General features: G+C 42.6%; 4 protein-coding genes, 1 non-coding gene and 1 pseudogene across 20 annotated transcripts; 3 read left to right on the top strand and 3 right to left on the bottom strand.

Annotated features, from left to right (window-relative positions):
- Positions 1-16288: 16288 nt before the first annotated feature.
- Positions 16289-33195, top strand: Pla2g10 (phospholipase A2 group X). 2 transcript variants are annotated; one of them, XM_013076318.3, is made up of 5 exons: positions 16289-16602; positions 19150-19300; positions 22450-22556; positions 25332-25474; positions 32646-33195. In XM_013076318.3, exons 1-4 carry the CDS (start codon positions 16512-16514, stop codon positions 25430-25432), a joined length of 450 nt encoding a protein of 149 aa, XP_012931772.1. In that variant the 5' UTR covers positions 16289-16511; the 3' UTR covers positions 25433-25474; positions 32646-33195. The 2 variants fall into 2 exon arrangements, with proteins under 2 accessions (XP_012931772.1, XP_012931770.1); XM_013076316.3 differs by lacking the exon at positions 25332-25474 and having other exon boundaries at positions 16390-16602; positions 32646-32852.
- Positions 33196-35997: 2802 nt separating this feature from the next.
- On the bottom strand, positions 35998-62094 carry Bfar (bifunctional apoptosis regulator). 2 transcript variants are annotated; one of them, XM_013076446.3, is made up of 9 exons: positions 61902-62094; positions 50582-50918; positions 48523-48727; positions 47561-47730; positions 45095-45239; positions 41325-41498; positions 39513-39715; positions 37538-37608; positions 37123-37302 (listed from the first exon to the last, which is right to left on the bottom strand). In XM_013076446.3, the coding sequence occupies exons 2-8, from the start codon at positions 50842-50844 to the stop codon at positions 37587-37589; spliced, it is 1182 nt and encodes a 393-aa protein (XP_012931900.1). In that variant the 5' UTR covers positions 50845-50918; positions 61902-62094; the 3' UTR covers positions 37123-37302; positions 37538-37586. The 2 variants fall into 2 exon arrangements, with proteins under 2 accessions (XP_004855896.1, XP_012931900.1); XM_004855839.4 differs by lacking the exon at positions 37538-37608 and having other exon boundaries at positions 35998-37302; positions 61902-62092.
- LOC101714213 (translationally-controlled tumor protein-like) lies at positions 52208-52585 on the bottom strand. The gene has a single exon (XM_087208763.1). The coding sequence runs from the start codon at positions 52583-52585 to the stop codon at positions 52208-52210; it is 378 nt and encodes a 125-aa protein (XP_087064889.1).
- Positions 62095-65211: 3117 nt separating the features above from the next.
- Positions 65212-234365, top strand: Parn (poly(A)-specific ribonuclease). 13 transcript variants are annotated; one of them, XR_015450480.1, is made up of 25 exons: positions 65214-65385; positions 65826-65903; positions 66816-66895; positions 67392-67459; positions 67545-67626; positions 73670-73730; positions 92801-92966; positions 93858-93923; positions 94658-94696; positions 96947-96989; positions 98390-98470; positions 101983-102039; positions 116149-116226; positions 120879-120922; positions 122058-122100; positions 122798-122873; positions 124883-124993; positions 125608-125677; positions 141246-141301; positions 142472-142591; positions 147018-147092; positions 197440-197629; positions 224955-225145; positions 233344-234032; positions 234221-234365. XR_015450480.1 is itself a non-coding variant. In XM_021237242.2 (24 exons), the coding sequence occupies exons 1-24, from the start codon at positions 65367-65369 to the stop codon at positions 233394-233396; spliced, it is 1947 nt and encodes a 648-aa protein (XP_021092901.1). In that variant the 5' UTR covers positions 65214-65366; the 3' UTR covers positions 233397-234365. The 13 variants fall into 13 exon arrangements, 11 of the variants coding, with proteins under 11 accessions (XP_087065280.1, XP_087065282.1, XP_021092904.1 ...); XR_015450481.1 differs by having other exon boundaries at positions 65215-65385; positions 142505-142591; XM_021237242.2 differs by having other exon boundaries at positions 233344-234365.
- On the bottom strand, positions 133248-133350 carry LOC147828669 (U6 spliceosomal RNA). Its single transcript, XR_015450517.1, has one exon. It is a non-coding gene; the product is annotated as a U6 spliceosomal RNA (small nuclear RNA).
- On the top strand, positions 200531-224938 carry LOC147828668 (uncharacterized; annotated as a pseudogene). The gene has a single exon (XR_015450482.1). The product of XR_015450482.1 is annotated as an uncharacterized LOC147828668 (transcript).
- Positions 234366-241865: the final 7500 nt, after the last annotated feature.

The following is a 241865-nucleotide window of genomic DNA, read 5'->3' as shown; positions in this document are numbered from 1 at the left end:
GAGGGCTTTGGGAAAACAAGGAAATGCAGAAGAGGACACATCCTGCTACCGTGTGGGACAGGAGTGCTGCTGTAGGCTCTGAGGACCTCACCAGGCCTTCCCACTCCCTGCCCCTGCTGCCTGTCCTGCGGGTGGCTCCTTGCAGCCCCATCTCTGAGAGCTTGACCTATGGCCACGTGTCCTTTGCTTCACACTTTCTCTTTTGTATCCAGGGGCCCTTTCACTGGTACTTGTGTTAAGGTGATCACCAGGTAGTCAAACATGAGCAGTGGGAGAGGTCAAGGGGGCCAGTTTACCACAGACTGTCCTTTGCTGCGGGTGATGAGGTTGATTGATTTTTACAAGCTGCTGTCTTGGTGACAGGAAGTAGTGTGTGGGACCAGGATGTGAAATGACCTCAGCCAGGTGGAAAAAAAAGACCCTAAGTGGAGAGGCGCCCACCCCACAAACTAACCACCAAAGAGGACTAGAGACTTTCTACTCAGCAGGGCAGGCACATTGCAAAGTTAAAAATAGGGCGGGAGTAAATCCTAACTATCCAAGAGTAGGGTGTGGAACACCCTAAAGGAGAAAGTATAATAAAATAAAAGAACAAAGAAGCTTCTTGTTGCTCACACTCCTGTGGCAACCTGGCTCCCCTGTAGTCAGATCCTACTTTGCAATGAGCTCTCACTTTGAAACAGCTTTCTCCATTGCAAGTGGTCTCTCTGCCATGTGTGAGGCAGTCCAGGCAAATTCTTGGACGCCAAGAACCAAGAAAAGACCAGGTTACACTATGGCATGTGGACCCTCAGGACATCTGAAGCCCATGAGGTCAAGGGTGTGACTCATCCGTCACAGAGCCAGGCACCTGGCCGAGTTCAATTCCCATCTGCCACATTGATATACTTGTCTTGTATTAATAACATCGTCCTGTTCTGCAAGACAACCTGCTCCCCTATTCAGGATGGGAAGATGATGTGTCCCATTGTGTGACCTAGGAAACTTGAGAAAAGTCACTTTGTCCTCAGCCAGCTCTCCTTTGTATGCCACAACCTTGCAGTACCATTAGTGACAATTTCTTGTGCTGACTTAACAAGAGGAAAGGGGAATGTGCTTGACATTCAGGTCACGCTGTTCGGATCATCATACCTGTCACTGGAAATAGTGGACGTGGCTGAGATTCCAGGGTCCACAAGGTGGATATGGCCTATGTCCCATGACTGATCCTAAGTGTCTCAGGAGGAGTAGGGCATATAGGACCATCCTCGGAGAGAAGGCAGCCTGCTTGCTGTCATATTGACCTGCAAAGCAGAAGTGAATGTTGTGTTGACATGATAGAGGAATATACCTGCACTCAGCACACACCTGAAATTCCGTAAAGTAGGTGGCTGTGGCATCTTCCCCTCCACTAGTTTTCAGAAAGTCAGAATCACAGCTGCAAACCTCCACTGGTCCACTGAGTCCCATAGCTCTGGGAGTAAAGGGTAGTCATGGAGAAGTTCCCGCTGTCACCACATATTACTGGCTGTCTCCACACAGGAAGGAGCCTAACTCATAATGTCTGACCACAGGAAGAACGAAACTGATAGCTACACAAGGCCCAGAAGAACATGCTTAAAACTCAGACCTATCGTGGAAACCGGCCCTGAAGGTGATTCCAGAGTTTGACTCTATCTTCTTGACAGTGTACATTTTCTATGACATATATGTGATCTCTGACACTTCGGGATATTTTATTCAAGGGTGCTGCAGGAGGCATTCTACAAACTGGATTTACCAACAGAGGGATCATGATGAATTATGACCTATTGTTGAAGGATATTCAAAAGTGTGTGAGGCACACAGCATAGTTTTGAGAGGATAACTCATCATTTTTGATTTTAGAGGCTTACAGCAGTAGTTTTAGGCCATTTAGTCACTTCACCCCTAATCAGAAAGGGACAGGATGATCTCAAGTTTGAGACCAGCTTAGTGACTTACTGAGACCCTGTCTCAAAATAAAAAAATAAAAACCAGCTAGAGGTGGAGCTCAGTATGAAGGCACTGGATCCAATTCCCAGAAAAACACACACACATAAAGCACAGTGTGTGACAATTGGCAGCAGAATGTAGCTGCTGCTGCCTCCTGTCCTTAGAGAGCGCTTCTGGCTGCTCCTCCCAGCACTGGCCTCTGCCTGGCCGACTGTTTCAGGATTTTCTCTGATCTTGAAGATAAAGAAGAGAGTCTAGGGCCAGGGATTCAGCTCAGTGGTTTTGCTGCCTGCTTCGCAAGCGCAAGGACCGGAGTTCAATACCCAGTACCAAAAAAAAAAAAAAAAAAAAAGAAGAGAGTCTAAATATAAAGAAATAGCAGAGAAAATCCCGAGGCCTCTTTTTATGTTTATTAGTACATGTTTGCAGTAGATAATGATTATATTTCTCACATTTGTTATTATTTAATTTCTTGATGGTAAGACGGAATCTTAGTATTGTTTCACGTTTGCATTTCTCTAATGAGATGTTGAACATAGTTTGTGTATTTATTGGCCATTTGTACTCCTTCTTCTGAGAAGTATCTTTTAAAATTGCTATTTTTTGGCCCCTTTTGTTTTTTTGTACCAAGGATTGAACTCGGGACCTTGTGCCTGAGAGGCAGGCAGTGGAACCACTGAGCTAAATCCCTGGCCTGCCTACTTTTTGATTGGATCTTTTCTTTTGGGGGGTTCTAATTATTTTTGAGTTCTTTATATATTAGTTCTCTGCCCAAAGAATAACTGGCAAAAATTTTCCTATTCTGTAGGGTTGCCTTTCACTTTGTTGGTGTTTCTTTGTGCTGCAGAAACTTTAAAATTTCATACAATCCAATTTGTTGTTGTTTCTATTTTACTGAGAGCGGCCTCACTGTATAGTTCAGGCTGGTTTTAAAATCATTAAATAGGCCAAGAAGGTTTTGAACTCGCAGTCATCCTCCTGCCTCAGCTGACCAAGTGCTGGGATTATGGGTGTGCCACCAAGCCCTGCTCAACTGTTTCTGTTTTAATGTTTTGTTTTGTTTTTTTTTTGTACCGGGGATCGAACTCGGGTCCTTGCGCTTATGCAGCAGGCTGCGAAACCACTGAGCTAAATCCCCGGCCCTCTGTTTTAATATTAAGATGGTTGATCTATTTTGACTTTAGTTCAGCACATGGTGAGAGGTATGGGTTTAGACTCAGTCTTCTGCATGTGGACAGCCAGTTTTCTCAGCACCATTTATTAAAGAGGTTACCTTTCCTCGAATGTATGTTTTGGGGCCTTTTGTCAAAGATTAAATAGTTGAATTGCTTGGGGTTGTTTCTGCATTCTCTACCATGTTCTGATGACCCAAATGTCTGTTTCTCTGCCAGTACCATGCTTTAAAAAAATCACTGTAGCTTTGTAATATAAGTTGAAGTCAGGGATTGTGATGCTTCCTGCTTTGCTCTTGTTGCCCAGGATGGCTTTTGATATTCTGGGTCTCTTCTGGTTCCATATGAATTTTAGGATTGTTTTTTCTATTTCTGTGAGGAATGGTGTTGGCATTTTGTTTGATATTGCATTAAACATGTATATCAGTTTTGGGAGTTTGGGAGTTTTGGCAATATTAGTTCTACCTATTCAGGAACAGGGGATATCTTTCCATCCTCTAAGGTCTTCTTCAGAATACTGTAGTTTTCATTGCAGAGGTCTTTTACTTCCTTGGTTAATTCCCAAGTATTTGGTTTTTCTTGATGCTATTGTGAATGGTAATGTTTTCCTAATTTCTTTCTCAGTGAGTTCATTGTTGATGTACAGGAATGCTATTGACTTTGTATCCTGCTATATTGCTGAAATTGGTTAATAATTCTTTTTTTTTCATTAAGTTCACTGGTACATTTTAGGTATACAATACAGTTACATTCATCATTGGGAACTTGCACCTTTACATGATATATCTTGGTCCTTATTTTTTTCCCCATTCCCCTGCCCTCCCTTCAAGCCCTCCACCCTTCCTTATTTACAAAGACTTTGTTTCCATTTTTTCCTCTTCTCATATTTTTTCCTTTCCCCTACCCCTTTAGAATTTTTATTCCTATTTCACATTATCAATTATACATTTTGATCCATATTTACACTTTTAGTTTCTCACACCAGAGAAACTATTCGGTATTTACACATGTGTGTCCAGTTTATTTCACTTAAGAGTACGACCTTGAAATTAGTTATTAATTCTAGGAGTCTTTTGGTGGAATTTTTTGGTCTTTCTTTTGCTTGATTGGTCTGGCTAATTCATTGAGTACTATAGTGAACAGGAGTGGCAATAGTGGTCTTCTTTGTCTTGTTCCTGATTTTAGAGGGAAACCTTTCAGTTTTCCCCCCATTTAACGTGACGTTGGCAGCAGATTTGTCATAAATGGCTTTTATCAGATTGAGATGAGGTTCTTCTATATCTATTTTCTTCAGGGTTTTTTTTAACATGAACAGATATTGAATTTTTTTTGTGTGTGGTACCGGGGATCAAACTCAGGACCTCGTGCTTTCGAGGCAGGCGCAGTGCTACTGAGCTGAATCCCCGGCCCCAAGATGTTGGATTTTGTCAAAGGCTTTTTATACATCTATTAGGATGATCATATAATTTTTGCCCTTGTTTTTATTTATGTGATGCGTGACATTTATTGATTTAAACCATCCTTGCCCCCCTGGGGTGAAGCCTACTTGGTCATGATATACGATTCTTTTAAATGATTTGTTGCCTCCCATTGCCAGTACTGTATTTTGTTGAGGGTTTTTCCATTTATGTTCATTACAGAGATTAACCTACAGCACTCTTCTGGTTGGATGTCTGGTTTTGGAATCAGGGTATGGTAGCTTCCAGGAATGACTTTGGGAGTACTCCTTCCCTTTCAGTTTCATTAAAGGGGTTGAGGAGTATTGGCTTTAGATCTTTCCTGGAGTTCTTGTAGATTTCCAGCAGTGAATCCGTGTGTCCCAAGGTTTTCTTAGCTGGTAGGATTTTTATTGCTGCCTCAAATTCATTGCCTGATATTGGATTATTGAAGGTTTTTATATATTCTTGGTTCTGTTTTGGTAATTCACATGTATCTAGGGCTCTATCCATTTACTCTGGATTCTTTAATTTATCGGAGTACAGATTTTAGTAGTAGTTACAAATAATCTTCTGAATTTTGACAGTGTCTATTGTGATTTTACCTTTTTAAATTTCTCCTTGCATTAATCTGGGTCTTTCCTTTTTTTTTTTTTTTTTTTTTGGTAAGATTGGTTAAGGATTTGTTTATTTTTCAAAGAACCAGCTCTTTGATTCATTGATCCTTTGTATTTTTTTAGTCCAGTTGCATTCATTTCTGCTCTAATTTTTATAACTTCCTTCCTTGTACTAGCTTTCGGTTTGGATTCTTGTTTTGTTTGTTTTGTCTTGTTTGTTTGGATTCTTGTTTTTCCGGGACTTTGAGGTGCATCATTAGATTATTCATTTGGGCTTGGTGTGGGTTCTTCGTAAGACACCAGAAATACCCTTAAAAATGTCCTTCACTATCCTGCACCTGTTCCTCGAGAGAGATGGCTCCTACCCTGCTCCACTGTCTCCCTCTCTAACGTATGAACCCTGAGCCAAGGAGAAAAAGACACAGTGACAGACAATGCAGCTGCCATCAAAAAAGTAAAAAATCTTACTGTGTAACCTTGAGCCTTTTTGGGATGATTTGCGATGTGAAAGAGCCCACACACCAAAAACCATATATTTAGTAACTTTAAGGGGAAAAGAACACTCACCATGAGGTGAATTCTGCACCTGTGAGGCAGAATACAGGTTACCTGGTGTCTGTAGGTGGATTCCGCTGGCAGCTGTCTTTTCTGCATTTCGCAAATCATTTTCCCATGTGGTAGAATTGTTTTCATCAGATAAAGCACAATATCGACTGTGATTGAAATAATCTTCCTATGATCTTGTTATCCTTACAGCTAATGCTTATGCAATTTATTGATATATATAAAAGCTATTTCACATGATTACAAAAGTGCATTAGGATCAATGCTGCTGCATGGCATTTCCTTATCTGTTATTTAATCCCTGCAGAGTTTTGAGTTGACGTAATTTCTCTACCCAGTCCCAGTGTTACTCCAAGTTCTCTGCTGAATATTTTGTATCCTAAACCTCAATTCTTGTACTTTTACCTTCACCCTATTCCACAGGGCAGTGACAACTGCATTTACAACCCTGCGGAAGCATGGACGGACGGATGTGGTTCATGTCACCTCGAACTGCCTTCCTGAAGGTCGTGGTAGTTTTCCTCACTCCCAGAAGTGTTGGTGAGAATGGAGTTTCCGGAGTGTGGCCAGCACTGGGATCAGGGAACACTGAGTAGTTCACTTTGGATTTACTGTACTTTTTACAACGCTGGTGTATGTGTGTCGTCTGACACTTGGCTCATCTTTCTGCATTGATCAGGTGTGAAGATGGCACAAAGGTGAATGACAGAACATGAATCAGGGCTTCTTTTCTTTTCTTTCTTTCTGTTTTTTGCTACTGGGGATTGAACTCAGGACCTTGTGCTTGCGAAGTGCATCAGGGTTTCCCAAGAGGCTGGCACTCAGTCTCTGCACTCACTTGTAGCTAGCTCCCTCACCCTTCAGTAGCTAATTTCATTTTTTTCTCAACCTCTGACAGATGCCTCTGCATCCCATTCATTTACCTTCCACCATTCTGTTTCCTATCATGGGAAAGAAATACATGGTATCCAGTAGGCCCTGAGAAATTCCCCTTTCCTGCCCCCGAAGGCCATCGTTGGAAAGTCCTCTCCCAGGCTTCCTCATAAACACACAGACCTAGCTTTGCACAGTGGCAGTATCGTAGATGATGAGGTTTATCCGGGGTGTGATTATTGCTAATAAACACACAGACTGAGCTACAAGCAGGGGAATGAATGGAAGTTTCCCACTGGAGAACAAACAAAACAAAACAACAACAACAAAAGAAAAACCGCTCTGCCTGTCCTCATACTTTTAGGCATCAGTAAAAAATACAGTACATATACAAAACACCTATCAGATACCTGACCTGCTGAACACCCATTTCATTGCAACATGGAATGCCAGGCCTGACCACCGTAAGACAACAGAGGAGCCTGGGGGTCTTTGTTGCTGACTCTGGCAGGGGAGCTCTGATTCTCAGAGGCTGCTGCTATGACACACACAGACAACTGGCTTTAGAGGGAACTTTCCAGGACCCACTATCCCTAACACTGTGTGGGACCTGCCCGTGATTGCAGAGTTTAGCTCCTGTCACCTACTTCAAAGATCCAGAGTGAGTGGGAAGGAAAATACTGGAGCGGGTAACACCCAGCTGAATTCAGATACAATGTGAACCACATCAATGTCTGCATGTTGCTTTCTGGAAACCAGTGACAGCTGAGAAGGCATCGAGTTGGTGTGAGCCTATTCTAACAAGGTTGATTCATTGACTGTGAAGCTGCAGAGGGCAATGGCCTAGAGAGTTAAATTTGCTGTGTTGCCTCGAGCTACTTGGTTCATGGTTCTGGGGCAAAAGATTGTCAGTTTGACACTGACTTATCAGGGATTGCACTAAAAGATCTTTGAGACAAAGGGAGAAAATGACTGCAGAGGGAATCAGTGCTGCTACATCTCTGACCACCTTTCCTGCTGCAGCAAGGTAACATCATCCCAGACAGTTTTTCTCTGAATATCTTTTACCCTACGTGTTGTATTTCACTAAAAATGACCAGTCATATGGCAGAAGGTACAATGTACTGGGATCGGAATCTAAAGGGCAGTACAAACAGACAGGAGGGCATCCAGATAACAGAGTCGGCAATACTGGCACCAGTGTCTCCAAGACCCTGCCCCTGAATAAATTACAAAATCCATGTGTGAGAGGAAAGAGATATGCAAATGACAGAAATCAAAGGACCAAGTATAAGCATGATTCCTCTGTCACTGAATTTGGCAAAAATATTGCAAAAGTATTCTAGAAGAAATCACGATTATCTATGTTGGCCAACAGATTCTCTAAGAACAGTTTTGTGTTGATGAGCAAGTCTTCTGTGGCCTTGTTTTTCTCTTCATAGAGTTCTCCATAAAATAGAGTTCTTCATAGAGTTCTTTCCTAAAATGTCTCCATATTCCTCTTCATAATTGTTAATTCATTTTCCCTTTCCACTCTCACTTGCCTTGACTTTAAGGAAGATTTGAGAAAAGACATTTAAGAAGAAAAATTGTATGACAATGTGATTGTACTTAGGACTACTGAAATGGACACAAAATGGGAAAGAGTTAATTTTATGTTGTGTATGTTTAATCATACAAAAAATTGCAACTGAAGTAAGGATATTCAGTTCTCTGAGTTACATAATTGATGGGTGTTAGTGTTTGTCACTGGCTCCTTTCTGTCTGATCTTCCTTTTGTTCCCGAAACTGCTCCCCATCTGTCTTTTGGTACTGGGGATTGAACTCAGGGCCTTCACACTGAGCTACATACCTATGCCTTTTTAACATTTCTTTTATTTTGAGAGAAGCTCTTGCTAAATTGTTAAGTTCCTCAAGCTGGGCTTGAACTTTCAATCCTCCTGTCTCAGCTTCCCAGAGTGCTGGGATTACAGGCGTGTGCACCACTCTGTCCACCCGACACCTTCCCTTCTTCAGACCCCATTTTCTCTTCCAAGACATGAGGTTCCCTATGGGTAAATAGAACCTCAAAAGGAAAAAGAAAACCACCTCTAACAAATGACTTAATTCCCAAGAGCAAAAGTTCCATATATAAATCACATAATTTTAATCTTCTAGGACAGGGAATATTTGTTCCCCATCCAAGTTGCAGTGTGAAGGGAAAACCCTATGGCAAATGTGCGTAGGTTGCCTTGACGTTCCTAAGATATTCGTTGAAATAACATTCGTCAAGTTCTCTGTAGATTTTTCTTCTCCCACAGCTGCATATAGGATAGAAATGAAACCTGTACAAGGATGTCTTAGAAACAGTGGGTCCTGTGCTAAAAAGATGTCACTAGACTTAGCCCATGTTACCTGTAGTACGTTTGATGGGACAGAGGTTGACTCCGTGTGGGCCTAGGAGAAATGCTGAGTATAGACTGAAATGAGGAAACAGGAACACCTTCAGGCATGAATATTGTGCAGCATCCACAGTCTTCTTTGTCATACTGGGGTGAAGCTGGCTGAGGACAAGGTGGCCTTTCTCTAGGTTCTGAGGGCACACAATGGGCCACATCATCTTCCCATCCTGAACTGGGGAGCAGGCGTCTCTTGCAGAGGAGGAAGATGTTATTAATACAAAACAAATATATCAGTGCAGCAGTTGGTACTGAACATCAGCCAAGTGCCCGGGTCTGTGAGGGCTGAGTCACACCCTGACCGCATGGGCTTCTGAGGTCCTGAGGGTCACACATGTCATAGGGCACCGAACTGGTGACTACCCTAACAAGAGCACCAGTGAGGGCCCTGAGGCACAAAGGAAAGAGAGTGAATCTCCTGGGAATAACAAAAGGGAGGGGAAGAGAGGGAAGACTCAAACAGGTGCCTCAAGGCAGTAGGTCCAGCTCCAGGCCGTGGAACCGGACAGCAGCAGGAGCAGGCAGTGGGGAGGCCAGGCAAGGCCCTCAGAGCCCGAAGCCATGCTCATGTGCACAAATGGGATGGCAAATCCTCCTCAGCAGTTCTTTGTTCCCTCAGGCAGTGAGGAATGATTCCCTCGGATGTGGGAAGTTTCTGGATCAATTCGAAAGAAGCTTCACCTGGTTCTGTCAGGAGAGATTTTCTGTCTGAGTCCACGGCACCCAAGGAGACTCACAGGTAAGGAGGTCTAGCCCAGAAGATGGTTGCCTGGGCCTCAGAGTCAGCTGCTCTGTTGGGAGCTTCCCATTTCAGCTTCCCTGGTACCCAGGACTATGCTTCCCACTAGATGCTGCTCTCACTCTTTCCCTGTACCCTGAGCCCTCAGCCCGGATACCAGCTCTCTATGGGGCTGCCTTGGGGCCTCAGTTTTGTGGTTGAGGTGGGATTGTGTGGGTTTCTGAGGACACTGGGAGGAATAAGAGACTGAAAAATACCCATAGAACATCTTACAAAAGGTCTGGCATGTACTGGACCCTCACCCTTCTCATTGTTTCAAAGAAAATATTTCAACACAGATCATCAAAAGTCGCTCATTGAAGTTCAACAAACTAAAGCTCTGTATAGCTTGGGGCAAAATATCTGCGATCCTTTGGAAAGACTCTGCTCTATTAAAACTCAACCCTCCAGATAGAGAAAGAAAGGATGGCGAGGAGAACGCGTGCACAATTATATTCACAGCTGTAGAGCTGGCCGCAAGCTGGTTTTATTATCTGAATAGGCACAAAGATGCAGGCACGAGAGAAAATTAATCAGGGACCCCAGAATGTCAGAGAAGGCAAACGTTTCCGGGAAAACACGAGATAACGGAATCAAAATAACTGAAATCCTTTGGGCCTCACAGGACAGGCAGCTCCACACTCCAGGAGGCCCTGGCAATGGTCGGCCGGCGTGGCTACCGTGAACCGGAAGTGGTGTCAGAGCGGCAGTGGGCTCTGGAGTTTCTCCTGGCCGATCCTGCCTCCCCCGCTTCCCTCCTCCAGGGCGCTTCCCCTAATGAACGTCCTGCGGCCCAATGTCCCTCTCAGCCTCAGCTTTCCAGAGGACCCACTGACCTCCCAGAGCGCACGCGAGGCAGAGCCAGGCAGAAACCGTGGAGATGGAGCAGAAGCACGTGCCCCATGCGGGTAGCATTGGCCTGCAGGGGCCGCAGGCAGCCCCCGTGCTGTGGAGCAGCCCCCGTTGTCTAGATCTGGGCAGTGGTTGGAGATCTGAGCTGAATGTGGTTGTTGCCTGTGACCCCAGCCCTCTGGAGCTGAGGCAGGAGGACCACGAGTTCAGTCTCAGCCTGGGCCACGGAGCATCTTAGTGAGACCCTGTCTCAAAGTGAAAAATGTAAAAAGCTGGGATGGACTTCTGTGCAGAGGCCCTGGGCTCAGTCCCATGACTGAATTAAAAAATTCACTGACACCAGACTTGCTGGTGACGGGCGTGTCTGGTAAAAAGGCAAACAGCCATCCTGCCCTCATGACATGGCCATTTCTGACGGTGGCCATGGGAGAGTAGTAAGGGCCCCGTAGGTGACGGCCCTCACTGCACCAGCTGCCCCCACAGCACTGAGCCCAGGCAGGGACTGGGTGCTGTCCCGGGCAGCCAGGAGCTGCGTTTCCTGCCCAAGTCCCAGAGCACAGTAACCTGCAGGTCCCTTAACTGAGGGGCGGGCGGAGCAGAGGGCAGGGATGGGGGCCCTCCCAGGAAGGAGCTGGGTGGACATGTCTGGCCCCTCCTCTGTACCCCGAATTCAGTCCCTTCTGTACCAGCCACCGGGTGGTCCACCAGGCCACCCCTCCTGTCATCTGGGAGGCGGTCAGCCCATCAGAAGCTCTGGGGTCAAGGCCTGGGTGTCCCCACAGTGCTCCGGGACAGGGTGGGCATCTGCAGAGCGCAGTAATGGGTGCAGGAGCAGCCTCTCTGACCCAGATCCTGATGGGCCTTGGGCTGCCTGCGCCCCACGGGACAGAAGGGGAGGCAGCCAGGGAGGTTCTAACCCTGTGCTCCTTTGTCTAGCTCTAGACTGGTGTAGGAACCCTGGGGACAGGGGGGTTTATCCACATAAGAGGCAGAGATGGGGGTAGAAAGTGGAAACAAGGGAAACAGAAGAGAGGAAGGGGAGCCCAGACAGAAAGAAAGTCATGGAGAGCGAGGACACAGCGAGAGGTAGAGTGAAACAGGCAGAGCCTGCAGAGAGTTACCGGGGACAGCGCATGAGAACAGGAGCCAGTGGGGCAGAATGAACAGGAGAGATGGAGCAGCCATGGCAGACAGATAGGAAGATGCAGGAGAAACAGGGAGTGATGAAGAGCTGTGAAGAGAGAGCTGCTGAGTCTGTTTCAGAGAATGACAAAGAAAAACAAAGGGCCAGAGATTTAGCTCAGCGTAACCGTGCCTGCCTCACAAGTGCAAGGTCCTGAGTTTGATCTCTGTATGGAAGGCGGGAAGCGAAGGGAGAAAAGAGCCCCAGGGAGAGAGATCAGAGCAGAGAGGGAAGAAAGAGCAAGGAGGCCAGGGGCAGGGGATCTGGGGGAGTGGTCCAGAAAATAAGCAGAGATTATGAGGGGCCCTGGTGACAGGGGCTACGGCAGCAGAAGGGCTGGGGAGACTATGAGCTCCCTGGGGGAGCTCTCAGCAGGCCTCATTGCATGTAAAAATGCCCAATTTCCCTCATCGGTCCAGCCTCTGGCCTGTCACTGAAGAAGGTGACTTCAGGGTGACAGGCCAGCTTTCTCTGCAGGAAGGGGACCTCCAGAATTTTCCCCACTTCCCAGTGCCTTGATTTTCCCCCATGCCACTGGGCATTCACTGTGATTCAGGCCAGGCACTGAGTCCCATCAGGGTGACCAGGACCCAGAGCCTAGGTCTCCTCTCCTATAACCAGAAAGCTCACATCAGTGAATGACCCTAGCCTAACAAGCCGGAACTGTAGATAACATGAGGGGAAATGTATCAAGGACCCACTCTGAGGACCCGCTACTGTGCCTGGAGCTAAATTCTGTACCTGAGTTCTCTCATTTGCTTTACTGCCCCAATAACACAATTACAATTGAGAGGCTCAGTCACACAGGGAAGGTGTGAACTGCCCAAGGCCTCTCAGGTTGTGGCCGGAACTTAACCAAGGTCTGCCTAGGACACAGACTCCATCCTAATCCCCTGACCTGTCCTACTCTCTGAGATTTGGAGGAAGTCCACAGTGAGTGACCTTTGACCCAGGAAATTTTTCCTCTCATAGCAGAAGTTCTTCTAATGTACAAGTTAGGATAATGACTTTGCCTGCACTGAGGACATCAGCTGTCCTGTGGCAGAAAAGAAGATATGCCCAGCCATTTGTGGCTGTGAATGTTTCTTCTCTTCCACCCTACATTTCAAACTTAGACCCAAAGGACACCCTGTATGACAAGTGGGGAAGAAGAATCCTGTCTACTAGAGGGCCAGCAAATATTGTGGGTGGCAACACATACATGCTACCCAGTCATCAGGAAGCTTTATATTTTTTCTTTTTTGTCATACTGAGGATTGAACTGTGATAGCCAACCCGACTCCATCTTGAGCATTACCACCATTGTGTGCTTGTACTTGGACAAAGCCCCCAAAGCCCCCACATCCTGCTTGGCAGTAAACTTGCTGCAGTTGCAGGATGTTCTGTAGCTCACCTAGTGTGTGTGAAACTTCCTCTTGCCCCCACTAACCTGGCATGGTTCTGCTTCTGTAAAATTCCACTTGCTCTCCCCCCAAGCCCTCCCCAACTGAAAGCATGGTTTAAAAGGAGAAATCAAACTGCTTCCCACTTCCCAGAGTTATTTCCAGGCACTAGCCCCCTCTCAGACACCAGCTTTAATCAAATGGACTCAAATCTGGCACAGAGTGTGGCACATCTGTATAGTTCCAACTCGCTCGTCTATAACAGAAGCTAGGATCGCTTCTCGGCCTTTTGGCTAAGATCAAGTGTATAACAGAACCTAGGAGCCTTCTAACATTGAGCTACATCCCAGCCCTTTTAATTTTGTGATAGGGTCTAGGTCACTCCGTTGCCCAGGCTGTCCTATAACTTGCCATCCTTCTGCCACACATGCCTAAAGAGCTGGGAGTACATGTGTGTTCCACCACATGTAACATGGTTGAAAAGTTTCTTCTCCCTCTCCCCCTAACCAGTCTTCATAGTCAAAGAATATTTTCTTCCATCTGACTCAAACCTGAGAACATTTTATTTCCTGGTTGGATCTTTATGCCAAGACTGCCCACAAGGTGGAGCCTGTGCTCCCTCTGCTGGCTCCCACACCTCAGCATCCCGCGGTCCCCACTCCTGCCATCCTCCCTCCCCTCCTGGCCTTTGCCTTGGCGGGTTCCGCTGCCTAGTGTGCTTCCCTCCATTTCTCACCGTTTCCCTTCCGCTCGGGAGAGTTCAGCTCACGCATCTGGGCTGGAGAGTTTTCTCTTCTGTCCTGCTGACCTGGCTGGGATAGGTAGGACAGTTTCTGTCCCTGACTCACATCCTCTGGCACTGTTAGGCGAATTTCCCTGACAGACATAAAAATACCTCCCACTGAAATGCAAGGGGAGCGACAGACCAGAGACTGGCTGGGAGCAGTGCAGCTTGGCAGGTCGCTGAGTTGATTGGGGCTCATCCAGAGCCGTGGACAGCTTGCTTTCTGAAACATCATGCAAGTTGCCAACCCCCTGCGTGAGGCTACTGGTCTATAGGGCATGGATTAAAGCAGCAAAAGTGGGACCAAGAGCACGAAGGTGCTGTGGGGGAAGTTTTGTGTATACTCCACTCCCAGCCAGTCCTTTCCAGGAAGCCCACTGCTTGCTTCCTGCAATGACAGAAATGGCAAATGCCCTTGTTAGGCTGCAGTCTGGTGCCCAGTCTCAGCTCCTGGGCAAGTGGTGAGGCGGGTGTTGCACAAGGAGATGGTGTTACTGTGGCTGGGGTTTGAAGGTCACTTCTCGCTGCAGGACCTCAGCTCCCATTCCAGCCAGGTTCTCTTGCAAACAGGCCACCAAGTCATGAACCTCTCACTTCTGGCCCCTCCTTCCAGGGGGAGACAGGAGCCTAGGAATTTGTGCCTTTCCCATTTCTCCCCCCTATATGAGCAGATAATCCCAGAGAATCCGTAGAAGATCCTACTGGGATTAAGACTGAGTTGGCATCAGCGTGGTCATCTCCATTACCCACTTTGTCTAGCTTTATTCTCTTCTATTTCAATCTCTTGATTCTCCCTCTGGTTCCTAGATATGTTTCCCCAATGACCCACCTGTCCCAGAATCCCAGCCCCAGGCTTTGCCCTCAGGGCTTGCGGGACATTCAAGCTGAGGCCATGAGGTCTCCACTCTTGTGGCCCACAGCTCCATGTCCAGCCACGTTTTCACGTCTGTCCCTCCAGCCCACCAAGACCTCCTTGAGGCGGGCACTGGGCCTGGTCCCCTGCTGAGTCCAGCAGAGGACCTGGTCCTAAGGAAATCACCGGTCCATTCTGGGGCCAAAGTGGTGGAATAACTGGGGAACTGAATGAGGCCTCGGGATCAGCTCTCTGTTCTCCACCTTTACTGCTTTCTGCCCCGTGCTGAGTCTAGCTTGTTCATCTGCCCTGTGTGCTCCCTTGCTCTCCCATCCCACTTCCATTCCAGGGCCAGGGTAGGCCAGTGCCCTCAGCTATCTGCAGGGATCACCTGCAGGGGGCTAAGAAGAGCTCACACTCCAGTGGGGAGGCCGCTACCCCAGAGTGGTCCGGCCAAGGGCCCCAAGCCTTGGATGCCATTGAAGAGGCAGAGACAGGCTCGGTATCAAATGGAAATTAGTTTGTATCTCAGTTTCCCTATGTCTTGGCTCTTAGCTTGACCAGTCCTCTGTGCTCCCTGAGTAAGGGGGGGCCTGAGGGGCTGAGGTTGTGGCAAGATCACACCTGGTTCAGGGGATTGTCACCCTTTCTCCCATTGGACGGTGGAGGTATGAGGTAGCGCCTGGATTCTACTCCTAGGTTACGATGAGTCGAAAGCGTCAGAAATTGTTGACTAATCGGGTAGTGCTGGCATCAGCGATGAAAGCCCGCAGATACAGCGAACGATTGTCATTTCTTTTCGGTATTGAGCACCTTTTGTGTGCACCTTCCCCAGCTCCCACGGGTCCTTGGAGGAGGCACTGTGCACCTCGCGCAGGTGAGGAAGCTGAGGCAGAACGCGTAGGATGATGCAGCTGTCACCCCTGGCCTCGCCCGTGCCAGTCCTGTCTTTTACCTGAACTGTGTGGGACCTGGGCTCATCTTTGCCCCTGTTTCCCTACTGCTGTGGTGGTGGTAGCGGGGCGATTGGAGAGTAGTGATTTTGAGGGACAAGAGGAGCACACAGTTCTCTACGTTGTAAAAGGTTAAGGCCAGGCACGGTGGAACGAGCCTGTAATCCCAGCACTCTAGAGGCTGAGGTAGGAGGATCACAATCAATTTGGCAATTTAGTGAGATCCTGCCTCAAAATTGTAAATTAAAATGAAATGTCAAAAGGCGGGAGGGTGCGGGGATGTAGCTCAGTGGAAGGCCCTGGATTGACTCAGTACAACCCAGGGGGTGAGGGGCTAAATTCAGCAATGTCCCTCCCCCACGCCTCTCCCTCCTCCCAAGGCCCACGTGGGCAGAGCCCCCTCAGCAGAGCCCCTTTTTGCCCAGTGTCTCCACGGAGGTATCCCTCCCTGCCCGCAGCGCCCGCCCTGGCCTGTGGAGCCCACAGGCGACTAAGGTGCAGAGGTGGGGAGGAAGCTCGGGAGGCCTCAGGTTCCCGCCCCCGCGCTGGCTCCGCCCGGCTAGGGCAGCTGCAGGAAGGTGAGGCCGGGGCGGAACCGAGGCGAGGGTCGGCCAGCTCCGGGGTTAAACTGGCAAACTGGCGGGCCAGACCGCTCCACGCCTGCCGCCCTGCGATGGGTCCGCTACGTCCGGAGGCGTCCAGAATGCTGCTGCTCTTCCTGCTGCTGCTGCTGCTGCTGGGGTCTGGACCGGTACCCGTTGCGAGTGAGTACCGACCCGGCTCCCAGCGGCCCTCTCTGGGGACCCCGAAGCCCTGCCATCGGCCCCTCCACGGGGACTCCCGCTCACCAGCCTCCCCTCTCTCTTGTAACCCTCTCCCGCAGCCCAGAGCCCCGTGCACTCCTCAGGCCCTCCGGCTCCCATTCTGTGGAATCTCAGTAGAACCACCAGGCAGACCTCGGGGGTTGGCAGAAGCAGCTGAGCAAAAACGTATCCTCTCGACGTCTCCCTGGGGGTCACCCCAGAGAGGTCCCCAAGGCGACTGCTCATTCCTGGGGTGCACAGATACAGTCAGGGAATATGCAGGCACCTCAAGCACGGAGACGCCAGGCACAGGACCAGCCCCGGGCTCCCCTGGCTCTCAGGTGGCCGGTACATGGATCCATGCCGCAGATACAACAAAGATGCTCCCGGGGGAGCACATGTGTGGACAAGCAGGGACACTGGGACAGCCCCAAGGCAAATTCAGACACTCACTGGACAACCCAGGTGCAGAAGCCTGCAGCCCTGGGCCAGCGGGTGCCCTGGGAGGCTGTCCGGGGCAGACAGCAAACAGACCCGGCCTGGCCCATCCGCCTATGTTGGCACAAAGGGAGTGTTTTCTTTGGTTCCAAACCCAGCATGGGTGTTCACGCTGTGCCCCGCCACCAGCCCGGCTGTTCCTGACCCCAGAGGCAGTCAGGTCAGGGTTGAGGACAACTGCAGGCAGACAGTGTTACAGTATGGTGTTGGAACCCTACTCGGTGTGCCTAGGCGGGTGTGTTCCATGGGGCCCTGGGGATCCAGAGGTTGCAGACCTTAGCAAGCAGGCCAGAGCCGCCCAGGTATAACACAGAGGTCTCATGTATAACACGGGTAACTGTGAGGACAGTGCGTGATTCCCACTGTAGGAGAGAGGATGCTGGAGGGACAAGGGTGACCCCTCACTGTGTGCTGGGGTGCAGCAGGGCCTTGGAGCTGTGCCCACAGCCCATGGGAGCTATGGAAGGTTTGAGGCAGATATGTGGGCTGCTGTGAGAGTGAGGACCAGTCCTGGACAGAGGAAGGTGGAGTTTTGAACCCTAAACTCCTTTTACACTTTCTTCTTGACACATCTATAACCTCCCCCGCCCCCCCACATACTAATATGGTACTTTTTCCACAGAGAAAAAAACAATTGGATTTAAATTTGTTTCAGGCTCCTCAAGAAAACCTGTTCTCCAGCCGGGGATTTAGCTCAGTGGCGCCATGCCTGCCTCGAAAGCGCAAGGTCCTGAGTTCGATACCCAGTACCAAAAAAAAGAAAGAAAAGAAAACCTGTTCTAACCAAAAGACAGGGCCAGGGATTTAGCTCAGTGGTTTCACCGCCTGCTGTGCAAGCGCAAGGACCCAAGTTCGATCCCCAGTACCAAAAAAAAGACAGATGAAAGAGCCAGTCATGGCGGTTGCTCACCTGTGATCCCAGCACTCTGGAAGGCTGAGGCAGGAGGATCACAAGTTTGAACCCAACCTGGGCAATTTAATGACTTAGCAAGACCATATCGCAAACTTAAAAAATAAAAAGTGTTGGGGATGTAGCTCAGTACAAAGGCTCTGGCTTCAACCCCTAGTACCTCAAAAAGAGGTTGGGGAGGGGGTATGAAAGAGACGTCATGGCCGATGCCAGGCACGGACCTCTACTGTCCTCAGTCCCTGGAGCAGCAGGAGGCCTATTTCTGGGCATGCATCTTGTCTACTGCTAATGCCTCTTGGCCCTGATACCCAGCAGGCCCCCTCCCTCCGGACTGTTACTGGGCAAGGAAGAAGGAAGCAGCCCTGGTCTGTGATTTAGAAGCCTGGGTTGGAGCCTCAGCTCAGGAGCTTGTGGGCTGTGGAGCCTCCTCCTTCTCCCTTGTCAGCTGCAGGAGTCCCAGTCGTATGTACTAGGTACTACTGTGTCAGAGCTGTGCCAAGAGCCAGAGAGATGGTGGGCCCAGGCTGGGGCCCTCCCTGACTGGGAGGAAGCTGTTCTTGGGCAGGGACCCTGAGCCAGAGTGTGGGGGAGAGGGACGGGGCCCAGGGACTAGGGATTCCCCGGAGGCGCCTGCCTTAACGATGGGAACACTATGCAGCTCTGATGCCCGGGTGCCCGGCCCAGGCAGCTAGGCAAACACTTGATGCATGATTTGCAGTCTGCCTGGGTCTAGACTTGACGAAGCAAGGGATTGCAGAGCAGGTGCAAAGGCCCAGTGATGTAATTGCACATGCCGTGTGCTGTGGGGCTCATTTTCCCTGCCTGGAGGATAGTTAAGTGTAACAGCCAGAGCTTGTTCTGTGCCAGGAGCTCATGTGCACTATCTCCTTTATTCTGTGAGCTATGGTTGCCTTATCCTCCGTTCCATAAACAAGGAGACTGAGGCACAGAGAGGTTCATAATTTGTCCAAGGGCACACAGTTAGGAAGTGAGATTTGAACCCAGTCAGGCTGTAATACCTGCCCCTTCTCAGGCTACTGCCCTTCCCCAGGGCCAGGGAAGTCCTGGCCTGCAGGCTCTAACTTTTGTTTATCCTCCAGCATCCAGAAGGTCACATGTGTTCCCACGTGGGATAAAGGAGCTGGCAGACACTGTGACTTGTGTGGGACCCCGACCTCCCATAGTCTATATGCAGTATGGCTGTTTCTGTGGCCTGGGAGGCCATGGGCAGCCCCGGGACAGCATCGACTGGTGAGTGTATACTTGGCCCCAGGCTAGAAGCCCCACCCAACCCCTGGAGTAGTTAGAGCCATAAGGAAATAGGCAAAGCTGAAATTGGGCTTTGGCCGGGGAAAGATCCCAGCAAGCTACGCTATGTGTCATCCTGTAGGGACACAGCTCTGATGGAGGTGACCGCACCCTCCCGTTAACAAAAGAATGAGCTTGGTTTTTTCAGAGGGGCTGAGGTGGGCAAGGGTCTGCTTGATCCTTCTCTCAGTTCCGGTTTTCCACAATGGCTCTCAAGAAGCCCTTGTCGCTTGAAGGGGCCATGAGGCTGCTTGAGGAAGTTGTTTTGTAGAGGCCCTGCTGGGCCCCAAGGAGACAGTGGTTTAGGGCAATGGCTGAAGACTTCTGGGCACCCACTGGTATCTCAGAGTCCCTGTGAAACTCTCGTATCGTGGTAGCATCGGTCTTGAAGTGAGATGAGATAGGGTATGTAAATTTGGGGCTCATCAACCTTGTAGTATCAGTTTTTAGACAGACGCTCCCTGGATGGTTAACATGCCGAGATCCAGGGCTGAGCAGGGATCTGAACCAAATTTAAAGTCATAAAAGAGACACGCAAAATGAAGGTCAAGCTTTATTCTGCTTTTAGTTACCCATTGGGCATCTTCAAAATCACTGTGTCTTGGGGCTAGGGATGTAGCTCAGTGGTTCTGGCGCCTGCCTTGCTAGCGCAAGGTCCCAAGTTCAATCCCCAGTACCAAAAACAAAACAAACAAACAACAAAAAAAATCACTGTGTCTTAGCTTTGTTGCATTTGTTTGTTTTGTTTTTAGCAAAAGCAACTTTCAAGTCATGTTTTAAAGAGGTACAGATTAAGGGCCCGGGAGTTGTTGGTCCTCTGTCCCTCTGGGGGTGGTTTCTGTCTCAAACGCATATTTTTTGAATCCAGGGCCTTCATACTGAGCCACATCCCCACTCATTTTTATCTTTCTTTTTGAGACAGGGTCTTTTCAAGTTGCTAAGCTGCCCATGCTGGGCTTGAATTTGTAGTGCTCCTGCTTTAGCCCCCTCAGAGTGCTGAGACTGATTACAAGAGTCCCTCCCACACCCAGCTCAGACACATATGGGTACCAGCTGCCTCGGACCCTGGCCATGGGCTTTTATGCCACCTGAAAGACAGCATAAAGATAACCAGACTTACTATGCACTAGGAACTGCTCTGAGGCTCCCTGCAGGTCCTCACAATAACCCCATTCCATAGACAAGGAGACTGAGGCACAGATACTAAGTTACTTGTCTGGGCTGCACAGAGTGCAAGGTGAGGGATCTGGGATTTGAACCCAGGTGATCTGGCTGGATTCACGTCCTCAGCCTCTACCCTCTGCTACATGTGAGCAGGGCCTGCTGTGGGCAGAGCTGTGGCCTGAAATCTCTGTGTGACTTTGTCATGTAACCTTGTGTCCCCACTTGAAGAGAAGCGTGCAGGGTTCATCCCCATTTCACAGGTGCAGGCCCTGAGGCTCCGTGAGGTGCAGCCGCTGGTCGGTTTCCACAAAGCCAGCAGATGGTACCGAGCAGAATCTGGCTGCTTCTTCCCTTGTGGGAGGCTGTGTCACCCGCTAGCATGGGTCCTTGCCTTAGTGATCATGGAAATTAAAACTAAAGCACAAATTTGCAGGAAAAAAAAAAGCTTGAATGGAAAGGTAAGAGAAGATGAGGAAAGGACTCCAGCTTGGGCCAAAGCTGGAGAGAGAGGGTGAGCTCTGGTGAAGAGGTTCAGACAGGGCAGTCACGGGACCGAGGAACCAGTTTTATGGGATGGCTGCAGCGGGCTGGGCCTAGGCAGCCATAATCTCAGTCCTCCGAGTTCAGCTTGAAGGCTTGTGACTTTCGGGACAATTTCAGTCTTTGAAGCTCTGCTGGAATCGAAATGACCATAGGTTTAGGGCAATAGAGATCTGGGTGTCCCTCCCTGCAAATCTCCTACCTGGTGTCCTCAGGCCTTCGGTCCTGAGATAGGGTGGGTAAATTTAGAGCTAAGAAACCTGTTGCACCAACTTTTAGACAGACACTCCCTGAATGGCTAAGATGCTTATACACAGAGCAGAGAGGGATTGAACCCAGAGTTTTGCAAAAGGAAGATCAAGCTTTGTTCTCCTTTAAGTTACCTTTTGGGCATCTGTGGGCTCACTGAAGCATCATGGTTTTTAGCAAAAGCCACCTTGAAGTCATTGATGGCCTTAGGAGGAAATACACACTATGCTCTTATGCCCAAGAGGTCCTGACTTAGCCCTGAGCTGTGGAAGCTCCTGCTGCCACGCATGCGCTCCCACTCCCTGGTTGTCTGCCCATCCTTCAGAGCAGCTCAGACGTCGCTGCCTCCAGGAAGTCTTCCTGGAAGCCTGCTTGGGCCTGCCACCTCCAGTGGGCTCCCAGAGTCCCTCTGCTACTCTGCATCCCCAAACTTCTCACCACTCATGTGTCTGCCTGTCTCCTTCCCCAGGCTGGGGGCTTCCTGAAGTCAGGGCAAGAGCTGACTGACTGTCCTGCCACCCCCTGTTGAGGGTTCAGCAGTGTGGGGCTGATGGCAGATGGGGAGAATCGCAGGGAATGAATGAGGAGTGAATGAAAGGTATGCCTGCTCCTTGGGGAATAGTTGGATAGTAAATGTTTATTGAGGCCCGGTTATGAGCAGGACCTGGGCTGAGCCCTGGGGACGCTGCGGGGAGGTCATCCAGAAGGACAGATGCTAATGAGGTTTGTCTGGAGGACTCATTACAAACCTGCCCTGAGGGAGGAGCCTGTTTCAGGAGCAGGTGTAACAAAGAGGCTGTCACCCCGGAGGCGAGAGGCGGCCTGGATGACCCGCTGGGGCTGGGGCTGAGACCAGGGCAGAGGGTCCCAGACAGAGGGAATTGGGGCTTGAGGCGCCTGGCTCCCTCAGGAACAGAGGAGCCCTGGTGGCTGCAGCTCAGAGCCTTGGTGAGCAGGCAGTGGCAGGGCTATGTCAGGGAAGGTGTGCAGGGCACACGGAGCAAGGGTTGGGATCATCAGGGCTGAAGCTTCGAGCAGAGGATGCAGGCTCCCTGGAGGCCTTTACTCCCCAGAGGTCCAGCAAGGGAGGACCCACGAGAGGGCCCTTCCTCCACTCATCTGCCTGGTGACACCCACAGGTGCTGCTACCACCATGACTGCTGCTATGCTCTCGCCGAGGAGGCTGGCTGCAGCCCCAAGATGGGCAGCTACCCCTGGAAGTGTGTCGATAACCAGGTCCAGTGCGGTGAGTCCCCAGCACAGCGCATGTGTCAACTTCCCTAGGGTCCTCGGGGTGTCCTGGAAGAGCCCAATGACACCTGTGCTCTTGCTGTAATAACATGCCATAGACCACCCTTTGGGCTTATCTAAATGATCTTCCACACTGAGCACTTGAAACACACACACACACACACACATACACACACACACACACACACACACACACACACAAAGAAACCTGTTTCTTTGGGGTCTGGATAAAAAAAAAAGGAAAGGACACGACTCCATGTATAAACAGCCTAAAAAGTCCATCAGAAGGGACCTGGGTAAATAAACCCATGATTGATCCACACCGCGGAATACTCTACAGCCCTGAAAAAGGCTAAGGTAGAACTATGTGGTCACACAGGAAGAAAGACGTGAATGAAAAACTGCAGCCAGGTGCAGAGGACCACACCTATAATCCCAGCTCTTTGGGAGGCTGAGGCAGCAAGATCACAAGTTTGAGGCCAGATGGCAACTTAATATCAATGTAAAAAATTTTTTTAATAAGGGCTGAGGATTTAGGTTAGGGGTAGAACACTTGCTAGAAGGCATGAAGTCCTGGGTTCAATCCCCAGCAAAGCAAAACAAAACACAAACTGCAGAATAACTTTTCCATACAGCATTATTTGAGTTTAAAAAATAAAAGAGGGCCGGGGATTTCGCTCAGTGGTTCCAGAGCCTGCTTCGCAAGCTCAAGGTCCTAAGTTCGATCCCTGGTACCAAAAAATAAATAAAAAAATAAAAAATAAAAGAAACTTGCAAAATGGCCCCATACTATTTTCCATAGCTAATGTAGCTGTATAGAAAGCTCAGAAAGCCAGGTGTGGTGGTGCATGCATGTGATCGCAGCACTCAGGAAGCTGAGGCGGAAGGATCACTGCAAGTTTGAGGTCATCCTGGGCTACATAGTGAGTTCAAAGCCAGCCTAAACTACATAGCAAGACCCTGTCTCAATACACAAAAAGAAAAGGGAAAGAAAGCTCAGAAAGGGCTGTGTAAGGATACACTCCAAACTGAAGCTGGCCGTAATGGTCGACAGGGACAGGATGGAGTTGAGGGGAGCAGTAGAAGGCAGTTTCGTGTCCTCTGTGTGTTTCTGTTTTACAAAGAAAATATCTTCATGAATTACTTGTGAATTGAAAGTTAGGAAAGGAAAACACAGCCTGAAGTGTTTAAGGGCGACATGCACTGATTCTGTAACTGACCCTGCGATGTTTCCGGACAAAATGGAACAAAAGCTGGGTGGGTTGAAGGGTGAATGGAGGGGTGGACAGCTGGGCGGGGCACTGCTGAAATGGAAAGGAGGATGGTGGACTCCGCATGGCAGGTATACAGGTATTCTCTGGACAATTCCTCCACCCTTGCCATATTTGAAAAGTTCCCAATAACATTTTAGAGGCAGAAAGAAAAAAAGGGAATGGTGGGTGGCCCTGGGCCACTCGCTGTCCGTCACCTCCAGCCCCCATGTGGGGTTGTCTTGCCAGTGGGGACCGGCTGGACCGGGGCACAGTGTAGGACCCTCCTGGGCTGAGACTCCAGGCTCTGACCCCAAATGCCCTGTGCTCCCCGGGAGGTCCAGAGTCCTCGGCTGGTGGTGGCGGTTGACTCGGGTCAAGCTGGAGCCTGAGTGTTCGCTTCACTGGTTTTCTTCCCTAGGGCTGGGCCAGATAAGACTCCCTGGAGCTCCCCTACCACTTGCCAGTTTTAGACACCAGGAAATCCTTTTCCCTTCCCTGAACACATTAAAAATGGGATAATCACATTGAAATACCCTTGGTCACCTGCAGATGTTTTACTTCGCTTACCCAGTGTGGAGAAAAGCAGTTCCAGCCAGTGTTGTTTCAAAACTCAAATTGGTGCAGTGGCGCAGCCCTATAATCCCAGCTACTATAGGAGGCTGAGGCAGGAGAAGCACAAGTTCAAGGCCAAGTTCTCACGGCTTAGGGAGATCCTGTCTCAGAATGAACTCAAAGGGCTGAGGGGGTAGCTTAATAGTAAAGCTATTGCTTAGTGTGCTTGAGGCGCTGTACCTCAAAAATTGACCAATTCATTACTTAATTAAAACCATTTCACATCAAAATTTGAATTTCTGAATATTGAACTTTAAAAATCGGAGGCCCCAACAGCAACAGATCCCGTAGGGACCACTGGCTGGAGTTGGGAGGAGCTGCCACCTCTAAGCAGGGCCTGTCTTTCTCACATGCCTCAGTCACCACCTTGCCTGCTGTCTGTGTGACACGGAGGCCAGGTATGAATGACCATATTTCCCTTGTGCTGTCCATTTGTTATGGAAGGGAAATTTTTCTTTTAAAAAAAACCCCCAAAACTCAAGAAAATAGAAGAACGCAAGAAAATAGCAATTAAATGTTTCAAGGAAAATAGGAGGTGAGCCCATCTATTTGTCAAAAGGGTGAGTCTGAGCAATCTCTCATTTGTGTCCTGCCTGCCCCAAGGGACTCCTGAGTTGGCGGACCCCAGCCTGCTTCTCAGTGGCTCGGTGATTCAGATTCTGCCTTGGTTCACCTCTTTCTAGTTGTGTGAATTTGGCCCGGCCCCCACCTCTCAAAGCCTCGGTTTCTTTTTTTTTTGGTCCCGGGGATCGAACTCAGGACCTTGTGCTTGCGAGCCAGGCAGCGGAACCACTGAGCTAAACCCCCGGCCCCAGCCTCGGTTTCTTCATCAGTAAACTGGAGGCAGAAACCAAGCCCATGCGTTGTGAGAGTGAAATGACACGGACTCATTGCCTCCCGCTCAGCGTGCACTCAACAGGGGACCCGGCACGGAGCCTCAGCGCGGGAGACAGAGGGCCCCAGCCTCGGGCCCGGGGGCAATGAGCACAGCTCTGGCGGACCCTGAGCCCCAGGCCGAGAAGTAACTGCTCTTCCAATCCTTCTAACGGTGAGGAGGAAACGTCTCAGCCCCATGCTCCTTTAGCTTTCACACCTTTCTAACACAGTGGACCCTTGACTTACGAACTCGATTGGCCCCCCCAAGGGCTGGTTGTAACTCAAGTTGGCTGTGAGTCAACACAGCTGAGACCTGGATGTTTACCTGGGTACACACTATGGATAACAAGAGGCAGATGAATCTTCATTAACCTAATGAACACAATTCGTTCGTATATCAGGTGTCATAACTTGAGGGCTCGCTGTATTTGCTGGGTTATTTTAATTTTATTTTTATTTATTTATTTATTTTTAGGTACCAGGATTCAAACTCAGGATCTTGTGCTTGCCAGGCAGGCGCGATACCACTGAGCTAAATCCCCGGCCCCCATTTTTATTTTAATTAATTATTTTTTTGTGGGGCCAGGGATTTAGCTCAGTGGTTCTGCTGCCTGCCGCACAAGCACAAGGCCCCAAGTTCGATCCCCGGGACCAAAAATTTAAAAATAAATAAATAAATAAATAATAATCATTTTTTGTGACTCTGGGATGGAATCCAGGACCTCAGCCACGCTAGGCACACGCTCTACCACTGAGCTACAGCCTCAGCTTTGATTCCTTTTAAAACAGTGAAGCTCTGGCTTATAGTCTTATCCAAGAAGGGTTGTACACCCGAATTTAATTCCGGCTTAAAGAAAGTACTAATAAAAAGTAATTTTTAAAATAAAGATATATACCTGTAGGTAACAAAGCCTCTTTGGAGTTTTTGGAAGAGCAGAAATAAAGTGTGGGATTCCATTTAAAAGAAGAAAAATAAAAATCCTGTGTGTCTATCTACTAATTACTTATCTTAAGGTACAACTCACATATATTCATTGAGGACAATTGTCCCATGACGCATTCTAACATCACAGTGTATATTGTGCATAACCAACTAATTCTAAAGTTAAAAGGAAAAAAAAAGACTGAATTAAAAATGTTAAGTGTCCCTCAGGGCAACTTTACTGGTTTTTAAACAAAGCAGTTAGGAAAGGGGTGAATTTGTTTGTTTGTTCTGAGACAGGATCCTGCTACACATCTCAGGCTGACCTTAAACTCACTATATAGTCCAGGCTGGCCTCAAACTTTCAGCGCTCCTCCTGCCTCAGCCTCCTGAATGCTGGGATTACAAGTGTGAACCAGCATGCCTAGAAGAGATATTTATTTTTAAGACTCAGTGGTGCTTTCCATTTACAATTTCCTTTCAAATAATTTTTTTCCAGTAGTGGGATTTGAACCCAGAACCTTTGTGCTGAAAGCTACATCCCAGCCCTTTTTAATTTTTTATTTTGAGGCAGGGTTTCACTACATTACTAAATTGCCCAAGCTGGGCCGGACTTTTCGATTCTCCCGCCTCAGCCTCTGAGAGTGCTGGTATTAAAGGTGTGTATCCTCACATCCTGCCTCAGGTAAATTTAAAAATAGGGCTGGAGGTGTAGCTCCATGGTAGAGCACTTGTCTAACAGATGCAAGGCTCTGAGTTCAATCCACAGTACTGCAATAACATTAATAAAATTAAATTATCAATTTTAAGAGAAAAAAGTGAGTACTGGTACAGACAAGCTGTGACTAAAGCTAGTTTCAGTAGTGGGATTCACACGTATCCAGACAACTGTTTCCATCACTTTATTTTTCTTTTAACTGACAATAAATACCCTATAAAGTTAATCGCTTAAAAGTGTACAATTCCGTGATCTTTAGTATAGCTGCAGTGTTGCCTAGCCACCACCAAAACATTTTCAACTCCACCCTCTCAAAGACTTCATAAAGCAGGGGCCCCCGGGCCCCTTCCTCCCTCCACCAGCTCCTGGCAACCTGAGAGACTGGATTTTTATCTCTGGGTTTACTAAATCTAGATATTTCCTGTCAGTAGAATTAGATACTGTGCGGTCTCTTGTGTCTGCTTTCTTTTGCTTAGCGTCATGGGGTTTTGGGGTGTTTTTTTGGTACCGGGGATCAAACTCTGGACCTTGAGCTTGCAAGGCAGGCACTGGAACCACTGAGCTAAATCCCCGGCCCACGTCATGTTTTGTGAGTTCATCCATATTGTTCCCGTGTATTGGTGCTTCATTAGACAAGTGGTCTACCACAGGCTCAGCCTTTTTGGTTTTTTATCTTTGAAAGAAAGTGTTTCTAAGTCGCACAGGCCAGCCTCAAACTTGAGATCCTCCTGCCTCAGTCTCCCAAGTAGCTGGAACTATAGGCGTGCACTGCCACACTCAGCTTCATCCCTTTTATGAGCAATTTTCATTGCATTGTATGGATTTGTCACATTTTGTTTATTCATTCGTGTAAAAATGGGCATTTGAGTTGTTTCTACTTTTTGGCCATTGTGCATAGTGGTGCTGTGAACATTCATAAAAACGTATTTATTTGAGTAGCTATTTTCAGTTTGTTGGTGTACATACCTATGAGTGGAATTGCTTAGTCACACACTAATCCTGTTTTGCTTTTTGAGGAACCATCAAACTTCTTTACAGTACACACACCATTTTACCTCTCTCTCTCTCTCTCTCTCTCTCTGTGTCTCTCTCTCTCTCTCTTTCATTCTTTCTTTGTACTAGGGATCAAACCCAGGGCCTTGCACATGCTGAGGAAGGCCTCTGCCATTGAGCTATATTCCTAGCCCTTTTTATTTTATTTTGAGACAAGTTTTCACTATGTAAACTAGGGTGCTCTCAAAGTGGCAATCCTCCTGACTCAGCCTCCTGAGTAGCTGCTTTTCTCTAATAACTGATGATGTTGAGTGTTTTTACATGCTGCTTTGCCATTTTTATGTCTTCTTTGAAGAAAGATCTATTCAAGCTCTTTGCCCATCTTTATTGCATTGTTAGTCTTTTGGTGGTTTGATTGTAAAAATTTTTCATATCCTGAATTCTGAATTTTTATCAAAGCTGTGATTTGAAGCTATTTTCTCCCACTCTATAAATTGTTCTCATTTTCTCAATGATGCCCTTGATGCACACAAGTTTAATTTTTTTAAAAACTAATTTACCTATTTCATCTATCATTGCTCTTGTTCTTTCATTTCTTACCTAAGAATCCATCGCCATATCCAAGATTGACTTCTATGTTTTCTCCTAATTCTTTTACAGTTTAGCTCTTAGATTTAGGTCATTATTCTTTTCTTTTCTTTTCTTTTCTTTTGAGAAAGGACAACGCTAAATTGCTAAATTGCCTAGGCTGGGCTTGAGTTTGTGATTCTCCTACTCAGCTTCTCAGAGTGCTGAGATTTCAAGCATGTGCTACTATGAGTGGCTCCCAGCCCTTTTCAAACTTTTTGTTTTGAAACAGGGTTTCACAAAATTGTCCAGTTGAACTTGAAATTCCTGCCTCAGCCTCCTGCAGAGCTGGGATTGCAAGCATGCACCACCGTACCCAGATTACTGACCCATTTTGTTTTAATTTGTATATATGAAATGGAGTGAAGGGGCCCAACTTCCTTCTTTGGCATGTGGCTAGACAGCTGCTCCAGAACCATTTGCTGAGGATTGTCTTCTCTCTCCTTTGAATAGTCCTGGCACCTTTGTTGAAAATCATTAGGCCCTAGATGGATGAGGGCCCGTCACTTTGAGCTGATGACAACCTGAGCCTCAGTTTACCTGGAAGTTGAGTGTTGCAAAGAGAAAAGGGTTTGTGATGTGCTAAGCAGACTGGAGGAGGGTATTCTCTCCCTTTCTTACCCTCCTGTCTTCCGTGTGAGTGTCCACTAAACCGAAGCTTCTGGAGACGTGGTCCGCCCTGGAGTCAGGAAGGCAAGAGTAAGTTCAGAATGAGGAGCTGGTGGAAGAGCAAAGCTGAAATAATAGTAGATGCAATGTCAGATTTCAGGACTGCATGTGCTCTCAGCATCATCTTCTCCAACCCTCTCATTTAGAGTCAGGGAAACTGAGGCCCAGGGAGAGAGCTACTTGTCCCTGAACTGCCCCCTTCTGGCATGGCAAACAGGAAGCGAAAGGAGGCTGGATGGGAGTCTGCTGAAGATCTTTCCTTTTTCCCTTCAATTGACACATTCTGTTTGCTCCCCCTGTGGGAGAATGACATTTATGAAATGTTTACTGGTGTGTTTGCTGGTCGAGTCAGCACCTGTTTACAGAACTGTCCTCCCTGAAGCAAATGGAATGAATCTAAATATCTATTACACATTTTTTTTTTACTAAGAATATGTTTTCATTCTGTTTGGAGATATTCTGAACATAGCTGTTTATTTAATTATAGGCTTGGCCCATTTTCCATTTATGGGCCTGACAAATATATTTAAAATTTTTAAGCCTATAATAATATTTACTAGCAGGCTTTAATTTTAAACTTAACCCACTGGAGCTATTTTTCCTTTTACATTTTTATTCTTCTTGAACAACATGGTTCCTTTGAGTTTTCAAGAGTACAGATCAGGGGGCCCAAGGAGTGTTTTTGAAAGAATCTTTCTTGCTCAAGAAGATAGGAGAAACAGGCATCGGGTCAAGAGATCCTGGGCTGGAATTTTGGTCCAACCCTTTCCAGCTCAGTGAACTTGGCCAAGTAACTTGATCCCTCTGAACCTCACTTTTCTCATCTGTAAAATGAGAATAATAAAATACATTTGGGTTTGAGTGAGTATTGGAAATAAAGCATGGGATTTGTATATTCTCTTAACAAGTATTACTGAGAATCTACCCTGTTCTAGGTTCTATGCTAGGTTTTAAGCAAAACAGAGCAGTAAAGCCCTAGAGTCTAAGAGAAGGAAGGAAGTGGGCTGGGGTTTTGCTCAGTAGGTAGACTATTTGTCTAGTATGTGTGAGGCCTGAATTCCACCCCCCAGCACTGCAGCAGAAAGAGAGGGACAGGAAATAGTGCACGTGCCAAGCGCTTTGTAAGTACTATGTCAATAAGCAGGTGAAATATCATCCCTGCCATCGCACGGATGAACCTTGAGAATGTGATACTGAGTGTGAAAAAAGGCAGGGCCAAAAGGTCTTATGACTCCATTGACGTGAGATGCACAGGATAAGCTAGTCCCTGTGAATGGCAAGCAGACTGGTGGTGGCCGGGGACTCAGGCAAGGGGAGCGAGGAGCAAGTGCTTTCTGAGTACAAGGTTTCTTTTGAGTTGAAAGAAATGTTTTGGAAGGAGATAAATCCATAGCATTGTGAATGAATGTACTAAACGGCCCTGACAAAATGGTAAGTTTTGTATGATAGGGATTTTGACTTAATAAAAAAAAAAGCAGGGGTAGGAATTATTTTTGTTGTTGTTGTACTTGTTTCTGAGAGAGAGTCTCACTATGTAGCCCAGGCTGGCCTCAGACACATGGTCCTCCCACTTCAGCCTCCCCAGTGCTGGGGTCACAGGCATGCCCCCCGACACCCAGCTCCTTTACAGTTTTTATTTTTCAGTGCAGGAGATTGAACCCAAGGTCTCCACACCAAGCGACATCCCCAGCCCTTTTTAATTTTTTAAAATTATTTTTGAGACAAGGTCTTGCTAAGTCACTAAATTGCCCAGACTGATGCCTCAAGCTTCCGGGCCAGCATTACAAGCCGGTGGGCCAGCTTTACCTTAGCTTTAAGAATGTGAGAAGCTTAACCAAGAAGTGAGATTCTTTCCTTTCAAATTTTGTGTTAATTTTCCAACTAGGCAATTGGAAACTGTGACATTCGGCTAGAGGTGTTAAATTTCTCTTATGCTTGCTAATCTCTCTTTGTCTTTAAACCATGACACTCTAATTTGGGGGTTCACGACCTACAAGGAGGCATCTAACATCTCACTAGACTTTAATTCTGCAGAATTTTATCTTCACGGGTCTTCATTGTTGTTTTTGGAGAGAAGGTCTCGCTATGTAGTTCAGGCTGGTTGTGAACTCACAGTGTAGCTCAGACTGGTCTCAAACTCACAGTGATCCTCCTGCCTCAGCCTCCCCAGAGGGCTGGGATTACAGGTGTGAGCCACCATACCTGGCTGCTTGGCATATTTTTTATCAGTTTCTTATATTATGGTATAAGATTTTCGTTTTCCAATTATGGCAGGGATAGACTTTGGTGTAATTTAATATATTTCTTTGATTCATAATAGACATTATTAAATAGTGAGAGGGACTGGTAGCGTAGCTGAGTGATAAAACACAGACTACCAGGTGTGAGGCTCTGGGTTCAGCCCTCAGCACTATGAATGAGTGAATGAATGACCAAATGGCAGAGGGATTTTAGTAATCTTGAAGCTGCCTTGGCCCTGACCAAGTTTGGGGAGCCCTATGTGTAGCCACGCAGATTAACTTCATTAATCAGCTCCGCTCACAACAGGGCTTGGAGGGATGGTCCTGAGTGTCCTGAGTCTCCCACCTACCACTCTGTCCTCTCTGGTGCTGCTGAGCCTCCTGAGTGAAAGACTACAGAGTCTTTCTAAGCCACACAAACGAGGCTTTCTAAAGAGTAGTGGAATTGCTTTGCTTTTGTTGCTGGGGGTGGAACCCAGGGTCTTACACCTGCTAGGAAAATGCTCTACCACTGAGCTACCCCCCCGTCCTAAGCTGCTTTTCTCCAAGGAGCACCTGGAGGAGACCTGGAGAAGGGGCTAAGAAACACAGATGGGAGCCAGTGCACATGGAAGTCGTGTCCTGTGCTGAGCCCCTGCTGGCATTTTCATAGCCTTTTTCACCCTGGCTCCCAATAACCCTGTTTCCATTTTGTTTATTTTTAACTTTTGTTTTCCAGTGCTGGGCATTGAACCCAGGGCCTTGAGAATGCTAGGCAAACACTATCTTTGAGCCACATCCCATTTTATGGGAGGACTCAGCCTCAGAAAGGTTAGGCAAGGACAGAGCGAGGCGTGGCAGAGCAGGCATTACAAACCCAGATGGTTGCCAGGCGCCTACCCTCTTAATCTAAATGGACCCCTCAAATAAAACCATAGTATCAACACAGAGGAGAAAGCAGAAGGTGGTGTGCTTCAGACTCTGGGTCTTCAAGCCCCTTTTCCCTAAAGAGAGGGTGACAGCCCCTGCTTCTGGGAGTGCTTACGTCAACGGAGCACATGGTGATTGTCAAGTGTAACAGAAGGACAATTCATGACCCGTCCCGCCCCCTGCTTTACTGGACTGGCTTCCCTGACATTTACTCTGGAGTTTCTGCAGGTCCCTGCTCTAACCTCAGTTTCCCCACTTCTTCCAGGACCTGCGGAGAACAAGTGCCAAGAACTCATGTGTGAGTGTGACAGGAACATCGCTTACTGCCTCGCTGAGGCTGAGTACAACCTCAAGTATTTATTCTACCCGCACTTCCTGTGTGAGCAGGAGTCTCCCACTTGTGACCAACCAACCTGATGTGACATGTTCGTTTGCACAAAGAAATAAAGCTTCTTTTCCCTGACGAACAACAGCATTCAGTTTTCTGCAGGAGGCAACAGAGGCCAAGTGGGATCCAGCCGCAAAGCTAGTTTGCTCTCTCTCTCTCCGTCTCAGAATCTCAGACCCATCCTCTCTGGCTTCCAGTTCGATAAAGGGCAAAGTGACAGTTGGCGTCAGTCTCACTTGGTACCCAGGGTCTTTGTGTCCTGCACAAAGAATTGAGCGGGACACACAGAGGTAGTGAGAAAGGCAGAGATTTACTGAAGGAACGTGCTCTCCAGAGGAGCAGGCTGTTGAGAAAGCTCAAAGTGAGTTTGACTCAGAATGATTTAGGCTTGAGGTTAAAGTACACTTGGGAGAGTTCCAAGCAGGCAGCAACTGTCAGGGATGAAAGTCTGCCCCCCAAAAGGGAGGGCGGGCGGAGCCGGCGAGTTCCCGGGTCGGCTTCTCCTTTCATAGACCTCGGGGAGTGGTCGAGGGTGGCAACTAACTGGGCTTCTTTCCAGTCCGTTGTGAGTCTCCACTCTCCTGTCAGAAGGAGTGGGTGGTGTTATATGGGCCCAGAGAGAAGCAGCGTGGCTGTCAAAGCCCACCAGGGGCGTCAGCACCGCCGGGGTAGAGAGGGTACAGGGACCGCAGGGTTCCTCTCCCGTGCCCTGAAGCAGCTACTGCGCATGCTCCTCCGGCTCATGCCAGAGCCCAAGGAATGACGACAGGAGCACACGTGTGAGGCTCCTGCTAGGGTGCTAAGGAGATGAGGTTGGGGTGGGGTCGTATTGCTCAGGCTCGCGTCTAGATGTGAAGGAAATATGGTGAGAGCAGGATCTTCTTACGGTTTCCAAGGGCCAGGTGTGCTGTCTGCCATCTGTCTAAGGCTAGGATGTCTCCCACACTATCTCTGGGCTCGAGCCGGGCTTGGTGGCGCATGCCTGTGATCCCAGCACTCAAGAGGCTGAGGCAGGAGGATCATTATGAGTTTGAGGCCAGCCTGAGCTACATAGTGAGTTCAAGGCCAGCCTCGGTTACATAGTGAGTCTCAAAAAAAACCCAGAAAAAGAAACTATCTCTAGCCTCAAAAAGTCCCAAGCCTATTTTATTTTACTTCAGTATTTTAGTTTATCTGTGGTACGGGGATCAAACCTAGGGCCTTCATACCGTGTCCTCTTTATTTTGAGAAGGGATCTTGTTAAGCACCAAGGCTGAGCTGGATGTTGGGATCCTTCTGCGTTAGCTTCTCACAATGCTGGGACTATTGGCGTGCACCACCATACCTGGCTCAATTTTGAGACAGGGTTTTATTGTGTCATTTAGGCTGACCTTGAACTCTCTGTGCAGCCGAGGCTGGTCTTGAAGTCATGATCCTCCTGCCTCAGCCTCCCCAATGCTGGGTTGTAGGCATGCACAACCACACCTGGCTTTCATGCCTGTATACCTACTTGGTTTGGAATCATTTTTGAGGTCCAACCTTTATGGAAATGTGGGCTTTGTCTTCTAACCTGGTCCTGATGGCTGCTGGTCAAATGTGAACAAATTCCACTATAAGCTTGGCCATGTTGTAGATTCTGGGTTGTGGCAATAAAGAAGACAGCCACATGACACCCACTGTTGTAAAGTTCAAGTCTAGTACGTAAAGAACATTCTTAGCTGGGCACAGGCTTGTAATCCTAGCACTTGGGCTGAGGCAGGAAGATCGCTTGAGTTTTGAGACCAGCCTGGGCTGCACAGTGAGTTCAAGGCCAGCCTGAATTACGTAGCGAGACCTGTCTCAAAAAAAAAAAAGCTGTTTGGGGAGGCATACATCTATAGTCCCAGTTACTGGAAACCCTGAGGCAGAAGTTGGAGGCTAGCCTGGGCAACATAGCAAGAAAAACATCTATTTCCTGGGCTTGAGGGCAGGGGTAGGAGAAGACCCGGGGCGGGGGGGGGGGGGGGATACACAGCAGTGAAAAGCAGAAAAAAATGAAAGTTGCCACAATCCAAAATAATTGCTACTGGCACCACAGTGTGCTTCCATGAGTCTTTGGTAATTTTTAAAAATGCAGTGGAGTAGTTGTTCAGATGATTCCCTATGATTTTTTTGTTTTTTGGGGGGGTACCAGGGATCAAACTTGGGACCTTGCACTTGGGAGGCAGGCACCGGAACCACTGGGCTAAACCCCTGGCCCCAGTTCCCTATGATTTTCCTAACAGGTCCTTTTCCTTTTGTCTCACGGTCCTGGGGATTCTATCTAGGGCTTCTGCATATGCTAGGCTACATCCATAGCCCTTGGACACTTCCTCTTAAAAAGCTGTATTCAGGGGGGGAAAAAAGCTGCATTTGATACCATTATTTTAGGTCTTTTGTTTTTCCTTACTGAGTATCAAACTCAGGACCTTGCACTTGTGAGGCAGGTGGTGGCTGCACTGAGCTAAATCCCTGGGCCTCACCAACATTTTATAGATCACCAACTTTTGTTTGTGAAGAGACACTTCCTATTTTTATCAATTGTTGTAAGGATGCTTATAAATAAATCCCCCACATACGTTCTTGTTTCCTGGCCTGAATTTAGAGAAATGGTGTTCTCCATCATAGGGTCTGCATATTTGGCACGGGCACGCCATGGATGCCCTCGAGCCTACCTTTACCTGCAGGAGCATGAGGGAGGTGAGGGGTATCTTGCCACCCTCCATCTGAGAATGCCAGTCCTGGCGGTAAGGAATGAGCGCCGCACCTGTGTGCTCTAGTTGCAACCAGGTCTCCTTCACCCTTTTCTGACACAGGTGTAATTACTCATCTTTGAAGCTGGGTGTGGGTGGGAAGGGAGTCTGGCCACCTGCCACCCGCCGCCCGCCCCAGGCCCAGGTACACGCATGCGGCCAGCCCCCACTCCATCAGGAAAGAACACCGGTAACACCACAGGGACTGAGGCCGGGCCTGCGTGCGCACCTCAGGGTCTCCCTTCCCAGGGAGCCTCAGTGCCGCTGGTAGGTCACCAGTGTTAAACACGTAAAGCGAGGGATCCCCGGGGCCTGGTAAGCAAAGAGAAAGAATTCTCCTTCTTCACTGAAGATACGTCAAGGCTGTCCGCTGGCTCGACTGCCACATGGAGCTGGAAGCTTAAGTCTGACTGGTAGATACAAGCTGGCAACTCTGATTTTTTTGTGTGTTTTGTGAAGAGTTTTTCCCTCTGTAGGAGTTTTATCTGTATAAAAAAATCTTTATTTCAAGTAATTTCTTCAGACTTTCAGATGCAAAGTTTGAGTGAAATCTTCACGCAGAGATACAAAGGGTTAATGAATGGTTCGTGGAGTCACAAACACACTTTGGATGCAGACTTATTTAGCGAGGCCAATCTTGCTGAGATCACACTGCATACTTCCATTTTCACGCTGGATGGAAATGAAAGGCCATCCTTCATCCTGCTCTTATTTACAATCATAGCCCTGGATGTAATTCTACCTGTGTTTATACATCAAGATAGAACAATAAAGGTTACACGTTATACAGTGTGCGGTCAATTTAGAAAGTGCTTCCTTAAACAAAGACTATCCCAGACTTATTTTATAAATTAAATTCTTAAAAACAACAGCACTCCAAAACAATGCTTTGAAGTAGCCAATGCAGCTCAGCCTGATGGGAATGATGCTCCGAGAATTGCCTGGCACCCCACTCAGCCCCTCTGCTCCGAGAAAGGGCCCAACCCTCCGTGATCGGAGAGCAGCAAATGGTGAGGACAAGCTCACTGTCGTTCTCATCTCCAGCCGAACCCTTTCTCAGGTCACTGCAAAAGCTGACAACCACTCAACAGGAGAGGACGGTGACTGAATTCGGGATTTTCCTCTGGACTTTTTATGCGTGACAATCTAGGCCTATGACAAAATTTCGATGCCTGTTTTCCTAAACTTGACTTACACGATGGGCCCGGCCCCAGCAAGCCTGGCCTCAGGCTCTGGGAGCATGCCAGTCACTGAAGTGAGGGGGAAGGGGACTGCTGACATGATGCCTCCGGTCGTCACCTGCACGGTGTCCTCCGAAGACCCTGAGTCCTGCCAGCCATCGTCCTGAGCTCCCATGTCCTGGTGAAGATGTGGCTGGTGGGAGCTGCTTCTGCTGCGGCCCAACAGAGATTCCTCCTTGTGCTGGTTATCAGTCTCTGCCACCACAGGGCCACAGTGGGAGAGGACCTGGTTGAAGCCTTTGGCATATAAAGCAGCACCTTGTTTTACAGGGGTAGAAAACAGGAAGTCTGCTCCCTCACTCCCCGCTCTGGGAGGTCTGAGGAGTCTCTTGGAGCTGGGGTTTCACCAGTCACAACACTTGGGTTTCCAGCCGTCGAATTTCCTTGACGACAAGATCAATGTTAATAATTGGGTTGAAGTACAGGGCCCAATAAAACAAACAGTTGCAAACAAACTGAGGAATGAGGGGCCAGAACATGGCCACAAAAAGCCCCTGTGTTGACACTTTCCAAAAATGGCTCCACATCCTCTGAGGCACCGTCCTGCAAAGAGAAGAAAAGTGGTTCAGACACCTCGGGGCTCAGGCCTGGGCCTCACCTGCCTCACAGGGCAGCCTGCCTGGGCCACAGAGCCCCTGTCCTGTGGCAGGTGCCTGATGCACACCTGCCTTTGTGGACCAATCTGTCTCCAGCTCCCAGGACGCAGCCCATGGGCTGCTTCTCAGGGCAGACGCCAGGCCCCCAACCTCACCTGCTTGTTGCTGTCACTTTTACTTACTTTTTAACATACATTTTTTCTCTGCTGGGGACAAGCTGTTCTGTGTGCTTTACCAAAACATCTGCAGTGCCCTGCAGAGCCAAGGGTACAGAAAGGGCATAAATATCCATACTCTCTGTGCGAATAAGTGAGCTAGCTGGTTCAACATACATGAGGGAGGGGCCAGGGATTAAGCTCAGTGGTTCTGCCGCCTGCCTTGCAAGCAGAAGGCCCCAAGTTCGATCCCCAGTACCAAAAAAAAATACACCAGGGAGATTCTTGGCAGGGTCTCAGAACTCTAAGGCTGCTGCTGATAGACAAGGCCAAGAATCCCACAAGTCACTGGTTATCAACATGAAAGGATGTGGCAGATCGTTTCCTTCTGCCTCTCCTGCAGTCCTCCTCTTTTGGAAATAACTTCTGAGTTTTGCTTTGGGGATGTCTCCTCCCCTATTCTTTTTCCTTTTCTTTTAAAGACAGAATCTCGTTGGGCCGGGGATTTAGCTCAGTAGTTCCACTGCCTGCCTTGCAAGCACAAGGTCCTAAGTTTGATCCCCAGTACAAAAAAACAAAAAAGAAGAATCTTGCTAAGTCACTAAGTTGCCCACACTGAGCTCAAAATTATGATCCTCCTGCCTCAGCCTCCCAAGCTAGGATTACAGGCAAGTGCAACCCATGCCACTCTTTTCCCTGATGGTTCAGGGCGTGGGGGACTGAACCTAGGGCTTTGAGCATGGTGAGCAGGTGCTCTTGCACTGAATTACTCCCTTAGTCTCTCCTTCCTATTCTCTGGGTGGGTCTGAAAGCAGCCCCCAGTGGTGAGGTGAGAGGCTGCCTTGAGGCTGGCTGAGGAGTGCTCTGCATACCCCTGATGGCCTTGGCTGGGCACGTGACCCAGGCCGGCCCAATCAGAGCAAAGGTGTGAGCCCTGAGGCCTGTTACAAGTGGTATGAGAAAAGAAGTACTTTTTCTTTACTTTTCACTATTTATTTATTTACAAATGAGACAGGGTCTCACTATGTAGCCTGGGCTGGCCTCGAACTCATGGTGATCCTCCTGCCTCAGCCTCCCCAGTGCTGGGATTATAGGTGTGCATGACCACGCCTAGCCTAGGAGTGCCTTCTTTCCAACAGGATTGCTAAAATACTCAGACCAAAGTCAGGAGCAGCCAAAGCTCCCACATGAGGAGAGCTTTGAGAGGCTAACACAGGAAGGAGCAAGGCCGTGACAGAGCCAGTTCCGAGGACTGCCCCTGGGTCTCTTCCACCACACCTGTGACCCTTTTCAGTGAAGCCAGTTTAGGCTGGCTCCCGTCACTTGCATCCAGGAGCCTCCAACTGTGAGGCTGTCTAGAACAGTGTCTCGTTTCTTTCACCAATCTAGAGAAGTTATCATTGTTCTAGTTGGTGGCAGAACAGCATTTAACAGCACAGCCACAGATTTCCCCGTGAGAGCTCCTGATGGTCAGAGCACTGCTGTTTCCCATCAAGGACCTCTTCTCTCTTATTTACTCCCCAATTAGGAAAACCCTTTACATACATACACCACACTGAAATTACACAGTTTATTATTACGTAGGGATGCGATGTATAGGGAAACACTGTAATAATGAACATAACCCCCACGCCCTTAAACACAAATTAACTTTTCTATCCACTGCTTAAGTAGTATTTCTCAAACCAGAGTCTGAGAAGTCTTGGTAGAAGAAGGATATTTTTCCCTTTTCAATTTTAAGAAATACTACCGGGCATAGTGACTCACGCCTGTAAACCCAGCATTTGGGAGGCTGAGGCAGGAGGATCACTGAGTTCAAGGCCAGCCTGAGCTACATAGTGAGTTCAAGACCAGCCTGAACTACATAGTGAAACCCTGTCTCAGAAAACAAAACAAAATAAAAAACCTTTAAGAAATACTTTGAAGGGGATCTTTTCCCTACTTGGTATTTCCTTCCCAGCCCTTATTGCTCCACATCTCTCTTACATAAAAACACCCTTACTTCAGCTCACTTCTGGACCAGATCCTCCAAAAAGAGAATAATTCGAGAACCGAGAGTAGCATGGCATTGACAATGAGAAACCGTGATGTCCAGTAATGGACCTCCAGCCAGTCCCAGGCGAATTCAGCAATCAGCTGGTATGGAAGGAAGGAGTACTTGACAAGGAACTCCCTCCACTGCTTCCAGGTGGGCTCCCTCAGGTCCTGGAAAAACAACACACATGGGCACAAAAATCCCAAGGGCTGACTTAACTGAAACACTGTGATCAGTGAGCTTTACATTTGTTATAAATACCTAACAATCTGAGAATTTTCATCCGTCTCTTGTAAGAATTAATCTTAAATTCGATGAATGTTATCAAAAAGTTTATACTGAGATGCTTGTTATATAATTGTGGGAGTTGAGAAAATCCAAATAAACATGAGTTATGAATAATAGGGTTGAAATGCAGTTACATTAACCGTTGTTTTATTCCTCTGTCCCTGCATGAAGAGCTCAAATCACTTTCTAAATTCAACATCTTTTTTTGGTACCAGGGATCGAACTCAGGTTTTTGCGCTTGCAAGACAGGCGGCGGAACCACTGAGCTAAACCCCTGGCCCTTCTAAATTCAACATCTTAACTGTAGTACAATGACAATAAATGGTGGTGAAATTTAAAATATTTATATATACACACCTTTAAAAAGTAATCCAAGGGAGGCCAGGGATTTAGCTCAATGGTTCCGCCACCTGCACTGCAAATGCGAGGACCCGAGTTCGATCCCCGGTACCAAAAAAAAAAGTAATCAGGGGGGCACAGATTTTAGCAGATTAAAAAGTCAGCTTGTGGGCCGGGGATTTAGCTCAGTGGTTTCACCGCCTGCTGGGCAGGCTCAAAGACCCGAGTTCAATCCCTGGTACAAAAAAAAAAAAAAAAAGTCAGCTTGATGAACAGGCAGGGGTTACTGGGGCTTGTTAAGACAGAAGCACTTTAAAATTTCTGTGCTGAGTCTGGAGGCAAGTAACAACTGGAAACTGGGTACTTAGAGTAACTGCGCAAAAGGGCTAATCAGCAGCTCTAACCTACATTCAAGGCTGTAGTCAAGTGGTCTCCCGACTAGTATTTAAGAAGTACCTTTGGAGATTCAGAAATTGTTTCGGTATTTATGGGTGTGGATTATACATGATTATTCCTACGTCCGTGACACTTTTAATTCAAACAAATCAAAGGATCAGCCCCAAGAGTAGCAAAGAAAAGGACGTTACCCTCAAATGACCGACCAGACATAGAGAAATTGGCCCCAGTAAATAAGTCCACCAGGATTTCTGAAGGAATCCTCAAGTAAAGTCAAAGGAACAAGTGCCTACAGGGGTGGGGGTGGGGGGCAGCCATGCCTGTGAAGAGCCCGGTGACAACTCTGGCCAGTGAGGCCGACTGTTCTAAGGCGTCCAGGACAGATGCACATTCTGCTCTTTAACCACCCTTTACAGGTTCTATTAAGGGACATGCGACAGGCTGGAAGGCCCATACATCTAATTCCTTCCTGTGGTCTGGACCTATGCCCTTCTTTTATAACAAAAGCAACGTTTTATGCTTTTCTTTTTAGTATTTCAAGTCCTGAGGATTGCTTCTCTTGCTGTGCAATGCAGAAAACAAAATGAGCTTCTAGGAAAGGTCTGACTTCATTTTCTTTTGTGGGGAGGGGATCTCCCTGAAAAATTCACAGGAAGCCTGGGTGTTGCCCACTCCCCCACAGGAGCCTACAGCCACGTCTCCAATTCCACACTGAGGGATAGTAGCATAATTACGACAGGCACTCCGCAGACCTACCAGAAGCTTGGTGATGATGTCCTCCCTGGAGCTGTCATCCTGCAGAGGGCAGATGGTGTGGATGAAGGGCAGAAAGGTGTCTGTGTAGTCAAACAGGTAGAGGTATAGCAGACTGAGTCTTGGGGAGCTCTTGAGGGCGTAGAGCAGGAACAGGGACCTGCCTGGGTTCACGGCCTGCAGTGGACAAGCAGCCAGAGGGCCACATTACAACCACGGCGGCCAGCTCCCCATCCACATTCCATCTAGGGTCTCATGCTTTTGTCATCAGCTTTTTTGCTAATGTGTGATGTGCACAAAAAATGAATGAATGAATGAGTGAATGGCAACAAGAGGCCAAGTAATCCATCTTTCAGGCTACATTATAAAACGATCCAATTTCTAACCACAGATGGGATCATCAGAACGTAACATTTTGGGAATGTGGTTCTGAAAAACATCAGTCTTTAAAATTTTCAAAGCCAGATTTGGTAGCTCACACTTGTAATCCCAGCTACTTGGGAGGCTGAGGCAGGAAGATAGGAAAGAAAGGAGGAAGAGGGCAAGAAAGGGAAGAAAGGAAGAATTCAATTTAGCTTATCTGTAAGTAGATACCACTTAATAAAAATAACTGAACTAAAGAAGGCTTCGTGTATAAAATGTTTGGTGTTGCACTGTCACAGTGCAAACTGCTGAAATTTGCAGCCCACATGTAGCACAATGATCTCTGTACTATCAGGGCCGTGACAGCAGGCCCTGGCTCAGGGCCGGGTTGCCTTTGCTGGAGGATCAGCTAGCTCTTAACGCAGTTAACAGATACTAGTTAAGACTGTATAAGCTTCTCCCAGAACAGACCAGGGAAAAACAGAACTGCAATGTTAATCATGTTTGAATTTCAAGTGAGATTATGGGCAATTTCTTTTTATTTCCCTCATTTTTGTAAATCTTTGAAATTTTACTACAATGAATAAAGATTTATTTTTTTTCCTGATTCTAAAAGTAACTTTAGGGCCAGGGATGTAGCTCAGTGGTGCCACACCTGGCTCACAAGAGCAAGATCCTGAGTTCGATCCCCAGTACAAAAAAAAAGGAACTTTAAAAATGATTCAACTTGGCATTTAGAATCAAACAAACTGGGGGTCAGGGATTTAGCTCAGTGACACCGCACTTGCCTTGCAAGCGCAAGGTCATGAGTTCGATCCCAGTATGGGGGGGGATAAAACAAACTGGGCACTTTGCTGGGAGTGTGGGTCAGTGGTACAACTCCTGCCGGGCATGCATGACCTTGGGTTTGATCCCTAGCACAGTGGGGGGAAAAAAAAATCACTGCACACCTAGTAGAATGGGAGAAGTAGGAGGCAGGGATACCAAGGGAGAGGAGGAAATTTTGAGGATGTGCTCCCCCATCTTGACTGTGGTGATGGTTTCACAGGTATGTACACATGTCAAAGCATATCAAATTTAAAGTGTATACACATTAGGTATGTGTGTGTTAATTCTACTTCACTAAAGCTTTAAATCTATTCAGCTTATTTTGATGCTATCAAATTTTTAAGTGTGATGATTACATTTTAAAAAGATTCTCTTTAGAAAGTCATAGTAAAGTATGTAGGGATGAAACACTATGCTTGGACATCCTCAGGCTCATACATTCTTCCCTCCATTTTTGTATTTTCTGAAATTTTCTGTAGTGAAAGATTTTTTAAAATCCATTTAGAAAATGCCAGATTCTAGGCCTGGAGCAGAAAACATGTAAGAATAACATGAGCATCTTGACACGTGAGAGAGGAAACCATCAAGGGCCAATAAGGTCACATCAAAATGACTTTCTAGGGCCGGGGATTTAGCTCAGTGGTTTTGTGGCCTGCTGCGCAAGCGCAAGGACCCAAGTTTGATCCCCAGTACCAAAAAAATCCTAACAAGATGATGGTCATGATGATCATGGTGATGACTGCAGCACTGGGGAACTGCAGGGAGGGCCTCCCACATACTGGGCAAATGCTCTACCACTGAGCTATGCCTCCAGCACCATAAGACGTTTCTTCATAGTCCCACACCCCATGAAATTTTTTTTTTTCTTGAGGGTCTCGTTATGTAGCCCAGGCTGGCCTCAAACTCATGGCGATCCTCCTGCCTCAAGGCCTCTCGAATGATGGGATTACAGGCGTGCGCCACAGAGCCCAGCCCCATGGAATGTCAACACGGCAGATATACTATGTGTCTGTTCATGGGCTGTGTCTTTTTTGGAAGTTGACAAAAGTCACTGTTATGGCCAAGACTTTATCCCCCAGGAACCCAGTTTTGTACTCCCGTGGGTAATACTGCTCCCGCTGAGGGTACACGATCTCCAGGGACTCAGGCCCAGAAGTAAAGCCTGCTGTGTGCAGCCAGAGCAGAAGAACAAGAGAAAGGGAGATGCCATGTTCCGTGTCTGCAGCTCTGGCATCAGTGTGAGTGCTGGACCCAAACAATCCAACTCTTGTTTACGTCCCATCAGATAGGGAGGAAAAACAACCTCACACAGTGTGAGTGCTGCACCCAAACAATCCAACTCTTGTTTACATCCCATCAGATGGGGAGGAAAAACAACCGCGAGATGACTATGACTGACAATAGCACTGAAGAGGCAGTGATCTCTTTCAGGCATTCTGACAGAGCTGTACCAGGACACGAGGGGTGGAGCTGTCAAATGTGCACTCTCAAGGGGCTGGCAGCAAGGAAGAGGTCAAAGAGCTGACTGCAGAGGAGATCATCTTGGTTTGACAGCAGGACCAGACTCAAATTCTCATTTGCTCTGGTTACTATTAAGAACGATTACTTGTACAAGCTGGGAATGGTGGTGCATGTCTATAATCCCAGTACTCTGAGAGGCTGAGGCAGGAGGACCCACAGGCAGTATATCCCGAAGGAGGTGTCAAGGAGCCTGGCAGGGGCCCCAGAGCCTTGCTCTGTTTTCTGTTGAGACTCGTGACCCTCTTGCCTCAGCCTCCTGAGTGCTGGGACTTAAGGCACACACCCCTGTGCTGGACTGCAGCCTGGCTCTTGACCACTAAGCTATGCTGCCTCCACTCCAAATGTAAAGCGGTGGAATGCCAGGTTGGGGGAGGATGCAGTTTAAATTGAAATGTGATGACCAAGTGCCTTGCAGAGAGATGGCACCAGTTCATGATCCTTGTAACACATAAGCGCCTCTTTCTTCATATTAAGTGTCAAATCTGACAATAGCGTAAGTGAAAAAAAAGTCATCTGATTGTTTAGTTTGCCCTTCTTTAACTAAGAAGAGGCATTTTTCCCCATAAGTTTATTAATTATCTGATTTTTCTCTGAGCTGTCTTTTTTCAAAGTTTAAGTCTGCATATTCCAGGTACTTCATAACTAATAAAAAATAGCACTGAGATCTTGTACACGTCCAGAGCAGGGAATGTCCATTCCTGAGAATGTGTAGCTTCTAATAGCAAAAGTGGAAACTCACTCAGGGTCCATCAACAGGAACTGCACAAGCTGTCATGTGTGTGCCCAGGGGAACACAGCACAAGATAGAGAATGGCGAGCTGGAGCCACTGAGATCAAAGCTCCGTGCGGAGGATACACTCAGTTCATGCCTCTTGCACTAAGGCTAGAGCCTGGAAAACCATGCTCCTGCGCTTGGGGATGACAGGACAGTACGCAGGAGAGCGGGCCCAGCACCCCTGCAAGAATGGGGCTGGCCAGCGAGGAGGGCGGACCTAGGGGTGGCAACTTTTCTTAAGTTACACAGTAGGCAAGGAGATGATTAAAAAAAGTCAGGAGTTCACCTTATATTCCCAGAGATTTTGGGGGGGCTTCACACCTAGTGCTTTGACGCGCTCCAGCTCCGCGAGGATGGCTCTTCTGTGGCTGCTGTTTTCTATGGTATATGGTGCTCTTGAAAATTCTTCCTCTGTCAGGGTTAAAAGCAACCTGTGGTGGGGTGGGAAAGAAGATTTCACACGGGGAGCACATTTTCCACACTGAGATCCGCCTTATTGATGCAAGTATTAAAGTGAGAAATTAAACATATGTAGTAGCAGTAACAGCAAACAGCTGAATGCTTACTACTTGGCAACTACTAGTATTCGAAAATATTTGCATACATCACGGCTGGTCATCTAACAGTTCTGTGGAGAGAGTGGCAAGGGCCCTTTTCGCAGACCAGAAAACAGGCTTAGGGAAATAGTGACTGCCGACAGCACACCACAGTTGTCTCGTTCCTAAGCCTTTGCTCTTTCAGTTAGAGACTCTGAATCTTACTCATTATTCTGGTTCGCGTCTACACAGGGAAAAGAAGGAAATCCGGGAACATATTATGACCTGCAGAATGGCTGCTTTAGCTGGGCGTGGTGGAAAGCATTTGGGAGGCTGAGGCAGGAGGACTGCAAGCTGGAGGTCAGCCTGGACAACACGGCAAGACCTCAGCTCAAAACAAAGCAAACTAAAGCACAAGACAGAGGGGTATTTGGGTAGGGGTTTAATTTAATAAAAATCATTACAGGTCCCTTCTCTAGCTTCCTCATCAGAAAGTAAGATTCCGTTTCCACGGTGACTTAAATCATGAAGTTCACTCCCACAGGGCTGGTGTGGGTGGGGGGCTGCGGCTCAGTGCGAGGGCCCTTGCCTCACAGGCACGGGGCCCTGATTTGTTCCCCAGCACAGGGAGCTCAATCACTGTACACGGCAGGCAGAGGAGACAACGGCGGCTGCCGGCCGCTCTGGGCGGAGGAGTGCAAAAGTGACGGTCCTGCAGGTGGCGGGGGCAGTTTGGTAGCACTCAGTAGGGTCTATTAAAGACACAGACAGATGTACTCCTTTTGGCGCGGTGCCATCAGTTCTAGGACTTTATCTTCTAGGAGTGAAACAATCACCCTAAGATACACTGTGATAAGTAGACAGAGCGACTTTTAGCCACAGTTTCGGGGGAAGCTAATTCTTACAAAAACCTAATTCAAATAGAGCCAGTTTGCTTTTCCGCAGGGAAGTCAAGTGTCAGAAAAGCTCAGTGGAAGCTAGGCACAGTGATGCATGCCTACTCTTCTGGCCTACTCAGGAGGCTGAGGCAGGAAGATCTCAGGTCTGAGGGCAGCCAGAGAAACTTAGCGAGAGACCTGTTACAGACAGAGAAGGGTTGGGGATGGAGCTTAGTGGTCCCTGGATTCATCTCAGTTCTTTAAACAAAGAAAAAAATAGCTGGTTGGGGAAGCAGGTACCGACTGGAAGTGGGGCAGTCAGGCAGCCTGGCAGTGAGCAGATTCCGTGTCTGAAATCAATGGATTAAATGGATCATGACAGTGTCTGCTCCGACCCATGTGCGGTGCTCTGTGTACCCACTGCACACAGGGATACATCTGCATCTGCATCTGCACCTGCATCTACAAATATGCACACACAGAAACACAGGTTTATTTAGTACAACTGCATTTTCAGTTTAAATAAAGAAATAATGCACACACGTATTTCAATGCATAAACATTTAAAAAATCTGGAAGCTAGGGGTGGAGCAAGTGGTAGACCACACTTTTCTGAAGAGTAGGATTAGTCCACATAAAATCTTTTTTATTGTTGGTTTTTTGAGACAGGGTCCTGCTATGGAGTTCAAGCTGGCCTTGAACTCACTATATAGCCCAGGCTGGCCTCGAACTCTTAACGATCCTCCTGCCTCAGCATCCCAAGTGCTGGGATCACAGGCTTGTGCCACCATAGCTGTCCACATAAAATCTTGCACATAAATGATCATAGCAGCATTATTCCTAATGGCCAAAACCTGGAATCAACGTAAATGTCCATCAACTGAAGAACAGGTAAAGAAAATATAGTCTAAGCAAATAATGGAATATTCTTCAGTGATAAAAGAGGAACGAAGCGCTGATTTGCTACATCAATGGGTGAACCTTGAAAACATTATGCTAACTGAAAAAGCCACACAGAAAAGGCCACACAGTGTATGATTCCATTTATATGGAAGTGCACAACAGGCCAATCCATTTTTCCAAACTCCAAGTTGAATGGTGTCTGCCTGCAGTTAAAGGACAGGGAAAGGCGGACTGACCAATGAGGGTAAAAAGCTTTTTTCTGGGGTCAGAAAAATGTTCTAGACTAAACTGTGGTGATGGTTACATATATCTGTGAATACACTAAAGACCATGAACTGCAGACTTCAAACGGGTGAACTCTGGGGTGTGTACTTCTATCTCAATAAAGCTGGTTACAGAAATGCCCAGGGCGTGCCAGAAGATACTTGTCCTCACCTTCCGTTTACTCTTTCAGATAAAAACCTGTCCCTGTAGAGGGAGGCCCAAGGGCCCAGCTGCTCCAGCCAGAGGACAACTTCTTCCGCCGTCCATTTGGCCACAGCCTTGTGGACCAGGAGATCGTGCTCAGACTCCCTGCTGCTCCAGTGATAGACGAGCAGGACCACCTGGGGACGGAACACGAGGAGGTCAGCTCACCACTCTCCACGCATGTGAGTGTGGGGCCCAGCTGGCAGGGAATGAGCCACGTCCACACTCAGGAGCAGGGCAATGCTGCCGCCATGGGGATGAGGGTCACAAGGGTCCTCCCGCTCTTCTCCCTGCTCTCTGCTGAGCAGTGAGGGAACAGAGGCCAGAAAAGAACTCATCCCAGGGCACCTGGGGCTGGCTGTACCCTTGACCCCATCAACTTGGTCAACACAACTGACCTTTTCACAAATATGCCTTTTCTACTGGAGAAGCATTTGCATTATTAGAACACAGGACTGAAAAAATAAGTCTCTGCACTGAAAGTTAGTAGTATGCTCTCAGGATTGTATCATCAAGGCACATGTCTCAACGCCCAGTTCTACCACGTGCCTGCCCTGTTTCCTCGCCTCTGCAATGGGAATCATGATGGTTCCTGTCGCACAAATCACGCAAAGGATTTTTCATGGACAGAACACAGCTAACATTCACTGGGCACCACCAATTATGTAGTCACCCGAGGAAGCAACCTTCCTAAAGAAATCAGACAGCCCAGCAGCTTTCAGCGGACAGCGAGTTGCATGCAGTCTCACCACCAGCTGCTTAACGGTTATCAAGAGAACCCACTTGGGCCGGGGATTTAGCTCAGTGGTTCTGCCGCCTGCCCCGCAAGTGCAAGGACCGGAGTTCGATTCCCGGTACCAAAAAAAAAAAAGAGAACTAACTGCAATGGAGACCGGGGTGGGCCAGGGCCCAGGGAGATGGAGACTTACGGCCACTCCAGTTAAAGCTGTGAGCACTCCAGAAAAGAAGCCCCCTCCTCTCTGCTGATTCACTCGGCCTGCGTTGGGAGCTAAAGGAATCTGATCATTCCCATATTTTTGGAAGGCTGCAAGACTTTGGACTATGTCATTATTCTGCTGAATGTCTTCAAATCTCATTCTAATGGCATCAGGAAATAACTTCTCAATAGCATCCCTGTGAGGAAGAGAAAAATCACAAGACAGTTAACATTTAGAAGCCAAAATAAAACTAATACTCAATACAGTACTTAATAATATACAGGTGCCTGTGAGAATGGACAAGAATATCTGCCATAGTCCTGTTGGTAAAAGCAAAAACTTAGAAATAATCTACATATCCACTATTAGGGAAACAGCTAACTGAAATATGGTCTATTCTTTTTGTTTTGTTTTGTTTTTGGTACCAGGGATTGAACTATATGGTATATTCTTTTTTTTTTGATACCAGGGATTGAACTCTGGATCTTGCAGTTGCAAGGCAGGTGCCGGGACCACTGAGCTAAATCCCCGGCCCCTGTATGGTATATTCCTTTTTTTTTTTTTTTGTATAGTATATTCTTAAAAGAGGAGTACTGTGTAGTTTTATCAGTAAATCTACTGGATGGATTACTACATGTCAATATGGATAAATTTAAGACACACATACTGTTGAATGAGAACTGTACACTGCAGAACCACACAGATACAAACAGTACACTGCGAGAGAAGATATTTGCATGTTCTATTGGCACATAAATGTTTAAAAGTATTTTTTTAAATTTAAAAAGAAACTAAGTCATAACAAATTACTGAGTTACATTAACTCAACTGAGTCGTAACTGAAATTATTGCGGGAAAAAGTAAGGAATGATTCTAAGATGGGGAGAATGGGTTGAAGGGGTCTGTCACTTGGTCAGCAATGTTCTCATCTTTTTTTTTCCCCCCAGCAGCATTTATTAAAGAGGCTATCTATGTTCTCATCTTTTTAAAAGAAATGTAAACAATGAGTGAATATATGTATTGGTTACATTATTAAAACTTGGTTTTATACATTTGATCTTAGCCAAAATGCCAAGAAGCGATTAAAACTTAGTTTTATAAGAAAGGAAAAAAGGGGCAGGGATTTAGCTCAGTGGTTTCGCTGCCTGCTGTGCAAGTGCAAGGACCCAAGTTCGATCCCTGGTACCAAAAAAAAAAAGGAAAGTTTAGTGGGAAAAGACTGACCTTCAAGTTATTCTGAAGGGCTCTTTCTATTTTCAAGGACATAAAACCAGAGAACCCTCCTTCCATTTAAAATTAGCCAGTTGGGAAAAGCAAAACTGACAGATAGGAACGAAGTATAAACATATCTCTTGTGAAAAAGGGAAGGCTGGGCTAACGGTTTTGCAAGAAGTTCAGGTACTGTGTTGATATCAAGAAGGCTGGACACACTGCAAAGGCCACAGGAAAGGGACAAGGATTTAAGCCTCAGAGGCCTCACGGGGTAGCATGACTGAGTGGAAGCAGAAAAGAACCGCCTATCTGAAAGGTCTTACCACTGGCTGTGCATGAGAAACATTATTAATGTGTTAATTGACAAAGTTTATATAAACAGTATAAGGGCCGGGGGTTTAGCTCAGTGGTTTCGCCGCCTGCTGCGCAAGCGCAAGGACCCAAGTTTGATCCCCGGTACCAAAAAAAAAAACAAAACAGTATAGAAATCCGTATCAGTTATTCATAATTGTAGAGTTTCACCACTCTATTAGACCATACAGTGTTTCTCAGTAAATAACAAGTATTATATGCCATAGAATTACAAGTAACAATCTGATAATCAGAACTTAAAATTTCACTCCTTCATTTGGAATAAATGATAAACCAATTATGGTCACCTGTGACAAGGGAGTCTGGATGTTCAGGCCCTGAGCTTCTCGACTCATATTCTAGCAGGTCCAGAATGATTACCCCAGGAGGCCAGCTCTGAGCCTGGTGCCTTTACAAACCTGCTACGCCCGGTAAGAGAAACCACACCTTACAAGCCATCTGCGCTTCCGCTCTGACCCAGCTTTACCTGAGGAGAATGTTGACTTTGGGGAAGCCTTCCCATTTCTCTCTGCATTCTGGGCACTCTGTTTTCTTCGACGACACCCACCACAAAGCTAGACAGTGCCGGCAAAAGCTGTGCCCACAGTTCAGGGTGGTGGGGTTAACCAGGATATCGTAACAGCAGTGGCACGAGAATTCACTGACAGAAATCTGCGGGCTAGTGCTTTCGAGAGGGTCCTCTTTCTCTGGACCCACGATGTTCAGGTCATTTTTTTGAGGCTCTTCCATCTCTTAGCAAATTCTGAGATCCACAGACAAGGAAATTTTCAGACTTAGGCAACTGCAATAAAGCATCATGGAATCTAGGGGAAAAAGCAATAACAACAGGATAAATTGTTGTTGGAGATTACTTCAACTATTTAAAAACTCTAGCCCTTATTTTTTATTATTTTTTGCAGTGCTGAGCCCTAATACCGACAGGAACACGCTCCACTACTGAGCTATGCTCCTAGTCCAAAGCTCTAATTTTTATTTTATTTCCATGTACTTTTGCTTTTTCGTTAGTGCTAGGGATTAAATCCAGGGCCTTGCACATAGTAGGCAAGCACTCTACCACGGAGCTACATCCTCAGCCCCGGAAGCTCTAATTTTTAAGGGTAACACAATAGATTTCATAAGAATCCACATTCCATAAACCAGATAGTCAACACTGAATTCCTTTCTGGCCCATTTATCACACCTTTCAAAATAAAATGAAGCAAAAAGCTGGGTGTGGTGAGGCACACCTATAATCCCAGCACTCTGGAGGCTGAGGCAAGAGGATCAAAAGTTCAGGTCCAGGGCCGGGGATTTAGCTCAGTGGTTTCGATGCCTGCTGCACAAGGACCCGAGTTTGATGCCCGGTACCAAAAAAAAAAAACAGTTCAGGTCCAGCCTGGACAACTTAGTGAGACTCAGTCTCACAATGTATTTTATTTTATTTTTCCAACTGAGTTAGTCTTTTTATTCTTTTGGTAATCTCTTCCAGGGTTAACTACTTCCACTGTAGGTGATGAAATGTATAAGGCTCCACTTCAAATGTTGGCACTGCTATGAGCATAGTCTTTTCCCCTTCACTGCCACTCAGAATTAAAACTTTGATTCTTGTCTTATATTCCAGTCCCAGTAGTTTCCACTGCAGAAGTTATCTGAGGACAATCTTATACTTTCCAGCAGTGGTCTGTGACCAGGCTCTATCTTCTCCACGAACACTACGATGGATTTAGTTTATACATGTATCAAACTAAGAGGCATTCTCTCAAATGAGTTTAAATGCACTTTATTTTTAGATAACCTACATGACATGGTTTTTTCCCCCTAAAAAACACTGCCTCCACTTCAAATAAACCATGGTCAAAATAAACGAAGCGTTCAAGATGACATCAGTGCCATTTGTCTAAAATCCCGGTGTCGTGTGGATGACAAGCAGCAGCCAGTTATAACAAGTGATAGATCCAAGGTAACCATGGAATCCATTAATATTTTTCCATTTCTAAACCATCCTTAAAGAAAATCACAAATGGGGTCACACCATCCTCACGGTAGTCCAGGAAAGCACCCATGTCATCTGGATTCATGTTTGCACCAATAAAGAACTGATAAGTTTTTGAAATTAGCAAGGATGTGGTTGATTTGTTCTGCAGCCCGTCATAAAAGGCTTTACTTTCTGGTCTTTGTTCTTAAGTTTGCCTTTGATTGATTTCATATAATCTTTGATGTACTTCTTGTAGGCCTCTTCTGTGAAGCTGGTTTCCTGCAGGTGATGGTTCATGACCATATCAGCACCAGCGACTACTGTGCTTTCAGTACCTTTGCCCTCCGTGCCTTCAGCGGAGGCATTTCCACCAATGAGAGAGTCATCAACGTTACCCTCTGTTCTACTGACCATCTTGCCCTCCACCTCCAGGCACAGCCCGCCCGCGATCTCCTGGATCTTGTAAATGTCGGAGAACATCTCATCGTGGCTGATGAGGTCCCGATAGATAATCATGGTAGTGGCTGAAGGGAGACGCGGCTGGCCGAGCTAGCTTAGGAGGAGCCGGGAGCTCTGAGCAAGCGCGGTGCAACTGGAGCGGCGTACGGGGGGAGGGGGGAGCGTGCGGAACAGCCCAGCCTCACAGTCTAAGAGGACCAGGGATATAGCTCAATGTGAAGGCTCTAGGTTCAATCTCCAGCAGCACAAAACAAATTTTATAATTAAAACAAAAATCATGAAGCAAAACATAGTATAGTGGGTGGTTTAATGGACTTGGGAGTGAGGATAGAGAATTCTAGATCCTTTTCTTTCATCAGCTTCTTTTCAAAATGTAATTTCTCTGGCTTCAGCATTCTCAATTAAATTTCCTAAGTCCCTTGCAGTTGTATGATTTTAAATAACCAACTTCTCAGCTCAACAAATTGTCTAGGGTTGACAATAACAGTAAGGCATTAGTATTTCATAAACATTTGATTTCAGGGACTTTAACTGGAACAATTCCAGGAAGTGAGCATGGCTTTGTCTTCCACCCCACACCCCCATGCCGAGCCACCCCCCATGACCTAATATACTCCCCCCGCCCCCAGATTAACTCAACCATGCATATGCTACTCTCTGGATTTGGTCTAGTGCCACAGAAATATGCTAACGTCAGTTTCTGGGTTTTTTAGGGGTTTTTTGAGGCAAAGTCTCACTATGTACACTAGGCTGGCCTCCAACTCATAAGGATCCTCCTGCCTCAGCCTCCCAATTGCTAGGATTACAGGTGTGAGCCACCATGCCTGGCTGCTAAAGTCCATTATATTCAAATGGCAAAGAATTATTCTGTTCTTGTTCTCATCCGAGTCTCAGATTTTTTTCTTTCTTTTCTGACAGGCAGCACAGTGACAAAGAACTTGGAAATCTAATCTAGGGCTCACCCATATCGAGCAAGTGTTCTACCATCTGGTGGCACATGCACCACATTTACCTGGTATTTTTGAGACAGGATCTCACTACATAGTTTGGGCTGACCTTGAACTCATTACGTAGCCCAGGCTGGCTTCTAACTTGTGATTTTTCTGCTTCAGTCTGCCATGTAGCTGGGATTACAGGCGTGAACTGTCACACCCAGCTAAGACACTGCTATTTAATGAGCATCTCTTACAAGCTGGGTACTGAGCCAGGTCCTTGAGATGGATTCATATCATATCTGGATTCAGGGTCCAAGGAAAGATACAGAGACCATGCACAGGATGGGGAGTGAGGGCCACGCACAATTGGGCTTTACTTGGGCACTAAACTCAGTGTTTTCACTAAAAACAGTTGAAGGACATAGCCAAGATCCAGGTCTGACGAGGGGTCTCACCTGCCAAATTAAAGAGAGGTAGGCAGATGGAGGTGGGAGCCCATAAAGATACACAGATAAGAGTGACTGACTTATAGGCAATGAGGACAGCAGAGCTGTGCCCGGAGAATGATAAATCTCACTGAAGGAGGGTAGGCTGGAAGCAAGGAGAGTAATCACGGGCAAGTTAGAAATGAGGTGTTACTACTTCATTTTCAAAAATGAAAATGCAGGGGCGAGAGGTGCAGCTCAGCAATACAGCACCTGACTAGCATATGTGTGGTCCTGGGTTTGATCCTCAGCACCGCAAAAAACAAAACCAAACAATCAATACAAAGCAGAAGAAAGAAAGGAATAAATGTACTTGAAGATGTTAAGAAAATCATTTGTGGGCTGTAGTGACTTAGAAATGACACAAATTTCTCACAAATTAGGCTTTCAAAAACCAGAACAGACCAGCAGTTCCCTGTCTCCTAGATATGTACATTGATTTACGGTGAATCTTTTTAGTAAAACATGTAACCATCTTACTTTATAATTTTAAAAACAAGGTATTATATTACATTATCCATTCAAGATATGCTTAAAGCAGCGAATTTAAAAAACTGTCACATTTATTTATTTTTTATTTTTTTATAAGTACATAATGTTGGGCCGGGGATTTAGCTCAGTGATTCTACCGCCTGCCTCAAAAGCGCAAAGTCCCGAGATCCCCGGTACCAAAAAACCCTCAAAATTCATAATGTTTGCAGTACCTAGAGTTTACATGCCTTGTGTGGAGTTGGGCCATGTACATAACACATAGGTCATCTCCTTTCCCTCCCTGGCCACCTCTTGATCTTCTTGCCCTCTTGAGAAAGCTCTGTCTTCCTACTTTCTATCCTCTTTTATTTTGCTCTTTATTTATAATTTGGGTTTCTCATATAACACAAATCACACAGTAACGTTAAAGGTGTGCTTTAAAAGTCATTATGCAAAGCTGAGGTGGCCATTAACTCTGCTTTGTAACGGCCTTTAACAAATTAAAAACTGCATGGACTTTGATTACTGTATAGTTCCCTTAAGTTTCATTTTCCCCTAAATTCAAAAACTGAAAGCTACAAGAGAAAGGAGAACACACCCTTCACCAAACTCAGCTGATCTTTTCTGCTCTCTCTCAGATGTATTGGGGTTATTTACACTAAAGAAAGTAGTACTTTCAGAAGTGCAAAATGCCTCTCTGATAGAATCTAGCTCAGGCATCAGAGTTCTGAGCAGGGTGAACACACCCTCCCGCCCTGGCAATGCTTAAAGGACTCATTGAGGAGAAGGGCATGGTCTGAGGACGTTTACAGCTGTTCTCTGCAAACATGGCAGCTCGGCGGCAGGCTGGAGCCATGAAGTAGCTCACTGGCTCTTCCTGTGCTCCCACACGGGCAGGCATGTGTTAGAATGCCACTCTGTTATCGTCTCTTCTACAGTCTTCCCTTTGTCTCATGCCTTGGAGAAGACTAGGGGGCAGGACTAGGAGGAGAATCATTCCATTCCCACCCTCATGGCCCCTTCATACACACACACTTCTGTTTGTGAAACAGCAAAGTACTAATTACCTAGTTCAAAACTAATGGGAAGAATGTCTGAGTTTGGGAAAGTCGAGAAAACAGCAAACAGAAACCAGTTTAAAATCACAGGTTGAAAATCATAGGATTGCAGGGTGCAGCAAAACCTCGGGCATTCCCACAGGGACTGACTGAGTCCCTCAGCAGGGCTGGGTTTCTGAATGAATAGCTGGGTCTGCACTGAACTGGACTGGTCTTCTGGTATGAACTCCATGCCCCACTGGTGTGTACACAGCTGTGCGTAGCCCAGAGTGACTTTTCCCTAGGCTTTTAGGGGGGATCAGAACCCAGATAAGGTTAAGGACTACTGAGTACCTGCTGGGACAGAGATTCCTGATACCCTAAATGCTCCGCATGTTAAAGTGCTCAGAACGGCCTTGATACCCTAAATGCTCCGCATGTTAAAGTGCTCAGAACGGCCCGGCGAGCCTTTCAGATCCCGCAGCACTGTGGCTGGTGTAACATCTGGCCCACAGGCAGGCTTTCTTTCCCAGGGCGTTCTTCCTTTTCTTTTTATTGAGATGAAGTCTCACCGTGTTGCCCAGGCTGCTCTGGAACTCCTGGGCTCAAGTGACTCTCCTCTGCCCACCAAGGGGCTGGGACTACTGATGTGTAGCGAGCCTGGCTCCCCCCCCCCCCACACCCATCTGTTAGTCCCGCATATTTAACCCAGGGCTTTCACACTGAGCCACATCTCCAGCTTTTTTTTTTTTTTTTTTAAATTTTGAGACAGGGTCTTGCTAAGTTGCCCAGGCTGGGCTCCAACTTGCTAACCTCCTGCTTCAGCCTCCCAAACTGTTGCATACTACCCTGCCAGCTTGGCTTTTTTTTTTTTTTTAACTTGTCCCCAATATCTTTTTAAATTTTTTATTTATTTATTTTTCTGGTACTGGGAATCGAACTTAGGACCTTACGCTTGCCAGGTAGGTGTGGCGCCACTGAGCTATATCCGCAGCCCTCCAACATTTTTAAAAAATCTGATTTCACACAAAAAATCTAGATTTCTGGATTCCCTTGAGAAAACAGTCGGAAAACATGACCACACTGTGGTCTTGTCCTGCATGATGAGAATCAGAGCTAAGAACTCAGTAGTCATCCCTTCATCTGGGGCTACCAGCTAAGGTCCATTTCTCTCCCCCTTGTTCCTCAGTCCTGTCGTTTGCCTGACCCTTGAGTTTTCATCCCCTGTCTGTACTGTGATACCTTCAGAGTCCAACCAGTGTATAGTTGTTTCCAGGTAAACTGGCCTTAAGCTTGCCAACTTCCAGAGTTGTGTCAATTTCTAAATTGTCCTGTCTTAATCTGCTGTGAGGCTTAGGTTGCTGAGAAAGTAGCTGCCTATGTGAGGTCTCCTGCACCTTTTACTGCTCCTCTTCTGCTTTGGAGTGGGAGGCTGGAGAACCTCTGGCTGACTGTGTACGTGAAAGGCTCCAGTCAATGGCAGGGACCACATCTAGAAGGGCGTAGTTGGCTTGACTCTCATCAGAGGCCACAGTATAGCCTCTGATAACTTAGGCCCCTCCAATGTATCTACTGACATGACCTTCTATGTTATGACATAGAAGACAAATCCAACTGACAGGCAGGGTACAGTTACTTGACGATCAGGAAAGAAAGACAGGGACACAGTCTCCTAGTGATGCTATGGAAGGAAAGAAGCTATGCCCTGCTTTGGAAAGAAAACTGTTTGTCTGGCTTAGTAGGAGCTTATCCATAGGTTTATCTGCAGGGCAACCATCCAGAAGGGGGGATAGCACTGCATCACCTGTTTGCTTCTTTAGTCACCCATGGAATAAAGTCACTTCCACTGAGGAAAGCTGACACGGTAACTTCTATTGATCTTACTGAAAGAGAATGCACTGGTTCTCAGTTTAAGTGAAGATTTTTTATGCCTTAGCTTAAAGATCTCATTGTGTAATGACTATTAACTCTTTAGAAAGTATAATCTTCAGGCTAGGGATTTAGCTCAGTGGTTCTGCCACATGCCTCACAAGTGCAAGGTTGCAAGTTCGATCCCTGGTACCAAAAAAAAAAAAAAAAAGAAAGTATAATCTTCAAACTGCTTGCTTCAGCAGTATATTAGTTTTACCCTTCATTCAACACACATTTATTGTGAGTATAGTACACTCCTGATATTTTAGGAATATTCCTTTTAAGGGCTAAGTTATTGGAGTTTAGCCTGAACAATGTGATCTCCATCATTTCTTTGCAAGGATGTTCAGTGCAAGAATAAAAAGATTTGGGACTTGAGATGTGGCTCAGTAGTAGAGCATTTGCTTACATGCTCAGAGAACTGGTTTCAATTCCCATCACCATAGGAAAAAAAGAGAAAAAAAAGATTTTGGTTTCTTTAGGCCTCTAATTAGGCTATTTATTTTCATTACATATTATCTGACAACAGAAATAACAATTGCTAATATTTATTGAGCCCTTATAATTTGAAAGTACCAACAACCCTAGGGGATAAGAATTAATCATTTCCATTTTTCAGATAAGACAAGGGAAGCCTAATTGGTAAATGGCAGAACCAGGTTTTAAATCATGGTCTGACTTAAAGTCTACCTCCATAAAGATATTAATCCCATGGTTCCGCTGCCTGCCTCGCAAGTGCAAGTCCTGAGTTCAAGCCCCAGTACCAAAAAAAAAAAAGATATTAACCCCAATGAAGTAATTATTAACAGTTATTAGTTCAAAGGACTGATGTACCCTTATTATCTAGGCCCCATAAGAGAGCTGCTACTGCACAGCTGAGAAAAACAAACTAGGATCAGACAACACTGTTTTGGAATGGGAACTCCCACTGGTAGCCTTTAGGTTGAGCTTGCAGTTCTATGCAGACGTTCACAGCAAAAACGGGGAGGGATGAGTGGGGAAATACTATTTCTGGCACACCGGGCCTACTCCTGGGGATACCACTATAAACACTAGTGGGACACTTCAGACATATTAAATGTTCAAAGAGTGTCCATCCTTTTCCAGTGACTGTGAAACAAAAGCAAATGTGCCCAAGGTGAGTGAAATAAGGTCAGAAATGTCAATAAGAACAGAACATTACATGTACTTCCTGCAGGCAGCTAAACTGGCTCTTAATCAAGAGAAGCATTTCCAGTCTATAAAACCTTTTCTTTTTCCTGTTCCAGAAAAGAGTTTTTTGGACAGGGTCAGAAATCACTAGGACAAAGGTAGCTAGCTCCTTTGGATATTGACTTGCTGCCTGAACTTTGAAGTCCCGTGTTTTATTGCCCTGGGTGGTATTGGGGAAGATGAGGGCAGAGTAAGAAGGGCATCCAGGTTCTCTCTGTGCCTGTCCTCTTCCACGGTTATGTGGCAGATATTCAAGGACCTACCCTGTACTAAACTCTGTAGATGTTCAACAAATCAGAGCTTTAGTACAATGGCTACCAAGTAACCCACACCTTAACTACTGGTTTTAAGATATTCTATTTTTGGTACTGGGGAATATGTGCCTAGCATGCACAAGGCCCTGGGTTCCATCCCCGATACAACAAAAAAATTCAGTTATGATTCAGTATTCCTCAGTATCTCTTTCAGATTTAGTTAACCCTTACACTTTTTATATACTTTGGCTTCAGCCAGGTCTTTGCCGTTCCAGTCAAATCCTGGGCTCCTCATGGCGAGGAACCAAGCCACTGAATTCTATCTTCATACCTGAGAGCGACAGGCACAACGCTGGACTCTAGATTTCCAACTGCAAATCAACTCAACAATATTTGACTCCTTATCACAATAGCTCTTAATGTCTTTGTCAGAAGCCCCTGAGGAGTTTGGTGACCCCAAACCAGGATGTCTGGGAACAAGGCTGGTAAATGCAGTCGTCCCTTGGTATCCATGAGGGACTGGTTCCACGACACCCCACAAATACCAAAATCTGGGGACATTTAAGTCCTGCATTTAAAATAGCATTGTATTTGCATATAGCCTATGCACATCCTCCTGTATCCCTGAAATCACTTCTAACTTACTTAAAATACCTAATACGATGTAAGCACCAGATAAAAAGTTGCTAATCAAGTTTTGCTTTGGGCACTTTTATTTTTCTCAAAATTTTTGGTCCATAGTTGACTGAATTCACACATATGGAATCTGAGGATAGAGAGGGCTGACTACATTTTTTTTTTGGAGACAGGGTCTCACTATGTAGCCCAAGCTGGCTTCAAACTCATGATTCCCCTTTCTCAGCTTTCCACATGCTGTAATTACAGGGGTGCATTACCACACCTAGCTGACTGTGCATTTTAAACAAACCCTTCAGAACATTATATGTGCAGGGAAGTCTGGAACTTGAGCATTGTTACATACACATACAAATCTCAGACAAGGTACAAACAAAATAAAGATTAAGTAACACTTCATATCCTCTTATCAGTCCTTCTTTTCTTTAGTGCCTAAATCATCCTTCCAGAGCAAAATTCCCCTCAAGCCCCTCCTTTGCTCAAAAAGTTCCCTACTACAAGAAAAAAAAAATCCACAGTCCTAAGCTAGTCATTGAAGTCTAGCTAGCAAGCCAGATAACTTTTATTGGGTGTTGGGGATTGAACCCAGAGCCTTCTGCATACCAAGTACATACTTCACTACTGAGCTACACCTTCATCCTCAATCAAAGTAATTTTTTAAATTACAATACAAATTCTAGAGCCAGAATGAGTGAGTTAAAAATCCCAAATTATTAACTGTATGGCTTTAGGCAAGTCACTTACCTTTTCTGCCTCAGTTGCCTCAACTGTAAAATGAGTTTATTAATAGTTACCTGCCTAATAGGGATGTCAATAATCTAGAAAGGATTAAAGCAATTACTACATTCACAGCACTCAGAATCATGCCTGGCACACAGTAAGTACTATGAAAGCATTAGCCAGTACCATTACCATGATTTTTTTCCTCTATTGTTCTCTTGATGTACTACAGTGGTGCCAACTACCAAGTTCTGCTCTCTGGGCATTTTTCCACATTCTCACTTTGTTCCCATCTGTAACACAACTCCATACCATCTCTGAGTCAAAGATATCCAATGATAAGATTCATATCATGTCCTTAAATACTAACTCCCCAACACCGAAATTAATCTTTCCCACCTCTGTGCATTAGTGTAACATTTATTTGTGTATGTTTTTTCATCTCCTGGACTATAATTTCCCTGGAGAGGCTGGTAGAATTGAAACAGTATGGTTTTAGAAGTGAGACTAATCTGGGTTCCAAACCAGGTCACCGTTCATTCTCCTTGGGTCTCACAGTTCCCATTATCAGGCCAGGATAAGAACATCAACTTCAAAGCATTAACAGGAGGGTTAGACAACAAATTGTATCCACAAATACTGAAAAGAGTTTGCTGTATGGTTGATTGGTACAGCATTTTCTTGAGTGCTATGTAGTGTCAACTATGCTAGTGTCGACCCTGGAAAAAGTCAACGCTGAAGGAAAACACAAATGACAGAACTGCCCTGGAGAAGTAGTTTTTCAATCAGTTGATGGAATTAGCCAGAGAAAACGTAGATCAGGATACATCCAGGCTATTTACAAAACAACAAGAACAAATCCTATTGACACGTGCAGTCTGCACCAGCTCTGGGGTATGCCTGAGAAGGAGAGCAAAATTCCTGCCTATTGGCCTCTCTGGGTGTAACGTTAGGGCCACCCCAAAGGACAGACCAATGGGCTTGGGCAGGGAGGCCCTAACGGGGACAATAGTCGAGGGCATGGCAGCGTCTGGGATATCACTTTCCTCTACGGGGCGGGGGGAGGGGGGGCTCTAGCCCCGCCAAACATCCCCAAATAACCTGAGTCATTCCCACACTTCCCTTCCCCTTCCCCTTCCCCTTCTTCTTTTAATAAAAAGAAAACTCCTTTTTGCACAAGTTTAGCTTTCGGAGCCGTGAGGCGGGGATTCTAGCCCAGCTTCTGTGTGACTTTGGAGATTCATTTTTCCTTTCTGTGCCTCCGTTACCCCATTTTTAACTAGGGAAACAATCACTCCTTCTCCAACAGACCGTGAACTCAATCTGGCGCCTATCAGGGGCCCGATCAATTCTAGCGCTCCTGGCGGGCAGGAGTCCCTCGGTCCCCCTCCTCAGAGGTGGGTAGAGGCGACGCCCCCCACCCCAGCCGCGTGAGGAGCCCGGGAGCTGCGGCTCCGCTCCTGAAACCGAGGGACCAGCCGTGTCGACGTGGGATTCTGAGGAAGAGATGGGGAAGTCGGCCAACTTGCAGTCTGCACCCAGCGGCCAGGACACAGCTGCCCAGGACCCAGCCCTGGGCGAGCAAAAACCTGCGTGCCTCCTCCTACCTGGCCGGAACGGCTCAGGCGAGGGGACCCCAGTGCATCTTCCACCCTATGCCCTAACATCAAGCTGCCCCCTAGCCAGCAATCCCCCGACGCGCCAAAGCTCACCATTCCTTCAGTCCAGGGTCCTACGCGGCCACTGCCCACCCCCCCCACCCCGCAACGGATCCCCGCGGAAGAAGCGGGGAGGTGGCGACTTCCCTTCCGAAGGTAACCTAGGACCGAGTGCGGCGCTGTCCCCCAGCCCGCGACCATAGAGAAGAGGCCGCACTCAGTTCCCAAACTCCTCAACCCTGCGACCTCCCCGCTGCCTAGAGCGGCCACTCCCGAGCGGACAACGTGGGCGCATGCGTACAACCAGTGACCACGCCTTTTCCTCTTCCCTGAAAGACATAGGGCGCGAGCTCGGGAATTAGCCCCGGAGGCGAAGGAGGGTGGTTACCTGTGACTAAATACTCTCCGGAGGCGGCTGTTTCTGCAACCAGAGGAATCAGCCTTGCCCAGGAATTAAAATATTATAAGACCGCATTGTGGTCTCCACAATTTTTCTTCGCACATTTTATGCAAAAAAAAATCAGAACTAAAGTTGAACTTTACAGTGTTGAGCAGATTGGAATCAAAATGACATTATCACCACGTCCTCTCCTCTTTCCCACAGTGTTTGGGTTTGTGGAGAACTCGCGTTGATTACCTGTTTTAAAGCGTCTTGAAATTGTCTAATTGCTAAATTGAGGTGACTTTTTTTTCCCCTCCACCTATCGAATTTTAGTGAAGATCGGTAATATTCTGTTCTAGCGCAGTGGGTGTGAGCTCATCTTCCGGAGGATAATCTGGCAATGGGTACGCAGTAAACTGTTGATGTTAGGTCGGGCGTGGTGGTGCACGCCTGTAACCCCAGCATTCGCTGCGAGTTCGAGGCCACCCTGGGCTACACAGGGAGACCCTGTCTGAAAAAAGAAAAAAAACAGAAAGGGTCTCAGTCACCTCCCAGTCTGGGTTTGAGCTTCCTGTCCTCCAGCATCAGCTGTGTGCCCACATACCTACCATACCTGTTCCGGCACGCCTGGGAGTAAATTTTGTTTCCTTTTGTACTAGAATATACATAACATAACATTTACTATTTGAACCATTTTAACTGGCTTTACAGTTCATTGGCACCAAGTACATTCTCATAGTTAGGGAACCATCACCACTGCTCATCTTCCCAAACTGAAACTCTGCTCCCATTAAACACTTAGTATGGGTTTATTTATACAGCACAATTCACATACCTTAACACCAATGATCCTCAATACAAACCCTGAAAATTGAAGTTTAGGAAGACTGAACACATTCCAGAGCTAACCTTTGAAAACAACTTAATTGGCTTTTGTGAAAGACCAAGGTGAATTCTTGTACTGAATACATTTTATTGAGCATCTACTGCATCTCAGCCCAGTGTTAAGACTTTGATGATAAATAGCAATCTCAGGGTAATACCTGCAGGGGGCGCACTCTGGTGAAAGTGCAGACTGGTCCGCCCACAAAAGCAGGAGGCCAGGGGGTTTTTTTTGGTACTGGGGATCGAACTCTGGACCTCGTGTTTGCAAGGCAGGCAGTGGAAACCACTGAGCTAAATCCCCAGCCCCTGGAGGCCAGTTTTTAAGAATTAACTGAGGTGGGCCAGGGTCTCCTCTTCAAACCTGGTCTCTTAGCTCAGGATGAATCCTCCTGACTTGAAGGACAGTTCCAGTCATGTGAGGCTCTGCTGGAATCTCGAATGACTATAGGTTTAGGTCAGTGGAGATTCTGGGTACAACTGGATGTCCCTATAAATCTCTCATCCTGGTGTCCTTAGTTTGAAGAGTAATAAGACAGGCTAGGTGAATTTAGGGTTAATAAAACTTGTTTTTCCAACTTTTAGACAGACACTCCCTAAATCAGCAGTCCTCAACGTTTTTGGCACAAGGGACCAGTTTCATGAAAGACAATTTTTCCATGGGTGAAACTACTCCATGATTCAAAAAGAGTGTGCAACCTAGATCCCTCACATGTGCAGTTCACAGGAGGGTTCTTGCTCCAATGAGAACCTAATGCTCAGCTCAGTAATGGCAAACCTATGGCACACGTGCTGCAGCGGCCATTCAGAGGCCTTCATCAGCACACGAGCCAAGCCATCCCAGCCAAGGTTTGAAAATTATCAGCATGCAGCAAAGATCACATTAATTGTGCAAAAGCATGCCAAATGCAAACTTTTACCTTTCAATAAGAAGCTGTTTGTTATTACACAAAGCTCTGTTATTGTGTTTTTCTTTCAAGACAAAAGATGTTAATATATGAGTTGTTTTTTTTTCTAAACTAGAACCTCAGTATTCAGGTTTAATTGCAGTGTTGGTACTTTGTGATAAATAAATGGGTTTTGGTTTGCAGTTGTTTGGCCACTTGGTCTCTAAAAGGTTCACCATCACCGTCTTTGCTGAGCTGACAGGAGCTCAGATGGTGATACAAGGGATGGGGAGCAGTTGGAAATACAGATGCAGCTTTGTGACCTAGTTTTCCTTTCTTTTTTGGTACCAGGAATCAAACTCAGGGCCTCGTGCTTGCCAGGCAGGCACTGAACCGCTGAGCTATATCCCCAGCCTGTGGCTGTTTCTATCAGGCCAAGGACCAATATCATCATGGCCTGGGGGTTGGGGACCCCTCCCCTATATGTCTAACATCCCTGCATTCAGAGGTGAGAAGGATATGACCCAGGGTTTCATAAAATCAAGGTTTTGTTCTATTGTTAGTTACCTATTGGGCATCTGCAGGCCCTTGTGAAGTCACAATTTTTAGCAAAACCACTTTTAAGTCCCTGATTACCTTAGGAGAAAACACGACCCCTGCTTTTGGTAAATAAGAGGTGAAGGGCCTAGGAGTTTGTCCTTGGTTCCTATGCTGGTCTGCGCACCATAACTTTATCATTTGATTTCTCTGATCACCTAAGTAACCTTCCACCCCAATTATTCTCTATTGCAGCACCTTGTTCTTTCTTTTCTTTTTTTGTACCAGGTATGGAACTCGGGACCTTGCGCTTGCGAAGCAGGCAGTGGCACCACTGAGCTAAATCCCCGGCCCCGCACCTTGTTTTTTCTTCAGAGCGTTTCCAAATGGCAAGTCTGGCTCTGGTCTTTCTCCTTCCTACCCCAAATTTAAGCTCCAGGGGGGCTGGGACCATCCTTCCTGTTCATCAGTGTAACTCTACCTCTATTAGAGAGGCACGTACTGTACAAGGAGCCCAGTAAATAACTGTTGATCAACCATATGTCAAGACTGCATATTTTTCCAAGCGAATGCCTTCCTAAATTAGGCTCCACCTTGGGGACTCGATGGCCAGGGTTCTCCTCGGGTCCAGGAAGGAGGTAGAGGACCTCAGCCTTGGTCCCGCCTCCGACGCTGACGCAGGCGCAGCAGGCGCGCGCTGTTCCCGGAAGTCGCCCCGGCGGTGTGTTCTACTGCTGCCTGCCTCTGCCACCTCCGTGGCCAGCCCGGTAGCTACGGAACTCTGCGGGTAGAACGGCTGAGGCGGGGCCGGGGTTCCGGCCACTCGGAAGAATGGAGATAATTAGGAACAGTGCGTGTCCGCGGCGCATCTCCCCGCTTCCCCTTGACCACACTCACCCAGCCTGCTAGGCCTGGTCCGCGGCCGCGAGTTCGGCAGGGCCTAGGGCCGAGCCAGCCCCTGTGCGCCTTGCACTCCTCCAGCCGGTGCACTCTGGGCCCTTGCTCTTCTGCGGAATGTGCACTCCACTCCCAAGGGCCTTAAAATCTTCCAGTCTGGGGACCCACGGGGCCTTGTTCCCCTCTGGCCTAGCCACCCGCTGGGGGTTTCACCACGCCTGGCCTGTGCACCGCGGGGGTCCTGAGGCTCTTCAGCCCTTGCACACTTCTGGGACGTGTCTCCGTTAGCCTGAGACCCCAGGCACCCCGCGACCCTCCTTCCCTCTCCCCTTAGGAGTCCGTGGACAGGAAGCCAGGTCTCGCTTTCTGAGCTGCTTCTCGGTTTCTCCGCAGATTTTAAGAGTAACCTTCATAAAGTGTACCAGGCCATAGAGGAGGCCGACTTCTTCGCCATCGATGGGGAGTTTTCAGGTATCCCGTGCAAGCTCCGGGCAGCACCTTGCAACTCATAGCTCAGTGTCCTTCAGCTGCCTCCTCCTTCCCACTTCCCAGTTCCCTAAGTTTTCGCCTGCTGGCTGCTCCTCACTCTTTGTAGCCTTGTGTTGTGGAAGTCTTAGTATTCACTCTTAAACGTTTTCAAAAAGCATGGAAGAGATGGCAGTGGTTTTGTGATTGATCAGGCTGTGAGGTTGGGGACAGAAATTACTGTTTTGGTGTCCCTTAAAGCAGTTTACATGTACATGGTAGAGAGCTTGAGGATTAGGGGCAGATTGTTTTGTATGTGTGTGTGACAAATTTGCATAACATAATTTATATTCCCAAACTGATATTGTACATTTTCACTTTCTCCTGCCTCTGGCAAACACTATTTGTCTCTGTGAATTTGGCTACTGTACATAGTGACTATGAATTTGACTACCTATACAGATCACAGAAGTGGAATCGAACGATATTTGTCCTTTTGTGACTGGTTAGGATCAGGATTTTGCATGTTAATGAGTATACTCGTTTAAACACTGTGAGGTGTTACCTACCTTGGGCAGGTGTATGTATTTGAGTAATCCCCCTCTCCCCAACTCCTAGGGCAGTGATAAGAACCTTTTAGACCTTTCAGTGATAACAGACAGCCCATTGCAGCTTGTCATAGGTTTGCCAGCACTCTCCTTTGGAACGTCAAGTCCAAGGCCTTGCCTGGGCTTTGTGCATACTAGGCAGGCACTCGACCACTGAGCTACACCCCCAGCTCCAAGTTAATGCTAACTTTGAGAAAAGCAGGGAGCACTTTTATTTGGTCTTACTTCATAAGAATTTGAAACTATACAGCTGTTGAGTGATTGACATTACACTAGCATTAAGTTAAAAACTTGTGTCTTAAATATCTAGGAATCAGTGATGGACCATCAGTCAGTGCCCTGACAAATGGTTTTGACACTCCAGAAGAGAGGTATCAGAAGCTTAAGAAGGCAAGTAGATGTGCTCGAAAGTCTTTTTTCTTCACATAGATCCTCCTTTTGTTAAATTACAGAGATAATTAAATTTGCATATTAAAAAAGTGTAGCAGTTTTCAGCCCCGACTCAAAATGATCTTTTACTGATGTTTAAAATAACAGCAAAAATAACTGTTTGCTGGAAAAACATTTTGGGGAATGATGATTATTTTCAGTGTTAATTTGATTTATAGGACAATAATGTGATTATTTTAGTAATTTGATAACTTAATAATTTGAAAGTTGGCTTATGTGATACTCTGGATGATGAAAAGTATGTAATTGGGAAAAATTAAGAAATGAATATAAATTAATAATGCCTCCAATTCATAATCTGTGTAATCTGTTTTAATTGGAAGTGTTCTGCCGAAGTCAAGTTGAGTGATGCAGAAAGGCCACCTAGTTGGGAACACTAGTGCTCGTGGTGAATTTGCAGCCATATTGTGACAGATGTTTTATTTCCCTTTTCCAGCATTCCATGGACTTTTTGCTGTTTCAGTTTGGCCTTTGCACTTTTAAGTATGACTACACAGATTCAAAGTAGGTTTTTTAAAATAAGAGGTGGAAATTCTTTTACCGTGGCATAATATAACTCCCTAAGTCTCCTTTTCTGTTGTCTTCTCAGGTATATCATGAAGTCATTTAACTTCTATGTTTTCCCGAAACCCTTCAATAGATCCTCACCTGATGTCAAATTTGTTTGTCAGGTTAGTAGCATATTTGGGTTTTTTCTTTTGTTGTTGATGAGGAAATGTGGAAATGTGGAATCAGAATTCTCTTTAAAATTTGGTTTTACTACTAACTTCGGGCCTTGACAAATTATTTCACCTCTGATGTCCAGTTTGAGGTGTGTAAGTAAATGACACCATTATCTTCCCCTTTATTTTAGAATGAGTTAAGAAGTAAAATACGAAGACAGGCAGATGGAAACCAGAATATGAACCTTATTATTAATAAAGCCAACTTTGCTGGACATGGTGGTACACACGTGTAATCCCAGCATTTGGGAGGCTCAGGCAGGAGGATCACTACAACCTCGAGGCCAGCCTGGACTACAGAGTACAGAGCGAGATCCTGTCTCAAATAATCAAAAAAAAGCTGAATTTGAGAATATGGCTTGTAATGTGACTCCATTTGAGATTTTTGAGGTCTTGCCTCTGAATTCAAATTATGCATCAGAATTTGCGGGCTTCTCCCTCTCTGTTTCTCTAAGAGTAGAGCATTATTTTCTGAAATGCGGAATACATTTGTAGCCTATGAAAAAAAGAGAGCCCAGAAGGGGCCAAACTGCTTAACACCTAGGTCCTTTTCTAAGCTCCCTAGTTAGGAGGTTGTAAAAGGAAACTGTATTGATTTTCTTCTGAGGAGAGGACTTTGTGGGTCAAGGTAAGGATGCAGGGGAGTTTGGTCCTTGAAATACTCAGGGGCTGTGGTGTAGCTGGCTGGAGAGACACTTGGTAAACAGCAGTTTCCCCATCCTGCCTTCTTGATTATCTTTTGTCATGGATAAGGAGAATGTGACTTTATGAGCGCATGTATATGTTATTAAAGAAAGTGCTAATCTTCCCTCCCTGACACCTTGCATCCTAGCATCTCTCCCAGTAGCAACATTAGTTCAGTTGAGTCTCACCATCTTTCCCTTCCTTGTCATAGAAGTGGGTATGCAGTTGTGAAGGTCCAGAGGGTAGGCTTCTCAGTACATTCTTTCTGAAATAAGAGAAGGTATACACCAGTGGAATCAAGAGTTAATTATATACCTGATGGCAAAAGAGAAAAAATCAGGGTAATTTTGAACTTGTAGTTAGTTTTCTTAAGGGCTGGGGATTTAGCTCAGTGGCACCATGCCTGCCTCGCAAGCACAAAGTCCTGAGTTCAAATCCCCAGTACTGGGGGAGAAAAAAAGATGAAGAGTTAATTTTCTTAAATTATCAAGCAAACCATAGTTGGTATTTCCTTTTCCTTGCATCCTGTTTACAGTTGTTTATAATCACTTTGATATAGGTTACTTAAACAGCATTTATAGATTTTCATCCAGAGAAAATAGGCTATGTTTGGAAATTCATGTAGATTTGGTTTTTCAGCTGTGCCAGGAACAGAGAATTACTTCAAGTGGATTCCAAATGGCTTTGGCCAGGGGCTAATTAAACAGAAGCAGAGAGTAGCAGTAACACACTTTAGGGATGCTGCTTTGTTCTAAAAAACAGCATATTTAACAATGTCTTCATACTTTATAGTATGAATATGTATTTGTTTAAGCAGCTTTTATTTGGAATTTAGAGGCTTGCCACTGGTTATAAATAGTACTATAATCAACATCTATGTGCAGTCTATCTTTTTGTATATGTAGGAAATTTTCTGTAGGATGGAAGAGGAATTGTGGAGTCCTAGGACATACACATTTAAACTTTTGATAGATGCCTCAATCCTCCAGAATAGCTATGCTCATCTTTTGAATCTTGAAAAAGGTACATTTAAGAGACTTAAAAGGGGATAGTAAATCACAAATAGATTTTGCTGGTTCAGTGGATTGCTTTTAATTGTGGTAAAATATAACGTATCATTCTGGTCATTTTCAGTTGTTTATTTCAGTGGTATTAAGCACATTCAGACTTTTTTATAGGAAAATATTTATTGGTACATTTTAGGCATATGTAGCAATAACAGTCATAACATGGGGAATTTCCACCTGTACATGGTACCTCCCACCTCTTTTTTCCCATCCTCCCCTCCCCACAAGCCCCCTCCCCTCCCTATGTACAAAAACTTTGTTTCCATTTTCTCCTTCTATTTTCACTTTTTTTTTTTCTTTCTTTCTTTCTTTTTTTTTTGGTACCAGGAATCAAACTCAGGACCTTGCACCTGCGAGGCAGGCATGGTGTCACTGAGTTAAATCCCTGACCCCTCATTTTTTTTTTCTTGTCCCTTCCTTTCTTTCTGTCTCCCTTCTCGCTTGTTCCCCTCCCCATTTGAACATTTTCTTCCCATTTCCCAGTATCTGTCATACATTTCAGTCCATATTTCTACTTTCAGTTTCTCACACCAGAGAAACAAAGCAGAATTTAAACATGTATGTCCAATTTATCTTACTTAAGAGTATCTTCTCAAGGTCCGACCATTTTGCTATTAATGTCTGAAACTCATTCTTCTTTATGGCACAGTGGTACTCCATTGTATAAAAAAACCACATCTTCTTTATTGTTGGTTGATGGGCATTTGGGCTGTTTTCAAAATTTAGCTATTACATACTGTGCCACTATGAACATGGGTGTGCATATATCTCTGTGGTATGATCCTATTAATTCTTTCAGGAAGATACCAAGAAGTGGAATAGCTGGGTCAAATGAAACCCCTAGTATTAGTCTTTTGAGAAATTTCCACACTGATTTCCACAGTGGTTGCACCAGTCTACACTCCCACCAACAGTGGAGAAGGATTCCCTTTTCCCCACCAGCCTTGTCAGCATTTGTTGTTGGTTGATTTCTTTTTTTTCTTTTTTTTTTGGCCCCGGGGCTCAAACTCAGGTCCTTGGGCTTTTGGGGCAGCTGGCGGAACAACTGAGCTAAATCCCCAGCCCTACTGGTTGATTTCTTGATAACATCCATTCTTTCTGGAGTGAGATGAAGTCTCAGCATTGTTTTAATTTGCCTCTCTTGAATGACCAGTGCTGCTGAACATTTTTTCGTATATTTATTTGCCGTTTCTACTTCTTCATCTGAAAAGTGTCTATTCATTTCAGATGCCCATTTTTGAATTGGGTCTTTAAATTTGGGGGTTTTGATTTTTCCTAGTTCTTTATATATTCTAGATAGTAGTCCTTTGTCTGATGAATAGCTGGTAAAGAATTTTTTCCCACCCTGTGGTTTTTTTTTTTTTTTTTCTCTGTGGTTTATCTATTCACTTTGTTGGTGGTTTTTCTTGCTGTGCAAAAGCTTTTTAATAAGATGAGGTTCCAGTTGTTGATTCCTTGTAGTATTTCCCTTGTGGTCTGGGTTTTTTTCATGAAGTCTTTGCCTACTCCTATATCCTCAAGCATTCTGCCTGTTCTCTATTCCAACAGATTTATTGTTTCTGTTTTAATATTTAGATCTTTAATCCTTAGTGCATGGTGAAAGATATGGGTCTAATTTTAATCTTTGGCATGTGGAAAGCCAGTTTTTCCAGCACTGTTTATTAAAGAGGCTGTCAGGGATTTAGCTCAGTGGCACCGCACCTGCCTGGCAAGCACAAGGTCCTGAGTTCGATTCCCAGTACCAAAAAAAAAAAAAAAAGGCTATTTTTCTTCCAGTGAAGGTATTCGGCTCCTTTGTCAAAGATAAGGTGGCTGAGTGTGTCTGGAGTTGTTTCTGCATCTTCTAATCTGTTCCATTGATTCTTAGGTCTGTTCTTTTGTCAGTACCATGCTATTTTTATCACAGTAGCTTTGTAGTATAATTTCAGGTCAGGGATTGAGATACCCATCTTGCCTTTGATGCCCAGAATTGCCTTTGCTAATCTAGGCCTCTTCTGGTTCCAGATGAGTTTTAGGATTTTTTTTCTAATTCTGTGAAATATGCTGTTGGAATTTTGATAGGGATTGCATTAAATCTGTATAACAGTTTTGGAAGTATGGTCATTTTCACTATATTAGTTTTTCCTCTCCAAGAACAAGGGATATCTTCCCATTTTCTGATAGCTTGTTCAATCTCCTTTTTCAGAGTATTGTAGTTTTCAATGTAGAAGTCTTTCACTTCCTTCGTTAGATTGATTCCTAGGTATTTCATTTTTTTGGATGCTATTGTGAAAGATATTCTTTAATTTCTCTCTCAGTGAGTTTGTTATCTATGCATAGGGAGGCTGTTGATTTTTAAGTGTTGACTTTGAGTAGCTACGCTACTGCATTTGGTTATCAAGTCTAGAAGTCTGGTGGAGTTTTGGGGTCTTCTATGTAGAGGATCATGCAAAGACTTATTTTGATTAAAAAATAGACACCTTCAAAAAAAGAATTGATGAACTTGGATCCTGGATTTAATGGGATAAAGAGGATGTTTTGGAATATAGTTCAAGAAAGACAAAAATGCCTTTCTGTAATTTATCTTTCAGTGCCTCTATTTCTGATAAGGTGTTTAGGTGGGTCTAATTATAAGAATACTCAGGCATGCCAGGCAAAAAAGAGGTTAGTAAGCCACGTCCAAGGATCTTGGGTCTCAATAAGACAAGATTAAAAAAACAAAGTGGGGATGGAGAGAAGGATTGATTGTTGTAAACTGTGGAAAACCTGGACATGATGGAAGATGATTTGCATGTATCCGAGTTTGTGTATCTATAATAAGATTTTTCATACCCACCATATTTTATTTTAATTAATTTTTGCAGTCCGGGGGATTGAACCCAGTGCCTCGCACATGCTAGACAAACATCTACTACTGAGCCCTTTCACCATGTTTTAAGAGGATTTGTGTTGGCTAATATTCATGTATTTACGTTTTCATACAAGGTTTAAGAAATAAGTAAATGAAAAACTGAACCAAAAGAAAAATATGGCTACTATGGTATGATCAGAGCGCAGAATTTGTGCAGAGAGGTTCAGCTGTTCACAGCTAAGAGGGAACATATCCTCACTTCAGTGGCCCAAAAGATCAAAACAACCCAGGGCTCAGGAGCAGTGCAACTTTCCCCAGGAGAGAGCCCTCAGAACATTTACCCTGGAATTATCCTAAGGAAACTGTTAATGTGGGAAACCTTGTCACGTCTCTAACGTGAACATGTGTGTGATGAGTCCTTTGGGACCGTTTATTACAGTGTCCTTCCATCCAGACTAAGGACCTAATGTCTAAGTCCAAGTCAGTAAAGGTGGTTCTGTGAGGGACAAGATTAAAACGATTCAGTTTTGCAGACTGCTAATGTCCTGATTTTAGCCAAAAATAAAATATATGTGGCTACAGTAGTCTCTTTGATCAGTTGGAGTAAGAACTTCATGTTGTTGTATACTTGTGTACCATGTACAATATTATTTACTTAATATTTTTATTTACATATACTTACATATTTCAGCTTATCCTAGATTTAAAATGTTTGCTTAGTAAAGCTTTTTGCTGTGAACCATTTCTCTTGATCATGAACATTAAGAACATTCAGAGCTGATTGTGGTAGCACACACCTACAATCCCAGCATTCTAGGAGGCTGAGGCAGGAGGATCATAAATTTGAGCTCACAACCTGGGCAATTCAATGACTTAGCAAGACCTTGTCCCCAAATTAAAAAAAAAAAAAAAAAAGGTGAAGGTGCTAGGGATGTAGCTCAGCGAGAAAGCCCTGAATTCAGTCCCCATTACTCTCAAAACAGACAAAAAGCCAACATCCAGTTAGGATTTGGGGTTTTCAATATCTGATTTGATGTTAGATATTCATTCTTATAAACTCTGAGCTACTTGATACTTGTACCTGCAGTGAGTTTGTATAAGTGAATTTTATTTCTGGTTATAGTCTCTTGCTCAGCATAGCCACCAGGAGGTCAGCAGCTTTTTGCCAAATGGGAGAATATCTGTTCACTCAGTGGACTTTTCAAAACATTGTAAAACAAAATGATGGTTTATAAGCCCAGCTATTTTAAGTAAACAGTTGTATCATTTGGCAACGTGGTTAGAAATCTCTTGTCTTCTGAATGTGCTTCCTTGCCTGGTTGTCTTTGGGTTTGCTTGCCCGAGTTACTTCTCTACCTCTGTTCATGTACCTGTCACTAACATCCCTGAAATGTATGTTCTCTTGTTTTAGAGCTCCAGTATCGACTTCCTAGCAAGCCAGGGATTTGATTTCAATAAAGTTTTTTGCAAAGGTAAGATTATCCCTTATCTTTAGAGTTTATAAACCTTCAAAAGTAAATCTAGATTTGGTTGAAAATTACTATTTTGTACCTGCTATGTGAGACAGAATTTTAGAGTCCTAGCACACCATTTGAATTTTTTGAAATGCTTTTATCATGAGTTGTTTTTTTTTTTTTTTTTGGTACCGGGGATAGAACTCTGATCCTCCCGCTTGCAAGGCAGGCGGCGGAACCACTTGAGCTAAATCCCCGGCCCCTATCATGAGTTTTTGCATTTTTATTTAAAAATTATTTTTCTTTCTTTCTCTCTCTCCCCCTCCCTCTCCCCTTTCCCTTCCCTCCCTCCCTCCCTGTCTCTCTCCCTCCTTCCTTCCTTCCTTCCTTCTTTCTTTGTTTATTTATTTATTGTTTCAGTGCTGGGGATCCAACTCAGGCAGGCACAGCGCCCCTGAGCTAAATCCCCGGCTCTTTTGTCATGAGTTTTTTTGGGGTTGGTGGGTAATCAGGGACTGAACTCAGGACCTTGCATTTGGGCATTTGGGAGGCAGGCGTGGTATCACTGAGCTAAATCCCTGGCCCTTGTCATGACTTTTTAACCAAGACAACCATGAACTGAGCAGGAGAATGGCTACTACTTCATTGAGTGCTAATGAGGCCTTTCAAAGTCCTGATTTTATTGACCATAGTTTATTCTACTGCTAGTATGACTGAGGCACCTAGCTGAGCACAGGGGGAATGCTTCCTTGTTTTCTTCCAATGGTATAGTACTTTAAAAGTTAGACTGATTCCTGTAATACTGTCATAGGTATCTCTCCCTTTCATCCCTTATTTTATTAGTGCATATTGGTTATACAGGTAAATAGGTTTCATTTTGCCAGATTGGTACGTGCACGTAATGTACTTTAATCACCCTTCCTCCTGCCCTCGCCCTCAGTGCCTTGCCCTAACCCCTGATTTCACATTTGGGGCATTTCAGTCTGCATTATATATTTTGATCGTATTTATCCCCGTTACCTCCTCTTACCACCCCCTGCCCTTTTGAGACAAGCTGTATTTGCCCAGGCTGGTCTGGAGCTGCTGTTCTCTGTCAGACCTGCCTCAGTCTCCCAAGTAGCTGGGACTACAGGTCCACACTACCATGTCCAGTGAAAACCCCCTTTTCGATTGGTGTTTGTTTTGTAGTTGGTGACAGCTTCATTTCTCTGCGTGGAAAGAAATTTTACGTAGTGTGAATGATCGTGATGGCCACTCTGCTAGTGTCCTGGACTGAATGATTTTCATAAATTGTATCTTTTCCCATGACAAATGTGGAATTGAGTGAAGTAGAGAAAGAGATTTACTGCAACAAAGGTACTAGAATTTTCTCAAAAAAACTACACAGACTTCAAATGAATCCTCTTCACCTGATCTTTAGAACATATGCCCTGTTGATTTTTTTCCCCTGTTGATTTTTAATTGCATCATGCTGCTTCTTAATGTTCACTGATGATTTTGATCACTGGAAGTACTAAAAATATTGGGGGAGGGAGGAGCAAAACTGCTTCACATAGTGAATGAACCAGCCAGGGAACACAGTTTAGGTGTTCCAAAGTAATTTTTAAAAAATATGTTTACACTTGATTCTGAAAGACATTATAAAGCAGAAGTTCAAGTTTTTAGAGAACTGTACTGAAATAATGCAAACATCTCTTCTCTCTCTTTCCCTGGTAGTGGGAACAAATTCAGGAGCTCTCTACCACTGAGCTACATCCCCCGTCTTTTCTGTTTTTTTGAGGCAGGTTCACTAAGTTCCAAGGCTGGTCTGGAACTTGTGATCCTCTTGTTTCAGTACTCCTTGTAACGGAGATTATGAGATTAAAGGCATGTACCACTACACCCAACTTCTTTTTCAAATATTTTTTTTCTTTTGTGCTGAAGATGGAACCCATGTACTTGCATCTGCTAGGCAAGCGCTGCACCACTGAGCCACACTCCCAGCCCAAACATCTTTGGAAAGAATTACTTTAGTCAGTATTCAGATGATTGTACGGTTTCCAGCCTGTTGGTTTTATTTTTTATAAAAGAAGAGAAACAGCCACGTTAGAGTATCCCTTGTTCCCTCTTTTGTAGTTAGACCTTGGGATAGTTTGGTTGCAACAGAATCAGAAGCCAAGGGGCCGTGCATTATCACCAGGACCTATCCCCATGCTGTCGTTGGTATTCTCTAAATCCCACTTGGACCCTTGCTTCCTCTTCATCACATTTTGCCATTCCGGCTAGTAAACCTCATCCTCTGGTAGTCTTCTGAGTTTCTCTGACTTCTTGATCAGGAAGGGAACCTGCTAACTCTTCTTACTGTTCCTTCTGCATCCTTCTCCATGGCAGGCGGTTTTACTTCTCATCCTTTCTGTCTCTGGCCAGGCCATGCAAGATATTCTTGTTTCTCTGTGCCACTGTCAGGGCACCTGGATTTTCCCTTCTACAGGAGCCACCATTCTTCCCTGGGCTGTGTCACCAGCTCTGCCACTCTGTCCTCGCTGACTTCTAGGCACCACATACAGTAACAGTGGCTCTGGTTTAGTGCTCCTCTCTTCACTTCTTCTCTTCTGGCTCTGGGTGACCCCAGCATCCATAAGGATGACCAACAAATGCCCCCTCCTGTGTTTCTTGAGCAAGGGGTCAGCAGTCTTTATTCCTGTTTCCTTTGGGTCCTTCCATCCTTGCAGCGTGGTGGGCGGGGATCATCAGCAGCTGTGTGTCTCTTGTTGACCATGTCTGGTGTCCCTCCTTCCCAGAGCACCACTTCTCATCCTCCTCCACAGACTCCAGCTTCAGTGCAGCACTCTGCCAAGCTCCTTTGTTTTCTCACTGTACCATGCCCTCTTCTACCTTGATTTGCCTCCCTTGCCGCAAAATACCATTCCCTTGCTTCTTTCTTCTTCCATTGTACTTCAAAGTCCTAGCCTTGTTTGAATCTGACCAAACACCTTTTGTGTTTCTAAACATCTGAATATTGCTGAAAATATGACATGCCTAGGCCAGTCTGTCACTCTGTATTCATGGGCACAAGCTGCAAATAAGGACTCAGCTTTGCTCAAAAATCGTACTTTCCTGACCTACAGTTCCCTTTCTAACTCTTTTTTTTCCCCTTAAATTCTTTTATTGGTCCATTTTAGGTATACAGTATGTTTACATTTATCATTGGGTGCTTGTATCTGTACATAATGTATCTTGGTTCTTATTTTTTTCCCCATTACCTGTGCGCCCTTCACCCCTTCCACCCTTCCCTATTTACATAGACTTCCTTTCCCTTTTTTTCCTTTTCTCATAATTTTTCCTTTCCCTTCTTTCCTTTCCCCTTCCCCTCCCACCATCCCTACCCCTTTGGACCTTTTCTCCCTATTTTAAATTATCAGTTATTCGTTTTAATCATTTTCATTCTTATTTACACTTTCTGTTTCTCACACTAGAGAAACTATTTGATATTTACATGTGTGTCCTATTTATTTCACTTAAGAGTATGGCCTCAGTGGGCCGGGGATTTAGCTCAGTGGTTCCGCTACCTGCCTCACAAGCGCAAGGTCCTGAGTTCGATCTCATGTACAAAAAAAAAAGAGTATGGCCTCAATATGCATCCATTTAGCTATAAATGACTCTAGTTTCTCATTCTTTATGGCTGAGTAGTACTCCTTTTTATAAAAAAAAACACATCTTCTTTATCCAGTCCCCAGTTGATGGGGAACTGGGCTGTTAGCAAGCTTTAGCTATTACAAACTGTGCCGCTGTAAACATGGGTGCACATATATCACTGTGGTATGATTCTTTTAATTCTTTTGTGAAGATAGCCAGCTGGGGAATAGCTGGGTCAAATGGGACCTCTAGTCCTAGTTCTTTGAGGTATCTCCATACTGATTTCCACAGTGCTTGCACCAGTCTACACTCCCACCAGCAGTGGAGCAGGGTTGCTCTTTCCCGACATCCCCGCCAGCATTTGTTATTGGTTGATTCCTTGATAGCAGCCATTCTTTCTGGTTTAAGGTGGAATCTCAGTGTTTTCATCTGCATCTCTCAAATGACCAGTGATGTTGAACATTTTTTTCATATATTTATTTGCTGCTTTACTTCTTTTACTCCTTTTACTTCTTTGAGAAATGTCTGTTCATTTCAGATGCCCATTTTTGAATTGGGTCTTTGAATTTGGGAGGTCCGATTTTTTCAGTTCTTTATATATTCTAGATAGTAGTCCTTTGTCTGAGGTACAGCTGCTAAAAATTTTTCCCACATTGTAGGTTGTCTCTTAGCTCTGTTGGTGGTTTCTCTTGCAGTGCAGAAGCTTTTTAATAAGATGAGATCTCAGTTGTTGATTCTTTGTGCTAGATCCTGTGCTACTGAGGTTTTGTTCATAAAGTCTTTTCCTATGCCAATGTCTTCAAGAGTTCTACCTAACTTATCTTCCAGCAAGTTTAGTGTTTTTGTTTTAATATTTAGATCTTTAATCCACTTCAATCTTAGTTTAGTGCATGGTGATAGGTATGGGTCTAGTTTTAATCTTTGGCAGGTTGAAATCCAGTTTTTCCAACATCATTTATTAAATAGGCTATCTTTCCTCCAATGAGGGTGGTTGGCTCCTTTGTCAAAGATGAGGTGGCTGAGTATGTTTGGAATTGTTTCTGCATCTTCTAATCTATTTCACTGATCCTCGAGTATGTTTCTTTGCTAGTACCATGCTGTTTTTATCACAGTAGCTTTGTAGTATAGTTTCAAGTTGGGGATTGTGATACCCTCAGCCATGTCTCTGTTGCCTAGAATTGCTTTTGGTGTTCTAGGTTTCTTCTGCTTCCAAATGAATTTTTGGATTGTTTTCTCTAGTTCTGTGAAGTATATTGTTGTAATTTCAATCGGCATTGCATTAAATCTATATAGTAGTTTTGGAAGTATGGCCATTTTCACTATATTGGTTCTTCCTACCCAGGAGCGAGGGATGTCTTCCCATTTCCTTATATCCTCCTCGATCTCTTTTTTCAGAGTGCTATAGTTTTCAGTGTAGAGGTCTTTTGCTTCCTTTGTTAGGTTGATTCCTAGATATTTCATTGTTTTGGATGCTATTGTAAAAGGAATTGTTTCTGTAATTTCTCTCTCAGTGAATCTGTTATTTGTGTATAAGAAAGCTATTGTTTTTTGAGTGTTGACCTTGTATCCATCTACTCTATGAATCTGTCAATTAAGTGTAGAAGTCTTCTGGCGGAGTTTTTTAGGTCTTTATGTAAAGTATATCATCAGCAAATAATGACAGTTTAACTTCTTCCCTTCCTATCTTTGTTCCTTTTATTTCTTTCTCTTTTCTAATTTCTGTGGCTAATGTTTCCAGAACTATATTGAACAGGAGTGCTGATAGTGGGCATCCTTGTCTTGTTCCTGATTTTAGTGTGAAAGTTTTCAGTTTTTGACCATTTAATATGATGTTGGCTGTTGGCTTTTCATAGATAGCCTTAATCAGGTTGAAATAAAGACCTTCTATTCCAATATTCTGTAGGGTTTTTATCATGAATGGTGTTGGATTTTGTTGAATGCTTTTTTTGCATCTATTGAGATGATCATATGGTTTTTGTCCTTGGTTCTCTTAATATAGTGTATTACATTTATTGATTTATGAAAGTTGCACCATCCCTGCATCCCTGGGATAAATCCGACTTGGTCAGGGTGTATGATCTTCTTGATGACCCTCTGTATTCTGTTTGCCAGTATCTTGTTGAGGATTTTTGCATCTATGTTCATTAGGGAGATTGGTCTGTAGTTCTCTTTTTGGGTTGGGTCTTTCCCTGGTTTTGGCTGTCCTTTTTTTTTTTTGGTACCGGGGATCGAACTTGGGACCTTGTTCTTGCGAGGCAGGCAGTGGAACCACTGAGTTAAATCCCTGGCCCTTTCCCTGGTTTTGGAGTCAAAGTAACACTTGCTTCCAGGAATGAATTTGGAAGCTTTGCTTCCCTTTCAATTTTCCTTGATGAGTTTAAAGAGTAATGGCGATAGTTCTTCTTTAAATGTCTTGTAGAATTCAGCAGTGAAGGCATCAGGACCTTGACTTTTCTGTGTTGGTAAATTTTTTATTACATTTTCAATGTCACTCATTGTAATTGGCGTGTTTAGAATTTCTGTATCTTCTTCATTTAACTTTGGCAATTTGTATGTATCTAGGAATCTGTCCATTTCTTCTGTGTTTTCTGTTTTATTAGAGTACAGGTTCTTGAAGTAGGTATTGATGATCCTCTGGATTTCTGCTGGGTCTGTTGTGACTTCCCCTTTTTCGTTCTTAGTTGCATGGATTTGAGCCATTTCTTTCCTTTTTTTGGTAAGGTTAGCTAAAGGTTTATCAATTTTATTTATTCTTTCAAAAAACCAACTCTGATTCATTGATTTTTTTGTATCACTCTCTTAGTCTCCATTGGATCGATTTCTGTTCTGATCTTTGTAACTTCCTCTCTTGTACAAGCTTTGTGTTTGCTATGCTCTGCTTTTTCTAGGAGCTTGAGGTTCTGGATTAGGCTATTTATTTGACTTCTCTCTGTTTTCCTAATATGGGCATTCACTGCTATGAATTTCTTATGTAAAACTGCTTTCATTGTGTCCCATAGAGTCCTGTATGTTGTACTGGCATTATTTACTTGTAGAAACTGTCTAATTTCTTCTTTAATTTCCTCTGTCACGCATTGGTTGTTCAGGAGGGTGTTATTCAGTTTCCATGTGTTTGTGGAGGTCTTGTGGTTTCTTATGTTATTGGTCTCCAATTTTATTGCACTATGGTCTGATAATATACAGGGGGTAACTTCAGTTCTTTTACATTTACTTAGACATATCCTATGAGCTAGCATGTGGTCTATTTTGGAGAATGACCTGTGTGCAGCTGAAAAGAATGTGTATTCTGATTTTGTGGGGTGAAACACTCTGTAAACATCTATTAAGTCCATTTGTTCAATAGCTTGGTTCAGTTCTAGAATTTCGTTGTTAATATTTTGTCTAGATGATCTGTCTATTTGTGATAGTGGGGTATTGAGGTCCCCACTACAATTATATTAGTGCTTGTTTGGTTTTTCATGTCCATTAATATTTGTTTTGTATAGTTGGGGGCACTCGTATTTGTGCATATATGTTTATGCTTGTCATCTCTTTCTCTTGGATTGTTCCCTCCACAAGGATGTAGTGACCATCTTTGTCTTTCTTAATTAGTTTTGGTTTGAAATCTACTTTGGCTGCAAATAAGCTTGCTACCCGCGCTTTTTTCTGAGTTCCTGTGGCTTGGAGACTGTTTTCCACCCTTTTACTTTCAGACTATGAATTTCTTTTTGAGTTAGGTGTGTTTCTTGTATACAGCATGTTGTTGGATTTTGCTTCTTAATCCATTCTGCCAGTCTATTTCTTTTGATTGGTGAATTGAGGCCATTAACATTGATGGTTATAATTGATAGATATTGACTCATCCTTGTCATGATGTTTTACTTTTGTTGACTCTTCTATTTCTTATTTTTTCCCCTTTCCCTTTAGTGTCTTACCTTGCCTGGTGGCTTCCCTCTGTTGGGCCCAATGAAGTTGTGACCTTCATTGTTTTTTTCTAGCATATTCTTTAGAATTGCTTAGAGTGCTGGTTTAGTGTTCATGAAATTTCTCAGGTGTTCTTTGTTGTGGAAGTATCTTAATTTCCCCATCGATTTTGAAAGATAATTTTTCAGGATACAACAATCTAGGTTGGAAGTTATTGTATTTTAGAGCTTGAAATACTTCACTCCAGGCTCTCCTTGACTTGAGGGTTTGTGTTGAGAAGTCTGCTGTGTTTCTGATGGGCTTTCCTTTGTAGGTGATTTGTTTCTTTTCTCTAACTGCTTGTAGGATTTTGTTCTTCTGTTGAGCTTCTGGGATCTTGACTACTATATGTCTAGGTGTAGATTTTTTTTGATCATGGCTAGTTGGAGTTCTATATGCCTCACTTATCTGTATGTCAAATTCTCTACCTCTGTCTGGGAAGTTTTCAACTATTACTTCTGTGAGCAGTTTTTTAATGTCAATTGTACTTTCTCCTGGGTTTTCGTGGACTCCTATCTGTCTTAACATTATTCTTCTTTGCATCATCTAGCAGCTGATGGATTGATTTCTCGTGATCCCTTACTGTTTTTAAGAAATCTGTTTTCTTTTCTTTTCTTTTTTTTTTTAATTCTGAGGACTGTACTTTAATGTCTTCTAGCCTTCAGTGGTAATACCAAACATCAGATGTATCAGATAGGTGTCCTTTGTAAATGACCTATATAGTCTCTTCAGAAGACTTTTATTTTTTTTCCCCATTAAGTTTATTGGTACATTTTCGGTATAAAATAGTTACATTCATCATTGGGATCTTGTACCATTACATGAGTTTCTTGGTTCTTATTTTTTTCCCCTTCCCTTGCCCTCCCTTCACCCCCTCCACCCTTCCCTGTTTGCAAAGACTTTGTTTCCATTTTTTTCCTTTTCTCATGCTTTTTCTTTTCCCTTTTTTCCTTTTCCCTACCCCTCCCACTTCCCCTGCTCCTTTGGACCTTTTCTTCCTGTTACACAATATCAATTATACATTTTTAAAATTACAATATCAAGATCTAGGAGACATTACCACAGATTTTACAGAATTTAAAAGGATATAGAAAGCATATTTCAAAAATTTGTTTTGAAATAAATTTGACAACTTCTAAGAAGTACCTTGGAAGACAAATTAATGAAACTAACTCTGGAGGAAATATAAAATTTGAATAGCACCTATTAAAGAAAGTATATTCCTAGCTTGAAAACCTACCTATATGACAACAGCAGGCTCATAAACATTTTAACTGATAAATTATATCAAACAATTAAATCAGAAAAAAGAAGGAACATTTCTCCCCTCATTTTAGGAACTCATCATTGTGCTAATCCTAAAACTGGATAAAGATAATAGAAGAAGAAAGTATGAACATAGATAGAAATTTGTTTAACAAAACAAACTATTAGAAGTCAGATCTGGCAGTATGTAGAAAGTGGTTTTGTTATAGGGATGGCAGTGTTGGTTCAGCATGGGAAGATCCACCCCCAAAAGTCATCATTTTAACAGAAGAAAGGAAAGAGCCATATGATCCTGTCACTAATTGGAGAAAAAGTATTGGACTAAATTCTGCAGCTGTTCATGGTAAAAGCTATCAGGAGACTAGAAGTAGAACAGAAACTTCTCAACAGATTAAAGACATGTACTCCATACTTCCAGCGAGAACGCCTTATATGAACGGAGAAGATACAACGCTTTCTGCTTAAGGTGGGGAACAAGGCCAGATATGCTTACTCTTTATCTGTCCATTAAACTTTGAAACCTAGGCCCCACCAAAATAGTCTGGCAGTAAAATGACACAATTAGGATAGGATTGGCAAGGTAGAAGCAAAATCTTTATATGTAGATAAAATGATCATCTACAGAGCAAATACTAAGAAATCTCTAGGAGCCCCTAGAATTTGTATTTGAATTTAGCAGGATTAGAAAACACAAGGTATATATAAAAATTCAGGTCTGGGTATACTTGCTATAAATGAAGAATTGGATATTGAAATTTAAAAGTTATGTAGGAGTAGAAAGGACCTGGAAAAGTAAAAAGAAAAAAAATAACAGTGTTGGAAGACATTTATTACCTAATTTTAAGAGTTCTTCTAAAGCTACAGTAATCAAGGCAGTGTTGGTGTAAGGAAAGACATATAGATCAATGGAATAAAACAGAATCTAAAAATAGAACCACACATATATGGTCCACTGATTTTTGAAAGCTTATTTAACATTAACATTTTATAAAACATAAACTCAAGAGCAGAGGAAAAGATAATGTTTTCAACAAATGGTACTAGAACACCTGGTATCCGTATGTAAAAAATTAACCTTAACCCTTTATTTCTATACGTGAAAATAACTTGAAGGGATCTCTGAACCTAAATATGAAAGTCTAAAAGTATAAAACTTTAAGAAGAAATTATAAGTGCAAATGTTTATGAATTTAGGGTAGGCAAGAACTACCTAGTATACAAAAGACATGATGTATAAAAGAAAAAAAATTGATAAATGAGATTCCATCAAAATTTAGAACTTTAAATGACATCATTAAAATGAAAAGTAGTCCTTAAACAGACCATACTTACAATGCATATAACCTATGACTAGAATATATAAAGAACTCTTACAGCTCATTAATAGACAACCCAATTAAAAAATAGACATAAGATGATAAGTAGCCAGTACAGCACAAGGAAATGTGTGCAACTCTAAAATCAGAAAAATACTAATCAGTACAATAACAAGATTGAATTATACACTCATTAGGGAGATGAAGTTAAAAGTTTTAAAAGCCTTGTCATGACTTTTTCTTTTTGTTGGATTCTCCCCCTTTGCGTTTAATTTGTCACGCCCAATGGATTCATTCTGCTGTGTTTCCTGGGGTTGTGATCCTCATTGTCTTTTCCTAGGGTATTGTTTAAAATTTTTTGTAGTGCCAGTTTGATATTCATGAAGTTCCTGAGGTGCTCTTTATCATGAAAGTATCTTATTTCTCCATCCATTTTGAAAGATAGTTTTGCAGGGTACATCAATCTGGGTTGGAGGCTGTTTTCCTTTAGGGCTTGAAATACATCCCTCCAGGCTCTTCTTGCCTTGAGGGTTTGCATTGAGAAGTCTGCTGTGATTCTGATGGGCTTTCCTTTGTACGTGATTTGTTTCTTTTCTCTCACTGCTTGTAGAATTTTGTTCTTCTGTTGGATTTCTGGAATCCTAACTATTATATGCCTTATGTGTAGATTTTTTTTTGATCAAGGCTAACTGGAGTCCTACATGTCTCACTTTGTCTGTATGTCAAGTTCTTTTCCCCTCCTTGGGAAGTTTTCAGCCATCACTTCTGTAAACAGTTTTTTTATGTCATCTGCACTCTCTCCTGTTTCTTCATTGACTCCAATCAGTCTTATGTTATTCTTCTTTGCATGATCTAGCAGCTGCTGGATTGATTTCTCATGTTCCTTTACAATTTTAAAGCAATTTTTCTTTTCCTGGACACTAATTGCAATCTTATCTTCTGTATGTGAAGTTTGATCCTCACATTGGTTCATTCTGCTGCGCAGACTTTTGATGGAGTTTTTGATCTCCTGGAAACCTGTTTGCGTCTGTTTTATGGATTCCATTTGTTTCCTATGTTGGGATTCCATCATGTTCCTCAGATCCTCTATTTTTTTTTATCTGTGTCCTCTCTAGAATTATTAATCATGTCTTGCACTGTGAGCAAAATCTTTGCTGTTATCTGAGTAATTATTTCTGATTTCATTTTTCCCAGATCCTCTTTTGTTGCCAGTTCAGAGAGTCCAGGTGGATGAGTATCATATTGTTCCATCTCGTTTCCCTTTGGGGTTGCTGTAGGTGATCCAGAAGTCTGTTTTTGAGACTTGTTTAAATGTTTTCTCAAGAAATCTGTTTTCATGGTCATTAACAGCAATCCTGTCTTCTATATCTGATATTCTATATTCAGATTCCCTTAATCTTCTGTGCGTACTTTCAGTGGAGTTTTTAATCTCCTGAATATCTGTTTGTATCTGTTTCATAGATTCCATCTCTTATGTTGGGCGGTCATGGTTTCCATTTCTTTCTTATGCTGGGTATTCATGGCTTCTAGCATGTTTCTGAGCTCATCTATTTTTTTTTTATCTGTTTCTGTTCTAGAGCCTCTAATCATGTCTTTCACTCCGCTCACCATCTCTGTAGTTATCTGGGAGATTATTTCTGCTGTGAATTTTTCTAGAGCCTCATTCATCTGTTTTGTTACTTCCTGTGCTATCAGTTCAGGGTGTCCAGGTGGTTGGTTATCAGACTTTTCTGCCTCGCTTCCCCCAGAATTTACCCTTGATGGGGTGGAAGGCTGAGTTTGTGCCTTGCTTAAATGTCTTCTCATTTTTGTTTTTGGTACTGTCCTTGGTTTAATTCCTGGGTTGATACTTCGAAATTGCTTATTGTAAGTATCTTTGTTGATATATTTAGAACCCTTGTGGAATGAGTGCTTCTCAGAGGTGTCTTCCAGATACAGCTGGTCTTTAGGTTTTGAGTCTCTAATGGCTCTGAGGCTGTCTCATTTTCATTATACCAGGAATGACCACTGATTAGATCAATCACAGCACCTTAGCCCAAGTGATACAATCAGCAACACCATAGCATCAAGTGCAGCTTAGAAAATGACAATTTGTGGTAGTTATTAAACTATCACCTTTAACTGTGTGAATTAAATCAAAATTGAGGACCAACCCAACATATGTTTATAGTGAGTAAACTCTTCAATATAGCAATTTTACCCTTCAGGATGGGGAGTTAGAAGGAGTTGGGGAGGGAGGGATAGGTAGGTAGAAGGATAGGGGAAGGTTAGCAGTGAGGCCAGAGTACACAGATGAGAGAAGGAAAAAGAGAATAAAAGGAAAATAAAGAAGAAATCCGAATTAGGGCCAGAACAGGAACAAAAAGGGAGATGAAGAACAATGTGGGACAGCAAGAGAGTGAGTGTGAGAGAGACAGAAAGGAAAGAGAAAAGAAAGAAAAAAAAGAAGAGAAAAATAAAAATATGAAATGCTAGAAAAAATTAAAAATAAGAGCAAAAAACCCCAATAATAATAATTTTGGAAATAAAAATGAAAATGAAGGGCCTCCTTCAGGGTATGTCTCTGCTGTGACAATAGACAACATGGGCAGCAGTGTGCAGATATAAGTCAGTGAGTCTCAGCAAGCCAGTCGCAGACCCGTGGGATTCAGGCCGATTTCTGGTGGCAAGTCCCAAGTTCAGCTCCCTGTCCTCCTGTAGGGTTGAACTCTGCAAGGCTGTACTGCAGGTTCCAGCTGCCCTTCCGCTGAAGGGAAGTCCAGGTTCCGATGGGAGGCAGTGATCCCTCCAACTTACCCAGTATGGTGGTCTGGTGTCCCCTTTGTCTTTGTAGTGTGGAACCAGGTAGCGGTACAGCCAAAAGGCTAGAGGTGAGGGAGGGGTCCTGCAGGTGCCCACGGCTACGTGAATCACCGCCGTGGGTGTGGCCAGTGGCGAGGGGTCCTCACCTTCTGGCTCGTCCCTGCCAGTGTGCGTGGCGCCGGCTGGATGGGGTGGGACTCCTGGCAACCCGGTACCTCTCTCTGATTGATGATTCTCATATGATTCTAGACATGACCAAGTCAGCAGAATGGAAATAGGACTTTAGGGGTTCTCAGTTTTCCTCAAAATAAAGGACACACTCACTGAGCCATCCTGCCCGGTCCACATGGCCCAGTGTTCCCCTGCAGTCCCCCGGCACAAGAACGCTTCAGTGTTACTGCCAGGACATCCCCGTTGGGGGGCTCCCGTGGCTGTCAGCCCACTTCCCTGGAGCCTGGAGATTAGTTCTGAGGCCTAGAAGATGTGCAGTCCTGGGGGATGGTGCAGGAGGTGTAGGAAGGGCGCCTTTGCCTCCCGAGTGGGGATGTCAGAGGCAGCGGAAGAGCTGGAGAGTCTGAGTCTGACTCTAACTCTCTTAAGACATCTGTTTTCTATCACCTCTTTCCTTGGACTTCCCACCCTAGCTCGTGTCCATGTCTTTCCGGTAAAAATTGGAGCCCCCAGAGAAGGACTGCTTTTGTTCTCACCACCAAATCCACAAGTCTATCCTGAGCCTGAACCCAGCAGTTTTGCCTGCCCTTCTTACAATGGAGGAAGAATCACTGCACCAGTCCAAGCTGGTCTGTCTCCTTGTCAGCCACTGTCACCTCCAGTTTGTCCTTCTCCTGAGTTACTATTTTTCCTTGTCTATATGTCATTACCATCAACCTTTATGAGTACAGAGTTTTGTTTTGTTTTTTCTGGTACCGGGGATCGATCTCAGGTCCTTGCACTTTTGAGGCAGGTGGCAGAACCAGTGAGCTAAATCCCTGGCCGAGTACAGAGCTTTTTAACCTAGTTTTCAGATGCCCTTCTCCCCAACCCCTAAGATAGAATTCAGGTCTGTGGTTTTGGAGGGGAAAACATTTGTGTCTAAATTTTCTCCAACCTTGAGCTGAAGCTTTGCAGTTTCTTCCATTATGAATGGCAACAGCCACAGCAGGGTTAAAAGATCTGGGGCTTGGTCAGCGCTGAAAACCCTAGCCATCTTCAAGTGACATTCAATTGTTGCAGGTATCTTGAATATTGTCCACATTTATCCGTGCTTCAAAATTATCAAAGTTATTTCATCTGCCACCAGATCCTATTATTTAATGTGTTGATTAAGAAGCTGATATATTGCTACATCATGTTTTGTTTTTGTTTTGTTTTTTAGTTTGAGACAGGGTCTCGCTATGTAGTCTAGGCTGACCTATAACTCAGCGGTTCTCCTGAGCCTCCTGAGCGCTAGGATAACAGACATGTGCCACCATGCCTGGCTTCTGCTATTCCATGTTTAAAAGTGTTTTTATAACTATTTCATTATAATTGCCTTCTTTTATAATCTTGTATGTTTTATAATACTGAGGAAGGGATTTGTAGCTTCAGCAGACCACCACAGAGTCCCATGCCGTTAGGTTAATCACATCAGCAAGAATATCTCCATCTCACCCCAACTAAAGAAAAACCAAACCCTTCACTTACTCCACCCCCCACTTCCTTTCTACCCCATGATGTTCCCGGACAGAGCAAAGCACCTTAAACAAGGGCTGTGTTTTCACTATTTCTCCTTTCTCTGTTTTCCCTCTTCCCCAGGACCTCATCCATACTTGGCGAGCTCTATACTGATGAGCTGAGCTGTGTGCCAGCCCTCCTCCTTGTCCATCCCATGCCAGTGGGCTTCTTTCTTCAGTTCCCCACGGATGCTGTACTGGCCACCTGCTCTGGGGCCTGCTGTGATTTCAAGCCCAGTGGACCCTCTTGTTCTCCTCTTATGCTTCCGTTGAGTACAGTTCCACCCTGTTGGTCAGCTCCCTCTTCCCTCCAGTGTGCTCTTCCTGACTTCGCACTTGTTTGTTTGTCTTGCGGGACTAGAGGTTGAGCCCAGAGTCTTTGCACTTAACTAATTCTCAGCCCTTTTCTATTTTTTAAAATTCTGAAACAGAGTCTTGCTAAATTCTGAAACTTGTGGTCCTCCTGCAGCCTCCCAGAGTACTGGGTTTACAGGTGTGTGCACTGTGCCTGCCAATTGCTCCTCACTCTTCTGTTTTTTTCCCGACTCACTCTTGGCGCCTCAGTGTCCTGATTGGCTGTTTCTTTTTTTTTTTTTTTTAAGAATAGGAAAAATTTATTGAGAGAAAGAAAGCTTCTAAGAGAGACAGGAGGGGGACCAGAAAGTGGGTTGCCCACTCACCCAGCTTCTCAAAGGTGTTTTATCGATTGGCTCTTTCTTGTCTCACAGCTTCTAATGATTACTTTCCCTAGCTGGTCTCTCACATTCCCTGGCTTGATTATTTTTATTATTAAATTTATTTATGTACATACTTGTGGTGCTAAGGATCAAACCCAGGGCCTAGCTCATGCTAGGTAAGTACTGTACCACTAGGTTGCTCCCCTGACCCTCTCTACTGTTTTAAAATCAAAAGTCACTTCCCAGGGCAGGGGATTTAGCTCAGTGGTTCCTGCGCCTGCCTCACAAGCGCAAGGTCCCAAGTTCGATCCCCGGAACCAAAAAAAAAAAATTTAAAAAATCATAGGGAATTTGTATCTGTACGTGATATACCTGGATTCCTCTTTTTTCCCCATTTCGCTTCCCACCCTTCAATTCTTCTTCCCCTCTATTTACAAAAGCTTCGTTTCCATTTTATCTTTCTTTTCTCATTTTTTTCTTTTCCCTTCCCTCCTTTCCCCCTCTCCTCACCCTTGTTCCCTTTTCCTTTTGAAGAGTTTCTTCCTATTTCACAATATCTATTATACAGTTTGGTCTTTATTTACACTTTCTTACACAAGAGAGACAAAGCAGTAATTTACACATGTGTGCCCAATTTATTTCATTTAAGAGTATGGTCTCAAGGTGCATCCATGTACCTAGAAATGTCTCAAGTTTATCCTTCTTTATGGTAGAGTACTCCATTGTAGAAAAAAACCCACATCTTTTTCATCATCTGTTGATAGGCATTTAGGCTCTTTCCAAGATTTAGCTATCACAAACTGATGCTATAAACATGGGTGTGCATATATCACTGGGGTGTGATGCTTTTAGTTCTTTTGGGAAGGCACCAAGAAGGGGAATAGCTGGGTCAGATAGAACCGCTAGCTTTAGTTTTTTGAGGAATCTCCACACTGATTTCCACAGTGGTTGCACCAGTCTGCACTCCCACCAACAATGGAGAAGGGTTCCTTTCTCCCCACACCCCTGCCAGCATTTGTTATTGGCTGATTTCTTGATAATAACCATTCTTTCTGGAGTGAGATGGGATCTCAGAGTTGTTTTGTTTTGTTTTGTTTTGTTTTTCCAGTACCAGGGATTGAACTCAGGTCCTTGCGCTTGGGCAGCAGGCAGCAAAACCATTGAGCTAAATCCCCGGCCCTCTCAGAGTTGTTTTAATTTGCATCTCAAATGACCAGTGATGCTGAACATTTTTTCATGTATTTATTTGCCATTTCTACTTCTTCATCTGAGAAGTGTCTATTCATTTCAGATGTCCATCTTTGGAATGGGTCTTTAAATTTGGGGGAGTCTGATTTTTTTGAGTTCTTTATGTTTTAGATATTAGTCCTTTGTCTGAGGAACAACTGGCTATAATTTTTTCCCACTCTGTTGGTGGTTTCTTTTGCTGTGCCAAAACTTTTTAATAAGATGAGATCCCAGTTGTTGACTGTTTGTAGTATTTTCTGTGTGTTTGGGGTTTTGTTCATGGAGTCTTTGCCTACACCTTTATCTTCAAATTTAGTATCTCTGTTTTAATATTTAGATCTTTGACCCATTTGGATTTTAGTTTAGTCCATGGTGAGAGACATTGGTCTAGTTTTAGTCTTCAACATGTGGAAAGTGAGTTTTCCCAGCACCATTTATTAAAGAGATTATCTTTCTTCCAGTGAAGGTGGCTGAATATGTTTGGTGGTGTTTGTGCATCTTCTAGTCTGTTCCATTGATCCTCAGGTCTGTTTTTTTTTCGCCAGTACCGTGCTATTTTTATCACAGTGGCTCTGTAGTAAATTTCAAGTCAGGGATTGTGATGCCCCCTGCCTTGCCTTTGTTGCCCAGAATTGTTTTTGCTAGTCTAGGTCTCTTCTGGTTCCAGATGAATTTTAGGAATGTTTTATTTAGTTCTGGGAAGTATGCTCATGGTATTTTGATTGAGATTATATTAAATCTGTACAACAATTTTACATTATGGCCATTTTCACTCTGTTGGCTCTTCCTATTCAAGAGCAAGGGATAGCTGTCATTTTCTTTCTTTTTTTTTGGTACCGGGGGTTGAACTCTGGTCCTTGTGCTTGCGAGGCAGGCGCCAGAACCACTGAGGTAAATCCCTGGCCCAAAAGAGAGACTGAAGCAGGAAGATCTTAATTTTCTTTTTTTTTTTTTTGGTACCGGGGATCAAACTCGGGACCTTGCGCTTGCGAGGCATGTCATTTTCTGATATCTTCTTTGATCTCCTTTTTTAATCTGTCTTTTAATACCTTCAGAATTTTGAATAGTAGAGGTTATTTTTTAGAACGCCCATCTGTGTGGACTTGTCTGATGTTTCTTCAAATCTGTCCAAATGCGTTTATTAATTTTCAGCAGGAATAGCACAGAAGTAAGTGTGTGTTCTCCGTGCATCGTGTCAGGAGGCACCATGATGTCATTTGGTTCCATCGTAGGCAATGTGAACTTGGATCATTTTTTTTTTTTTTGCCAGTTACTTTTTGCACCTGTTAAGGGTTCTTGCTTCAGGCGGTACTGTCAGATAGGGTTTTCCTCATTCTACCATTTGAGAAAGTTTGTTAATATCCCATGGTTTTTATCATCAGACATACCATGATAAATAAATTTATATCACATCATATTTCTCTTGAGATGTAATTCATATGTATCCTTAGATAATTTAATATATCAGACAGTAACTTTTCATTTCCACCCCACTTGTTTTCTTCCTCCGCAGTTTTTCTTTTTTTTTTTTCAATTTCTTAAACCAGATAACTTTCATTCTTGATTTTGCCTTTCCCTTTATGCCTTGCCTCCACTGTGTCAGTAAGTTGTGCCTATCCTACTTGAAAATCACTTTCTCCAACTCTGTCATCTCCACATTCTAAGCCAGGGTCACAAATGATGACCTGCCCCTTCTTTCTGTTTTATGAAAAAATCTTAGTGAATAACAGCCATGCCTGTCCATGTCCATTTTGTCCATGGCTGCTACAGTGCAGGATGGAGCACTGGGACAGACATCTCATGAGTAACAGTAAAGCAGTCACTGTCTGTCCCTTTAGAAAAAAGTTTGCTGATGTCTGATCAGAGCTGTCATCTCTTGCCTGGACAGTTGCTCCTAGTTGGTCTCCCTTCTTCTACTCCCACAGCAGTCAACATGACTTTTTAAACATGAGTCACATAATGTTCTTTTCTTGCTTAACATCTTCTAATGAGGTCCCAGTGCTCTCAGAAAAAATAAATTTCCTACCAGGACCCACAAGGATCTAATAATTTTGCCCCATCCTCTCTCCAGCTTTCCAACCTGGTATCATACCGTTTTCCTTTTATGCACTATGTTCTGATCACAGCAGCTTTTTTGCTGTTTTTGGAATGGTTCAAGCCATTTCCACCTTCTGCACATTCATACTTGTTTACTTCCCTGACTCTTGTTTTTCAGGATTTCCCTGACAGTGGCTTTTTCTGATCATCTAGTCAGAAGTAGTTCCCCTGACTACAGAGGAGGATGTGTCTGCTTGTTCACCATCATCTGCCCAGTGCCTCCTACAATGCTTGGCACAGCATAAGTGCCAAATATGTGTTTGCTGAAAGAAAAATGAATGAACAAACACATTGCAAAATCACTTGCTTTCTCTGTTGATTTTCTGAAATGTAGATGAATGTCTTTCCTGGGTACTATACTCTTCAGTTTGTTTAAAAATTTTTATGTGAAACTATTACTTCTGCTAATGCATTCTTTTTTAAATTACAAATAGGAATTCCATATTTAAATCAGGAAGAGGAAAGACAGTTGAGAGAGCAGTATGATGAAAAACGTTCTCAGGCCAATGGTGCAGGAGCTCTGGCGTATGTGTCTCCTAACACTTCAAAATGTCCTGTGACAATTCCTGAGGATCAGAAGAAGTTTATTGACCAAGTAGTGTAAGTTCCTAAAGTGAAACCAATGCGAATCGGGGCCAGGTTGATGTCCGTATCTCATACCCATACCACACACAGTACACACATAGATGTGATGTCATGAACAGCAAGATCTCAATGTAGTGTATTTGAGTTTGGGCAGCCACAGCACACTGTAGTCGTGAGTCCCATACCTGGTTTTGTTCCATGTCTCTAGGAGAGCGCCTTCAGCAAGTAGGCCTCACAGCTGTGTCCATTGGGTCAGACCCTTCCAGGCTGCAGCACATAAGTTTGTTTGTTTTTTTTTTTTTAGTCTTGCAGTGACAAGCAGACATGCCATTGGAGGAGTACTGGACTTGCTTAGTTTAGTAATCAGTATAATTGCTTTACTAGAAAAGTAAAAACTTAAATCACTGGAATGGATGAATCCTTGAGAAGTTGTCACCAGTTCATTAACGGCAACAATAATCCCGTCTAAATCCTATACCAAAATAAAGCTTTTTTCTTTTATGTTTTTGAGCTAAGAGGTTATAACATGATTGGGTGGAGTTGTACTGTTCTACATGTACAGAAGTAAGAACTATATACATAAGAAATACATGTTCTTGCTGGGCACAGTGGTGCATGCCTGTAATTCCAGCACTCTGAGAGGGTGAGATGGAAGGATTACAAATTTGAACCCAGTCTGGGCAATTTAGGAGCTTAGTGAAACTGTCTCACAATAAATAATAAAAAAAGGCTAGAGGTAGAACTCAGTGAGAAAGCTGTGGGTTCAGTCCCCAGCACTAAAAAACAAACAAAAAATACATATATATTGCACACACACACACATGTTCATATATTCTGCTTTTAAATATGATTATTTTGTCCATTCCTTCAACTACTCATAGTTGTGGTCTTCTTCTAATTCTTTAGAGAGAAAATAGAAGATTTATTACAAAGTGAAGAAAACAAGACCTTGGATTTAGAGCCATGTACCGGGTTAGTTGTCCTGCATATTTTCACATTTTCTTTTTTGTTAAACGTAGGTGATTTCTGGCATTTCATGCATTTGGTCTTTTCAGAACATCTTTATAAATAGTCTTCCTATTATAGATATGTTCCCAGGATTTATGCACTAACTTTAGCATTGACACAGTGGGGACAATTGTATGTTGAGACACTGAATGAATGTTTTGTTCTGTCCATGGAGAGAGAAAATTGTTGTGCAACTTTGATTTTAAGTTGTCCCCAAGAGTGGTATAATTACCTTGGCCTGCAGGAGTGTTTAACACATAAAGCCTTCAGAAAAGAAGGATTCACTCTCAGGCTACTCCTGTCCTTTTAACTTCTTTTTATCATTTAAAAAAAAAAATCAGCATTTCAAAAAGTTATCCCTCACTTTAACATCTTTCCATGTACTTTGTGACAGGTTTCACAAATTGCTTTCATGCGTCTGTCCACTTTAAACTGTCTGCATGTAGCTACAGCAAGTAATATTTTGATTAGATAAGAAATTCTGGCTCTTCTGTAAAAGCAAAATAATAATATTAAAATATTTGATAAAGATAAAAGATCAGGAATCCTCCCACCTCAAAAATCCTACCTAGTTTTGTTTGCATGTTCCATGTGTGTTCTAATGAACTCTAAAATTAAATCTTTCCCAAACAGTGTTTGATCAGTTAACGTTTATTTTTAATGGGCACAAATGAATGCTGCTTCTTCTGTTTTTGTAGGTTTCAAAGAAAATTAATTTATCAGACTTTGAGCTGGAAGTAAGTGTTTGTGTTGTATGTGAAAGCTCTGTAAGGGACCCAGGATTTAATGACTAAATATAATCTCTTAGCTGTCATTTCCTTTTTGAAATTTTGCAGTTCTTGGTAATTTGACCATAACAAGTTCTCCCTACTTTCCAAAGTTGAATATCCACTTAATTTATTTTCTTTGTTATTACTTCTTAATAAATGCTTTAAGGCATATTGAAATATTAGTTTATTATCTTTCTGATCTCATCCATTAAGCTCTGGTTATGTTGTTTTTGTTTTTTAAAAGTATATGTTAAAGATTTACTTAAAAAAAAAAAAAAAGATTTAGAGCCCAGGATTTAGCTCAGTGATTCCGCCACCTCAGAAGCGCAAGGTTCCAAGTTCGATCCCTGGTACCAAAAAAAAAGATTTAGTTTCAAGACCTAAAAATACTCAGATGTGTTCTTTTTTGAAAGTAGGGGATCTTAACTTTGGTTTAGACTATCACTGGCTTCAAAACATCTGTGTGTGCATGTTTCTTCTTGGGATGTTTCTCTTGGTTTATTTGACTCTCTTAACTCAAAAGTTGAACATTGGGCAGTGTGTCATGGTGCACACCTGCAATCCCAGCTATTTGGGAGGTAGAGACAGGGATGGTAAGTTTGAGGCTAGCCTTGGGAACTTTGATCTGATCTCAAAATATAAGTGAAATAAAAGATTAGGGATGTAGCTCAGTGGTAGAGTGCCTGCCTAGCATGTGCAAGCCATGGATTCAATCCTGAGAACAGAAAAATAAAAACCCCATAGCATTGAGCATTAGACAAATGGGCATCTGCATTTGACTTTGAGTTGCATTTTCTTCTGTTAAAATCTGCCTGTGACATACATACTGGGAATATATTTTGAACAAAACAGGAAAAGGTCATTGTCAAGTTTGTCCAGGCTCCTTTTTTGTTGTATTATCCTTGCACTTTATTCCCTGTGTGCTCACGTCCCTCTCCTTCTTGGCTGGTACAAACTGCCACATCAAACTACAGCAGAGCTAGTCACCATAAACTTTCCCTTCATATACCCTGTGCAACCTAAAGAGACCTTCAAAGCTTCAGTTAAGAAATAGGCATTTTTAAAGCCGGCTGTGGTGGTGCATGCCTGTAATCCCAGCACTTGGGAGGCTGAGAGAGGAGGACTGCAGTGAGTTCAAGGCCAGCCTGGGCTTACATAGTGAGTTTGAAGCCAGCCTGAACTACATGGTGAGACCCTGTCTCTAAAAAGAACAAGAAACGGGTATGGTTATATTCATGAGATTTGACGGTGTGGCTGCAAATTGACTGTATTAAGAGAAGCAGTGTGTCTTTTGCAATTGGGAGGGGGCCCAAGAGATAGAGGAACGGGGTGGAAGGGAAGGGGTGGGGAGGGGACGTAAAAAGAATTAAGATGGACGTGTGCCCGCTCCACACAATGAATGGAAGCATTATGTACTGCGAACATGTACTAATAAAAATCTGATTTTTTTTGGTTCTTTGAGACAGAGTCTGGCTGTGCAGTTCAGGTTGGCCTTGAATTTGAAGCAGTCCTGTCTCAGCCTCCTGAGTACTGGGATTACAGGCATACCCAGCAAAAATAAAAATTTCAGCCAGGGATTTAGCTCGGTGGCACCATGCCTGCCTGGCAAGTGTAGGGTCCTAAATTCGATCCCTCGTACTAAAAAAAAAAAAAATTTTTTTTAAAGACAGTACATTTTAGAAAATGCTTAAATCTTTAAAAAATTAATTTGAAATTAATACATTCCTTTGTATTTAAGCACAAGGGTTGAGAAATATTTGGCAGCTGAATGTTATAAAATAGGCTTATTATAAGCGTTCACTATAATGGTAATTTTTTTTTTTTCTTTTGAGTTACTGGGAAATGAACGCAGAGCCTTATGCATGCTAGGTATTCATTCTACCACTGAGCTACATCCCCAGCCCTGTTTCATGTTTTGTTCGTTTGTTTTTTGTTTAGGTTTTTGTTTTGTTTTGAGGCAGGGTCTTGCTGTGTAGTTCAGGCTGGCCTTGAGCTCACTGTATAGCCCAGGCTGGGCTCACACTCACACTCACATGGATCCTCTTGCCTCAGCCTCCCAAGTGGTATGATTACAGGTGTATGCCACCATGCCCAGCTCTAGTTCATATTTTTAAAACGTATATAGTTTATAGCTATATAGTTGCTTTTAAAGTACTTTGGGTTTCAGCTGTCATTGGCTCATCTACTGATAACAAGTTTTCTTTCTTTTTTTTTAAGGTATCCCAGAGGCGTTCACATTGAGACTTTAGAAACTGAAAAGGTAACCCCAAGAACTATTCAGGGCTAACATTAAACATAGACAATGCTACAGTGATGTGTTGGAAATCAGAGCTTACACCTTGGCTGCTACCTGGGAGCTGATAAGCTTGTGCAGGTCCTTTAACCTCTAAACCTCCTCTTCCTCGTTTGTACCTCGGGGTTGAGCAAGATGACCGTGATCTATGCACTATTTCACAGCTGTTTTCTGGTGATCCAGTGGATAACATGCTTTATGAACTTGAAACCATACACATGTTTCTTCGCATTCTCACTATGGTAGAAAATTGTAATGCTATCCATGAACGAAATGGCTTCATGTTGTATTGGTGGGGAAAATGAAATTTTGGAATCTGAGTCTTAAGCATAGCTGCTGTCATATATTTCCAAAGTGTACTGATGAACTGTGATTGGTGATGGTGGCTGGTGGTAGTTTCCTATTGCAAAAGTACAGAATTTTTGAATTTGGTTATTGCTCTAAAGTCAAGTATCAAATTAGAGCTTATTTTAACTTAAAAACAGTTTTGTTACATAAGCCTCAAACTTTGACATAGAAGGCTTTGTGGTGTGATAATGGATACAAAATACAATATATGAGAAAGAAGGGACATAACCAGAAGAAAATCCAGGGTTTTTTTTTTTTCTTTTTTTTCTTTCTTCTTTTTTTTGTTACCAGGGATCGAACTCAGGACCTTATGCTTACAAGGCAGTTGCAGTGCCACTGAACTAAATCTCTGGCCCAACAGGGTTTTTTTCTCATGTCCACAAATTATAGAGATTTTACTTTAAAATTGTTTATTTTGGGCCAGGGATTTAGCTCGGTGGTTTTGCCGCCTGCTACGCAAGCGCAAAGACCCAAGTTCGATCCCGGGTACCAAAAAAATATATAAATAAAATAAAATTGTTTATTTAAAAATTCATAGTTAGGCATGGTGGCACATACCTGTAATTCTTGCACTCTAGGAGGCCGAGGCAGGAGGATTACAAGCTCAACAACCATGGCAACTTAATCAACTTAGCGAGACCCTGTCTCAAAATTAAAAATTTAAGAATGAGCTGGGGATCTATCTCAGTGTGAAAGCCCTTGATTAATCCCCAGTACACGACAGAGAGAGAGAAAATGAGAGAATCAAATATCTTATTCTCATGGTCTGTTGATACTTTCAATTTGCAAGTGTTAGTTAGAATTAATAAACTATGGGAAAATATTATGGAAACATAGAGACAGAATTGTGATTTGCAGTGCATCATCTCAGCATTAGTGGTATTTTGAAATATTTTCTATTGGACGTGGCCCCTGAGAGACTGTACAGTGGTAAAAATTATAATTTTTAATGGTGGTAGAATTCTGACTCTTGGGCCAAGTTGCTTCCAGAAAATTGTTTATCTGCTTTCGTCTTTTAGAAGGAGCGATATGTAGTTATCAGCAAAGTAAATGAAGAAGAACGCAAGAGAAGAGAGCAACAGAAACATGCTAAAGAACAGGTAATGAGCTATGTGCCTTTGGGTAAGAAGCGGCAACATGCTCATTTATTCCTTTCTGTGCATTCCTAGATCATATGTTGGATTCAATTTAATGAATAGTTTTCTACCATAGAAATAAATGAATTGTTGAGAAGCCTAGACTAAAAGAGGGAAGGTTAAATTCAAGCATTAGACATAGCCACCAAAGTGAGTCTGACATCTGGTTGGCCAGTCTCCACTTTGATGAAGCCGTCTTGAAGAAAGTATTGCTGGGGCTGGGGGTGTGGTTCATCAGTAGAGCACTTGCCTAACGTGTGCTAGGCTCAGGGTTCGATCCCCAGTACCGCCACAACAACAACAACAGAATTTATTCTTAGTGATCATTCAGGTGGTGGGTCACCGAGCTTTACTGCCCATTAACTAATGTTCCATGTCTAACGCCACAAAATGCAGAGCATACAATGTGACTGATTAAGATGATGTGATCGTATGTGCCTTGTCAGCACATCACCCTGGTTGTTGTATAAAGAGTAGATTGGAGTAAGACTGGTTAAGCTGTCAGGTAACCTCACTGGGGATGTCGATGACCAAGAATGGGAGGATTAGCAGTGTAGATGGACTCTGTAGAGACTTGGAAAGTAGAATGAATGGAATTTGTGATTGGGGGTGTGTGATGAAAGAGGAAGGGAGAAGGAAGATGTTCCAGCTAGAAATTTGAGCAGCTGGGTAGATTGTAGTCAGTGCACGAGGATGGGGTGGGCTGAGGGATAGTGGTAGCAGACACGTGTGTGGGCAGTCACGAGTGGGTTGGGGATGGTGAATGTCAAGCACTTAGGAATTTAAGGCAGGACCACTCCTGCTGACTCCACCAGTAAAGGTACAATGAGCCACTTTCAGATTTAGACAACTTACTGTCTACCTAGAGAAAGAAAGATTAGAAAAACAAGCCAGCTGCCTGTGGTCCTTGTCCCCACACCAAAAAGACAACACTGAAACAAAAGGGACCAGGTGGACTGTGGGGTACCTATCCCATTACTGAGGTGTGAATTCTAGACTGCATCTCAGTGCTTTTATATTCAGCAGCTCTCTAGGGGGTGGTGTTGGAGAACGAAGCCCCTCAGCTGCTTGAAACCCAAAACCTGGAGGCCATAAGGAAATGTCTCTGGACAGCCTCCCAGGAGTGGATGGGAGATGGCCTGAGGCAGCCTCTACCTCCCTTCTCCTCAGGCATCCTGCCAGCAATGGCCTTTTGGTATATGCACCACGGAGGGACTATTCCCCTTTAGTGGAAAAGATGTTGCATTCTGTCTTTGACCTGATGAGGTTTCAGGGATCTTTGGGACAGCTAAGGAGCATGTCCTGTTGGCAGATTTGTCACTCTAGGAAAGAGGTAAGAGCCAGGCATGGTTGTCATCGGCAGAGAGATGGGGAGTGCTCATAGCATCGATGGCATGCATGAGGAATGGAAGGAGGACCTTAGGTAGAGTGCTGAGGACTGGTGTTTACTCGACAGGCAGAGGCAGGACAGATGGGCCAGAAGGTCATGGTGACACACAGCCAGGGAGACAGCATGTATGATGAGAGGGTGGCCAGTCACATTAGAGCTCTTGAGAAGTTAAGGGTGAGGACGGAGGCACGGCCATTGGGTTGGACCCTGGGAGTAGTTTGTCATTGTTAATACATACAAGTGAAATCATATAGTGTTTGTGACTGACTTATTTTTCCTAGCACAGTGTCCTTGAGGGTTCATCCATGTTACAGCATGGGTCCGAATTTCCTTTCTGTTTCAAACTGAACAATGTTCTATTCTACAGGTGCACCACATTTTATATATCCATTCCTTGTTGATGGATATTTAGTTAGCTTAGTTATTTAGAATAATGCTGCTATGAGCATGGATGTGCAGAGATCAGCTTTTTTTTTAAGGAACCTCCATACTGTCTTCCATAGCACAGCAGCTGCACAAACAGTACATGTGCATTCCAATTTCTGCACATCCTTGACAACACTTGCTAGCCTTGGGGGTAGTTTTAAGGAGGTGAGCAGATTCAGTGGAGTTGAAACCGGAGAGCACAAGACTTGGGAGTACCTGGGAGTTTACATTTATAACCTTTTTTTTTTGGTACCGGGGATCGAACTTGGATCCTTGTGCTTGCGAGGCAGGCGGCAGAACCACTGAGCTAAATCCCTGGCCCTGGGAGTTAACATTTAAGCAAGCTAGCTGTAACAAGACCAGGGGAAGGGGCAGTGGTTGCTTAGGGCTCAAGAGTTAAAGACATGGTAGGAGAGATATTGAACCTCTTTAAACACTGTTGGGAAGAAAATAGAGAATAAAGTAAGTGGGAATGAATCTCAGAGAGCCATTGTCTAAAAATTTTGAAAAAATGCATTTGTCAGGAGAAAAAAAAATTGTGAATCAACTACTAGGTGTGTTTTCTCAGAATGTAATACATTACTGAGTTTAGCCAGTAAGTGACTACTTTTTAATGATTTTTTAAAAAGACATATTGATGGACTTGGAAATTTCAACAAATTATATGAACTTGTGGGTAAGCTGCAGGCACTGATATTTTAGTACCTAATGAATAATGGGTTTTTTTTGTATTAAATTCTTTTATTGGTACATTGTAGGTATACAACACAATTACATTTCTCATTGGGAATTGTACCTTTATATAATGCATCTTGGTTCTTATTTTTTCCCCATTCCTAGCCCTCCCTTCATGCCCTCCACCCTTCCCTATTTACAAAGACTTTATTTCCACTTTTTCCATTTCTCATTTTTCCTTTCCCTTCTTTCCTTTCCCCTGCCCCTCCCACTACCCCTACCCCTACCCCTTTGGACCTTGTCTTCCTATTTTACATTATCGATTATTCATTCTAATCATTGGTACATTTTAGGTATACAATATAATGACATTCATCATTGGAAATTTGCACCTTTACATAGTCTCTCTTGGTTCTTATTTTTCACCCTTGCCCAGCCCTCCCTTCAATACCTTCAATCCTCCCTATTTACAAAGATTTTGTTCCTATTTTTCCATTTTCTCATATTAATCCCATTCCCTTCTCTCCTTTCCCCTAGCCCTCCCACTTCCTTCCCCTTTGCCCCTTTTCTTCCTATTTCACACTACCTATTATACATTTAGTCCTTATTAACACTTTCAGTTTCTCACACCAGAGAAACTATTCAGTATTTACACACGTGTGTCCTATTTATTTCACTTAAGAGTATGGCCTCAGTGTGCATCCACTTAGCTATAAATGTCTCCAATTTCTCATTTTTTATGGCTGAGTAGTACTCCATTTTAATGTTTCACTTGCTTATTCCACCTTCTAAAAACAGAATGATGTGCACATAGATCATTTTAGAGGCAGTTATTTAGGATAATGGTAGAAAGTATATGACACTAAAGCTGTCTGATTTGATATACAATTTCATTGCTTTCCTTTTTTTGGCTAGGTTTTTAGTTCATTCAAGTAAGGAATGTATGTATGTACATCAATAGTTTTTGGTTTTTTTTTTTAATTAGGAGGAACTAAATGATGCTGTAGGATTTTCAAGAGTCATTCATGCCATTGCCAATTCGGTAAGTGAAGAGATTTTTTTGTTTTTGTTTTTAGCTAGATTGCCAAACATAATATTAAAGGCGAAGCGCCTCATCACCATTGCAAATTAATCATTTGGTCAGTATTTATATGGTATGGAGAAGAAGGAGAAGTCTCTGTAAGAATACGATTGATGTAATACACTGCTTCAAAAAGCCTTGTAAAATGGATAGAGGGATTATGCTGTGATGTTGTTAAATAGCTACGTGACACTAAAATTCTCAAAACCAATTAAGAGGTAGAATAAGAGAGTAAAGAATAAGGGGAGAAATGATCATGTTTGATTGAAGGTGTTTTATTCCATAAGTAGAATAATTGAGAGGATAAAAATAATTATGTCCATGTTGAATTCTTTTTTTTTTGAGACAGGGTCTTGCTATATAATTCAGGCTGGCCTCAAACTCACTATGTGGCCATGGCTGGCCTTGAACTTGCAGCAATCCTCCTGCCTCAGCCTCCCAAGTGCTGGGATTATGGGCGTGCATTACCATACCTGGCTTTGAATTCTTATGTATAACTATAACTGAATATTTTTTATAATTGAATCTTACATCTGATAGCCTTAATAATATTTGATAAATTTTACAAATATATGATAAATGTGATAGATGTTTTCACTTCCTTTCTGAAAAAAGGCATCCACGTTATCACAGATAAACTGGGTCATTCTGCCAGCAGTTTTTGTCCGACCACCTCTTTGGATACTAAGTTACTTGGAGTCTGGTCATTTCTTTTCCTGAGCAGTTGACCCATTGTGTCCCTTAGATGCTGAGCTTTATATCAGGGAAGTTTTAGGCCATCAAGACCCTCTCAGACGAGTTCTGTGACTTACCAGGTGCAGGCCTGGAAATGCACGGGCCTTGGAGAGGAGACACACTGCTGTTCTCATGTGAGGGCAAATATGAGTTCCAGAACCTTGTAAAAGAAGAGGGTGGACTTACTAGGAAAACTCTTAGCAGGAAATGAGGCAATCAGAACAGACATCCACTGAGAACACGGGTAGAAAAAAAGTGGAGACAAGGTTCTGATCACGTCCACTCAGGTTGTACATAGTTGGCCAGTGCACTCAGGTCAAGTACAGAGACTGGGACACCAGTTGGCCTTGAGCTCTTAGATAACTATTATGATAGATTAGTAAATTTTTCACCCTTGTTCATGTTCCGATACCTTAGCTTGCTCGATCTCTATTTGCTCTTCTCTGATAGCCCTCTTCTACATAGTATGTTTCTGACCATCAGTAGTTAACATCAAAGTTTGCAGAGGAAAAGTTCTATCAGTGCTCCAGATGTTTAAAATGTTTATTAGTACATGTTTACAGTACATGATTGCATTCCTTGTGATTAGTTGTTATACGTAGATAGCATATAATACTTTAATTCTTCAGGAAGATATCTATTTAAGAGTATTGTTTAATTTCCATGTGTTAGTATAATTTCTGTGGTTTCTTATGTTACTGATTTCTAGTTTCATTGTACTATGATCTGTTAACATGCATGGGATAATTTTGATCCTTTTGCATTTACTTAACCATACTTTTATGAGCTAATGTGGTCTGTTTTGGAGAAAGTCCCATGTACTGCTGAGAAGAATGTGTGTTCTGTTGTTGGGTAGAACACCCTGTAGGTATCTATTAGGTCCGTTTTTTCAAAGGTTTTCTTCAACTCTGATTTTTCTTTGTTGCTTTTTCTGTCTAGTTGATCTGTTTGTGGCAGTGGTGTACTGAGATCTCCCATTATAATTGTGTTGGTGTTTATCTGATTTTTTTATGTCCAGTAGTATTTGTTTAATGAAGTTGGGTGTGCTCGTGTTTGCATATATATTTATAATTGTTATCTCTTCCTGTTACATTGTTCCCTTAACTAATATGTAGAGATCCACTTTGCCTCTTTTGATCAGTTTTGACTTGAAATCCACTGTCTCTGTAACTAATACAGCTGTTCCTGCTTTTTACCAGGTTTCTGTTATATGGAATATTTTTTTCCAACCTTTGATTTTTAGATTGTGTATTTCTTTTTTTTTTTGGTACCAGGGTTCGAACTCAGGACCTTAAGCTTGTGAGGCAGGTGTCAGCTCCACTGAGCTAAATCCCCAGCCCTAATCTGTGTATTTCTTTTCAGTTTAAATGTTTCTTGTATACTGCATATTGTTGGATTTTGTTTCTTGATCTCTTCTTCCAGTCTGTGTCTTTTAATTGGGGAATTGAGATGATTCACATTGAGTTATTAGTAAAAGGGATTGAGTTATTCCTGTCATTGCATTGTTTTCCTGTTCCTCATTCCCTCCCACACACATACGTTCTGCTTAACTGTTCAGCCTGCCTGCTGTATCCAGTCTATTAGACTTTTTGGCATCGTTGGCTTCATTGTTCTTTCTAGAATATCCTTGACAGTATTTTGTGCTGTTTTTTGTGATCGTGAATTTCTTAAGGTACTCTTTGTCATGGAAAGGCCTTATTTCTCCATCAGTTTTGAAAGATAATTTTGCAAGATATAGAAGTCTAGGTTGAAAGATGTTATCTTTTAAGGGCTTGAAGCATTTCACTACTGGCCTTTAAGGTTTGTGTTGAAAAGGCTGCTATAATTCCAGTGGGTTTACCTTTATAGGTAATTCATTGCTTTCTTTAAGAGCTTTTAAGATTCTGTTTCTGTTTTGGACATCTGATATTTTGACTATTATATGATGGAGGTTCTATTTTGATTATGGCTATTTGGGGTTCTGTATGCCTCACTTAGCTGTATGTTTTAACTCTCCCAATATATGGAAAGTTTTCTGGTATGATTATTTTTTTTCCAACTTCCCCTCTTCTCCTTTTTTATAAAAGCTTTTTTTCCATTTTTTCCTTCTGTTCTTTTTTTTTTCTTGTCCCTTCTCTCCATTTCCCTCCCCCCTTCCTCATTCCCTTTCTCATTTGAACATTTTCTTCCCATTTCCCAACATCTATTATACATTTTGGTCCTTATTTCCACTTTCAGTTTCTCAGACCAGAAAAACAATGCAGTATTTAAACATGTGTGTCTGATTTATTTCACTTAAGAGTATGGTCTCAAGGTTCATCCATTTAGCTAGAAATGTCTCAAGCTCATCCTTCTGTATGGTAGAGCTGAACTTCATTGTATAAAAAACCCACATCTTCTTTATCCATTTTCAGTAGATGAGTATTTGGGCTGTTTCCAGGATTTAGCTATTACACACTATGCTTCTATAAACATGGGTGTGCAGATATCACTGTGGTATGTTGTTTTTAGTTCTTTTTGGAAAACACTAAGAAGGGGAATATCTGGGTTGAATGGAACTTCTAGTTTTAGTTTCTTGAGATATCTCCACACTGATTTCCACAGTGGTTGCACCAGTCTGCACTCCCACCAACGGTAGAGAAGGGTTCCTTTTTCCCTGCAGCCCTGCAAGCATTTGTTATTGGCTGATTTCTTGATAATGACCATTTTTTTCTGGAGTGAGAATGGAATCTTAAAGTTATTTTAATTTGCATCTCTTGAATGACCAGTGGTGTTGAATATTTCTTTATATATTTATTTGCCATTTCTACTGCTTCATCTGAGAAGTGTCTATTCATTTCAGATGCCCATTTTAGATTGGGTCTTTAAATTTGGGTGGAGGGGCTGATGTTTTTGAGTTCTTTATATGTTCTAGATATTAGTCTTTTGTCTGAGGAAGAACTGGCTAACATTTTTTCCCACTCTGGGCTGTCTTTTCACTTTGTTAGTGATTTCTTTTGTTATGCAAAAGCTTTTTTTCCTAAGAAGTATTTTATTATTTTATTTTATTTTTATAAATTTTATTTTATCCCATTTCCCTTGTGCAAAAGCTTTTTAATAAGATAAGACCCTAGTTGTTCTTTGTGATATTCCTGTGGAATTGGGGTTTTGTTCATAAAGTCTTTGCCTACATCAATGTCTTCAGAGTTCTACCTATTCTATCTTCCAGCAGATTTAGTGTTTCTGTTATAAAACTTAGATCTTTGATTCATTTGATTTTAGTTTAGTGCATGGTGAAAGATATGGATCTAGTTTTAATCTTCAGCATGTGGAAAGCCAGTTTATCTTTCTTCCAGTGAAAGTGTTTGGCTCTTTGGTCAAAGATAAGGTGGCTGAGTATGTTTGGACTTCATTCTGCATCTTCTAATCTGTTCCATTGATCCTTGGGTCTATTTTTGTGTCGGTACCATGCTGTTTTTATCACAGCAGCTTTGTAGTATAATTTCAAGTCAGGGATTGTGATGCTCCCCTGTCTTGCCTTTGTTACCCGGAATTGCTTTGGATATTCTAGTTCTCTTTTGGGTCTAAATGAATTTTAGAAGTGTTTTCTCTAATTCTGTAAGACATGCTGTTGGAATTTTTATTTGGATTACATTAAATATGTCTAACAATTTTGGAAGTATGGCCATTTTCACTACATTAGTCCTTCCTAACCAAGAACAAGGGATGTCTTTCCATTTTCTGATATCACTTTGATCTCTTATTTCCAAGCGCTGTAGTTTTCCATGTAAAGGTCTTTCTCTTTGTTAGATTGATTCCTAGATATGTCATTTTTTTGGATGCTATTGTGAAAGGCGTTGTTTGTCTAATTTCTCTCGCAGTGAGTTTGTTATTTGTGTACAGGAATGCTATTGATTTTTGAGTATTGACTGTGTATCCAGCTACACTACTGAATTTGGTTATTAAATCTAGAAGTCTTTTGGTGGAGTTTTTGGGGTCTTCTGTTTGGAGTATCATGTCATCCACAAATAATGATAGTTTAACTTCTTCCTTTCCTATCCTTATTCCTTTTATTTCTCTCTCTTGTCTAAGTGCTGTGGCTAATGTTTCCAGAACTATATTGAATAAGAATGGTGACAGTGGACATTACTGTCTTGTTCCTGATTTTAGAGTGAAAGCTTTCAGTCTTTGTGCATTTAGTATGATGTTGGCTTTTGGTTTGTCATAGATGGCTTTTATTAGATTGAGATAAAGACCATCTATTCCAATTTTCTGTAGGGTTTTTATCATGAATGCATGTTGGACCTTTTCAAACACTTTTTCTGCATCTGTTGAGATGATCATGTGGTTTTTGTCCTTGGCTCTGTTAATATGGTGTATTACATTTATTGATATGCATATGTTGAACCATCTCTGCATCCCTGGGGTGAATCTTTCTTGGACATGATGTATAATCCTCTTGATGACTTGCTGCATTCTGTTTGCCAGTATCTAATTGAGGATTTTTGCATCTATGCTCACTATGAAAATTGGCCTATGGTTCTCTTTTTTGGTTGGATCCTTCTTTGGTTTGGATATCAGGATAATGCTTGCTTCCAGGAATGAATTTGGGGTATTGCTTCTCTTTCAACTTCATTAAAGAGTTTGAGAAGTAGCAGCATTAGATCTCTGAATTTCTTGTAGAATTCAGCAGTGAATGTCAGGGCCTGGGCTTTTCTTTGTTGGTAGGTTTTTAATTACATCTTCGATTTCATTAGCTGATACTGATTTATTTAGAATTCTTTTATCTTCTTGATTCAGTTTTGGTAATTCATACGTGTCTAGGAATCTGTCCATTTCTTCTGTGTTTTCTATTTTATTAGAATACAGGTTCTCAAAGTAGGTATTGATCTTCTGGCTTTCTGCAGGATCTATTGTGATTTCACCCTTTTCAATCCTAATTGCATGAATTTGAGTCTTCTATTGATAAAATTGGCTAAGGGTTTGTCAATTTTATTTAATCTTTCAAAGAACCAACTCTTTCATTCATTGATTCTTTGTATTTTTTTTTAGTTTTTATTGCATTAATTTCTACTCTGATTTTTATAATTTTCTCCCTTGTATGAGCTTTGGGCTTGACCTGCTCTTCTTTTTCTAAAAACCTGAGGTTCAACATTAGGTTGTTTATTTGGGTCTGCTCTGTTTTCCTGATATGGGGAATTCATCACTGTAAATTTCCCTCGTAGGACTGCTTTCATTGTGTCCTATAAGTTCCGATATATTGTATTGTCATTATCATTTAATTGTAGAAACTGTCTGATTTCTTCTTTAATTTCATCTGTGAACCATTGGTTGTTCAGGAGGGTGTTATTTAATTCCCATGTGTTTATGAAGTTCTTGTGGTATCTTTTGCTATTGATTTCCAATTTCATTGCACTATGGTCTGATAATACACATGGGATAATTTCAATTCCTTTGCATTTACTTAAGCATGTTCTATGAGCAAGTATGTGGTCTCTTTTGGAGAACATCCCATGTGCAATTGAGAAGAATGTGTATTCTGATGTTGTGGTGTGGAATACTCTATAGACACCCACTAAATCCATTTGTTCAGTAGTTTGGTTCAGTTCTGATATTTTTTGTTGATTTTTTTGTCTAGTTGTTCTATTTGTGACAGTGGGGTATTGAGGTCTCCCTTTACAATTGTATTAATGCTTATTTGATTTTTCACGTCCACTAATATTTGTTTTATATAGTTAGGTGTGCTGATATTTGGTGCATATATATTTATGATTGTTATCTCTTCCTCTTGGATTGTTCCCTTTACAAGAATGTAGTGACCTCCTTTGTCTCTCTTAATCAGCCTTGGCTTGAAATCCACTTTGTCTGTAAATAGAATAGCTACTCCTGCTTTTTTCCAGTTTTCTGTTGCTTGGAGTACTGTTTTCCATCCTCTGACTTTGAGTCTATGAATTTCTTTTTTAATTAAAATTAAATGTGTTTCATGTATGCAGCATAATGTTGTATCTTGCTTCTTGATCCATTCTGCCAGTCTGTATCTTTTGATTGGTGAATTGAGACCATTTATATTGATGGTTATAACTGGTATGTATTGACTTATCCTCATCATGTTATTTTCCTTTCATTGGTTGTCTTTTTCCTCCTTCTGTTTAATTGCTTGCCTTGCCTGGTGCATTCATTCTGTTGGGGTTCCTGGAGTTGTAGTCCGCATTATCTCTTTCTAGAATGTCCTTCAGAACATTTGGAGTGCTGGTTTGGTGGTCAAGAATTTCTTCAGGTGTCTTTGTCATGGAAATATCTTAATTCTCCATCAGTTTTGAAAGAGAGTTTTGTAGAGTATGTCAGTCTGGGTTGGAGGTTGTTTTCTTTTAGGGCTTGAAATATTTCACTCAGAGCTTTCCTTGAGTTGAATTTGTGTTGAGAAGTCTGCTGTGCTTCTGATGAGCTTTCCTTTATGGGTGATTTGTTTCTTTTCTCTAACAGCTTTTAATATTCTATTCTTGTGTTGAATTTCTGGAATCTTGACTGTTATATGTCTTGGTGTAGATTTTTTTTTTTTGATCATGAGTAATTGGGGTGTTATATGTGCCTCACTTATCTGTATGTCAAATTCATTTTCCCTGATTGGGGCATTTTCTGCCATTACTTCTGTAAATAGATTTTTTTAAATGTCATTTGTGCTATCTACTGCTTTTTCATTGACTCCAGTCAATCTCATGTTATTCTTCTTTGCATCATCTAGCAGCTGTTGGATTGATTTTTCATAGTCCCTTGCTATTTTAAAGAAATCTTTCTTGTGATTTTTTCATTTAATCCAAATAATCTCAGATTAGTTTGTTTTGTGTGTCATCTGTCATCTCTGTTCAATCTAATTGTAATTTTCTCTTGTTCTTTTTAAGGTGTCTCTGAGTAATTTTCTTTGCAATCATCCCCAACTTCTAATTCTGATATTCTGTCCTCATATTCATCACCTCTTTTTTTTTTTTTCAGAGTGGTTCTGCATGTTGGTCACTTCTGCTACCCATACTGTCAGTATAATTTTTGATCACCTGGATTTATGTTTGGAATCTTTTCATGGGTTCTAATTCTTTGCTTAACTGGTCATTCATGTTTTGTATCATTTTGTTTACTTCAGCAAGCTTTTTATTAGTGTCTTCTGATTGTTTCACTTATTACCTGCGTTATGTGTTTAGGTGTATTTCTTGTGAGCCTGCCAAGCACATCATTGATGTTTTTAACCTCCTTTATTATCCTTTTGAATAATTGGTCTGTTTGACTTTTGCTTTCATTCCCCTCAGTGCCCCATGGATAGCCTTTGAGAGGGAGTTAGGAGTTTAGGAGGCATTTTGTCTTGTCTTCTCGTGTTTCTACTGATTTTTTTGTTTGCTTGTTTTGTTTTGTGCTTAAGTATGTGGTTGCGTATAGCGGAAAGACTGTTTTGCTAGTATGGAGATCTCTTTTATTAGTTTGCTTTTCATTTTATTAGGGTACAGGTTCTTGAAGTAGGTATTGATGATCCTCTGGATTTCTGCTGGATCTGTTGTGACTTCACCTTTTTCATTCCTAATTTCATGGATTTGAGCCTTTTCTTTCCCTTTTTTCCTTTTTTTTTTTGGGTACCGGGCATTGAACTTGGTTGGGACCTTGTGCTTGCGAGGCAGGCGGCAGCACCACTGAGCTAAATTCCTGGCCCTCTTTCCTTTCTTTGATAAGGTTAGCTAAGGGTTTATCAATGTTATTTATTCTTTCAAAAAACCAACTCTTCGATTTGTTGATTTTTTTGTATTGTTCTCTTAGTCTGCATTGCATTGATTTCTGCTCTGATCTTTATAATTTCCTCCCTTGTACGAGCTTTGGGTTTTTCTTGCTCTTCTTTTTCTAGGAGCTTAACATTCAGCATTAGGTTGTTTATTTGACCTTGCTCTGTTTTCCTAGTGTGGGCATTTACTGCTATGAATTTCCCTTGTAGAACTGCTTTCATTGTGTCCCATAGATCCCCCGTATGCTGTACTGGCATAGTCATTTAATTGTAAAACTGTCTTAATTTTTTAAATTTCCTCTGTGACCCATTGGTTGTTCAGGAGAGTGTTACTGAATTTCCATGTGTTTGTGAAGTTCTTGTGGTTTCTTATGGTGTTGATCTCCAGTTTAATTGCACTATTGTCTGATAATATACACAGGATAACTTCAGTTCCTTTGCATTTACTTAAACATGTTCTGTGAACTAGTATATGGTCTTATTTTGGAGAATGACCTGTGTGCAGCTGAAAAGAATGGGTATTCTTATTTTGTGGGGTGGAACACTCTCTTGACATCTATTAAGTCCATTTGTTCAAAAGCTTGGTTCAGTTCTAATATTTTGTTGTTGATTTTTTTGTCTAGATGATTAGTATTTGGTGCATATATATTTATGATTGTCATCTCTTCCTCTTGGATTGTTCCCTTTACAAGGATGTAGTGACCATCTTTGTCTCTCTTAGTTAGTTTTGGTTTGAAATCTACTTTGTCTGCGAATAAGATTGCTACCCCTGCTTTTTTCCGGGTTCCTGTTGCATGGAGAACTGTTTTCCATCCTTTTCTTTCAGTCTATGAGTTTCTTTTTGAGTTAGGTGTGTTTCTTGTATACAGCATATTGTTGGATTTTGCCTCTTAATCCATTCTGCCAGTCTGTTTCTTTTGACTGGTGAATTGGGGCCATTAACATTGATGGGTATAACTGATGTGTATTATTCTTTTTCTTTTTTTTTGTACCGGGGATTAACTGCAGACCTTGCTGCGCTTGCGAGGCAGACGGTGGAACCACTGAGCTAAATTGCTAGCATAACTGATATGTATTAACTTATCATGTCATGTTATTTTCCTGTTGTTGGCTCTTTTTTATTTTCCCCCCTCTCCCTTTAATTTCTTGCCTTGTCTGATGGATTTGCTCTGTTGGGCCTCATGGAGTTGTGATCTTCATTGTCTTTTTCTAGGATATTTTTTAGAATTGCTTAGAGTGCTGGTTTGGTGTTCATGAAGTTTCTCAGGTGTCCTTTGTCATGGAAGTATCTTATTTCCTCATCAATTTTGAAAGATAGTTTTGTAGGATACATCAGTAGTCTGCTTTTCAGTGGTGCACTCAGGGCATGGCTAACCATAGTCCTTTGCCTGTGCCCCAAGATACCATCATCTCTGTTAGTATGGGGGAGGGATGCACTGTAATTGATCCAGCTACTAGTTCTCTGGGAGTGGACCCCAGTACTGTTAATATCACAAAGGTAATTTGGGTATTGAGATAGAAAACCTATTAATAGCAACAACTATGCAACCCTGGAAAAATCAAGTAAATCAGCAACAGTAACGTTACCCAAAACACACAGGATATTGACATACCTAAGAACCTAAGACTTTTTTGCTAGTATGGAGATCTCTTTTGTTAGTCTGCTTTTCAGTGATATACTCAGGGCATGGTTAACTATTGTCCTTTATTGTTCCAAGATCTGATCACCTCTGTTAATTTGGGATGGGAGGATGCGGTGTAATTGGCCCAGCTCCTTGTTCTCTGGGAATGGACTACAGTAATGTTAATGATACAAAGGCAATCCAGTTATTGGCATACAAAAGAAACAAGTTAATACCAACAACTGTGCCACCCTGGCAATAGCAACAAAATTAGCTACAATAATAGTGTCAAGCACAAACTGGATATTGACATACCAGAAGAACCACTAATGTACCACCTTTAACCATAGAAAGGAGATCTATAATTATAGTATAATCACTAAGACAAACTAAACATTGACAGATAGTAAATATCCACCCTCTTTGCCCCGAAATAAAACCTAGTAGGAAAATAATCAGCCTTGAAAACTAGAGATAAAAAATGCCCACCCCCACTAGCTAACCTTGCCTTACTTGACTTACAGAGTAGCCACTGAACAAGAGAATAGTGATGGCAGGTAAAACTCTACATTGTTTTTGGAGTTTGCAGTAGCTGTGGGCTTATTTTCAGGCTGGCACTGCTGGCCTGCTCCTTTGTTTCTCCCTGGAGCTGCTGACTGTGGATTTTACTTCCTGTGACCAGGTATTGGCCTCGTTTACGATCAGGTGGGTTGGTCCCTTTTCGGCCAGCCTTTGGTTCTAATTGTCACAGAATTTCTGTGAACCCTTCGCACAGCTACCCTATCAACATCTTATACTGCCATTGTACATTTATGAAAACCAGGAAATTATTTAAACTTCACCAGTCTTCCCACTATATCCTTTTCCTCTTTCCAGTCCTGGGGTCCATGTTGCATTTACTGGTTATCTCTCCTTAATCTTCCTCAGACTTTGGCAGTCTTTCCTTCTTAACTTTGATAGTTTTGATGAGTAGCCATACTTGGTCAGATGTCCCTCATTTAGGATTTGTGTTCTCTTTGGACTGAAACTACATGGTTTTGGCCAGAATTCCACAGCAGTGATGTTCATGATGTTGACCTTGACCAGTAGGTTTAGGTGGTGTCTGATGAATTTGTGTTCTGTGAAGCTGTTTTTTCTCTTCTCTAGATAATAAATATCTTGGGAGAGGGACTTTGAGATTATGAAAAACTTATTTTTCTTTAAACTCTTGCCCACTATGTTGGCATCTGTTAGTGGATCTAGCCTGTGACAGTTATTACTTGAGGTATCTAATGGTGAATCTTTATTTGCTTCTTTTTTCCTATATTTGTTTATAGAATTCTTTTATAAGGAAGAACTATCCCTGTTCACATATATATGTATGTATGTATATACACACATGTATATGTATGTATATATATAAAATCACTTATATATATGTGTTTGCACTGAGGGATGTTTTCTTCTGTGGATTATCATCTAGTATTTTTATTGTTTACATTGTTCAGATTGTGCTGCCTTTGGCTGTTGGCACTTCTCAGCTTGGCTCCTTTTCTCTGATTGAGCCTCCTCCTTGTGAGCACTTCCTTACTTTTTAGTGGCGCAAGAGGTTCTAGGCTCATCTCGTGTCCTCCCTGGCTCAGCTCAGGAATCAGGGACTTCTCCAAGGAGTTCTGGTTCCTTTCATGGGAGAGTGGTGTTTCTAAACCAACATTCGGCCCTCAGTTACTACTGTGATATGTTATTTTTTAGGACGTCATCATTTTGGTATGATGGGAGATCCTGGAACCAGTCCCCCGAGGACACTGAGCCTAACTGTGTCTATTTGTGTGTGTTTGCACAGTTACACACTGATAACAATGTTGGGGTCAACTATGAAGTGCATATACTGTGGGCCTCCTATAAGAATATAATGGGACTGAAAAGTTCTTGTTTCTTAGTGTTTTTTTTTTCGTACCGGGGATCGAACTCGGGTCCTTGTGCTTGCGAGGCAGGCGGTGAAACACTGAGCTACATCCCCAGTTGTTGCTTATTATTTTTGTTGTACTTTTTCTAAGTTTGAACACACAAATACTTAGAACTGTGTTGAGAGTTACCTACAGTATTTAATACAGTAACATGTTGTATAGGTTTGTAACCTACAGTAGGAGTAACAGACTCATCCCATGGAGCCCAGTGTGTGGTAGGCTAAACCATCTAGGTCATTCATCTAGGTTTGTGTAAGTATATTCTGTGATGCCCACCTAACAATGAAATTGCCTCCTGACTCATTTTTTTAGGATATTTCCCTAACAATATGTTACATGCATGGCAATATCCTTCCACTCCTTCATACTGATGCATCAGATTCCAGTTAAATACTGCACAGTATATTTAAGTCTACTCTGCTTATTTGTAACTTATTTTCCTGACAGTGAGAAATACAGTTATTATTTGTCTTATGTATATTTGCTTAAACCTGATGAACATATGAAATAGTTCCAAACTGCTCACCCATACTTGTGAGAAGGACCATTTTGGCCTGATTAAAGTATTTGTGTGCCTCACTGTATCTAGTCAAGATGCTGTTTTCCAAGTTTTTCTCTTCCTAACTTCCTCATTTATTAGTGCTTATATTCCATTTTGGGGTTCCCTACACACCATCTCTAGAATTATTGATTGATTGGTACCAGAAATCGAACTCGGGACCTTGCACTTGTGAGGCAGGCTGCGGCACCACTGAGCTAAATCCCCAACCCTCTAGCATTTTAATCAGTACTTGATATTTCAGCATTGTATAGGAATTCAGAATGAACACAGATACCAAGCCAAAAGCCCAGCATGTAAGATTGGCAAGATTTTGTGTGGAATTATTTATTTGAAAGAGCTCTATGAGTCCAGCATTGGTTCACTGAAGATCCACTGGGACCTTGTAATAACATTCCAGTGCAGTGACCTGATGTGTAAGGTTAAGAATAACGTGACTTGGATAGCTGAGACTTAGGTTGACATTCCATTTGAGTAGTTTAATTTGTATCAGAATGGAATATTATTGCATATATATTGTACTTCAGTTGATTGAAAGCAATGCATTGTAACGAAAATGTACTTAAGATGCTTGTGAATTTTGACATAGATGATGCAGAAAATTAAAATTTATTGTGTTTAATATAGATCAGTTATTTGGGCCTTTCAGCATTGTTATGACTATATCTTTTAAAATAAGTGAAGGGCCGAGGATTTAGCTCAGTGGTTCTGCTGCCTGCCTCGCAGGTGCAAGGTCCAGAGTTCAATCCCTAGTACCAAAAACAAACAAACTAAAATAAAATAAGTGAGTTGGTTATTCATTTATTCATTTATTTAATTTATTTAATGAGACAAGGTCTCACTATGTAGTCCAGACTGGCCTCGAACTTGTGGCAATCCTCCTGCCTTAGCCTCCTGAGTACTAGGATTATGGGCATGTGCCACCATGACCAGCTAGGCCAGCTAAGTGGGTTATTTTAAAGAGTAGTTTTAAAATAATGTATTTCAGGTTTTGCTCACAAATTATTCAACAGTTCAAGAGCCTAAAGATTTTTTGATTTTACCTTTAAAAAACTCTTCAGTAAAAATGTCACTACTTCTAGCCGGGTGCTGTGGCACAGCCTATAGTTTGAGCTAGTTGGGAGGCTCAGGCAGGAGCATCACCTGAGCCCAGGAGTTTGAAGCTAACTTGGGAGCCTAGCAAAACCCTGTCTCAGAAAGCTTTTTTTTTTTTTTCACTACTTCTGATTCTCAAAGGTGACAAGTTAATAAAAATCAGAAAAATATCAGTGAAATAAAAATCATAGTTTTTACTCTGAGTTCTGGATTTAACACTCCAAAATTGAAGAAAAATGAACTCAGGCCCAAATTTTTGGATTTGCATGTATTTATACTTTTTTTAAATGAGAAAAAGCAAGTTCAGTTAGTACAGAATCCTCATGGACTCTGAAGCATATATTTTATTCTCAAACTTTGAACTTTGAACCTAGAACCCAACCTTGTTTTTTTCAGGGAAAACTCGTTGTTGGACACAATATGCTCTTGGATGTCATGCACACAATTCATCAGTTCTACTGCCCTCTGCCTGCGGTAAGTGGCTTGCCAGCCTGCATTTAAATGTATGGTGCTTTCTTACTCAGCCAGTATTCTCTGCTTGGGTGCTGTTTCCTCATATGCACCATGTTCAGAGAGAGAGAGAGAGAATCTTATGTGCTTGGTTGTACATGTTTTTGTTTGTTTGTTTGTTTTTGGAACCAGGGATCAAACTCAGGACCTTGCGCTTGTGAGGCAGGGGCAGTGCCACTGAGCTAAATCCCCACCCCCATGTTGTACATGTTTGATATGTGCACATAAGCTATTTTAAGGAATCCTCAGTCTGCCATTGCAAGAGCAAGGTTAAATATTGGTCTCGTCTTGATGCTCACAATTTGCTCATTTAGTGCTGGGTCGCAAGCATAGCCTGCTAGTTTAGTACTGCTAAAATTAGATGCAGCAGGACCACTGAAAGTAAGTGGTGCCAATTGAATTGGATCAGCTTCTATAAAATTCTTGATTGCCTCACACTAAGTTGCTTCCCTGAGGTTTTCTATTGACCTTGGTAGTGATTTTTTTCTTTGCTTTTCTATGCTTTGAGCCAAGACATCTAAGCTTACTACGCATAAGCTTTTTTGGCTTCTCTTCTGTTTCCTGCTCTCTTGCTTCCTGACTGCACGTGGCTGCATCTCTCTTGCACTGTCACGCATCCCCCATTCTCCTCTATTTTATGTCCCTCAGTGATCTTACTTATTTTCATCACTTTGACTTCAGACACTTAACATCTCTGTCCCTAGCTGTGGTCTTTCTCAGAGCTGGATGTGCCTCTCATCCTGTCTCCAGGCATTTCCACCTGGCTAGCCTTCAGAGGAAGGTTGTTTAGGGATTATATGTCTCAAATAAAGTAATTTTCACTTCCTTTCTTTCCTCATACTGCCGCCATAGCAGTTTTTTTCTCCTGATTCCATTACTGTAAATGATTTTCAGTTTCTAGCCCTGTTTTTAGTACCCATTTTGACTGTCTGTCTCTAGATCCAGTCGTTTGCAAAATCTAAACGGTATTATCTCCCTGTTGTCTCTCATATTAGGGTTACCTTAACTTCTGTTGCAAATAGCTTTATTACTCACCTGTAATTCAAGCAAACTCCAGGTGGGATTCTTTATCCACCCTAAATCTCCCACCCCCGCAATCAACATTCAACCTACCTTTAAGACCGAGGTTGGCAACTTTTTCTCTAAAGGGCCAGATAGAATATTTTGGCCTTTCAGGCTGTATGATCTATGTCACAACTTTCAGCTCTGCCACTATAGCCACAGAATCCATAAGAAATGAGTGTGGCCGTATTGCAGTAAGAGTTTAATTAAAAAATAAGTGGTAGGGCCGGGGATTTAGCACAGTGGTTCCGGCGCCTGCCTTGCAAGTGCAAGGTCCCGAGTTCGATCTCTGGCACCAAACAAAACAAAACAAAAACACCACAAAAAATAAGCAGTGGGCCAAAGTTGGTCTGGCAGGTCATAGTTGGCAAATCCCTTCTTTAAAATGATATGAGATTAGATCAGTCTTTTGTTACTTGTGCATTGGAAGATGCCACTTGATTTAGGTCTCATTTGTACATCTGAAAACTTTCATTTACTTCACATTTCTTAAGTCGGATTGCCCCATCAGCATCTTGATTACTGTCCTTAGAATACTACAGCTGGGCCAGGGATTTAGCTTAGTGGTTCTGCCACCTGCCTTGCAAGTGCAAGGTCCTGAGTTCGATCCCTGATATCAAAAAAAAAAAAAATGACTACTACAACCTAGCCCAGCAATGAATAGAGTGGGTCTGTTCTCCCCCATCCTCATTCAGCAGCCTTAAGGTTGCCACTACTTTTCATAATGCCTCCATTACCCTCTAGGACACCAAAGCTTCCTAGTTGTAACTCTCAGAGCAAATGTGATGGGAATAAATTTGCATTTTATATCTACAGGACGAATATTTGTTTCAGATCACCCATTTCTCGGTTAGACAGACCAAAGTAGCATCTTCTCTCCTGATATTCTGACCTTTAAAGTAATGAAGTTGTCAGTAAGGAAAGAGGAAAACATTTAATATAGTGGTCCCTTGTGTTACAACCAGCTTGACTTCTGAACAACTTGGGTTACGACTGGAATTTTAGTTTCAGCTTATGAACAAAGTCTTGAGTTATAATCTGAATCCCAGCCGCTTGTGCTTCCAGATGTCTCAGATACAGATTTAACCCTTAAAGAGTTCTAGAAGGAACATTATAGCATCCTTTCCTGTATGGGATTAGTTGAGAAATCCTGGGCCAGTGTCTCTCTAAGGACACTGAAATCTGCCTGTGTACAGGACAGAGACTTTGAAGGCTGTGTAGAGGAGCCTGAGCCTTCAGTTGACCAACTTGAGTTACAACCAGTCCTTGGGAATGAATTGAGTTTTTTTTTTTCCTCTGTCCCAGGGATCAAACTCATGACCTTGCACTTGCGAGGCAGGTGGCAGAACCACTGAGCTAAATCCCCGGCCCAGTGATTGAGTTCTTAAGGGTCCACTGTAGTGTCGTTTCAAGGTGTTTTAAATAGCAAACAGAGTGTGACACATAGGAGGCATTAAATACTGATTTAATGAACATCTTTAGACTTTTGTAGTCTTCTCATGTGGCTCTGTTCATGTCACTGACCCTGCTTAAAATTCTCAAATCATTTCACGTTCTTTTTCCTATAGTTGACTTTTTAGCCTGGCATATCAGGCTTCTCTGATCTGGCCTAACCTTCCTTGTGTTCTTAGCACCTTCACTCTCCTCCTTCCCAGCTAGACTGGCTTGTTTGTTCCCTGAGAAGTACCTGTGGTTTCAATATATGATTTCTTACAACTTGAACTTTCTCCAGCTTTTCTCAGTGTTTGCAGTCTATAGCTTTACCTTACATTTCCAAGGTCCACCATAAAGCTTTCCCCACCTGCTGCCTTTTTGCTCAAAAAGTGATCTTTTTCTGAACTTGCACAGAACTCGGTACCTCTGTGGTACATAAATTTTGTCTTACATTATACAATGCAACCCCCTTCTCCTCAGCACTTAGCTCCTTGGAGGAGGGTCTGAGTGCCTGGCATAGCATTTTCTATGTGAGCACTTAATAAATACTAATGTAAGACTAGTCTGGAATCAAATTCTAGTAGAAAACAGGTGATTTGGTATACAATAGGAGGTGGATTAGAGTAAGCAGTTTTATCCCTTGCTTTATCACTAAGACAACTTGGGGAATTTACTTATGTTTTGTCACTGTCGGAGGGAGATGTTTTTCTTTTATTTACCTTTGGAAGAAGTAATGAGAATGAGAAAACCTGTTTAAAATGGAAGGACTTTTACATGCACTGGAACCAAATTTTGCATTTAAAAGTGTACTAAAGAACCTACATTTTGGAGCTGCCTTTTGGGGAGGACAGTCTCTTCTTATGAGACTGCTTGGTACTTCAACCTGACCTTTCAGAAGGCATTGATGTAGAACTCTGCTGTACTTCAATCTTGAAGGTAGCCATCATTTTACCCTTTTATTGCTTGTAAAGGTTTGCAGTAGTATGGAGAGGTTGCTGACAGTCATTATGACACTTTTGTTTGACTTACATTGAAACCACTTTTTCACATATCATCTGTTAATTTAATGATGGCCATTGAAAACCTGATAAATGTTTCAAGCTGGCTAAGTACAGTCTGTATTTACAATCTTGAAAGCTAATTGGAAATGGCAGTTTCCTGTGAAGCATGAATAAGATTGGAGAATAGTGTAGGTTACAAAGGGTCAGGAGTGTGACTACCCAGTCAAACATTGCAATTATGTATGTAAATGAGTTAATTCAAAATTAGAATGCTCTCATTTCTGCTCTAGACTTCCTGATCAAAATAAACTTGGGAAATGAATTGTCTAATTTAAGCACTTGCTATTAGTCCCACTGTAGCAGTTTTCTGAATACTTAAATCAAGAATCATGTATATTGAAATGTCTATTTAGTACTCATTTTAACTAACATTCATAGATGGTTTCAGAGGTAAAAGCTAGTTTACAATATGTCCATTTCCGGTATAAACCATTTAATACAAATGATAGTGCTAGTTGCGCTTTCTTTGGTGTGTGGTACTGGGGATTGAACCGGGCTTTAACACTGAACTACATTCTTACCCTTTTTTGTTATTTTTTATTTTGAGACTGGGTCTTGCTAAGTCACTAACTTCCTCAAATTGAGCTTGGACTTGCAGTCCTCCTGCCTCAGCCTTGCAGAATCCTGGGATTATAGGCATGTACCACCATGCCCAGCTTAGTCACACATTTATGATAAATTTTTAGAATGGAGCACAACCTCTTAGCTATTACTATAACTTTCCTGAAAGTATCACAAGCCTCTCAACTATAGTTTTCTGCTTGTACTAGGGCACTTCCCCCTTTTTATTTCAGCCCTAAAATCCTTAAATTGGACTATTTTGTTTATGCAGATAGGTTAATTATCAGGTAATATTGTTCCCAACAACTGAGGAAATTGGATAGATTTTTTAAAAAGTAATTCTTAACTAGAAATGGGTTTCACAGTTTAGTTTAAAGCCTGTACGAGGTGTGCTAGTTTGAGAAGATAAGTATATACTTGAGCTGCTTATATTTGTTTTCGATAAATTGATTATACTGTATTAGGAACATTGTAATGACTCATTCTCTTACTTTTTAGGACTTGAAAGAGTTTAAAGAGATGACAACATGTGTCTTCCCCAGGTAGGGCTTCTTTGAGGGCTTGTCTTTCTTGTAACATACACAACAGGAATAGATACGTATTGACATGACAGGAATTGGTTTGTGTGACAACCATTGGGTTGTCATACTAGAATACACTTCATATGAGTTGGGGAATTATTTAATATATCCAACTTTGTGATGGTTGGCTGTTTTATGTTTATGATATATTTTGTTATCCCATTAAAAATCCAAGTTTGAATGAGAGTGAAAGCAGATGGCGCCTTGTTACCCCACATCTTGCTGTCTGAAGGACTGGTGAAGATGCCTTGAGATGCCTCTTTTATGTGATCTGTGCCTTGTAACTACTGAAGGGTTCGACTGAGAGTCCTCTCTTTTCAGTCAAACTGTCTGACTATAGATTTTTTTCCCCTCCACTATAAGTCAGTTCCTTTACTTGTTAGTGTTTTCATAGCTAATATTGCATGCTAGTTCTCCTGTGTCACATGTCTGATAGACCACATATCAGCCATGGGCTGCCTACAGAACAAGAATCTGTGTTTCAGAATCCATTTGAAGAGGAACAGTTTGATAGCTAAGCAGTTTGTCTTTCAGGTGGACAATTTCTGTCATACTATCCACAGTGAACATAGTCATGTGAAGAGAAATACAGAAATAGCATTTTTATATTGGTCTTTGTCTCTCTCTGTTTAGTACTTTCAATCTCTGAAATAGAAATAATGAGAAATAACAACAGCACAAAACTACCAAATGTCAATTTTGGCCTTCTATAAGAATTTATATCATATAAACCTGAGAAGCAGCAGGGGATGGTAGTGGTTTGGGAAGTTAGGCCTTCAGGGGTATTTGCACCACGTGAAAGCATATGAGGGCATTTGACTGACTTTGGTGGTTGATGTAGACGGCGCTATCTATCTCATGGTACGTTGCCTCCTGACTGTTGTAGCACTGATGTTACTGCGAGGTTCACCAGGGAAACATGTTTGATTCCTAACGTGTTTGGTTCCTCTGTTTAAGCGTTTTATGCATTAGGCATACCCTAAAATTTCATGTATTAAATATATATTAGGTATATACTTTATGTATTTTAATAAAGTACATTTTGAACATTGATACACATTTTGTTTACTTAGTTACAAATTTTTTCTGTTTTTAGACTCTTGGATACTAAATTGATGGCCAGCACACAACCATTTAAGGTATTATTTAAACTTTAGCTATTACTGATTAACTGTACTTTGAAATTTTTTGAATTACTTCTAATTTAAATTAGCTTTGGAATTCTGGTCTACTTCAAATGTCATTTAAGATACATTCAAGAAAAGAAAAAGAAATAAAGGAAGAAAGAAAGAGAAAAAAATTTTAAAAAAGCCAGAAATAAATATATTAAAATATGAACAACAGTTGTCTTTGAGTGGTAGAATTATGGGTTTCTTATCCTTTATTTTTTAAATCTAAGTTTTTAGTATTAAAATATATAATTTATTTTTGAATAGGTTACATATTCATAGTGCTTTCTTTCTCAATTTTCTTTTCTTTATTTTATATATTTTGAATGTATTTTCTAACCAAGAAATTTCAAGTCAGAGAATGTAATCATTTGTACTTTGGGAAGGGCCTTAAATAACTGAGATGAGTGCCAGAACTGTACAGCTTTCTGGTGGAAGTGTGTAGGTTTTTAATTCATCTGTAAAAACATTCTTCCGTTTGGTTATAGAGTGAAAATTGAACTTGCTGCTTCTCTTTTGCGTTGAATAAACGATGAATTCTGTTTGTATAAGGAACACCAGGGGGCAGTACAAGATGCTTTTTTTGTGTATTTTGCTGGTGGATTTCCTTAATATATGTTGCACTGAGAAGATGAAGTGTCATAATTTTCTGCTTCCTCGTTTGCAGGATATCATTAACAACACATCCCTTGCAGAATTGGAAAAGCGGTTAAAAGAGACACCTTTCAACCCTCCTAAAGTTGGTAAGAATAAAAGCCTCAAGCTCTTTGTGATAATTATTGATGTATACTGTAGAAGAAGGGTGAAATGACTCTAAAACTATATTGCACATTTGTAGACTTTGAGTTAATTTGCTTGTGCCTGTGTTAAATTACTGTTTTCTGAATGAAGGTGGTCTTCTAATTCTACATCTAATATTAGTAGAGTTCAGTAGGCGTTCATTGAGAAATCTGGCAATTAAAACTTCAAAGCTTTTATAACCTAATACTTGGAATTTTCCCAAAACATGACGTGTTCTTTTATGTGGTACATTGTTTAAGCAGACAAAAAATTGGTAGTAAATTGTCACGAGGCTAATGAAAATACATTTTCTGTCTCAGAAAAGCCCAAGGACTGGGTTTATGTACTGATGAGATTAAAGGAGAATCTCCATTCCTACTTCCTTCTCGGTTTAGGGATGGAAATAGCAGTATTGGGGAAGACTAGAGGTTAAGAGGAATATTTCTTGTTAAGATAGAGATGCTTTGCCATATCTGGTCACCACGCAGGTATTTGGTGAGCCTGGTGCTATAATATTGATCCTGGTAGCTTAATTGTGCTGCTGATACTGTAGTTAGCATTCCATTATCTATAACCTGAAAACTTCTAAAGATGTCAATAATAGGACTGATAATTCCCAAATTGATAATGGAAGGTATTAAAGCAGCCACGATTATAGTTATTTGCTTCCTTTTGTGAGTAATAGTCCAATAAGGGAATTAAGAAAAGGGTAGTGGGAGGAAGAAAACCTAGACCTTGTCTGTTATGATATAATGGAAACAATTGATTGGGGAAATAATGTGTTTCAGCTGGTGGTAGTGTGGAGGATATTACTTAGGTGCTACTATGTTAAAAGGCTTTTTAAAAGAGCTTCAAGACTGATATTTAATACTTAAGCAGAGGTTGAAGAATTCTTGGTTAAAGAGTATTGTATTGACACAAAAAATGACAGCCTTTTCATTGTTAATTTGTATTCATGCTTCCAATTCTGTGTTGTAGTAGCCTTCTTGTCATTCATTTCCAGAATGTCTCTAGGACATAATTATTTATAAATGATAGTTTTATCCTGCTGTTTCCAGATAGAACACTATCTCGTATCTCGTGGAGAATTTAGTGGAAGGCAGGTTGCTCTTCTCAGACTTTTTCTTTTTTATTCTTTTCAGACTTTATCTTTTCAGCATCTGTGTATATCAGTGTAACAAAAGATTCATGTTATAAGATGATCTGTGCTATGAAAGGGCTCATGAGATAAGGGCAGCATTACAGAAAATTCTGACCTATTTTTGGAGTGGGTTGTGCTGTCAGCTTTAGATCTCTCAGCTTGTAAGCGTAGTGGAGATGTTACTGACTTTGAGCTGCCAGTATTGAATTGGAGTTGTCATTTTGAGGGGAGGGTTACCTGGGGTATTGATAGATAACAACTAGGTAGGAGGTTTACTTACATTGTGCCATTTGATCCTCACAAAAGCCATATCTCCATTTTACAAAACTGGAGGCTCAGAGGTGAGGTGAATTGCCCAAGGTCCCTTAGCAAGTAAGTGGTAGAGCAGAGATTCAGACTAAGATGAGTAGCTCCAGAGTCCTCCTGATAATCTTTGTTGTGTTCCAATGTTATCATTATGTATAGGGAAAAACTTCATTTTCATGACCTTACAGGGCAACCAGAAGAGGAGGAATTGTCGTAGGGAGAGTTACACATGACGGTGATTGTAAATAGCAGCCACCAGTGTGGGCTGAGGAGACCCTTGGCCGAATCTTTGATCACATAACTGAAGAATTTTTCTAGTCTGGACCAAAGCCTTCATTTTTCGGGACTCTGCTATCTCTTTGTAAGATCTTGTATGGAGAGAATGAAGAAATACTTTTTTCCTGCTTATTTAGGATACTTTTGTGGCACACCCTAATGCGATTTAGATTTGATAGGGCATTGTGTTTACTCATCTTCATGTTTGTGATATATTGGGGAAAACTTTTTTTCCTTTTTTCTCTTTAGAAAGTGCAGAAGGTTTTCCAAGTTATGACACAGCTTCCGAACAGCTCCACGAGGCAGGCTATGACGCTTATATCACAGGACTGTGCTTCATCTCCATGGCAAATCACCTAGGTACTCACTATATGTGTTTCTGCCAGACACGCAGTGGGCTAGAGTGGATCTCACCTCTCTCCATGCCTGGGTTCAGGCTGCTGCTACTCAGACAGTAGGCCTTTCCTTCTCACAATTTTGGAGGCTGGGAAGCCCAGGCAAAGCGCTAGCAGATACGGTGTCTGGTGAAAGCCTGCATCCTGCTTTGTAAACAGTTGTCTTTTCATCGTATCCTCACATGGTGGAGAGCAGAGAGGGAGGAAGCTCCCTTGTCTTTTCTTATAGTCCTCTTAATTACCTCTCAGGGGTCTCACTTTCAAATGCAGTCACGTGGGGGATTGAGATTCTATATGTATATTTTGAAGGCACAAACATTCAGGCTATAACACTACCATTTCTCTAGAATCTCCACTCACCAACTTAGAAACGGGAAATTCTGCGGTGGAAGTGGGAGGAAATGGGAGGGAAAAGGCGGAGAGAGGAACCACTGACACTTACTGGAAGGTACCTGGCCCAAAAGTGTACCTCTACCCTTGCCTAATCATACTACTGCTTTAAATTTTTTTCTTTTTTGTCTGAACTTTTAGACTTTGCCACTTGACTGTGTATAATATCCTGCTTCTTTTCTTTATTAGGTTCTTTTCTCAGTCCTCCAAAACTTCATGTGTCTTCCAGATCAAAACTCATTGAACCTTTTTTTAACAAGTAAGTAATCAGAGGGTCCTGATCCCCCAGTTCTCTGACTATGGATAAACTTAGTGTCTTGGGATGACTGGAAGGTACATTTTTAGGTCAGATATTCTCATGTCTAATAATTCAGATGGTTTTTGAAAATAGAAATTGACTTTTTTAGAAATAATTTCTTAAGTATATTGGCTAAAAAAAAAAACATTGCTAAAGGTAGTATGTTTCTTCTAAGAATTGGCAGTTTTGGCATTTAAATTTTCCTACAAAGGAGATGTATTTACAGGTAGACCTATCCCTTAGCAACTTTACATGTGCAATTATTATTTATGTTTGCATGATGATCTGATTATATAATATTATTTCTGAGAAGATGTTAGGTGAATGACATTTGGGAGGAGTTTTGATTGTCACGGCATCCTGAACCCTCATCTAAATGGATCCAGTTTAAGTAAAGACTTGTATGTACATCTTCATTGTTGGAAGGATAAAGTCAGTGTGATTTAGGGAAAGGTCTTAAGTTTGGAACATTTTTAAAAAATCTCCAGCTTGTTATTTCAAACTGTAGGTTGTGCTTGGTGGGCAAAGTGGACTGAAGACATGACTATATCCTTGAGCACACCCTGGTAAAACTTCGTCTTACATGACTGTGTTAGATTCTGTATGAGCCAGAGAGAACAAGGCAGCCCACTTTGATCCCTACCACTGGAAGAAATAACTATTTGAGTGTTGGGTTGCTTACATCATTTCCTTCCATTATATGCAGCACTTTACAGTCCTGTCATTGCTTTACCAGGTTAGAATACAGTTTCCGTAAGATGTCTATGTAAATGCTAGTGCCACAGTGCAGTACTTAAGTGGCATGCTGCACAGACAGCTGTTAATTCCAAACACCTGGATTCCTACAGGCTCTGAGTAGGTATTATTTGAGTTAGTGAATTTTATCACGCTGCAACTTTTTAAAAAAAACTTTGTTCTTTCCTGTGGAGGTTCATAGATAAATGTGTTCAACTTTCAAAGCCTCTTTCAAAGTGGACTGGCTGACAGTGTGGTGTATATTGGAACTGATGTTGAATTCTTCTGCATAGGAAATTAATTATATTAATCACTGAGTCCTTGCTGTCTACCCACTTCCTTAAGGGAGAAAAAGGATTTTCTTAGCTCCTAACTTATTTTGGGGACTGTGTTTATCTCTGTAAATCTTCAGAAATGTGGCTTATGCCATAGAAAATGGAAGACATAGGTGACAATAAATGTGGCTCAAATCATGGCTGTTATATTTTGTGTACATGGTGTTAAATTCATTGTTCTACACTTTTTTTCCAGTGGGCATCGTTTACTCATTTAGAACTATTTGAAGCAACGATCCTGCTTCTCCATTAAATTCACTTCTTTTATAAAATCAGGTGATGGATACAAATGGAATTAGGTAGTGGTCTACTCTGTCAGTTTGGTATGTGACCATCATCCAGGGAAATCAAATTAAATTTTGATTAAAAAGCTTAAGCCAGGCATAGTGGTGCACACCTGTAATCCCAGCACTCCAGAGGCTGAGGCAGGAAGATCACTTCGAGTTCAAGGCCAGCCTGGGCTACCTAGTGGGACCCTGTCTCAAAAAAAAAAAAAAAGCTTAACTAAGATCTTCAAGATTTCTAGATTAACCTAATATCGCTAATACTATGTTAGCAGTATTGTGCAAAAGGATGGGACAGTAAATACATACGGCTTCATTTTAAGTTGAAGCATATGTCTACTGAGTTCTTGTTTTGTTTTGGCTGAAATCTAGGTGCTTACCAAAAATAGGTAAATGAAAGATACGAATCCTCCTATGATGTTTGTATCGAACATTCATAACTTTTTTGGTCTTTTTTCATCTATAAAGGAAGAATATTTTCTTCATCTTTTTTATTATCAATAAATTTTACTTTATCCCATTTCCCCCCCAAGCTCCCTCCCTTCTTTCTGTGCAGAAGCTTTGATTTCATTTTTTTTCTTCTGTTTCCACTTTTTTCTTGTCGCTTCCTTACTTTCTCCCTCATTTTCTTCCTCTTTGAGGGGAAAAAATTCTAGCAAGAGTTGACATGAAAAATGTACCAAGATCGAATGTAATACGAGGTGCTTTCTAACCATAGCTGTCTAGGAGAATATCCCGTAAGGCCTCAGCATGGTGCTGTTCTCTTTCCCGGCCTGGGTACCTCACACGTGCCTGCTGGCCTTGATGAAATTGGTGTGAGTCATGAGAGTGAGGCCTGGTAGTCAAGATCAGACCGTGCCTAACGTCAGGCTGTGTGGAATGTCCTCTTCATTTATGTTGGAGGCTGTCTGGTCAGGAATTGGTTTACTTTCTTTCATAGGCCTGGTCAGTTTTAATCAGTGCGTGGAAAACCAGTCTTAGTAAAGATCCTTTAGTCAAATACTTTTAGCCTGGAAAGAGCTAAAAATACTTTCTGCTTTATTCTTTATTGCGACTCAGAAAGCACAAAGTCCTACTCAGTCTTACATCTCATTAGCAGGCATCTGTCTCTGTAAGGCACCTCTTGGACTTCCTTCTAGATAACCTTCTGTTAAGCTGTTTTGGGGAAGGCTGCTTTCCACTGACTTCAGTTCTTTGAAAGAGAAAGGAGATGAACAAGTCTTTTACCTTGGCTCTTCTCTGTAAGTGAGGCAGCTTAAAAAGAAAAGCTACCTGCCTGCAGTTTCCTGTGCAGGGTTGCTGTGTGTTCTGGATGCAGATGCTCTGACTCGGGACAGAATTCCGCACGGGAACTTGGTCTTTCTGGGACAGCACTGATTTACGTTCTCTGAGCTACTGATGAGGAGCTGAACCATAGCAAGGAGTGATGTGCCCTAAAGAACAAATTGTTTCTTCCTCTGTAAAATGGAGACAAAACTCTTTGCCTTCCTTGGAGATCATAAGGACTATATAAGATGTGATAAGATAGTTCCTAGGTCTTAGTAGATGTCTATTATATATGGTTTTCCTTTCTAGAAATATAAGAGAAGGAATATATGAGTTGATGTTGGTCAAAGAATACAAAATTTCAGAAGTAAGTTTAAGAGATCTACTGCACGTCAATGTGACTGTACCTGAGATAGCAGTGTATTACAGAGCTGGGAGTGCAGCTCAGTAGTATAGTGCTTGCCTAGAATGTGTGAGCCCTGGGGCTTGATCCTTGGCACTACACACAAAGCACTGTATTGTAAGCCTAAAATAAATTAATTTATAAAAATGAGGAGGGCTGGGGATTTAGCTCAGTGGGTCCATCACCTGCCTCGCAAGCGCAAGGTCCCAAGTTTGATCCCCAGTACCAAAAAAAAAAAAAAAAGATATTTAACATCAGAGAGATTTTAAGCTGGATAATTACAGGGAAACAAATACTACAGATCAGAACTGCCGTCCTTCTTTCCCAGCCCTCTCACTGGTAATGGATGGAGCAACTCTCACTTAGCAACTGCCATTCGTGCCCAGCAGCATAGGAGGCAAGGGCAAGGTCACTAGAGGGTCGTCAATGGCCTGTGTGTCTGGAAGTGCAGACTAGTGTGTCTCTCTGGAGGGCTTGGCCTGCTCTTCTGCAGGGCAGCATTTGCTTAACTGACTGTCGCGCCTGCCCTTCCCGTACGGAGGACCGTTTGAGTGTTGCGATCATTCCATCTCCCGCTCTGGGACTTCTGGCTCCCCTGAACAAGCCCGAGTTACAGCGCAGCTTGTACTGTTGGTTAGCGCGCAGCTCTGCGTGTCACACTACTCCACAGGATTGTTTTCCCTTTGGATTAAATTTTTAAAATCCATTTGCCTGATTCCTGCAGTAGTTTCACACTGTAGGATATCATGTAGTGTAGTACAGTGAATGGAATCCCAGCTCTATTCTTTCTTACCTGTGCAAGGTTTTAAACAAGTTATTTACCCTTCCTGTGCTTCAGCTTTGTCATCCATAAATGAAGAACATTTGTACTTGTGTAATAGGGTTGTTGTAAGGGTAGCATGAGTTCATGTTCATCAGCTGTGTGGTGTTTGACCCATTATGGGCCTCAGTTAACTTGTTGCTGCCACCACTGCTATAGTGAAGTTAATGCTTTGAGACCGCTCCTCTGGACAGATGTTGGAAGCAAATGGAGGGCTGTTTTGTGGGGTTTTTTTAACCCTCCATACTAGGAATTGAAACCAGTGCTACCTTCACACTGAGTTATAGCCCCGGCCCACTTATTTATTTGTTTGTTTGTTTGTTTATTTAATTTTGAGACAGATTCTTGCTAAGTCACTTAACTTGCCCATGCTGGGCTGGAACTTGACATCCTCTGGCTCAGCCTCCCACAGTGCTGGGATACCAGTCATGCACCACCACACTCAGGTGTTTTATGTTCTGAAAAGACACCATATGTCATACTTTTTGCAATGCCTATACCCTTCAAATAGGACTTTGGGTTGAATTATGATTTTTGACCAGAAAGAGGGTAACAAAACCCTTCTGCTTGTAACTACATGATGTTCAGGAAGAAGATTTGAATGTGTTTTCTTATTTGTTTTTTATTTTCAGCCTTGAGGTTTGTGGTTATTAGTTTTGTACTGTGTAGTGTATTCAGTTGTCTGCTTTTATGGGGAAAAGAGAATAGGAATTAACATTTGCTGAGTGATCCAGTAGATCCAGTTTCTTTCCTTTTTCTATTATTATTATTATTATTTGGATTTTTGGAACAAGGTCTTGCTGTGTAGTTCAGGCTGTCCTTGAACTTAAACTTTGTACCCCAGGCTGGCCTTGAACTCATGTGGGTCCTCCTGCCTCAGCCTCCAGAGTGCTGGGATTACAGATGTGTGCCACCACACCCAGCCCTGTTTTCTTTTTTTAAACTGCTTTATTAAGTTATAAATTAAATGGAACATTTATAATGAACGTACAGTTTACTCATTTAAAGTGTACAATTTAATTTTTGGTATAAGACATTTTGAATTTTTAAAAATTGTAGAAATATTTATAACAGGTTTTCCCATTTTCAGTGTGTAATTTGGTGGCATAAATTACATTTACAGTATTGTGCAAACATTATCATTCTCTATTTCCAGAACTGTTTTGTTCCCCCAAATAGAAACTTACAACCATCCAGGGGTAACTTCCCCCATCTACCCTCCACCCCCTCACTGCAAATCCACTCTCCATCTCTGTGAACTTGTCCTTTTGTGAACTGTTTCTTTTTGAGAAACTGCTTCAGGGAGATTTTAATCTATCAAAACTATTGGTATTTTGGAAGTACTGGGAGCATTTCCTTTTGTGTCTGTGCTGCCACCTTATATTGGCGTCTCTGGCAGGTACACTCGGAGCTCCGTTGATGGATACATACCTGTGTGACCATCTCCACAGAGATTGGCTTCCAAATGAGGTGGCCAGGTGGGTCAGCCAGGCCAAGCCACACCACCTGTGCAGGACAGTTGCCTTTCGGAAGCTCAGTTTTCACATCTGTGAAATGGAAATAATACCCTCCTGCCCAGGGTAACTGCACCAGGAAGGCTGTTGAGTTGGCTTGTGTGGGCACGTGGAGAGCTAGTTGTTACTGTGACTTACACCACTGTGAAGTTCAATGAAGTAATGAGTCGAGTTTTTCCTGGTGTCATGGGCAGTGTGTATGTAGTGGAGTACCCTTGGAGTAGTCCCTCTGTGTAGGCAGGCAAAGAGGCTCCAGTACATGATACCAGGTTGATCTTTTTTTTTTTTTTTTTAAAAAAAAGGACATTGCAGCTTAGAAGTCCCTTTAGGAGAACACTTCATAACTGCCTTTGTATCTTTTTTTTTTTTTTGGTACCGGGGATCAAACTCAGATCCTTACACTTGCGGAGCAGGCAGTGGAACCACTGAGCTAAATCCCCAGCTAAATCCCTAAATAAAATTTTATTTTATTTTATTTTATTTTGTGCTTGGGATTGAACCCTAGGTCTTGCATATGCTTAGCACAGTTTTTACCACTGTGTTGCACTCTCAGACTTGAAATTTATCTTAATGTAAAAGGTGTTGGCCGGGGATTTAGCTCAGTGGTGCTGCTGCCTGCCCCACAAGCACAAGGTCCTGGGTTCAATCCCTGGTACCAGTAAAAGGTCTTGCTGCAAAGTTAGGTTGTGAATGAAAAGAAATACCTGCCCTGGGCCAGGGATTTAGCTCAGTGGTTCCTCCACCTGCCTTGCAAATGCAAGGTCCCGAGTTCAATCCCCAGTACCAAAAAAAAAAAAAAGAAAAAAAAGAAGTAGAAGATATCCTCTGTCTGTCTTCCTGTGCCTCCATTCATAACCCCTTCCGTCGAAGCCCCTGGTGATGCCAGAACCTAGGTCAGGGTAGGCAGGACAGAGGCGCATTAACAGGAGTGGCAATCTCGGGGGCCCTTCACATTGGCTGGCTCTCCTGAGAACTTGGTAGTTGTTATACTTCCGTTTTATATTGATGGTGCTTCAATAAAGGACTAACATACATCCTTTCAAGTATGTCCTCTGCCCCCTAGCTTTTATCCAAAGTGGATCTGGAACCCGAGATACGGAGCATAACTCATTGTTAACTGATTGGACATGGACTGAGCGCTGCTGTGGACATTACTCTTTAATCGTAAGGAGCCTGGGAAATAGGTCCTTCAACACAAATAGAGTCCATTTTAAACTTCTCCAGATTGTGCAGGTATTGGAGTCAGGAACCACAGAGGAGTAAAAATCCCAGCACTGCCAGTGCTTAGAGTGGCTTCCCAGATTCCAGAAGGCATGAGTGAAGCTAGTTCTTCTCTAAATCACAAAATCTGTCTTTCCCTAGTACGCAAGATGCATTTTATTCTCACATACCTGAGAGTGAGTCAGTTATGTGACTCATTTTGCCTCAGGGTAATAATGTTTATGTCATTTTTGGTTTCCCAAATTACTTGGGTATAAAGGATCTTGTAAGAATTGGTTTGGAACCAAGCATGGTGGCACATGCCTATAATCCAGGCTACTCAGGAAGCTAAGGTGCAGGGATTATAAATTAGAGGGCAGCCTGGGCAACAAAACTAGCACCTGTCTCAAAATAAAGTAAGAGAAGAGGTGGAGGACTGGGAATGAGGCCCAGTAGTAGTGTCTGCATTCAGTTCCTAGCACTGCAGAAAAAACAAACTAATAAACAGAAAACCAGGAATTAATTGGCCCTGAAATCAGTCATGGTTTGATTGCCCTGGAAGTTGTTTAGTGTATTGATTTACATAGAGGAAGAACACAGGTGAGTCTTGGGCACACTGAGTTACGCTTAGTCCATAAGACTGGTTTCTTAGGACTCGACACTAGTGCTTGTTTTCACGACTTCTTCAGGAAAGAGTGCTTACTCCTGGTTGATCTCACATTATCTAATTTCTACCCAGAAATCTTGATTGCCAGAAGAGTTATCAGATAAGTCCCTTCTGTGACTTTATCAAAAGGGTTTTTGGTGCCATTTAGGGGTTTTTTTTGGTACCGGGGATTGAACTTGGGTCCTTGTGCTTGTACAGCAGGTGGCAAAACCACTGAGCTAAATCCCCAGCCCACCGTTTAGTTTTTATTCATAATCATCAATCTAACTGCAATCTGGCTAGATTTGAAGAGAGGAGAGATAAGGAAAATAATATGGAACACTTCATGAATTTGCACATCTTCTTTGCTCAGGGGCCATGCTTGTCTTCTGTGTTCCGGTTTTAGTATAATGTGCTGTGGAAGTGAGCTCAAAGACTTAAAAGCTTTGCACCCCAGAATCTTCCCTTTGATGAGCTGGGCCTGCAGGTGCTACCAGGGCCTTTCCTTGGGCTGAGTGGTTCTTCTGCTCTTATATTTTTCCTGGCTACTGTGAACCTGTCTTTTTGGAGGCCACCTTTGAGACCACTGTAGACATGCTAGTAGCAAAGTCAGCATTCTTAGGTATTCCTAGCCTTACCTTGGTCCTGACCAAGAGTGAATGGGCAATATAGTTATTTCTAAGACTATTTGGCATTTAATTTATAATGATCAAGAGTTAGCAATATACTCTAAGAAATTTAAACCAGCTCCCAAGTAGCTTACCCATTGAACACCTTCCACTATGCAGAATATGTGGCCTGCATTGACTGTGCTTTCTGACAGCAGCCCTCACTGGTGAGTGATGATGTCCTCATTTGAAAGCTGAGACCCCTGCACAGGGCTCCAGCAGTGGCAGAATCAGGGAATCCCAGGTCTGGCCTCCACTGAGAATGCATTTTCCCTCCACAGCCCTGTCTCAGAGAGGCAGTTCTACTGTGGGTTGCGTATTTTCTTACAGAACAGTGTCAGTGTCTTTTTTTCTTGGTGCTCTGCCTGAGCAGCAATTCTAAAACATGTTGACTTTGACCACTGGGTTGTGTGTTTCCTCTGATATTTTACAATCCTTCCTTTTACAGGCCCTGCAGATGTTGTCTTTTATAATACTCAGTTTAACATTTTTATTGATGTAATTTGGCATGGTTCGTTTGATGGAGACTGTTCGGGGGAGTGCTGGTCCCCTCCCGCTCTTTTACCCTCATTTCTAGGGTTGATTCCGTTTAAGAAAGGGTGTGAGTTGGCTTTACGACAAATGTCAGGTTACGCTCTATTTGTGAAAACAGCAAGGGGCTGGATCGAAAATTGTAACCCCCCTACCTGAGTGAAATTAAAAATAACTGATGCCACAGAAACTCCCTTGGGGCCCTTGGTTACCCTTATTTTACACAGGAGCTCTACTGAGCACACTAAATGAGCTTATTTTGTGAGAGATGTCTGCATGCTTCCTACTCTGATGATACAATTAGTTTTTTATAGCACATAAATATGTATAATGATGAGCTCTTGCATACAAGGTTCTTAGGGAGTGCTTTACTGCTGTGCCTTGAAGGAAATAGCAAGACCATTTGCAAGTACAGTAGAGCTAGTAGTCATTATTACAGGTTTCAATTTTCCAGTGGAAAGCTTGGGACTTGAGGTGACTACAGAGTAATTCACCACTCAAATTGTGTTGGGATTAGATTACATTCACTGCCTTGGTATCCCAGTCTTCAGCGATGTGTGAGCGTGCAGTTGTATTTGGAGCCCTCTTTTTTGAGATGAAGTGGAAGTATGGTCTTGATGAAAGTAGAAAACACATGAATGAGAATGTATTTCTCCTTGGGGAATTAAATATTTTAGAAGATGGAATAAAGAGTTCGGGGTTTGAGATTGAGGGACCAGAATAAACGGTTTTGTTTTGTAATATGGGGACTCATACATGCTAGGCAACCTGCTCCTTCACTCAGCCCCCCAGCCCTTTTGTTAAATTTTATTTTAAGACAGGTCTTACTAAGTTGCCCAGGCAAACTTTGAATTTGTGATCTTCCTTCCTCAACCTCCCAGGTAGCTGGGATCACAGGCTTGTCCCACCACATCCAACCTGTTCTTTATTAAGACGTGTCATGGCATTAGAAGTTTCTCTGGTTCACTCAGGCCTGTGTGCACATGTGCAAGTGCTGACATCGCATAAAGTAAGCCCCGTATTTACACTCTCCTGTCTCTCAGCCTTGAGCTATGCTGATTCCTTGGTTTTCCTGGTGCTAATCTGGTGTGTGGGACAGGTGTGACTGGGAAGCCTGATGTCCAGGCACCAGCTGGTTTTGTCCTTCAGACATGACAGAGTTTCTTTTGATCTGAGGCTCTTCACTGCCTATCCCCATTGCCTTGAACATTCACTCAAAGCTCTTTCTCCAGTGCTGGATGGGGTCTGAAGTCCTGCACTCAAATGACCCTTATGCTGCTCTGGTGCTGTTTTTTGGTGTTTTTAGTTTCTTTTTTCCTTTAGTACATGTTTGTGACACATAATAATTACATTCATCGTGGGGAATTGGTATATATACGTATCACATCTCAATCATTTTGTTTCCCCTTCCCCTTCCCCTCCTGCCTCCCCCCATCCGCAGATCCCTTCCCATGTCTACAAGTCTGCTTCCCTCTAACTAGTTTTCAAAGTGGCCATCAGCACACTTCTCATTCACTTTCTCCCTCTGCCTTCCATTGCTGAATGGCCAAGTCTTGTTGTTTCAAGAGCAGAACTAATTATTTTCTTTCATTTCTGTGTAAAATCATTGGCTTCATACATACATTTATTTCACAATGCAGAGTTTTAAAGAGCTGTAATGCTCTTCAGTTCACAGAGGTTTAAGTCCATGCAGTGTATTCCTGAGTTGCCAGGCTTCTTGAATGAGCTTTTTAATGTCACATTTACCTTTTTGTATTTTGAAGCAAAGCTGCATAAAATGGGTTAATACTGGTGTTGTTGTGCAATTTATTTTGTGTTTGCTGGACAACTGGGGGATGGTTCAGATAAGCCATAGTCCAGGGCAAGATATTGTGCCATCAGTGAATAACCTTTGATATTAGTCCCGTCCCTCGAGCAGCCTACTGTGTTTTGTGGTTGCCAGAACCTTGTTGATAAGGTTGGAGAATTTTTTTTTTTTGGTACGGGGATCAAACTCTGGACCTTGCGTTTGCAAGGCAGGTGGCGGTACCACTGAGCTAAATCCCTGGCCCTGGAGAATTTTAATTAATAAAGATGACAAGTGTCTGGTTTTTTGTATTCTAATTTTTCTTATAAGTTTGTCAGTCTTTGGTACTGCATTGGTGGCTAAAGCATAATTTGTGGCCAGTTCACAGAAATAGATTCGACTTTTGCTAATGAGTTGCCAAGAGAGTGGCTTGCCAAGAGAGTGACTGCTTAAAAACAAGCAGGACAGCTGTCAACAATAATTTTCTTTTCTTTTCTGTTCTTTTTTTTTTTTTTGGTACTGGGGATCGAACTTGGGACCTTGTGCTTTCAAGGTAGGCAGTGGAACACTGAGCTAAATCCCTGACCCTGTCAACAATAATTTTCTCCAAATTATCTCTTATAAAGAATCTAGTTGCTTGCCATAATTCAACCTCGTAGTGATAGAAGCCCCATGTTACCACTTCATGAATTTTGAGATAGTCCTTGATACTAGTTTTAATATTTTTGTTTTTCTGAATCAAAATCATTTAGTGTAAACAAATCATTAAGACTTTTTTTAAAAAAATTGGGGACAGGGGGATCAGCCCAGATCATTATTCAGTTTACTAGAGACTCATCTTTTGTGGTAATTGACACCACCACATTAAACACACAGCTTTTCTGTTAACCCCGGGGTTGTCAGTCCAGAGTCTGGGTCAGGAGCTCTTGGATGAGACCTGGGAGTGTACATCTCCAGCAAGCCCGAGGTCAGGCTGTTGCTGCTGTGAGAAGTCACCTTCTGTTAAGGGCTCAAGATTCTATGCTCTCAAGCAGCCGTGTCTCTGAAAGGAAATTTTTCAGAGACTATGGGGCATTCCAGATCTTCTGGGACCCAGTGTTATGCTGCCTTGGTTGCAAAAGAGTTTGGAGGGTCACTTATTGTGAGTGGCATTCAGCATGTGGGTAACAGGGATGAGATGGCTCTTTGGAGGCAATGGCATTCAGTGTCCTATTGAAAGGCCGAGCTGAAGTTACCCACCATGTGAGCAAAAGACCCTGGAATGTGCTGGGCTTTACCTTTGAATCATTACAGGCTTGTTTAAAAACCATGATAACCAATGTCTCTAATACTGTAGTCTTACGCCATGAAAAAAGAAAAGATTCCCCAAAGCATTACATTTATTTTATGGCATCTACAATATGAATTTGAATTTGCAGTTTCTTAGGATAGAATCTTTGTGTTACTTTGGGCACTATACCAAAATGGGAATTTTAGTTCTTGTGTTTGATACAATTAACATCAATTCTTTAGTGATTAGGTAGGAAAATAAAATTTTACCAGAAAGCTTTCAGAAATGTAGCAAGACTCCTGCACAGCCTCCCCACCCCCACCTCCCCTTACCAGGGATCGAACTCAGGACCTTGTGCTTTCGAGGTAGGCACGGCACCACTGGGCTAAATCCCTGGCTCCTGAAGTCTTGATTGAGCACCTCAACCATATTACAGCCATCTCACATCTTCACAAAAATAGAAGTAACATTTTGTACACATGTCGGTTCGCGTGTCTTTTGTGATACCTGCAGATGAAAGGCCTTCTGGGAGGGATGGTTCTTCAGTTCCTCTCACAGTGAAGGAGCACTCTTTCATGTATGCATCAGCCTTCCTGGGGGCCTAGTGTGTCTCCTCATAGGTTAAGATGAAAACTGTGAAGTTAGCTGATCTATATGTGAAGTATTTTATTGAATCATTCCAGGGAGTCAGTGCAGGCCCTTTGACAGCCAGTTTGGATGGGGCCTGCATGCTCCGAAAGTTTTAATTTTCCTTCAAAAGGGCAGGGATGTTAGCAGAGTGAAGGCTCTCAAACAGAAGGCTGGTGGGAGGCTGCTGGGAAAGTTTATTTGGTTCAGCTCTGCAGACGCTCAGCTACAGTTTTAGAGTTGGTTTCACAATTGCGTGGCGCTTTCCAGAGCCACAGTCTGCCAAGTCACACAGAGCTGGTTTCCGTGTTCTTCCAGCTTGGGGCTGCTTAGTTCTCTGGAGCCCAGACATGAAGGTGGAGGCATAGGGAAGAATGAGCAGTGCTATAAATAGCTCATTTAAAGAGGTTTCTATTTAAAGTATGGAAATAGCAAAACACTATAGGGTAGGATTAACTAAACTTTTTGAAAAGATATTGTAGATATTTTACTTGAGAATGATGTTTATTTTAAACAGATAATATTTAAAATTCAGAAGTAGGGCCGGGGATTTAGCTCAGTGGTTTCGTCGCCTGTTGCGCAAGCGCAAGGACCCGAGTTCGATCCCCAGTACAAAAAATAAATAAATAAATAAAAAATAAAATAAAATTCAGAAGTAGAATTACAGGGCAAATGGCCTATATATTGCATGACAAAAGGGCATCTTTCCAAAAAAATTTTTTTTGAATAGTTATATGGTAAAAAAAACAGGAGAAGCTTAAGGGTAATTCTTGGTTGGATTTGTAGGACAGAGATTTTCTGAACTCATTATTGAGGTCCCATAACTTTAGAAATAACAAAAATACATAAAGTAATTGAGACTCAAACTTGTGATTTTCCTTTATATTCTCCCCCACACCTGGTAAGATCATGCATAGGATACGCAAAATTAATTCAAGTGGGTCGTTGACTTCTTTTAAGAAAATCTCTAGTAATTTCTCTTGACCCTTTTAGTTCTGTAGCCTTTATTTTTCTTTAAATTTAAAATATGGTAGTAAAAGGAATTTTGAAAAACAAAGCTCAGTTTCCCAAAACCATTGTGAGGGAGGATGAAAGAGGAGGGTTATTTTCTCTTCTTGGCTTAAAGACATAAACGTTTTACAATGATTCAACAATCATAGTATACGATTTCTTTTATTTGCAGGGGAGGGCACTGGGGATTTAACCCAGGGGCTCTTACCTTGAGCTACAGCCTCAGCCTTTTTATTTTATTTTATTTATTTATTTATTTATTATTCATTTATTTATTTTTTGGTACTGGGGATCAAACTCGGGTCCTTGCGCTTGTTAGGTAAGCGGCAGAATGACTGAGCTAAATCCCCGGCCCCTGTTTCTTTGGTTTTTTGAGACAGGGTCGCTCTATGTAGTCTGTGTTGCCCTTGAACTCGCTCTGTGGCCCAGGCTGGCCTCAAATTCACAATTCTCCTGCCTCCGCCTCCTGGTGATAATATGCCACCAAATTTTATGCTTTTCAAACCTTAGAATTGTATCCCAAGTTATTCATATGTTGATGTCTTCATACTTGTTTGTTACTTATTATATTGAAGATTTAAACCATAACTTATTGACCCTGCATATTTTGGAAGTTGATATTTATTATGGATGTGTTTAATAATATAACAATGAACATCTTTTTTTTGTTTTGTTTTGTTTTTTTGGTACCGGGGATCAAACTCAGGACCTTGCGCTTTCGAGGCAGGCACCGGAACCACTGAGCTAAATCCCTGGCCCTTGTTCTTTTGGAATTAGAGTAAACATTTTAAATTATTTTCATTGATGCTTGATCTGTTTCATTAACTGCACACATGCATGTATGTGTATATGTGTTGCTGGGGTCTGAACCCAGGGCATACTAGGCCAACTGCTCTATCATTGAGCTACACCCCCAGCCTTTTATTAACTTTTTAATTAAAATTTTTTTATTTTGGGCCGGGGATCTAGCTCAGTGGTTCTGCCGCCTGCTTCACAAGCCCAAGGTCCCAAGTTTGATCCCCAGCACCCCCCCAAAAAAATTTATTTTTAGTATTTGGAGACTTTGTTAAATTTATTAAATGGAGAACTGAAAATTACCTGAAGCATAAAAATAGTGACCCTCCTAACCTAGGAATATCTCACCAGGTTGTGGTTGACAGCAATGACAGCTGCCCTTATCTTTCTGAACCTACTGTGCTGGGTGCTTTATGTATCTTACTATTTTCTGCCATTGCAAGTAATATTGATCAAATGAGGATAAAATAGCTTACAAAAGCAGAATAGTATACTTTAGCTCAAATTAGTGAACTAAAAATAAAATTGGTTTCTTAGCCATAGATTTGGTTTGTTCAGTTGTGGGCCATGCAAGTTCTCACACCACAGACTACCATGACTTTGGTTTCTCTAGGCATTTACAGAACAGTGTTGTTCATGCTGTTGGTTCCATTTGTAAACTCTATCGTACCCTGCCTGGCTTGTGAATGCCCAGTAATAATGTGCCTTAATTGCAGGTCAGTGAAGCCAAACTAATTGCTTGTTGGGCATTTGGATTGCCTTTTTAATTTGCTGTGTAATGTACTCTACTAGAAACACACAATATATTCTTATACAAGTAAAACTCATTAAAATCATCTTACACAGAACAGAATGCCTTGATATTTTGTTCATAGTCCTGCAAATAAAACAAAATTTAATGACATTACAGAGAGGTGTAATTAACAAGTACTGTTGTTGTTTTTTTTTTAAGTGCTTTTGTATCAGTTCTGGAAGATACACATAAAATGAGTACTCTGGTTTATATTGTTGTGATATTTTTCTTTACCAAGCATTGCCTTTCTTTGTGCTTTTAGTGTGTTTTAAATGACAATAATGATGTGGACTTTTGAGATAGCCACTTGTTTCAGACTGCATTTTACTCAAAGAAATTAGCATTCAGTCAGCAATTTTGCATTTCATGCAGGGGCCTGGGTTTGATCCCCAGCACTGTAAAAAATAAGTTTGTATATTAAAAAAAAAAGAAAGAAACTGATGCTGTCATTCCACAAACACCATTCATTAGGGTTACCTTTATAATTTGTAGGAATGCTTATTCCTAAGTTCGTAGTGTGGTTAACACTTGTTTCCTTAGAGTTTTCCTGGTCTAACAAACAAAGCAGTTCTGCACACAACTTCTTTCAACTTTATGATTACTAATTTCATTCATTGAGCAACTGCTGAGTGCCAGGAACTGTTTGAGGATACACCTGTTCATTTATGTTTTTATTACGATATTTAGCCTGGGAAAAATCTCTGAAATGAATTTTAAGATCTTTTAAAAATTATTTTAGAAATAGAATAATATAATCAAGAAACTTCTAAAAAATTTTAATAGATGCCTGGACTGATTTTTTAAAAGAAATTTGTTCATTACCTGTTTTTTTCCTCTTTTTATAGGTTATTTCTTATGAGGGTCATGGACATCCCCTATCTAAACTTGGAAGGGCCAGACTGTAAGTAAATTTTTATTTTCTCATTGAATTCGCACATTTAAGTGTGTGGTCTGAGAGGGATAACAGAAAAATATTGAAGAAAGAGCTTTTTTCCCTAAAAATGAGTAGTGATTTTGTGGTTGGCATATTTTGCTTAAGTTAATGGGACCCATGGGCCTTCATTCGTCATCACTTTACTTACCTTTTCCAGTTTATGTGTGAGTTGAATTTTTTAAAAGTACATCTTTTTATTATTTCATTTTTCCTCAGAATTCTAATTTCATCATTTCCTATAAATATTTATAATAGACTTTAAGATATACCGTGTATGTCAGTTACTTGTTAAAAATTTATATTTTCCAATTACTTGACTATATATATATTGAGTTTAATGAGTTGTTGTTTCTTTCCATAAAGAGTTTGAAAAGTTGTGGATGTAACTCAGTTGTAGGGTACATACATGCTCTATAGGTCCAATCCCCAACACCAGGAAAAAAAAAAATCCACAGAATATCAAAAGTCATCTGTTTGGTTGCTGTTTCTTTTGTTCTGCTTCCATTTCATTGTGCTTTCTGGCATCGGCTTATTTGCCTTAATACTTGTATATGTCATTCATTGCATGTAGAGATGGGACAACTGTATTTGATGATAATAATTATTGCAGCCAGTTTGAGGGCATACTGCTGTGTTGCACTTCTTATTAGCAAGCGTGTCATCCTCACAATAATTCTGTAATATAAATACTGACATTCCCAATTCCTAGCCAGGAGTGGTCAGAGTGGTGAGGTCTCCTGCTTAGAGTTGACCAGTTAAGTGATGGATCTGGGATTAAAGGACCAGACTGTGCCTAAGGACTGCCTCTAGTAAAAAAGTCCATTTTTTTTGGACAGTGTATTCTTTAAATGTGTAGACTGCTGGCTTAAAAGGAAAAAGTTAAATGTTCAGTGAAGCTTCTTGAACAGAGTAGCCTTTGTTTCCCCTTTAAATAATCTATGCAGGAATTTCTTGAAAAGAAATGTTTCCACATAGAATTGTTAGGGATCAAATTGTGATAGTTTACATACCGTAAAAAACACCAGTCCTGAGAATACTTTTAGTTGTTTGGCACTCACAAGGCATTCCCGATAATTCCCCAAACTAGTGTGGACTCATTTCATCAAAGCATCCCTGGTTTACTTGATCACTTTCCAGCTCTCAACTTTGCATCACGTGCTTGTCTCCTAGTGCAACCTAAACGCGATCATGTTCTTCATGTAACGTTCCCCAAAGAGTGGAAAAGCAGTGACCTTTACCAGCTATTCAGTGCCTTTGGTAAGTAGAGCCTAAGTACAGATGTGCACTTTAGGGTTTTGCTATTCTTTTGGTATAGGTGGTCAGAGGTAGATAGTTTCAGGGTAGGTGCAAAAGAATGTAAATATGCAAGGTTTTAATTTCACTCGTGGAACTTTTATGTGCTAATATGATCTGAAGAGCTTTTAGTAACACTTCCCAATATAGTCCTATTAATCCCTAAGAAAACAAGATACCATTAATATGTCTGTCTTTACTGCTGACTGGGGAAAACAAGCTTAGCTGAGATCAATAATTCTTTTGAGAGAATGTCTGTTTTGGGAGGACAGGCAGATTCTGCTTGAGATTAAATAATTAAAACAACAAACAGATGTCTGAGCAGAACAAGATGTAAGATGCTTATGACGGGGCAGTTCTCTTTCCTTTTTATCATATGTGATTAGATTCGTTTGGGGAGGCTTCTGATAAGGGTTTGTAAAGACCATTCTGACCGCAAGCCTGGGCAGTGTCTCTTTATTTTAAGAAATGAAATATTTAAGCTATTTATTCTCTGGAAATTCTTGGATGAAACAGAGGCAGCAAAAACCTGCATGTTTAGTAGTGTGAATATTTACTAAATGTTTGTGTGTCTCCTAAGTAGACTGGTATGCAGTCATTTAAAATATATTTGTGTTTATATTTTAAGAGTAAAAAGCAGGTATATTTAGGATTCCTTTGTAACTAACACTATTTTTTTTTAACTATGTATAGAAGTCAGACTGAAAGGAAGTATCATGCTATTGCCACAGAATGTTTTAGATAAATTTTTCTTCCTCTGTGCTTTTCTGTTTTATGTAAAGAAAGTGTGAAGTGCCTTTTCTTCAGGCTTGTAGTACAGGCTGGTTGCACTCACCGTGGGGAGCTGGTACATGTGCGAGTCACATCTTCTCTTTCCATTCCCCACCCTCCTGTCCCTCCCTGCTCCTTCCATCTCTTGGCCTGCAGAAGCTCTGTTGCCAGTTTTTCTCTTTCAGTCCTGTTTTTGTTTCCATTCCCTTCTCTTACCTGTGCCCATTCATCTCTTGTTCTCTTTCCTATTTGAAAAAGATCTCTCAACTTCCTATTACCTATCTTTTATTTTGCTCTTAATTATATTTTGGGCTTCTCATACAAGAGAAACCATGTGATATTTAAACTTGTGTGTCTTATTTCACTTAATATTACAGTCTCAAGGTGCATGCATTTACCTATGAATGCCTTAATTTATCGTTCTTTGCAGCAGAGTAGTACTCCATTATATATAAATACCATATTTTTTTACTCAGTCATCTGTTGATGTAGGCCAGTGATGGGGAACCTTTTAGAGCTTTCAGTGATAACAAGCAGCCCTTTGCAGCACACGTGCCATAGATTTGCCACCACTGATAGGCTGTTTCTAAGATTTAGCTCTTATAATTGTGCTGCTATAAACACAGGTATGTATATATCACTGTAATATGAGAACTTATAGCTCTCAAGATATCTAGGAGGGGAATAGTGGGGTCAAATTGAGCTTCTAGCATTAGTTTTTTTGAGGAATCTCTATACTGATTTCATAATAGTTGTACTAGTTTACATTCCCACCAATAATGTAGAAAGAGTTTCTTTTTCCCCATAGCCTTGCCAGCATTTTTATAATATGATTTCTTTTTTTTTTTTTTGGTACCAGGGATTGAACTCGGGTCCTTGCGCTTGCACAGCAGGTGGTGAAACCACTGAGCTAAATTCACGGCCCTGTAATATGATTTCTTGATGATGACTGTTCTCTCTAGAGTAAGATGGAAATCTCAATGTTGCTTTAATTTGCATTTCTATAATGCCCATCATTATTGAACATTTTTTCATGCATTTATTGGCCACTTGGACTTTTTCCCTATGAAGTGTATATTCATTTTAGTTGCCCATTTTTTGAGTGGGTCTTTTATTTCAGGGAAGTCCAATTTTTTTTTTTTTTTAGTTCTTTATATATTCTAGTTGTTAGTCCTCTGTCTAAGGAATACCTGGCAAAAAATTTTTCCCATTGTATAGGTTGTCTCTTCACTGTTAGTTGTTACCTTTGCTGTGCAGATGCTTTTTAATTTGATGTGATCCCATTGGTTGATTCTTGGTACTATTACTTGTTCCACTGGGTTCTGTTCAGAAAAATCCGTGCCTACACCTATGTTTTCAAGAGTTTCACCTATTTTATCTTCCAGCAGTTAAGTGTTTCTGTTTTAACATTTAGATCTTTGTAGTTTAGTGCATGGTGAGAGATATGGGTCTAGACTCAATCTTCTGCAGGTGGACAGCTAGTTTTCCCAGCACCATTTATTAGGAACTATCTTTCCTCCAGTGTAAAAGACCAAATAGCTGAATGTGCCTGAGGATGTTTCTGCTGCCTCTGCTATGTTCCATTGATCCATGTCTGTTTTTGTGCCAGCACCATATTGAATAAGTAAAAATATCCTGATACTCTGAATTTTTAGAAAATCTGAAAGGTATATTTCTAGAAAATGATCCTGCTCTTTGCAGATAGTCTAGATGTCCTCTGAAGTCCTAGTCCTGCATTTTAGTTTGTGTATAATATGGAAATGTAGTTGAATTTCAAGGCTCATTTCTTTTGGAAGCTTTGTTGTTTCTCTTCTTGTTATGTTCTTATCCCTGGAGTTCAAACTTTAATTGACTAAATCAAGTAAAATGCTCCTAGTAGTGTTTTTTAAAAAAAATTTAATTAAAATTTTAAAAGCTGTATGACCTTGGGTATGTATCCTTGCTGTGTCTTTGTTTCCTCAATGGAGATAGGACCCTAAGATTGAAGGAGCCAATCCTTGGAAGGCATTTAGCACAATGTGCAGCACGTGGTAACTACTCAATAAAAGTAAGTTATTATTTACCTAAAGGGCCACTCACGTGCACAGGGTTGAGAAGTACAAATAACAGTAAGTGACTTTTGTAATTGGCAAAGTCATTACATTGGCTTACTATATGGCTAGAAGTGAAGTTTTTTTTATTTTTTCCCCTGATAGTGATAGAAAGCAGTTTTCAAAACTTCCTAGCCTTCTAGCCAGGAGTGGTGGCACAGGCCTGTAATCTCAGCACTTGGGAGGCTGAGGCAGGAAGATTGCTAGGAGTTCAAAGCCAGCCTGAATGACATAGCAAAACTAATCTCAAAAATAAATACATATATAAATACATAAATAAATATAAATCCTAGCCTTTTAAAATTTTAAGAGGAATGAAAAGGTTTTTTTCATTGCTAAATTCTGGTGATGTTCACTCACTTTTGCAAAGTCCAGGCTTCTATTTTTTCAGGATGAGTGGTAGAGTCACAAGGCCTGTGCTTTTCCCCTCTGTTTCCTCCAGCTGCTGGGTCCCTGCTCCCCTCCTTCTGTCTCCCTGCTTTAGTGGGCTCCATTCCACTCTGTTTGTGCTTAGCTTTTTGTGAGTATTTGCCCCTCTGCATGTGCATGTAATTTGTTTGTCTGTTGTGCTTTTTGTTCCTGTTTCCCCTCTAGTCTGTTTCGGTTCTCTCTTTGACTCTTTCCCTTGTCTCCATTCTGCCTTCTCTTTATCTGGCCTGAATTTCAGCATCGAATTTTTCTTACTTGTAATGTGTCCTGACTCATTTTCTTGTTTCTTATTCCTGATTTTCATTATGTGTGTATGTTAGTCTGTTTTCTGCTGCTCATCACATGGTACCATTGACTGGGTGACTTATAAAGATTTACTTTGACTCCCGGTTCTGGAGGAACGAGGTCTCGGGCACATATCTGGTGATGGCCTGATAGATGGCAGAGTCCCCACACAGAGCTGGGCTCACCGGCAAGGGAAGACAGCGTGTGTGTATCTGTCTGATCTCTGCCTCTTATAAAGCCACTGGGGTTTCATCCTGTGGGCTCTCCTCTAATGGCCTTTCTAACCCTGATCACCTCCCTAGGGCCTCAGTCTAAATACCACAGTTGGATTAAGTTTCTCCCCTCTTATTACCTCACAGTGGGAATTAGATTTCAGCATCAGTTGGAGGAGAGTGTGATAAACCATATTCAACCCATAGCAGTTTCTAAAAAGGAATAGTTTGTTTTTCATATCTATGATCTCTCAGTTTTGTTAGTGATCTTGAGAAGAAAAAGGTCTCCAACCCTGGCATAAGATTGGGCTGAATGATGATATGCCCCAGGATTTAATCTGAAAGAATCTTTCTTTAGTTTTTAAAACATATTTCCAATAACTTATTTTCCCTGGTGTGTTTCTCCTTTTAAAATTTCAACAGAAATAACTGCTGTGGTGGATTTAAGTTTCAAGCAGGCTAACTCTGTGGTACTGGGATTTTGATCAAGTAACTCATCTCTGTAAGCTCTGGCCTGCCCTGAAATGTGCCATATATACCAAGTCACTCTTGCCAGCTCTGCACGGTCAGATGGTCACTTTACTTTCAACTTGGCATTAACAGGTAACATTCAGATATCCTGGATCGATGACACATCCGCATTTGTGTCTCTCAGCCAGCCTGAACAAGTCCCAATTGGTAAGTGTTGTAGACATCTGTTTTGTGTTTTCAGTGAAGTGGGAGCTGCCCTCCTTTTGAAAGCTGCAGCTTCAGCCAGCTGATTTGATTCACTAGCATTCCTACCTGGTTTATTCTTGAGCTTGTCTGTAAACTAAAGGAAGTCATTACAGACAAATAATGGGAATATTTTATTTCCTTTTAAAGTAGGCTTCTAAAAAGTTGAAATAGCTTACCTATTGTTGGACCCTAAATAATTTTGATATTGACCATCATTTTATTCTAGTTTGTTAAGGTGAAGTTATTTAACAAAAAAGTGGAAGAATATGTATTTTTGTTTTGTTCTGTTTTGTTTTGTTTGAGACGACAGGATCTCACTATGTAATTCAGGCTGGTGAACTCACTATGTAGCCCAGGCTGGCCTCGAACCCTCAGTGATCCTCCTGCCTCAGCCTCCTGAGTGTTGGGATTACTGGCATGTGCCACCATGCCCGGCAAAACATGTATTTTTAAGGTATATTTTCAAATAGATTTCAAGCCCAGTGGTGCTTAATAATGTAAAATGTGTGACAGTGTTTTAAGTGATACATCTTTTTTTTATTTAACAAAGTGTCCCACACTAAGACTGTGTAATTCTGATTGTATAAGACTTGAGTAATTATATATGAAAACTTTGATAAACATACAAATTCAGATCACAGTATTTTGGTATTTTTGTTTAATTAATCTGACCATTGCAGGAATACAGGCCCTGTTTTAGAGGTTAAAAGCTTAGCTGCTAGAATCATACTGCTTTACCACCTATATTTGTGTGACTTTGGCTATGTTAATTAACCCTTTCTTTGTAAGGGGTGGTGTTGGGAATCCAATTCATGGCTTGAACATGCTAGATTTGGGCTCTAGCGCTGAGCCATACTCCCACGCATGTTATTTAATCTTGATAAGCTTCTCCTTATCACTATAAACCGAGAAGAATAGCATGGACTGATTATTGTTGCTGTGAACCTTACATGATACTCCATACATAGAGTTTAGTGTTTTGGTTTGCATCTGGAATGTTCCTCAAATGCTTATATATTGAAGGCTTAGACCCCAGTGCAGCAAAGTTCAGAGATGGGAGGTGACTGGATCTGGAGGGCTGTACCTTCATCTGTGGATTAATTCATTGATGGATTCATAATTCAGTGACCTTATTGGGATGTGATGGAAACTTAGGAGGTGGGGCCTAGGCAGAGGAGTAGGGCATGCCCTTGCTGACTGTGTCTTGTCTGTGCCCCACTTCCTGACTGCCATAAGGTGAGCACCTTTCCCCCACCATCCCCTTCCTTCATCATGTACCGCCTAACCTAAGACCTAGAAGTACAAGAGCCAGATGAGCATGAACTGAAACTTCTGAAACCGCTGAGCCAAAAAAAACCTTTCCTCCTTTAAATTGTTATTTTCACGTGCTTTGTCACAGGGATGGAAAGCTGGCAAACCCACTTATAACAGCTTTGAGCTTCTGTTATGGTTATTTAATAGCACCTCAGGAGCACATACCTCCTGAAGATGCTTTGGAGGCAGAGTGTCAGTGATGATGATTGTTAAATATTTTAATGTTTGCTCAGATGTATTTTTGAGATGCCCTGCAATCTTTAGAAAAATGATTTAGAGAGAATCCAAAGGGATCGAGTAATTAGAGAGCTAAAAGCTAACTTGAGGTAAGGATGACAGTGAGGCTACAGCACGGCTGACGGAGTACAGAACTAGAGCTGATCTGCAGTCTGGCCCTGCCTGCTCTGCTCAGGTCCACACTCCAGCTGCCTTGCTGGTCACACTCAGAATCCACAGGCTTCGAAGTCACACTGACCCAGAGGCTAACTCTGGCTCTGCACCACATCAGCCATGTGTCTGTGGACTAGTTATGTAAACCTCTAAGCTCAGGCCTCTTGCCTGTGAGTGGGTGGTGATGATACTTTGCAGGATGGTCATGAGGATGAAATGAGATCATGACATGAAGTTCCCAGCAAAGAGCCTGACGCTCCACCCTCGGTGCCTGACAAGTGGTAGGTAATTTTTAAAATATCCGCTTGGCCTCTGTTCTTAGAACAGTAAGAATGAGTCTGTGTAAAAGTGCTTTGAAATCTGTAAAACACTACACAACAGTATTTATTTGAAAATGCAAGCATATTTCCTTGTTTATGTGTATGGGATGTCAGAGTTTCTTTTAATGTTCTTATTATTACATTGATATTAAATAGTGATTGCTCTTTTATTAATTATTGGGAAAGTCTTCAAATAGTAGTTTTACAACATGATAACTGATTTCAAAGAGCTGCGTGTCAGAATCACATGTAGCCACCAAAGCACTCTATTGTCATTGTTTGCTCGGTTGTGTTGCCTCCCTGAGGGCAAAATTGCATCCATCTTGTCCACCACTGAATCCTCTGTACTGGCACACAGTGTGACACGAGTAAGTGAATGTGTGTTTGAGTGAGCAAATGGAGAATGGGTCATGATGAAATTGTGAACTTTTGCCCTTTTTTCTCTCTAGATTAAGAAGTAGATGACTATTATCTTTCGATATGTGCAACCTTGCTATTAAAGTTTCCTTTTCCATTGTAGTCTCTTTTCCTTCCCAAAAGACAGCCCTTACTAAAGTAGCCAGCAGATAGTTTTCCTTGGCCAGAGCCACCTTTACTGAGCCATTACCTCCTACAGAACTGGGCTACTTCCTGCTTCCACCTCATCTTAACATAAACATCACTTTTTCTCGATGTTCTCTCTGGCTGCCTTTATAAGGGATGAAACCTCGTTCACTCTGCTTCATAGTATCCTTGGGATCTTCTTTCTTTTTTTTTTTTTTTTAACAGATAAGACTGTAAACTCTTTGAGATAAGGGATCATATCTCTTTTTTTTTAAGGGACTTTTTTTTGTTCTTTATTTTCTTTTTTCTTTTTTGGTATCAGAAATCGAATTCAGGGCCTTACACTTGGCAGCCAGGCACTGTGCCACTGAGCTACATCCCTTGCCCGGGATCCTATCTCTTGTTCACCATTGTGTTTATAATGCTTAGTGTTAGTGTCTGACATTAGTAAGTGAATGTGCAATATTTATTGAATTGAATAAGTGATTTTTATGGTATTATGATTTAGAAGTGCCTTTTTGTACTTGGTATATAGATAAATCTAATGTCTCTGCTTGGATTTCAAAAATTATGCAGACGTTTTATTGAAAGACAATGTAAAATTTGTTTTTTATAGTGGCAATTCTAATGATGAGAGGAACCCAAGGTATCTAATGTGCTGCAAATCCCATTAATGTTATCTTAAACAAATTACTTAGTCATTTCAACTGAAACAGAGGGCCTGTTAGATCAATAAAGTAACATTGGGGAAAAAAATCGGTAAATGCCTATTTATACAGCAGCTTGTAATAGCTTCTTTGGCTCTGATACAAACATTTTGATTTACTTTTAGGGAGTTCCTTTTTAAGTAACACCCGTCTTTTCTTTTGTTTTTTTCTAATTCTAATCAAGATTTTTAAACCTCTTGAACACGAAACTTTTCTTCTTGTAGGAAACCTTATTATGTAAGTACTGAAGCCCTTCTACCAAGTGTTGATTTCTCTTGCTTTTTGTTTGCTGCTGCTGTGCAGATGAGGACCCATGGTGGGGCACTAGATAAGTGATAGTCAGGTGAGTTAGCTATGTGCTAGCCTTCTTCCCCTCTGGCTTGCCGCCAAGGACCTACCTACATGGCCAGCGTGGCAGTTGATGCCCTGGAGAACACCGCTTATCCCTACCATTTGAGAATGTTTCTCAAAATAGCACGTAAGAAGTCACCTGCGGTGGTCAGAGCTAAATAGCTCCTTTGTATTTAGGGTTTTTACATGTTTGATCTGGTTTTATTCAACAATATTTCAAGTGTAGCAGCACTTTTTAGTCATATTCAGTATTTGGACATTGACTTGAATATCCTTGGGTACATTATAAGACTTTACTTCTCTGCCTGTAGTTTTCATAGAAGTGACTTGAGAAAAATAGTTTTTTTGTTCATTTTGAAAGCTAGAGATTAGAACACACTGAAAATTCTTTTTTTAAAAAAAGCAGAAATTGATAAGAGCACTTTAGGACCTGAGCCTAGCCCAAATTTAGGTAGTTGTATAGATTACCGGTGTGCTATTTTTGGAGCCTATTCAGGATGACTGGGTGGAGGGAAGATCCTTGACTTTAAATCACTCCGCAGCTTATATTAAGTGTGCTTATATTAAGTCATACTTTTAAAAAAATTTTTAGACAGGGTCACACTGAATTACTAAGTTGCCCAGACTGGGGTCAAACTTATGATCCTCCTGCTTCAGCCTTTCAGAGAGCGATGGCATTATAGGAGTGTATTATACCACACCCAGTTTAAATCATAGTTTTGATTGTGTTGAACAGATAAATATTAAAGTTGTAGATATAATTCTTTCGAGGTGATTATTCAGCACTGAATTTTGTAAAAGGCTGATTATAACTAACCTTTACCTGTGCTTTTTATTGTTCTTCTATTGTTTACAGACTATGTAGTGATAATTGCTTTTCATTCATGGCACTAGTAATTTGGTTCTCCTTTTTCTTTGATTACTGTAGCTAGGAACCAATTTTATTGATCTTTTCAGAGAACAAGCCTTTGATTTAGTTCATTTTACTGTATTACTTGCCATGGTCTACTTTAACTTCTGTTCTTTTGAAGATGTCCTTCCTTTTACTTGCTTTGCTCTTCTTTTTCCAGTTTCTTGAAATATAACCTCATGTAATTGGTTTTTCTTTTTTTTCAAATTCTTCTAAAATGTTTTAAGCCTGGCTTCCTAGAAGTTGTTCCTAGTTGGTATAACTTAGTGGCTAGCCAGTGGTTTGTTAGGGTTATGCTTAGACTCAGGCTTTCTCCCTTTGCCAGCTGAGCGAGGGAATACATGAAACATTCAAGGAGTTTACAAGTCTGCCCCAGCTTTTACTTTTGTCTGGCCCTTTCCGTTCTGAGTGCACAAGGCCTTACATTTGCATAGCTAAGACTCTTTGCTAGTCACTGGCTTTATTTATTTATTTATTTATTTTGGGTATCAGGGATCGAACTTGGGTCCTTGTGCTTGCACAGCAGGCGGCGAAACCACTGAGCTAAATCCCCGGCCCTTTCTTTTTTTCAATGTAACCATTTAAAGCTGTAAATTAGTCCTCTAATCCCTGCTTTAATAGTATCCCACAAATTATATTTTACTTTCATTATCATTATGTTTTATAAGTTTTCTATCTTTTTCCTTTGACCCTTGATGACTAAGAAATATGCTATTTAATTTCCAAATGCTTAAGATTTTCCTAAGCTTTTCTTGTTACAAATCTATAATTCTATCATGAGTGATTTTAATAATTTAAGTCTTTTTAAATTGTATGTATTATGGCAAAGAGTAAGGTCTACCATGCTGAACAATACTGTATGCATTTGAAAATGTGAATTATATAGCGTATAGTTTGATTGCTGAGGATCAGGTAATAGTGTTCATATATTCCATGCCCTTACTGATTTGTTTATTTGTAGCTGTACAGTTTTGAGAGGTAGTGTTAAAATCTCTCATGTTTGTTGATTCTGTATTACTAGATGTGTTCACATTTATATTGTTTTGTCTTTCTAATAAATTGACCTACTTATCATAATGAAACGTCCCTCTTTATCTTTTCTTTTTTCTTTTTGGTACTGGGGATCGAACTCTGGACCTTGCTCTTGCGAGGCAGGCGGTGGAACCACTGAGCTAAATCCCCGGCCCCCTCTTTATTTTTTTCTAACATTTTGACAACTACCTTGTCTGATAGGAATATGATTATTCCATCCTTATGTTTTTCATGTTTTCCTGTGCGTGTGCGCGCGCGCGCACACACACACACACACACACGCACCCCAGTCTGTTGTTGACAGAGTACAGTTGGCTTTTCTTTTCCACACAGGAAATTAAACCCAGGGAGTACTGAGCTACATCTCCAGCCCTTTTTGAATTGCCCAGGCTGGCCTCCAACTTACGATCATCCTGCCTCAGCCTATTGAGTAGCTGGAATTATAGGCATGAGCCACCACGCCCAGCTGTATCTTCCCTTGTTTTGATTTGTTTTGTTTTGTTTTGTTTTGTTGGTACTGGGGATCTCGGAACCTTGCACTTTGAGGCAGGTGCTGGAACCACTGAGCTAAATCTCAGGCTCTGGATCGTCCCTTTTTTAATCCATTCTGACAGTTCTTGACTTTTAGTTGGAGTATTTAGTTCAATTGATGTGGTTAGCTATGTCATTTTAAAATCTGTTTTTTGTTCCCTCTGTACTTTGTTCTTTTTAAATCCCTTTCCTGCCTTCTTTTGTATCATTTGAATTTTCTTTTAATTCTATTTTTTTTCTATTGGCTTTTTATCCTTATCTTTCTGTTTTTAAGTGGACGCTTTTGAAATTTCAGTATCTATCCATAGCTTTTCACAGTTCACTAAGAGTTCATATGGTACTGTTATGGCTTATATCTGGATGTCCCTCCAAACCCTCATGTAGTCATAGGTGAGGCTTTGTAGAGGTGGCTGGATCTAGGGTCTATGATGCTGGGATTAATTCATGGTGCAGTGCTAGGATTAAGGCTGCCCCACCCTGGGTGTGAGTGCTACCTGCTCCAAGGGTGAGTACCCTGGATAGGATATAAGGGACAGAAAGAATGTCCCTGCTTGTTGCTTGCTGCTGCTGCTGTTTCTTCACTACTTCACTGCTTTGCTGCCTTCTGTCTGCCATGAACTGTTTCTCCTCTGTGATGCCCCACTGCCATGCCACCCTGCCTTGGAGCCAACCAGTCAAGAACTGAAACCTCTACAAACTGAGAGCTAAATCAACCTTTCCTCCTTCAACTTTGGGTGTCAGGAATTTTTATCTCAGCCGTGAGGAAAAGTAACCAAGACACTACCACTTCGCATACAATGTGGAGACCTTTCACCCAAGTAAGTCCATTCAGGGCTGGGGATGTAGCTCAGTGATACAACACCTGCCTGGCAAGTGCAAGGTCCTGAATTTGATCCCTGGTAAAAGGGGTTGTAATAGAGTAAGTCCATTCATTCCCAGCGGTCTTTTAGGCTATAATTGGCATGTGTATTACATCTGTATTCATTTAAAATTCCACAAAATGGTGTTATAATCATACTTTAAACAGTTAATGTATTTTAATAAATTAAAGAGAAAAGGTTATTTTTTTCTTACCCAGATATTTACCATTTCCACTACACCCCCACCCCCCACCTCCCATAGAAGGGATTGAATCCAGAGCTTTTACACTGAGCTACATCCTCATTCTTTTTTTTATTTTGAGACAGGGTCTCACTAAATTGCCCAGGTTGCATTTAAACTTACAGTGCTCTTGCCTCAGCCTCCGAGAAAGCTGGGATTATAGGCATGTGCTGCCACTCTCAGCTTCATTCTCAGAGTTCCACGTTTCTTTTTGGTATTATTTCCCTTCAGCCTAAGAGCTTCCTTTGGTATATATTGCTGGTTTGGTGGCAACTAATTTTCTAATTTTCCTGTCTCTGAAACTGTGTCTGTTTTGCCTTCATTCATGTAGGATATTTTTGTTAGATATAGAATTCTGTTTTTGTTTTTTGAGACAGGGTCTTGCTCTGTAATTCGGGCTGGCCTCAAATTCTTGGCTCTCGTCCTTCCTCTGCCTGAGTGCTGGGATCACAGGTCTGTGCCACCACACCTGACCTTTTGTTTATTGCCATCAGTTTAAAGATGTAATTCTGTTGACTTCTGGCCTCCCTGGCTTCTGATGATAACACATCCACAGTCATCTTAATTCCCATACGTGTAATGTGTTCTGGCCACTGTTAAGATTTTCTCTTTTCAGTTGGCTTTTCATCAGTTTAACTGTTAGTGTACTTAGGTCTACCTTCCTTGTTTCCTTTTTTATTTTCATTATTTATTTATTTTTTAATCAGCAGTGGGGGTGGAACCCAGGCCCTCATGCTTACTAGGCAAGTGCTGTACCACTAAACTGCATCCCCAGCCCACTGGCTTTCTTTCCGTATGTGCATGCATGCACACTGGGAATTGAACCAAGGGCCTTGTGCATGTAGATAGTTAATTTATTTATACTCAAACTACAAACTCTTTGATGCCTGCAGTAGGCGGTAGCTCAGATTTTAGCTTAGTTTGTCACATGCATGGTTAAGGGTCACCCAGACACTTGGCTGAGTCTATGCACCAAATTTGAGGCTCCCCTTCTCTGATGTCCTTTCTTCCAGAATCCTTCCTCACTCTCAGTTGCCCCTGTTTGCCCATGCTTTTTTCTCTAGTGCCTGATATAAAGAGAGAGGGGACTTTCTGTCAGTCATAGCTGGCCCATGCCCCTTTAAAAGCCACAGTTGAGGGCCGGGGATTTAGCTCAGTGGTTCCACCGCCTGCCCCACAAGTGCAAGGATCCTCATTCAATCCCAGTACCAAAAAAAAAAAAAAAAACCAACAACAACAACCACAGTTGTCCTTCAGGGCAAAGTCATACACATACAACCCAGGAAGTTCACTCTGAGACAATTCTTCTCATTTTAGACTCCTCTCCAAAATCTGCCTATTTTTGTTTATGTTCTGGAGGCTTCAGATTCATGGTTTATTTGTTTGTTTGTTTATTCATTTTTCTGGAGCTTATAGTTGTTATCTGTGGGAAGATGAACTTCTGGAACTTTTTCCATTGTATCAGAAATAGAATTCTCTTACCTGTGCTTTTAAATTCTTGCCTGCTTTTTGATTCAGATCTTCTGCCATATTATGTACAATTCTTACACTACCTCTTTCTCTGTGCTTAATGATTGTAGAGAAAAATTTGAACCATCAAAAGAGATAATTGATCTTCAACTGCTTAAGAATGACTTAAGTTCATTTCTTTTTAGATATGCATACATATCAATAGACAGTGTTCAAAGTATTTGATGTCTTTGCTTCTGTGTGTATTTTGTAATTGCCTAGTGTGTATTCTTATCAAAGAGGAAATATACAAGATAGTTAAGAAAGAATCAAAAATTGATATTTTTCCTTACACATTCATTTTCCCAATCTTAAACTGTAGAGTTGGCTGACAGATATCTTGAATTATACTTGTAGCAACAGATAAATGAGTGCAACTATGACATTACATTTTCAAGTAAGATTTTTTTCTAAATAAGCTTGTTTTAGAAGACGGGGGCTGTTAAGTTACTTTGTGGATTTAAATGACTTGGGGGTTTTGCCGTAAGTACTAGATCCTGGAAACTACATATTTCTTTTTATACGGACAAAATTTTTACTAGAGTGGCTTATAAAGTACTTCAGTTGGATGAAGGAAAAGCATTAGGAAGGTATGTAAGTGGATGTGTATTTTATGTAACTATCTTCTGTTTTGAAAATTTGTAGGAGCAACTGACTGAATTTTTCCCCTCAAAATCATTTAATCTATCAACAGCACTGTGAAAAATTTTAATAATATTTATTTAAAACCATTTTGTTTTCCTCTTTCCCGATTGTGTTTAATCTTAAGAATTTGCCATCTTGTGTCTCTGTTGTGAAATCTCCACCAGGCAGAGTGAACTGAAGTGTGTGACAGTAACTTGCTCTCCCTAATTAGCTTGTTTTAGGGCCTTAATTGTACGAGAATAGAGCAGAAAGCTTACTGACTGTGGGAGAAGATTCTCAAGTTCTTGATAACGTTACCACTGTTCAGGCAGCAGTGAGCACCGGGTATCCAGTGATCGCTGTAGTGTAGCCAGAGGAGGTCCTGTGCTGGAGTCCCAGTTTTCATGTTTTGTGACTGTTTCTTATCCAGACCACTGGCCTATGATATTTGTTTCAGGGCTTATGTTATCTGCATTAGGAAATTTGCTTTGTGTGATACACTATAAGAATATTCCGAAAATCTGTCCAATTTAATTGCAATGTCATTTGTAAAGAAAATACTTTTGTATTTTGTGTTATTCTTCTGACACCAGTTTTAGAAATAAATTGAGCTCATTATTAAGAATATTTGAAAATCTATTAAAGAAAACAATTCAACCATGGTCTCACAGCCTACACATGAAAACTAGTAGTATTTTAGTTAATGTTTCCTTTTACTTATTTTTCTAATCCAGATCAGTATTTTCATAACTTTTTAAAACTAACTAGGCTCTAAATTTAAAAGCATTTTTTTCTGGTTATTTTGTTTTATATTTTTAGATAAGCTCTCACTGTGTAGTCCACTCTGGCCTTGAGTTTGCTGTGTAGTCCAGGCTGTCCTTGAACTTACAGTCCTACTCCTTTAGCCTCCAGAGTGCTGGGATTACAGGGTTGTGCCACCAGGCCCAGCTAAATGTATGTTTGTTTTGTTTTGTTTTATTTGTTTTGTTTTGGCAACGGGGATCAAACTTTATGCTTTCAAGGCTGGCAGCAGAACCACTGAGCTAAATCCCTGGCTCTAAATGTATGTGTTTTTGTTTTGGTTTGTTGTTGTACTAGGGATCAACCAAGCCCTGTCCCCCTTTAATTTTGAGATAGGGCCTTATGAAACTACTCAGGCCCAGTGTCTTAGTTACTTTTCTCTCCTTACTGAGACAAAATACCCAACACCAAAAGTTAAAGAGGGAAAGGTTTATTTAACTTGTACTTTGTTTCAGTCCATAGTTGGCTGGCTCCAAGGCAGAGTAGCACGTGGCAGAGAAGCGTTGCAGAGAAGAAACAGTTCATTGCACATAGAAGACAGCAAAAACAACAAGGGGCCTTAACAGCCTCTTTCTGCCCCTTTTTATCTTATGCAGACTACCTAGGGCAGTAGGACTCATGCCCTTAATCCTAGTGCCCTTCATTCTAGCATTGCACTATGAATCAACTCCAGTATCACACACTCTAGATCCAGCCACCTCTGAAAAAGCCACACCTGTGACTGCACCAGGCTTTGGGGGTACATCTAGACACAACACCCAGCTCCAACTTTCAGTCCTGTCTCAGCCTCCCAGCAGGCTGAGATTACAGACCTGTGCTACCATGTCCAGCTCTAAAGGCAGTTTTGACTCTACTTTTTTAGTTAACATTGTGTCATAAGCATTTCCCATTTGCCTTAAAGAAATTTTTCAGTTTTTTGAGACAGGGTCTTGCTATGTAGTTCAGACTGGTCTTGAGCTTGTTATATAGCCTATCCTGGCCTGGAACTCAAAAGTGATCCTCCTGCCTCAGCCTCCTGAGTGCTGGGATTATAGCTGTGTGCCCGGCTTTGAAGAGCTTCCTTTTAATGGTTACATTATATTTTATTGTATAGATAGGCAGTCATAACTTGCTTAGCTGTATCTCTTGGTTTTTAAAGTTATATTCAAATTTTGACTATTTTAACATAATACTTTTATGAGGATCTATACTTTAGTTCTTATTTGTAGCTCTGTTTATTGTCTTGAATTCTGAAGAGGAAAAGTCACTAGGTTTGTGATGATGATCGTAAGTAAAACAACAAAAACCAAGTAATTTTCCCTTTCTTACTATTATCATTTTGGGGTGCTGGGGAGGGAACCCCAGGCCTTGTGCACACTAAGCATGTGCTCATATCCTCAGCTTCTCCTCATTATTAAAGAAGTGATCACTTATTTTTGTTCATAGAAAAATTTAAAACTATGTAGAATAAAACAAAAAATTGTCTATTACCCCACTTTATTAACAAAAATAATTGCAGATAATAATTTACCTTTCAGTTGTATGTGTTGTATGTATGTATTGCATTTCTGTTGTCTGCTGCTTTGTGTGTTTTTAAATCTATAAATAATACAGTTGTAATTATATTTATGGGATTCATATTGCTTCAGTTATGCTTCATGTCTCTAAGTGGACATGTCCTTTACAATATATGTGTGCGTGTGTTTACATGAATACCTTTTCAACATATAGTTGTATCACCATTTTTTAAGTAATTCCTTATTCGACACTTAATTTAAGATTCTTTGTTTTTATTTTGGTTGAGCATTAAAATAATTTTCTTTAGGCCACATAAAAAGCTCATTGGAATTTTCATTGACATTTCTATTAATTCCACTGACTTATATAGACTTGATTGACTGATGGATCGACTGATTGACAGGGTCTCACTATGTGGTTAGTTCAGGTTGGCCTTAAACTCACTGTGTAGCCCAAGGTGGCCTCAAATGCAAAAGTGATTCTCTGGCCTGTCTCCCAACTGCTGGGCTAGGTGGGTGCCACCACATTGAGCCGCCTTTTAAAAAAATTTTTTTTATTAGATACAATCTTTCTGATTAGGTGTATAGTATGGTCGTGTCTCTGCTTACACACATAACTTTGTGTTATTTTTGAATGTGATTGTATGTTATTCTGTTGTGCTTTTTTTTTTTTTTTTTTTTTTTTGGTACTAGGAATCAAACTCGGGACCTTGCGCTTGTGATGCAGGCGGTGGCTCCACTTTTTGTACTTATTTTTTAAGGCTATAAAGCATTCATTAGAAAGCAGGTCCCATTGTGCCTGATTCAATACCATAGTCACATTTAACTTTTGGCAAATATTTTAAGATGTTGACAGTAGCAGGACATGTAAAGCAATGAGATTAATCTTCCACATAGCCCTGAGGACTCAGCTTAAACTATGTGGCTCTCCGGATCTTTTCTCTGAGGCTTCTAAGGCCATGTAGTTGCTGCTGCTTCTGTTGTTGTTGTTATGGTGACTTAGATACAGTGCACTGGTTGATTAAATAGGTTGGCTGCACTGATCTTTGTACATTAACAGTGTTTTCTCATATGTGATTCCTGTTCTTTACAACCATACTACTGTATTTTAAAAAATGAAATCTGAAATTGTAGAAAATTTGAAAAGTAAGCATTGTGAAGGACTTTGTTATATAAATGACTAATTCTGATTATGTTAATAAAACTTTTACCAGTAAATCTCTTAGTGTTTCGGAATTACAGGAGGATTTTTGTGGTCTTACATTTTTCTCTATTTTCTGATTTTTGTCATAATGAACAAATATTACCTGTGTCATACAATATTTAAATATAAAACTAAAATAGCTTTTTCTTGCTTTTGTATAAGTAAAGGAGTACAGCAAAAAGAAATACCTTGCTTTTAAAACTAAGTATGGCTAGCAGAGTGGTTGTTTTTTGTGGTTGACTATAATTATTTTATGGCTCTTTTTCCTCCTAGTACTGGGGATCAGACCCAGAAGCATTCTGCCACAGAGCTACATCCACAGTTCCTTTTTTTTTTTGAGACAGAGTCTCACTATGTTGCCCCCACTGGCCTTGAACTTCCTCCTGCCTCAGCCTCCAAAGTAACTGGGATTACAGGCATGTCCCACCACACTTGTCCTATGGTATCTTTTTTGTCTTTTTAATCATGAAATTCATGGAATTCATTTCTCTGAATTTTCCTTCAGCTTCATCTGATTCTGGAAAGGTGACTATTAAACATTTTTTTATTTGTGATGTTTATTGATTACATTTCCACTGTTGAGTGTTTATACAACCCGCCATTTCTTAGAAAAGATGTATTTGTTTATCCTGGAAAGAAGCCCAGACATCACTTAAGTAGCACGGTGTCACTTCATTCTGTATAGCAGAAATGCAAACAAATATGGGATTGCCGGAGTGTTACATCGATAATTAATGGTGTCAGTGACCAAACACCTGAGATCAGGATTTTACCTTAAGTTCTCTGTACCCTACATCTCAATACCTGTAAGTATTAATGACTGATCTTTCAAGTGGTATATTTACAAAAAGCAAACAAGACTTAAAATAATTGTTGAGGGGGGCTGGGGATTTAGTTCAGTGGTTCCACCGCCTGCCTCACAAGCACAAGGACCCGAGTTCAATCCCCAGTACCAAAAAAAAAGAAAAGTTGTTGAGTAATGTCTGAGTTACTTTTCTCATTGGTGAGGCAAAATACCCAACACCCAAAGTTAAAGGAGGAAAGGTTTATTTAGCTCACAGTTTGTAGAGGTTTTAGTCCCTAATCTCTGGCTCCAAGGCAGGGAGACATGGCAGAGGGGCATCTCGGAGGAGAAACAGTTCATGGCAGGCAGAAGGTAGCAAAGCAAAGAACCTCAGCAGCGTTTTTTCTGCCCCTTGTATATTCTACCCAGGCCACCAGGATTAGGGAGGTGCCAAACCAATCAGTGGACTGATTTAGTAATCACACGGCCTTAATCCTAGTATGTGAATCAGTCACACAGACCAGATCCAGCCGCCTCTGAAAAAGCCCCAGCTATGACGATAGGAGGCTTTAGGGGGCCTCTAGATACAAGCCGTAACAAGTAACAAGGCTTCCTATCATGTTGCTGGACTTGTAGGAATGCCTCTCGTCCTTTCTGCATGCAAATTGGAGCCATGTTGAGGAACCACATGGACTTGTTTTCAGATGACAGCGGAGACCAAGCGGTCCTCTGCTGCAGTGCTAATAAGTATTTGCTAACCCCCCCCGCAGATAAGTTTGAGTCACTTTATGTTATAAACGAGCTAACACCCAGGCACCCTCTGTGTAGTTATAGTCTTAGATGGAGTGTAAACTCTTCTTTTCTCTTTCTTTTCTTTTCTTCTCTTTCTTTCTCTTTCTCTCTTTCTCTCTTTCTTTCTATTTTTGTGACAGGGTCTTAACTGTGTATTTCAGCCTGGTCTTGAACTCTCTATGTAGCCCAGGCTGGCCTCTAACTCACAGCAATTCTCCTGCCTCAGCCTCCCAAGTGCTGGGATTACAGGCACGTGCCACCACACCTGGCCCTTTATTCCTTTTGGTACCGGGGATTGAACTCAGGACCTTGGGCTTGCTAGGCAGACAGCAGCGCCACTGAGCCAAATCCCTGGCTCTTTATTCCTTTTGATTTATCTAAACACCTTATGTTTTTATGCTCAGTGTTCTTTATAGGGACAACAGAGAAAAAAATAAGGTATTTTGCATGACAGTGATGGCTTTTATTTAAAACATGCAACATTTATCTTTGCATAAGTATTTGCCTCTCTTCTGTAGAAGGACTGAGGGACTGAAGTCAGGTGGAGGGTAGACATGAAGTAGCAGTCTCTGCATTCAAGGGATTCAGTGTATCAAGGTTCAGACAGGTGTTAGGCAACTCCAGCATCTTAGACGTTGAGGGCTGTGCTGGAAGGAGGGAGTCAGTGCAGGCTGCAGGGAGATGCAGAAGAGTGTCACCAGGGAAGACTTCCTGGAGTGGGGGTTCCTCTGCTCTTCCTGCAGGGAGAGTTGGAGTTGGCTTAGCAGACGAAGGCCAAGGAAGCCTTGGTGAAGAATGAGATCAGCATGCCTTTTGTATGACTCGAGCAAAGGGTATATGTGGTAGAGTGGTATATGTGGTAGAGGGAAAATTAGAAGATGGAAACACAGGTTCTTTATGTTAAAATTAGGAGTTTGAGCCCGGTGTTCTGCTCAGGAGGCCAAGGTAAGATGGCAAATTCGGGCATCTCAGACAATTTAGCAATACCCTTTCTCAAAATAAAATTTATAAAAGGGCTGCCGGCATGGTGGTGCATACCTGTAATCTCAGCACTTTGGCGACTGAGGCAGGAGAGTCACTGTGAGTTTGAGGCCAGTCTCAAACTCCTGGACTACACAGCGAGATTTGTCTCAAAAACCAAAATGGGGGTGGTGGCTGGGAATGTGGGGATGGAGCTCAGTGGTAAAGTAGTTGCCTAATGTGCAAGATCTTGGGTTCAATCCTCAGTATTAAAAGGGTTTAAATCTCCTCTGTTATACAAGCTTGTTGCTATGTGATTTGGGTTCTTTTCTCTATTAAAGCAAGTTTTAAAATATTCATTTAATAATTGTTCTTTGAAAACTCTTAGGCTTTCCAAAGGATTTCCAAGTTTTGGGTACCAAACTGATCAAACGGATAGTTGTCCTTAGAGAGCCCACAGCTGCCTGAGGCTGCACCCAAAGGCGAGCACTGTTTTCCACATGTGTAGGATGTACCACTGCACAGAGTCAAAAATAGATGAAATAGATGAATATATTTGAGCCAGCTCTGTTTATTTTTAAATGTCTGGAAGGTTGGTCTTTTTATTTACTCTAGTTCATAGCCTTTTCTAAGAGACGGAGGCCAAATTGAATTTATCTGGGAACTGCCACATCTATAAATGCTACACAGAGTAATAAATGGGCCGTGGCTTCCAAGAATCAGTGACAGTGCACTTCAGTTCCTCATTTAGAGTTTGTGAAAATTATCCTTTGACAAACAAGATTGCAAAAACAGAAACCCTACTTGATGGATTCATCTTTTGACAAACATTTAAATGTTGTTTACACAAATGGCGCTGGAGGGAGAGAGGCTGGAGATGAATGAGCGGGGCGAGTGGGTGAATACAGATGCTGAGTGTTCCTGCCCTCAGAGGACGGAGAGGGGCCTGAGCTCTAATGGAAGTGTGTCCACCTAGGAGACACCGGCACTTGAAGAGGAGACCTCATCTCAGCCCTTAGTTAGCATCACTGGTGTTTGGGGTGTTGCTGGGCACACGTTTCTCTGTGGAAGGCTTGGAGGAGAGGCCTTGATGTGGTCCTCATGAGAGGCCCAGTTCTGTGTTAGCAGAGGAAAGAGAAGGGTTTGTGCCACCATAACAGAGGTGATCTTCAACCTGGGGTCACACTCTTGGGGGCTTATGAAATCATTTGAGTGAATGATGACTAGCATTAAAAAAAAATGAATTAGAAAGTGTAGGCAGGCATGGTGGTGTAAACCTGTAATCCTAGCTATTCAAGAGACTGAGGCAGGAGGATCGTTAAGTTTGAGGCCACCTGGGCAATTTGGGGGGATCTTGCCTCAAAATCAAAAAGAGGAAAAGGAGGGGAAAAAAATTAAAAAGAGGGCTGGGTTTGTGGGCCGGGTCTATCAGGAATGCTCATCCCTTCACGCATCTCCACTGGCCAGAATAGGACTTCCATGCTTCTCACCCAGAGAGGAATGCTGCTGCCCTGCGAGCACCTGGCCCCTCTCTCCGTCCTGCTGCATGATGCCCCCTACAGGAAGGAGATGAGCGGTTACTGAGGGGCGTAGTCAGGAGGAGCGTGACCCCAAGAGCCCCTGGGCGAGTAGATAGATTATTGCATTGAAGAGGACCAGCTTCAGGGTGTACCAGTCTGTATTCCCAGAGGAGAAGGCAAGGCTTTAGTAGGACGCCCCATTGGGACCTCAGGCCCAGGATCCATTCTCCCCACAGTCCACACAGAGCCTTGTACTTTGGAAGAACACGGGCTGCTGAGCCCTCAGGAGTTCCTGTTTTGTCCTCAGCTGTGACAGGATGATGCTCCCTATGCTGACTAGGCCCGGGCAGTTGGGGAGACAAGGGGAAAAGGCCAGAGTCCCATGCTCCATCTCTGCCCGCTTAGGTCTGGAGTTTGTATGTGGGCAGAAAAGAGCCATTTTGCACACCCAGGGGTGAGGTGAGGCATTCCCTTCTAAGTGGGACAGGCGTGGTAGGGCTAAGACGTGGGGAGTGGCTAGTCTTGCCCAGAGTGGAATGGAAACCAGTCAGTGACCTTCAGTTAAAATGGTCGGTCTGTGAGGGTCTTTTATTGCTACTGACATTATTCAGGTTTTATGGAAACTAAGACTTTTAGTTTGCTGCTGTTCTGGGTTGTTACAAAACCTGAAATGCATTTTTACTCCAAATGTGACTTTTTATGTCCTAATTCCATTTTACCAACCAGAAGATGGTGCTGTTGTGCTGGCAACCAATCTGCCTTTCCCAGTTCAAGTTAAACTTATCACCTATATGCTAATTCACACTCAGTAACAGGGTCCCCACTTTAGCGTTAGGATTCAGCAGCGTACCACTCCTGCAGCAGACGGGCAACCTGGAGCAGGGGCCAAACCTTCATAATCCAGAGCTAGAGAAGCCTGTTTGGGGCCTTTGTTCGTCTTTTGCCCAAGGCCACTTTTGTGCTGGGGTGAAAGGCACCTCTGAATCTTTAGACCAAGACCAAAAACTGCAGCCAAAGTGATGTTGATTGTATCTCCTTTTTCCCATGGCTTCCTGCAGCTGAGTTGCTGTTTTAATATCTTGTTAGTGCAGTCAGGGTCTCCTTTGCGGCCTCTTGGTTCCCAGTGCTCTTGCGGATGTAGGGTTAGCTTTAGAGAAGATTCAGAAGTAATAGGAGGGTGCTGTAGACACAGACACGTTTGCTGTCAGGTAAGGTTGGACTCATTAGCTCTATGGATTTGTTCTCAGACTCAGCTTGGGAAGCTAGTGTGGGCTGGGGTTAAAAGGACAGTCAGTTCTCATTGTACCTGTGGATTCACCTGCTTGGTAAACGTTTTGTAACCTCAGGTCACTAGTCACAGTGCCTTCATGGTCATCCCCAGGCACACTCAGAGTGGGGGAAGTTTGAGTTGTCCAGTGTACACATCCCTGCTGAGGCTGGACCACACAACGCTCTCCCTTATTTGAGCTCTCAGACTGTAAACAAGTGTTATTTTCCCTGTCTAATTAGTGCCACGTTTTTTGATTTTTTTCATGCTTCTTATTGGTGACTTTGCTGCTTAAAATGACCCCACAAGTGCTGCTTAAAGCTCCTCAATGAGAGAAGGCCGTGGTGAGTCTTAGGAGAAGATAGTGTGTTTGATAAGCTCAGGCCTCCTTATGGTGCTGTTGGCTGTGAGCTCCGTGTTAATGGATCAGTGATATTTATTAAATAAACTTGTCTTTTAACAAGGGATACACATACAACAAGGTTACATATTGATTGATTGATTGATTGACAAGTGTGACCAGAGGCTTATGGGGCCTAACCCTGGATTCTTCCAGGAGCACTGGTTTTATGTGCAGTTCTTTATTCTCAGAGATTTGAAGACCATAACTACAGCAAGACTTGACTATTTGCTGCTTTTTGGCTTCCTTTCTCCTTCAGGATATGCAACCCAAATTCCTTAAGGAGAAGAATTTCGGATGTGTAGGGTTTTGGGGGTTTGTGTGTTCATTTGTTTTTCCTGTGCCGGGGACCAAGCCCCCCAGGCCTTGTACATACTGGGCAAGCGCTCTACCATTGAGCAAGCATCTTAATTCTTTCTTTGTTTTTAAAAGAAAAGTACCTGTGGTGGAGCTTCAGGAGCTGTTCCGGTTCTTGTCTTGTAGCAAAAATGGGCTCCCTGCAGGGCTGCGCAGCCTCTCCTGGCCCAGTGGGAGCTCTTCCTTTAATCCTCCACCGAGCCCATTCACGGCTCCAAGTGCTGGTTAATTAGGTGAGTGGAGACATAGGATGCAGCTGTTGAACCCAGCTTTAATTGAAAAGGATGTTCTCTGAATTTCTACTTTTTCTCGATACCTTATTCTACAGATGCATCTTCTTTTCGTGAATTTCCACTTTTACTTTTGCTTTGTGTAATGAGGGTTGAGAGAGTCGCAGGTGTGTGTTTTACTTTGCCAGCCTTTTTATTTCAGCTGCATTTTGACTTTGTACCTTGCCCCCTTTGGAGATGGGAGAAGAGTAAAAAGCAGTGGCCTGGTCATTTAACATGTTCACAACAAGGCTGTAATTCATATGTCTTGCTGCCGGGTGGCTCTGAAACACCAGTGGTACGTGCATGACTGTCCCACTGGGCGGCACAGAACAGTCTCATTGGGTAAAACAATCCACCCATTGGGACGGTCATGCATGTTCCACCAGTGGTTCAAGCTGGCAGGAACATGTTAATCTTTTGACAGGCACTTAGAAAAAGCAATATGCAACAAATTTGGTTGAAATCAAAGTAAGAATACTCAATACCCTGTTATGAAATCTTTTGTTTCATTTCTGTACATATAAGAGATACAGTACAGTCCTTAGTGGAGCTTTTCACTAAGGAAACGTTGCTTTTTGGTCTGTTGAGCTAATCACGTCCTTGGATTCTCTGTGAGTGGCTCTGTCTTGTCTTCGTCATGCAGGTTCTGTGCTAAGAGGCCCCTTTGCAGGTGCCATGAACATGATGGATGTGCTGAGCGGGACTGTTCTGCACCCTAGCAGATCACCTAGGCTGCCCACCACTGTCTGCACTGCACAGGCACCACTTGTTTGTTGACTCCTTAGAATGCACTTCATGCACCCTGCCTAACTTGTTCTGAGAATGACCGAGTGCCCCCATGGCATCGCACAGGGGTTGTCTGTTTTGCACCCGCTCCATCAGTGGAACTACATGAGCAATGAGTGCTGGAAACCGGTGGGTCTTGGGCAGCTTCAAACCTGCCTTCCTGGGTTTGCCCGACACACCCTTATCTTTCAGGCAGGAGGGGTCATCTGTCTGTGTTCTCAGCACATGGCCTCTGTCCTTTGGTGCCCTCACCTCCTCCTCTGTGGAGGTCATGTTTAGTGAGATTGGCATAAAGGAGCCTGGATGTTTTTCTCAGAGTCTTCAAACAGAAATTCTGTCACAAGATTATCTGTAAGTATTCTAGGTAACTTCAGATAAGCCAAACAATTAAACATCCTTCCCTGTTTTTTTAAATTAACTTTGATTATAGACTAAATCCGTCTACTTTCTCATGAAATTAGACCCCCTCCCTCCCCATCATAATTGGGCAGTAGTGTTTAGAGGAGTTTCTTTTGATACACAAATGAAGTAAGAATGTCGTTTTACATATGCAGTACTATCATGATGTCTGGTAACAGACTTCAGGGATCCGAACAAGGGGAGACACATGTGAAAACCAGAGGCCATCTGGATCTGAGCGCTGCTTGACGGCTCTACTGTCATGATGTTAACAACCCAGAGAATCTTGGACAAGCAGTTGATAACTCAGTTTTAATATTATTTCAGAGACATTTCAACTGAATACTCTTTGGGGTATTATATATAAGTGGAGGGAAAATATATTCAGTAAAGTATTTTAAGTAAATTGAAAGAGTTTCCTCTAAATTTTCATTGGATTTCTAATTTTAGTTAAGGGAATCTTTTTCCTCCTTGTCCTTCTCCGTGTGAAATGCTTGCAAGCCCTGAAAGGTGATGATGTTAGAGCTTGATCTTTGTCTTCTTATATTGATAGTGGAATAGTCTTAATGCTGCAGTTTAGCAGGTGCAGTGAACAGCTGCCCCTAGGAGTAAAGATCTTTTTCATAATTCATGTTTAGACAGGGAAGTGTACCTGGTAATGAATCTCGATTATCTGAACAGCCAGTGATGGACCAAGGGCATGATAAGATACTGGTCTGGCCTCAGGCCAGGGCTCTCTTCTAAGAGCATACTGATGAAGAAAAACAAAACAAAACAATTCATAACTGGGTAGTTGCCTTGGAAAAACAATGCATGCAGCGTTTTAAGTGTCTTAGGTTAAGAAAAATGAGAATTTTTAACTGGACCTACATATTAATATCAACTGCTTGGGTTGTTTGGGGATTCCCCTGTTCCCCAAGAGTTCATCTCCCTAGTCCTTTGGGGATGCAGAGGGGCCCATGAGTTGTTTTCTTCATAAGGTTGGCAGCTCTATCTTTGACTTTTAAACGTCCTCTCATTGCATGTTTTATATAAATGTTCAGCCTTCCCTGCATCCAATCTCTTTCTACATATGTACAGTATTAATTTTAGGTCAGTGGGAGGATGGATTTTGTGTGCAGAGAAATGGGGCAGAAAGTGGAGATCGTTCTAATTTATGCCTGATCCCCACCCTAGTTTCTGATTTTATTGCACTGCATTAGAGAATGTGGTTAAAATAGTTCGTGGTATTTGTTGAATCTTTCTTTATGACTTAGTTTTTATAAATATTCCAAGTATGTTTAAAAATGTATTTTTTTAGTTGGTAAGTTTAGAGTTCTGTGTCTAGCGTGTCGCACTTGTAAAAATGTGGTTCCAGTTCTCTAGATATTTACTGATTATTTTTGTTTGCTTGTTCTATGAGTTTGTAATTATGATGCATATTTTTAACTTGTACTATGGTTATGCAATTACTGGTTTTTCCTTGTAATTTTGTCATTTTGCTTTGCATAGTTCAATGCTGTTGTTCTAATTAGTGGTTTGTTGTTTTATTTTTTTGTCTTGAACTCATTTTTGTCTGATATAACTTAATTATATGGAGGTTTTCCTTTTTTGGTTAGTTAATATTTGCCCAGTGCGTCTCCATCCTTTACTTCCAGCCTTTGTGAGTTGCTGCAGAGGAGTCTGGTGAGTAGCATAGGGTGCAGACTGACTTTCCTCCAATCTGCATGAGAATGTCTGTATTTTAAATGGTGACTTTTGTTTCTTTTTTCTTAACATCCAGTGCTGGAGCAGTGTTAGGGGACCAGCAGGCCCACTTGATGCCCTTAAGCCTGACTTTTGTCCCTCTCTCATTTAGGACACCTGAGCTCGGACACGCAGCTCCATTTCTAGAGGTGGGACCCTCTGCATCCCCCACTTACAGCCCGGCTCTCTTCAGTTCTGGATGTGGTGCGCACGTCTGTGGCTCAGTATCTTTCTGCAGTATTAACATTTGGGTTTTTCTTGCTTTTACTTGCTGCTGGCCTCTCTTTACCTTTGACTTACTCCTTTGTAATATTTAACAAGTGTGGCAAGTGGAAAACACAAATGTCTGTGGGTGTGAACTCATCTTCAGCAATCCAGTGTGCTTGTTGCTGATTGTGACTGTGCAGGTCTGTGTGCGTCTAACATCTGCCAGGCTGGAGGACTGGGTGCCAGCAGGGGTGGGGGTGGAGTAACTGCACCTGGTAACATTTTGGGGGAGCAACTCTGATTTGCCCCAGAGAACAGCTGAAAGAGCTTGAGGGTGGAAATGTCTTTGCTCCTCTGTGGGTTCAATTCCTGGTCCCCTGAATTTGAAGGTTCCAAGGGAGCCAGGTGTTCTGGTTACCAGGACTTGGGCCTCATTTTAATGACTCTTGATGTGGGGTGGGGGACTTATTTCGTTGTCTGTCAAGTGCTCTATTTTACCTTGTTTTTCATATGAAAAAGAAAAGGAAATGTTTAAGTTTGCCAAAATGGGTATTATAGCAGCTCTTTTTTCTCTCTCTCTTTCCAGTGCTGAGGGGTAAACCCAAGGCCTCTCACACAACACTAGGCAAGCATTCTACCACTGAGCTACATTCAGTGCCCTTTTTTTATTTTGAGAGTCTCACTGAGTTGCCCAGACCTGCCTCAAACTTGTAATTCTCCTGCCTCAGCCTCCCACGTAGCTGGGATTATAAGTGTACACCACCACACCCGCTATCGAGCTCTTTCGCCCAGCTTAAAAGTGGTGGAAGTTCTGTTCTGAAAAACCCTTAAGCTTAGTTAAGTCATTTGGGGCACTGGCCCAGAATATCAAAGCGGGAGGCATTGAGGAATCACCAGGGAGGATTCTTTCTGTATTTGGAAGGATATTTGGCCAGGTGTTTAGTGATTCACACTCCCTTACCTGACCTCTGTCACAGGATTGTTCAGAATTTCTTACTGCTGCTTTGCCCTAACCATTTTATTTAAAAGTAACTCTTACCTCCCCAGCCCCTTCTCTGCTCTCTTGTTCTGCAGAGTACTGACTGATTTTTCTTTTGCCTGCACTGCTGCCCCCACTAGTGTCTTATTTCCCTTCATAGCATCCGAGGTCCATGGGCCTTTCCCAGTGCCTAGAGTAGTCCCTGAGGCATCTGAGGCTGGCACACTTGAGGTGCTCGGATGTTTATTGAATGAGTGCATTGGTGCCGGGCACGAGGGCGGGTGCTGGTGGTACAGGGGGGACCGGATGGGGTGCTCACCTCATGGAGTTTGCAGTCTAGGGGAGAAACAAGTGTCCAATAAAGCATGAGCAGTGCCGTGAGAAAGGGCCAACATTGACCTACTCTAGGGAGTCAGGAGAGGCTGGCTCCTCTAGGGAAGAGAATGTTACACTAAGCAGTGAGAGAGAGTGGGAATGAGCTTTGTGATGGTGGTGGAGTGCTCCGGAAAGGTGGCGCGCTGTTCCCAAAGGCTCGGAGACTGGAGGGAGCCAGGCCAGCGTGTTCAGGGAGGACACCCAGGGCAGCTGTAGTACAGGAGCTGCGGGGAAGGGGTGCTTGAGATGCCGGGGAAACTGGCAGGGTGGTGGCTAGCAGGAGTTTGTGATCAGTGTGTTTGAAGGGGGGAGCACATTTTAGGGGGATTAATGGCAGTGTGTTTTTTACTGTAATGAATTTTAAAGTTTTTTAACATTCACCTTAATTTTTGGTCCTACTTCATATAATGAATACAAGATTTTACAGACCATCCAACATGGAATTATAATGACTGATGGAGGAATCCTTTGGAGACAGCCTACAGTGGTTCCCTTATAGCAAGTTTGAGAGGTCAGAGCATACCTCAGATAGAAGGAATATGTGGCCAGGCATGGTGCACACCTGTAAATCCTAGCTACTTGGGAAGCTGAGGCAGGATTGCAAATTTGACCCCAGGCTGGGCAACTTAATGAGAACCTTTCTCAGAATAAAATAATAATAATAATAAAAGAGGGCAGGGAGCTAGGCATGATGGTGCACAGTTGTAATACTTTGGAGGCTGAGGCGGGAGGATTACAAATTCCAGCTCACCCTGTGAAACTTAGCAACTTAGGAAGACCTTGTTTCAAAATGAAAAATGAAAAAAAGTTGGGTATATAGCTCAGTGCAAAGGTCCTGGGTTCAATCCCCAGTACTGGTTTAAAAAAAAAAAAAAAATATATATATATATATATATTTATATAATTTAGCAGATTTTGATTTTTTAATTTTAATAATATTCTTTCTTGCTGAAGTTTTAAAAGTATTTTTAAATGCTTCTTAGTAAGATTAAAAAACAAAAACCAAAACCTTTAAAGACCTACAAGAGGGCCGGGGATTTAGCTTAGTGGTTCCACCACCTGCCTTGCAAGCGCAAGGACCTGAGTTCGATCCCCAGTACCAAAATAAATAAATAAATAAAATAAAAACCTACAAGATGAGTGAGGTTTTGCTTCTTTCTGGCCTTGCTTTTTTTTCTTTTCTTTTCTCACTTCTTTTCCTTTCCCTCCTTCCCTCTCTCCTTCCTTCCCTTTCTTTTCTTTCTCCCCTTTCTTTCTTTCTCTGTTTCTTTTCTCTCTCTCTCTCTGTCTGTCTGTCTGTCTGTCCGTCCTGGGCATCACTCTGAGAGCCTTGCCCTTGCTAGGCAGACACTGTACCACTGAGCCGCACCTATCTGTCCCCATGAGTGCTCTTATTTCAGGTTTTGCCTGGCAAGTTAAGTTCTATAGAAGGATAAACAGATCCACCAGCAGCAGTAAGGCCAAGAGGAAAGAGCAGGCAGTTTGGGGATCCTGTAGGTCCCCTTTGATTCATCGGACTTACCGTGGTTTTCTGAGCCAAGGTTTCTTCGTGTGTAAGAAGGGAAGTGTCAGGAAGCAGAAACAGTACCCTGTGTATAACGTGTGTAAGGAGCTAGTGCCCGTCATCACAGAGGCCCCGTTCACACTGGCTTCTGTAGACCAGGCCTCACGGCACGCATCTGAGGCAGGGGTCTGCTGGTCACTGGTTAGCACTTAGCAGAGCCCTGGCTCTCGGGGAGTACTCAGCTGCCCGATAGTTCTCACCTCCATGCTGGAAAAGCCTTTGTCATGCTGGGTTTTGGATATAAGTAGTGGCTTTTTAAGCTTGTCTTTGAGAATAAGAAGGGAAACCACTTACTTTTAGATCCAGAAGACTTTTTAGAATCATTTATAATGTACTTTTTAGCCACATTTAGTCTTTTAGGCACAGGGATCTCTACTTGAATCTGCTAAATCTCATAATTCAGGAGGCAGAAGAAAACCGAAGATATTTTTGGCCCATATTTTTGGCTCTATTTTCTCTCATATTTTTGTCATGATTTCAGCTGGTTGATTCATGCTTACATTATGTGTTATGGATTGTTTATTAACTACCCTTGCTGGGCAGTATAGAAATTCATGTGCTGCTTGAATGCTTTACAAGTCTTTTTTTTCCAGTGTTGGCGATCAAAGCTGGGCCTCATGCATGTTACCACCAGCTATACTCCTAGTCCATTTTTTTTTTCTTAATGAATTATCACATAGGATGTGGTTTGAGGCTTCTCGGAGTGGGAGTAAGTCTGTGATAATCTGTCTAGACTCTCTTTCCCTGCCCTCAGTGGATAGACACATTCATTTCTGACCAGGGTATGAACTTTCTGTGCAGCAGGCCTGTCTATCACATCCTTGACCTTTAAAAGATACGGGACCTTGGATTTAGGAGTCTTCATCATGGCACAGAGATAATCTGAGGTAGTAGTTGAGCTAACTGTGAATTTTTAATTTAAATTTTTAACTGAAGGAAGACTGATGTATAATATAAAAGAAACACTTGCATAGAATGGAGATAATAGAAAAATAGGAACTTATGATCTTCTTTTATTGTGTTCACAGGACTCCTAAAGGGGAAATGATCCAGAAACTACCTTTATTGAGCAGTAACCATTTTTGAGAGTCATTCAGAACTTTTGATATTGGTGAATGTCATAAAAATGTTGGTGAATATTTTTTTCTCTGTGGTTCAGTTCTTTTCTGAAAAGCAAATGTGCCTCAGATACATGTTCTGCTGTTTTGATAGATACCTTTTATTTTTTTGCCTTTCCTCCTTTCTTTCTAGGATAGCACAAGTAAGAATAAACTTAACCATGTGGTGGATTTGTCTGCATGGCCAGGCATGATGACACAAGGCTTTAATCCCAACACTCTGGGAGGCTGAGGCAGGACGATGCCAAGTTCCAGCCCAGCCTTTGGCAACTTGGTGCCTTAGAGAGACCCTGTCTCAAAAAATAGAAAGAGGGCTGAGGATGTAGCTCAGTAGAAGGCCCTGGGTTTAATCTCCAATACCACAAACAAAACAAAATGTCACAGACGTGGTGGTGACTGGCAGGCCTGCTGTCTGTGTTCCCTGACCTTGTCTGGTGGAGGGCTGGTGGGTACAGACCTGGACTTAGTTCCCAGAGCCATGGGATGAACTTTGGGAAAAGAGAATGATAGATTAAGAACCCATCTGTGCCGAATGTTCAGGTTTCCTTGTTTGTTTTTGTTTTGCTGTTTGTTTGTTTGTGACAGGGTCTCATTCTCTATATAGTTCGGCTGGCATTGAACTCACTGTGTAACCCAGGCTGACCTAGAACTCATGGCTGTCCTCCTGCCTCAGCCTCCCAAGTTCTGGGATTACAGGCATATGCTGCCATACCCAGCTGGTTGGCTTTTTAAGACCGGGTCTTACCGTGTATTCTTGGCTGGCCTTGAACTTGCTCTGGGGCGCAGGCTGCCCTTGAACTATCTATCCTCTTCCCTCAGCCTTCTAAATGCTGGTATTACAGGTGTGTATCACTGCACCTAGTAATTATTTTTTAAGTGTTTTCTTTCCCTTTGAGTCTGATTTATTTTTCTTCTTTTTAAGTCATAAAGATTTAATAACTGTGTTATTGTGGTGCTGGAGATTGAGGCTAAACATGTGCTCTACCACTGCAGTCCCCAGATGGTCTTTTTTCTTTATTTGTAGCCTTTGAGAGGTTTTGGATAAAGGCCTATATAATTTATGATTCTATATAGGCACTTAATTACCCCTAAGTACATAAGTAGGTAGCTTTCCCTCCCTTCTTTCCCGGCCCCCACCCTAGAATTTTTTGTTTTGCTTTGGTTGGTTGGTTGGTTGGTTGGTTGTTGGTGTGAGATACGATCTCACTGTGCAGTCCAGGCTGGCCTTGAACCCACTTTGTAGCCTATGCTGGCCTCCCGTAGAATTTGTGGAAATGATAGAGAAATTCAGGACTGGATAAGTTAGGTATATTGTGTATGTATTGATGGAAAGAGCTACCCTGAATGGCATTTTACAGTGTAGGAGATTCTGCAGTTCTTAGCTTTCCTAAGGGTTAGTTTCAGTTTGTTTAGTGAAATTGTTACCCTGGGCTTTTGCAAGTGACCTTGACCTTTTCCTTTTTCCCACAAGTGATCACCCTCCCCTGCACCCTGCTGTTGGTCCTGCCCTCTGAGAGGAGCCTCTGGCTGCAGAAGATGCTAGACATACCTTGGCAGCAGAGTAAATCAGTCACTGTTTGGTGTGTTGAGAATCTTTCTGCACAGGAACATTTCCACCAATTTTTTTTTCTTTGCCCCTGTCAACAATTTATTGGTCCACCCTCAGGTCACAGCTACCCTGGGGACTCACCACCTCCACCCCAAGAAGGTCAAAACAAAGGTTCTCAGCCCAGGGCAGAAGGCTGACCTGGGCACACCAGGGGAGGGATCAGCGACTCCCAGGCTGCAGGAAGTCCACTGAGCTGCCATGAAGGCACAGGATCCCCAAACCCAAGTTGCACTGGTTGGCAGAGAACACAGTTCCAGATGTCTCCTCACAATCGTGTCATCCTTGTACACCATGGGCAGACAGGGTGGCCGTGCTAGTTCTGTCTCACAAAGCACATTTACAGAGATGGACACTGAGGCAGGGTGACCAGGGGTGAGCTCCAGGGCTACTACAGCGCTTTTCAGTTACATGTTGGCTCGTTCCCGTTGCAGTCATGAATTATAGGCATCTATGTAGCGATCCATACTCATGGTGATCCATTTCTGTTCCGAATTGTCCAGGGACCCCCCCGGCTTCCCAACACTTGTCAGTCATCCTCTGTGGGCACACGCGGAACCTGGGCCGCGATGCCCACCCCCCGGGGTTACTCTCTCCACCTCACCCCCATTCCCGTGCATGTAGTAACTGCAGTACCTCCTGCACCGTTGGCCACGGCAGTATGCACTTTCACTTACTCCATGATGAGCCCTGGGACCAGTGTCCCGCCGCCAGAGCCCCCAGAATCCGAAACGAAGCCACCCTCCATTTCTCAGTTAAGTCATTCCGGCCTCGGCCCCCCGGCCTGGAACCCGCAGCCATCCGAAGCTGAGCTCCTGGAGCACCATGGGAAGTGTAGTCTGGGATACAACTCCCACAAGGCCGCACGCGCCACACCACAGCTGCGCAGCAGGCCTGGCCGCAGCGCGTACCTGGGAAACAGTCCGGAGTTTAACACCGGCAAGGCAGCCTCTACCAATTGTTTTTGCCATTGTTTTGTTGGGATGTTTTTATTTGCTCTGGGTGAAGATTTAGAACTCTTCCCCGAAGGAAAACTGTTAGGAATGTTTTAGCATAAATTGATTCTTCAACTTCAAGTCAAGGCATTTATTCCTTCAAGAACAGAAAAATAGGGCTGGGGACATAGCTCCGCGGTAGAGTACATGCCTCACGTGTGAGTCCCTGCACTGCAGAAAGAAAAATATGTACAAACATCTCTCAGAGTTGGGAAATACACTTATTTATGTGAAACTGGAAGTACATTTATTTATATGAAATATGTTTGTACCCAAAGGAGTAGCTTGTGTATGATGTTTTGCTTCAGCTACAGTAATCTCTGTAATCCGTTCTAATACATTTTGCCCTAAATTTTGCCCGTTCTAATACATTTTGCACTTGTGTGTTACAGCTAATACTACAAATAAAAATGTTCTCCGTACCCCTGATGAAAGGCCTCAGTGGCCACCCCGTGCAGGACCCCTCCTGGAAATGCAGGAGCTATCCTTCTCTACTTATTTCCAATAAAACTCTGGTTTCTCCAGTGTTCTTGAATATTGGTGATATTTAACCAAGATTTGGAGCATCTGTTTGTGATATTTTTGTTTTCTCTTTTGAGACAAGGTCTTGCTGTGCTGCCCAGGCTGGCATCAAACTTGGAATCCTTCTGCCTTAGTCTCCTAAGTAGCTGGGACTACCGGTGTGCACCACTATGCTTTGCTCTTTGTGGGTTTCAAGTAATAATGAGGAGAGTTATCTTCAGAATTTGCTGTCCATTTGATATCTATCTTATGTGACAAATACAGTTCAGGGTTTAAAATTTATACCCTTTCACATGAAAATGGTTGATAATTAAATTGCTTTAGCATCTGTGATAACATTTTAAATAAATTGATTTATTTATAGCCAAAGAACAAATTACTTAATGATCATGCAGCAAGTCACATTTATTGAATAAAGCTTTTCCTCTCCTTTCTCTCCACCCCAAATTCAGTAACTCTGTGTGTGTGTGTGTGTGTGTGTGTTACTAGAGATTGAACCTAAAGCCTTGCACATGCTAGACAAGCATCTACCACTGAGCTTCATCTGCAGCCTTTTTCAGAATTTTGTTTTGAGACAGGGTCTTACTAAATTCCCCAAGCTGGCCTCAAATTCATAATCCTCCTGCCTCAGCCTCCCAGAATGCTGGGATTATAGGCATGTAGCACCACTCCTGGTGAGTCTTTTTTTTTTCTTGCTGCTGGAGATGAACCCAGGGCCTTCCACATGCTAAGCATGCACTCTGCCACTGAGCCATACCTCCAGCACAAGAGTGACATTGTTTTTGGAGAATTCAGACTAGCTGTTTTGCAGCACCTGTCCTTCAGTTTGGATTTATCAGATTATCTCATCATAAACATGTTTGGTAGAAGCACTACCAGGTGTCATGCTCTTTTCAGCACATGATACCAGTTTGTTCCATTTTTGCTGATATTTTCTGTGATAATTTAGTCAAATGTTGGCCTCAGATTTCTCCTTGGTCACTTTCCCCCATGTAATAAATAAGTATTGTGCGGGTTATACCTTCAGATTTTGAAAATCCAGTTCCTAAATAATCTTTCATTCAGCAGCATTAGCATTCATTGATGGTTTCTTTCAAAAAATGAATTGTTTTTGCATTTATGTGACCTCCTTGTGCAAGAATGTCATTCAGACTTTTGTGTTGCCAAAGTAAATATTAGAATTAGTTTCAGAAGTTTAATTGGTTATTCCTTTATGAATTGTTTTTCTTATTGATTTGTAAGTGTACCTATATGATCATTAATCATTTCTAACATTGAGTGAGTTATTAGGTGACTAAACACTGTTCTGAAATCATTATACAACTCTGAACTACAGGTACCATTTTCCCCCTTCATTTTCTGGAAGAAATTGAAGCTTAGATAAATTTATCATTTATATTTTGCACATATTTCTGTGAATTTGTTATATACTTTTTAATATAGTGTATTTTGGTATACTAAATTTGACACTTTTCCATACTAAGAACTATCAATTAATTATTTCATAGATTCTGGCTTTTATGTCCTAGTTAGAAGCATTAAGCATTTAATCCATTAAGGATAAGTTTTTTCCAAATGCTAATTTATCAGTAAGTAGGGTTGCCAGATTTCACTTATAATAACTGTGTTCCAGATATTGTAATGAACATACTTACTCTAAAAAAAGATTGATCATTTCTCTGAAATTCCATTTTAACTGTATTTGTACATGGTTTCCTTATCAGTAAGGCTTTTTGTGCCCACTTTATTTAAGATTGCAACCCTCATTTCAGTGCTTCCTGTTTTTCCTGTTGCACTGTATCTGTTATGTATTCTGCTTTTTTGTTTAGTACTTGTATTTTACCATTGGAATGTAAACATCATAATGTTGGGCTTTTGTTTCTTTTTAATAAAGCTTTTAAATTAAAGTTTAATATGTATACAAAAATATATATAAGGGTACTGCTCAATGAACTCTCTCAAAGTGAACACACTCGTAAAGCCACCATCCAAAGATTTTTGTTCTAAATGTATTCTCAGCACCTAAAATAGTAGGCATATAGTTATTTCTCAGCAAATATTTGTTGAATGAATCAATTATGTAACCTGTGAGATAGCCATTCACACCCCACACACACACACACACAACTAGCCAAAGATTTTGAATATTTATTGTTGGTTATTGCTCCCTTTGAAAGTATAATTTTTAATGAATATAAGTAGCATAATTGAGCTGTTCCTCTATGTTGAACACTTATATTTCTGGTTTTAAAAATACAGTCTAAAAATTTTTTAGAGCCTATAATAGAAACGAGCTTAGGATTTAAAATTAAATTTAGTACTCTTTTTAATTCATTAAGATTATTGGTACATTTTAGGTATACAATATGATGACATTCATCATTGGGAATTTGTGCCTTTACATGATATATCTTGGTTCTTATTTTTTTCCATTCCCCTGCCCTCCCTTCCACTCCTCCACCCCTCTCTGTTTACAAAAACTTTGTTTCCATTCATTTCAGATTGTTTTCATTGGATCATTTCTGAAGAGGAAGTAGTAGGTTAAAGAAAGGATATGATCTCTAAACCCAGTCTCATTTAGACAGAACATCTACTGACAGCTTTGCTGAAGGAGAAGTATAGATAGATTACTGACACAGTGACCTTGGTTCATGGCTTCTGAGAACAGTTGATTGGTATCTGCTAGCAAAATGGATGACTGGTACTTAGCACCTTCCCTGACACATCCTTGCAGTGTGTCTGAAACCCCATGGATTCGTATTCTGGTTCTTAGACTAGCTGCAAGACTTTGGGCAGGTCATTCAACTGATGGTCAGTTGTCTCCTCTATAAAGAAGCGAGGGGAACAGAGCCTCCACCAGTGGCACTGTACTATGTCTGATGTCATCTCAGGACAGGACTGTTGCAGCCCTTGTGCAGGTGGCCCCATCAGTGGTCCAGACCATTTCGGGAGATGAGCGACTAATCAAGGGACCCTTCACCCTGGTCAAGTGAGGGGTGGCCAGGATGTAAGTTTATAGGACAGGATTCCCACTTGCCTGTTGTGTCCACTGGCACTCAGGAAAGGAGTGGTGTCCATTCCCTTTCAGACAGGAGGCTTATTTGAACCAAGAGGGCACTCCTTCTCAGCTTAGGCTTGTACATGATACATCTGGTTCTGTACTCTCTTCTGAGAAAAATGTATATTCCAGTATCCTCTTCTTACACCAGTCAGCTCTCTCCAGGATGCTTCTGATAAAGAGGGCTCCTTACAGCTCCTGAGGGTCGTTCATAAACCAGGAGGACAGACTGACTTGTGTAAACTGCTCCATATGGATAAACCTTCATCACTGTGCTGCTGAGAGGTGAGGGTCTCTGCTTCTGATGTTCTAACCCCCACCAGAAGGGAGAATGAAGCATCCATTTAGCTAATATTTACTAAGTGCCTCTGTGGCAGCAGGTTATTTCTAAATTGCTACTACTGAGTACCTCTGATGCCAAAGGAGAGCAAGTAGCATGGGACAGGGGGAGGGGAGCACAAGTTGAAATATTCTCTGTAGTCTTATGTTTTATTCAAACCATTCTTGCAAATTTAAAAAATTCTAATCTATAGCATATCCATTTTAGTTTAACACTAAAGCATTTTAAATTACCAGATTAATTATTTAACTTTTCCTCCCTGATCTCCATTAAAGACCATGCTCTGGGAAGTTGAGCTTTGGTTATTCAGTGGCTTGTAGTAATTGCAGGCACGGGGTTGTTTCAAACAGAGAGAAATAGCTGCATTTGGTATTCTGTGCTGCCGACACAGAACGATTTAAAAATATTCCTTGTCTTCAGAGGACTAGCTTGGGAATCTGTGATCAGACAAGAGACACGAAGAGACAGTTTATACATTTACTAGGTACCACATAGAGTTGCATTGTAAAATTTGTAAACTTGAGTGAATTCAAATTTACTTGTTTTGGGTAAATATTTTTGATGTAGTGAGACTGGTTTTGCTTGTCACTCCATTCAGTGGAAATATGTATCTGGGTGAGCTGGAGATGAGATGGGAGGTGTGGATCTGCTTTTCCCATATCATTTCTCACCTCCCTCCTAAGAGTGCACGTCCTGCTGATTATATAAGCTGTGTGCACATGTGCGTGTGTTTATTTTCATGGTTCTCACATGCAAGCTGTCTTCTCCCTCTAGGTGTGAGATAAGAGCGGGCTCTGTATATTGGATTTGCTCAGAGATGCGTGGTACTCTTCTCTGTGGCGCCTCCATAAAGAATTTTCAAGGTTAATTTTGGCTAAAGGCAATTTTCAGCTTGACTCTCCCCACTCATATATACACTGTGGTGAGACCAGCCTGAGGCATTCCCCGGAACCAGCTCAGGAAAGTGCCTCAGTTCAAAAATAACAGTTGCTCAGAGAGGCTAAGAGGCAGGCCAGGAGCAGACTGGCCGCCCTTGGGTTGCCAGCGCTTTTCACTGTACCATTCTGGCTAGAGGCTGTTTAAAGTCTTTTAAATCCTGAAGTGGCCGAACCTTTTTCTAGCATGTGGTTGAGGGTTCTAGAGTGCTGAGCACAGGGTCTGTCTGTGTTCTTTTCGGAAGCAGTAGTGAATCATGCCTGCTTGGTTGGATGTTCAGGATGCATTGAGGTAGTTGTGTCCTAATGGATGCCTTTTGCTAAGAGCATGGCAGTGGGGAGAGTGTGCAAGGGAGGAGATGGCTGTGAGCTCAGGAAGGGCGACTGAGCATATCCCAGCAAGCTGCCTGTCCAGGATTCTCACCAGGACTGCTCTAAGAACAGCAGCATGTGGCCTGGGAGCCTGAGAGTTGGTGGCTTTTCTGCCTCCTTTCCCCAAAACCCATTATCAGCCACTGGCTGTGGAGTAAGGAGAAGTTGCAAGCCAACTTTCTTTTTTATATTTCATGCCTCTGCCTTTACTTTGACACTTGCTGTCTCTTCTCTTCTCATTTATATATTACTCAGAGGTGAAAGCTAGGCAGTTAACTCCTGTATCAGGTCCATTAGCCAAAACTCTTTCATTCAGAATCATGGACTGTTCCACTGGGCGTACTATAGGAGAAGATCCTTGCTGCTAGTTTGGTTTAGACAGAGAGATCTGCATGTAGCCTTAAGCAAGCCAAGCCTAGTCTCTTCCTGTGGTAAAGGCTTTAACTGCCATCCTAACCTGGCATAGGGCACTATCTGTGAGCTCACTGGAAAAACACAGTTTGTGGAGCTTTATAGCTGGGTCCCGTGGAAGTTGCTGTTGAGTAACTTTTATTTTTCTTTATTAAAATCCCAGCATAGAACCATGCCAAGACATTGTAAGTAAATTCACTCATTAAGCATGGTTTAAAATGAGACTACTTATGTTAGGGCATTTGCTATGGGACTTCAGAATTAGAATTTAAAGGATAGCAGTATTTTTCTGGGGAAAAATATGGACAGCACCTTTTAAAATCCTCAAGGGCTCTTACTGCTTTTGCTGTCTTCCGCCACCATGAACTGAATCCCCCTTGTTACCTTCTCTGCCTTGTGTGCGCCATGTTGTGTCTGCTCTGCTATGCCTGTTTGTCTTCCCTGCCTTGGAATTGGCCGATTATTGACTGTATGGACAGTTCTACGAACCGTAAGCCAAATAAACCCCTTCCCTTTTAACGCTGGGTGTCAGGTATTTTGTCCCAGCAACTAGAGAAAGGTAACTAACACAGTCTTCACCATTGTCTTTTGGCTCATGGTCCTTCTCTCATAGTTAAATATGTTCAAACATTATGTCCTTAACTTTTAATAGTATGTTGGTACCAGATCTAGCCAGATATTTCTACTTACCTGAATGGCTCAAAATGTTCCCAGGTGAAAATTTCAATAATTAGAAAAATATGAGGTTTTTTATGAGCTCCAAAAAAAGTATTAATCAGGTATTTGTAAAGGATATTTATATTTTTATTAGTACACAAAAAAATAAAGTCCTCAAGGACTCTACATTATCAATCAGAAAACATACTGTGTTTTGCTGTTGTAGTAAGCAAGTCGTGTCATTTACATAGGCCATTGTATTTGTGTCTTTCTACAGTGTCATCATTTATTGAATAACACTAAATTCAAAAGCTACATCAATTTCATTGGCTCTAATTCACTGGGTACTGTTGGATTCACTTGGTAATCATGACCATGACAATCCCAAGTACTTTTATTCTGTTCTAATCTTAATTACTAATATAAAAATACTCAAATCACATGTCACACTTTACACCATGATATATGTATGGGTTTAGGGTTTGTATCTAGATGTCGCCCCAAAACCTCATATGCTCATGGGTGGGGCTTTGGGGAGATGATTGGGTCATGGGGGCGTGCTGCTCATCAGAAGATCAGTCCACTGATGAATTATAACTAAATGTGATGTTGGGAAGTGAAGCCTGGCTGAGGAGGTGGCCACTGGGGGTGTGGCCTGGAAGGGTCCATCTCCCTCCCTCCTTCCTTGGTCCCTCTCTCTGCTTCCTGCCACCATGTCATGGACTGTTTCTCCTCTCCCGCGCCACCCTGCTTTGCAGTCACCTGACTCTGGACTGAAACCTCTACAAACTGTGAGCCAAAATGAACCTGTCCTTCCTTAATTTGTGGGTGTTGGGTATTGTGTCTGTGCACCACCAAGGAGAAAGTAACTAAGACAGTAGGTAACGGAAAGGCTGAGAAAAGGCTAAGACGGCTACGGGGGTTAAAGAGGCAGCACGGAGAGCAAAGGAAGAGAGCTGATACAAATGTGAAGGGTTGCTGTGGATGGCCAAGTAAGAGGTCAAGGATCCAGCGGGCAGAGCTGCCGAGGCATATGTCCCGACGCTGCAGTTCCAAGGAGGGCAGAGCACGCACAGGAAAAACTGCACCACCCTGAAGCCTGGGTGCAGAGTCAGACATGTGTCACTGTGGTGATCTTCCTGGGCAAGGGTTGTGACAAGTGACCAGGTGACAGGTTGGCCTTACTGCTGTGCCAGTTTGAGGTGCCCTCCTTTATACGTTGGGGGTGTTGATAAGCTCAAGTACCTGATTTCTCTGATGTGGTTAGATATGTCCCTGTGTCCCTGATTTAATTTGAGAAGTTCATAGGTGGTAATTTTTATTAGCCCACATATGTTACTCATTTATTAGTTTGTGCTGTATGATTGAGCTGGTCCTATGGTGATTGTTTACTTATACAAATAAGATTTAGAGTCATTTTACTTTGACGTTTGTCCTCAGAATGGCGTAACTCATGGTAAACTGCTGCTGTGGATAATGGAGTAACTCAGGGGCCTGAAAGCTCCATGAACAACTCAGAGAGCAGGGCCCAGCCTGCTTTCCGCAGCCGTGTAGATACATGACATTCAGAAGATGTTTCTTAGTTTCATATTGAGTATCTGACACTGTAGGAAACCTTTGGGTCATTGGGAATTTGAAGATACTGTATTATAAGATATTTAAAAGTACTTTGAGGTATAGCGCTATTTTACTTGCCATTATATTAATTTTTTACATGTAAATATTACGCTTGACTTTTTTAATCTAACCAGTTGGTTTTTCATTGGATGTCCAAATATACAAAAAGATCGACACTAATTTCTCCATAGGATAAGAAAACAAAATTAATGTTTGTAACAATTTAGAGAAATTAACAACATGAGATAGGAAGGCTGAATGATGCCTCTGTGTGTGTGTGTGTGTGTGTGAGATGCTAGAGATTGAACCCAGGGCCTGGTGAATGCTAAGTCGCTGTCTATCACAAAGCTATTCTCCTAGCCCCAAGTATCACTATTTTAAAAAGTCTTACTCTCCCACTGGCAAAGAATTTCACAGATTCTTTTCATGTGCCAGAACGTGATGAACTTGTTAATTCTTTGGATCTGGGGAGTTGCTGCCTTCTGAAATCCCTTACTAAAGAGAAAAGCTTGCTCTTGTTGACTCTCAGTCTCCCCACCCGCTTTTCTCAGGCCCTTTCTCTTCCCCCTTCTCCCTTCTTTCTTTCCTCCTCCTGCTGTGTACTTATGTGTTTGACTCAAGAAGGATGTCACTCTGTATGGTTCATCTCACTTCGGCAGCTTTATGTGTCCTGGTCCAGACCTGAGTGCTGCTTGTTGGTCTGATGTTGACAGCAACTGCCTTATCGAACCGAAAAAGTACTTAAGAAGAAAATAAGGACGTGGAATAGTCTTCCTAAAATTATGAAGAGGGGAGGGGAAGTGATTTGGTAATTTAAACGGAGAAAAAATAATACAAGCATATTTAGGGTGTTAGGTGCCAAGGCAGATGGGACTTCAAAGTCAAAATGATTCTCACTCAATTTCATAGCACCTTTTTAGAGTATTTGATGATCCTTAGGGTTTTAGGGTGTAGCGTACAAACAGAAACCTGTAATGAAGTAAATTAGTTGTCGGGCACGTTGTCTCATCTAAGACGATGAATAAAATTGATGTAGAAAATAAAACTGGTGTCCTCAGTCTTGATTTCCCCTTTGAAGATGTATGACTCTTTTTGTATTTTCTTTTCCGAGATCAGATACTTCTGGTCAGTGTCCTGTCCCTGTAGTCTGAAGAGATTTCATTCCCTTTCTTATCAGACTGTCCTTCCTCCACTGAGGATGGAACGCACAGGACCAGGGTGGTCTTCATGACACCACGAAGGCTGCTGGCCAAGTGGTAAGGGAGGCTGCACCGCTGTTTTCCAAACCTTCTGGGGGTGGCAGATCACGTATGGGGTGGCCCGAAGCTGCTAGGGAGGCGAGTGTGGATCTTGCTGTGGGGGCAGAGGCAGGCCTAGGACAGGGCTCTTGTTCCTAGTGGAAGGACCTGGGACCAGCAGGGAGGCTTGGAGTGGGGGAACTGCAATCAGGGTCCTGTCTCACTGCAGTGTAAGGGAATTTCTCCAGGCTCCTTCAGGTGGGGAGAGGCTGCCTGTGGTGGCTGACACCCTTCCTCCCAGGGGAGATGACTCACCTTGCAGGTGAGCTGGCTCAGCCCTTCTTGGCTGATAAGGACCTGTCTTTTCTACTTTCTCCCCCCACCCCCTCCCCTGTTCTACTTGGTTAGTGACGAAGCTGAGTCATGAGGTGTAAGTAAATTATTTTATCAAATGAAAACCACTTCAAGATATCCACAGAGGAAAAGAAAAGATATCCACTGAGAGACATTGAATGAGTCTCTCTTCTCTTATAAACAAGCAGACTTCATGTTTTGGGCCCCTAAAATCTTTAAACCCTAAAACAGGCTGCCCAGTCAGGCCTTTTTTGCATACATGGTTATGGGCAGTGGGAAATGATGGTGCACCTTTGCTTTATCACAGTGTCACTAATGTTGGGGCAGATCTAATGCTTCACGAGCAGCTCAACAAGTTGCTGTGAACAAAGGGTCATCTGGGTGCCTCTGGTGGGTGTTTATGTCTAGGGTGTGTTTGTACCTGGCAGCGAAGCAGAAGCATTGTTCCCAAGAAGTAGTGCAGGTGAAGGACCCTACTTAAATGTGAGTGAGGACGCAGCCCCAGTCTGCAGCCAGTAGTGCAGTTACACGCAGGCTCTGAATAGGTTGTGTCCTAAAAGTTCTTTTGCTGATTAACCTTTGAGAACAGAAAATACATAGTTTGAGTAGTGGGTGTCAGTGCACCGTGGCGTGTTTTGTACTTGGGGCCAGGGCCCATTAGAGGGGCCGGAAATTCAGCCAGGTTGATACCAGCATTTTTAAAAAAGTGAGGGAGCAGCAGAACAAAAAACATAAAGTGGGTTTCCCATAATAAAGTAGGCACTGTTTGGTGATACCATTGTGATATAAAGCCTAGTACAGTACATGGCTGTATGCTGCCAAGAAAGCAAAAAAGAGATACTGTGTGGAGGGGGCATTGCCAGTAATGGGGTAAATTCCAGCCACGTGACACCAGGCAAGTTAGTTACCCTCCCTCTCTGAGGCACTGGCCTGTCATACTCAAGATACTCCGTCTGGCCAGGACAGGACTAGAGATGAGAGAGCACCTGGTACACAGTGACCTCCCTAGAAACCGTGATGTTCATCTATTTTCACCCTTTTATCACAGGTTTAGAAGCGGACCTTAAAGATACTGCTATAACATAGTATAACTAAAACACGAACTAGTCAGTCTTCCCTGGAGTGGGATTTATTCAGTGTTCATGACATTTAGGATGTGTAATTTCACATGATCTAGGAGACTTTTTATTTTACCTTAAATTATTCTTGTGTAGTTGAGACATCAATCTTAATTTTCTCCCATGAAGTGTGAGGAACGTTGTAAATTGCTTAGGTCTTTCCACTGTCTGTCAAGTCTCTCAAGACTGTTACATGTGGAATTGCTTCCCAAATCCTATTTTCAGTTGTGTGTTATGTCTAAAAAACAAAGCTTTGTTTTTAAGTAATAGGTGTAAACTTTGCCCTGCACTCTGTCTGTGCCTACCTGACTCCATCTTCCTTTCTGCCTTCTTCGCCTCTTGACCCTGCCTCGGAAGGAGCTGTGCCTTCTAAGCCCTCCTTGTTTGGCTGGATTTTAGGGCAGCTGCTGTGTTGAGGGCATGGGGGCGGGGCTTGGTACTCTAACCCGACCCTGCCAGTGGTAACTGTGGCTTTTGACAGCTTGCTCCGCACTCCCCAGCCTCTTTTCTGTCTGGGAGAATAGAGTTGCTACTTACATTGTGGGGAGGGAGTTTTGAGTAGAAAAAGAGCATCACGCAGATTGGTAGCACTGAACGGAAGGTCACTGTCTCTGGGAGGGTCCTAGCCAGCCTCATCTGCTCCTCCTGTGCTCCAGGCTCCAGCCCTGTCCTCTCAGGAACACTCAGCCCTCCACCAAGAAGCAGCCAGCCACTTCCAGGTGCAGCGTCCCCGTCCCGTGTTGACGGAACTCTCTGCACACAGCCCTCCCTCCTGTGCCTCCCTCATGACTGCTTGGCCGATTCCCCTCCCTGGGGGGCTTGACCTAGCCCTTCTCTCCTTGCTCACCTTCTGGCTTCTTCCAGCAGCAGGAAAGCCTGCTGAGTGCCTTCCATCCTTACAGAAGACCTCCCGCCATCCCAACCTCACTTTCTCCTGGGATCTTTCTCGTAGCCCCTACCCTTGCTGGGGGCTTTCTCACTTGATATCCTCAGCTCCAGCTTCTTGCTGCAGGCTCCCCAGTGGCCTCCGGCCTTCTCCCCTTGGCCTGAGGGCTGAGTGCACTGACCTGTCCTCCTCCTCAGGGCAGTGTTGGCTTGACTTCTATAAAAGCTGCTTCCTAGGTTTGTGTCCTCCTGTTCAGGCTATGACTCTACAGGCTCTGCTGCCTGCTGCTTCCCAGCAGTACTGTGGTTAAATGTTGGTGTTCCTCTGAAGACTTCTGTCCTTGCCCTGTATCTTACTTTTTCATTGCTGTTACCCAGTACCCAACACCCACAACTTACTTAAAGGAGGAAAGGTTTATTTTGGCTCACAGACCCTACCAGAGACAGCAGTGACCTTCAGTTGAGTCCATAGCTGGCTGGCTTCAAGGCCAGGGCAGCATAGCAGAGGGGCTTCACGGAGGACAGACAGCTCATGGCATGGAAGCAGAGAGTGATCAAGGGACAAGGGAGAGAAGGGACAAGGGAGACCTTCCCAGGCCATGCCCCCAGTGACCCAGCTCCTCCAACCAGGCTTCACCTCTCAGTGTCACACTTAGCTGATGAGTACCACACACTCACGATGCTGTGAATGCATGAGGCTGTGGGGGGGACATCTAGATACAAACCATAACACCCTGTGCCTTCTCCATTAGCCTTTCTGCCTTTTCTTAGGTCTCAAACTGCCTTCATGACAGTAATTCCCAAATACATTCTGTCTACCCCACATTCCCATTGGATGTTTCCCAGTACCTCAAAGCCACCATCCATCTACTCCATACCTAGCTGTGCCTGTACTCTTCTGTCCCCAGTCCCTACATGGTACAGACATTCACTGTCCCTGCTGGAACTTCCAGGACAGGCCCTCCATTCTTTCCTCCCTGGACCTCCTCTGTCCTGACGAGCACCCACCCTCTCTCCTACTTACTGCACTGGTGTAGGCTGGTCTCCCCAGCTCTTAGGTGGGTGTCTGTTGGACAGCTCCTCCTGTCTGCGGTGGCTTCCCCTGTACTACCCTAGCACCTGCAGCCCCTTGCTCCAGCCTCCTCCTCCAGCTCCCTCTCTGGGTGTCACCAGGCTGGTCTTCGTGTTCTTCAGCCCAGACTCCCGCCTGCCTCAGAGATTGCTTACGCAGAGTCCGTCTGCTGGAATACAGCTCTCCACCCTCAGCATTTTCTGCACTGTTCTCCAGACCTCAGTGCCTTTCCTTAGGGAAGCTGCCCGTGTCTTCACCCTGATCAGTTCCCTACAGCAGAGCCCTGGGCACAGCTCCTTGTCCCGCCTCAGCACTTAGGTGATGGTCCGTCCACTCTCTCCCCTTGGCACCGCGTAGCTTTCTGTGCACTGGTTCTTCTCTCCCCAGTAAGTACAGGACTGTCTCTCTGATTCACCCTCATAACCCAGGTGCCTAGTTTTAGAAGATGGTTGGTTTGGTTTGTTTATGAGTGGGTAGATGAATGAATGAATAAGGAAGGATTAAGTATAAGCTGGGTGTGGTGGCTCACGCCTGTAATCCCGGACTTTGGAGACTGAGGCAGGAGAATCGCCCTGAGTTCAAGGCCAGCAAGAACTACATAATGAGACCTTGTCTCAAAAAACAAACAAAAAATTAAATATATGTGTTTGTAAAGCAGTTAACCTAGTCCTCGATGGATCACCAGTATTTAAAATTAGTAGCTTTATTTTTAATTGACTTTTCAACTTGTAACCATGCAATGAAGAGAAAAAGCCACTAGGCTGGGTGCTGGAGATGTTCCTTGGTGACGTCCTTCATTAAATGCTGAGGCAGGTGGCATAGGCCAACTCGCCATCAACCTGGAAATAGTCGTTAACTCTTCTTTACTTCAGCCCATACTCACGTCAAAGTCATTATTTCTCATCGAGATTCTTGCCTACCTGGTGCTACTCTACCAGTCTTTCCCCTCCCTTCATGACCTCTCTAGGTCATGGGCTCCCTAAGGGCAGGGAACGTCTCCTCCCTTGTGCCACATTCCAGTACCCACAGCACACTGCCCAGGCCAGTGTTTATTGAATGAATGAGTGAATGAATGAGATGAATCTTTCAGAAACAGACCATGGTAGTGTCTAAAGAGTTTATGAAAATCAGATTGCTATTTTGGTCTTAGTAAAATTTTGAAAAATTATAGGTCAGACCTTTTCATTATTTATTTCTCCAGACTGCTAGCTTACGTTCAGTTTTAAATGGTAAGGGTATTTCAGTGAACTGTCGCAGGTCCCAGATACATGGGGCACCCTCCCCCGTGTTACCCAGTGCTGTGCTAGGTGTAGCTGCAGAATGTCCTCTACTGACTGGGGCATAGTTCTTTTTGTCTAAAGTGTGTGAGTGTGATTTAAGAGCAGTGGCCTCCATGGGCACGGTGGTGCACGCTTGTAATCCCAGCATTTGAGAGATTGAGGCAGGAGGGTCACTGCAAGTTCAGGGCCAGCCTGAGCTGCATAGTGAGACCCTGTCTCCAAAAAAAAGAGCAGTAGCCTCATTAATTAAGCAGCTACTCTGCCCCAGGCCCTGTGCTAAAAGCTTTGCAAGATAGGTTAAGATACCCATGCTATGGAAAAAGAAACAGAAGTCCAGGGAAGCAGGTGGCTTGCCCCAAAGTCAAGATTAGGGTGGGAGTTGAACCCAGGCCTATGTGACCTAAGCACCTGTGGCTTTCCACTGGATTTTGTTGCTTCCTTTGGGTGGGTTTTAAATAATAAAAATTACCATTATCTTCATGCCAGCCTTTCCAGTTTTTTGTTTTGTTTTTTTTTTGTACCAGGGATCAAACTTGGGACCTTGCACTTGTGAGGCAGGCACCAGAACCACTGAACTAAACCCCCGGCCCAAACTTTTTTTTTTTGGTGTGTGTGGGGCGTGGTACTGGGGATCGAACTCAGGTCCTTGCGCTTGCAGGGCAGACAACAGAACCACTGAGCTAAATCCCCGGTCCTTTCCAAATGTTTTAAGGAGTGTTTTCTTTGCCACTTGTTGGTCTTAACTGGAGAGGTGTATAGTGAAATATGATCCAGAAACAGCAGCCTATCTTTAGTTGAGGGAAGATGTGGACAGAGCAGAGTTGGGACATGACTGTCGGAGATGCTGGGACCAGGATCTCACCTTTGCCTGCTGTGCCTCTTCCTCGCTGGCTGCCCATTGGGCTTTCTCTCAGCCCTGTCATCAACACAGCCGTCACAGGCCAAGGCACCAACGCTTGGGGTATGTGGACAGTGTAGGCGCTGTCAGCTGCTGGTGCTGTTGCATCCTACACCTTGCATCTCAGGAGCATCGTTCTTGAGCCTGCTTCCTTCTCCATAACTCCTTTACTGAGCATCTCCTAAGTGCCAGGAGTGCGGCAGGCCCTGAGAAAGCAGCCAGGAATAAGCGGAGTCCTCAGCACTCACCTTCACCAGTTCACTCTGTCCTCTTCTGGGGCTTGGATCACTTCCCCTTTCCCTAGTTTTCACTCTTTTAGCCTTAGTACTTTAACAAAATTTTTTTACCCTTTTTTGGAGAACTATCCCTGATATGAAAGGAAGAATAAAGGACAAGGAGGCACGAGCCCTGAGTCCAGATTGTTTGACAGGGGCAGGAGAGTTGCCTGTTCTGGCTGTCATTGGTGGTGGCCGTTTCTTCCCCAGCATCACTGCCTGGCTCAGGCAAGGTGCTACACTCCCTTGGTTACTGCCCTAGGGAAGCTGCTCTTTTTAGAGCAGAGCCAGGGCACGTGCAGGCACCTTTTGTTGCAATCCAGGCTCTTTGTTCACACATCAGGCTTCAACATGGAGTTTTTAAATGAAACATTTATAAGTATGTGTCTGGTCTACCAACAGACATGGAAGTTGTGCTTCTGCCTTCCTTTCCTTGCCTATCCTGTATTCTATTCCTACAGAAGTACAGGGGTGGATCCAGGTGCTACAAAGAGAAATGAGGCAGGACCCCTATCCTCAGAGTGGCTGGCCCTGCTGGGGAGACAGAGGCCAACATGGGACAGTGGAACAGAGGTGCAAGGGCTGGATGGGGAGAGGGGACCGCGGGGGCCCGGGTGATGGCCAGCCAGCAGGTCTGCAATTCCCCGGGAGGCTTCAGCCATCACTGAGGAGGATGGAGCATGGTGTCAGGGGAGGCATGGGCTGCAGAGCCCACACAGGGCTGTCATCTTCTAGGCTGGCCTGTCCTTTTTTGCCTACTTGGCCCCTTGGAAATACCTGCATTGCTCTGTTTGTTAGATCTCTGATTCCTGCATACACTTAGTATCTGCCTCATCCCTCTGATGTGTTGAGGGGAAATAACATTCAAGTTTAGGAAAAGCTTCATCGTGACCATCAGGCTTGAGAGATTTGTCATGGTCTTAGTTTTAGTGCCCTTTAAAAAAACATTTTGTCAGCTCTCCTGCAGAATGCATGGTACAGCCCTCCATTCTCTGCAGTAAAAATGGAGAGGTGGTCAATCTGTTGGAAATCCCAACCTGAACAGAATTCTGTGGATTAGGAGAAAACTTTTGTATCTAATATATTCATATTTAAACGAGGAAACAAAAATGACAAAGGGTGTCATCCAGGCATAGGGTGCAAATCCAGAGGGCAGCCAGGTGGTGCAGCGCCAGGCTAGCAGCTGCTGTGGGAGGAGTGAGGCCATCACTCAGGGTGTCCGAAGCTGGCCCTGTTAACATTAAACAAGCTGGCAGAGGCCGCTCTTGGCACATGTCACACCAGGGGATCCACAGACACTCCTGGAGTTGACACAGAATTTGTGTTGCCAAGTGACAGACATTCTGATGCTCCTGCAGACAAGATTTATACCTGTGTCACCTCTCAGGGACTCCATCTGAGACCCTTCCGGGGCATGTGGTGTCTGGAAAGAATATAGTGTTCAGTTTGAATTTCAGCTCAAACAGTTGAGGCATTTTTGAGCCTCAGTTTTCTTATCTTTAAAGTAAGAATTATGTTCATAGGATAGTGTTTGGCAGAGTAAATACCCATTAAATGCCTCTTTTGCTTATAACCACCGTATTAATAAGACAACAAGCAGCGCTTTTAAACATTGAGAGCTTGATGGTGGCAAAGTTTAGCCATTGCAGAACACCCAGCTCTAATGGTGTGTGAATGCTCAGTGGTTTATTAATGTATCCCACCCACCCCAACTGCACACTGATTCCAGCCACCTGAGAACCAGACTGCAGCGCTGCCCTCACTGCCTCAGCAGCTGTGCTCATTTACACTCACGGGCTGTTTGGGAACTCTTCTCCCATGTCCCTGTGGCTCTCTAAGCACGAGCAATGTGACTGGTCTTACAGAGACCTTCTACTTAGTCTGTACTGAAAATGGCCCTTAGTAGTTGGACAAGGTAAGCAGTGGCAAACCCAGACATTTGTATGTATTTAAAATGTAGTGAACCACCCTTCAACTGAAGAACTGAAGCACTGCTAATAAATTACACCTACTTGTTCTTCTCCTATCTCATCATCCTGATTCCCTACCAGGGCCACGCATCTCCTAAACTAGGCCAGCCATGTGTTCATGTTCTCCTCCCCTCCCCTCCCTATCCCCTATCTTCCTCTTCTCTCTCCTCGGCTACTCCCTTCCCTTCTGTCTTTCCTTCCCCATTGTGTGTGTGTGTTCGAGTGTTCGAAAGGGTATCATAGACTCCTCGGGATTTGAATTTCTCATCTGTCATTGCATTGCTAAACTAAGGTCCCCCCATTTTATTGTATATAGCTGTGGTTCATTTATATTTTCTCTTATAAAGTGTTCCATTATGTGAATATTCTGCAACTTGTCTGTTCACCTGATGATGGGGTTCTAGATTGCTTCCTCCCTTTCTCCCTTCCTCCTTTTTGGCTATTATAATCAGTGCTTTTGAAATTCTTGTATTTATTGCTTAATTCTCATGTGTTAAGATATTCCTAGGCATGGAGTTACTGGGTTGTAGGTAGGATGTGAGGTGATCTACTTTAGATAAGAACACTAAATTGTTTTCCAGGGTGGTTATGCAGCTACCAGAGAACTCATTGCTCCCTGTCTTCCCAATGGTTGGTGTTATCAATCTTTTTAACTTTTGCTAACACAGTAGGTATAAAATGGTATCTTTACTGTGCTCTTAAGTTGCTTTTACTTGAGGTCGAGCATTTCTCCATATGTTTATAAACCTTTTCTACTTCCTTTGTGCGATAAAGATGCATGCTTTTCATGTCATTTGCCTGTCTTTCTCTTGTTTTCATACTGACTTAGCAGCATTTTCATGTATTCTGGTGCTAATCCTCTGCCTGTTGAATGTCATATTAAGATCTCCCAGTTCTCAGATTGTCTTCACTCTGGTTAGCGTCTTCTGATGGACAGAAGTCTTAATATTAATGTAGCCAAACTTTCTGGTCTTTTTTCTTATGTTTAACCTTTTCTGTATCTTCATAAATTCTCCCTACTTCAAGCTCCGAAAGATACTCACATTTTATTTTCAAGTTTTCAGTTTGCTCTTGACATTTAAGTTCTTCATCCATCTGGAGTGGATTTTTCGACTTGGTATGACTAAGAGTCCACTTTCATTTTTTTCCTATGGATAAAGTTTTTCCAGCTCCTCATATTTCTAGACTGTTCTGTTCAAAAACCAGAGTTTCACAGATGCAGTAATTCTCTTTCTAGGCTTCTGTGTACCATTGACAAGTGTGTTTATCTCTGCCAGGTTGCCATACTGTTGTAATTACCACACCTTTACTGTAAGCTTTTTTAGCTGGTAAGGCAAGGCCCCTTCTCATTCTTCAGAAATGTCTCAGCTATTGTTGGCCCTTTTGTTCTTCCATCTATCAGGTGTCACAGAATAATTGAGGTAAAATTTATATGCAATAAAATTACTATCTTTGAGTGTAGTTCTGGGTTTAAGCAAATACATCTGTTCATGTATCCACTGGCACCGTCAAGATATCAGACACTTCCATCACCATCCCCAAATTCCCTCATCCCGTTTGTCATCAACTTCCTCCCTCCACACCAACCCCAGCCCTCGTTCTTTGCAACTACCACTCTTTTCTCTTGATCTTTTTATCCTTTAATTTAGGGTTTTAATATCTGCAATACTTAATTTAAATGGCCTCTTTTTTTTTTGGCTGGAGTTATAACAAATACGTAGCTCAATTTCAGAAGGCATCTGTATCTGACAGAGGCTACTTATGAGGCCTCAGCCAGCTGTTCGGTTTTCTCTGATGCTCAGTCCCTCTGTCTTGGTGGTCCCTGGAACATCCCTTCCTCACGTGGTTGTTGTAAAGATTAAATAAATGCTGCTATATGTGCAGGGTGTCAGAGACAGTGGGCCAGGCCGGTGGAGCTGAGAGTGAATGAGATTGTAGCTTGCCTACAGGGAGACAAGCTACACTCCCAACGTGTTTGGTTCCCCAGTGACTTTGACACAGTGGCAGGACCGAGGGATGGCCTTCGATCATTTCCCCGACATATTTGGAAAAGGTTAGTGTTACCAAGCAGCCTGCTCCGTGCTGCTTCTAACAGGGAGCTGGACTCACTGGAATGCACAGTCATTTTGCTGATTCACCCATTAGAGGTGTGGCTCTGAGCCAGAGATTGCCTCCTAGATTAAAGGCAGAGAGCTGCAGAGCTGCTGGGACTTGAAGGAATGCTGGTAAATGATTCCCACGTGAAGGCCAGCAGTGAAAAGTGGATTGTTCTGTTTCTCCCTTTAAGTGATCCTAATTCCAAATGTGCTCAGATAAATTCCCTCACCATGTTAGTGAGTTGTTCGTAGCATCTGTCCACGGGGCCGAGAGCAGAATGATTGGAAACAGTAGGATACTGCTAAACAGATCATTTGGCTCCGTTCTGGCCCTGTCATCACCTTTGTTGTCTTGGGGAATATTGACCCAAGCCTAGACTTTTACTCAGTAATCCAAATTAAACCTGAGAGATTATTGCAAGTGCCATCCTTCTTCTGGGCATCCTTCAGAATGAACCTTCCAGATCAAAGAGAGAAATTTAAGAAGGAGATACGGGAAACACTTATTTGCCCGCAGTTGGTAGGACCAGCAGGTCTCATTGCAAACCACGCTGATAGACGGGCATGTTGAAGTTGCTCATTTCCCAGGCTGGCTGCCTTCCCCATGTCATCTCCTTGTGAGTCACAGCATGCTGCTCTGAGCTCATGTTTCAGCTTCTCACTTTACTGCTCTGGGAGACTTTGCAGAAGATGAAAGTTCCTTAATACTTTGAGGGATTTTTTCCCTTTTTCATCTTTAACTGTGGAGTGAATATTGGAAAAAGTAGAGCAGACTTCCTAGTGAAAAATTGTGTTTTAAAGAAATGGTTTTTCTCTTTAAAATTATTTTTAGATGGATAAATATTTAGGGCATGACATTCTGTAAATTATTCTTGTGCTGAGAAGTTTTAGTCAAATCTGATCCACTTGAAGATTAAAAAGTGTCAGGTGTTGGACGTGCGCAGTGTCTGCCTCTTCTCGTACAGCTGTCCCTCCCTTGGATTTAAGGGCTGTGATACACTGGAGTCCCTTGTCCATTTCTGCATGTTTGTTTTCCCGGGCTGCCTTCTGCCATGCATTCATTCACATAATATTTATGAACTATTCTGTACCAAGAGCTCTGCGAGGTCTGAGTGTAGAAATTCTGTTTCTGATGTCATGATACTGTAGCTACCCAGGTACCAAGATTGCCTCTGACCACAAAGCAAGGCTCTCACCGTCTCACTGCCAGTGTGGGGACTAATTTTTGGCAGTGACAGTGGACTGGGAGGGCGTGTGCCCAAACTGCATGCTCCAGCATCTGGGCACCCACCCACCCAGACCTTCGGTCCTCACTCCCACACCACCAGTGTGTTCCAGCCACAGGCTCCAAGGAGAGGGAAGGCATGGGACTAGAACAAAACTAACCTGGCTGGTGCTGGGCATGTATGTAGTTCAGTGGTAGAGCCCTTGCCCACCATCTCTAGTGCTGTAGAAACAAAAAAAAAAACCCCAAAATCAAAAAACCTGACCTGGCCTAGTCTGAAGCATTCACATGATGGGCAGGGAGAAAATAAGCTCTAGCTTTCAAGCTCTCCTTCCAGCCAAAGGCACAGTTCAGAGAATGAACAGCCTTTAAAAGTGAAAGGATAAGAGGCATGTCTCAAGTGTTGTGGAGATAACTGGAATTTGCAGGTGGCGAAATGAGATTCAGAGCAGCAGAAAGAAGGGTCTTGGCAGTAGGGTCAGAGTAACCTGATGTTGCATTCTAGAGGCACCGTCCTGCTTTCTCATCAGTAAAAATGATTCCTCCTTATAAGTGTACTGTGAAGATAAGACAGCACTGTGTATGCAAAACGCTGGGTACAGACACACAGTAGGCCTTTAGTATTCCGCACAGTGTTCACCATTGCCCGTAAAGCTTCCCTTGTCATTTTTAACAAAATAGTGGTAGTTTAGTTTTTGCCTAGTGGTTTCATTTTCATTTTCTTCCTCAGTAATGAATAATACTCAAGCAGTCATGCCAGCTGCAAATATTTTGAAAGTCAGTGATTTGCTTACGTTCTTGTAGTTCTCTTGCGGTTTACAAAGCACCTTCAAACTGTGAGGGAGATTGGAGAGCAGTGACTTTTCCCAAGGGAGGATACTCAGACGAGGAATGTTTATAGGTTGTGCCTAACATTGCCTGTCTTGTAAGTAGCAGAGCTGAGGTGAGAACTCAGACCTGAGCCCAGGGCTTTTCAGGCCACCTCAGGCCATCTTTCCTAAGTGACATGCTCATCTTTTATAAGGATTTCTTTCTTTTCCTTGTAGCTGTCAATACCAGCAGATATGCAGAAAGCTATCGGATCCAGACCTATGCTGACTATGTGGGGAAAAAACAGGGAGACAAGCAGATCAAGAGAAAATGGACAGATGACAGCTGGAAGGAAGTAGACAGAAAGCGGCTGAACACACAGAGCTTGTCTCACTCGCTTCAGAGCCACTACTACCCTCCCGACAGGTAAGCATGCTGGCCGTTGATGGATGGGCCAGAGTTGTCCAGCGTAGCTTTTCTAGTTGCTTCTTCTAGGCTGGTAAGTAAGAAATCTGACTTTGAGAGTGGTGTTTTTTTCCACTTTTACTGAGTATCACAAGTGACTGCTCCTTGAAGTCCTTAGGCTTGAGAGAACTAATGTTTTCTAGACCACAACTGTCTCAGTTAACTCTCACAGAATTCTGGAGCAGGCAAGATGCATCTTACTCTCATTTTAGGAGGGAGAAAATACAGGCTCTGTGACGTGCCCACCCATAGAGTTGAGGGACTGAGATTAGAGCTCATCTGCTTCTAGTCTTTGTGTGTAGCTTCCGCCTGAGCTGGCTTCTTTCAGTTCCTACATAGACCCTGAACCCCATGCATGCTCCTTTAATCATCTGTAATTCCCCTTCAGAAGTAAATGCTGGCAACAGTAGGTGTAGAAAACAGAAGTCTATATATAATATAGATTAATTATAGAAAATCATAACATTTAGGAAAATGTGAATTAACGAAAGAAACAAACAAGCCATAATCCCAGTACCCCAGAGAAATCACTATTGATACTTTGGATTGCTCTGTATAATTTTTTTAGGGATTTAAAAAAATTGAAGTATAATTAAGATACTATAAAATGCACAGATCATCCTTGAATGTTCAGTTCAGAGGGGTTTTTTTTGGTACCAGGAATTGAACTCAGGACCTTGCGCTTGTGAGGCAGGCAGCAGAACCACTGAGCTAAATCCCCAGCCCCAATTCAGAGTTTTGACAACCACCAAAACAAGATAGAGAATATTTCTGCCTCCCCTAAAAGTTTCCTTTTACCCTTTTCATGTAGTCTTGAATTACGTCTGCCCTAAGCAACCATTTTTTAATTTCTACCACTATAGAGTAATTTTGCTTATTCTTGGAATTTATAAACACTGAATCAGGTGGTATTGTGTTTGTCTTTGTTACTTAACATGGTTTTGAAATTCATCCTGGCTCTTGTGTCTATTGATCATTTGCTTCTATTTTTGAGTAGGATTCTGTTGTATGAGTGTGCAGGATTTATTTTACCCATTCTCTTGTTGGTACACATTTGGATGGCTTCTGGTTTAGGGCTGTTGTAAATAAGGCTGCTCTGAGCACATCGTTAAAAAAAAAATTGTTAGCCTGTGTTTTTGTTTCTCTTGAGTAAATACCTGGGGGTAGAATTGTTGATTATTCAGATATTTGGTGTTTTGGTGTTAAACTTTCTAAGAACAACAACAACAAAAACCAGTTCTCCAAAACAGATGCACCATTTTATTTTTATTTTTTTATTTTTTGGTACGGGGGATCGAACTCGGGACCTTGCGCTTGCGAGGCAGGCGCCAGAACCACTGAGCTAAATCCCCAGCCCAGATGCCCCATTTTATAGTACACTGGTGTGTTGTGTGAGCTCCAGTTGCTCCACATCCTTGTCGGTATTCAGCGCCATCAGTCTCTTTGTTTCAGCCGTTCTAGAGGGCAAGGGATGGTGTTCCGTTAGGGTTTTAATTTGTATTTCTCTCGTGACTGATGGTGTTGACCCCCTTCCGTATGGTTACAATGCTGGGGTTCCAGCCCAGGGCTTCAGCCATGCTAGGCCAGTGCTGTGCCGCTGACCGGTGATCTACACCCCAGCCCTTGGCCACCTTCGAATGTGCCTGTTGGCTCTTCAGATATTTTAGGGATGGCTGTTTAAGTCTCTTGCCTCTTTTTCCCTTTTTTTTTGGTACTGGGGATCGAACTCAGGACCTTGAGCTTGAGAGGCAGGGGCCGATGCCACTGAGCTAAATCCCTGGCCCTTCTCTTGCCTAGTTGGATTATTTTTTTCCTGCTGTTGATTTTTAGGAGTTCTTTTATGTATTATGGACAGATATACAGCCTTTGTCAGATAACATGTGCTGCATATAAAGTATATTTTGATGCTGAAGAAAAGTAACATAAGATATTTAAGATCTTTACAGTAATAACTGAAAACCTTATTAAAGAAACAGACAAGATTACTGTAAAATTTATGTGGAATGCAAAAGATCTAGATTGGCTAAAAAAATTGAAAAAGAAGTTACAAGGCATATGATTATTTTGGGGGCCAGGGATTTAGCTCAGTGGTTCTGCCGCCTGCCTCGAAAGCACAAGGTCCCGAGTTCGATCCCCGGTACCAAAAAAAAAAAGTATATTTTGATATTGTACATAGAATTGCTTCTTTAATTTTGTTTTCAAATTATTTATAGAAATATTTTCTTGTGAATGTTTTGTTTTGAGACAAGGTTTCGTTGTGCGGTCTAGGCAGTCCTCTATCTGTAGTCTTTATGATAACACTCACAATAAGTTCAATCCCTGGTACCAAAAACAAACAAACAAAAACAAAATAACACTCACAATAGCTCTTAATAGCGTCTTTGATTTCTCATCTAACCATATATTCCAGGCTTCCCCAACACATTTCTTACCTTCTGTTTCTCCAGGGAGCACTATTCCTTACTGGGAATTGGGAAATGGGAAATGATATTTAAAAACTGTAATCTGAGTTCTAGGGGTGTTTGTGGATATTTTATTTGTTTTTTAGTAATAGTCTTTTTTTTTTTGTGGTACTGGGGATGCAACTCGGGTCCTTGCACTTGCGCAGCAGGCGGCAAAACCACTGAGCTACATCCCCGGCCCAGTAATAGTCTTTTTGAATGAAGAGTTAGCAAAGAAGTCTTTTCACTCTTCCTTTTTCTTTTTTAAGATAAATTTATTAAAAATATATATATATATAAAATTTAAAAAAATTTTTTTAAATGATAAATTTATATAGATATTTCCAATTTCACATTCAAGTTTTGCTTAATTTCTATTATAATTCTCTTGTTATATTGAAGATTGTGGTTCCTAATCATATAAGGCATTTTTAACCTGTAATATATAAAGTCTTAGAATAACTATTGATGTCATTACTGATATATATAATTATTGAAAAAATTTACAGTTATTTTTGTCCTTAGAGTATATTCCAATAGAGATTAATGGTCTTATATTACTGTGTTTGGGGCTGGACATATAGCTCCATGGCAGAGAGCTTGCCTAGCGTGCACAGGGCCCTGAGCTGTACTGTAGCATGTATACATGTGTACACACACACACACACACACACACACACACCTGTTTTAAAGTCCCTTGAGAAAATTCATCTCTGTGTGAGTAAACTACAAACTCAAACATTTTGTTTGTTTTATCTTTACTTTTAGGGATTACTTTTTATAAAATTTAAATTTCCCGAGCTTGATCCCCGGTACCAAAAAAGAAAAAAAAAAAAATTTAAATTTCCTTATAATTATGTAAAATCAATAGGTAGTTCCAGCATATTTAGGAAAATGTCTTCTCCTTTTGCCTTTTGTGTCTCTTTTCTCCCATTCCCTTCAGGCAGATTATGCTTTTAGTGTGCCCTTCCATCTTTACAAGTATGTAAATGATCTCACATACCCCACACGCACACATTTTGCTGGATGAATAGTAATGCATCACACATACTGTTCTCTCTGTGTTCTTCTTCTTTAGCCATAAACTCGTATCTCAGAAATCTATTAAATTGTGGTTTTTCTATACTGCAAGGGACAGTGGTGTTCTTCAGCTTCCATAGTAAAGCATACCCACCAGGTACACCTGGCCGTTTGAATTCTAATTTATGAGCGCATAGCAAAATCCGTGAATACTGTACAAGTGACATGCTTTGTGAGACACTTAACTCAGAACCAGCACTCTTGTTCAGATGAATCATACTCTTTTGCCTTTCTCATCTTCTGTCTTTCCTGCCCCATCAGAATAAAGCCCAGTTACACAGGATGCTTTCTGGAATCTCCATAGGCCAACGTGAGAAACAAGGGGACAATCATAATTATTAAGCATATTTTTCTTTCTGAGCACTGTGTGAGGTGCCTTTCACCATTTTATTTAATCTCTACAACTCAGCAAAACCCATGGTGATATGATGTGATATTTCTGATTACCTATGAGAAAGTTGAGTCACAGCAAAGCTAAATAATTTAGCTACAGTTAGACAGAATTCTAACGTAGAGGGATTTTGGACCTGTAGTACAGTGTGTTGAGTTACCTTTTAGGATTGAGGTGTGTTTACACTTACACTTGACTGTGCAGGCTTCAGAGAGATATCTCGTTTTAAAAACTTATGTTCCCTTATATAGAACAAAAACTGTGGTAAAGAAACCCTAAGAAAATCTCCATATTTCAACCTCATTTCCTTTGGAGGAGGATTTAGATGGCCAGTGTCAGGGGTCACCAGTGTAAAACTTAAAAAGAGCCAGAAGTGACCTGGGAAGAGTTACAAGCCAGTATCAGAAATACTGCAGCGTCATCCTCCTGGTTTGCGCAGCGCTGGTCTTGCTCTGAGTGGACCCCAGTCTTGGTCTTTGCTGGGCGGGCTGAATGATTTTAAGAAGAGGAACCAGGACAAGTAGTGTGGTGGTTACAGGAAGGGGGAATGTTGAGTCTTTTCAGCCTGAAACAGATGCAGCAGAGGGTAGAAGGGAAAGTGCAGTAACCACCATCAGGATTATGAAAAGACTGTGAGAAGGGGAGTGGACCGCGGAGAAGCCGGAGGGCGCCTAGCAGCAGCACCCTTACCCTGTTCAGGGCTGAGAATACCCGAGGTTCAGGAGAGGAGGACTTGCCCCAGGCCACAGAGCAGATGCCACTGGGCAGAGCTCTTTCTGCCACCTTCCCCACCACTCCCCTCACTCCGGCTGCATTGAATGATCTTCTAAAGGGCTATGCTGATTTCAAACCACAGGAATGGCAGGGACATCTGTTCCAAATGCTGTTTTGTTTCTAGTAAGGAAGAGTGACCCCCCCCATCCTCCCCCTTACTCAGCTGCTTTCCCCTTCACAAGCTGAATAGTTAAAAGGACCATCAGTCTGCTCTGAAGTAGGTATTTTAAGAAATTAATGTAAATATTCTGCGTAAAATTAGAGTCTAGCGAATGTGAAGTACAGAATTCTAAACTGTACAGTTACTGGTAAAATCAAAAGATTAACCAGGAAACTTGATTTTACCATGGAATGTGCCTAAGACAAAACCTGATTATTAATCGAGATATAGCACAACTCTAACAGGTAGTCTGCCCCTTCTGCCTGGCCAGGTGTCAAAGACATATTGGACTGGCACAGCTTATTGGCTCTTTGACTTCTCTTCCATCAGTAGATCGGGACACTGTTGCTTCCTTTCGGAGGGGTTATTTGAACAGGGTTCCTGAGAATAACAACATGTAAGAGCTGCAAACAACTTGGATAAACAAAATACACATGGTGGAATATTGTGTAGCCCTAGAAGGAAGGTAATCCTGACACATGCTATAACATGGGTATGCTAAGTGAAATAAGCCAGTCACAAAAAGACATATTGTATGATTCCACTTATACAACATACCTAAAATAAGTCAGATTCATAGAGAAACATAGAGAACAGTGGTAGTAGCCATAGGCTGGGGAGAGGACAGAATGGGGACCTGTTGCCTAATGTGCTGTCATTTTGCAAAGTGAAATTTTTGAGACTGGTCACACAATAATGTGAATATACTTCACACTGTTGAATGTACACTTAGAAATGGTGAAGGGCTGGGACTATAGCTCAGTGGTAGAACATTTACCTAGCCTAGGCAAGGCCCTGTTGTCGACCCCAGCAACACACACACACACACACACACACTCAGTGGTGAAGATGGTTAAGTTTTGTCATGTGTACTTAACCACAGTTAAACATTTTAAAGAATTCAGGCAACCTCTAATATATTTTTTAGAGTAAATTTGATTTGAAGCTTTTCTCATAATGGTTAGAAATGGAAAGATGTTAAGGGACCTGCAGTAAGGATATATACAAGAAATTATGAATTAGTATCTAGAAGAGTGGTTGAATTCACTTTTCACTTACTGCTTATCTATTTTATGCTTCATTTATTCACTTCCTCCCCTACCCTCAGGGCTGGGGATGGAAGCCAGGGCCTTGTGCATGCTAGGAAAGTACCTCACCACTGAGCTGCATCTGCAGCCCTCACCATGCTTTCACGTCAGATTCTGGCCTTTCTCTTCTCACCTGTAGTATGGACTGTGGCACATGTGCACCTGGATGGATGATGTTTAGATGAAGACCTGCTTGAACCCAGCTAGGTGATAAAGTGTCAGCTCTACAGATGTTGACAAGGCATAGCTGTGAAAGCACAACAGTATTTATTAAAAATTAGGATTTATTTATTTTTACAGTGCTGAGAATCAAATCCAGCTCCTTCACATGTTTGAGAAGTGCTCTGCTACTGAGCTACATACTAGCCTTGTATATTTTTAGAGTTCAATCTCTTAAGTTTTTTTAGCTGATTTTTTAAATGTTTGTAGTTATTTTATTGAAACATAGAAGATTTTAGCAATGATTTACCTATCTTTATTTTTATTTTTTTATTTTTTTTGGTACCGGGGATTGAACTCGGGTCCTTGCACTTGCAAGGCAGGTGGCGGAACCACTGAGCTAAATTCCTGGCCGGATTTACCTATCTTTAAATTTGAAAACAGACAGGCTTTTCACTATCTTCAATAAAAATCAGCGTCTTCACTTAAAAGCTCCTCTATGCAGAAATTTGGAATTTGGCCCTGAAAGCTTGCTCTCACCTCACACTTTAAAGCAGTGTGTCATCTCAGGATTTTATTTTAAATAACATGAAGCTAAGTTTAACTTCTTACACTTACATGACTTTTGATGTGTTGAATTACTTACATGTTTCATAATAGCTTTAATATTTGAAAATTAATGTTTTCTTTCTGTATCTTTATGTTATTTATTTGATTAACACTAATTAAAAGTCATGTCATCTGAGTTTCTAGCAGTGTGTTATGTACTTGGTAGTTGTGTTCGTGTAATCATATAAGGTTTTTGTACTAGTATAATGGTGCTACGAATGGACACAAATTGCCCCCTGCACATCTAGATGATAGGGTAGTGAAGTGCTGGCAACTAAGTGCAAAACAGATTTCCTATTTGAGTTGCCCATATTATGTGCATTGAGGCTTCTTTCTGTATTCTATGTAATGGTGTTAGCGTAAATAAAGTGTGAAATGTGTAAATGCTATATTTTAATTGCCAGATGTAGAAATCCTTAACAGTTTTCTGCCAGTTCTTTTTTGACTTTTATGCTTGCTTAAACCCTCAGCCAGCAGGAACTGCGGTGTGTTTGTGTTCATGTGGGGAGGCCCGGAGCCAGGATAAGAACGGCCTGCTGTGGCCCAGCACCACGCTTGCCGTTGTCCTGAGAGTGGTTCCATGTTGTCTGCCTTTTTGAGGTGCCTCCTTTTGTCCACCCAAGAATCCCTGAAGCAGTTTTCATTTCCTTCAGCTGCGTTGCTGGTAGTGCAGAAGACGAATGCTTGCCAGATGGGAATATTCTAGATCTTCCCATTTGTGTTCCCAAATGCAGAAGGACTGAAATCCTAGTCAGTAAATGGATGTCTGCTCTATACTTCTTTAAACTTTCCTGTGTACTTGAAGTTTCCGAATAAAATGTTGGGGAAAGCGGCACTGTGGTTCCAGAAACCTCCTGCACATTTCCAGCCGAGTAGGCCCATGTGGTGGCTGTCCGTGATGGTGGGTTCTGGGCACCCCTGAGTTCACACATCGCCGTTCCCCCATGACTCAATCCCTGCCCGCCCGAGTCTGTTGGAGTGCTTCTTCCTCACTGCCCAGCCCTCAGGACCATCCAGTACGAGCTGTTCTTGCTGCCTGGGTCTGTCTGCCTGTCTTCCTTCTCATCCCCTCTTCCTTCCCTGATGCTTTTCAAAGATTCGACCACTGTCTGTGAAGTCTCAGACCAATATCTTCTCTAAAATCCCATCCACCTTTCTCACCACGGAACAGGGAAGGAACAGAGAAGGCACTGGCATTAGGACTGTGCCATGTGCTGGGCACCACAACATGTGCTCTTTGGTTTTGTCTTGTTTTTATTTAATCCCGAGAATCATCTATTTTCTAATTGAGAAACTTGCTCAGAGTCATGCAACCAGTAATGGACAAAACTGAGATTTAAATCCTCATTGCTCGCCTCCCAAATCCCATTTATGCACTATCCAAAATGTTGCTCCCTTCTCAGATACTGACTTGTTATCCTTCCTGGTCACTAGAAATGCCTTCTTAGATGCTTTCTGCGCCACTGGAGACTGAGACTTCTTGGCCTCGGGGACTCATGTCGGAAATAAAGACATAAAAGTGGGGATTATTACTTATTCATAATTAGCATTCTGCCACCTGACACATGATGCGTAAGGTCACTCAGGAGAATGATTAATGACCTGTAATGCTTGGAACCCATCTTCCCAGGCTTTCTTATGGAAGACCCTGCACACTGCCTTTTCTTTTTAGCACTGCAGTCACGTGAAGAATGCTGTCAGTCGCTTTTCTGAGGATGAGACAGAGGAGGAATGGCATGCCTTCCCTAATTGCACCACCACTGACCTCATCTTGTTGCCTTACCTGTTGCTTAGAGTGAAAGAGTTACCTGAAAGTGGGAGTAGATGTCCTTTGGATGCTTTGGGACATCTCAGGTCTGAAGATCATTCATGTGTGCCTGAGCACATTGTTAAAGGGAAAATAATTTAAAAGGAAATCAGTCCCATGGGACACTACAGAAATCAGTACTCAGACCAGCATGGTCTTAGTATTACTCTCAGATGTCATCTACGTGATGTAGAGATTTGGGGAATTCTTGTGAATGACCGTAATGTGTGTTAGTTCATCATCTTAGATTAGTGTTTCTAAATTGTTAAAAGGGATTGGTTTCTAGTTTGCTATAGCTAATGAATTTCACCCCACAAAAGTCTTCACAAACAAACCCAAGATGCAAAAAGCATGTAGCTTCTTGATGACATATCTTTTGGTGTGTGGTTCTCTGTTCTGAAGGATGTGAAATGACAGGTGTCTCCTTATTCTCTTCCTCTTCTTTTTTTGTTTTTTCTCTCGGTATCAGGGATCAAACTCAGGACCTTGTGCTTGCAAGGCAGGCGTGGTGCCACAGAGCTAAATCCACAGCCCTCTCTTGCTCTTCTGACAAAGCTGCCATCATACCATGTTGATTCTTCAGATTGATAGTGCTAACAGTGCCATCTCATTTAGAATTTGCCTAAAATTGCAAACAGCAATGTCCATTTGGAATGGCTGAGCAAGATGTTTAATGAAAGCATTAGAATTGAGAGTAGAGTTCTCTACGTGGTTGATGGCCTTCCTTTTACCCTCTTCTTTCATCCCTGGTTCCTCTCTGTTAGCTCTAACCATTAGCATACGGTGAGAAAGGCATCAGATAAGAACCAGCACACATACAGAGAGGGATGGTTGTATCCTTCCACACACCTACCTCCTTCCTTTGTCATCATTTGTAAAGCAGTAGTTTACATCTAAATTTGACCCTGCCCAATTGATATTATATGGTTTTCTTTCCTTTTCAAATTAGAGTTACTGGGTTTATAAGAAGAACAGAAGGAACCGAAAATGACACTATCCAAAGAGAGAATGTCTTCAAAACACATAGGATTAAGACACCAGTGCTATAAGTTTTGCTGTCTTTTAGGGAACTGGCTTTGAGTTTTTCTTATATCATTTCTATTTGTATGTGTTAATAATTGTAGGAGACACTAATACCACCATAATTAAAATGAATGGAAGTAAAGTCTGAGGACTAGATTGTAGGACATTTTCAAAGAAGTGGAGATATTCTTTTCAGGAATGGGTAATCTCTAATCGTGTGAGCCAGAGTGTAACCTGGTACAGCCATGCACTTGGAGAGCTGAGGGACTCTGTAGGTAACCTTTCCCATCTCCTGCCACAGTACAAAGGAGAATTGAGAGCAGTCTTATTCAGGGTCACAAAGCCAATTTGTAATAGATGTAAAGACAAGTACTGATTTCCTGTTGATGGAGAAGTTTTTCCTGTATTAAGAGAGTTTACAAAGTCCTTGTCATTCTTTTCTTTTAAAATATTTTCAATGAACTACATGAACGTTGTTTTTAAAAGCCAAATAATATTTTTTAAATTTCTAATAAAAAGTAACAGTCTCTTGCTATTCCTGCCTTGTCCCACAGGCAACTACTTCCAGCCCTTTCTTTTTGATATCTACTTTATTTTTTCCAAATAATGTACCTACTGTCCCTTCTTGACTTGACTTGCAAAGATGGCAGGTAAGCTCTGCACCCACCCACTCAGCTTGCCTTCCCCACTTCACCTTCTGCCTTCTAACTTTGTTCCGTGTTTTTTTGTTTTGTTTTGTTTTGTGTTTTCCACATTAGAACTGTTTTAGCTGCCCTAGATCCTTTGCACTTTCCTATAAACTTTAGAAGCAGCTCTCCAATTTATACAAAAATGCCTCGTAGACTTCGGGATTGATTTAGGACAAATACTATGCACCTTTAGCCTATTCTAGCCTATACCATTCCATAGATAGTTTAAGAACTTTATAATAATATACTTACATTTCTCCCTTCTCAACCTTTATGCTCTCAGATGCATTTTATTTTTACATATTATACACAGCTCAGAACACTGTTAGATTTCTTAGTGATCTTCTTAAAAGCGTTGAGCAATATGAAATCTTACATATTTGCTCATGTAGGAACATTTTGATGCTCACTGTCTTCAAGTAACTTACGACATGGACTAAGCCTTGGTGAATTATCTTACTCCTTTCTAAGTTTGGATCAGCTTGCAGTATGTTACCCTTTGCACTTTCAGTGTCATGAAGTACCTCTGAGGGTTTCTTTAATGTGAAATGTTTTCTTGGTGTTAGTTCCTCTGGGACATCGTCATCTGTTTTGCCACAGCCACTTTCTTCACTTATGCTAATTTGTCTTCACTAAGTTTCTCTGTCTGCATAGTTACAGTAACTTAAACCGTAGCGGTGTGGACAAGCCTATGGGCAGTTACTCTTATAATTCTGCTTTTTGTAATTTGAATTTCATTTTCAGTGTCATTACTTGTTGGTTCTTTGCTGTACTTTCATCTTTGTTGGCCAGTTCCCTCTGAATTCCTTTTCCTCTGTGTGTGTGTGTGTGTGTGTGTGCGCGCGCGCATGTGTGTGTGGTACTAGGGATCTGACCCAAGGATGCTGTACCACTGTTCTGCATCCCATCCATTTTTTATTTTGAAACAAAGTCTCATTGAGTTGTCCAGGTTGGCCTTGAACTTGTGATTCTCCTGCCTCTGGCTCCTGAGTAGCTGGGATTATAGGTGCACAACCACACTCAGCATGATTTTTCATGTTTAAGAATATTTCGTGGATTTATCACTGGGAGAAAAGGAGACAGCACACATGTGTGCTTTGCTTTCTGTGCATGAACTAACAATTGTGGGATCAGTCACAGGCAGTGACATGGTTGGTCACCAATCACGTACATTTGTTTTTGACATAGTAGTGTGTGGACTGCAGACCTAACAGTGAAGTTTGTACCAAGGCTTAGGAAGTCGCTTACTACAAATTATAAGTTGTAGGACAAGAAGAACACAAGCACTGTTTAAACTATTCTGAATAAAGTTTAGTTGTAACAAAAGCTTATATATTATTCATATTTCCTTAGTTTTTAACCTAATGTGCCTTTTCTGACTCAGTTCAAGATTGTATCTAAGACACCACACTATGTTTATTCATCATGCCTCCTTAGAATCCTTTTGGCTGTGACGGTTTCTCAGATTTTCCTTGTTTTGATGACCTTCACAGTTTTGAGTGTAGGTCAGCAATTCTGTAGGGTTTCTTCCATTTGAGTTTGTCTTATGCTATTCTAATGGTCAGGCTAGGGTTTAGGTTTGGGATGGAAGACCACAGAGCTAAAGTGCTGTTCTCATCACTTCATATCCATAGCACAGGCTGGCAACATGACTTTTGGTGCTGATGCTAAGCTTCGTCACCTAGGTGAGGGACTGTCAGATTCTGTGCTTTAAAATTACTGTGTTCTCTCTTTCCAACTGGACTCTTCAAAAGGAAGTCACCACACTGGAACTTCTTGTCTGCAGATTCAACCAACTGCAGATCAAAAATGTTGGGAGGAAGATTGAGTCCGTACTAACACGAATAGGCTTTCTTTCATGTCTTTATTCCTTAAACAATACAACACAACTACATGTAGCATTTACATTGTAGTAGGTATTTTAAGTAATCTAGAGATGATTCATAGTATACAGAGGACGTGTCAGTTCTGTGCATGTGCTGTAGCATTTTATACAAGTAATTTGGACATCTTCAGATTTTGGTATCCTTTGGGGTTCTAGAACCAGTCTTCCATGGATACCAAGGGATGATTTTTTTATGTCCTACTTCCTTGATGGAGGGGTATCTCTATAAACTATTTCTTTTGAATGAGACATTTGACTCTTCTCTCTTACTTAGTTGTATATTCAATCACTTATCATTTTATGGACATAAGTTTTTACAAAGAAAACTAATTCTCAGTAGTTTCTAACGTTTTAAATTGGAGTATACTAAATAAGTCACGCTTTTACTTTTTTGGCATTTCTCTATTTTTAACCTATGATCAGAGAGCTTGTAATGTTTTGATAAAAATGCTTAAAGGTCACAGAAAAATCCATTTTCCCTATTGATTGTTAACATGACTTTGCACTGGTTGAGCTGGTCTAGACATTTCTGTGGTCTTGTGCAGAGCAAGGACTGGCTGGAGATTTTCAAGTTTTTCTCCTCTCCCTGCTTTGTGTCTTGTTTCCTGGGAGATTCATTTTGCTGTCTGAATATTAGTCTGTTTGTGTTGTTGACCCTCATATTGTAGGCTTTCTTCAAATAATTGGCTGCTCTTGGCCATTCGGTGTTAGGAATGAATGAACTGAAAATGGCTGAGAATCTGTGGGTGTAGAGGCAGATCCTACTGATGGTTCCTCTGTGCAGATTGAGGAACTAAGAAGCTGGCTTTTAAATAACTTGTTTTTCTCCCCTGATTTTTGAAATTTTTTATGGCTGTGCTTTTTGTGTCTGTAAGAAATCTTTGCCTAAGCTTTGGTCACAAAATTTTTCTCATATTTTTTCAAGCAGTTTCATAGTTTTCAGTTTTATGCTTAGGTATGTGATCTATTTCAAGTTAACTTTTACATCTGGTGTGAAGCAAAGGTATACGTTCTTTATATATAGACATCCAGTTGTGCTAGCACCACTTTTTTAGAAAAGACTATACTTTTTCCATTGAATTACTTGTCAAAAAACTCATTTGGAATACACACACACACACACACACACACACACACACATCTGGACTCTGTTGTGTCACTGATCTGCTTGGCCTTTCACCAGTGCCATTCTGTTTCACTTACTATAGCTTTTTTTTTTTTTTTTTTTTTTTGGTACCAGGGATTGAACTCAGGACCTTGTGCTTATGAGGCAGGGGCTGGAACCACTGAGCTAAATGCCTGGCCCTTGCTTACTATAGCTTTATAGTGAATTTTGAAATCGCATATTGTATCCTTCAACTTTATTCTCCTATTCAAAAAGACCTTCATTTTTCAAAAAAAAAATTTCTGAGTCATTTTGTGAGTTTCTACAAAAGGCCTGCTAACTCTTTGATTTAGGTTGTGTTGAGTCTGTAGATCATTTTGAGGATAATTAATATTGTAAATATTTTGAGTCAACCCATGAACATAGTACATCTTTTCATATATTTAGGCTTTCTTTGATTTCTCTCATTACTGTATTATAGTTTTCAGCATACAAGTTTTGCATGTGCTTTATTAGTTGTCCATAGTATTTTGCTAGTTTGATGTTAAGTTTTGTTTTGTTCTTTTGGTACCAGGGATCGAACTCGGGTCCTTGTGTTTGCACAGCAGGCGGCGAAACCACTGAGCTAAATCCCCGGCCCTGATGTTAAGTTTTTGTAAAGCTCAGTTTTCAGTCAGTCATTGTTGACATTAAAAAAATACAGTTGAGAGCCAGGGATTTAGCTCAGTGGTTCCGCCACCTGCCTTGCCAAGCGCAAGGTCCCAAGTTCGATCCCTGGTACCCGGCCCCCCCCAAAAAATACAGTTTTTTTTGTATTTAACCATGTATCCTTGAATAGCTTTTTGTAGATTGGTATTTTTTGTTTAGACAATCATACCTGTAAATAAAGGCAAATGTGTTTCTTTCTCTTGCCGAGTGGCACCTCTCTAGTATGGTGATGAGTAGAAATAGTGAGGGCTGATGTCTTTCGCTTACTCCAGTACAACATTAAATTTGGTATTAGCTGGAGGGACTTGAGGTTTTTAGAGGCTGGTTTTCTGATTTGCAGCTTCGGGAATATAAGTCCAGCTGCTTATGCTATGGGCACAGACCGGTGGGAGGCGGGCTGCCTGCCTCCATTGGTCATTTGTACCGCTCACTCCACGCCACACCCCAGCACTCGGCCTGGCCCCTCTCACTCTGGCCTCTGTGAGAGACTCACTTTCTCCAGAAGTTTCTCCTGTCCCACTCCTGCTGGCTTGGGCTTGATGCCCCCCAGAGATGGGGTGGGGACCCTAGTACACCCTCTCCAAGTGGACATAGCCCAGCCCTTGTCACTTGCTCCTTTCAGGAATCTGGGACTCATTATTTGCAGAGACTTTGCAGGGCTCTGTTGGGTGAATCAGCTTTCGTAGAACACTTGGATTTCTGCTTCCTTCTTCATGCAGTCTTTAGAATGCTTCTGTACTTTTCCCTTCCAAAGGGCGCCTGCAGAGTAAGATGGCACCAGTCCTCCAATGGTGAGTCTTGTGTTCTCTTTGCCTTGGCTAGTGCGATCCTCTCTCCCCAGATAAGAGTGCATTCAGTTGGTCATACTGAAAAGGCTGGACATAGATGTTTGCCTTGAATCCCAGTTACTCTAGAGGCTAAGGCAGGAAGATGGAAAGTTTGGGCACAGCTTGGACAATTTAGTGAAACCCTGTCTGAAAATATAAAAGGGCCAGGGATTAACAGTGCAAAGGCCCTGAGTTCAATCCCTAGTACTGCAGAAATCAACCAATCCATCAAACAAAAAGTAAGGTAAAAGATCTGGGGATGGAGCTCAGTGGCAGAGCACCCCTAGGCTCAGTCCCCAGTATCACACACGCACACAAAATCCTGGGCATGTTTAAGAAGCAGTTTATTTTCTGAAGTGTTTGGCTTTTGGCGTGGGGTGGGTATGTTGCTTTCCGTTTCCTCTCTATCTTTGGTTACATTACTGGTTTGATTAGTAAGTCCTTTCATCAGAGTCAAAGGTAAATTTTAATGCAAAAGTAAATTTCATCCACACCTCCAAAATTTTCAGATGTTCTAAATTCAGCTTCAACTAGCTGTGTGTGGAGTTTGCATTCTTAATTTAGGAGTTAGTATTAAAGTAATATCTTTCATGTTTGTCACCAGTTAATCTTTTCTATATTGAATTAAAATGAATTAACAATAGGGAATTGTTTAAATATTCAAACCGGGTTCTTAGAAAAAGTATTTCTAATTGGATGCCATTGAGCCTTTATAACCCTGAAGCAATTCAACCAGTTTCTGGTTCACAAATACGCTATATACCCAGGACTGAGCACGCATTCACATAACACATCCATGTCCTGCCTCTCTCTCTGTCTCTTGTCATCCTGTGTCTCTCCTTCTCATACATACATACATACATACATACATACATACATGTGTTCCCCTGATCCACAAGAGAGGTCCTTTATTAGTGTGTGGCTATCATGCATCTTATCTTATTTAATGTTAATTTTGTTTTTCAAACTCAAATTCTTTATTAGAAATAAGAATCATAGCTCTTCGGTGGTCTCCGAGGGAGTGGCTTCTAAATAGAGCACGGACTGTCCATCATCCCCCACCCTCCACCCAGATCATCTCCGGAACACAGAAACAGTCATGCTCATGGAATCTGAATTCTGAATGAGAGGTTGTGGATACAGTAAGAAGTGTATTCTAGCTCCCACTTACCCACATTTTTCCAGTTCCTGTTGTCATGCTAGGTGGTTTGCACAGTGGGCATTCCTTCATTCCCTTAACTACATTTAGTAGGGAATACATTTTTATCCAGCCTGGCTGGGAACTGCATGGCCCTTATAATGGAATACAAACCATGTTAATACTACATATAATTCAGGATAACTAAGCAGTTTGGTGTTTGTTACTTGCGTTGTTGCATTTGGTGTGAGATGCACGTATTTCATTTATTTCATACGCTCAGCAAACTTGGTGAAGGACCGCCTCTGGCAGGCCCTGCGTTGGGCGCTGAGAGTTCACGGAGTGTGGGATCCTGCTCTTGTGGTACTCGCATTCTGAGAGCATGAGTAATGAGTGAAAAAATGGAAAACAGCACCCAGAGGGGAGTAGAAGAAGAAAGGCCAAACGCCGCAGGCTGTGCGCCTCTGCAACCTTGGGAAGGTGACAGAACAATCCCAGATTCCGCAATGGCTGCCTCCTGGAAAGCGGTGTCACGTGGAACCTCTCAGCCTCAGAATCCAGAGATCCAGAAAGGGAGAATTTCAAATCAGCTAGAGTTTTACATGTGTCATTTCTTTGGAACCTTCAGCTTTCTGCAGCCCAACACCTTGACCTCAGTTCCAGCACAGTTGTCCTTAGTGGTCACTTCACTACTCCTGGTTCTGCCTGTTGTCAAAGCAGTAGAAGCTGGAGATGCAATTGCTTTCTTTTTAGGTGTGGTTCTTGGCATTACAGGCATTTGTGCTTGCTTAGGGGGGTGTATGCACGAAAGAGAAATGGACAAATGTGGCTTTTAAGGGCCTGCTGAGTCAAACTTCACCTTGAAAACCTTTGTACTACTGAGACCCAACCTGAGCTTTGGTCCTGAAGTTACCAACACACAGCAAATAAGGTTTTTTACATTTTTAGTTGTTTCCCATAGAAAGGGAACAAATCAGTATTTGTTAAATGGGAAAAAGTGTTTTCTTTATAACAAATAATGCACTGAAAAATGCAGCCAGTAGTTTGTTACTTAGAAAGCAGGTCAAAGATGTAACATGGCTTTAAAATGGATATTTCATAGTTTCAGAATTACCAGGGCACATGAAATAGGACTAAGGAAGCTCTTGTCCAGAATCTCCCAAATCACCAGTGTTTAGTTTCAGTCACTGCCTCCTGAAATGTTTCTTTTTCTTCATGCTTTCAGATTTTTATTTTATTTTGCAAGTGAATATTGTACTTAGATATCAAATAGCCAAAAATTGAAATTTTTATCTCTGGAGGAGAAAGTTTAGAAAAAACCTTTCTCCTAGCTCAATGTATCTAATACTGGAATGAAGAAAAGATTTAATTTTTTTACATATCCCTTTATACTAACAATGAAAAGGAAAAAAATTTTACTGTAATTAAAAAAACCTTTAATATTGAGTGAAAGCAATATTCACTGAGAAGTACAGTACTATATTAAATATAAATCTATTATGTTGTAAGTTTAAAAAAAAAAACTCAAAAGGGATAGATATTCTCACATCCGTCCATCCAGCTTCATCAGCTGGGGGACATCACTTACTCTGAGTATGAGGTTTCTTGTCTGCAGAGACAGTGTAAATACTTGTTCAGCTTAGAATTACTACAAATGGGGTTTAAATGAGAAAATTTTGTAAACTGAGCAGCCCTTTAAAATGAAAAGTGACTGTTATTTTATCCAGCTGCATGTACCTCCCAACCAACTGCAAGGCTCCCTCTGCCTGTCTTTAAGACTCACTGTAAAGCTGCAGTAGTGGACAGTGTAGTCCTGGGCTGAGGAAAGACGAATTGACAGTGAAACTGAACAGAGGGTCCAGTAGTACAACCACACATCTGTGATCAGCTGGTTTCCAGTAGTGTTTTCATGCATGAATTCCTTCCCTGTATTTCCAGGGACATTTCTGTGTTATTCCAAATCATGAGCTAAATCAGTGAAGAAATCAGGAAAAGGGAAAGATTCTCCAAGGATAAAGCTGTAACAGTCAGCATAGGCATTGCTAGCTCGAAGGAATTCACTGGCAGCATGTCAAAAGCAGGACCACAGCCATGGCACAGGAGTCAGATGGACTTTTCCAGAACTGGGACAGGAATGTGTAGAAGAGGGGTCATGGGCAGAGCAGCTGGTCCTGCTTATCACTGTCACCATGGCGTAAGTGCACGTGCATTACCCTGCTTGCTCCAAACACTGCGTCACTCTTATCAGTGAAAATGTTAAATATATACACGTAGCAACAATTTATACAAATCCTGGGAATCTTGATTCAAGATACAATAAATTTTAGAAGCAGTCCTTCAATTGGCAGTTTTGAATCGTGATTCTGTGTAGTGCTGTTAACCTTGCTAGTAAATCCAAATGTCACGCTGTAGAATCCAATGATGTTCAGTTTTTCTAGCCTTTGAATATTTGATATAGGCTACAGTTCTTTATACATAAATAGTTTTACAGAAGAAATGCAAAGAGATGTGTGAATATCGTTGTGGAATACTCTGCCATGAAGTAAGATGGTGTAAAATCTGAATTAGGAAAAGTGATATCAAGTTTAACAGTGAAATCAATATTGAGGCAAGCAGATAGAAGATTTTCATCATGAAAAAAGAAAGCAAGCTTATATGGAGCAATGTGTAGTCTAACACCAAACTTTAGTTTGCTTTGGACGCACTGAACAGTTTCACCAATGTCAACACAACATGAAGAAAGTCTTCTATACTTGGAACATTTGTCACAAAACGAATTTTAACAATTATTCCTTCTGTGTTTTAAAATACTATTTAAGAATAACTTATAAATACTAAACATCTGTAGTGTTTGTGGCATCTTCTGTTTTTAAATAATATTTATTTGGCATCTGTTCGGTACTAGTTTTTTTTTTTCCTTTAATGTTTTCTGTTACCAAATGTCTGTATCAGGTAGGGGTTCTTTTCACATGTTATTGTAATACATAATTTTATAACAGTATGTTGGTTCATAATAACCCATGCATTTATTAGTATATCTTTCTTTAAATGACTCCTGAAACTTAATATAACCCTATCGCAGAAAAATGACTAAAAGTTAATTATGATAGCACTAATTCAAAAATATGTAATGACATTGCTGTGAAAAATGCAGAGGAATTTATGATTTGGGAATTCCAGTTTCTCCCTCCTGAGTCTTGAAGGTAATTACTGTCAAAAATTTGAAAAAACTAAAAATTCCTGAGAAAGGTGCTGATAATTCAGAAGGCAAAGGATAGTTTTGTCAACAGTGTTGAAACAACTGGATAATTCTATGCAAAAAATATGAAGTTTTCTTTCTACATTATACTGTATATAAAAAAAGATCTTAAAATGACTTGTAGACCTCAGTGTAAGAATTAAAATTATTACACTTCTAGGAGAAATGATAAATGAAAGTCTCAGTGTCTTGGGATGGGCAAAAATTTCTTAGGTATGAGAACAAAAGCATGAGCCAGAAAAGAAATATTGATAAATTGGACTTAGTCACAATTAAATGTTCTTTTCTTCAATAGATGGCTGTGGCTGGTGGTCCTTATCAATGGTTTCCACATCGGTGGGGCCAACCAACCGCCAATCAAAAATATTTTTTAAAAAAACTGTCTGTACAGAACATGTACAAGCTCTCATTTTCCTTTCAACAGTATAATGTATCAGCTATTTTTGTAGCATCTGTACTGTATTAGGTATTATAAGTAATCTAAAAATGATTTTTTTTACTAGAGGATGTGTTAGGTTAGGTGCAAATGTTATGTCATTTTATAAGGGACTTGAGCAACCAGGGGTTTCGGGCTCTCGGGGGTCCTGGAGCCCATCCCCAGTGGACAGTGAAGATGACTATATTTAAACCCTGTAAACAGCAGCCACAGTCCAAGGCCATGATGGTGAACCTATGGCTCATGTGCCACCGCGGGCAATGCAGAGCCCTCTCTGTCAGCACACAAACCAAGTCCCTGTGTTGTTTTTTCTAAATGAAAACCTCGTATGAATAGTTAAAAGTTTAATTGCAATATTGGTACTTTGCGATAAATAAGTGGGTTTTGGGTTGCACTTTGGCCATTTGGTCTCTAAAAGGTTTGTCATCACTGGTCTAAGGGAGAGTATGTGCAAAATGCATGTCCGATAAAGTAGTTATGTCCCCCAAAATATAAATCTCACACCTCAATAATATGAATCCCATTTTTTTTTTTTTGAGACAGGGTCTGGCGATGTAGTTCAGGCTGGCCTTGAACTCACAGTGTAGTCCCAGCTGACCTCAAACTTGTGGCAATCCTCCTGCCTCAGCCTCCCAAGTGCTGGGATTACAGGCATATGCCACCATGCCCAGCCTACAACTCAATTTTTAAAGGGTAGGGAGATTAGGGAAAAGATAAAAGCCTACAGTCACAGAAATGCTTTTACACAAATATAGCAACATTATTTATAAGGAAAAATTGGGGAAAGCCCATATGTCCATCACCTGGGTAAATGAATAAACAAACTGTGATATAACCATGCTATGAATTAATATCACTCAGCAATAAGAGATGAAATACAAATACTTCCAGCACTGTGACTAACTTTCACAGTGTCAAGCTAAACAGTTAAATACAGACATCCGTATATGATTCCACCCACACGAACTTGTATGAGAAGCAAAATTATCAGGACAGCAAGCAGGTTAGTGGTTGTCGGGATGTGAATTAGTAAAGAGCAGCTCCATGAATCTTTGTAGAGAAATCTTGATTGTTGTAGTGGTTACTTGGTTATATACAATTTCCAAAGTTAACCAAACTGTATAGTTTAATTAGTGAATTTCAATGCCTGTAAACAGTACAATAATTTCATGTGCCAGCCAGATATCTTTGGTGTTTTAGAGCCAAGGGCACTCATAGCGGCTGTAAATAAGACCTGTCTATACTCAAACTTTTTTTTTTCTACTAAAAGGAGACAGTGAAGATTATCACCCTTGCAAAATTTGATTGGTAGTTGATAGTAATTTAACTTTTAGCAAAAATACAAGTCAATTTTTAATATTTAGTTTTGATATACCAAGTTGTATCTGTAACATTTTATTATATAGTCAACACTTCTTACAGTGGATTTAAATATGCACATCATATTCATTATAAACTAGCTCATTTCTTGCATTAGAATTCTTCATGCAAAATGAACTCATACTAATTGGAAGGTTGTTTTTCCTGACTCATCTTAACTTCTGGCATTTAAAATCGGTCTGTAAAAGAATATCTTATCAGCATGTATGTTCTAAGAGCATCTGTACACATACAGACGTGCACACACACAATGGTACGTTCAGAATGTATAAAGAATCACATCTGCAAAGGCACTATTACATATATACCTGTTTTCAATGAAAAACAAAAACTTTTTGATCTAAATCTGCTTACATTTTATAACCACAGCTTTTATTTTTATTAGAGGATGATAGTTGATGTGCTAGTGGCACATATATCTACTGGCTTTCTCAGGCAGGATGCCGAATAACCAGTAATCCTTCTAGGAAGCAAAGGATCCTTACTTGAGAGCAGAAACTTAGATTAGCAACTGAAGAATAAGTTAAACATAATTGAAAAAATGTTTATGTAAATGCTTTGTAAACTTAAAGGACATATAAAAACAAGACCCTTCAGAGGCACATCTAGTACAGTCCCTGGTGCCCAGGAGACACTCAGATATTTGTGGAGAGGAACATTAGAGAGGCATGGGCCTTATTAGCCAAAACACCACAAAAACCTGTGGCTAGGATAAAGACTATGTACTCTAGAAAGTGCCTGCAGAATCAACATTTGTAGTTAATGCTCAAACCAAAGCAATCAGTCACCCCCTTTTTGGGCAGTGATACTGGGGACCAAACCCAGGACCTAGTACATGTGGGGCACATGCTAGGTACACATTCTCAGCCACATCCCCAGCCTTCCACCCAATGTTGAGGTATGATTTTGTCAAAAGCAGACTCTTGTAAAGTTACAGAGCATTGACATTATGCCAGAAGCTCCCTCAGACCTGCCTACCCTTCCACCCCCATCATTCTTCTGAAAATTTTTCTCCAGAGATTAGTTTGGCCATTTCTGGAATTTCATAAAAATGGAATTACAAAATACCCACTCTTTTCTCTGAAGGCTTCATTGACTTAGCAAAATGATTTTGCAGTTTATCTATGTTGGTGGATGTATCAAACCTGCCCATAGTTCCTTAATTTTTTTATTGCTGAATTTTTCCTGCTGTATTTCATTGTGTGAATATACCCTGTTTTGTTTATCTGTTCTACTGTTGATGCACACCTGCACTGTTCCCAGTTTCTGTTGGTTATAAATAAAAAGGATGAATGACTTGAAGTTTCCTTGAGACAGACAAGCAGAGTATTATGGGAAGCACAGAAAGGAAGGAACATTAAACAGTGATCAGGGAATGTTCTTGGAAGATACGTTTGAGCAGGAGGGGTTAAGTAATAGGGTCTTCACATGCACAGTGACATGGAAACAGGAAGCTTAGGATGCGTTTAGGCTGATAAGCCCTGATAGAACTGTGGATGTGTGGGAGAGAGCATGTGATAGAATGCCTAGGTTGGTGCCTAGTGGAAGAGAAGGCTCAGAAAGCAGATTCCAACTGAGCTGAGAGAATATCTTGGAAGCTGTGCCAAGCAGTTTAAATTTAGGTGTATAATAGAGAGCTATAGATGCTTTGAGCTGGGATATCTTGATCAAATCTCTGCTTTAGAAGAACCTTGGCAGTGTTGGAAGGAGTGAATTGAAGGGAAAAGGAGATTGGAGAGAGGAGGGAAGAGAGAGACTGGCCAGTTTGAGCCCAGTTGTAAAACTCCAAGAGCAAGGTAGCAGGGCCCACAGTGGCCACAGGTGAGGTAGGGCAAGTGGTAACAGGTAAGAGTAAGGTAGGACTACAGGTATTTGGAGATGGCCCCTAGGAGGTGCTCATTGTGCTGGTGGCATATTGGTGAAATGCAGGATGGAGCCACTGGAGGAGCAAAAGCTCAGGTACTGAAGGGTGAAGAAGGCCCACTCTGTCTCCAAGGCTGTGAGCCTGGACGATTGAAGAAAGATGAAGTTTTATTAAATGAGACAGTTATTAAAGGAGCCCTCAACTATTATCAAGAAATCAACCAATAACAAATGCTGGCAGGGGTGTGGAGAGAAAGGAGCCCTTCTCCATTGTTGGTGGGAGTATAGACTGGTGCAACCACTGTGGAAATCAGTATGGAGACACCGCAAAGAACTAGGACTACAGGTCCCATTTGACCCAGCTATTGCCCTGCTGGGAAACTTCCCCAAAGAATTAAAAGAATCTTACCACAGCGATACATGTGCACCTATGTTTATAGAGGCACAGTTTGTAATAGCTAAAGCTTGGAAACAGCCCAAATGCCCATCAACTGGAAACTGGATAAAGAAGATGTGGTCTTTTTTATAAAATGGAGTACTACTCAGCCATAAAGAATGAGAAACTAGAGACATTTATAGCTAAATGGATGCATATTGAGGCCATACTCTAAAGTGAAATAAATAGGGCACACATGTAAATACCGAATAGTTTCTCTAGTGTGAGAAACTGAAAGTGTAAATAAGGATGAAAATGATTAAAATGAATAATTGATAATTTGAAATAGGAAAAGGTCCAAGGGTTTGGGGGTAGCAGGAGGGAAAGGGGAAAGGGAAGAAGGGAAAGGAAAAATTATGAGAAAAGAAAAAAAAATGGAATCAAACTGTGTAAATAGGGAAGGTTGGAGGGCTGAAGGGTACACAGGTAATGGGAGAAAAAATAAGAACTAAGATACATCATGTTCAGGTACAAGCACCCAATGATAAATGTAAATGTATTTTATACCTAAAATGTACCAATAAATATATAAATAAAAAATAAAAAAAATAAAGGACCACTCAAGAAGCTTCTGCCTTGTTTCAATGGATAGATAGTGTATTTATTAATCATCCGTAAGTCACACATTCATCAGTGTGCTCTCTCTTGCCTCCCTCCCTTCCTTCCATGTATATGATGATGAAGATAGATGTATTTCTATTTTTTCCAGTGCTTTAGAATTAATCATTGTCCTATAATTATTTGGTGTTCAAACTTGTCCCAGATTTGACCAGTGGGAGCCCTTTCAAGCTAGGTCCTTTGTCCCTGTCATGTTCCCCATCATTTTTTGAGCAATTTCTTTCAGTATTATATTTCACATTCATTTTGTGACACCTTTACCTGACTCTGTAATCAGCCAGTTTCTCGAGGAGCCCGGTTCCTATGAGGAATAATGGTAGAAACTAAGATCTGAGCCCTAGATATACCTGTTGCTGTTGGGGGAGTCTTCCCTCGTAGGTCCTTTCAGTGGACAAGCTGGGAGATACATGTGCAGATATCTACCCATACATACGTGTGTACACAAGTGTGTGTGTACGTGTCACCGTGAACACAGAAGTCACAAGCTCATACCTCTGGTTCTAGTCATCAAGTTTCTCCCTTCCCCTCCCTCATTCCATAGCCTGTATGTCAGCACACTTACTGATTTGCTCAGTAGTCTAGTGCATCTTTTCATAACTCCTTCACTCCTTCTACAGAAGCAAATCTGAGCATTTAGAACTTTTTTTTTCAGTTCTCTGATGCGGCTCCCTCAAGACTGGAAATACTGGGAGGGGCCGGGGATTTAGCTCAGTGGTTCCGCCACCTGCCTAGCAAGCCCAAGGTCCTGAGTTCGATCCCCGGTACTGGGATAAAAAACAAAAAACAAAAAAAAAGACTGGAAATACCAGATTCATAAATTGCCCTTTTGCACTTTGTCTTTTGCATCATTTTTACTGGAAATCGGTGGATACCCATTCTCAGTTTGAGTTTTTCATTCTTTTTTTGTAATTGCTTCATACTTCATTGATTGTATGAGTATGTACATTATGGTGTACCCCACCAAATTTCCTATGCTTAGATATTTAGCTTAGACGTTGCAATATTTTATAATTTACAAATTTTGCTGAAACAAAGAACGTACATTTGCACTTTTGCATTGTAAGAGGTGTATCTTTTAAATTCCTAGAAATAGAATTGCAGGCTCAAAAACCATGTGCAGGTGTATCTCTGTTAGGTGTTATCTCATCCCCCTCTATAAGAGCAAACTGTGCCATTTGGATTCTTATCACCAATGTGTGAAAGTACCCATTTCTCCAGTCCTACCAACAGAGTATATTAGCAAGGTCTTAAGATATTTTTGCTAATCTAGTAGGTGAGAAAACTGTATTTCAGTGTCACTTTATTTTGCATTATGAATGAAGTTGAACATCTTTTCACATGTTTAAAGAATCTGTGTGTATATGTGTTTAGTGAGTTTATAACTTTCTCATTTTTCTGTAGGACTTTTAGTATCTTCAGTTTTGAGTTATTTATGCTAGACCCATCAACCCTTTATCTGTGACATAGGCTGCTATTTTCTCCTGGTTTGTCATTTGCTTTTTTGACTTTGTTCTTTTTATTGCCATGCAAAAGAATTTTATATTTATAAATCTTTTATTGTCTCTAGGTTGTGACTCATAGTTAAAAAAAAAAAACCTTTTTATACACCTAGGTTGGAAAAATTCACCCAAATTTTCTCTTAGCACTTGTACAGTTTCGTTTTTCATATTTAGATGTGTGATCCATTGGGCACTGATTCTTCTGTATAGTGTGAGGAGTAGGTCTAACAATTTTTTAAAAGTCCATCTTTGTGCAGCGCCCCCAGTAACTTAAGATACCACCTTTATCATGCACTATATTTCTATATGTACTTGAAGGTATTTCTAGATGTGTATTACATGAAGTATTTTTAATGCTAATGGTTGAGTTTTTTAAAAACATTTTTATCAGTACTTGTATGCAGTACATAATGATTACCTTCATTGGTTCTGAGTTTTCAATAAACATTTATATCCCGGAGGCTACTATTCTCTAAAATTTACAGTCCAAAGGAATTTTTAAGGCCACCTCTTTTGCAGTGGAATAATTACTGTTCTTATACTTTGTGAATTTCTAAAATCACCCAAAGTTTGTTTAATCTCAAAAAAAATCTTTTTGAAAGTCTTGTCAGTTTGTAAGCAGTAAACTTAAGCACGGAATATTGACAGTCCCCCTCCCCAAATATTGCTATCGATATCCCCTCTTTCCTTCATAGCCTCTCAATGAAATAGGTATTTCCAGAAGCTCCAGTAAGAGATGTGAGACAGAAGAAGCTGAGTGTTTGAGTCTCTTCTGCTTCCTGTGACCCATAAGAACCACCAGGGAAGCAGTTTGTTCTCCTTCATAGGGTGAACTGTCAGGCACGATTGTCAAGTGCAGAGATGTGAGCAGAGGAGTAACATGGGGAAATGTGAATAATTGGATAGCCAGAGTTTTTATATGGAATATATTAAACGATTCACTTCCGAAAGCTAAGAGGAGTATGTGTGTCTTCTCTCTCTCACCCTGCATCTGTGTCTTTGCTTTGAATGGTCTCCCTTAAATGGAATGCCTTGATTTTTTTTCTATGCTTTTCATAATTAAAAAAACCCTCTATTTATAAGACCCATTTATAGGAGATAGGACTCACTGACCATGTTTTTTTTTTTAACAAATTATATTTCAAGGAACATACTTTCTTAAGGAAAAATCAGGACACACAGTATGATTTAACATGTCAAATCCTGTAAAGCTTTAAAAAATTAAGCCAAGTTTAATTATAAATTTAATATCACACTTTTGGAAAAGAATTACACAAAGGCCAGGTATATTCTATAACTGTTTTGGGTTTTGGTTTTGGCTTTTGGCTTTTTGAGACAGGGCCTCACTGTGTAGTTCAAGCTAGTCTTGATATGTAACCCAAGCTGGCCTTGAATTTACATCGGTCCTCCTGCCTCAACCTCCTGAGTGCTCGGATTACAGGCATGTGCCACCAGGCCCAGCCAGTATAACTGTTTTAAGTTTTAAACTGTGTGATACACAGTTCTACTTTATATCTGTTAGCAGATCTGAAAGTAATAGTGCTACATTCTGATTTCATGTAATCAAAACTATTATTTTGTTATAGTAGCTCTACTCTTCTGTTACAACAGCTTTCTCAAAGTAGAAACCTGGAATTTTCTATAAAATTTTGTTTTTATCACAAAGACCAACTCAGATTTTATATATCTCTGCCAAGCCTAATATAGAACTTGCTTCTGAATCCGCTTGTCACGAGTGAACTTTTAGATCTCAATTCCTAAGTAGGTCTGTAATTTTTCTTTAAGGCAGCAGCTGCCTCTGTTGATTGGTGGTGAAATGTTAATAGAATTAAGAGTATGAAAATGTTTTTACAGGCTGGTCTTCGTGCTCCTCTTAACACCTTCCATCTTGTTCTACATTTTGCATTTCAGCTTTACAGCCACCAGCACAGTCAAAAAGAGAAATCTGAGCCCCAGTCCAGAAGCTGGCTCAGAAGACAGAGTATTGGGGAAGAGTTCTGACTCGGACCTTGAGCAGGCGGATTCCTGTGCAGAAGCCCTCTCAGAGGGAAGGAAAAAGTCCAAGAAATTAAAAAGAATGAAGAAAGAGCTTACTCCAGCAGGTTTGTATTAGATCTTGCTAAAATCCTGAGGTTGTGCCCTCCTTAAATTCTCCCGAAACTTATTTGGGGGTGAAAGAATAGCAAAGCTTTACTTGACGGCAAAGCCCATGTCGTCTTCCACCTGGTCAGGCATTTTAAGGAATGTTGTATTTTAATTTGAGGAGCCCTAAAAAACCCTGGCTCTGGTAGCATCTGGCCTTGTGAGATCACTTGATTAAAGGTGGTTAGTCTTTCTGGTAATCTCTCTCTCCTCCATGGTTTAGATATTTTGATGATGTGTCTAAAGTAGCCTCAGAATTTTAAAATGTGCTTTTACATTGCACAGAAGCCTTACTCCTACACGTTATTTTCAGTAGCCGAGTTTACACTGTTCCCAGCAACACCTCTCGCAACCTGGATTTCTCTCATAAGCAGAATTGTATAAGAAGCCAAGGAAACGGGAAATTAGCACACGTTACAAGCCTACTGCACACCAGGCACCGGAGCCTTTTCTCTCCTGGTTTCGCTTGGTTTTCACAAGAGCGCCGAAGTGAGGAGTCGTCATCCCTGCTTTAGTGAGGCAGGTGCCTGGCTCAGAGAGGTTCGGGAAGGGTGGGGTCTGTGCAGCTGTAAGAAGTGGAGCCCAAGCCATGCCTCGGGGCCCAGGCCAGGTGCAGCCAAGGGGCCGATCCTGCCCACCCAAGCCACTCTGCTCTGCTCTGCTCTGCGGCGCCTCTGGCCATGGCATGGACAGGCAGCAGTCAAAGTGGCAGTAACTGTAGCCACTGCTCACTGCATGCCTGTTATGAGTCCAGGACAACCCTGAATGCTTGACAGAAATCTTAATTTTTTTTTTCTTTTTTTGGTACCGGGGATCAAACTCGAGACCTTGCACTTGCAAGGCAGGCGGTAGCACCTCTGAGCTAAATCCCCAGCCAGAAATTTTAATTTAAAAGGTACTCATCATTTTCATTTTATAACTGAAAAAAATGGAGACCCAAAGGGTCATGTGACTTAATCAAGGTCACAGAGCCCTTAAGTCTGTCCTACAAGGAAGCCAGTGACTTGACCCATGGTTTTGTGCTGTGTGCTCAGGATAAGAGAGGCACTGGCGTAGACATACTTAGCATTCTCCTTTGTCTCACAGTGACAGTTACCCCGGTTAGCAGAAATAGCAGTCACATCAAAGGAGGGCAGTGGGCAGGCAGTGGATCTTGACTCATGTCCAAGCTAAGAATCCCTTTGCTTTCATTAATTCCTCTTTTGCATGTGGCCTGATCTGACTGCAGGGAGTTTCTAAATCTCATTGATATTAATGAAGTCACAGAACCACCCATAATGTTCCATATGCTTTGTATATATCATGCTGGCACTCAAATTTAGCAGAAAATCTAAACTTCTTTGAAGCCTTGATTGTATATTTTGGCCATTCCCCCTGAATCTGGGCATCTCCCTTTACCTGCCTCCCTTCCTTCTCCTAAATTAAACTCTGGAGAAGTTTTGAATCTGCAGCCTCCATAGCTTTCAAACTTGGTTCACTGGTACTTGGCGCACAAACTTGCTGCACATCTTCAAAAAAATGTTAGATGTGAAATGTGAGCGCCTACTGGGGATCGTGCTGAGCGAGGGTCCCTCTTGTCTCCCGCTCCTTGCTCTCTGTCTCCTGTTTGCAGGCCTGGTGCTGGAACTCAGGCCTGTATGTGCCGGGCAAGCTTTCTCCCCTGACCTGCACCCCCACCCCCTCAGTTTATCTCTTCTCAGAGACAGGCTTTTTGGTTTTTCTCCTTCTGTGTCACAGTAATCTTTAAAATATTGAAATTAAAATACCTAATAATAGACTACATTAATAGATTAGTTTCTTTGATAGTTTTCATCATTGTAAGTGAAAACTTTCTATAAGTTATTTAGGGTTTTGAACTTATAATACTATAATAAAGTAGGTTTGTTTGTTTTTTTACCTCCCATTGACAGTAAGGATGTCACTGCCAAATAATCTGAGCTAAAAAAAAAAAAATTGGAGATTTTGTACTTCTTTGTCAGTACTGCTGAAGGAGAGAGACAGAGATGGAAACATGTCTTGACAACTTTTAACTGAATCAGAGAACTTGAGAGAATCAGGCTTTATTCTGGAGCAGCACCATTTGCTGAGCCAAAGGTAGAAGCTTAATGGATCCTATTCTCTTGGTTCATTTTCAGTGCTTAATCCCATTAGTGTCTGCAGGAGTAGGTCAAGACACCGGGTGCTGCACCTGTGGGATCAGCCAGTTTTGCTTGCTTGGTTCCCTGCAAAGGGACCTCTAATGAGAGTGAGTGCAGAGTTCAGCCCTGTTGAGGTCTGTGTAGAACTCACATAGGTGTCTAAAGTGGACTAGAGGCAAGAGGGCCTGGTTCCACTGTCGACGGGAACTGTGCTGGCATGTTGTGGCTCAGTCGGTCCAGCTGGAAACGGTTCCAAGGTTGGCTCTGAGCTCCAGTTCTCAGAGAGCTTCTCGACAAGTACTCAGCTGGCTTTTGCAGGCACTGGGCGTGAGGACATGAGAGACACGGCAGGCAGGGCCCGCCCTGAGAATTTTCTGTTTCCCAAGGGAGAAGTAGCAAGGGCCAGGACATGGATGGAAAATGGCACGTTACAGCGACCCTGGGACAACTGCTGCTTAGCAGATGCCACAGAACACAGTGTCATTTGCTTAGTGAGACATTTTGACTTCTAAAGTCCATAAAAGTTAAATACTAGACCCCTTCACAATAACAAAATGACCTAAACAGCAGAAAAAAATGACCATTTATTGAAGATAATTATCTTCAGTTATCTTTTTGAGACAGGATCTCCCTCTGCAGTTCAAGCTGGCCTTGAACTTACTTTGTAGCCCAGGCTGGACTCAAACTCATAGCAGTCCTCCTGCCTCAGCCTCCTGAGTGCTGGGACAACAGGCATGCACCACCACACTCTGCAGTGGGGTTTATATTATGTACTTTTATTATTTATTACATTATATATATTTGATATATATATTTATTATTATGTGCTTTTATTATTTTGGGTGGCCCCTAAAACAGTGAGGTATAGATATTCCCAGCTGCAGAGAGGAAACTGAAGCCCGTAGTTAAGTCCTGCAAAGTCAGAAGCTAGAGCTGGTGAGTGTGGGGCCTCTGGCTGCAGAGCTTGTGTGCTATGCTGCTCTGCGGAGCGAGATTTATCAAGACTCTCAAGCCAAGGGTCCTTCACAGAGGCGTTTCTTACAGCTATTCCAGGTCAGAAACAAAGCAGTCTGAACTTTCATGTGATAAAGTCACTTAGCAGGCCTGATGTGGTGACACAGGCCTGTAGTCCCAGCCGCCCTGAGCCTGAGGTGGAAGGACTGTAGGTTTGAGGCAGCCTGGGCAACTTAGTGTGAGAGCTTGTCTCAAAATAAAATAAAAAGGCTGGAGATACAGCTCAGCACCCCGTGGGTTCAGTCCCCAATACAAAGCTGTCGCTCCCTTCCAGATGCACCATGTGCTCAGCAAACATTTTTCCTCTTAATTATATTGTTTTTCTCCTGTTTTCAAGAAGCAAATGTACAGCACAGGTCTCCTTATATGTGTGTTACGATTAGTGGTGCCTGGAATTGGTGACGGCTACCGCATGCCATTTATTCCGGGATACACTGTCTTCAGGAAATGAGCTCATATTCACAGGTCAGGCTCAACTGATGGGTTTCTGTAATGTACTGATTCTAGGTGAAGGTGGAATTCCAGGAGCCCAAGAAAGCCCAGCCTCAGCTCACCCTCACTTCTCCAAGAAATCGCAGCCCCCCACCCCGTGGGAGCTCATGCTACCCGAGCTGACTGTTCTTAAAACACTGTGCCTAGTGCCCCGGCTGGAGGTTAGAGAGGGTGACTGTTCACAGACATTTCTTGCCCTGCAAATAGAGACATCAAGCCAAGTCTTGTCACCTGTCCTCTAAGACACAGCACCTTAGACCTTCACATGTTTGCCAAGAACCCTGAGTTGGAGTCTTGACAGATCTGCTGAACTTTTCAAGCCTAGACCTGTAGGGTTACAGTATACAAATGTAGAATCTACATTCTTAGAGCAGTGGTCTCCTTGTGCTGTAATGGGTCAGAAATGGCACCAGCAGCTCTGGATGTTGGTCACCTGAGTGACCAGGCTAAACATATCCAGCAGCCTCCCAAGAAGCCTTTTCATAACTGCATTAAAATGTGTCATGGGAGGCAGGTGCTGGGCTGAGGGGCGGCATTGAAGTTCACATTGCATCCTTCAGGCTCCTCTGGCAGCTCCTGGAGGTTCCTGTCAGCCCCCTGCCTCCTCACGGTGGGAAATCTGCCTCGTCACGCCCCCGTGAGCATTTCCTAGTGGGAAACTTCAGTGTGGCTACCCCAAGGATCCTTCTGGTAGCGAGTGTGTTTACTCTGCCTTTTACTTGGAACTGCATCATCCTGGGTATCTGCAATAGGCAGCCTGTGTTCTCCACATTTAGAAACTCTTGACAGATAATCTGAATTATCAGCGTAATAGTTCATATTAAATTTACATCGGATTGCCTTCCTTCCTTCCTTGGGACTGGCTCTCACTGTGTCACCCATACTGGTCTCTGAGCTGAGGGGTCCAGTAACCCTTCTACCTTAGCCTCCCAAACAGCTGGGACTACAGGTGCCTACCACCACACCTGGCTAGAATTTCTAGACATCATTCCTGTGTTTCTCACAGAGCTTGTTTTACCAAGATCATGTGCCTCCCGTTCAGGTGTGCAGTTTGGCGCTCTGGCACAGATGTGTGCAGCCGCGTCAGCACTGCAGTGATCGGGGCGCAGAGCAGCTCTGTCATCCCAGAAAACTTTCTCATGTTCCTCTCTTTTCAGTCCCTCTCTGGACCCCTAGATCCTGGCAGCCACTGATTGACTATCCCTGTATTGTGGCCTCTTCCAGAATGTCATATAAATAGAACCCTACAGTAGGTACCTTTGATTCCTTCATTTACCCTCTTTCATGCTATTGTACAAATCCTTGGTTCACTCCTTTTCATTACTGACTAGCGTTCCATTTTAAGGATGTGTGGCTATTTGTCCGTTCACCAGTCGAAGGACATTTAGGTTGTTGCCAGTTTTGGGCAATTGAGAAATTCCTATAAACATTTCTTTGTTTTGATTTGGTTTTTTGAGACAGGGTGCTGCTAGGTAGTTCAGGCTGGCCTTGAACTCACTGTGTAGCTCAACCCGGCCTCCAACTCACAATGATCCTCCTGCCTCAGCTTCCTGAGTGCTGTGCTGGGATTACAGGTGTGTACCACCACGCCCAGTGAGTTCTTCTAAACATTTGTGGTCAGACCAGGGATTTATCACAAATGGTGCCATATGTGCCTCGAAAATGCAAGGTCCTGAGTTTGATCCCCCGTACCAAAAAAAAAATCTGTGGTCAGATTTTTGTATAAATTTTAGCTTTCATTTCTTTTAGGTGCAGTGTTAGAATTGTTGGGTTGTGTTATAACTGGGCATGTGACATAAGAAACTGTCCCACTGTTTTCAGAAGTGACACCCAGTTCTCCAGAGTGGCTTTTGGCGGCACTCTTCTTCATTTCCACCTGCAGGTGGGAGGGCTGCAGTCACGCCACCTTCACTAGTACTCGATGTTGCTGCATCCGTTCTGATGGGTGTACAGTGGTATCTCACTGTGGCTGTGGTTTGTCTTCCCTAATGACACCTGATGTCAAGCATTTCCATGTGATTATTTGCCGTCCATGTCTCTTTTTTGGTAGTATGTCTGTTCAGATCTTTGGCCCATGTTTCATTGGATTATTTGTTTTCTTATTAAGTTTTGAGATGCTTTATAGGTTCAAGATGCAAGTCCTTTTGTACCTTTTGAGTGTTTTGCAGATATTTTACTTTTTCCAAATTTATCAAGGTTTTCTTGGATTATCCCTTTGGTGACATAACTAAAACTAAGTTCATTCCCTAAACCTTTGCCCCACTCGGGGTTGCAAAGATTTTCTCCTGTATTTTCTCGCAGATGTATTACAGTTGTAAGGTTTTACATGTAAGGGTATAGGCCATGCTAATCTTTGTGTGTCATGTAAGATACGGAGTAAAGCCCACCAATAGCAGGAGGCAGGTGTCCTGCAGTATCTGTTTAAAAGACAAGTCATTCCTAAATGATTCTTTGCTCTCTTTGAAACAGGGCTGTGCAGATGAGTTTTGGAGAGCTGACCGTAGCCCGTGGGCACTGCCGTCCAGGCTGACCATGGCCCTCCCTTTGGAGTGTGCAGGGAAGACCCTCGCCTCGCTCAACCTTTCCCTCCTCTCTGCTCAGTGTCCCAAGTCAGGTCCCTCTGTACACATAGCCCCTGCTCAGCAGCTGCACTTTCAGACACAGAGAACTAGCCTGTGTTTTACTGTGTGCTGCTGGCTTCCTGGGAGACACGCACATTCAGTGTCACGCACGTCCCTGATGAAGGAAAGGGCCCTGGTGTTCATTAGACCCTGTATCACAGACTCCTACACAGCACAGAGTGACGTGAGGCCCATTTTACAGGTGAGCCAGTGAAACTTCTCAGAGTCACCCAGAGCTCTCTTACTCCATGGTTTTGACCAACTCTTCATGGAGTCCGGACTTCCTATGGGAACAGTGCCTCACGGCCGTGCCCACACCTCAGCTAAGCCAGGTGCACGTTGAAGCTTTTACCATGCCGTTGCTTTTAGCAGTTTGTCTGCTTTTTTCCTAGCCAGTCTTAACTTACTTCACTTCTTCATATTCAGCTTTGCAGCTTTTATCTTTTTCTATTTTGGAGGGGACAGTATCTCACTGTGTAATTCAGATAGGCCTGAAACTTCCTGTATCCCAGGATGGCCTAGAACTAAGGATCCTCCTGCCTCAGCCTCCCAAGTGCTGGGGTTACAGGTGTGCACCACCACGCCTGGCTGAGAGAGATGTTTTTTAAAAATCATCTGGATTCATTTTCTAACAGCTCATGTAAATCTTTTGACATGGATGATCTCTCTACTCATCTTCACATCTCACAAGTAGCCTTGTGGGCACTGTTAGGGTCCAGGACATGCGTGTTCAACATGTTGAAGAGACACGGGACAAAACACAGCTATCTGTCCCTCTCTGGTCTCCTCAGCCTGACATGGATCTTAGCACAGTAAGGGATTGGAAGTGGGAGCTCTCATGTTGGCTGATCTCATGTCTTTAGGCATCTGTGTTGTGGAGAGTGGCCCTCAGCCTGAGTGGTGTCCTGCTGTGTGGAGTGGTCTCTCCCCTTCTGAGACATCACCAAAGACTTCTTCTCTCCTCCGGTTTGGGCCCTTGGCTCTTAGCAGCTGGGATGGAGGCTCTGCTGGATTTCCCTGTCGCCTGCCTAAAGGCCTGAGCAGTGCTGGCAGCAGGTGTGCAGTGGGCCAGGTCTGCTGCACGCTTTCTCAACCCAGTTCTGCTCACTCAAGTCCAGATGACAGTATCCCCCCTGCCCAGCTGTGTTGCCGCCGCTGCTGCTGTTGCAGAATTCACGAATGGAAAAGAAAAGATTCTAACTTGGGGGGCGGGGACTGTACCTGAAAAGATCTCTTCAGTCCCAGGGGAGGGCTCCACCAGTGTTACTGAAATTGGACAAAGCAACAACTTCTTTTGCCGTCTTGGGACCTCTGGAACCCCACCAGTCCTTCCCTCCACCCCGTGGCTGCCCTACAGTATTCTACAGGTACAGCTGCTGCACTGTGGAGAGACCCAGGTTCCTGGGCTTTGGGAGCGGTCATGGTGCTGAGGGGGATCCAAACGCCCCTCACCACTGGCTGGCTGTGTGAGACTGGTCCCATCCCTCGCTTCTCTGAGTCTCTTCTTGGATCTGGAACATGGCGATAGCCATGAAGGTTACATGAATTAAGCACCCAGTGTGATTGCTAGCAAAAATACAGTGTGCGAGCAGGGAGATCCTTGCTCGAAAGTCACATGTGAAGTCTTGTAAAATAAGTAAATAGAGGCACCCAGACCTCAGGTTGGGGAGGTGCTACACAAACACTGCCTATGATGTATTCATTTGCCGGGCACTGGTCTTCACAGCCAGAGCCCATCTGCAAATTTTTTCCAGCTGCGGGCAGCCGTGCAGCCGGCCCCTCCCTGCCATCTGCCTGCAGCAGCATAGGGTGCCGGTCTCTTTGCCGGCCCTGCTGTGTTCTCCCCACAGGGCTGTCCTGTTGTCATTCATACTTCTTTCTCCTTCCCACTAGGAAGCGTCAGGCTCAGCCCTGCCAAGCTCTTCGAAGTTCCCGACACATGGTAACCAAGGCCAGAGGGAAGCAGACTGCTGGTGCTGTCGCCGGGAGAGAGGCAGCCAGCTCATTCGGAAGCCATACTGAATGTAATCCAATGTGGTATGGGAGGGGTTTCAAACCGAGGGTGTCTCCTGAAAAGACTAGTTTTTATTTTGGGGGCTATGTTTCTCTTCCTTTTTAATGTAAAGTAACTCTTGACACACACCACAGTTGTATGCTGCCGTGACTGTGTACGTCATTAACCATGTAATCATTTGCTGCTCATGTGAAACTGTTCTCGGGCCATGAATTGGTGTCTGGGAATCCATCTGCTGGGGAAGTGGGCTGTGAACATCGAGAGGAGCCAGCACTGCGGAGCTCTGGTCTTGCATCTGGGGCTGAACTCTGCTGCATAAAGAGGCCCTCGTTCCTCCCCTGCTGCTCAGGCCGTGGGACACTGTTGGTCGAGGCCTCAGTCTCCCAGTGGAGAACCGGTTGTGACCCTGTGCTTCCCACCACAGCCGCCTGAAAGTCGCTCGTGTTCAGGCTTCTTTCCCGCAGGACGATGTCTGCCAGGGCCAGACCCTGTCTCAGTGTGTGCCTCCGCCGTCGGGGCATATTGATGTAGAGCTGTTTCCTAGGACAGGAGATTTCCGGGGTGTCTGGTAAGGGTGATTTCTGTTCTTGCATGAGTGCTGTGTTCCGCCTGGTTGTCCTTTCTGTTACATGTTTCTGCATGTGTTTGGGGTACAGTGGCACATGTCCGTACGTGTGTGCGTGTGTGTGTGCGTGCATGTGTGTGTGTGAGTGAAATCATGACAGAGCTACACATATCAGCCCTTTCTGTAAACAGATTGCAGCAGCAAGAAAACGTCATGGATCTCCTTTAGTCAATCTGCTTCGGAAAGATCATTGTTAGATATTTAACATTTTGTATTGTGGAAATAAGGATAAACATGTATTTCCAAAAAGATAAAATTAAAGAAATTTTCATAGAACCTGGTTCTTTCCCTTTCTAATAAGTGAGTGACATATTTGCACTCTCCATAAATATATTCCTCACCTCTGAAGAGAGCTGGTAAGTGACTGAGCCTGGTGTGCGTGGGTCTTTTTCCTGCTTTGTGCCTGACTGCTGTGTCCGCCTCAGTGGGCCAAACTCTTGGTGCCGAGCTAAGCCCTGGTGGCTGCTGGCCACAGAGGAAGGTGGGAGGGATTGGGGCTGCAGAGCTCAGAGCCAGCGGAATCCCTTGGTATTGTTCGGCTTCACCTGGTACAAGACACTTTCCCCAGTCAAGAGCCTCTTAATCTTTCCCCTTCCCCTTCCCGCCCCCTCCCCGCCCCCTCTCCTCCCTTCCCTAGAGTTGTGTGGACCCTGACTCAGGCAAAGCATGGCCGGAAGGAGGGCACACCCCTCTGAAGCTGCCGTAGCTCACAGCTCATTGGGAAGGTGGAGGTCCGATAAAATAGATAAAATACAAACCGGGAAGGACTGAGGGGCTGCTGGCTCTGCTGAGTCCTTCAGACTTACAGGGAGTGCGGTGCTTTCTTTCTTTCTTTCTTTCTTTCTTTCTTTCTTTCTTTCCTTCCTTCCTTCCTTCCTTCCTTCCTTCTTTTCTTTTTTTTGGGGGGGGATTAGCTATGGAATTTTCTTTTTTATTAGTACACACTTATAGTCTTAATGTTTACATTCTTTGTGGGGAGTTTTAATTCCCCTTTTCATCCTCTTCCCATTTGAGAAAGAATCATCTCCCTACTTCCTGTTACGTACCTTTTGTTATTTTACTCTTCATTACATTTCTTTTGAAAAAGAAGGGAAGGGCCAGGGATTTAGCTCAGTGGTGGCGCCAACCTGCCTCACAAGCACAAGGTCCTGAGTTCGATCCCTGGTACCAAAAAAAAAAGGAAAAAGAAGGGAAACTGACCCAAGACTGTGAGTTGGCACATTAGTCAACACACCTTGTGTGGCAGGTGACAGATCCCTTGGGCTTTGTAGTCTTACTTAGGAGAGAGAGGGGAGCCTCTTGCCCTGAGGTAAGGAGGGTCTGCATTGTACCCTGAAGCCAGGGCTCCGTGCTCAAAAGTTTTCAGGCTACACTCTTGCCACTGGTTCAGGGAGGGGCTGGCAGGGCAGTGCCTTCTAGAAAGGGCACGTGCTCCAGAGTCTCATGGAACTGAGTCTGCACAGTTCCAGCTGTTTATTCTGGGACATATTACTTACCCCCTCTGAATCTCAGCTTCCTCCTTCATAAAATTGGTAAAATAGACTCACCCACCTCACAGGATGGTTGTATGGATTAAATGAATTTTTGTAACATACGCATCATGCTCAAGTATCCAATAAATGTGAAGAGTATACTTTTGACCTGAAATCTTTGTTGTATGTGTTCTGTCAGCCAGAGCCGACAGCAGCCATAGTCATGGAATTTGGCTTGGAATTAAGTACCCTGTGCATCCTCACATGAGACCAACTTTTGTTTTCACAGCCGCATCAACTAATTCAAACCAGAGAACTGGGTCAGCCCCTTCCTCCTCTATACACACACACTAGCCTTTATATATATATATATATATTTATGTATGTGTGTGTGTGTATATATATATATATATATTTTTTTTTTTTTTGGTACTGGGTATTGAACTCTGGACCTTGCGCTTGCAATAGGCTTTTATATTTTGAGACAAGTTTTCACTGAGTTGCCCAGGCTGGCCTCATACTTGTAATCCCCCTGCCTCAGCCTCCTGAGGAGCTAGGATTATAGGCATGTGCTACACCAGACTGGTTCATACCAGGCTTTCCTAACATTTCTTGTGAGCATAAAACCCTGAAGGGGCGCCTTTGGCTTCCTGATGCTAAGCGCAGGGCTTGTGCGTGGGGCTTGGGTTTGGGTTCTTGAATATTGTAACCAAAGCTGCAGCAGTCGTGGGAATGGGACCTTGTAGCTCCCTGAGAAGTTTCATAGTCTTGGAGTTAGGGGCTCGGGTGGAGATTAAACACTGTGGCTTTGTGTTTGCATTTCTCCAGTCTTCCCCTCGACGTTTGTTATGAAAATGTCGAGAAGACATAAAGAGCAGTGCTCAGTGAGCACCAGGCTACCCACCCCATAGTGTGCAGTCACCATCTTGCCGCATTTGCTCTGTTATAAACCAGTTCAGCCGCGCCTCTGTCCATCCATCCATCAGCTTCTTTTCTGATGCATTTCTAAATTGCAAGCCTCAGTGGATTCCCCCTCCCAAATACTTCATGTCTGCTGTTAGCCAGAGTTTAGTATTTGTTTATGTTTGGTGGTCTTTGGGGGTAAAATTTGTAGTGAAATACTCAACTCTCAACCATACCATTTGCTAAGTTCCCAAAAAACAAACCCCAGCAGCCAGGGTACAAACCATACTGCCATCTCAGAAGAGTCCTCTCCATCTCTTCCCACTGAACCCTGTCCTACTTCTGCCCCCAACCCCAGAGCCACACAAAGGTCTGAATTTTTTCAGCACAGATTTTCTAAAATGAAAATAGAACCAGAGAGTCAGTACTCACGATGGTATAAGCTGAGGCTGGGGATGTAGCTCGGGGGTAGAGCACTTTCCTGGGATGCACGAGGCCCTGGGTTTGATCCCCAGTCCCAAGAAAACACTCGGCAAGGTTAAGCCTCCTTTTTTTTTCCTCAGTACATTTATTGAGAGTCATCCAAGCTGTACGTGCATCATAGTTCCTTTATATTTTTATTTTATTTTTGTGGTATTTAACCTAGGAGCTTGAACATGCATAGCAAGTGTTCTTCCGCTGAGCGGCATCCCTGGCCCTTTTAATCAATCTTTTTTTGAGACAAGTTCTCATTAAGTTGCCCAGCCACCCTCAAGCTTGGGACCCTGCCTCAGCCTCTCGAGTAGCTAGGGTTCTAGATGTGTACCATTGCACCCAGCCTTTTACTTAGGGTATGAGTATCCCACTGTTTATCCATCCTCCAAAAGACAAACACCTGAGCTCTTTCCGGGTCGGGGCTATTATGAATCTTCTTGTATAAGTCTTAATTTTGACAACAAAAATCTTTAATTTGGGGGCTTAGATACTGAGGAGTAGGTACATACCAAGAAGTGTCTTTCTTGTGTTCTTTTTTTTTTTTTGGTACTGGGGATCGAACTCAGGACCTTGTGCTTTCGAGGCAGCCTGCAGCACCACTGAGCTAAATCTCCAGCCCAAGAAGGGTCTTTCTTTATAAAACAAGGCTGTCAGATATTTTCCCAGAGTACTTATTGTAATTTATAATGTCACCAGCAGCCTGTATGCACTGCAGTTCCCTTCCTGGCACCGCTAGTGCTGTGAGTCTTCAGTGTCACCATTCTGTGTCACCATTCTTTGTGAAGTCCCTGATCAGTTCTGTTGTCCATATTTTATCAGGCTGTCTGTCTCCCAACGGAGACAGTTGTAGAAGGTTATTACATATTCTGGACATGGGTCCTTATTTTGCAAATATTTAGTCAAATTTACGGCCCGGTTTATTTTCTTAACAGCACCCTTACTGGGCAGAAATTTTTTTTAACTTTGATGAAGTCTAATCAATTTTTCCTTTCTGTGTCCTAAGAAACCCCAAAATGGTAGCCATTCTTCCACATTTTCTCTAGAAGCTTTCTAGTTTGAGCATTTAGGTGTAACTCTGTGATTAATGTGAATTGCCTTTTCTGTGTATTGTCTGAGTCTGGGGCCAAGGTTCCTTCATTCTGAAAGAATGTGCAGTTATTTCAGCGCCAGTCCTGGAGACTCTTATTAAATTGCTTTGGTGCTTAAGTAAAAATCTAGCCGGAGTTGGTGGTGCACACCTGTACTCTCAGCACTCTGGGAGCCTGAAGGAGGAGGATCGCAAGTTCGATACCAAAGTGGGCAACTCGGTGACATAGCAAGACCCTGTCTCAGAATAAAAAATTAAAATGGCTGGGCATGCAGCTCAATTTGAAGGTCTTGGCTTTAATCCCCAGTACCACACACACACACACACACACACAGTGTTTCCCTAATAAGTGTGGTTTTCAAGTGTGCATTTTAAATGCATGTTGTTATTTCTGAATAGCAGCAAGGAGGGCCTGGTCGCTCTGTGCACGCAGTTCCCGCATGGCCAGTTTTGCAGCACTTGCCTTGACCTTCAAGAGCCAAATGAAGCACTTAGTGGCCGCTGCAGCCAGGCCAAGCCACCTTTCCTGACCTGGGAAGCCACTGAATATTAAAAATAGTTCAGTCTTTTGGGGTAATTTTTTAATCTCATAACTTACGTAACTTCACCTGAAATTTTTTTTTTTTAATTCCTAGTGATTCATGGAGTAAATCATTGCATTTGTCCAGGAGGGGAAATAGAATACCTGAAGGCAATTCGTGTTTCTGCTGGTTGGGAGCCACCCTCTCCTCCAGGTCATCTGGTGCCTGCTAACAGCAGTTTGGTTTGTCTTAACCACTTACCTGCTTCTTTCTTTTTCTGGTCATGCCATGAACTTGAACTTCAGCATGTTCTTGATGCTAGCTGGGCCTGGAAAAAATGGTACAGGTTCACCGACTGACAGGGTTTGTCTGTCTGTCTGTCTGTCTGTCTGTCTGTCTGTCTGTTGTGGTACTGAGAATTGACCCCAGGGCCTACACCTCCAGTCTTTTTTTTTTTTTGCTTTTTGAGACAGGGTCTTACCAAGTTACCAAGTTACCAAATTGTCCAAACTGGGCTCAAACTTTTGATCATCTTGCGTCAGCCTCCCAAAGTGCTAGTTTTACAGGCATGAACCTAACCAAGGGGGCCTTTGTAAAGTGGACATGTTTCAGACATCTGGGGGGTTGGGGGGGTTACTAGGATCAAACCCAGGGGTGCTCTACCGTTGAGCTGCACCCCCAGCTGTTTGGTGGTTATTTAAGACAGGGTCACTAAGTTGCTCAGGCTGGCTTCAAATTTGCCACCCTCCTTGGCTGGACTGCTGAGTATCTGGAATTACAGGTGTGCACTACCACGCTTGGCTAGACTGTTCTTCTCAAAAAAGGGTAACAAAAGAAGCCCTTTATCATTGGGGGGATCTGTGTTTCATAAGAGGAGTGGATCATCCTCATGCTGATCTTTGTAAAAGAACACAGGGAAAGACAAGAGCAGAAAGCCTGAAGCCCTGGCGCCCTGCCTGGCCGTGCAAGCCTGGACTTGGGCAGAGCCTTGAGGGGAAGGTGGAGACCCTGCAAGCACCACACCAGGCCCGGGCTGCTTTTCCATGGGGAGATCTTGCCAGGGTTCACACCAGCCTGAGAACCAGTCACCATCCCTTGAGTGCCTCTTCCTGCAGGAGGGGAGATCGGGCAGGGATCTTCCACCTCACAGCCCCTGCAGGTCTTCCAAGGCTGGACGATGGAATCTCTGTTGCTGACAGCCTTCTGAAGCTAGGCTGCCAGTGACACTATGACTGATGTGGCTCCCTGCCTGTTTCGTGGGCCTTTTGGGGTGGGGATATCTTCACTGAGCGGCACCATGGTCCAGTTTGCATAGCCACTTGTGGCTCTTTACCCAGGATCTGGGAACTTAGAGTGGTTCTTTTCACTCAGGAAGGACTCCTACTGGACAGATTGTTCTTCTCTTGTTGCATGAGGTAAAGCTGCACAGCATCTCTGAGCACAGTGCTCACAGATTACCTTATCCATAATGGTGACTTAAGGCTGAGGCATTTGCCCTGCTTTTGGAGTCTGGGGCTAAATGGGAAAAAGCGGAGAGTCTGGTATGTGTTTCTGCTGTCTTTACAAGCTTCTCCGGTTCTCCATCACCGGGGAGATTTTATCTGCCTGAATATGTGTGAGTCAGCAAGTCCTCGGGTCCTGGTTGGATGGCACAGTGGGTGCGCCTCACACAGCCTCAGAGCCTGCTTTGTCTCCCGTTTCCATTTGCTCACTCCCATGTGGACTCGGCCAGTGGCATCCTGAGTTTCCACTAATAACAGAGGCTGAGAAGCCGCATATTAGAGGCAGTGCTGGACTCTGCGATTGCCCGGAGGTGGGCCCCGGGGACTCTGCCCCGCTGGGCCTCGTCTCCTCCTGTGCCCCCCACCCGCTGACAGGAGGGAACAGGAGACGCCCACAGGTACTGCACCCTCTCCCCCGTTGTCTTTCCCCAGATGCTAGCATTTCCTTCAGAGGGACGCGTTCAGGTCCTCCTTGAAAACATGTGTCCCTGCTTTCTAGCCCTTTCCATTATAAAACAAACTACTTCTGGGGTGTAACCCTTGCTTTCCAAAAGTAAGTTTTCTTACTGTGTTTTTCCTGTGATGCTAATAGCAAACGTGAACTCTAGTCTAAGCACTTCACTTTCGTTTTTCTTTGCAGTGCTGGAGATCAAACCCAGGCCCTCACACATGCTAGGCAAGTGCTCTCCCACTGAGCTGCACCCCAGGCAAGCTTTACTTTGCAGTTTCTGAAGCATAGGTACTTTCACTCCCATCTGAAGATAAAACTGAACCTCAAGCAGGTCCAGTAAGTTGCACAGAGGCCAAGGTCAGTGGCAAAGCTGGAATTCCAACACCAGCGTGACTACAGGCCCAGGTGCCTGACTGTGATTACCTCCTGCCACCCTCCCCTTCTCAATGCCGTGAGTGACCATAAAGCCTGGGCTGGTTCCTCAGGGCTAGCTTTCCGGAAGGGAGATTACAGTATCAGGGAGCAGAAACATTTTAAAGGCTCTTGACATATATTGCCAAGTTGCATTCTAATTTAGGCCCCTGCCAGAGGACTACAAATCCTGAGTTGCAGTCTCCAAAACGCCCACCTCATGAGCAGCTAATCAGTTCAATTATAGCAGGGACATCTAGCGTTTTCCAGCACAGCAGGATAACTGTAGCTCACATTGGTTTATTATGTAGTGTATGAAGAACTAGAAGAGAGTTCCCAGGCTACACAAAGAAAAGAGGGCCGGAAATGCTAATTACTCTGATTTAATCCCTGTATACATTATATACACACATCAAACTATCACACTGTTCCCCATAAACATGTACAATTAAAATCAGTTTAAAATTTTAGACAGAGTTGCACGGAAGGCAGCAGAGGGCCAAAGCAAGACCTCCACCTGCAGGAAGAGCAGACACAGGGTCTTGATCTCATCTTTGAAGCTCTTTATTCTCAAAGTGTGGTCCATCCCAGCACCATCAGCTCAGCTGTGGACTAGCAGGCAGTGCACATTCTTGAGCCTGCTCCAGTGCTGTGAAGTCAGAAACTACAGGGCTGGGGCCCAATAGTCTGGAAACATGGCCCCTGGGGGATCCTGGCTTTGGAGCCACTGATGTAGGGAAATGGACCACACTTGGCTATGGCCAAATCTGTGAGGGCTGGGAGCTCATCCAAAGGAAATGTCATTTCCATTTCTTATTCGCGTTAAGAGTCTGCACTTCTGAAATTGATCATGCCCCAAGTTTGGATAGTGTGGCCCCTGTGGAAAATGTCACTGCCATGTTAAGAGTCTACTCTTGCAAATACTTGTCATTCATACCGGGAGGTTTCTTATGTG

Source organism: Heterocephalus glaber, unplaced genomic scaffold (genome assembly GCF_053883595.1).
Source record: "Heterocephalus glaber isolate CG9 unplaced genomic scaffold, H.glaber_assembly_v1.0 deba00000943, whole genome shotgun sequence".
In the NCBI taxonomy this organism is placed as follows: Eukaryota; Metazoa; Chordata; class Mammalia; order Rodentia; family Bathyergidae; genus Heterocephalus; species Heterocephalus glaber.
Note: the sequence above shows the minus strand (reverse complement) of the source record. Positions and strands in the feature narration are given on the sequence as shown.

Excerpts from the sequence above, each read along its gene's own strand:
- Pla2g10 (XM_013076316.3), top strand. The coding sequence starts at position 16,512 with ATGGGTCCGCTACGTCCGGAGGCGTCCAGAATGCTGCTGCTCTTCCTG. Across the intron at positions 16,603-19,149 it reads TGGACCGGTACCCGTTGCGA|CATCCAGAAGGTCACATGTG; the intron begins GTGAGTACCGAC and ends TTTATCCTCCAG. Across the intron at positions 19,301-22,449 it reads CCCCGGGACAGCATCGACTG|GTGCTGCTACCACCATGACT; the intron begins GTGAGTGTATAC and ends TGACACCCACAG.
- Bfar (XM_004855839.4), bottom strand. The coding sequence starts at position 50,844 with ATGGAAGAGCCTCAAAAAAATGACCTGAACATCGTGGGTCCAGAGAAA. Across the intron at positions 48,728-50,581 it reads AAAGTCAACATTCTCCTCAG|GGATGCTATTGAGAAGTTAT; the intron begins GTAAAGCTGGGT and ends TCTTCCTCACAG. Across the intron at positions 41,499-45,094 it reads AAAATCTCTGGGAATATAAG|GCCGTGAACCCAGGCAGGTC; the intron begins GTGAACTCCTGA and ends TGTCCACTGCAG.
- Parn (XM_021237242.2), top strand. Across the intron at positions 92,967-93,857 it reads AAGTTTATTGACCAAGTAGT|AGAGAAAATAGAAGATTTAT; the intron begins GTAAGTTCCTAA and ends CTAATTCTTTAG. Across the intron at positions 98,471-101,982 it reads AGAAACATGCTAAAGAACAG|GAGGAACTAAATGATGCTGT; the intron begins GTAATGAGCTAT and ends TTTTTTAATTAG.
- LOC101714213 (XM_087208763.1), bottom strand. The coding sequence starts at position 52,585 with ATGATTATCTATCGGGACCTCATCAGCCACGATGAGATGTTCTCCGAC.